Source organism: Dipteris shenzhenensis, chromosome 5 (assembly GCF_047967505.1).
Source record: "Dipteris shenzhenensis isolate YYH24624 ecotype China chromosome 5, Dip_SZ_1.0, whole genome shotgun sequence".
In the NCBI taxonomy this organism is placed as follows: domain Eukaryota; kingdom Viridiplantae; phylum Streptophyta; class Polypodiopsida; order Gleicheniales; family Dipteridaceae; genus Dipteris; species Dipteris shenzhenensis.
This window is the reverse complement of record NC_141600.1, coordinates 44,933,770-45,222,127: the sequence shown is the minus strand read 5'-3', so window position 1 is coordinate 45,222,127 and position 288,358 is coordinate 44,933,770. Positions and strand designations below refer to the sequence as shown.

Below are 288,358 nucleotides of genomic sequence, written 5' to 3'. Positions count from 1 at the left end.
GTTTACTATGGCTGGAGATTATGCTTTGAGCTAAATCCAAAACAATATTTGTGCATCATTCATGATAAGATGGATCAATAGAAGACATGCATTCCATGGTTGCAACCTATTCCAAAATCATTGGGTCATGCAATGCAATTACCAGTGTCATTGACAGGAGTTATAATGCATGGTCATGGGCAGAATGCTTATGGCCACTTTGCTATTGGAATTTGGCCAGGAGGCACAGGTGAGAGGTAGTGAAAGACAAAGATACACAGCTTGTTGCACGCACTGATGTGTTTATGTCTTTCGGTTGCCTCCTTAAGAACATTGTAGGTTGGTAGATGCTGCTTCGCAAGGCAAGGATGTATTTTTCTTCTACCATGTTCACTTTGTCGAGAAATGTGCCATAATCAATCGTTCCTGTTTCTTTGTCTGACAACACAATTGATATTGTTTTAAAGTCTTTTTTTTTTTGTTGTGAAGACCATTTGCTAGAGGAAGGAGTACATGAGTTTGCCTGATGGGTGGTCGTTGAGAACCAAAACGGCACTTTTGGTTCTTTTTCAAGCAAGTCTTCTTATGTTTGTGTGTTTGTATGTCCTTCAACAGGGATAGTAATTCTGAGCTGTTTGTTTGTAATGTGCTTGTACACGTACACCTCAAGCTCGTCATTGCTACATTATCCGTAGGTTGGTGCATTATCAGTCCAACCCTAGTTTTGAAACTTGGTGATAAAAAAGAAATCATTTATTGGTCCTAAAATACTGTTGTCTCATCGTAGCAATGTTTTCAATGCCTAGAATTTGTTGGTGTAGTATTGAGCTGTTGTAATAGGGTTTGACCTGACGATGAGTTGAGTGAACATGTGTGGGACTGTTGTCACCATTGTTATTTTGCACTTTGTTTTGTAGTGCTTGCAAGCACGTTAGCAATGGCTCCCATCGTTTCTCAACTACTAAAAAAGTCACGAAGAAAGTAGGAGGGCCTAACTGTCTCACCATTGTGAAGATGTTTCGCTTGAGTTTTTGCTTGTAGTCTACGAAAGTACACAAGCATGTAAAATCTCTGTATCCTATTTTGGATTGTAGAAATTGTTCGATGTTTGTGTCTACCAATGCAATTCTGGCCTACAAGGTCATCCCTTGTAGTTGTCCTTTGTGCATTCATACCCAACTTGAAGATAAGACTTGCCAAGCTAGCACTCATGGTTTTGAAGGATAAATTCTTGATACAAAATGCAAACCATCGATCTTTATGCGTTAGCTCCCACTTCATGATTTCTTGGTAACTTCGTGTCAGTGGTGTTGTATCATATGATTGTTTGTGTCCATAGAATAGTATTGAATATGCTAGCTCTTCACAGTGCTTATCATAAAAAAGGCTAAGAGGTGTACAACATTTTGATGGAGCAACCACTATTGTTTTGTCACCAAAATCTACCACTTGTTGGGATGTATATATTCCATGCGCTAATTTGTGTCTGTCTTTAGATAATGCTTGGCATTGTCACTGTCCACTTGTCATTGTCACCGCCGCCGTCAATGCTCGGCATTGTCACTGTCCACTTGTGTTATTTTGTTTCCTTCTTTCTTGTCAGAGTGTTGGAGGTGTTCTTAATATGTTGCATCCACAACATGTTGATCTAGACATTATTTTCTTTGTAGAGAGGGCTATCTAGTAGTTCATGTACTAGCACCTGCATTGTTATCGTTGGGTGTACCAACCCGCTAGTGTAGTTATGGTTATACTATAGTCATTGTTTTATTGCAACCACCATTGTTGCACTGTCGTCAATGAATGTGGCAAGACATTTTGTGCCCTTTTTGATTTGCCAATGACAGAGTGAGCATACGTATTGCCCCTCCAAGGTTCTACATTGTGGCCATAGGTTTTGGGCCTTCATAAATGTCTCATGCTCTGTCTTTATAGGCTTCATTTTTTATTTAAATGTCAGGAAGCCACAACAACTGCATGCAAAGCTTAGTGTGTCTCTAATTTTGCTAGAGTATAACATTTGTGCTTTGTTAGTACCTGACTTTGTTTCTAGTTGCATAGCTCTTCGTTTCCCATTTCTAGGGAGACTATCTTTCATAGGTTTGTCTGCTAGTAATATTGTTGATTTTTCTTGAATAGAAGAAGTGAACTGCACCTGTAAATAATTGGGCCGAGAATTGCTTGCCCACACATTGTAGATTTTGCTACAACTGCTTTGTGTGCTGTATTTCCCAGGGCATTGCTATTCTTAAAAAATGGTTGAAATTGCCTTTGCAAGCTTGTTGAGGTTTGTTGTAATCGTCTTTAGCAAGTTCTCCTCATCATTTGATGTCCAGATGTTGTAAGCACGTTTCTTCCCGCTTGGGACTAGCGGGGTGATTGTCATCGGCAATGTTTATTCATTTAATAGAGTGAGTGCATGCCCGTCTTTCTTTCATGTCTGATTTTCATACCCCGAACGACACATTCACTAGTATATATAAGCAAAGTGAAATAATCACCAAACTTATCGTCGAGAGTTCTCAAATAGTCAAACATCATAGGCCACAAACAAGAAGAATTTTGCATAAGTTTTGCAATGGCCTCTCTTTGTTTTGTGAAATCTTATTTCTCTTTGGTGGAGCTGTCTATGTTATTTGTTGTTCAAAATGTGGTCTTGCAACATGTCAACAAGGCCTTGTACTCATATGTTGGATAGAATGCGAGTAAACAAGTCAAGATGTTGGTATTGCAAGGCCACTTCTTGATAAAGTCAATGTTCAAGTGTAGACTATATGGGCCAATGTTAACTGATTCACAAACTCGTGCACTCAACAAAGGGATTTAAAAAAAAAAACAAGCATAAATTCATTCTATAACTCTCTATGCTCTTACCATGGCACAATCTTCGGGGTTGGGTTGTCAAGGACAAAAGATATAAGACCATCAAATGGTTCGCCCTTGATTATTGTTGTTGTTGAATCAACTCGCAATGATACAAAAGACATGCCACCCTCTCCTGTAACTTTTTTCCCAATGGTCGGTCCTTTTATTCTGAAGAAGCCATTAACTTGCAACACATCCTTCAACTGTAAGACATATGCATGCAGGACATGGAGGGTGATTGTTTCACATCACTGTTCATCGGTTAAGTCAACCCGCATGAAAATGGGGTAATTGATATCTCTAGCTTTGAAGGTGCCATATTTTTCTAACACTTTCCCTTTGAAGGCAAACCAAGAAGGCAAACCAATATGGTACATACTCTCACAGTGCACGTATGGATAACACTAGAAGGCCATTTGGGTGCACCAGATTGGGTGCACTAGACTTGACTCTGCTGGGATCACTGCTTTAAAGTTTTATGTCTCATTATTCACATCATTTGGTGTGTCAAATTTTACAGTTCCCTTGCTTCTCTCAATCTTATGTAGTAAGATTGAGCTTGCTGAAATGTGAAATTAGCGACGTCATAAGCAAAGATTATTCTAGTTAAATATAGTACATGTGTTGCTGAGCTGCTACATGGAAAGCAGTATTTAATGTCTTGTTCACGATCTTCTTGATGGTAGAATTCTTGAGCAAGCTCTCGTCTTTACTAGTTGCTTTGGTCGATGTCAATACGAGGGGCAAATTCAACATTGACACTAGATCGGGCGTCGATGTTTTCAACAAGAAAGCCCCAAAAATAGAAACAAAATCCCTTCTCTACCAAAGCACAGACGCCCTCGACAACAACACCTCCACAAAATCATGTTCAGTATTGTCGAGAACAGGTAGCAACAGTGCAACTATAAGTTTATTGTGAACACTTATGAGCCTCCCGGTGGGTTCACAAAGCACAAGTGGGTTCACGAGCTCGGACTTTTCTCGGCTCAAGATGTGCAATGTTTTGCAAATACTCAGTGATCTCGGCTCAGGACATGCAATGTTTTCCAAGGACTCACCCAAATCGTAAGACGCATCTATCACACCAAAGAAACAAACGAACTGCAGCAAATACATTCCTAAAAAGTTGTGAATGCAATGGCACTCTTAATCAACTTGTCACCAATGACCATAGTTCAGTGTCCCAATCCAAACAACTCTAAAAATATATTGGATAGCATCACGAATGCAAAACCTCGTCACTCAAACCAAAAATCTTGGACCATGCGACTCAAATAATTAAGTAAAGAGACCAAAGGGGGAACAAAATTGTGACTCCATTAACATAACAAACCAAGCTAGATCTCATACAGAGGTTGAAGACATTGAGTCAAAAAACATAATGAAAACTCCCCATATTGGAAGAGTTGTAATTTGGGGTCTCCTTGAAACTTGAAATAGGCCAAAATCACCGTAAACAGTTGTATGAACTCCTCGGAAATGAGCTCATCTTAGGTGAAGGAAAGAAATCTTATTTTAGCTCCCCTCAAGCTCAGACCCAAAACAACCGAATCAAGAAATTTAAAGCACGACAAAATAGAAAATTCAAAGCAAATTGCAAACTATACAGGCAAAGACAGTGTTGCCTTTTTGAGCGTGCATATGGGCACCTTTTTCAGTTGTTCTGTGTTCTCCATCCCCACTGTTGACAAGCTTTTGTTTTCCCTCAACAATACTTGCTCTATCAATGTTACACTCTTCCATAACACCTACTTTTTCGTAACCACAATAGTGCATCAGAGGTACATGACAAACCGGATCATTCCTTCACAAATATGTATAAGCCATAACATACACAGAAATACCTCGAAAACGAGATGTGGCTTCGTCACAGCACAACCCAGTTTTGGCTCTGCCATGCTCATTATGTCTGCAAGAAAATCCACGGATGAAGAAATCGAAATCTGAAAAAGCAAATAGTGAATGTAGAAATCGAAGTTGTGAAGGTTAGCTACCCTTCTCAAAATACCCACTGCAGTATTCGTGGAGTCTCTCGAGAGTTGTTGTGCGTCATCGAGGCTAGCCAAAGCATGAGGACATCGTGCTCCAACTTGCATGCCTAAATGTCTCTTATGCAAAGCAGACGAGCTTAGAATGTGATGGGAGGTGAAGCCCTTCTTAGCATGGAACTTGCACCCATGCCAATGCTCCAGAAGAGGTCGTGCGGGTAGGAGTCCATGCATGAAAAGCGGTGGCGAAGCGTTGTGTGGGTTCTTTTCACAACTGCACATGGCGAGGGCGAAAGAAGTTGTAGTTGAACGCCATGTGTCTGGCTTCGCGGGTGATGCGCATGGTGAGGGCGGTAGAAACAGCTGCTAAATGCCATGTGTTTGGTTTCCAAGCCGAGGTCGACGGACGGGAGGGACCGCCCCATGTGGCGTGGAAACCTTGGCCAAGTAATTCGGCGTGATTTACAAAATTTAAAAAACCATATTTTTCGTTTTGATCACAAACTCTCCACTAAGAGCTGCACCTACGACAAGCCAAAAAAGAAGCAACCAACTAATACAAATACATAGTTCTATACATATGAGGCATATGGCTAGTGACACTCACAAACTTTGTCAAGGGAAGAAGAACTCACAAACTTTGTCAAGGGAAGAAGATCAAACTTGGAACTCACACACCCCACTTAAGGAAACGTGTGGGGAAACAACTTTTGGATGGGTCATGCCCAAGGGAATTTTAATACGAGAAACTGCTCAAGAGGGCTAGTGCCCAAACTATCAAGAAGATCAAACATGAAGGTGGAATCTAGAGCCTCGAATAAAATTTTTGATTCTTTTTTGGTTTTGTTTTCCCACTCACACACCCACTCTCATCCCCATTATGAGGGGCACAATGCCCTTGGCCTACACGGACTCGTAGCAGGGGACTTCCCAAGGGAATCGAACGAGGGTAGTTAGCTTAAGGCCTGTCTTGGGTGCATGCACCTAAGCGGTCGTCCAAACAACTCATCGAGTGACATGCTAGACATTAACGTGTGTGCGAGTTGGAGTATAGGCAACCAGAGTGGTCGTTTGAATCCATTAGGCCCCTGGCCCATCAATTTGCGGACGTCCAATCATTTTGCTCTAGACATTCCTCTCCCTAATGCTCTTGCACCCTTTTTCGACAGTGTGCGCAAGAGAGGACCAGGAGCCCGGCTCTACATGAATTGAATGTGCGGGTGGTCGTGGCGGCGGTAGCGACAGCGACGATGACGCACGTGTGCAACTCGAATCCGCACATGCGCATCGCGATACACAGCAAAGCGGGCTTTGAAAACAAAAACAAAGATGTGGAGCCCGGCTCTACATGAACTGAATGTGCGGGTGGCCGTGGTGGTGATGCACGTGTGGAGCTCGAATCCGCACACGCAATACAAAGCAAAGCGGGCTTTGAAAACAAAAAGAAAGATGTGGCGCTCTTAAAAAAAAAACAAGAACAAAAAGTTGCATGAAATGATTGGAAATGTTAAAAAACAAAGCAAAGAGAAAGAGATCCTTGGATCATCATCAACCTCTCTAATCCCTCATCGACGGATGTCTCTGCTATTCAATCTACGAATCTCACCAGCTGCTGCTCGCTTTTTCGTTCAATCTCTGCGAATTTCCGGTAAAACCCATCTCGCATTTCTTCCTCTCTTTCCATTCTCTTCGCACAATCTCTCTTTTCTGACTCTTCCTTCCTGTTTTTTTCCATGCCTCACATCAGCTCTCTCTCGACAACGCTCTCACTCCCCCACCATGGACCCAGCTCTTTCCTCCCACGCCCCCCCTTCTGATGCATGCACCCGCGTCTTGTTCTGTGGCTCCAAGTTCCCTGCTGCTTTTCAGTACACCAGAGAGCGCCTGCGGTCGCACCCGAATGTTGAGGTCGTCTTGCAATGCCCAGCTTCTCTGCTGATAAGTCCTCTTTGGCCCCTTGTTTGTTTGCACCGATTTGCGCGTTTTAATCCAGCGCGCTGTTGACCGAGGTCGTGTACTGCCTTGTTTTCCTGCTGCACAGGCATAGGCATTGTCTGACGTTAGCAAACAGCTCCTTGCAGTTCTGTTTGACGGATGTTTCAGTGGCTTATCGGTGCAACTATTTCACCATAGATTGAGAGGCTTCAACCAACCACTGTTCTTGCACCCTTAGCACTTCAGCAGCATATCTCTTCTCGTGCGACGATAAGTGTACATAATGAAGCAATGCTTATTAGTAGGCTGGGCATTTTCATGCTTTTTCTTGGCCCAGCTGCAAAAGGTCCTCCATCCTTCTGAATCATTCTTTGTGTGCTGTTTTTAACAGCCATATCTGCTATGGCTGAGGGCCTGCCAGTTTGTGGTGTTGTAACAAAATTCTGCAAGACTGAACCATTAATCCAAACCCTTCTAGGTATCAAATTGAAGTGCCATGAGTACTCTTCTATCCATCTGTTCAGTCTGCGGTTGATTTGTTGCACAAGGGTGAACGGTGAGTTTGGCGTGCGAAGCTGCATAACTTCCTGGTTCGCATTCCCAAGTTAAAGGCCCACATTATCGATTAATTGCCAAGCAATCTGAGACATTGAGAGCCTTGCTTGGTGGGAACAAGGGGCTTACTTGTTAAAAGTATAAGCCCACCCCTCATCCGTAGGTGACATGTTGACAAGGGTGAGTTTGGTGCCCGAAGCTGCAAATAAATCCTCCCAAAATGTCCTATGAACTTAGCATCCTTTTGAAAACTGCATGTGAAAGCCCATGGTGCAGTAAAGTGCATGATCTTTCAAAGTGGTTTCGGGGGGGTGAACTGGGTTGTTTGGTAAGCTTGTCAACTGCTACACAATACTCTATTTGATCGTCTCTTTGCAGTCCTTCTTTGCTGCCCTGTGGTAAATTCCACGGCTTTTGTGATATTTTCCCTATAGTAATTGCATTGACCTTGCACGCACGCTAATATCCTCTTGGTCCTGTTGACATTGCAAGCACATGGAGGTTGACTTGACTACTCCCTCCAAAGATCGTAAGACACCTCCCTCCAAAGACAGTAGACACTCTTAAAATGAAGAAGAAATCACAATATATTGAAGAACGTAAGCTGAAAGCATATTCTATAAATGAGCCATGGAAATTGAGATACCACACCAATAGCTTCGCCATCTTAGCTCAACTAGGGTCAGAAATAAAAAACGACACCGTAAGGGTCAGCCCTCATGTGACTAGCATACATAATCATTCCATTGTAGTATCGTTTAGTGCTCCCCTCAATGGGATGGATGACGTACCCAAGATCCAAGTTTTCAAATACCTTGTGGCATTTATAGTACCATGGCTGTACATTTCAGGAAATAGCAACATATGGGAAGTAACTCAAACTACGGGAGTACAAGCAAACAACATCGCATTACTACCCTCGTTGACATTGTTGCAAGGTCTCTTAAGCCTAATCCTTTGTTTAAGACATAAAACTTATCCTTGTCAAGACTTTTAGTGAAGATATTGCCACGTCAACTGCGGAACACTAGGTGAGATTGAAGTCACCAGCCTCAATGTGCTCACATGTGTAATGAGGTTCGATCATTTTTTACATGTTTCATGTGCGCATGAAACGTTCTAACTGAGCCCAAAATTGTGAACCCATGGGGTGTAAAAGCACAGTTTCTGGCATAATGCAAATAAAAAGGAAGTGTACCTTGTATCTGGTAATGAATACTCTTGGTTGCTTTCCATGAGAGACCGCAGGGCAGTGCTTGTATTGACAAAACATGCCAGTCGCACAGGCACTATCAGTTGTTCTGGATTACAAATAGACCAACCTGCCTGCAAGCTCATTTTCTGCGATGGCATGCTTAGTCAATTTGGGACTTGCCTCCAATGAAGTCACAACTTTGCTGCCCTACATCTTGTATCCCTACAGGTGATCCCTGGAATTCTTAGCTTGTGACATGGAAATGCAACTTTATTTTGCCAAAATTCAAGGCCCAAACAAAAATGCAAGAGGCCCAAATGGGCCCACAATCTGTCATGTCAAAAGTGCTGGACAAGAGCACCTTTATTTCTGCCAATTTCTGCTCATTATGCCTGTGAGTATACTATCATCCTTGTGAAGGAAGAGAAGGATTAGATCTGTTCCCCCTTGCAGAATATAGAGAGATGTTTCAATGGCAGAAGCCTTTGGACAAGGAAGCTTATGTTTCTCCTAATACCAAACATGTGAAGCTTTAATAAGGCCTTGACTGCTTCCTTGACCCTGCACACTTCGTGCTCTTGTCTGCTTGGGGCTGTTGAGCATAAACTTCATGTCTGCGTTTTCAGTCAAAGAAGGCGGATTTGACATCCATCTGATAGATTTTCCACCTGTCCCTTCATCTTGGGAAAACCCCTTGGCAGGGGATGGGCCTTATGCTTCTCGACTGTCAAATCCAAGTTTTATTTAAGTTTAGAGACACATTTGCTGCCCACAATGTTTCTGCAGGTCCTGACAACAACTTACTGCTAGGCAGGCAAAGATTGCCCTTAAAAAAAATATATATAGCTTGAGCTTGTAAAGAGGGTGAACAAAAGCCCTAATGACTCCCACCAAAAGGAATGCGCAAAAGAAGACAATTAGGCAGGTGAAAGGGCAACCAAACCAGCTCTAAAAATGTAGCTTAAAGGTTAGAAAAATGGCAGTCAATTATTTTTCAAAAGGGCAGGTAAAAGGGTGGAGCATATTTTCTCCAGTGGGCAGATGCTAGAGAGCCTTGCGACAGGCTTGATTTGCCTCATCCCCAAAGGGGGGCTAATGAACTGACAATTCGATATTGTCAGACTGAAGGAATTCATGATAAGCATCATGTTTTGGGCAGCACTTTTTTGCAGGTCAAGCCTCGGGAAATGCAGCCATAGGGATTCTCTTAAAAAGGTTATTTTAAAGCTTTTGGGTGGCCTCGGTGGGAGGGGAGTTTCTATGAAGGTGAGATAGGAGATCACCCTTGGCAGTAGTGTGAGCAAGGCCTGAATCGAGAAATATTTTGAAACTTTCAATAGTGTTACTTTGGCCCCATTGATTGGCTTGAGAATTTGTTCCAACAAACGAAGTAGGTAACTAATAGCTAAATTTCTGTTGTTTGCTGCACATTATTTCAGTTTCTGTACTGACAATCAACTTTTTTGTCATAGGTGGATGAACTGGATCATGGAGAGGTTCATGAGAGCATAGGAAGGTATGACATATGTGTTGTACGTCTAATGCGGATCAATTCAAGTATCATTGCACGTGCAAAAAAGCTCAAGCTTCTTATCCAATTTGGCGTAGGGCTTGAAGGTAACAAGGTCCATGCACAAATTTGACATTAAAACTCTGAGAATTTGCACGTATGCTTTGCTATGGTTACGTACAACATGGCGAAAGTCTGTACATCTGTGAATTTTTTTGCATTATCGTTTAGAGCTAATCTGTAATTATGAAGTCTATGATGGAATCGTTTATCTGTAATGACTTAGGAGTGGATATAGAATCAGCAACAGAAGCAGGAATCAAGGTAGCAAGGATACCAGGCCATGAATGTGGGAATGCATTATCATGTGCTGAACATGCTATGTATCTCATTCTTGCTCTTCTTCGGGACCAGGTGTCATATTCATTCCATTCATATAATTTAACTCAGTCCTTTGACCAAGTTTCATATTTATGCTAATCTACATTTTCTTGTATTTTATGTTTTTGGCACCATTAATTCAGAGAGGTTTTGTGTTTCTCAGTTATCCAATACAGCAAGCCATTTAATAAATTAAGGTTTGGGTGGAATTTCTTATGGTTCTCTAGAGTCTAAACCTCAATTCTATTTCTCTTGTTTTTTTGCAGAAGGGGATGGATTACTCTATTCAACACATGCAGCTGGGTGTGCCAGTTGGACAAACTCTCTTTGGAAAAACTGTAATGATCATTTTCTTGTCAATCGCAAATGCACTGAACTCTTTGATCTGTGAAATGAATGTTTGGAGGTGTCTGTTATGTGTATCTGTAGAACCATGCAGGCTTGCATTAAGTAGGTGTTAGTCAGTGGCACTTTTATCCTGATTTTTCTCCAGTAGACTTCAAAGCCATTTCTTGCTGAGGTCATCAATGTGAACAGAAACAATTCTAGTGTGACTTTGTTTGAAGTCCCCTCATCATCACAATGGAATTTTTTTCTGCCTGGATTAGCTGGCAAGGCGTGTTCTCAAATTTCCTGCTAAGACTTCACCGCAAAAAAAGGATTCCGGCTAAGGTTTAAGCTGCTGCCAGAAAAGGTCGCAATAGATTTTATGGGGGATGCAACGGACTAATTTATAGAAGTCATTGTAATGCACACAAGGACCATTTCAGGAAGTGTGTTTAAACGTCTTTATTCCTGTCTAAATAAAAGCTCTGTACGTGAGAGTTTTCTTAAAAAGTAAGGAGGACACAGTAGGCTGGCCTGTTTAGAGCATGGTTTAAAATGAAATTTACCTGGAATAATTCTCAGGCCATGGTCTGGTTGGTATGAGAGGTAGGGGATAAAGTAGCAATCAGCAGATATCCATGTATTTTGCAGTGTTTGACCTGGCTCTCACCATATTCATGCAGTCATGTGAAAGCCATTATGTGAAGAGCTGATGAATTATGGTAACAGGTCTTGATCATAGGGTTTGGTAACATTGGTAGGGAGCTGGCAATTCGTTTGAAACCATTTGGAGTCCATATTCTTGCAATCAAGCGCTCTTGGAATCTTGCTACTAAAAAAAATGACACCATAGGCAAGTTATTTTGTAATTATTAAGTCAGTCTTTACCAGAACTACATTTTATTAAATTAGAATCCTGGTGAGCCTCCATTTTATTTTCACTTGTTTCTTACATAGGTCTGGAAGACCTAGTAGATGAAAAAGGAAGCAATGAATGTATACTTGATTTTGCTAGTCGAGCAGATATAGTTGTAATCTGCTGCCACTTAACTACTGAGACTGTAAGTCACTGTCCCCACTTCAACTTTTCGTTCTTCTCTGTTTCCTTTCTTTGCTTTTGATTTGGAAGATAAGAAGTTTTCTAGACTCATGAGGTATACGTCTGCTTTATTTTAAAAGAACTTGTTACCATATCCCACATCAACCCTCCCACAAACCAATAAATGTACAAGAATGCAAAGTTTGATCTTCAACTAAGCTAAAAAGCACAAATAGGCCTTTGAAGTTTCAAAGAGCAACTCTCTAATGCCATCATTTCCATATCTTTTTTTTGCACCACCAGGCAGGTATGATAAATGGTACGTTCTTGGCTGCTCTCAAGAAGGTCAGGATATGACCTTCAACCCCCTAATTGCTCATATTTGAATGACTGTTATAGTTTGTGTTTTGTTGGAACTGTCTTTTTTGTATGTCTCAGTTGCAAACTCGAAGCTGAGAGCATTTTCATCCACAAGATACATGAGAAGAGTCTCAAGGATGTGTATTTTCATATTTGTTGTTGTTTCATGTCCAAGTGGGTGGACAAGATACATAAATGCTGTTAGTTCTATCTCCTTGCACATAGTTTTCCCTAAAACCTAAATCTTATTGTAGCTCTTTTTTAGCTTGAAAACAGAATTCCGTAATCAACTCGAGTCTTGCTGTTTCCTTGTTCGGACTTTCTCCCAGCAATGCCAATTACTTCATTGGTCCGATCAATGTATCATCTTAACTAATCTGTAATTTTTAAGAAAGATGCCCATGATAACCCTCGATGGGAGAATCGTTTCTCCTATGTTTTTAAAAACTCAAATTTCATGATCAATATTAAGCCCTTCCCTTGTCTCTCCTCTTTTTGTCATTTTATGTCAAATACAATCAATTAACGGTTTGTTTGTCAAGATGCTAGTATGCTTGATGCACCATATTTGGAACTTTCTTCTGGCACTAGTATGTGGATGTTGACTCCTACTACTGTCTCAGGGCGCACTTCTGGTGAATGTTGCTCGGGGAGGTATACTTGACTATGAAGCTGTCAAGGCTTCAATTGAGATGAATCACTTGGGAGGGCTGGGAATTGATGTTGCCTGGTTTGAGCCATTTGATCCTAGTGATCCATTACTAAAGCACCCCAAGGTACTAATTACGCCGCATGTTGCTGGCGTAACAGAAATGTCATACCAGAACATGGCCAAGGTCTGTTTACCTGGAAAACCTAACTCTTTGAAGTACTTGAGTATTCAAGTGTCAATTACAGATTTTCATTCAATCAATGCATGATTAGCCCGTCATCAAGGTTTGCACCAAAAGCTCTTTTCCTGGATTGAGCTCCCACATCTTGCAAGAGCTAAAGCTGATTACTCTTCTGTACTTGACTGCAGATAATAGCCAACGTCACTCTGCAGATACAAGCAGGCACAGAAATCTCATCTATTCAAGGGATTGAGTGTGTGAACTGAGAATGTATTTTCCGGAAGGAGTATCACCAAATTCCATTGGATCCAAGCTGTAAATTTTTTAAAACAAGAAAGTGATATATTCCATTCAAAACGAATCATACAACAGGTGGGAGAGAAAGTACTCTATTTCTATCCAAGCTGTAATTTTTTCATCATGGCATCCTGATGAAGTTCAATTCCAAGTGGAGGAACACCTTAGAAAGAGATTTCCTAAGTCCATGATGCCAACATTACATATCTAGTCAGCTTACATTGATCAAAGAAATTATTGTGGCATTGAAGCCCATATTGTTTAAAGCTAAAATAAAATTCACATGTTGAAGAAGTTTGAGGAAGCGTACAAGGAGTAAAGAACCTCCTTAGACTCTTGTTTCTCAGGCACGTAACACAAAGCTTCTCTCTTTTCAGTGGAGGTTTTAATCAATGTGCATACATGAAGTCTCCTATACTGTGGTATCAATGGTGTTTTTGTGGTTTAACAATTACAAACGTGCCTAATCTTCTATCACATCTTTGGAAAGAATCATTGCTAGGATCCCACGACTTTTAGAGTTCACATTTCATATGGAATACAAACATATATTAACAATCTAGAGATCCTTGTGTAGTTGACTCTAGACTTCAAGCCTCTAAATATTTCTTCGGTTGTAACATTGTGCAACTGGAATATTGTTTAGTGAGATATATTGATGTGTTTTGAGCTTTTATTAATATATTCAAAGTTCTTTTTGATTGGGGGGACCTACTCAACAAGCTCTTGATACGTTGTTTTATCTTGCTTCTTTTGTAGTGGTTTGGTTATTTCTGTCTTGGCTATGCCTGTGTGTTGAGGCGTTAAGTGAATGTCAACGAATTTTGATTGTAAGTGAATGTAAACGAGCTTTGATTTTGCGATATAGGCAAAAAAATTTGAACAAGAGATGTATTCATGAGAATATCACATTTCTTGCAAACTTGTCAATATATTTTTAAACTTGGGCTTGGACATCAAATGGCATGTGAAGGCATTGTGCATGGGCACGTGTGGAGCCCCATTGCTTTTTTTTTTTTGGTCTAAAGGAATATGCCTTTTGGTTGATGTGCTTGATGATGCTATTATGGTGTTATCTTTTTCTACAACAATTAGACACATTTGCTAGGGACAACATTATAGACCCCTTTGGCTTGGCACAACATTATAGATGCCTATGGCACGTACTATTACAATTGCTACATGACTTTTAGCCTCAAGGATTGTGCCCTTTACTCAAATGATTGTAGTTGTCATTCACTTCTATTAGTCGATTCATGATTGCATGGTTGTATAAAGTTTTATTGCCTCCTCCTTGGTTTCTGCTCGTGCAAATCACATTTGGTCCATGACACATACTACTTGGTGGAGGAGGAAAAGGTTGCAACAAATTTGGGCTAGCAAATCCACCCTTCATCAATGGGTTTTCTAATGGTGTGTTCAGCTTGGGGCTCTTCCATTTGGGCTAATCTTGGCTCACCAACATATTGCTCTTGCCACTTGTCATCATCGCTAATGTTTGTCCTTGCGGGATTCTATGCCTCATCTATTTTGACATTTCCGTGAATCTCATGACTCCTTGTTTCTTCAACAAGAGTGTCTTTCAGCTCATTCATCTATTACTTGCTTTGGCATGCTATTCTAGCTATTTAGGGTCATCCTGCTAGACAAGGGTATGATCTCTTCTTTCATTTGGTTCATTATTGCTATAGACTCTACTGAAGGATCAAAACCATAGAGTCTTTGGTGATTTGTCCCTGGCTAAGTATAATTCATTTTAGGCATCTCCATAGCAATCCTTTTTTGACTACCCGCATGTCCAAGATGTTTATCTTGTTTTCTTGTCAAAAAATATGAGATCTTATTATGTTTTCGTTGCATGTCTCTTGCTTGGGGATCGTTTTTTGTCACAAAAAAGAAATTAGTGTGTGCGCATGCACATGTATGTGTGTGTAGGGGAGATTAGACACCAAAAGGGGTTTATAAGGATTCGATTAGTGAGGTGGGTGTTAACATCCCCGGAGTACAGTCGTCGAATGTAGGGTAACCAATGATTAGAGGCGATTAGGCTTCATGATTTACTTAAATGGTTGCAGCCATGGAAGGAGTACAATACAAGCTTAGGGAGTTTGAGTCCCAAATACCCCCAACGGTCACAAGTTGCAGGTTCCAGTTGCAAATTGCCACAATGTGGCTAGTGCGGTTAATTGCCTCACAGGGATAAAGCCGCAAGTAGCCCAAGATCGGTCTCACCACTCCAGGTTTTGAGCCTCACACAGGGGGTTTGAGACTCAAATAGCTTAGGGCTTGGAGGTGTTGGGCTAACACAAGCGCTCTTTGAGAGCCGGTTAGGAGCACCTCTTAATGTTAGGCTTGTCCCAAGTGCTCTTATATGGTTAACACAAGTGCTATTTCCGACAGTAGGGAGAGATGGAAAGGATAGCAAATATGCCTTGGCACCCTATGGGCCCAAGAGTCTTTTAATGTAAAGAAAGAGAGAGTGCTAAAAGGAAAATGGTTGGCCCTCCCTTCAAAAGGTGACATGTATAAAAGACTACATGGTTGACTTTGGTCTTCATTGTTGTATGCACAAGTTTGGAATACAAGCTCCCTTTTCTCTTCAAGAGTGTCTCTAGGTGTTATCTTGTCTCGTTCGTAGTGCCTTTGTGTTTGCCACTCCATTCCCCTTCACTCTCTCTTCCCAAATCCAAAAGTCACTTGCGTGACACAAGTGGACGGCTCGTGCTTGCATTGCTCTCACAAGGAAGTAGCTTGGAGTGGAGGCTCCAACAACATCTCCTCAACATCCCCACGACATGTGAGTCACCATCAAGACCACACTTTTTTGGCACTGTTGCTGGGGAATGGAGGTATGCTTTGCATTTATACTTGCTTTCTTTCGTAATCTACCCATTGCACAAGGTTTGAGCTTAGGAAGATTGTTTTTGAGGTTTGTTTGAGTTTTGAGATGATAGGAAGATAGTTTCTCAGATTGCTAAGGTGTGTATGTTGTCAAATCTCACAAAAAACAACCAAGAATGAAGAATCAAGCTGAATTTCGAAGTTGTTTTGTGTGTTAACAGGCACCCCTCAAGAAATCTTTCATTTTGGTACTCAAATGTTGTTTTTCTTTCAAGTTTTTTGCATTGAGTAGGTAGACTAGGTAGTATAGCATTCCCCTAGTACAAAAAAACCAGAACAAAAACTCCAAATCTGTCAAAAATCATCAAAAACCAGTCGGAGACATAGCGCTTTTCTATCCCCACGGGTTGGCGGCTTAGAGCTATCCCTACGACTATCGCCATAGCCGTATCCCGTCGGTCAAATTTCATTGACCCATGGCCATAACGCTATCTCGACAACCTAACTTCTCACCATGGTCTAACTTGTCGTCCTAATTAAATGCGTGTCAGAGTTAATTATCTTGTCGGTCTGACACTCGTTGACTCGTGCCCTTAGCGCTGCCCCCATGACCATCGCTATAATATTATCTCGTCGATCCATATATCTCGTCGACCGGCATGGTAAGCTCATCTCCCGACCATTGCCATCTTGCTAACCCCATGACCGTTGCTATAATATTATCCCGCCGACCCCTTTATCCCTTCGTTTGTTGTCTTAGCTCATCCTTACCATCGTGGGGATACCACTTGCATCCTATCTCACCGACATGTGGCACTACCTATCAAACAGTGCTAACAGATGAGGCAATACGCATCTTAGTGAATGCCCTAGGAAGGGGGACCAGACCACCTCCACCCGTTCCAGTGTTTCCCGTAGGGATCATGAATCCCTCAAGGAGCTGACCCATAGCCATCTCCAAGTTAATGACTAAATTCCTTGGGAAAGGAGACCTGGTCTCCCACGTGGAGCGATTTGAGTAGATATGTGAAGCCTTTGGAGCTCCAAGAGATCTAAAAATGGCTAATGCGTTTGGTCTTAGCTTGGATGGCAAAGCAGCCCAATGGTATAGGGCTCTCACCCCGAAGAAAAAGTCAATTGGGAGATGCTGAGAAAAGCCTTCATTGTGGGGTTCACCCCCAATGGACATAAATGGAGCCCAATTAACCAGTTATATGAGGTGAAGCATAATGACAAGGAATCCCTTCGAGATTACATAGTTAGAATTAAGCACCTCAATTCTCGTTGCGAATCATACGAGCGGATGAGCGACGAACAATTATTGCCCTGCTTCCTCATTAGATTGGTAGACCCGAAGCTACATGACTATCTAATGGTTATGAATCCTACCTCCTTCGACCTATGCAGCAAGGTGGATATCTGTATAAGTGATAATATGATGGACAAGGCTAATTTGGATAAAACCTCGCCCCATCAGAAGTAGCACCATTAGTCTGGTCTTCCAGTGTGGAGACGATCAGGAAGGAGGACAATGAGCCCAAGGGCTTGGATATGAGTGAGCTGAACTCAAATTTGCTGAATCAATTAGGCCAACAGTGGAGGTTAGGAACCTCCATGGAGGTGCCAAGCAACGCCCACTTGTTTCCACGGAGAGACGACGTCTGGTGTGGGGTATGCAATGGCAACGATCCCTCCAATGAATGTCCTCACCTGAGGGCAAGGCCAGCCCTCTACTACACACTGTCATAGATGGGGAAACCACGATACCTTCCAATGCCGATTTTTGAGGTCCCTACCCCAACCCATGTATCAAACGAGACCCCCATTAGCCCTGATGGCTCTACCTAATCCTATGAATGCATAAGGTGTCCCTTTGGCTAGTTCAAGCCAGTACAGGGCCCAATAGCCTCCGTTACTGCCACCCATACTGGGCCCTCAACCTCCACTACCTCGTATAGCTATGGTCAATCAAGTATTGGTAGAGGAAGTGCCCAATGATTGGGAGATGGAACTAGACCACGGACCCCTCGACTACTACCCCTATGAGGAAGGAAGTGGCACCCTAAGTCACTACCTCCTACAAGAGGATCAGCAAGTCCCTATGTTCCAAACCACTCCCTTGAACTCAAGGGCTAGAGACCTAAACTATGTCACTCGAAGGCCCCCGATCCAATGCTATACTTGCCAGGGCCCACACAGGGCAAGTGAGTGCCCCTACAAAGGTACTTTGAACCCTCGGGTGTCATGCTTCAAGTGTCAGGGGCCGCATTTCTTGAAGGACTGCCCCTATAGGGATTTTACCCCAGCCATTCCTCCCACAATCGGCCCTACACCCTTGTGTGCGGGGTACGGAATCGAGCACTTGAATCATGCTTCAAGTGTCAGGGGCTGCATTTCTTGAAGGACTGCCCCTATAGGAATCTTACCCCAGTCACTACTCCCACAACCGGCTCTACACCCTTGTGTGCGGGGTGCGAAATCGAGCATTTGTTCAAGGACAGTCACTTGAGAAGACCGACAACCACAGCCACCCCGCCTAAGAGTACTAGCCTTAACTTGCTCAGTATCGAACAAGGCCAGGGGGCCGCAGTACCCTTAAAAGTCATCAAAAGGATGCAAGCCAAAGCCATAGGTAGGGCAATGAGGAGATAGGCCAGGATGGAGAAAGGGCCCCTACTGCAAGGCCCTGAGGTTCCTCAACATCCGCAAACCCGGTCCAAGAAAGCCATACGGGTAGGTGATGGGTCTAACCAAGTGCTCATCCAAGACGATTCCGATGAGGAGACAGCCACCCTTGCCACCTCCTCTGCCTTCGAACGTGCTTCCACCTAGGGTGACACAGAAGTACCTCCGAGCTTAGGTGTAAACAAGCCAGTGCAGGCCTAAGGCCTAGCACCCCCGCCCTCCTATAAGGGAACCTATCTGGACCCAGTCCTAGAGAAACAATATGTAATTAAGGCTCAAAACTTGGCACGGGACTGCCATGAAAAGTTCGAGCATAGACTCAAGGTGAGCAGAGGGTCGAATTCCATCCATTTTGCCCATCTGACATGCCACTAAGGGGCAAAGGTGCTCAAAGTACCAGAAAGGGCGGAAGAAGAGGAATGTTTCAGCTTTGGTAAGTCAGAGGCTCCAAATCTGATGTAGAAAATGTTCCAAGAGGACCCAATATTGCAAAACCTACAGGAAGAAGGAGACCTTTATGATTTCAAGGACTTGCTATTAGTGGGAGGAGAGTCTTCACAGGAACCCTGTGATAGTGCCGGGTTGGCTGCCTTCCTCTCAACCGAGGTAAAAATGCCCATCGCCTCCTTGTTGAGAGGGAATCCCATCCTTTGGTGAGACCTATCCAACTGGATGAACATGCATTCCTGCCCCGAGTCCCTGCTAGCCCTAAGGCCAACCAATTGTCACCAGAGGAGGGGTAGAACTTACCCAAGGCTCCCATCAATAAGCTAGGCCAATACATTGAGGGTGATGACACAAATGTGGCTATCCCCATAACCTATCAACACCAAAAAGTTGATGCCATCTTGGATGGGGGAGCGAGAGTGAGTGTCTCTACCAAGGAATGTTGGGTGAAGTGGGAAAAACCCGTGCTCAAGCAAACCCATCTGGTGGTGAAGTTGTCTGATGGGCGGAAGTCCACAACCCTTGGGAGTCCTTACTGGCATCAACATTAAAGTATTCAGATTCACATACCCCGTCAGGTTCGTAGTCATGGACTTCACCTAGTAGCCGGGAAATGAGGCTATCCTAGGCAGACCCTTCTTACGAATGTCCGGCCTCGTACACGATTGGTGCATCGATAACATCTATTTGCGACACGAGGAACAAATCATGCAGGTGGACTTGCGCACCTACAAGGCATTGTTAGGACACCTTTTTGCTGTGGAATCTGACACAACCATCCGGACCATATCTCTAAAGCTGTTCCAACGTTGTAAGAGGGAAGAGGATGAAAAAGAGTCCAATGAATTTTGGTATGCACCTCTTCCCAAGCTGGAATTTTTAAAGAACTGGATGCACATCCTAGCCAACATTGATGTTCCAAAGAGAATAGGGTTCCAAATCACAACCCCCGAGCTCAAGAGAATGACCCCGGTGGTCCCCCCTTAGAATGTTTACTATGCTCAAAACCTGGAAGGTGAGCAAAGGGACAGTAATGGTCAAATCAGACCTCCACTGGCTAGCATGCGTGGGTGCCACAACCACTCACCATGAGTTCTCTTCCAATTGGGGAGCCAGGGTGAGCAAGATAACCTCCCCAATTGGCTCTATAAGTGCAATGAAAGAGCCCCCTTCAGGTCCGAAACTCCCTTTATCCAAAATCTCGGCTTGGGCCAAAAGGACCACTTGTCCTGTAGAAATAGAGAAGGAAGTTGAAGAGAAGGAAGACCTACGACAAGTACCAGCCCACTACAAGGCCTACACGATCAAGGATTGCAAGATCTTATACCAAGGGGCCAACAGATCTCGGGAAAATGGGTGCTCCCAAGGATATGACGGTGTAGCCCTGGTCAAGGGGGTAAACTTGGCTGTGGAAGGGCACGACTCCCAACCTGTATTCGTCATCGTCGCCAATGATATCACCCCCAACAAGGAGAATCCTCTAATACCTCTCCTACAAGAATACAAGGACTGCATGGCCTAGAAATACACCGATATGAAAGGATTGCCTACTGAAGTGGTGCAGCACACGATACCCATGCTGGACGATGCCAAGCCGATACATCAACGTCCCTACCCTATGAATCCCAAGTACGCGCTCATAGTGAGGGAGGAAATCTAGAAACTCATAGATGCGGGATTCATCAATGAGATCGAGCATATAGACTGGGTGTCATCCATCGTGATAGTCCTAAAGAAGAATGAAAAAATTAGAGTATGTGTGGACTTGAAAAAAGTTAACGCCACCACCAGGCGCGACCACTACCCCTTGCCATTCACTAAACATGTCTTGGAAAGGGTAGCCAGAAAGGAAGCCTATAGCTTGCTAGACGGATTCTTTGGATACAACCTAGTGTCCATCGCCTTGCAAAATCAACATAAAGCAGCCTTCGCAACTGAGTGGGGTGTGTATGCGGCTAGAGTAATGATATTTGGGTTGACCAATGCGCCTGCCACCTTCCAACGAATGATGATCACTGTCTTGAAGGAGTACTTGAGAGACTTTGTGGAAGTCTTCTTGGATGACATATGTGTGAGCTCAACGTGGGATGATCACTTGAAATACCCAAGACTCATCCTAATATCCTTGAATCCTCTTAAGTGCCAATTTTGGGTCAAACATGGCGTAATTCTCGACCACATAGTGTCCCAGAATGGAATCTCCATGGACCATAACAAAATCAAACTCATCTTGGAATTACCATCCCCCACCAATGCCAAGGGAGTCCAAAATCAAACTCATCTTGGAATTACCACCCCCCACCAACGCCAAGGGAGTCCAACAATTTACTGGCCACATGGGCTACTATAGAAGATTCATCTTGTTCTATGCGAACATAGCCCATCCCTTGTACAAGCTGCTAGTATCCTTTGAGTGGATCGATGAATGCCAAAAATTCTTCAAAACCCTCAAACTAGACGTGGCCACCGCACCGGTGTTGAGAGCACTTGACTGGGATCTAATATTCCACATTCACATAGATGCTTCCAACTTTGCTATCAGGTGTGTGCTAGCCCAACCAAGGGAGCATAACTTAGACTACCCAGTGTACTTTGCGAGTCATCAACTAAATGAGGCCGAGGTTAACTACACAACAACCGAGAGGGAGGGTCTCGCCATGGTCTATGCAGTCGAGAAGTTCATGCATTACTTGTTGGCCAACAAGCTCGTCTTCTTTGTGGACCACCAAGCATTGTTATACCTTGTCAACAAGCCATGCATGATGGGATGCATCACCAGGTGGATGGTAATCCTCTTAGAGTTCGACTTCATAGTCATCACTGTATGTAAGGGGAAGACCCATGTCCTAGCCGACCACCTATCGAGAATCCCAAACGGCGAAGCCTCAACGGGAGTCGAAGATGACCTCCCTGATGCTTCCCTCTTTCTCATTGACCATACTTGAATGGGCCATGGAGATCAGACACTACCTGGCCAACGGCCTACCCCTGGGCCAAGCTCTCAAGAAAGATAGAGCCCACAAACTCATTAAGGATGCAACGCCATATCAACTAATTGCAGGCCAGCCATACTACATGGGCAAGAATGGCATCATGTGTAGATGTGTGCGTGAGCACAAATACATCGAGGTGCTTGAGGAGGCCCACTTTGGAATTGTAGGAGGGCATTTTGCCGTAGTGATGTTACAACATGTAAGGTGCTCCAGGCTAGCCTTTGGTGGCGAACTCTCTTTGGAGATGCAACCGAATTTATCAAGCAATGTGACCCCTCCCAGCGTGTGCAAATCCCACATAAGGTGGACATGATGCCCTTAACCGGAATATTAACCGATCAACCCTTTGAGAAATGGGGCATCGATTTTATTGGACCAATAAGTCCAGCATTTAAAGGAACCGGGGCCAGAGACATGATCTTGGCTGCCACAGATTACTTCACTAAGTGGGTAGAAGGGAGAGCCACCGTGAAGGTAGACATGAGATCCACCGTTAAATTCTTAAATGAAGAAGTTATCACATGGTTTGGATGTCCCTTAGAGATGGTCAGCGACCGAGGAACTCAGTTCCTCATTTTCTGAATGACTAGTGAATTCATGATCATACATAGGAAGTCAATGCCATACTATCCTAGGGCGAATGGATTTTCTGAGAGCTCCAATAAAACTTGCTGTAAGATCATAACTTGCACAGTAGAGGCCAATCATACCGACTGGGAGCATAAGCTCATTGCTAGCCTTATGGGCCTACAGAACATCCTACAAGGTGGCCACGAACTACACCCCCTTCAGCCTAGCCTTCGGGGTGGAGGCAGTGATGCCAATGGAGTATGTAGTGCCTAGCCTCTGCCTTAATGTCAAAGAAATGCTCACTGAGAATGCCTTGGCAAAATGCTTAATTGACCTTGAAAAGCTCTATGAGGCACGGTTGCATGCAGCCTACTGCCTCCGGGTGGAGAAGGCCCAACACAAAAAGTGGTTCAATCACAACCTCAAGAACAAAAACCTTGTAGAGGGTGATTTGGCACTCCTCTACAGCATCCGCAATACCAAGCGCAAGCTCAAGTACCAAGGTATGCATCCTTACCGTGGTGGAGATCACTCCACAAGGGGTGTGCCAAATAGCCACCCTTGATGGAATAGAAATGGACGGCTACCTTAATGGGAACAAATTAAAGAGATACTATGGGACACTCACACTGTCTACCCTTCAAGCCATCCATAGAGAAAAAGAACTCAAGGCCGAGGTAGCCAGGATGAAATGCCATGCCATCAAAGAGCACGTAACGCTAAGCTCAGACAAGTAAGCATATGGCATTGCTTAAGGCGATGCTTGAACACCTAGGACTAATAGATGAACTAACGATAGAACCAGCTAGGTTGCATGTTCAACTGCAAGGTCCGGACATGTGCATCAAGGCACTCATGGATCCGAGAGCGAGTCACGACTTCATCTCCCGTGAGGATACTGGGACAATCTACAGGTACCCTAAACCTCACTGTCACTTTGGTAAGGGCTATCAATGGTCAACTCATAAGCACATTGGATTTTGTGAGCTTAAGTCTAATGATTGTTCTCCAGGAAGTAGAAATACGCTTTTATGTTCTTCCCACAAAAGCAACTGACAAATAGATCATATTGGGAAGGACCTGGTGTTACGCCGTATCAAATCGATTGGCGAGTAAGGACAACTTCCCTCATGAATGGTGGTAGAATTGTGGTAATCCGGCTGTGTGAACCAAGTCGTGCTCCTTCTACTGTACCCTCGTTGGCCCAAGTTAAAGTTCTATGGGATGGAGGACCTGAAAAGAGTCTGACCCCAAAAGGAGCAGAGGACCAACCACAGTAGCAACCTAGTGCAATTACCCATTACACTGCATGTGCTATCCCCCACTGAGGAAAGCTGTGAACACGTTCAATGCTACTTCAACAAGAATCGACGACCAGGAAGGATCCAAGCCCTAATACCATGAATAGTACAACTTAACATGAAGATCACCCAAGGCAATGAGGGAGCAACACAAGAACCGAACCCTACAATGAAGGGTATTACACAAGAAGCTCCCTCCAAACCCGAAGGCAAACCCTCAAAGTTAGTTGCAATCATACTATCTCCAACGGTGCTGCTCGACTCACGAGAGCAAGTGTTTGCACACCGAAGCTAGTCACACAAGAACCTGCTTTCCCATGACAAAGGACCGTCCTCTAAGGACTCGTCATCACCATGCCAGTGAACCTCTAGCCTCCAAGGTAAGACACAACCTGGACTCATGCTCTACATGGCTTTTAACATGCTATGCGGCAGCGCGATGTCCGTCAACACTGCATTCCACGTTATCATCGACTCTAGGTCTAGGTGAGTCAGTATAGTAGGCATATCACCCAATGCACCCGCAGCCCACAAGTCACTACCTTGCACATACACCCAGACGTATCACGATCAGCACTAGGTGATTAGGGTCAATACATCCCTTTTGCATTTTTTTGCAATTTTGCACACTGACCTCACAGTCCGCCCCACTCCTCACCTGTACACCCCACCCTTTCCTTTCTCTCTCCCACCTTCCCACTTCCCCCCTTCTTTCCCTTTCCTTACTCTCCTCAAACAGTATCCTGCCGACCGTGGCCATAGCTCTATCCCGTCGACCGTCGTCATATCCGAAGATCTTGTCAATCGTTGCCATCCGATTATCACACCGGTCGTTGCCATAACAGTATCCCATTGATCGTCGCCATCTAATTATCATGCCGGTCACCACTACCATAGCTCCATCTCACCGATTGTCGCCATCCAAAGATCGCACCGACCATCGCCATCCGATTATTTTACCGATCACCTACCATAACAGTATCCTACCGAGTGTTGCCATCCAAAGATTTTGCCAACCGTCGCCATCCAATTATCATACCGATCACTGCCATAACAATATCTCGCCAACCGTCACCATCCAATTATCACACCGGTCGCTACCATATAAGTATTGTGACGCCAAAAATAGATATATTTTATTTGGCATTGGTATTGTTTTTCTATGTTTGATAAGAGTTTGAGTATCAAGTGATAGCCTAGTGGCTCTCACTTATTTCTATTTTCTAAGATATTGTATGGGATTGAGAGGATGAATGGGATGGATCATTGTAAATACCATGTGTATAAATGATAAATATCTTGGTATGGGGTAAGAGTTATTTGTGTATGGGATATTATGGGGTTTTTAGAAAGTAGGAAGAGTGAGTCATATAAAGAGGTGGGTCTCATGTCCATGTGTTCCAATAATATAAGAGAGATCACATGCCAAGCGTGTGGAACGCATGTGGAGGAGTGTGGAAAAGTGTGGAGTCAAGAGGAATCCTTCTAGAATTCCTATGTGGAATAAGGAGGATATGGACATATAGAAAAGAGAGGGTCCCTATGGGCTCCATGTGGGGAGACTCTTGACTTTCTCAATATTTTAAGAGTCTTGAGCATCTTTTGATGGGACACATGGCAAGAGTAGCCAAAAAGGACATGGATGGTGACATACGAGCTTATGTGATTGATGGGGAAAGGAATTTACAGGCAGCATTTGTAAATGGGTGAAGGAGGGTGATAAAATCTCTATAAAAGTAGCCCTCCTCTCCCTTGTTCAACATCTCTTCCACCATTGAGCCTCATGCTGCTATCGCTCTAGTCTCCTCAAGCCTCTTCCATGATCTCTCTCTCTCTCTCTCTCTCTCTCGTAGATATCCTCTTATGTAGACTCTTGAGTCCATATCTCTCTAGTTTATTCTCTTTCTATGAGTAGTTTTGGAGCTCCCGCTCCCTTTTGTATGTATGAAACCTCTTTTTCTCCCTTGCATGTATAGAATATGGAGTTGCATTTGAGTAGAGTCTCACTCTATTGAAAATGAAGGCCGCTTCAAATTACCTCCCTTGAGTCTTCTCTCCTTCCATTGTTCTTTTCTTCCTTTCAAAGTCTTCAAAGTGCTTCTTACTCGACCGCTCATTGTGCACACATGTTCCACCTGTTTCCCGGGCCACAAAGGGCATTCTTTACTCTATCCTAGACGACCTCTATGGGCTTCGGATCGTTTGATAAAGGCTAAGCATGGAGGGAGTATTCTCCCAAGTCGGCACCAGGAGAAGGAGTGTGTGGTTTTCATGATTGTTTGACCCCCTGTAAGTTTTTTGCTCATAACTTATTGCTCGATAGTCCGATTTTGACGAAAGTTATATCAGCATGAAGCTCTCTTTAAGGCACATTAAATTGTGTGACTCTATCTTGTGTTTGATACAAACCCAAAAAGTTATGAGTCTCGGTGTCAGACAGTCTGTGTTTATGATAGTTTTTACCCCCGTCCAGTAAATTGCTCATATCTTTCTGACCGTTTCTCTGTTTCTTACGAAACTTATATCAGAGTGAAGCCCATTTCAAGATGCATCTTTAAATGTGTTGGATTCTTTAATATCACGTCTCTATTGGAAGTTATAGGGCTCTGTGTTTGATGATAGTTTGCAGAGTGTTTTGAGCTAATTATTGTAAAGGTATCTATGAAGGAGGTGCAATGTTTCCCCAGAACCTAACCATCCGACCCAATTAGCTCCTTAAAACTTCTCGATATATATCAGTTCATGTCATGTTGAGCCATAAGATCTTCTTTCAACAATGTATTGCTCTTCTCTTTGGTGTAGACCGGCTTGCTGAGATTATGGCCTCTGTTGATTCTTTCCTTCTCCCTATGCTTGAGTACAACATCACTTGGGATGTTACCATCTTCATTCTCATCTAAGGTAGGAAAGTATGGTGTGGTCTCTTGGCATAAAAGCTTCTTTTTAATGTTCTTTTTCCAGTGATAAGGATCTCTGTCACTAAGATTGGAAGATCTCTGTCACTAAGATTGGAAGTAGGAGGAAGTAAAGAGGTGCATAAAGTTTTATTACCCGGCAAGTTCTCTATCATTGGCAAAGGAACATTAAAAAAATGATTTTATGCCGATTTTTAAGGGGCTAATTGGGTCGGATGGTTAGGTTCTAGGGAAACACTGCACCTCCTTCATAGATACCTTTACAACAATTAGCTCAAAACACTCTCCAAACTATCATCAAACACAGAGCCCTATAACTTCCAATAGAGACACGATATCAAAGAATCCAACACATTTAAAGATGCATCTTGAAATGGGCTTCTCTGATATAAGTTTTGTAAAAAACAAAGAAGCGATTAGAAAGATATGAGCAATTTACTAGATGGGGGTAAAAACTATCATAAACACAGACTGTTTGACACTGAGACTCATAACTTTTTGGGTTTGTATCAAACACAAGATAGAGTCACACAATTCAATGTGCCTTAAAGAGAGCTTCACGCTGATCTAACTTAAAGAGACCACCAAGCAAAAAGTTATGAGCAAAACATTGATAGGGGATCAAGCAGTCACGAAAACCACACACTCCTTCTCCTGGTGCCGACTTGGGAGAATACTCCCTCCATGCTTAGCCTTTATCAACAATCCAAAGCCCATAGAGGTCATCTAGGAGAGAGTAAAGAATGCCCTTTGTGGCTCAGGAAACGGGTTGACCATGTGCGCACAATGAGCGGCTGAGTAAGAAGCACTTTGAAGACTTTGAAAGGAAGAAAAGAACAATGAAAGGTGAGAAGACTCAAGGGAGGTAATCAGAAGCGACCTTCATTTTCAATAGAGTGAGACTTTACTCAAATGCAACTCCATATGCTATACACGCAAGGGAGAAAAAGAGGTTTCATACATACAAGAGGGAGCGGGAGCTCCAAGACTACTCATAGAAAGAGAATAAACTAGAGAGATATGGACTCAAGAGTCTACATAAGAGGATATCTACAAGGAGAGAGAGAGAGAGAGAGAGAGAGAGAGAGAGAGAGAGAGAGAGAGAGAGAGAGAGCTCATGGAAGAGGCTTGAGGAGACTAGAGCGATAGCAATACGAGGCTCAATGTTGGAAGAGATGTTGAACAAGGGAGAGGAGGGCTACTTTTATAGAGATTTTGTCACCCTCCTTCATGCATTTACAATTCTGCCTGTAGATTCCTTTCCCCATCAATCATATAAGTCCATATGTCACCATCCATGTCCTTTTTGGCTACTCTTGCCATGTGTCCCATCAAAAGATGCTCAAGACTCTTAAAATATTGAGAAAGTCAAGAGTCTCCCCACATGGAGCTCATGGAAGAGGCTTGAGGAGACGAGAGTGATAGCAGCATGAGGCTCAATGGTGGAAGAGATGTTGAATAAGGGAGAGGAGGAAAACATTCCACCTCCTTCATAGATACCTTTACAATTATCTCAAAACACTCTACAAACTATCATCAGACATAGAGGCCTATAACTTCCAATAGAGACACGATATAAAAGATTCAAACACACTTAGAGATGCATCTTTAAATGAGCTTCACTCTGATATAGGTTTCGTAAGAAACAGAGAAGCGGTCAGAAAGATATGGACAGTTTACTGGACGGGGGTAAAAACTATCATAAACACAGACTATCTAACATAGAGACTCATAACTTTTTGGGTTTGTATCAAACACAAGATATAATTATACAACACAATGTGCCTTAAAGAGAGCTTCACATTAATATAACTTTCATCAAAATCAGACCATTGAGCAAAAAGTTATGAGCAAAACACTTACAGAGGGTCAAACAGTCATGAAAACCACACACTCCTTCTCCTAGTGCCAACTTGGGAGAATACTCCCTCCATGCTTAGCCTTTATCAAACGATCTAAAGCCCATAGAGGTCACCTAAGAGAGAGACAAGAATGCCCTTCGTGGCTCGAGAAATGGGTGGACCATGTGCGCACAATGATCGGCCGAGTAAGAAGCACTTTGAAGACTTTGAAAGGAAGAAAAGAACAATGGAAGGAGAGAAGACTCACAGGAGGTACAAAAAAAGCGACCTTCGTTTCCAATAGAGTGAGACTCTACTCAAATGCAACTCCATATGCTATACACACAAGGGAGAGGAAAGAATGCCCTTCGAAGCAATGGCATAGCTCCCACAGGTGAAACATAAAATTCTCCAGAGGAGCCAAGAACAGGCCTCACAACTCTCAGCAAGAACATGGCTCACAATAGGCAAGAACAGACCTCACAACTCTCAGCAACCCTCCTCCAGGCACAGCTCCCAGCATGCGATAGCCACACCTTTATGGTCATCGCTCAAGCCACATGGCAAACAGCCCTAAATAAAATAGAGGAGTACCGAACAAAAGCTGAGGAGCTAGAGCTGGTAGTCACAAAGCTGAAGGATGAGATATCCTCTAGCGAATCCCTGGTCCAAATGCTCATGGACCAAGCCGACAAAGCAAAGTTCGATCTCAGAATGGCATTAGAGCAAAAGGTGCAAGTGGAGGCACAACATGCACGGACTCAAGAGAATTATGAATGCTAGATCTAGACATTGCAAGATCTCTTGGCACAGGAACGCACACTGACGGTGTCCCTGCAAGAGCAAAATGAGTGGCAACGTACCTCGGACCACCAAGAAGACTCAAGGTTGGAAGATCATGAGTAGCACGATTTTTGGATGTACAGGGAGGTCTCTGCACAATTAGCCATATACACACTCACACCACACACTATCCCCCAGACACTCCAAATGCACTTCATGCACAAAATCTTATTTTCCACCTAGATCTCATGGCCCACTCCATCCTAACGTCCTCCAAACCATCCTCTACCACAATCCCGATCACTACCATCCCATTCTCGCCATGTCCTATTTTTCATTAGATCTTGAGCCATCTAGCCTCTCTCTCCTTCACCTCTCTAACCCATTTTGCTCAATTTCCAAGCATGGTGCTACATCATCACGGAGTCCACAAGTTATCCTGTGGACGATGATGTGATGCAATTAGCAAAGCCTGAGGAGCTCAAGCCATGGGTCTGCACCTCGGATAGTATGAAGCTAACATTAATTGGATGTAGACCTACGGCTGAGTCTCCGTAATACAATCTGAAGGGCATTTTGAGGCTTACTAGTCCACCACCTACAATCCCCTTGGCATTATAATCCTCTTTAACTGGGTGCTACAAGCTCTCCAAGACTCACTCGAGTCCTTGGTGAGCAATTTTGAAACAATACATGTAGCATATCTTGAGGAAGTAGCCGATGAGGAAGGCCAAGAAGCCATCTCATATTTAATTCTACTGCCCCCCCTGCTGAAATTGCAGAACCACCTCCTCTAGATCTCGCCCAAACCACTCAACAAGCCACCCAACCTCCCCCGCCCACCTTCCTTGCACCCATCTCCTTGAATATTCTTCCCATGCCTCTAACACCACCACCACATTGCACGATACCATCCCGTCCATCTCATCTATTGCTCCGGTCGACCTCCCTGAAGAGGCCATCAACACGCTGCTCAAGGCAGCCAATTTTGTATAGATGGCCGACGATACAACGCCCACAAGAACAGCGGAGGAGGAACCCATGCCAATTGAAGATGATGAGGTTCCGTAAGCTCCTTCCTCCTCCCCGCCCAAAAATGTACAGTGGTGTGCCGACCTACAGTCATTCCAAGAACTACCAGATAGTGCACTCATGCACCATTGGAAGCAGCAACTCGAAGGCTCCCACCTCCACCTCTAGAAAATCTTGGAGGTGTGCCCCCTCACGTAGTTCATCACCCAGTCCTTCAATGACTAGCGACACGCCCATCCAAAGCACACAAGAGGAGGTTACCACCTCACCCGTGATGTTCCAGTCCCATGAACTGATGTCGACACCAGTCTATAGCCTTGCTAGTGCCTCCCCTTCCTTAAAATGGAGCAATTTTGGTGGTACTACCATAGTGCCCATGTCGATCGCCAGATCCACCCCCTTGTACATGCTAATGGAATGACAATGGACTTGGGCAAAATTCTACGAGCTCTAGCAACGGGACCCTAATATGTTGTACAATTTTCCTAAGTACAGGTTCCCCAAAGAAATGACTCGGATTTTGCTTCCGCCTCTAGTCATTCAATGACACATACGGCTTGGTACCCGATCCAACCGTCATTGCAGTGGTCCACTTCAACTGCCTCCTTCTCTTACTCCTCCGCAACCTCCCCACCCACAACCATTCCATCGATGACCACCTCCACAATCTGACCAATGAGATTGTCTTCAACCTCGACATCAGTCCCACGCAGTTTCAGGACCTCTACCTCTACCTCTGCGTCCGCAATATCCATGACCACCACATCCACACGTGCGAGGACATGCACGCCACCCACTTTTGGAAGTTTTGCTTGTACCTAACTCGGCTCACTCCATGCCAGCTCTGGACCGCTACGTAGTCCTCCAGACTATCCTCTCCACACACCTCTTCCAGTGCAACTGATCCGAGGGTGGCTCAGCAACAAGAAGGGGGGCATGTTAACATCCAAAAAGTACAGATGCCAAATGTAAGGTAACTAGTTATTAGAGGTGATTAGGCTTCATGATTTACTTTAACGGTTGCAGCCATGGAAGGAGTACAATACAAGCTTAGGGAGTTTGGGCCCCAAATACCCCCAACAGTCACAAGTCGAGTCCCAAATAACCCCAACGGTCACAAGCTTAGGGAGTTTGAGCCCAAATACCCCCAACGGTCACAGGTCGTAGGTTCCAACTGCAAATTGCCACAAAATGTGGCTAGTATGGTTAATTGCCTCACAACGATCAAGCCGCAAGTAGCCCAAGATCAGCCTTACCACTCCAGGTTTTGAGCCTCACATAGGGGGTTTGAGCCCCAAATAGCTTAGGGCTCATAGGCACGAGGCTAACACAAGTGCTATTTGGGAGTCGATTAGGAGTACCTCCTAATGCTAGGCTTGTCCCAAGCACTCTTGTATGGTTAACACGAGTGCTATTTCCAACAGTAGTAGGGAGAGATGGAAAGGATAGCAAATATGCCTTGGCACCCTAAGGGACCAAGAGCCTTTTAATGTAAAGAAAAGGAGAGTGCTAAAAGGAAAAGGGTTGGCCCTCCCTTCAAAAGGTGACATGTATAAAAGACCACATGGTTGACTTTGGTCTTCTTTGTTGTATGCACAAGTTTGGAATACAAGCTCCTACTTCTCTTCAAGAGTGTCTTTGGGTGTTATCTTGTCTCCTTCGTAGTGCCTTTGTGTTTGCTACTCCATCTTCCTTCACTCTCTCTTCCCCTTCTCCTTCTCCCTCCCTTCTCCCCTCTCTTCTCCCCTCTCCCCTTTCCCTCTTTAGCTTGGAGTGGAGGCTCCAACAGCATCCCTTCAACATCCCCACAACACGTGAGTCACCGTTGAGACCACACAGATTCCCCTAATCTTAGGGAGGAATGCTCGTGGTAACATGCAAGAAATGGAAGGTTCAAGGTTCACAAAGGACTCCATAGTTTCAATTTTCACTTTTTCTTTCTACTCTCTGGATTAGGGGGTTTCTTACATTCCCATACTTTTAAAAAAAGCATACGTATTTTAAAATTTACCATTGTAGTCTCATATTGCACTATTACATATTCTTAGTGTCTTATTTATCATCTTATGGATTCTTATGGGACCTTACAAACCTATTGTGGTACCTTAATCATCTTTGGGTTCACACCTAGATTGAAAAGACCATGTCTTACATAACATTCAATGTTGTTGATCCATTCTTCCCTTGCCCTTTCCTTTGGTTTCTATTGCTATGCACTAAATAATTGTGGTGTCCACCTAGTCTTTGGCAAATTTGCACACTTTTCCAATTTTGACCACACTTTCTTAGCTTCTTTCTCGCCAAATGAGGTAACTTCTATACTAAAAATCCATGTGAACCTTCATATACATTACTTGATTTGCTATGTTCGAGGGGTTCTTTGATGATGGCATCTAGGCGCATGATCAATTCCTATTGAGTTACTTTCTAAATTGTTTTGTTTCCTTGATCCTTGATTTGATGAAGCAAATTCTTTGAACATTTGTGTGTAAGGGATCTTCACAAGTAGCAGGAAGTTCTACTTGTAGACATATGGCTATTTCTACCAATGCCATGGATGTTTATGGTGCCAAATATTGCTTGATGTAATGTGGGTCTCAATGTGGGACTTCAAGTTAATCGTTTCTAGTTTAACTTTGGGATTTGGTCTTGATGCTCTTAAATCTTGTGATTATTATGTCTACTTGATCAGTTCAATGGGCACAATCTCTAATGGTTGCACAAGCATAGCACTAATAGTCTCTCAAGTGCTCACTTTATTAAAAAATTGTAATCCGCTTACTTTATTAAAAAATTGTAATCCTAGTGGTTGCATATTCTCTCTTTAGGGGGAATTTGGAGTAAAGAAAGATTTCTTGGATGGGAATGTAAGAAACCCATTAATTGAGAGTTAGATTGGAAAGGCCTAGGCATTCAAAATTTGGAGAAACAACATTGGTCTCTCATTAGTAAAGAACCTCTCCTTGTCCTCACTCACGTGGTATGTCTCCACATCCTTTTTGGTCAGGCTCCCATTAGCTACCTTGTTTGTTGGTGGGCATGTAATCTCATGTATCAATTTTCTTCCAACAAAGAGAAATTTCCAAAATCTCCCAAAGTATCCCAAAGATGTTCCAAAATCCCTCATGCACAGAAGCCCTATTCCAAATTTATAAGTCTCTTTTGTGGTGTAAGATCTCCAAGAGCTTCTTTCTTCTCTCTACCTGCTCACCTTCTTCTAAGATGGTGAAGAAATTGACTTTTCATATACCAAATCTATCTATGCAATCTTATATATCCCACAATTTGAAGGACAAAAATGATGTTTGGATTACTCAGGTGTTTAAGATTATGTCTTGGATTATAATGCAATCCTCTATACTTGGTCCACACAAGGTCTCAAGAAAATACATATTAAAGAAGAAGGAAGAATTCAAAACATCATATTGTTGAGCTTTCTAACTTAGACCAAAAAGATTCCTAAGGTGAGGTTTAATATATGTACGTGCCTTTGATATCTTGCAAAATTAAGCTTGCTTTCCTTCACATTGGAATATTTGAATGCATCAAAACTCTACAATGTTCTTTACATTAATATGATCATTGTTGGTGGCAAAATGTTTTGGTGAGCTTTTTGTCATGAGCTTTCAGGGCACTCACCAAATTTTAGTGAGCTTTTTCAACCAAACCATATAAAATAATTCCATCTCTATCGCTCCCATCATCAATATTTTCTTTGGCTCAGTTGGACTACTACCAACTCAAAGAAACCTTAATTTAGCCTATATATATGTTTCTGAAGACTATTGAAGATGTCTACAATAAACTATTTAGCAACTAGCAATCCCAAGTAAACCTAGCGAAATCCTAAAATCTACCTGAGCCTCAACCCTCTCTAGAAGACTCTTGAGTAATAAAAAAAACCACATAAATATTGAATAGTCACATCACATCACGTGTGATAAATACCTTTTTAGCTAGTCCCCAAAATCTGGTGAGACTTTTCAAGTAGATCCTCCCCAAAAGTAAACACTAACTAAATAAATTTTAAACTAGATAAAATTGCTTCATACACATAGGAAGAAATATGCACTAACATACTTGGCATAGTCTTTCAAATGTTTATGAAAAGCTACTCTTGCTTCACATTATGTTGATTGTAAGCCGACTAAGCATTGAGACAATATGAGATCCTAGCATCATGTTGTACAAGTATTTAGCTACAATTTGTATTTACACTTTTTATCTCTCAAGACTACACATGGGCTATGTCCTTATGCACACATTATAGTTCTCCTAGTCTTAGTTGTGTGTGTGTGTGTGTGTGATAGAGAGAGAGTTGTGTGTGTGTGTGTGTGTGTGTGTGAGTGATAGAGAGAGAGAGAGAGAGAGAGAGAGAGAGAGAGAGTATGGAAAATGTGTGTGTGTGTGCATGCATGTGCATGAGTGCATGCATGTGTGTGTGTGTGCATGCGTGCGTGCGTGGGGGATTGAATATTCTGAATATTAAAGTGCATATTCTTGGTCATAAGGGGAAAATGATGCTCCAATTTCTGCATGAGGATCACCCTTGGGCTGCTATGATGTGTTTTTTGCTTCTTCAAATCACCACCCTTGCTTTTGGCTATTGGAGGCCTACTCAGTGGGATTTTCTCTTGGGAAGTATTGAAGGCAAAGTCCGAGGTTTCCCTCTCATCTCTCAAATGCTTTTAGATTGGAAACATCTTCTCTCACATTTGGCTTGGCATGGACGTGACTCTTTACAGGGCAATTCTTTGAAAGTTGAAATTATTCACTGGTCCTGAGCTTTTTCTCCACCGTTGGCATTGCAGGAGCCCAAACTATCATATTTCCTTAATTCAAAAGGGATCTCCTCTGTGATGATGTCATTCATGATGATGTGAATCTTTTATCATTTCCATTGGCTACTAGAAAATATGGCTTGGGGATGCATTATCACCATGTATGGCAAGCTATTACTTGTATACTTCACTCTTTTCAGCTGGTTCCACCTTTAGAAATTCAAGACAGGCTTCAAGATTGAACTCTTCTGCCATTAAATTCATCCATTCATCCTTTGAAGCTATCTCGCATTACAATGTCTTCTTTATATAAAGTTCTATTGCCTCCACCTTGGGTGTCAACTCGAGCAAATCAAATGTGGGGATTGACTCGTCCTCTCAAATGGTGGAAGCAACACTTGAGGCAGATTTGGCATTCCAAGCTTACTCTTCGACAACATATCTTTTTTTGGTGCATTCTATTGGGGGTTTTTTCTTCTGGACTTTTGCTCTCATGTTGGCGTATTGCTCCAGCTATTTGTCATCATTGCTTGGCACCTAGAGACTCTGTTTCTCATATTTTTTGGCATTGCCATGACACATGTGACTTCATCAGCATTCTTCATCAGAGATTGCGATTATGCTTTCGTCATACTACTTTCGGCAAGTTCTTCTGGCTTTTTGGGATTTATCCTTGCCGATCGGAGTTTGACTTGTTCTTTTGCAGGGTTCTGGGCTGGGTTTCGATATTGGGATTTATCCTCACTGATCGGAGTTTGACTTGTTCTTTTCCTGGGTTCGGTATTGGGCACTTTGGACTCTCTGGAAAGATAGGAACCATAGAGTCTATGGTGACCCTAGTCTTTCTAAATTTGTTTTATTTCATTGCTCTTTGTAGCAATCTCTTTTTGATTGCCCACAAACTCACTAGATAGAGTATGATGTATATTTGTCCTATGCCAAGATTTTCTCTTGATGTATTTTCTAGCTATGTATCTTTCAGCTTCCCCACTTTGGGATAGCTACTTTGTAATATAAATCATTCAAAGTTTTCACCCCCAAAAAAATGTGTGTGTGTGTGTGCACACGCGCACGTGTGCACATGCACATGCATGTGTGTGTGTGTGTCTGTGTGCATGTGTGCCCATGTGTGTGCATAGATGGGTAGGTATATGTGCCCCTTTTCTATATGGTGCAAGGGAGCATGAACAAAAAAAAGGAGGGCACTGTAGAAGCCCCTTTTCATTTACACTAGCATAGATTTAAAAGGGGGCTCTAGAGTGCCGTATTTTTTAAATTCATGCTATCTACTAACACCTCCCCATGTAGCATGCCCTTTCCATGCACAAGGCACATTCTCAAGCCATCTTTTTCATCTTCACTACTAGCATAGATGTAAAAGAGTGTGCTCACTTTTATTAACTCATGCTCTCCCACTAACACCCCCTAATGCACCATGGCACCATCTGGCCGATAAGCGTGCTCGCATGCACATGGCCTATTCATGCCCTCTCCATGAACAAGAAAAAGGGAGCACTGTATAGCCCCCCTTTTCATATGCACTAGTGCATGAAAAAAGGGCATTGGAGTGTCCATTTTTTAATTCATTATCTCACCTAACATCCTTCTTCTCAACAAGCATCATGCCCTCTCCCTACACCTCCCTCATCCACCACCCCACCGAGAGCCTCCTTTTGGACTATATTTAATCTTCATGCTAATAGAATTATATACATGTTTATATATAGATACATATCTACTTCTATATACAAACTTTGACAAATTCTATTGTGTATTTATAGTCACATGTTCATATAGGTACATACCTATCTATATCCATTCATACTTATCTATTCTATAGGTACATACCTATCTATATACTCCTACAAACAAAAACATATAGATAGATGTTTATAAACATATACATATCTAGATACATATAGAAAGATGATATATGTTTTTAATTTTATATAGGCTCCCTTTTCCATGTTCATGCACCATTACAAAAACCCAAACTTTTAAAGGATGTATAATTTTGCAATTTTTAGGCCAAAAGTGAGCTCAAAATGCCCAAAAACCCCTAAAACGACCGTAAATGCATACTTTTAGAGGGGCATGCCACAAAAAAGTGGACATTCTAGAACCTCTTTTTATCATTCTTGCTCTCTCCTAAGCCCCCCTGCCTCCCCCCCCCCCCGATGACCATGCACTCTCCATGAACAAGAAAACAGAGCCTCTCCACCAATCTAGAACCCCCTTCCTCACTTGTCTTCCATTGTCTATGCATACTATTTATATAATAAAATTTGTCAAATCCTGTTGTGTATTTATAGCCACAAGTTCATATAGTGACATACCTATCTACATCTATTCATAAATATTTATACACATACATAAATACATGCACATACATACATTCATATTTATACACATACATAAATGCATCCATGCACACACACACACACACACACACACACACACACACACACACACACGCATGCATATGCATATGTAGATATCTATCAAGTCATAGTGCCCCCTTTTTCATACTTCATGCCCTCCAAAACACCCATATTTCTACCCACCTATCTCCCCTGTGTTAGCTATATCAACATATATCTACCTAAAGATACATATAATTATTTACATATATCAACATATATCTAGCTAATTGGAGGGGGGGGGCATGCATGAACCCTAAAAGGGGGCACTTTTTAAACCTCTTTTTTATATGTGCTAGCACATATAAAATGAGGCTAGAAAGGTGCCCCCTTTTTCACACTTCATGCCCCCCAAGACCCCCCTCTTGCTACCCACTCATCTCCCCTTAAACAACTATATCAGCACATATCTTCCCAAAGATATATCTAACTACCTACATATATCAACATATATCTACCTAATTGGAGGGGTGGGCATGCATGAACCCTAAAAGGAGACACTTTTCAAGACCCTTTTTTATCTGCACAAGCACATATGAAAAAGGGACTTGAAAAGTGACCCCTTTTTTGTTCATACCCATCCAAAAGTGTGCATGTTTACAATTGTCTAAGGGTTGGGCCATTTTGAGCTCATTTTTTGCCTAAAAAATGCAAGATTTTGTATCCTTAAAAAGTTTTGATATTTGTAAGGGGGCATGAACATGGAAAAGTGGGCATAGAAAAGGCATGCACTCTTCATGATTTAGACTTGGGAACTAAAGTCATGGAGGGTTGGGCATGCATGAACCCTGAAAGGGGGCACTTTTCAAGCCTCTTTTTAATTTGTGTTAGCACATATAAAATGGGGCTAGAAAAGTGCCCCCTTTTTCATAATTCATGCCCCCTAAGACCCCCTTTAAACAACTATATCAACGTATATCTACTCAATTATATATCTAATTATCTACACATATCAACATATATCTACCTAATTGGAGGGGTGGGCATGCATGAACCCTAAAAGGGGGAAATTTTCAAGCCCCTTTTTAAAGCACAAATGAAAAAGGGGCCTGAAAAGTGCCCCCTTTTTCATACCCATCCAAAAGTGCCATGTTTACAATTTTTTAGGGGTTGGCCCATTTTGATCTCATTTTTTGCCTTAAAAATGTAAGATTTTGTATCCTTAAAAAGTTTTGATTTTTGTAAGGCGGCATGAACATGGCAAAGGGGGTAGAGAAAAGGTACACACTCTTCATGATTTTGACTTGGGAACTAAAGTTATGGGTCTCTTCCTCTCTTGTCCTTGTAAATTTTAGTCAATGTCAATGAGCTCCTATCCAACGATATAAAATTTCTCAAGTGATTTCAAATTTAGGTGTGGTTTCTTTATTGAATTTAAAGGGGCATTTTGTTATGAATGAAAAAGGGCATTTCTTTGACCATTAAAGTCTAGGTGCTAGTTTTGTGTTTTCTTAATTAAATGGAGGCTCAACATTAAGATGAGTGAAACAAGGCTTCTTTCCAACAAAATAAAGTATAAGTAACCCTTTTTTATGGTGATCGTTTTTTCCTCTCATCATTAGTATTTATGCACCCAACTCTTGGTCAATGGTTCGCCATGTTTTTTTTTTTTTTTCTCTTTCCTTTGTTTTGTTGCTCAATTCAAGAATTTACCTTCAATACATCCCAATTGTCTTTGATTTCTTTCTTGGTATTAGCTTGAGAAGTCCCTAGAAATTTTGAAGACATGTAATTATAAATTTCCCTTCTATACTTTGCAATAATATTTGATGCCTTTCTAAAAGATATGCTATTAAGACTATTAATTGTATTTATTGGTTTGTTGAGTAATTTATGTGTGTAGTCTTTCTTTCTTGGTAAGATTGTTGAATTCATGCTTTGCCTTTAGCCTTATTAATTTAATTTTTAGGATTTGAATAATTGCCAAGCCTTCTATATCAATTTGGGATCTTTGCTAAATGTGTGTGTGTGGTGTATATATGTGCATATGTATATGTAAGTACTACAGTATTGTTCTACAATCTACAAGTGACTGATTTGAACTAGAAAGAGATGGGAATGTCATGGAAAGAAGAGAGGAGCTTTGCAAAGTGGTTGCAATGGATTTTATTAATAATCATTTTTGTTTTTTTTCAAGCAGTTGCTGTTTTTGTAATTACAAGTTCTTCAAAAAGCTATACATTGTGATTTGGAGGGACACATATTAGAGCCATTAGTGAGGAAGCCACATCTCGTAGTTGGCCAATAGTGAGGCTTGTAGGGAAAGAAAAATGTGAGGGATAGTGATGATGGGAATGGAGAATAGAAATAGAGCTTGGCTTGGTACAAGGTTTCATTTCAAGATTTTATCTATATAAAAAATTGGAGCCCCCACTTATACCATTATGAATGATTGCACCTAATGAAGCTATCCACATATTTTCTAGTGGCATTTCTTTTCTAAGGGAAAGCTTCAATTCAAAAGGTTATGTTGAAATAGATGCACCTTTTCTTGTTTCCACTTATAATTCAAGAAGTGAAGCAACCTTCTAGGTTACCCTTCTTGATTTGCAAGAATGATGGCCCACATGGGTTGCTTTTGAGAGTGAGCTTGTTGGAGACTGGGATAGTTTGAAAAGGAAGAAGTTATTGGTGTGGGATGGAAATCACAAGATAAAGGCTTGGTTGGATTTGATGAATTCATGCTTTCATTTTTCTTTGACTAGATGTCGCATTGGAATGCAAAGCTATTGGTCTATTTGGATGTCCCATTGCATATGAGCCTTAATTTTTCAATCCATGTGCACATGCAATGTTAATTTTTGAAGGTTGAGACGATCCAAGAGAAAGAACTTCTTGTTGCATTGAAGTCCACAAATGGGTAAGTTTTCATTTTAAAGGAAATTTTATTATGCAATAACACATTTGTAGAAGTGTAAGAACTTTTGTAAAAGGCCCCAATGGCACACTTTGCAAGTAAGGATTTTATTGATGGGTGTCTTTTGTAGAAAGGTTGCAGGCGAGACACCAAACATGGACAGACAACAAGGAGCGATCTTCACAATTATTTGAGGTAGATAGGAATTAGATGATGAAGGAAAGTAACCAATTGCATTTTGAGCACACCATGATGGGTGATGCATATGTTTGTGGGGGTGCAAAATGATCATGTAACCATAGTGTCTCCCAAAAGATATGCTAGTTAAAGATCGAGCATGGTGTATAGCAAGTGCATATGTTGGATTGTGTTGTGCACAAAATGTTGACCTAGATGGAATTCTCTTGCCATATATTTTCTTAGACTTGCCTTTTATTTGTGCGAAGTTTTCTTGAACTTCAAACTTGAATCACATTCATCTTTGGTTTGGCTGGTGTAAGCTAGTTTTTGTATTTTTTGGAGTTGTATTCACTATATTGATGGTACTCCATTATTTTTTTCTATTAGATTTTTGTCTTCTGGTGATGAGTTTTGGGGTGATTTTATGAGGGTCTTTATCAAATATATTTTGATAGGGCTATCTACTTCTTATGTGGTTTGCTTATCAATTGAGAGTGTTTTGGATAGGGATGAAGCTCAAATACTTTCTATGATTTTGCTAGGTTTACTTGGGATTGCTAGTCGCTAAATAGTTTGTTGTAGACATCTTCTACAGCATATATAGGCTAGATTAATGTTGCTTTTAGTTGGTGGTCAATGGAGCTAGGGGAGATGCCAATGATAGGCTAGATTAATGTTGCTTTTAGACATCTTCTACAGCATATATAGGCTAGATTAATGTTGCTTTTAGTTGGTGGTCGATGGAGCTAGGGGACATGCCAATGATGAGATATAATAATTAAGGTTTCTTTGAGTCGGTGGTTTGTGGAGCCAAGGAACATGCTCATGAATAGGTAGAGATAGCATTGGTTTATATGGTTTGGTCGAAAAGATCACCAAAATTTGGGGAGTTTTGTAAAAGATCACGACAAAAATCTCGTCAAATATTATACCCCATTTTTGCAAGTTATTGAGGTCATAATATATTATGTGTATGTATTTATTTTGTTAATCATTGAGAGCCACGTCTTCCATGAATTTCCATTTTGTTGTTACTTTTCATGGCTTGGCTATTTTGTTATGATTAAGTTCTTGTATGCATTATGGCACTCTATTTGCCCATTCTTGTAAGAATAGATCAATGAAGGAGAAGCATTAGAGAGGTCATATTGTTGGGCTTCTAAAGACCAAAAATATTCCCAAGGTGAGGTTCAACATGTGTACATGCCTTTGATATCTTGCAAACTTAAACTTGCTTTCCTTCACATTGTAAGTATGTGTATGCATCACAACACTATAATGTTCTTGACTTTAAGATTGTCATTTTGGCAAGTTATTGAAGTAAAAAATTATTGTGTGTGCATGTATATTTCGTTAATAATTGAGAGAGTTAAGCTTCCATGCATCACTTTGTTCTTACTTTTCATTTCTTGATTAATGGTAAGAACCATCTTTAACTTTAGTTGGGAAGGCAGGTGTCATAAACACCCCTCCCTTGTTATCGGGGTCACAACAAAAATAAACACTTTTCCACAAACTTGTCAAGCTTGATGTAAAAATAAGAGTATTCAGGTAGAATGGAGAGATAAAATATGAGTCTCATGGTTATAGAGGGTAAATTATAGGACCATTGTAGAAGGGGAGTGTAGCTAAGAAAAGTTGGGAGAAGGGAGGATTTATGGGAGAAGTATGAAGAAGGTTTTGAGATGATAGAAAGCGAGGATGGAACATGAGTAATGGAGCAAGAGAATATAGAAGTAATAGTGTGAAGGAGTAAGAGAGTAACTATGAACTAATGGTGTAATAGAGTAAAAGGGTAGTAAGGATAAGGGGAGAGATGGGAATAATGGAGTGGGAAAAGCATAACAGGGAGGTAGGATACCTTGTGACTAGGTGGTAGAAAATATATGTTAAGGGTTAGAAAAGGGATAAAGTAATTGAATAGTCAAATTGTTTTTAAAACTTAGTCATAGATAGGCCTATAGGTTAGTAAATAGGCTTACAAATGCAAAGAAGGGTTAAATATATAGTAAAGCAAAGAGAGTAATTAATGAACGATAAAGCAAGGAATGAAAAAAGCAAAGATTTATATATAAAGAGAGGGGCAGGGGGGCAGGAGGGAGAATTTAATAAAAAGAGCCTTAAATAAAGGATGAATAAAGGGAATAAAGGAGAATAAGGGGGAGAGGATTATATATATATATATATATATATATATGTAGAGAGAGAGAGAGAGAGAGAGAGAGAGAGAGAGAGAGAGAAGGGGGAGGGAAAAAGGGGGCGGGGGTGTTTTAAAGAGAGAAATTATAAAAAAGATTATAATGATATAAAGATGAAGAAAGAATGGCAGGGGGAGGGGAAAATAAAAGAATGAAGTGAGGGGAAGAGGGGGGGGGGGGGGGGATTTAAAGTGAGGTAGATAAATAAATAAATAAATAAAGGGGGGAGAGAGGGGGGTGGGGAAGTTTTGTTAAACTAAAAGGCAAGGACCTATGAGTCCATTGCAAACATTGAGGTAGGGCTCATGACCCGAACATGATCTTCAAACGTACATGGGTCGCAGGAAGGAGTGAATCACAATGAAGAGGCATCGTCAATCGAGAAGAGGCACGATGATTGAAGACGTTGCGCAGAAAATGGAGGAAAGGTCAGGTGAAAGGTAGGTGAAGCAACTGCACAGAGGCATGGGTGGGTGCACCCTAGTGAGTACATGTACTCACGGAGTATCCTGGTGTGAGGTCGCCTCGGGGCACGGATGGGCGAGCTGAACACTACAAAGATAGACTTAAGGCCGCACAGGCAGTTTGAAGGCCAAGACTGAATGCTACACAAGGAGCAGAGGCAGCATGGGAGACCGTGACACAGTAATGGGAGGTAAGGGAGTGGTGAGAGTAAGGTAGGGGTAAGTGAGTAGATGGATAAGATGAAAGAATGGGGGTACTTATATAGGGAGAAGTTGGGGAGAAGTAGAACAGTAGGGAATTGGAAGGGTAGTGGGAGAAAGATAAAAGACCAAGGGGGAGGGAGGTGGTGGTTTAGAGAGAGGAAAAAGTAAAGATTAATAAGAAAAAATTAAAAGAAATTAAGAAAAAATAACTAAGAAAAACAAAAACAAAATAGAGAATAAGAGAAAAATTAGAAGAAATTTAGAAACTGGGAGAAAATTTAAGAATAGGAGAAAATTTAAGAGGAAACTAAATACTTAGAACAAATTAGAGAAAAAGAGAAAATTTTAAGAAGAAATTAGGGAAAAATAGGGGATAATTAGGAAATTTTAAGGAAAAGAAAACCAGGAAAAAAGGGTGGGAATTAGGCAAAATATAAAAAATTAGGAGAAAAATTTAGGAAGAAAATTAGAAAAAGTAGGAGAAACAAAGGAGAAAATTGGGTAGAAAGTAGGAAAAAATTGGGGGAAATTAGGAAAAAGTGGGGAAAATTAGGAGGGAGAAAATAAGGGAACTTAAGGGGAGGGATATAAGGAAAAAAATAATAATTTAAGAAATTAAGGAAAAAAAGGAAAAATGATGGTAAATAGGGAATTTTAGGAGAAAGAGAGGGGAGAGAGGGGTAGAGAGAGACTGAGGGAACAATTCTGGGGAGAGGTAGTTTAAAAGGGTTTTCGAAGGATTATAAAGGGAAGGAAAAGTAACTAGTATGGTCAAAAGGAAAAAAGGGATAGTTATGTGTGTGTGTGTGTGTGTGTGTGAGAGAGAGAGAGAGAGAGAGAGAGAGAGAGTATGGTCAAAAGGAGAAAAGGGATAGTTGTGTGTGTGTGTGTGTGAGAGAGAGAGAGAGAGAGAGAGAGAGAGAGAGAGAGAGAGAGAGAGAGAGAGAGAGAGGCAATCATTTGACTTGTTACTTATAATCACATGGCTATTTTGTGTATATATTTTCTTTCACTAAAATTTGAAAGCTATCCCCCTTGGAGATTATCATAAGAACATTGCAAGCTTTTCAGTCACATTTGATGTATAGTTAGCAAGGAAATGATAGCAACAAGGGTGTTCGATTGTGCACACTATTTTCTATATAAGATATTGTGTATAATGTTAGAAGAAGTATTGAATGCAATAATGATAGAGATACATATGCCACATGGAGAAATTTAGTGTCTTGACGATATAGATAGTTGGAGCTTGAAGCACATTCGAGAATACTTGGTTGTCACCTTCGATAACTCTTAGCTTCTTCTTTCATTGAAGGTAGCTGGAAGCAATATCAACATTCAATCAATGGAAGCTTCCGTGCACATTGTCCAATATTTGGAAATGTTTGATTTCTTCTGGAAAAAATTAAGAAGGTAGAGCTTCGAATTATTTACTATTCGACCAAGGTATTAGTTCTAAATTTAAATCTCTGAAAATTGTATTAGATAAGCAAAACATTATATTCAACAAAGTTTTAATTTATTTTTGGTCTTTAATGAAATATTTAATCCCTTTTGAAAAGTATCAATGATTCCAAATTTTATTAACAAAAATATTTTGACTTCTTAGAGGTGCGACATATAAGATGCCTATATACAACAGAATGGTCATGGATCTCTATATACAATGGAAAGGTCAAGGGTCATTTTAGTTAGTCAAAATATGTAAAAGGGCCTACTCAAACTTTTAATGCATTCTTCACCTACACATCACCTTTCACTCGTTTCCACTCATGATGGCCACCCCATGTAAAGCCTACCACCATTTTGTGTGGTAGTTGTCTCCCATGCAACTAGAGAGGAGTTGTACAATCTTTTTAATTGTAAGATTGACTTGATTCAAATGGTGCGAAAGCACTCGAATGTTTTCAGTGATCAAATACACTTCATAAATGTCTACGTCATCGAGTTACTTATTTTTAAAGTGTAATGGGTACCTTGTGCTCTGATATTGTAGTGTCAAATGCAAGATTTTACATTTCAAAACATGTTGCACATAGTATGCAAGGTTGTGGGCCCCCAATATTATAGAAAAATGTCAAATGAGGAGAAAATGGATCTTCAAATGGGGAGCCTAGGAAATGATTTGTATCAAAGAAGATGGATATTGTATAATAATTTTGGAGATCGAGGATCCCCTTGCACCCATATTAATTTGAGATGTCATGACTTTGCTTTGGCCAGAGGATGATCGAGATGCTGAATAAAGAGTTAGAGGGATTAAGAGCATTCGAGATGGTTGTTTGTAACGGGAAACCAAGACTATTCTCCATTGGAGAATCAAGGCAAGCCTCAAAAAATTGTAGAGAAGCATGCCTTGCAAATATTTTTTAAGATAGTTTTGTAAAAATAAGTATATTTAACTATGTCTTTAGGCATACTAACTAAATATTTAACATACTAGGTCCAACATACCACTATTAAAGAAAATTAAGTGCCCTTGTGGGAATCTGCACTTGGGAATGATATGGAGCCAGATGAAAACTCCATCTTTTCCATATCACTGCATATACATGACTGCATATCACTACATATACATGGCTACAAGGGTGCTATTTTTAATTATTTTGAATCAGTTATTATTAAACATGTAATTACTAACTCTCTCAACTATATTAGTACTTAACTTAAAATGTAGCAAATATATTAACATATTTTGAACATTTTTACTTAAATCACACAAATCTCAAATCAACACACTCTTCTTTAATTGAAATTAAAAAATAATGAACGTTGAGAGAGAAAGAGCTTTCATTATCCAAACTATTCAATTGGATCTTAGGAGTTGATCTTGGCTTCAGGTGGTTAGAGAGATCCTACTGTCACATACTTGCACTGTCAAGTAGGCATGAACATCACCCCTACCGAACAGGTTGCTCTTGGATGCCATCCTAATTCCCTAGATTTAGCTTCTAAATCCCTCATGGTGAATCAACTACTATTAGCCTTAGGTTGGTAGACCACTTCATGCTACTGCTTCTCACATTGTCGAATTGAGTAACTTAGGACTAATAAAAAACTCTATTTGGTCTTTGATGGCACACTATATGAGGACCACAAATTACTTGGCGCACTCTTACCTTTCCATTGCATGAGTGTGGCCTCAATATCATTACTACAGAGAGTTGTTAAGCTATTGTTAGAGACTCCTCGACAATGACCTTCAAAGGTAGTTATTAGACACCAAGCATGAGATGGATACACATCAGACCTCCATCTTCCCCCCTCTTGGTAGTAGTTATCATATCTTGGCGTCACATTAGAACAACCCTCATAGGCATCCCTTAGACTCAGGTTGATAGGGATGGATAGCCCATCATGTAGAAAAATATTTTAATTTGATGATTCAGGAACTTGATTTGGGCTTTCTAGGACTCATGCAGTTGGCCGGATGGGAGAGAGGGATGCCTCTACTGTGGGAGCATGGAGAGCCTTTAGGGAGTTGCCCTCGCCAAAGTTTCATACTATTAATCAAGATCTACAAGGCACTCACAAACATACCTTGTAAATTGACACAACCATACCCTTGGATTAGCTACAAGGAGTAGAGTATAGAGGTCATCATGTCCACAACTTGGTATTTTCTTATGAATAGGTGTTCCCTTATAAATCATTTGTATATTTTAGGGAAAGGGAGGAGAGTCAGTCCTTTATGAGGTTGTAGAGTGTTAGAGTAGTCAAACTATCAAAGCAGGTCCTGATTGAGACACTATACTTCATGCAATCAAGTGGTCAAATTTAGTAATAGCCACTGGTAGATAGACTCATGTTTTTTGCTCATCACATTTTTGGATTTATGATGGATGTCTCCTTCAACACGTACCTTGGGACCTTGGAGAGTGGGAGTTGACCGCCGATGCAACAACTCTCAACAAGACACTCCCCCTCTTCGACCATATGGCCTAAAATGCCAAACAAGGACTGATCCAAAGCTTACAGAGGATCCCCACCTATGTGGTCTAGGAGTCACTTGGCATCAGTTTAACCATGCACATTGGCTTGTGGATATGACTTTGGTGTTCCCATTGATAGAGATAGATTTCCTTTCTTTTTTTGGCTCTTCTAACATAGTAGACTCTCGATCAACACATAGAGACAACCCTTTGGAGCAAACCCCATATGCTCAAGATGCCATACAAGGCCCAAAGTATTTGCTAGGGCACTGCATAGGATGACGACATAACTCTCTACATCAATTGGAGATTTGTGGCTTGTGCTCACTTAATCCGGCCCATAGAACTACACATAGTAGATTCAAACATGGCTTTTCTCATAGTCAAGGGGACCCCTCAGGGGCTATCTTTCAAAATGCAATGCCTATCTTAGGCATACCCTCATGGCCACATGAAGCAAGTCCAATTCTCATGGCTAGCATTGGCCAAATACGGCTTTCATGAGAAAGTGGACCATGGTTTATTTTTCAAATCCACACCCACAAGGACAACTTGCTCTTTCACTCTCCAAATTGGCTATGGCAACCTCACTTCATGTCTATTTGATTTATTTGAGTTCTCACAAAATCTTACTTGATAGTACTTAATAGATGTTCATTTTCTTGGCAAAATAATTGGTCGTCTATACATGTTTTAACTTCCATATGCCTTCACTTTACTTCTTAGAACCTTAGTATTTCACTAATTAAATTATTTATATTGGTGACATCATTATTATAGATTGTCAATTTATTTGGCCCTGTCTAAGCATCGATATAAAACAAAGAGAGGATACCCATGGGATATCTATCTTTTGCTCAAATATACGTGCATTGAAACTTGCTATCTCATTTATAACAAAATTTGATGAGCTTATTGTCAATCAATATGCGTTCTTGGTAACTGCCCTATACATATGCCTTCACTGTTGTGAGAATACATATTGTATCCAAGGCCTCCTAGGCCACCAAGTTGAATATGGGACTAAAGTCCCCCAAATATCCATGTGTCCATAGCAAGTAAGGGCCTTTTCGGCCTTTCATTACAATTTACATCTATTTGAAACCATAAGGCCCCTAACTGGCTACAAGGGGTTAAGGCACATTATTTACATAAAATTTGAAACCATAAAGCCCCCAACCGCCCATAAGGGGTTAAGGCGGATATCTTATAGGTGCTTTGTCCATACTTAGACCTATTTTGTATATTTCCTCATTCGAATGTGATACTTTATGGAGATGAAAACAATTGCTGAACATAACATGAATGGCTTCAAGTGGATGCAGTTTTTCAAATTCTTAGGTATGGAATGTTGACACCACCATTGCCATCAAGGAGCTGTGGATCAACAGGTCCTATGGTAGTGGTGTCCATATGGATGGGGACTTGATACTCTACCTATCTCGTGGTGCTTGGTTTGGCACTATGTGCCTATTGAATGTTGACACCTGCATTGCCATCAAAAAGCTGTGGAACAACAGTAATATGGGTGGGGACTTGATACTCTCCCTATCTTGTGATACTCTCCCTATCTTGTGGTGGACTTGTTGAGGTGCCTGGTTTGGCACGCGCGTTCATGCACGTGTGCACGTAAGTGTGCACACAGACACACTTTTTTTGGGGGTGAAATCCATAGAAGCAGTTCCCAAAGAGGGAACTTGCCATTACAAACATCAAAAGATTTCAATATAAGAAAGTAGATTCCTCTATCTATCTACTTGTCTTATATTACAAGAATCAGTTCCCAAAGAGGGAACATGCCATTACAAACATCAAAAGATTTCAATATAAGATAAGTAGATAGAGGAACCTATCTGACGAGCATTGAGGCAATCATAAAAAGATTGCCTGAGTGACATCGGGAAATAGGAAAACTTGGAAAAAGTGGTATCTCCAAAGAGAGACACACACACATGATAGGTCTGAAGGATTTATGGAATAAGAGCAGCAGAAGAGCATTTTTCACATTTACTGAATTGCTTATTTTGTCTCTACAGCTACCATCAGTTCTTAATCAAACCTCAAAAAGAGTGGTGATGAGATTAACACTCACTCGAATCAAAATTTCTGCAATAAAGCCTACAGTTGTTAACAACAAATGTGTGGAATAACACACGTTGTCCATAATCAGCTTCATAGGCATTTCTTGATCAAGGAGTCCAGAACTGAAAACATATGTCTAGATGAATCCAGGAACATGCCCAAACTCATCCTCTAAAAGCACAACACATGGTGCAGTTTCAATCTGATGATAGTCACTCATAAGGTTGAAAACCATAAACTCCATCACGCATAGTAGGGACTCACTACTATGACATACCCACTCACATCGTCAGCGCCCAACAGTGGGTGTAGCCCATCGTATAATCATATGCTCTCACACATACAACACCCACAGATACTTGAGAATCCATTTATACAAAGGTCTTCGTACTGAGTTTCAGTCCACACTCCTCCGGAGAAGGGCATGCTCGACAGTGATGAAAGCTACAACTGAAAACATGATTATTGCCTTAAATAAATTTCCAACATAGGGATTTTTGCGATAAATAATTTCCAAATTAGGGACTTTCAGGATATCTGATAGAAAGCAAAAGCAAAAGCCATTGGGCACTCACATTGTATGGAGCTTTGCCTTTTTAAGAGGCTACAAAACAGCCCCAAACTTGTACCAGAGAAAGGTGAGCAAGAATCATCAGATTACTACTCCCAGATTTTAGGATAGACTTGAAACAAATAAGAACTTTATGGGGCAGAAATGAGCCTGCTCTGTGTATTAACCTTCCTCACAAACTAGCACTGAAGTCTGTCTTTAAGTGCCTGTTTTAAGCGAGCCTCAGCAGCTGCAGCAGCAGCTGCTGCAGGTGGCAAGTTTCTCAAACTCGTACGGGGCAAGTCTGTTCCAGAAACATCTGCCTGCAGATGTCGATTACAATCATATGTTTCAGTGTTGAAAAGCATATTAAGATCATTAATTGTTAGTGAAAACATTTCCTGGTTAATCCTCTTTCTTCCCATGGATGCTGGATTTCGGGAATTCACTTTGACTTGACCTAGTTTGTAGATGCTTTCCTCAACTGTATCCCTTATCTGCCCACACACAGCTTTCAACAATCAGGTTCGTGTTCTTGACGATTTGTTGAGCATATTACTACAAATGACTAAATACCCTCCGATCCAAGTTTTTCCATTGTCAATAAAATTCCTGTTTCATTTTGCTCATCAGAAACATAAAGAGTTAACACTTCCTACCAATAATACTTTGACTACCAAAGAAATCAATGGAGGAAAAATGCTAACCAGAAACTTGTGCACATAAGTTGCATGGTGCTGTCCAATCCTATGTATACGATTGACTGCTTGGGCTTCAGCACCCGGATTTAATAACGGCTCGATCAAAATAACATGTTGAGCCTCAACCAAATTAAGCCCGTTTGCACCTTGCTGGAGTAGTAAAAGGAGGACCTGAACTGGTTTATCAATGAATTGGTCCTTCTGATTTGGACCCCTTAGATCCTTGCCCTTGAACTCTCGAATTGCAGCATCCAAATTCCTACAACAAGTATCCATAACATAAAAGAACCGGGATAGGGATATAATACTTCAAACAATTCATTTGAATCACATTAAACTTAATTTACGAGTGATCACAGGCTTAACCACCCATAACATCATGTTATTGGTAGTGTTTAGAGATTTTTAAGGGGCCACATAAGGTAGTATACCCCCACATGCAGTCAATAAGGATGTAATGGGTGCCACATGGCACAATTCTATTAGTATAAAAAATTCTCATCTCTAACAAGAAGCAAGACCAAAGAGTATCAATTGTTTTCTCTTGTTTTCTTTTTTTGAGAGGGATTATAATTTTCTTCTCCAAAAGAGATTAAAACTTAAATTCTTTGTAAAAGAAAGAAGAAATCAATGTTTTTTTTTAAAGAGATTAATTCTTGAGTGAGTTATAAACCATGGCTAGTTCTATAGAGCTTGAACACTCTACTCTTTGACTAGGTTGGTAGATGTTTCGTAGACCATGTGAAACTCAATTCCAACAAGAATTAACTCAAGAGAATCCCATAATGAAACTTCTCAAGACTCACATTATGAAGAACCCAGATGACAAGAGAATCCCATAATGAAACTTCTCAAGACTCAAGACTCACATTATGAAGAACCCAACTGACAAGAGAAGGAGCCACTGGAGTCACAAAATCAACCACAAGAAAAACCCTACCTATCTAGGAAATGGTGCCACTAGGTACTCCCACGGGTACACAATCAAGGGCACATGATGAATCATCTATTGGTGGAAATGATGAGCCAAATGTGGCTGATATGTAAGCATGACAACAAGCTGAAACGCCCTTGAGAAGATCAGCTACAATCAAGGGCACATGATGAATCATCTATTGGTGGAAATGATGAGCCAAATGTGGCTGATATGTAAGCATGACAACAAGCTGAAACGCCCTTGAGAAGATCAGCTAGAGTGTCTACACCGCCTCAGAGATTTGTTCTAGGGGCAAATGATGTGATGCTTACTGATTGCGGGGAGCCTTCTTGCTATAGGGAGGCTATGATGCGCAAGAATCAACGCAAGTGGGAGTATGCTATGCAATCAGAGATGAATTCACTCATGAATAATAAGACTTGGGACTTGGTTTCTTAGCCACATGGAAAGAAAGCATTGCCATGTAAATGGGTCTACAAGATGAAGGTCACAGGTGATGATGTGCCTAAGTACAAGGCTCGTTTGGTTGCTAAAGGGTTCAAGCAAGAAAACGGTGTGAAACTCAATGAGATCTTCTCTCGGGTTGTGAAGATGACCACACTTTGATGTGTACTTGGACTTGTGGTAGCAGAGGATATGGAGCTTATGCAAATGGATGTCAAGACAACTTTCTTTCATGGGGATCTGCATGAGGAAATTTACATGGTACATCCTGAAGGCTTTGAAGAAAAGGGCAAAGAACGTTTGGTTTGCAAACTGCAAAATTGTCTCTATGGCCTTTAACAAGCGCTTAGAGAATAGTATCAGAAGTTTAATGCTTTCATTCGGTCCCAGGATTTCAAAAGAAGTGAGATTTATCATTGCCTCTACAGTAAAAGGGCCAAGGATAATAGCTTGATACTGCTAATACTTTATGTGGATGATATGCTATTGGCTAGCAAGAACGCTTATGAGCTGGATGCATTGAAGGCCAAGTTGCATGAGGCCTTTGACATGAAGGATTTGGGACCTACAGGTCATATTCTTGGTATGCGCATCACGCGTGATCGGAGTAGGAAACTCCTTTGGATGTCATAGAAGGAGAATGTTACAAAAGTATTGCAACATTTCCATATGAAGGAGGGAAGCCAGTAAGTACTCCATTGCCTCCATATGTGAAACTGAGTCAGACAGATAGTCCCAAATCAGATGAGGAGAGGCCCATGATGGCCAAGGTTCCTTACGCATCAGCGGTTGGGAGTCTTATGTATGTTATGTAGCTACTAGACCGGACATTGCATTTGCAGTGGGAGTTGTTAGCCTGTATATAGCTAATCCAGTAAAGAGGCATTGGGAGGTAGTTAAGTGCGTCATGAGGTGTATCATGCAGACAATAAGGCATGCCGGCTACATAATGCCCTTTATGGATTGCAATAGACACCTTGAGCATGGTAAGCCAAGATTCATGCACGTTTAATATGCCTTGGTTTTCAGGACAGCCCCATAGAAACAACAATTTATGTCTAGAAGTGTGGAGCCGATTAGCTAATTTGATTCTTTATGTGGATGATATGCTTATTACAGGCCATGTATTCAGCAAACTGCAGCCTTTAAGGCTGATTTGCGAAAGTATTTTGCTATGATAGATATGGGTTAGTTGCATTATTATCTTGGCATACAATTTGCTCATTTTGAGAGCGGCATAATAATGAGCAAGTCTAAGTATATTGGACAGCTCTTACCTCGCTTCCACTTCAAGGAGCCGGTTTCAACACCTTTGGAGTCTCACTTCCATTTTACCTTAGAAAGAAAGAAAGAAAGTTTATTAAAGTCTTTAGAATACTGATGGGTCTATGAGACTGTGAAACCCTGGTACAATCAAGCTGTGAGGGTGGAGCTACTAATCAAGCATCGACACCAATGCATAATGTAAAAATAATGCAGAATGATAGTTCTAAGTACTAAGTACAACATAGTCATGTCGGTGATCGAACTACAAATCAGTCACATCATCATCATCATCCTCATCAGGACATCAGAGGTGGATGAGGCACTGGAGGCAGGAAATCGGGGATAGAGTGTTGTCGGCCACTCTAGGGTGTGGTCCTGTGAGGTCTCCTGGTCATAGCTCTACGCCTAACAAGGGATATAGTAACCCCTATCGGACGGGCTCCGATGGTGAACATGGAGGTGATCTCCCTGATTGTAATCTGTGCGTCTACTCTCTGTCTGAGCTGTCGAGTCACTGGCTCTGAGTCCCGATCATGTCGAGGTCTCGTCTCGGGGGCTCCAGGAGATTTGGCTGAAAGAACTCCGTAATAGAGCTCTGGGAGGGGTCTGCCAAGGAAGAAGTCTGCTCCTGTCTCCGTGATCGAAGTATCCTCTTGCAGTGCCTAACTACCTCATAAATGAATCCTGTCAAGCATCTCTGATCTGGATAGGAGAGGAATCGGGACAGGGCCCCATAACTATCTCTGAAGAGGCAGTAGAAACGCCCCCAGATCTCATAATAGATGGGACACCTGAAGATGAAGTGCACCTCTGTCTCAACCTCTTGCATATCGCATGCCCAATAGAGATCCTCAATGAAGGGGGTAAGCGGATCTGCGTGTACCCTGGTGAATCCATGAAACCCTCATCTGTGATATGTAAGTAGTGATCTCTGTAGAAGCTAAGCTTCACTGGGAGTTCGCTCGGTGCCAACCAAGTCCGGAATATGTCTAGCTGTAAGAGATCCTTACGGATCACCGGGTTGACATCGTGTGACATGAGGGGGGAGAAAGGAGCATCCAAACTGTACTGGAAGGGAGGGATTCTTTCCATGTGGAGTCCCAACCCCTCAAACCATCTCTCTGTGCATGCATACCAACCCCCTGCTGAGAGCATATGCATTTTGTATATGTAGATATCCTATGCAATTTGCAAACTTTTGCACAATTGTTTTAACAAGATGGAAGGTTAAATTGGAGCTAAACACAAGTGTGACGAGTGAACAGATAAACAACACAAATTAGTTACCCAAATGCTTTGAGAGTGCTTACTAGAGCAAATAAATAGCATACAGGAAGGAGAGGGAGAGAGAGAGAGAGGCCACAGTTGAGACCACTGATAGGTTGCATGATCCACAAAGCAACAATAGACCCTTTGTTTCCGTGCCCTCGTCTCCTTGATGACACACCTGAGCATGAGAATATGATCCATAGTGCCATGATCATGTCGAAAACCAGCCTGTCCTGCTGCTCTAAGTCCTCGATACTCCGCAAATCAGCTGACCACGGAATCAAGCACAAATGCATAGATCTTGGACATCACATGTCCAATCATAATGGTCCTGTAATTCTCCGGGCTCATGGGATCCCCTGCCTTGTGGATGGGTGAAATAACGTTAATAGTCCAGTTGCGTGGAAACCCTAAACAGACAGCTTCATTAAAAAGCTTCGCTAGGATTGGGGCTAGGATGTTAATCCCATGTGCAATGAACTCAGTGCATAGCCCCTCATGATCCTTCGCTCGGCCATTATGAAGTTTCATTACAGCATCCCTCACCCCCCCACAGTGAAGAGGGTGCAAGAAGTGGGACGTGGCATATGTGAGAGGTCACGGGCTAGCTAATTTTGGATGCCATATAATGTGCGTGCATAATCATACTAGACCTAAGTGTCGGTGAGTGGTGAGGGGGGCCGTCCCTCTAGGAATCTCTGCCAGAAGTCCTTAGAGTTGTTACTGAACAGAATGTTCAATAGTTCCTCCTTGTTCCAATGAATGAAATCTAGTTTCTTCCTATGTACCAGTCTACGATACTCGCGTAGCGTCTCTGGTTCGCTCAAAAGGCTGTTTTTGGCTTCGAATCTGAGCTGATGGCGTAAAGCCTTACACTCTTCATCGTACCAATTATTAGAGGATGGGAGTGATCCATTTATGCCACTCCTTATCAGCAGGCTGCTGGTTTCTTGATTTATGTGTGACAAACTTGGCCCAATCTGCAGTATGCAGTTTCCCAATTAAGCAAGTTTATGCACAAACCCAGTACATAGCATTGGCAGGTAGTGAACTTGAAGGGCACTCAGCATTTGGGGATTCTTTAGGCTTAAGTACCAAGCTCAAATTTTCCAGCACTTTCCATCCAATCAAATGGATAGACAAAGATCCACAATCAGCTCAAGTTCGACGTGCTGAAGTGTTATGTCGCCAATTCACAATCCAGATGGGAACAGTTTCTTCATTTAGTCCAAGAGATCCTCAATCACACCCACTACACCAGTGTGGGTAGGATGTCCTATGATGGAGTCTTTAGAAAAAGTTCAATACCCTTCTCATAGAAGAGCCTCCCCTTTTCTCATTGCACGGTCAATAATGCCAGAAAGTCTCAGCTCAACCCTATAGGCTGGAAGTCTGTGAGGTGCTGCCCATGTGGCAGCTCCCTCTCTTTGTTTTTCTCTCTAGGTGTGTTGCCCCCATGGCATCCAATCAAATGCCCATGTGGCAACCCTAGCCCTAGGTCCTCCTCCACGCTCTCCTCATTTGGGGGCTTACAAATGGGGAGGTGACAACAATTATCATTTATGAGAATATATGCGTAGCTCCGAAGGTAAGGAGAGTAAGGGGATGTTATCTAGCTTGGAACTTCAATGTTCAATATGTCCAAGCAGAGATTCTTGACTTCAAGGAGGATGCCACCCAACCTCTTCCCACAGATAGACAGCCTACCAGAGATGTTTACATGCATGTTTAAGGGCACACATGTCCCAAATCATGTCACACATTATGGGCAATATTTACTAGACATGTCCACAACCTATGCGTTGGTATATATATACATATACCTTTGTAAGACTAGAATAAGTCCAATCATACAAATTTAGAGTTTTTGTTGTTCTAAAGACCAAAAATCTACACAGAAAATAAAAGAGAAAATGAAAGAGAAGTAATAAAGGAGGAAGATGGGGTAAACAAAAACTTTTATGAAAAACTAAAGGAAGACATACTTAGCAAGCAAAGCAACACTTATGTCGTCATCAGTGCCCAAGCATAAGCAGCTATACTAGGTTTCTAAAGACCCGCGGAGTCTCTTGGGCAAACCCAGTGCTTACTTTACAATGACTTACAAGATGATCTGGGATTAGAGCACTGTACATGCAGTTTTCATGGGGGTGGCAAGAATGTTGTGGACTATGTCATAGGGTTTCCTACCTTTTCCTTTATAGATCTCTGACCTCATAGTCCTCTCACATATGCTAGGAACTGCTTACTCCCTTATGCACCATTCACTCCATATATCACATGTAGTTATATTTTCTGCACTCCAAGAGGATATTGATTGCCAACCGACCCTTCATGCCAAAGCTGAACTTGACACCGCTCTATTCACATAGCAACATTCTTTCCCTTGCACAATCAACATCATGGAAAAGACATAGAGGGATCCATTTCTGAAAATGGTCAATACTATAAAGAGTGTAAAGCACTTCGGGAACAATGGCACTTTGAGCCCAAATGGGACGCTGAGACAAAAAAAAGTCTGGGAGAGAGTATTGACACTTGGTGAATACAGGAAATGATATTTCTTGTGCAACAGGAGGAAGGACTCTTGAACATCCTCTACTTTTATAGGTAGATGACTCTCTCTCTCTCTCTCTAGCCTACTATCTTCTGTTGAGCAGAATGCATGAATTGTAAAGAGAAAAGGCATACGATACTCATGGGCTTTGCTGTGAGAGAGTGTGAGAATGAGGGTGGGATTGGGTTGCATCAAGCCCCCCCCCCCTTTCTCTCTCGGAAGAGAGTATTTATTGTTTTATTGCTGAGCCAAAAGACTCAATGCAACTGGGTCCAATAGGAAAATAACAAATTGAATAAAGGGAGACCCTTCCTGTGCAGATGGAGATGTAGAAAGGCAGGCTACTAGCCCACAAAATACCCTGGTAGTTGAAAATCAGCAAGGTGATTTGGAGCACTTTCCTAGCCTATGACTTGCCTCTCCTTGTTCTTCTATGGTCCAGAAAACAGCCCTGAAAAGAAATTTTGACTTATCGGCTTGCTTTCCAAGCGAGCTAGCCAAACGTAGCTCCAGGAGCTATTTTTAGCGAAAGGGATTTTCACCCCTCTAGCCTTTAGTCCCTTGCCTTGGCCCATGAATTAATTGCATTGAAGTGTCCTTTGAATTGTTTCAATCAGTTGGAGGATAGGGCAGTCATTGTAAATTCCTAAAGAAATTCACGTCCCTGTGACACTATGGCATGAAGACAGTGATCTTGGTAGCATTCACGCTCATGGGAAGCGTAGAGGTTTTCACATATCAAGACTAGCAAGTGTGTACCAGTTGGAGATGCAATCTGATGACTTAGTTCCCCTCCTACATAATAGGTGCATGGTCGGTCTTCAAAGAACCAAAGCCATATGGGAAACTAGATTATTTGTCCATCTACAAACCTATGTCACAAACCACCTTGAAGCAACTTTGGCTCCAGGAGAGACGAGGTCGTGGATAGCATAACAAGAGCATAGTTTAGCATAGCAGCACTCAGACAAGTGATGATGGAAGTAAATCTTGCTCTAGATCATGGGGTGGATGACTAGTAGATATGGTTGGTCGACTCCTAGTGGTAGGCTCCGATAATGGAAATCTCAAACAAATGAGACAGAGTGTAATCCATTACATTGAAACCTCTAGGTGGGAACTAGGTGAAACCATCTGACAAAAGGCCATCTCTCTTGAAGATATTATCCATGATGTTGCACTCTTGAACAAATCTTCTATGTGTCATGAAGAAAAGCTAGGAACAATGGTTGGAGGTGAAGAAATTGCCCACTCGCTGAGGATCTCTATTGGGCAATTTCGGGTCTCTTCACATAGACTCCGTATTGAGAGTGGTCAAGCAGAGGGTTTACCCAGAGAGACGTATATGAACATTATGTAGCCTACAAGAGATTGAGTATGAGAAGCATTTCATTTTGCAATGCCCAGTTTACTATGAGATCCGAGGGCACTTCTACTGTCTATTCAGAGATAGCTCCGGATAGTTATCCTAGTTCCTCTCCTTTCCGGATCAATGATCCTTGGCCGCATTCATCCATGAGGCAGTCAGACATCGTGAGCCCCTACTTCGATCATAGAGACATGAGGAGCATACCCTGGTAGACTCCTCTTAGAGCAGGATCACCGAGTTCTTCCAACCGGATCATACAGGCTCCCACTCCATAGACCCTGGATGAGATTGAGATCCAGATCCAGTGACACAAGAGCTCAGGCGGAGGGTTGGCACATAGATCATGCTTGGGGACATTCCCTCCTTGTTCAAAGACCGACATGGGTCACGGTCGCACTTGTCAAACATAGAGTTGTGACTAGGAGACCTCGCAGGATTATGCCCACAGGCAGCCGACAACATTCTATCTCTAGTTTTTTGCCCTCGCTCCCCCACCCTTGATGAGGGGCGATAGAGTGGACCACAGTTGTGACTTTGGTGTATATCTCACTTCATGTTGAGATGATAGACTATCTGATGATGTTTATGATTTAAGTGATGATGGAGAGGACTATTAGTCTGATATGACTATGTAGCATTTATCTTTTGTTTTTCTGTACGGGTGTTGATGCTCGTTAGTAGCTCCACCCTTTCAGCTTGCTTGTATCAGGTTTTTCATAGTCTCATAGACCCATCGGTCTTCCGAAGACTTTAATAAACTTTCTTTCTTTGTGGCAAAGGCTTTCAGGTGTTAGTTGAGATCGTAGCAGTCTATATGGTAGGAATGTGAATGCCAAATAGATAGGAGCAGGACCTGCTATATTGGTATGGCAGCCGTTGTGAAGGGAACTGTGTTATGCTCTAGCCGAGATAGCATGACCTCGGATAGATCGGTGGGCATTTTCTCTAAGGTGACCAACTTTTGTAATAATTAATGTGCGTAATTAAATGGTCAAGAGAAGTAACTGCCAAGGTCCTAGGTGAGGGCGTAATGGCATTGACTAGATAGTTCTAATAGGGCTTGGGCCTAGGTGCATCTAAATGTGAAAATTGCCAAGGGGCAATTTGTTTTAAAGGAACTCCAAGAGAGGGGTGAAAAAGGATGCATCTAAGTAAGGGCCTAAAATGTAAACATGTGGCCAGGAACTATCTAGGGAGATGTGGGTCTCAAGGATAAGTATGAGGGAAATAACGTAGATATTTGTGTGGAAAATACGTATCAAATCCTTGAGAGTTGGCTGGGAGGATCGAAATATTGCCATCGCCCGTGAACGTGATAAGTTAGTGCGCAGGTTCAATACTAGTCAGGAACTGCAGATTAAAGCAAAGGAGAAATTTGTTAACACTTGGTATCAGAGCCAGAAAGGCAGAGCGATTTGGGGCAGTCCTGGATAAAGCGATTTGGAAAACTTTGCAGGCTGCGCACATACGTGATTTCTACTGGTGTCGGCAATATGCATGAAATGGGCCAGGTCGTTAATTGAGATTATGCCGTGACCCTTTGGTTGCTCAAGGGGATGAACTGCGGCTTTCTGTAAGGCGTGAAGGGGAAGTCACATAACGAATAGGCGGTGAATAGTTTTTTTGTTCGTGACAGTGGGCTGATCGAGACGCGTCGATTGAGATATACGGGCTGGGAATTAGTCACGAAAGGCGATTATCAGTTGAAGAATAATAATTGTTCAAAGCCAGTCAAAGAAGAATCATACGTGTACATGGTCGTCGCTGACAAGTGATTAGTTCTTGTGGAGAAATTGAGTTTTATAAAAGTTGACGACGGTTAGCAGAGGGTCGTGTGGGCATAAATCTGTTTGACGGTCGGTATGGGAAGGAAGTTACAGCCTGTTCATCGAATGAACCAGTTACTCGTTGGAGTAAATCGTTGATTGACCCTGATTTAAAACGAAAGTGGGTGTTGATGCGTTCAGTACCAGAGTTTGATAGCCGGTGTATGAAAGTACAATTGTGGCCTTGTATCTTCATCAGGCTGTGAGCAGCGACCCAGACTACCTTGTTTTCCCCTGCCTGTGCGCCTTCCGTTTTCGTTTGGCCTACCGCGTGCTCCGTTCTGTTGCTGCCCCTGCACTTGTGCTATATTGGTGGTGTGACTTCTGTTCAGTATACCTCTTCGACCTGCCTGCTGTCTTCTTCCTGGGCTTCTCTTGTTTGAGCTCGTGTGGGGCTGGTCTACAAGAGATCAAAGGCTGCTTGCAGAATTGGGGAGACAGCCGTTGCGGAATTCGAGAGAGCACATCGAGTCCGAAGAATCCCAGGGAGCACAGTTTTTATATCGCTTTCCAGTTTTTTGTTTGCAGTTTATATTATTTAAAAAAAAGCAGAAAAGTAAGAGTGAGAAAAGAATTTAAAAAAAAAAAAATTTCCCCTTTCAACGAAATGGAAGCAGAAGGGCAGAGTTCAAGGGTGAATCCTAGCGAGTCTAGAGCTCAATCTACACAACAGATGTCACATCACGCAGCACCTACATTGATTGGTAGGATTTCAATATTAGAGGATGCTTTACAACAGATTATGAACCAGCAGCTTCAGGTGAATGCTGGTCAAAATGAGATTAGGGAGATGATGCAAGCCTTGTCGGCTAGACCGTCTAGGATTGACAAGGGCAAAGCTCCAGCAGAGCCAGAGCCCAGTGTACATTCCTTAGAGCGCGCAAGGGTCAAAGTGCCTAATATCGCTAATTATAGACCGGAGAAGTACGCTGGTCGGATGACCGAGCGCAGCTCTGATGTGATCGAGGTTTGGTTGCACAAGTGGGAAGAAGCCTTCGCCATTTGTGAGATTAGATCCGATCTAAAGAAAATCCGCGAGGCCACACACCTGTTTATTGAGGCAGCGGACAGATGGTGGATAAAGCAACAGAAGGATCAAGTTGCTCCAACCACCTGGGAAGGGTTCAAAGCTGAATTCAAGAAACACTTTCTCCCACCTGATGAAGAATCCCGAGCTTGGGATGCTTATAGAAATCTTCGTCAGAGGAGCTTGTCAGTGGCAGAGTACACTGACAAATTTAGGGAATGTGTTATGAAAATAACAGACCCTCTCCCTATGTCGGTTCAGTTAAAAGACTATATCTATGGACTGAACGACAAAATAAAAATGGAAGTTCGGGCTAAATATGTGACTACACTAGATGAATCTATAGCAGTAGCCCTGAACTATGAGGATGCCAGAGGCAGATCTGGTGGATTTGTGCAGGCAGGGACTCAGTATGAGCACCCGAGAAAAGGGGGATTTCAGAGGAAATGGGTTTCAAAGACAAGTGTCTCGCAGCCAAGTGGCCAAACCAAGCAGGTGAAGCCGGTTGAGGGACCAGTAAAAACAAGTACCACCGTTGGGGTGAAAAGGAAAATAACTCCAATGGCAGCCCGGGCTTGGTCAAAGTCCTCATTGACCCCTGAACAAAAAGAGAAAGCTAGGAAAGAAGGATTGTGCTTCGGCTGCCTTCAGCGACATCAGTGGAAGGATTGTCCACTGAACAAAGATCGTCGCACGGCTAATATGATAATATCTGAATGCGACGTAGAAATGCAGGAGAGTCCCAGTGCGGAACATATGCAGATGCAACTGGCGGGACCTTCTCAGGGGTTAGTACCTTGTTTGTTATGTGTATCTGTTGCTAAGTTAGTGACGAGTGCACCTGATAACATCCTATCTAAGCCCGCAGCAACGGGGTATACAGCCTTCAACGATACGGAGTTGATCAAAATGAAAGGGCAAGTGGCCAGTCATGATGTCATTGTGTTGTTTGACTCAGCGTCAACTCACAATGTGATTAACTCCAAGCTCGTGAAGAGGCTGAAATTAAAGACAAGTCCATCTGACTATGCGTACACAGTCAGGATGGCAGACGGAAGTTCAACTGAAGTATGGGACCAAAGGGTTACCCAGTTGGAGCTTCGGATTCAGGACCATACTGAGAAGCTTGATTTTGAAATGACCAAGCTTGCTCATGCGGATATAGCCCTGGGAATGGCGTGGCATTCTAGTAAGAATCCAGCCATTGATTGGAAAAAGCACGTATATCAATTCAAGATGAATGATGTGCTTTATGTCTTGCGAGGTGAAAAAGATATACCTCAGGGACCGTTGGTTTCCGTGATGGAAATCAGAAAGGCTCAAGTAGAGTTTTTATACCTTTGCACAGCATCGGTAGAGTCGATGGATGATTCTTCGACTAGCACTGATGTTACGCAAAGTGGTGAGATGGCCAAGCTGGCTAATCTTATAACAGAGGAGTTCTCTGAATGCTTTAGGGATGAACTACCTTATGGGTTACCTCCAGAGCGGAAAGTTCAGCATAAGATTGAACTGATCCCGGGGGCAGAGCCTGTAAATAGACCTCCCTATAGAATGAGTTTTACTGAAGAAGCGGAGGTGCGTAGGCAACTGGAAGAATACCTCAAGTTGGGGCAGATTCAACCAAGTTTCTCACCTTTTGCTTCACCAGTGATATTAAAGAGGAAAAAGGATGATACGTTTCGCCTCTGTATAGATTACAGAGCATTGAATAATATCACTGTTAAGCACAGGTATCCGATGGCTCGGATTGATGATTTGCTAGATGCATTACATGGAGCCGTGATTTTCAGCAAGATAGATCTTAAGTGCGGCTATCATCAGATCCGGATTAGAGCCGAGGATGTGCATAAAACCGCTTTCAGAAGCAGGTTTGGTCATTATGAGTTTTTGGTAATGCCCTTCGGACTTACCAATGCTCCAGCGACATTCGTCATGCTTATGAACGATTTACTACGTCCGTATATCGGAAAGTTCGTAGTACATTTTATTGACGATATCTTGATATTCAGTAAGAGTGTTACTGAGCATTGTGAACACTTAAGGATAGTGTTCAGTACTTTAAGGAAAGCCAGTCCTTATGTGAATAAAAAGAAAACTATACTGTGTATGGTTAGGCTTGAGTACTTAGGGTTCATAATTACTCCACAGGGGGTAGAAATGGATCCGAAGAAAGTGGCTGCGATACTAACTTGGCCAATCCCTCAGAGTCTGACCGCGTTGCGATCATTCTTGGGATTTGTCCAGTTTTATAGAAGGCATATCAAAGGATATTTCGAAATAGTATCGCCATTGACTGATCTGACCTCAGATAAAGTACCTTTTATTTAGGGACAGAATCAACAGGAAAGTTTTAACACCATAAAACAAGCTGTGGTCTCAGGACCGGTGTTAAAAATAGTTGATCCCCAGAAACCGTTGTTCCTAGAAACCGATGCAAGTGCGGGAGATGCTAGCACTTGCGAGAGCTAACATCCGCCAGGCTATGGATAGAGCCAAGGTGTATGCGGATGAAAATCGGTCTATAAGAGTATTTGAAGAAGGAGAAAAAGTTTTTCTCAGAATTCCTTCGCACTCGAAGTCGTTGACTTCAGGAGAGTGTGCTAAGTTATCACCTCGATACTGTGGGCCGTGGTTAATTCTGAAAAGAATAGGCAGTGTAGCCTATAAATTAGAATTGCCACAGGGGTGTAAGGTGCACCCGGTTTTTCATGTTTTGCGCTTAAAGAAATTTTTGCATACAGGTGACTCACTAATCGAAGGTGTGGTTTTGTTTCAGGAGATAGAGGATATTGCAAAGCGCCAACCAACAAGAATCCTGGACCGAGGAACAATGCAGATACGAAATCGGAAGATACCCACGGTGTTGGTTGCATGGCATGGTCAGCCTCTATCGGAAGCTACCTGGGAATCCGTATACCAGTTGCGGAGAGCATTCCCAGATTTCATCATCGAGGACGCTGATGCTTGAAGAGGGAAGGAATGTTATGCTCTAGCCGAGATAGCATGACCTCGGATAGATCGGTGGGCATTTTCTCTAAGGTGACCAACTTTTGTAATAATTAATGTGCGTAATTAAATGGTCAAGAGAAGTAACTGCCAAGGTCCTAGGTGAGGGCGTAATGGCATTGACTAGATAGTTCTAATAGGGCTTGGGCCTAGGTGCATCTAAATGTGAAAATTGCCAAGGGGCAATTTGTTTTAAAGGAACTCCAAGAGAGGGGTGAAAAAGGATGCATCTAAGTAAGGGCCTAAAATGTAAACATGTGGCCAGGAACTATCTAGGGAGATGTGGGTCTCAAGGATAAGTATGAGGGAAATAACGTAGATATTTGTGTGGAAAATACGTATCAAATCCTTGAGAGTTGGCTGGGAGGATCGAAATATTGCCATCGCCCGTGAACGTGATAAGTTAGTGCGCAGGTTCAATACTAGTCAGGAACTGCAGATTAAAGCAAAGGAGAAATTTGTTAACAAACTGTCACATGCCTAGAGAAAGTCGACAATTTTTGGAACATTATTATTCAGCATCAGGTGCTAAGATCAATTGGTACAAGTTAGATGTCTTTCTCGTGGATGCAGGGAGCTCTCTTTCACAAGGTGAGGCCTAGGATCCCAAAAGGCTAGACTACAAAATAATTGGACTGTCAAGTAGGGATTGATATTTCAACACAACAGCACATTGCCTGGTCTTGCAAGGAGAGCTCTGGCGGCACCCATGATGCATATGCCCAAGTCACCTGGCAGATAGTAATGCTTCCAAGGTCAAAGGGGTGCTCGCACATTACAGACCAGTCTATTTCTATCAATATGATGAAATGATGCCTCTCTAAAGTGTATTAACACTCTCTGCGGCTTCACCCTGGGCTCAGCGCCCTGGAAGCTCCGAAGCCATCCCACGGTGGCAGCTGCATGGCACACAGAGGTCTATCACTCAGAGGTGCAGATAATAGGGACCCGCAAGCATAGTGGTTCGGCTCCATGGGACAGTGGAACAGCCGAATTCCTAGGGCCTTGGAAGTTGGATCTGTTTCACACAGGTTTCTCTGGAACCCTGACATGCAGGCTGCAAACAACTGGTCTCCCTATTTTTCTAGCGCCCTAGTGGATAGTTGATATTTGTATAGTTTTGCATAATAGAAGCTATCACACTAGATGGAAGTCTACTTATCATGAAGTCAACACGATGGCATTCCAATAAAGAGAAACCATTCCGTTGTGAATAATGAATCAGTCTTCATTAAGAGTTGAAGACTGAGTTCCCTATTTCAGTCCTTTGAAAAGGCATCAGAGACACTGAATGGAAAAGTATCTTGCAGCCTGTCTTTCCTCATCTTTTCTCTTGAAGCAGAGCCCTGCGAGAAAGCCACTATGTGATGTTCAAAATCCCTCTACTCTATCTACTAAGAATTTGCCAATGTAATATAATTTCACTAGTAAGAATAAAAAAGCCTCACACTGGAAATATAGAAACGTGCAGGACATCAGACAGGAATTAACCTATGCAATACTTCTCATATACTTAAAACTTATAGCACGCAGAATCTACCTGCGCCCCTTTGCTCGAACAAATCTGATGTTGTTGGCTGACAAAGTATGCTCCACAACGTCTAGAACATCATTCCAAGTTGAGAATAAAAGGAACTTTGCATTGGGATCTGCCATGTTTATTCGTAGGATTCTTTTTGCGACGGCTTCCATCTGCCAAGCTCAACCCCCCCCCAAAATAAAAATTAAAAAAAAAAAGAAAAAAAAGAAAGTTATTAAATATACAATACCTTAGTCCAAAACATTGCATGTATCTTGTGAACTTCAAAGATATGTTTTCACATCATCGCTGTTTAGGCATAGTTTTCACATGTTTCAGTTATCTGTATCAATATTCACACTTGAAACTATCCATGTGCCCATGTCAAGGGTTGTCAACAAGTTTGTTTGTAAATGCCCAGATAATCACAACACCTATACAGAGTGAACCCATTGGTTCTTGAGCAATCATGGCATGAAACTATCCATGTACCCATGTAAGGGCAAATAAGGGTTGCCAACAAGTCTGCTTGTAAATGCACAGATAATCACATCACATAGAACCCATTGGTTCTTAAGCATTCATGGCATGAACATCTCAATAGATTTTTATTGCTGGTGCTACTCTAGTAACCAGTCTTCTAAAAGCCACTTCCATTGCCTTTCCATTTATGGATCGTTTATCTTAATAGATGAGTTGTTACTTCTCTCATTTTATTGGATGAGTGTCCCTTCTCATGTTCCATTTCATGCTTGCTCTTGTGTTTTCCCCATTAACTTTTAAGGACTCGTCACTCAATTGATCTTTCATTAGACATAGGTTGTTTAATGAAACACACCATGTTGTCTTTGATTCTCTTTCTTTCCCCTTAGGTTGCAACACCTTGCAAGTGTGAGAAACTTATAATTTGGGAAAAGACAATCCCCAATGGCTAAAAGTGGAAAGCATTTTTGAAAAACGTCATCTCATCCAAAAACAAAACGATAATACCAAAATGCAAGATGATGACAATCTGGGATATAAAGAAGAAAGGTACTTACTCTTGTTGTGGGAAGCCCAAACATTTTGCTTCCAAGTGTGAAACTATTAGATATTTGCAAAGACAAGTAATCAAATGGTAAATATTCCGCAAACATAGCAACATGCTAGACAATTGGCACTAGAAAAGACTCATCAATATCATGTTGATGAGTCACGACTTATTGACTCAAGATCTTCTAGCCATTTCACTTCTCATATAAAGAGTGGTTCTCATATGTTAAGAAGAATACAACTCCTAAACATGTTGAGCTAGAAGTTCCTCAATTTAATAAATTAAAGGCATTGGTAAAATACCAATATAGCTGCTCAATAGAGATGTCTACCTATAATAACTTGACCTTGTTCAAAAACGTCATACTAGCATTTGACCTTGTTCAAAAATGTCATACTACCATGTGGATAATCTATCCGACTTAGGTTCCCCTTCATTGTTATCAGGTGGGGTTCTTCATCGACAAAGGGCTTTATCTTCCTTCTCCTTCACTTATGAAGTATACTTATATCACCTTCATCACTGATTACATCCTTGTTATAATTTGCTTGCTTCAAGATTCCAAATTCTTTAAGTCTTATGATCACCACTTTAGGAAAAATCAACACTTTTTAAAGTTGGCATTAAAGATGAGACAAAAGTTGTGCAATTAAATATTTTTAAATGATCAATTTTAGGCATTTGGCCTATAAAAGCCTCTTCAAGAGTTTTGTTTATGACAACTGCATTTTTTGCTTAAGCTCACAAATAGTTTATCCTGTTTACTATGAGATCCAAGGGCGTTTCTATTGCCTCTTCAGAGATAGTTATGGGATGTTGGCCCGTTGGCCCGTGTCCTCTCCTACCCAGACCAATGATGTTTGGTTGGTTTCATTCATGAGATGCTCAGACAACGCGATAGGATACTCCAAGCACAGAGACAGGAGCAGACTTCTCCCTCGACTGATACCTCTCATAGCTCTATCATAGAGTTCTTTCAACCAGATCACATAGACCCCCACGAGGCGAGACCTCGACATGACCGTGACCCGGAGCCTGTGACCCAACAGCTCAGACAGAGGGTTGACTCACAGATCATACTTGGGGACATCCCCTCCTTGTTTAGGGTTAGAGCCCGACCGACGGGGGTCACAGTGGCCTTTGTTAGATGTAGAGTTACGACCAGGAGACGTACCAGGACTGCACCCTTGAGGGGGCGACAACGTTCTATTGCTGACCTCATGTCTCCACTTCCACAGCCTCATCCATCCTGATGTCCTGTTGCTGACGATGATGATGATGATGGTTATGATGATGCCGACGATGATGCTGAGATTGATATATATAGTCGGGATATGACTATGTTGTACTTAGGACTTAGTCTGCCATTTTGCTTTTTTTTGCATTCTGCATTGGTGTGGATGCTCGTTTAGTAGCTCCACTACCATAGCTCATTGTATCAGGTTTTTCACAGTCTCATAGACCCATCGGTCTTCCGAAGACTTTAATAAACTTTCTTTCTTTCTTTCTTTCTTTCTTTCTCTCTCTAGTACTATATTCATGTGATTAGCAATTGGGATTATGGAAAATAGTATATTGCTTGGTAATTTTTACAAAACCAACAAACTCTGCTAACTTAATACTCTCACCTTTATCCTCATACATTTGCCAATCTGTTTTTCAATCATTACAAGGAACTCTTTCAAATATTTAAGAGTCTCAAATTTTTGTTTCAAAAGTACATGCCTATATTTCTTAATTGTCTATGAATGTTAGAATATATTTGACATTAATTGGAGCACATAGGTCAAACCAGATTAATTCAATGATATCATTCTTCCTTGAGGCTCAATTTGGAAAATTCAAATGGTTGTGTGTCCCCATGATACATCTTTTGCATATTTTCTCCTGGTTAAGATGGGACAGACATCCACAAACGTGACTCAATTGTCGTGTCTATGGCCCCTTGGTATGCTCACCGCCGCATGGGTAGCGTGTGCAGGACTGTGTTCTTTGTTGTTGTTTCTAATCCAAGACTCTACCGAGGTGCTAACTAGAGTGTGTGCCATCAACCACATTTGTATGCATCCCAGGTCTACTGTGGGTAGTCACTTCATCGACAAAGTTGCAGGCTCTGATACCATAATAAATCTCCAAAAGCATTGATCAATCAGATGAGTCCACACTTTTCTTATAAAAGCTCTAGCTCTAGCGCTGTGTCAAATGCCTAAATAAAGGCCACCTAGCCACCCTTGGAGATCCAGTCCCCAAAATGGTGTGGGGGTATTGGCCGCCTCCTCTTCACTAAATATGCCCGAAAAGGGAAGAAGAAAATGAATGCAATCTTTTCTGAAAGACTGCAAAGTGGCAGAATAAAAGTTTTCCTGCAGTGAGTAGTACTCTATGCTAAAATCTTGAAACGATTTAGACAATAACAGGCCATATGTACTTGATTGAAGTACAACATATGTTACGAAAGGTATGAGTTAATCTATAACTAAAGAGTCCAATGTACCATCAACGAGGGCACAAAGGGCATGACTCTTTCCACTGTTGAGCTAGAATACTAGTCTGTAACTTCATTTATGCATGAAACGTCTTCCGTTTATGCACATTAATAAAGAATCCGTTTCATTGGAAATAAAACTCCAAAATGTCTCTACATTTTTCAAACCGTTTAATTGCAAAAGAAAGATAACCGTGCTACTCAACTTGCCAAGTCTTAAACCACTTGCAAGCATACCTTTCCTAGACTCTTAGTGGACATTTTCACATCTCCAGGGCCTATAGTGGATAAGGGGTTATCTGGCACCCTTTTTATTATACCCAAAATAATTTTTGGTTGAAACTCATGCCCATGTTTTGAAATGTTTTGAGATGTTTGAAAACTTCAAAACGTTTTGACTTTAAAACACTTTTGGTGACTATGCATTGACGGCTTTTAACTCCTTGAAACTAGGCAGGTTGCCACATCAGTTTTGATGAATTATATTATTTAGACTTCCTGAGCAAGGAGGTTTGGCAAATTGATGAACTGAATCCCTCTAGTTGAATTATGAAGTGGCAACTCATCCACAGTTATGATTCAATATCTTTTTATCATAGCACAAGGCATCCTTTAGATGGGAATTCATAAACTATTATACACGCTTGTTGAACTGTCTTGTTGGTCTTCTGTGCTCAGGTTGTTAACATTGGACTCCCTGGCTAGGTATGTTATACCTCCTATATAGCTCATTAAAGGTGAACTCTGTGGCAACCCTTCTTTTTATCAGGTAAGGGTTCTTTTAAACAAAGAAAAAACACACTTTCTTTTATGCATTCATCTGTTAGCATTTCATATATGGCAACCTAAACGTTGACTGAATGTTGCAAAACAGTAAGTCGAAAATTGTCAGAGCAAAAAGCTTGGTAGAAAACCTTTGTTCCATACGAGCCTCTCACAGATATGGATGATTCTGCATCTTCTTCTACATTCTGCAGTTTACTCAGAGTATTTGAGTATGAATTTGCTTCCAATTCGTTATCTATAAAGGCAATGTTCCCTAGGTGCGTGCGGTATCTACATGAAGGACACATGATCCGCTTCAGTTCAGGTCCAGATATTGATTCGGGTGCTTGCTCTGCAATTGTCATCATACCTGCATGCTAGTGTGCAGATCTATGTTAAAAATACATTTACTTTTAAATATTGGGAAAGTCCTTTTTATTGGAAAAACAGCCTCTGATACACATATTAGCCACATAAGAATCTAAACAAAGCTCCTCTTACATTTACAGCAGAGCATATGACCACACGGTAAAACCATCCTCTGCATGGCCAGCATTTCATGGCAAACTGGACAGGTCTCTTCATCACTGCTCCCCAAGCCAACAGCCCTTTTACCCGAACTGTTGCTGGGCCTCTCTTGTATTGACGATTCACCAGCAACAAGTTGTAATGGACTGCAATTCTCAGCCTGCTGTACCTCCATTCCTCTCTCTCTTGCAATGGCCAATCCCTATCAATGCAGTCAAAAATAAATTACCAGAGAGAACACAAGGATAACATTTCTGAGAATAGCTTATCCCACCAGCTTGCAAAATAACATATAACAATTCCAAATCAAAGCACTTGGTCATGTTGAATCAGAGATTTGAGCCGACTCGCTGGCTACAAAGCAAAACCCTAACATCAATATCAAATTCCTCATACAAAGAGTCTACCTTTAAATATCTAAGCTGTCCTTTTGCACGACATAGATTTTCAAATGCTATAAATCTGTCTCCAGTCAGTCGAGTGTTTCTTTGTGGAATCTCCTCTGGATGTAGCTTGAATAGTTCATCAGTTGCATTAGAGATTTCCTCCCCAGGATATTTTAGGCGCAGCCGAGTAATTGCCATGTTAAGCTCATCGAGTGCAAACAAGACCATACGCTGAGAAACTGCAAGCATTCTGGCTTGTGCAAATTCTTTCCGCATTGCCTGCACGTGTGCAATTTCAACCATCTTGTTACTGTTTAGCTTCTCTTTTTAATATCAAAAATTAAACCAGGGAACTAGCGATTGTTTACCAAGTTGCTTTAAAAACGACCACTTAACCAATCTTTCCTGTTATCCATCAGGATGTTTAGTGGGTCACAATCAATCACGCTTTGCTGGGATTCTGTACAGATTCAGAGAGGCAAAGGGCATGTAGGAACTTTCTTACTTCAAACGCTTCAAGGTGTTTCTTGCTCGCATTCACTCCATCTTGTCCCAGACGCCGCTTCATATATGATTTAATAATTCTAAGGATACCCTCTGTCTCTGATGGAGATCGAGACACCTGAAGAAACACACATGTTTTAGTGAAGGTACAGAATACAAATCTAGGACATGGAACCATCAGCACAGTTTCTTCACAATGTTCCGAGTAGGAATCTAGCAGCTAGAAATCAGAGTCCAGAGACAGCACCTGTATATTTGAAATGTCCAAAGATTGGTTGTTTTGTCTATCTCTGCCCAGACTCTCCTCCAGATAACCACATGATCCAGCAGCTGTTTTAAGAGTGCTCACACGCTTTTGCATAATGATGCGCTGTTGAGCAATGAATGCATCTTCCAATGAGACAACTTCACCAATACTTGCTGCAATGGACTTGAGCAAAAATAACCGATTCTCATACATCTGCAAATCAAGTTACAGAAAATTAATAAAATAGTCCAGCACAGTTGCAAGATCGCTACTGATAATCCGAGTAGCCTCCTGCATTGTCTGTGTAAAAAGAAGCAATATGGAAAATTCCTGCTTATGGCACATATGTAACAGATGGTAAATGATGATACTGTTGAAGAAGTGAAAGGAAAGCATAAAGCTGAACATGAAACAAGAGAATGCTTGCTTATAGAATGAAGAAGGGTGAGGTCCATATGTAGGCACCTCTACAAGAGCCACCAAGCTCCACAATCATCTCCTCAATCAGCTCCTAAAATCTCTCAATCATCCTATGTGGCATCTACCACCACCTAACAGTGCTTATGGGCACCTAACTGTGCCTCTAGCACACACACATAGAACCCAAGGTGTGCCTGGGGCATACACCTTGAGATATCCCATCAAACCCCCCCTCAAGGGAATGCCTCACGCTATGTCAAGGATACATCTAGTCACATAGTGTCTCAAGCCATCTCATGGTGGTCAAGGATAAATCTATGGCTAGGATCTCATGCTAGCAAGGGTTCCCAAGGGTGTGAAGTCAAACAAAGAGATACATAAGACCCTCCAATGGTTATCTCCCCTGCATGTACATGCACACAATGTCTGCAGGAGGTACCATGGAGCTAAACACATACACATGGCCTACATCATATGGTGACCAGAGGTGTTTACAAAGCACACAATAGTTTATTCCATTCATTTTGGAGGACTATCTAGGCAGAGTACCTTGACTCAACATAAAAGAGAGATCTGGAGCATATATGGAGATGGTTCAAAAAGCATAATCATCATAGGAGGCCTCATCTTGTGGAGACACATCAACTGAAAGTAAATTGGCAGTTTCTGGTTTTGTAGTTGCTTCCTTTTTGGCCTTACAAAACTTTTCATGGTGATTGTTTTTGCCACAATATTTGCAAGGATTGATCTTGAAGCAATCTTTTGAGAGGTGATTAGTCTTCCCACAATGTTTGCAAGGTTGAAACTTGCCCATTTGAGTTTTAATGGCATAGGCTGTGTCATTGCCTCTCCGGAGTTCCTTGTGCCTTTCTTCTTCTTGAAGAGCAGTAATAAGACCTTCAAGAGTAGGATTAGGAAGATTTTTCAATGTGGTAACAACATGATCATAATCTTCAGGCATACTTTTGAGCAATACTACCATTGCATCATCTGTAGTGATTGGAGAGTTGATAGAAGTAAGTTGAGTCATGAGACTCCGCATGTGATTGACATGGGCAGCCAAGGGAGTGCCACTAGCCATCTTCAATTCAAAGAAAGTAATCTTAAGTGACAATTTTGAGATGTGAGAGCTAGCACCAAAAATATTATCAAGCTTCTGCCAAGCTTCAGAAGGAGACTCCAAATCAGAAATGTGATGAATATAGTCATCTCCTAAGCCAAGAGCAATAATGCCATAGGCTATCTCCTCTCTAGCAGGATCTCGTGCCGAGCGTGTAGAAGCTGAGGATTCTCCAGCATTAGAGGCTGTTGAAGAAGAAGTTGAAGCAAGTTTGACAAGCCCCCAGAGGTTTCCCTCATCAATGCAAGCTTAACTTTCATCTGCCATGTGTGAAAGCCTTTACCATTGAACTTATCAATATTCAAGAAGGTAGCCATGAAAGGGTCTAACCCAAAATGGGCAGTGTCTTTTACATGGAGACACACCAGAGTCCAGAGCATCCATTACCGATAGTCCGTGGCTACACATGGGAGTCAGCCTTCAAGGATGAGACGAGGGATACAGGAGGAGTCCGAGGATCAGGCGGGGTCGCAATATTGTACAGGTCTTCCCTCGCTGGAGCCATCTCCATTGAGAGGAAGGACGCACACTCCCGATTCATGTGGATCCGGATCCGACGCACAGACACCCTTGACCTTTTCATAGCAATATGCTACTTCCCGCCAGACACATCCCACTTCGCCAGAGTGGCACGAGAAGAGGGTGAGACATCTCCATATGCACCCTTACATCAAGATATCCCAGACCTTTCAGCTCGCGGGGAAGTTCTCCTTGTTGGGGACTTCAATGCCAGGACGAGTACGCGACAGGCACCACTCCTGGACTTCTGAGATGACTCTATCATGCTTCAAGACATGGACCTAGACGGAGCAGGTATGACTAGGACCTCATCGGACCGACACGGGCCTCTTACACCATATGGACACGCGCTCCTTGATTTGGGCAGGATGCATGATCTCATCATCTACAACGGGCTCGACCTATGGCCCTCCTCAGGTGGTTTTACTTGCTTCCCACACAGGGGGGGCACTAGTGTAGTAGATTACATCATGGGATCCCCTACCTTCACTTCATGTATCACCGACTTCACCGTAGCACCACTCCCTCCAGGAGCTGATCACACATACCTATTCTTCACTATCGCCACCCCATGCTTAGCCACACCACACACACCACGTAGGAAGCACGACACCTACCACGACATACACTTTAATCACAGCCTCTCACCGGCCTACTCTGGATGCCTAAACAGACTCCTAACCTACATCGATCACATACCACTCATAGAGGACCGTGCTGCCCTGATGAGTCGCACACTCCACGAGGCTGCCCTCCAAATCTTTCCCCACACCACACGGTCCACTAGACCACCACCTCTTGGTTCTGTACCCTGCAACAATTGGTACGATGCGGAGTGCAAGGCTTATCGCTGACAGCTCCGACTTGAAACCAAATGTCACCTCCCAAACACACCAGACACGGTACGCAAGAAGCAGGCTTTTCTTTGTCAAAATGAGAAGGAGCTGCTGCACATCTTGTACAGCAACAACTCTAAGGATTTTTGGCGGAGATTCCTTGAGCATAGGTCCCCATCACCCCTCACCGACACGAGAGTTTGGCACACGTATGCACACCATCTATATGATGTCCCACACCAGCCCACTCCAGACCTCATACACACACCTCGTCCCACCACTTGCACGTTGTTCACCAGAGGGGGAGTCAAGGACGCGACATTGAAACTGCACAATGGCCGAGCTAAGGATCACGAGGGGCTATGCACTGAGTTTATCGCATATGGGATTGACACGTTAGCCCCGATCCTAGCAAAGCTATTCAATGACGCTGTTTGCCTTGGCTTCCCCCGCACTTGGACACTCAACACCATCACCCCCATCCACAAGGTAGGGGATCCCATGGACCCGAGTAACTACAGGACTATCATGATTGGACATGTGATGTCCAAGATCTATGCAACTATATTAGATGCATCGGTCAGCCTGTTCGCAGAGATGAGAGGGCTCAGAGCAGAGGGTCAGGCCGGTTTCAGGCGAGACCATGGGACTATGGATCACATACTCACACTCAGGAGTGTCATTGAGGAGGCCAGATCACGGAAGGAGAGGGTATATTGTTGCTTTGTGGATTTTCGCAAAGCCTTTGACACAGTACCTGGAGCTCGTCTTATCACACGCCTACAGACACTGGGATTTGATCAGGAGATCATCTGGGCAGTCATGGCATTGTATGAGAGAGTCTCAGGCCGAGTTCGTACAGGCACAGGTTGGACAGATGAGATCCTGAGTATCATAGGGGTCAAACAGGGTTGTCCCTTATCACCGACCCTGTTTGGCCTCTACATCAATGAGCTTGAGACTTTCATGGGGGCGTTCGGAGGGACCGATTGCTCACTTACCGGGATCATCATCGGGATTCTTCTTTATGCAGATGACCTGGTACTCTTGTCGTCCACACCCGAGGGGCTCCAGCGACACCTGGATGCACTGCAGGCTTTTTGTTTATCCCATGATTTGGAGGTCAACCTTGGCAAGACCAAGGTCATGATCTTTAACACCTCGCAAGCAAACATGCAACGGAAACAGTTTACTTCTACTTTGGGTGAGTCATCAGTTGAGATCGTATCCTCATCATCTTCTCCGGCCCGATCTTCACGATGAGACCAGCGATGCAGGCCAGACTGAGTAGGGGATACGCCTCACTGGCTCGGCTAGAGAGATAGTGCTTTCACTCCCACTTCCAGGACCCTCGGACCAAGGCTCTTCTCTTCGACTCCTTGGTCCGACCAGCCGGTATGTATGGCAGCCCTTGTTGGGGGTCTGACATGTCAGAGATAGAGTGGACACGGGTGGAGCGCTTGCAGATCCTCATGCTCTCACGGATGATCCGGGGGAAACCGTCTGTACCACATCACATCATTCAGGCCGAGTTTGGTGCTTCTCCACTCCAGCTCGATGCAGCCTTTCAGACCATCACATATCTACACCGGGTTAGATCATATGGGGACTGCACATCAGGGAGACAGAGGTTGCCATGGTCGGCTCTCGATTCCTCCATGAGGTTGGCAGCAGAGGTAGACCAGCGATGCTGGCATGCACGGACTCACAGATGGTTTGTGAGACTAGGGTTCCACATCGATAGAATACCTCCTTTTCAGTACAGTTTAGATGCCCCTCCGGTACTCCCACCCACCATCCCGATTGGGCCACATACCAACCAGGTCATTCGAGAGGATCTCCTGCAGCTACACACCTTTAGGACCTGGTTGGACCTGGTTGGAGCTTCCAGTGAAGCTGAGTTTCTACAGAGATTACTGTCTTCGTATTTCGGAGAAGGGATTCATCACACCACGGGGGTACACTGAGCTTCATATGCCTCACTCACTACGGATCTCCATCGGACAGTTTCGGGTATCATCACACCGCCTCTGCATAGAGAGCGGCAGAGCAGAGGGGATTCCTAGGGAGCATCGCTTATGCATACTGTGCGATTGTCAGGAGGTTGAGTCGGAGGAGCATTTTATTTTCAGGTGCCTAGTGTACTACGAGATCCGAGGTCGCTACCACTGCTTGCTCCGAGCTCCTTTCGATATTCCTCGCCTACCCAGATCACAGATGCCTCGAGGCCTTCATTCACGAGGGAATCCGACATAGAGAGTACTTACTCAGGCGACGGGGCTTGGTCACATCATCAGACACCTCTCAGAGCAGGATCACAGAGTTCTTCCCATCGAGTGACATTGATCGTCCAGTCTCTAGCCACCGACGTGACAGAGACCCCGACCCGACGATCGTAGCACGACACACGAGACATCGAGGGGACACACAGATCACTCTGGGGGACCTCCCGTCATTGTTTAGACCCGGGATACGTCCCACGGGAGTCACGGTGGCTCTGGTCTTGCGTCAAGCCTCGTCCAGGAGACCGAGACGCACGGCACCCCTTGACGGACACCAACGTCCCATCACGAGCTATGCACCAGCCAGGGGGGCATGACATACGGAGGATTCCGCCCTGCTCCAGTCCTTTTCTTTTCATTGTTACATCCAGATGTATTTGATTATGTATGATCAGACTTAGGATTCAGCACGGGCGATGATGCTCGTTTCAGAAGCTCCACCCTTACTGTGATTTGTATCAGGTTTTCTTTTAGTCTCATAGACCCATCGGTCTTCCGAAGACTCTAATAAAATTTCTTTCTTTTCTTTCGTTCTTTTCTTTCTCTTACAAGGCTAGAAAAAGCTGAAAAGCTTCAAAGTACAAGCATTTGGTGTAGCAAAGACTTGTAACCAAATTCCATAATAAAAATCATAATGGAAATGATACTTCAACTTGCATGCTTCATAGAGGTGGCTAAATGAAAGTATTCCAAGCAAATCCAGGTATAGCAACCTAAAGGAAAGTTGTAGCCACAATTGTACTGATGCTATTCAACACTTTAAAACATCAGAAATGCCGAAGTAGCATCTAATGTAGCACCAAACTCACAACATTGTCAAAACTGTCCAAAATAGAGGCCTGATCTTGGAGGGCTTGTATCTCACTCTTCAAAGCAAAGAAAAGAGGGCTTTCTAGGTAGAAATAAAGTTGGTATACCAGAGAAGAGCCACTATCTCACTCTTCAAAGCAAAGAAAAGAGGGCTTTCTAGGTAGAAATAAAGCAGGTATACCAGAGAAGAGCCACTGAAGAGGAAAGGCGAAATGCCGCGTCATGTCGCCATAGCCAGGAGCTTGAATGTTGACTGGTTTTTCGTCTGTTTCTCCCTCCCTGGTGGACCATTTCACTTCAAATCTCGACAGGGGCTAGCTCATGCTGTTGTGCAAGCGTGGCTCAGAGGAATTTTGAAATGGCTGCTCCAGCAAGTCGTATTGCACGAAATAGCGTCAGGAAGAAGGCGACTGTTGCGCGGGTCTGTGGGCACCATTGCCTAATTGCTTTGACGTGGAAGGTTGCCCATACGAAGGGTCTCTCCAGCCAGAAGGACTCTGGGAATGGTTGCTTGTAGGTAGAGAACGCAGCCCTCCAAGTGGTTGGGCAGAAAGGGGCTAAATGGAGAGGAAGGTGAAGAAGAAGAAGAACAAGAAGAAGAACAAGAAGAAGAAGAAGAAGATGACATGGCATAAATGGGCTCAAGGAGGATCATAGTGCTCTGATACCATGTTGAAGAAGTGAAAGGAAAGCATAAAGCTGAACATGAAACAAGAGAATGCTTGCTTATAGAATGAAGAAGGGTGAGGTCCATATGTAGGCACCTCTACAAGAGCCACCAACCTCCACAATCATCTCCTCAATCATCTCCTCAATCAGCTCCTAGAATCCCTCAATCATCCTATGTGGCATCTACCACCACCTAACAGTGCTTATGGGCACCTAACTGTGCCTCTAGCACACACACATAGAACCCAAGGTGTGCCTGGGGCATACACCTTGAGATATCCCATCAGATACAAGGCAGACTCGAAGGTTATGTTTTGCTAATGAGATAAAAGTTCATTCTACAACTGCATTGTTGCAACACAATGTGTTTCTCGATTCAAAGATCTCAAACTCTTTATGCAAGTCAGATTAGTTAATAACCTTTTTTGGACTTCACACTTATTTTGAACTTCACACGTGTTCTATTTTCAGCCCATAGACCATTCTAGAGGCCGCTCAGGCTTCTACCACTCAGTCTCTCATTCCAGCCCCCTCCTCCTTGCTCAACCGCTCAGGCCTCTCCACTCCAACCTAGTCTTCTTCAGTCATCACTCAGCCTCTTTGTTCCTCTCCTCTCCGCACTTAGCCCTATCCTCTCTACGGCTTAGCTCCCTCCTCCCAGCCTTGACGTAAACATATGCCCCCCCCCCCCCCCCCCCCAAAACTTGCTCTGCCCCTTAGGCCCCATGGATTTTCAGGCCCCTTTTTCCTAGAGCAAAGATATGGATTTGGGAGAATCTCCGGAGTCCCCACCCAATCTAGGGTGTTGGAGAGCATCAGGAGGAAACTCATTTTTTTGGAGTTCTGCCAGACTTGACCTTGCATCCAGAGTAGTGGTTGTGAACCAGGTATTATTGGCTACTGCCTGGGTCGTTTGCTCAAGTTGGTGCAAATCTGGAGGTTGTATATCTCAACTCATGAGACCTGTCAGGAACTTTCTTTGGAGTGGGTTAGATGGCACCTCAGATGTTGTAGCCAGGGTGGCTTGGGAGACCCTCATTCTCCCCATTGGGGAAAGAGGTCTCAATATTAGTGATCCAAATTTGCAGTGTATGGCCTTGCTTTGCAAATTTGTAGTGAGAGGATTGATGCCTGGACAGGAGCCTTGAAATGACTTTTTCCTATGCAGCATTTAGTCTTGTATACGTTCTCACGAGGGAGATTGGATGGATAGCTCCACATGGATTTTACTTCAGCCCATCTTAGATATCCCTCTTCCCCTCTTATGGCTTCCATTCTAAAAGCTTGGGGCAGGTATGGAGAAAGAAAGAAAGAAATTTTATTAGAGTCTTTGGAAGACTGATGGGTCTATGAGACTGAAAGAAAACCTGATACAAATCACAGTAAGGGTGGAGCTACTGAAACGAGCATTATCACCCATGCTGAATCCTAAGTCTGATCATACATAATCAAATCAAATACATCTAGATGTAACAATGAAAAGAAAAGGATTGGAGCTGAGCGGAATCCTTCGTATGTCATGTCGCCCTAGCTGGTGCATAGCCGGTGATGGGACGTGGTGCCCATCAAGGGGTGCTGTGTGTCTTGGTCTCCTGGATGAGGCTCGATGCAAGACTAGAGCCACCGTGACTCCCGAGGGACGTATCCTGGGTCTAAACAATGACGGGAGGTCCCCTAGAGTGATCTGTGTGTCCCCTCGATGTCTCGTGTGTCGTGCTACGGTCGTCAGGTCGGGGTCTCTGTCACGTCTGTGGCTAGAGACTGGACGATCAATGTCACTCGATGGGAAGAACTCTGTGATCCTTCTCTGAGAGGTGTTTGATGATGTGGCCAAGCCCCATCGCCTGAGTAAGTACTCTCTGTGTCAGACCCCCCTTCGTGAATGAAGACTGCAAGGCATCTCTGATCTGGGTCGGTGAGGAATCTGGAAAGGAGCTTGGAGCTATCTCTGAAGAGGCAGTGGTAGCAACCTCGGATCTCGTAGTACACCAAGCACGTGAAAATAAAATGCTCCTCCGACTCGACCTCCTGACAGTCGCACAATATGCATAAGCGCTGCTCCGTAGGAATCCCCTCTGCTCTGCCGCTCTCTATGCGGAGGCGATGTGATGATACCCGAAACTGTTCGATGGAGATCCGTAGTGAGTGAGGCATATGAAGCTCAGTGTACCCCAGTGGTGTGATGAATCCCTCCTCCGAAATACGAACACAGTAATCTCTGTAGAAACTCAGCTTCACTGGAAGCTCCCTTGGCTCCAACCAGGTACTAAAGGTGTGTAGCTGCAGGAGATCCTCTCGAATGACCTGGTTCGTATGTGGCCCAATCGGGATGGTGGGTGGGAGTACCGGAGGGGCATCTAAACTGTACTGAAAAGGAGGTATCCTATCGATGTGGAACCCTAGTCTCACAAACCATCTGTGAGTCCGTGCATGCCAGCATCGCTGGTCTACCTCTGCTGCCAACCTCATGGAGGAATCGAGAGCCGACCATGGCAACCTCTGTCTCCCTGATGTGCAGTCCCCATATGATCTAACCCGGTGTAGATATGTGATGGTCTGAAAGGCTGCATCGAGCTGGAGTGGAGAAGCACCAAACTCGGCCTGAATGATGTGATGTGGTACAGACGGTTTCCCCCGGATCATCCGTGAGAGCATGAGGATCTGCAAGCGCTCCACCCGTGTCCACTCTATCTCTGACATGTCAGACCCCCAACAAGGGCTGCCATACATACTGGCTCGTTGGACCAAGGAGTCGAAGAGAAGAGCCTTGGTCCGAGGGTCTTGAAAGTGGGAGTGAAAGCACTGTCTCTCTAGCCGAGCCAGTGAGGCGTATCCCCTGCTCAGTCTGGCCTGCATCGCTGGTCTCATCGTGAAGATCGGGCCGGAGAAGATGACCCCCAAGTAAGTGTATGAGGATACGATCTCAACTGGTGACCCACCCAAAGTAAAAGTAAACTGCTTCCGTTGCATGTTTGCTCGAGAGGTGTTAAAGATCATGACCTTGGTCTTGCCAAGGTTGACCTCCAAATCATGGGATAAACAAAAAGCCTGCAGTGCATATAGGTGTCGCTGGAGCCCCTCGGGTGTGGAGGACAAGAGTGCCACGTCATCTGCATAAAATAGAATCCTGATGATGATCCTGGCAAGTGAGCAACCGGTCCCTCCGAACGCTCCCATGAAAGTCTCAAGCTCATCGATGTAGAGGCCAAACAGGGTCGGTGATAAGGGACAACCCTGTTTGACTCCTATGGTACTCAAGATCTCATCTGTCCAACCTCCACCTGTCTGAACTCGGCCTGAGACTCTCTCATACAGTGCCATGACTGCCTAGATGATCTCCTGATCAAATCCCACTGTCTATAGGCGTGTGATGAGACGAGCTCGAGGTACTGTGTCAAAGGCTTTGCAGAAATCCACAAAGCAGCAATATACCCTCTTCTTCCGTGATCTGGCCTCCTCAATGACACTCCTGAGTGTGAGTATGTGATCCATAGTCCCATGGTCTCGCCTGAAACCGGCCTGACCCTCTGCTCTGAGCCCTCTCATCTCTGCGAACAGGCTGACCGATGCATCCAATACAGCTGCATAGATCTTGGACATCACATATCCAATCATGATAGTCCTGTAGTTACTTGGGTCCACGGGATCCCCTGCCTTGTGGATGGGGGTGATGGTGTTGAGTGTCCAGGTGCGGGGGAAGCCAAGGCAAACAGCGTCATTGAATAGCTTTGCTAGGATCGGGGCTAACGTGTGGATCCCATATGCGATAAACTCAGTGCATAGCCCCTTGTGATCCTAAGCTCGGCCATTGTGCAGTTTCAATGTCGCGTCCTTGACTCCCCCTCTAGTGAACAACGTGCAAGTGGTGGGGCGAGGTGTGTGTATGAGATCTGGAGTGGGCTGGTGTGGGACATCATAAAGATGGTGTGCATACGTGTGCCAGACTCTCGTGTCGGTGAGGGGTGATGGAGACCTACGCTCAAGGAAGCTCCACAAAAAATCCTTACAGTTGTTACTGTACAAGATGTGCAGCAACTTCTCATTTCGACGAAGAAATGCGTGCTTCTTCTGACGTACGAGATGTCGGTACTTCTGTATCGTGTCTGGTGTGTTCGAGAGGTGACATTTGGTTTCAAGTCGGAGCTGTTGGCGATAAGCCTTGCACTCTGCATCGTACCAATTGTTGCAGGGTACAGAACCAAGAGGTGGTGGTCTAGTGGACCGTGTGGCATGGGGAAAGATTTGGAGGGCAACCTTGTGGAGTGTGCGACTAATCAGGCCAGCACGGTCCTCTATGAGTGGTATGTGATCGATGTAGGTTAGGAGTCTGTTTAGGCATCCAGAGTAGGCCGGTGAGAGGCTGTGATCAAAGTGTATGTCGTGGTAGGTGTCGTGCTTCCTATGTGGTGTGTGTGGTGTGGCTAAGTGTGGGGTGGCGATAGTGAAGAATAGGTATGTGTGATCAGCTCCTGGAGGGAGTGGTGCTACGGTGAAGTTGGTGATACATGAAGTGAAGGTAGGGGATCCCATGATGTAATCTACTACACTAGTGCCCCCCTCGTGTGGGAAGCAAGTAAAGCCACCTGAGGAGGGCCATAGGTCAAGCCCGTTGTAGATGATGAGATCATGCATCCTGCCCAGATCAAGGAGCGCGTGTCCATATGGTGTAACAGGCCCGTGTAGGTCCGATGAGGTCCTAGTCATACCTGCTCCGTCTAGGTCCATCTCTGGTAGCATGATAGAGTCGTCTCAGAAGTCCAGGAGTGGTGCCTGGTGCGTGCTCGTCCTGGAGTTAAAGTCCCCAACAAGGAGAACTTCCCCGCGGGCTGAAATGTCTAGGATATCCTGATGTAAGGGTGCATATGGCGATGTCTCACGCTCCTCTTGTGCCACTTTGGCGAAGTGGGATGTGTCTGGCGAGAAGTAGCATATTGCTATGAAAAGGTCACGGGTGTCTGTGCGTCGGATCCGGATCCACATGAATCGGGAGTGTGCGTCCTTCCTCTCAATGGAGATGGCTCCAGCGAGGGAAGACCTGTACAATACTGCGACCCCGCCTGATCCTCGGACTCCTCTTGTATCCCTCGTCTCATCCTTGAAGGTCCCATGTGTAGCCACTGACTATCGGTAGTGGACGCTCTGGGCTCTAGTGTGTCTCCGTGTAAAAGACTACGTCTCGTCCTGTATAAGACTTCGAGAAGTTCCCTGGGTCTAACCATAAGGTACCATTGCAGTTCCAAATGGTGCAATCTAGGGTCTCGGAAACCTGAGTCTCATAGGCCCCGTCCCCCTAAGGGGGTACGGGTGGGAGCCCGACGAGTGCCGATCAACAACCTACCATCTTGGACCACGGCTCATTTCCCCTCCTTGCGGGCAACATCCCGCTACTGCAGAAGAACTTGTCGCTCCTCAATTTGTAGTGGTGTCAAATCCTCGTCCATGGACAGGGTGGGATGCTCTTGTAGAGCGGCTCGGTGTCGGAGTGTCGCTAGTCGAGAATGTGAATCTCTGAAGCGAATGACTAGGGGCTGCTCTCGGTTGGGATCTCTCCCTACACGCCATGCTCCCTCTATGCCATGGTCGGGGACCCCCATGGTGGTGGTCACAAAGTTGATCGCCTCCTCCATGGTCATCGTAGTGGTGCTCGTGCTGTCTTGCGTGATCCCTCGTATCCGGATGTTGAGGGACTTCGAAGCCCTCTACTGCTACTCTTGTATGGCAGCTGAAACAGTTGCCTTTGCGGGCTCCTGTTTCGCCACGTCCACCCATCTAGTCGTCTCTGCTATAGCCGACTGTATCGTCGCTATCTGTGCCTCCATCTCTGTGACTGGGGTCCCTCCAGGCGCTGCTCTGAGGGTCCCGAGCTCCTCTCGAAGCTGTGTGATGTCGTACCTGAGTCCCTGGATAAGGGTGCCCTGCTCGTGTATAATGCGGGCATGCTTCTAGGTGTATCGGGCCTGCTCCTGGGTGTAATGTGTCAGCTCTACCTAACGGGCCGGGATGCTGTATATCTCAGCCAATAGGGAGTCCCAAGCATCTGGTGGGGGCCTAAGATGTCCTGGTCCAAGTGGGCACTGGATCTCGAGAGGGGTTGGAATGAAGGTGGGCTGCTGAGGTTGTACTGAGGGTGGGGACAGCATGAGTTGGGCAGGGGAGTGGTATGTAGGAGTAGCGAGGCCGAACGAGGTGATGAAGGGTGGTTGACTGAGAGGTAGAGGTGATACGAGGGAAAAGTACTATGGAGCCATGGCCGGTGGGGCTAGTAGTGAGGCTACTAGAGAGGAGACCTGTGATGATGATGCAGGAGAGGGGGAGGAGAGAGGTAGCGTAGATGATGAGGCGGATGATGGTGGTGAAATAGTGGTGGTAACCATAGAGGTCGAGGATGTAGTGAGCGGCATGGGCTTTGGGTGGGCCCCTTTCTTCTGGGCCGCGGTGCTGTCCACTGTCAAACCGCTCCAGTTGCTGCATTTGTTAAAGTCCTCCAGATTGAGTTGCTGTTGTGTTTTAGCCTTGTCACCATTCCCCTTCCCCATCTCCACGCGTATGCAAATTTGGACCGAAGGGTCTCCCGCCTAGTCTCCTGTCCCTTCATTATGGGAGAGGCAACAACGGGCAAAGAAGGGATTGCAGTAGGTCGGAGCTGTTGGAGACACTCTTCGGAGAGTTACACCCTCCTCTCACGAAGAAATTGATAGGCGCAACCAATTATGTGGAATGAATCCATTTTGGATGAGCATGGCAGATCACTGGATGTGTCACTTATATGCAGTGGTCTTGTCATGAGGACGTGAAATTATGGGACTTCAGATTTGCGACACCTGTAATTTGCACGTGACTGCCTTGAGCCTCTGGGACGCGAGGGTCCGGCCATGGGGAATTCAAATTCCCTAGCGGGCTCTTGGGAATTGTGAATGTGCGCCCAGTTACTAGGCAATTAATTCCTAGGTCCAAAGTGTGCAACAGGGGGGCCAAAAGGGTGGTGAAATTAAAATTTGCTAATTTTAGCACACGACTCCAAAAACAACACAGAGCCCTGTTTTTGGGGACAGAAGGCCAAAATCAGTTCCAGAGGAGCCAGATCATCAATTGCGAGCTGCCAAAGCCTACCAAGTGCTGCCAGAGCCAAATCGCCATCTACCAGGAGCATCTAGAGCTTGCCAGGGGAAATCGCCATCAGCCAAGGCCAGTTCCAGTACATCCACGGCTTGCCATAGAAATCACACCTGATCTAGGAGCCTGTTGCAGATTGCGATTTCTAATAGGGTGTCTTCTTCATATTGTGATTTGATCTCCAGGTCTTCCGAGCTGTGCCAGGTGGCTGCGACTTGTTCCAGGGCTGTTCCAGGTGATTCCAGGCTGTCCAGGCTCTCTGTTGTAGAAGCTTGCGATTTGCTTTTTTAGGCTTTCCAGGCTATGTAGGAGATTTCGACCTGATTTCTAGAGCTTTATGGGTGTTGCTGCTGATTTTGGTAACTTTCCAGGTGTGGGTGTTCTCTTCTAAGCTGCTTTTGGGGCTGTGCCACAGCAAAATCAGCTTTTCTATGCAGGATCTAGGGTTTTCCAGCCCCGGTGAACTATCTTCTGTGGATACTGGGTAGAAGAAGGCTTGCTCTTTGCCTACTTTTACCATTCCCTGGTTTGTTTCTTGGATAGTTATTACGTTTGGGTTTCTTTCCTCGTGAAGAAAGGTTCATTTATGCTGTTGGGCAGTGGCCAGAGAGGCTATAGATTGAGGCAACCTGTTTGGAAGCGCTTTGTCGATTGATTGCGCTAGAGTTTGGCTGTTGCAGTTGTTCAACCGTGTCTGGCTGGTTGGGCACTTGGTTGTGCAATTGCTGGTGTGGCACATACAGTGGATGCTTTTGGGAACTCTGTTGCATGCTTTGGTTGGCTGAGGATAAAGGGTTGTGTAGTAATTGGATGCCATTTCATTGTTTGGAGTTGAGCAGGGAATTACAGGGTGGGATGGACTTGGAGTCTGCGAGCGTTGGTTTGCCTGTGGTGCAGCTCCCCAGAGACCTTTGTAATCAGCCAATTGGCTTCAATGAATGTTAAATAAATACCACAAGGGGCGCCAACATTTGGGGCCACTCGGTGTCCTTGTATCTGAGTAGGAGCGCTCTAGCTCCCTTGTGATTTAATCTATGGTGCATAATTATTTGTCAAATTACTGTGTATGCTGTAATTGAGTGGATTCTACCACCCTTTACGTTGTTAAGTCTGGTTTCTGTGGTTCCATTACCGGGATCCACCTACCTTCTTCAAGAGGGGAGCCTATGGTTGGCTTGCTGCAAGTCCAGCAGACTAGGCGAAGAAGACGGTGATAGGACAAAACCTGTATCAAGTTTTTGAGCACTATATATAGCTGTGGGTAGGCACACAATTGTACACATCTAGGGTAGGTGTGGGCTTTTGGCATTTGTGGATTTTTCTTTCACAAGCATGATGGACTAATGTATAGTTTTTTGAGACAATAAAGTATGTTTTGTAGGAACTTCATGGGAAATGATGAAATGCAATGTGGTTGTACCAAACTTCCAGAGCAAGGATGTCCAGTGTGTGGTCAAGTGAAATGTTTTTGGGGTCATGTAAAGTTAAGTCATGAAGGGTTTTTTTATATTTTCCTAAGTCAACACAGTCTTGCATGTTACGGGAATTTGATATGTTTTCGTGCCCATATCAAGGGGCTTTTCATGTGGGTTTATGGAGGTGCATGCAAGTCTTAATGTGCATGCTAATGTGTGTGGAAATTGTGTGACCAAAGGTCCAAAATGTGCATTTAATGTGCCTTGGGGGGTATTTGCATTTTTTTTATGGGAGAGTGGTAAATTCCACATGATGACGTGGCTGGAAAATATGGAAGGGAACGTGCACATGCAAGGTGGCTACGTGATCGAGAATTGGGATGCTCTGGTTGACGAGTGGGCTGATACGTCGGATGGCGGCTACTGGAGAGTGCTGGAAAACGTTGATGAGCGAAAGAGATTGCGTGGGGGTGTTGGAATGGTCACCTCCCCATCTGTAAGCCCCCATATGAGGAGAGCGTGGGGGAGGGAGACCTAGGGCAGAAATGCCCAAAGAAGAGAGAGGGAGGGGGCTACCACATGGGCAGCACCTCATACAAAGAAAGGAGGGTACCTAGCAAGCCGTGGAGCTCCTGATGTATGGGGCAGACACATGGACATCAGGGACCTGCAGCAGCCTGATTGCGCAGGGATTTCCAGCAAGGACAGACGGCGCTTCAGTACGGAGAAGGTACGGGATGCATACGTGGCTGTACGGGGCTGGTATAGACCTGGCAGGAGGCAAGGATGCTGCAGCAAAGAGGCGCAACCATGGCGCTGCAAACAGGGCAGGCTGGAGCCTGCAGGAAGGCCCGCAATAGGGCGCATATGGCCTGGGCCAGTGGCGCAGTGCCACGTGGCAAGGCGGGTACAGATGGGCCAGCAAGAGGGCCCTTGTAGGGCTGGTTGGGCTGAGCCAACCAAATCGGTTGGCCAGCCAACCTAGCAGACCAGCCAGTCGGCCCATTTAGGGCTGGCTGGTGGGTTGGTTCAAGGGGGCCTTGAGCCCTATAAAAGGAGAGGCCCTGGGCCTCATTTCATATCCAGCTCCGCTCAGCTAATCGTCCATCAGCCCTGTGCTTTTTCTTTTTTCAGATCATCACACCCCGTTGACAGCCCGTAAGCGACAACTCCCAATTTGTCTTCTAATCAAGCTAAGCTCCCCCACGCAGCCTGCACACTTGTGCGTGATTAAAGGTAACAAACCCACAGCCCCAAAAAAGAAGCGACTCGTACTTCATGTCAATCAGCCCGTTAGCTCTCCGCTCAGCTAATCGTCCATCAGCCCTGTGCTTTTTCTTTTTTCAGATCATCACACCCCGTTGACAGCCCGTACACAGCCCAATCGCCCTCTCAGATCGTCACAACCCTCTACACCTTGACGCTCTGCTTTTGTACAACACTTTGAAGCCCATGAACCATCCGTTCATCGACCAGCAGATCCTTTCCTCTCTCTTCCTTTTCCGCTCTCTCCCCCCCCTGTTAGAAAATGACCCAACAGAGGGTACGCACAGCGGAAGACTTATAATAATGCCCATGAGCTCACACAGTGTGCATGTGGGGTGTGGAATCACAAACTTCTTAACTTATGTGCATAAAATATATGTGCAGACTCATCAATAGACAATGAGCCAGCCGGATAGAGAAACCACCAAAATAATATATTTCCGTCCAAAACTATGGACACAATACAAAAGAGATAGATCCAGAGTCCCACCAATGGTGTGGTCCTATGATCTTACCACCAGGTACTTCTCCTATCTGCTGGCTATCTCTAGACTCGAGCCCGCGTGCTCCACCTCGAGCGTCTGTAGACTTTCCGTCTAGTGTGTTCTTCTCCACCTTACTGCCTGTGAATCAGCCTAGGTGGGCAGCCCCTGCCAAGCTTTGTCTGCAGCACACAGGTCCCCTTGGTCCTCCTGAATGTAGGCCCCAAGATAGCTGTTCCACTGCTCCAACCTGCTTGTGAATGGCTGCTCCAAAAGATGATGATCTCAGCAACCTTCTGCCCTAGAAGACAGTCTAGGTTCAGCCTCTACCTGGAGCTAAGTCTGCAGCAACACCTCTCTCCTTCACTTCCCGTGTAGAGGCCCAAGGATGGTGGATATGCTGCTCCTTTCTGCTCCTCCCAAATAACGGGCTGATTGACATGAAGTACGAGTCGCTTCTTTTTTGGGGCTGTGGGTTTGTTACCTTTAATCACGCACAAGTGTGCAGGCTGCGTGGGGGAGCTTAGCTTGAACAGAAGACAAATTGGGAGTTGTCGCTGCTCGAAGCACTCATGATGTTGCTGCTTCCAATTCTGAGTATGACGTACAGCTTGTGTGTAGATGCAATAGTGATTGAACGGAAATCATGATAGGGACTTTGATCGTTGAGGTCTCATGAATCTATAAGTGGAGGGGATAACTCGATGGATTAGCATTCTTGGGGGTTCTTTGTGCATGAGGATTCCGTACGAGAAGCATAAGTACGAGCTGTTTTACTTATACAAGCTGCTGGAAGGAGGTGTTGTAGATACATCATGTGTGGTTGATCTGTCGTACAAAGAACGACTGTGTGTATGAACAACTCTTGGTTGACACAGAGCTACAACAAGTCAGCGCCTTCTTCCCCCTGTTTCAAAGAGTCTGTGTGTTCATGTGTGTGTGTGTTCTAGTTAGATTGTGTGGGAGATTGACTTGTTATTTGTGTGCTCTGGATATCTGCTTTGGAACCTGGTTCATAAGCTCATCATCTATGAGCCCACATTGCAACTGATCCCTATGAAGTCTCAGCTATCTGACGTGGTCAAGTACATAATTCCTGGTTGTCTTTCCTTTTTTTTCCTTATCAACGGCATACTATTCAGTAAATATGTCTCACAGGGAGAGATCTTTGAGTCTTACTGGAGAGGAAGAGGAAGAGCGGATGTCTCAGTCTCATGATGATGATCAGGATGCAAGAGAGAAGTCCCAGCATGTTGCTGAGCATTAGGATGATCGGACTGATGAGGAGGATGTGGATTTATTCAGGGCACAGATGCAGAGTTTCATGAGTGCTTTCACGCAGTTCACACAAGATCCACACTTCCAGAAGATGCTGAATTCTGATGTGCAGCCGAAGAAAAGGAAGCCCGATGATGAGGATATGAATGTTGAAGGTAACAAGAGACGACATGTCATCTTTCAGGATCAGCCCTCTCAAAACCTCTATGGTCTGCAGCAGCCTAATGTTATTCCGGAGCCAACTCAAGGGAATAATTTTCAGTTCATGGTTTCCAGACAGCAAGGAATTATGGCAAACCAGGTGCAACCATGTTATTTTAGTGGTGGTTCAGTGTTTCAGGCCATGGTCAGCCAACAAGCCCAATTTTTGGGTATGCCTGCTAGTCAAACAGTTGGGTTTCATCCTAGTTTACAGCCAATGGGACAGAGTATGATGTATGCAAATGTTGGAGCAGCCCCAAAGATGCAAACAAGTATGCCTAATGCAGCAGCATATAACCTTGGTTTGGGAAATATGCAAAATGTGAGTGCTGGTCTGAATAATATAGTTTTTCCCAATGCTGGTAGTGTGGGAGATAAAGTGAGTGCTGCTGTTCCTTTTGCCCAGGCACCTGTATAAGATAATTTGGCACCTCAAGGGAAGATGAAAGACTTTAAAGAGGCTGGTGCAGTAGTAAAATCAATGAGGTGCAGGATAAACTTAAGGCCTTGACCTTTGTGTAGCAGTTTGATGCAGCCTACATAGGATGGAATTTCACAGAGTCATCCAAAATACGCCGGGCTGCAAGTTTTCTAAAGGGGAATGCACTTCAGTGGTGGACCACTATGCTTATGCAAAACACCGCACCAAACACGTGGATAGGTTTCAAACATGTGTTTTCAGCTGCATGGCTTATCACGACTTTTGAGATGGATATCATGACTACTTGGCATGAGCTGAATTCCAATAATTGCCGTCAGAAAGCTGTATTTGTTACAAGGAGGTGGCAAAACAATAAAAAGGCAGCTACGTATTTGAGTCCAGAGGAGCGGAAAACCCTCTATGAAGAAAAGAATCTTATAAATGCAAAGAACCAGGTCATGTGTCTCGGGATTGCCCAAAGTGGAATGAGGAGAAGGCTAATGCAAGCAAAGGTGATCAAAAGGGGAAGAAACAGAAGACCATGGCTGGATTGATGCCTGATGTGATCAGTGAACAGCCCCAGGGTGAGGAAACTGCGTTATGCAGAGCTTGGGGTAAGGTTCGGGATCAAACAGCCCTTATTTTCTTTGATCCAGTTGCAAAGGCCAACTTTATTTCTCCAGAGATGGCAGCGAGATTGGGCATTCGCGCTGAGGACATGAGACCGAACTATGAAGCCGGTATGGCTAACCCAGAGTTCACCACTCTTGTCACACCTATCATAGGGAAGTTGCGCTTGCATATTCAGTCTTTCGTGGACAGCGAAGACTTTTATATTATGCCCCTTGCAGGTTGTGACGTTTTGTTGGATATGCCATGGATGCATTGCTAGGATGCGGTGATAGAAGCCAAGAAAAGAAAATTTACAGTTTCACATAAGAGGAAGACCCATGTAATTGATGCAAAATTAAAAGGGGAGTCTGTCCCAGTTGTAACGGCTTCTGCCATTAATTCTGTAATGAAAAGCCATATTTCTACGTACATGGTTTTTGCTAGAGAGATACCCCCTGTAAATGAAGAGCATACTGTTTCCCGTCTGGAAAAGCGAAGGGCTGTTTTCCTAACTCAATTTTCAGATTGCTTTTCTAATGAGTTGCCTAGTGAGCTTCCACCAGAAAGGCTGGAGGACCATGGGATTGACATCATACCTGGCAGTAGTCCACCCAACAAACCACCTTATAGAGTTAGTGCGGCGCAGCAGGAGATCATCAGTCAGGTAAATGAACTTTTGGAGAAGGGGTTGATTCAGCCTAGTTCATCGTCTTATTGCTCTCTAGTTCTGTTGGTTCAGAAGAAAGATGGTTCTTGGCGTATGTGTATTGATTACCGCGCCTTGAATAAGATTACCATTAAAAATCGCTTCCCTATACCCAGGATAGATGATATTCTTGATAGGTTGAAGGGGGTGTTGAAGTTTGGGCACAAGAAGCAAGAGAGCTGAAAGCAAAACGTTGAACTTGAATATAGATAAGATGGAAGACTACAAGTGAGGGGGTGGTTTTGTCCAAGTGACAATACCACACTAACCCACTAACTGTGGTTAGGGGAAAAAACCTCTAGTGAGGGAAAAGTGCCCCTAACTCAATTATGGATCACATTGGTCACTGCCTAGAATATGCCAATAATTCTAACACCCCCTTGCAGTGCCAATGTGATGATGTACAAGTGATCAATCACCAAAAGGAGATAAGTTCAAGGCACTGCGAAATGCCTCAAACTTCTCACGTGGAAGTGCTTTGGTGAAGATGTCTGCAACATTGTCATGTGTTGACACATAGATCATACGGATCTCCCCTGCATGCAACTTCTCTCTGACATAACGATAATAAACCTCAATGTGCTTTGTGCGAGCATGAAACACAAGATTCTTTGCCACTGCTATAGCACTCTGACTATCAAACCAGCCTCAACAACATAAAGGGTGGTAGGATCCACTTAATTACAGCATACATAGTAATTTGACAAATAAATATGCACCACAGATTAAATCACAGGGGAGCTAGAGCGCTCCTACTCAAAAACAAGGACACCGATTGGCCCCAAACGTTGGCGCCCCTTGCGGTATTTATTTAACATTCATTTGAAGCCAACCGGCTGATTACAAAGGTCTTTGGAAGCTACACCATAGGCAAACCAACGCCTACCACAGACTCCCTGTCCATCCCACCCTATAATTCCCTGCTCAACTCCAAACGGTGAAATGGCATCCAATTATTAGACAATCTTGTATCCTCAGCCAACCAAAGCGTGCAACAGAGACCCCAATAGCATCCATTGTCTGTGCCACACCTGCAATTGCACAAGCAAGTGCCCAACCAGCCAAATACGGCTGAAAAACTGCAAGACAAAGCCTTCAATAGCCAAACTATGGTGCAATCAATCGCCAAAGCACTCCCAAATAGGTTGCCTCAATCTATAGCCTCCCTGGCCATTGCCCAACAGCATAAATCAACCTCTCTTTGTGAGGAAAGAAACCCAAACGCAATAACTAGCCAACAACTAATCAAGGAACGGCAAAAGCAGGCAAAAAGCAAGGCTTTTTCTACCCAGTTTCCACAGAAGATAGGTCACCGAGGCTGGAAAACCCTAGATCCTCCAGACAAAAGATGATTATGCTTTGGCACAGCCCCAAAAGCAGCTTAGAAGAGAACACCCACACTTGGAAAGTTACCAAAACCAGCAACAACACCCAAAAGGCTCCAGAAATCAAATCACAAGTTTCCATGCAGAACCTGGACAGCCTGGAAGCAAATCGCAATCTTCTGTAGCAACCTGGACAGCCTGGAAACACCTGGAACAGATAACAGTCACCTGGCACAGTCCGGAAGACCTGTAGATGAAATCGCAATCTAGAAGAGACACCCAGGTTGAAATCGCAATCTGCAACAGGATGCTGGATCAGGTGCAATTTCCTCTGGCAGGCCCTAGATGCACTGGAACTAGCCCTGGCTGATGGCGATTTTCCCAGGCAGGCTCTGGAAGCTCCGGGCAGATGACGATTTGGCTCAGTAGCACCTGGCAGGCTCTGGCAGCTCCCAACTAATGATTTGGCTCCTTCTGTAGCTGATTTTGGCCTTCTGCCCCCATAAACAGGGCGCTCAGCTCTTTTTGGTGTCCTATGCTAAAATTAGCAATTTTTAATTGCACCACTCTTTTAGCCCCCTGTTGCACACTTTGGCCCTAGTAACTGGGCGCACGTTCACAATTCCCAAGGGCCCACTAGGGAATTTTAATTCCCTAAGTCCCGCCCCATGGCCGGATCCTCACACCCCAGAGGCTCAAGGCAGTCATGCGCAAATTACAGGAGTCACAAATCAAAAGTCCCATAATTGAGCTCTGGGTGCTGCTCCCCGCTCCTCCTGCTGCCTTCCTTCCTGCTCCCCTCCTTGCTGCCCCTTCCCTTCCCTCCTTGCTTCTCCTCCCTCCCCTCCCCCCTACCTACTACTCCCCCCGCCTCCCCCCCCGACTCCCCTCCCTCGCTGTTGCAGCCCCCCCCGCCCCCGCTCTCTACCTCCTCCCCCGCGCGCAGCCTCCTCCCTTCCCTCCCCCCTACCTGCTGCTCCCCCCGCCTCCTCTCTCCCCTCCTTGCTTCTCCCCCCTCCCCTCCCCCCTACCTATTGCTCCCCCCGCCTCCCCCCTGGTTCCCCTCCCTCGCTGCTGCAGCCCCCCCCGCGCGCTGCCTCCTCCCTCCCCTCCCCCCTACCTGCTCCCCCCCCTCTCCTCCACTCCTCCTCTCCTCTATCATCCCCTCCTCTCCCTTCCTCCACTCCTCTTGCTACCCCCCCTCTCTCTTTGCTGACTCCTCCTCTCCTTGCTCATTCCTCTCTCTCCCACCTTCCTTCCACCCTCTCCCTTCATCTGGAGTACCCTATTCTCCTTTAAAGGTATTCTGGGCTTCAGGAAAGCGGACGCATGTTCTGTTTGAGAAAGAGTTGCTCGTGGGCTGACATTGCAGATTCGTGGATTATTGGAGGTGACTTCAACATGGTTGAGGCACCTTTTGATAAACAAGGGGCCAGAGAAGGTGGTATTCATTCCCTCGAGAGAGCAGCTTCGGATGCCTTCTTGTTCAGGTTCAGTGGCACAGATGTTTGGTCAGATGATGCATTTCATGTTCAGTCTCAGTCACTTTTGTTTCATGGTCGAAGCATAGGGTGCAGATGCCTATCCATGCCCGGATTGACAGATTCTATGTGGATGACTAGGCTCTTGATAGAGGGGGGACAGTTTGCATTGCACCTGGGGTTTCCACTTCCGACCATTTTCCGGTAGTTTTGTCCATCTCATAGCCCCATCTGAGAGGACGGTCTCACAGTATCAAGATCCCCAATGCCTTATACACAGATGAGACTCTCACAGAGGTAGTCTTGGAGATCTGGGTTTCTCACATGCAGGGGGGGTGGCCGGTCCTTCACATGTGGCCACAACACTTGCCAGTATCAACGACTTTTATCACTCCGTTGCTAGTACTCGGCGAGGTGAGGTACTCAGGCGGGAGATTGGTATCCGCCCGCAGTTGGCAGCCTTGCAGAGGGAGGAGCAGAAACGACCATCAAATGCTTGGGTGCAGGAGTGCCTTGCTACGGCAAGGGCTCACTTGCAGACATTGCTTGATCAGAGAGCAGATTATGCCTTCCATGCACAGGAGTCCTTTTGGATACACATGGGAGGGAGAGTCAATAAACACTTTTTCTGTACACTTGGTCCCAAACATAGTAGAGAGAGTGTCAGGCAACTTATTGACTCTGACGGCGTTTTGCAGTCTCATCCGGATACCGTCATGCACTTAGCGATAGATTTATATGCCTCCCTTCTTTCCGCAGATCCTGACACACAGGCCAGAGATATGGCTAGAGATGAAATTTGGCAAAGTCTACCTGTGTTGGTCACACCAGAGATGATATGCTCACTTGATGCATGCTTTACCAACACAGAGTTCAAGACTGCTCTCTTCGCCATTCATAAGGGCAAATGCCCTGGCTCCGATGGTCTTACTCCGTTTTTTACAACCTTTTGGGATATGATAGGTGATCATATTACTTCAGCGCTGCAGGGCATTTGGGACTCCAGTGAGATGCCTAAATCATTTACCGAGGGACTCATACACCTTATCCCAAAAGCTGGCAACATGAATTTTGCATCCCATTGGAGACCCATCACTCTTTTGGGCACTCTATACAAAATCCTTGCCAAGGCGATCAGCATCCGATTGCAGCCCCTTCTTCCAGACCTCATCCATGATACTCAGACAGGCTTTGTGCATGGCAGGAGCATATTTGATAATATCTTTTCCTTTTGGGAAGCCACAGAGTGGGCTATGCACACAACGGGCAGAGGCTGGCAGTTCTACTCCTGGACTTTGAGAAAGCCTATGACAGAGTAGATTGGGGTTTTCTTGAGGGCACTCTTCTATGATTTGGATTTTCAGATGCATGGATTAGAGGGGTGGCCTCCCTTTACAGATCAGCCCACAGCCAGGTTTTGATTGGAGGGGTAAGGGGTGACAGGTTTCAGATTTCCAGATCAGTTCGTCAGGGATGCCCTTTAGCCCCCTTCCTCTTTCTTTTTGTGGCAGAAGCTATGAGTATCTTCTCAGGCTGAGCTTTATGGGTTGAAATTGCCCTTGAGACAGGAGCAGGAGCTTCTTGACTGTGAGTTGGCTGATGACACTGCTATTTTTATTGAGGCCTCTTCGTAGTCACTTGATTCTTTCCGGACAGCCTTGGATATTTTTTGCTTAGCTGCAGGGGCACACATTAATTGGCATAAATCCTTTGGCTTTTGGATCAGTGATGAGGACACTCCAGGATGGGAAGTTGACATTGGCTTTTCCTGGATTCAGAGGGGTGTTCCTATCAGATATTTGGGATGCCAAGTAGGATTGGGCATCTCTCCAGCACAGTAGTTTGCCCCAGTACTAGAAAGTATAAGAAAAAAGCTCCTTTTTTGGAGCTCAGCCAAACTCGACCTTGCCTCTAGAGTTGTGGTAGTGAACTAGGTTCTCTTGGCCACCACCTGGTTTGTGTGTTCTTGCTGGTGCCGGTCTAGGGATTGCATCACTCAGCTAATTAGACCAGTCTGAAATTTTTTATGGAGTGGACTTGATGGCATGGCAGATGTTGCAGCGAGGGTGGCCTGGGAGACCATTATTCTCCCTACATGGGAAGGGGGCCTTAATATCATTGACCCGGACTCACAGTGCAGGGCATTGCTTTGTAAGGTGGTGGTGAGGGAACTCATGCCTGGGCAGGAACCTTGGAAGGATTTCTTTTTTGGACGCATTCAGGCTTGCACACCTACCTTGGGAGATGATTGGGTGGACAGCCCTCGCTGGATTTTTACTTCCGCCTCTCTCAGGTCTCCTGCCTCTCCTCTCATGACTGCCATCCTAAAAGCTTGGGGGAGCTTCAGGAACACTCTTCGAAGGGTTCCGCCCTCTACCTTTAAAGAGATTGATAGGCAGCCGATCATTTGGAACGATAGTATACTTGATGAGCATGGTAGACCATTGGGCACTTCCCATTATATGCAGTGGTCTAGATGGGAGAGAGGCCCCGCCTACACAGTAGGCACTTGGAAGGCCTTTATCAGGCTACCTGAGGATCAAAGGCTACAGTCCGTGAGTCACCTCAGAGGGGTAGCACGCAGGATTCAGCAGATACATGCAGCCATCCTGGTGGAATGGACAGTTGAGATGCCTATTACTTTTACCACTTGGATGGGAGCTTTTTCGAGGACAGCAGTTCCTGTACAGGTGATCGCTCTTCGAGATCTTGGGAAAGATGCTCTAGTCTTTGACGTTGGGGATGGAGGTATACTCTCTAGATCCACGGATGATATTCTTCTAGAGGTTGCCTTTCAGCCTGTCAGGATTGCTGGTTTTGTGGACCATGGAGCGGGCTTGCAGTGGTACTTAGACCCCGACTCTCTGCTCTTGGCCCTGGGATCCTGGAGGTTGTGGTTATATGGAGGTGCACCTATCAGGTGCTTGCAGTGGGACCCAGGAGAGTGGGAGTGGATAGATCATGGGCACCGAGAGAGGAGGATTCCCTTTTTTTGTTTCACAGTTGGTAATGCCAGGAGATTTCAGCTGAGCAGTAGAGGTTGGATTCCCTCTAGAGCCCCCCATTGGGATAGCTTCTTCATCACCGCAGAATTGCGTAGGAATTTCTGGAGTAGGCTCTGGAAATCCCTCAGAAATAGAAGGATCACTCTTTTCTTTTGGCTTTCTATTCATGGAGGGATTGCAGTGAACCTGTGGAGATCACAATTTGGGGCTGATCCAACTTGCCCTCGTTGTCATTCTGCAGAGGAGTCCGTGCGACATTGCCTTCGGGACTGCAATCAAGCGAGAATTGTTTGGAAAGGAGTTGCTCGGATACTCCAGCTTTTTTTCATACTTCCCCTTTCTTCATGACTTGGGGCTCGCGGTCGCATAGTTATCCCTTACTGGGCCCCAGGTGTTTTATGAGGGTGAGCCTTCTTCTTGGGCACTCTCGATCCGCCAACAGGTGATAGAGCCCTGCTCTCTTCAGGATGTACCACATATTCCGTTCAGAGCTTCACATGTTTCAGTGGACACCTCTTGGGAGATTTTGGCTAGCATTTCCTCTTGGCACATTTGGAGAGCTAGATGCACAGAGGCCTTGGATGACACCCAGATACACCCATCACAGGTGTTCACGGGTATTTGGAGTGACGGTTCACACTTTGATAGCCATATGGGCTAGCATGCAGGGCCCTTCACGGGCAGCCTCTTCTAGGAGGACTGTATTTCTTCGAGTTTGGACGGGTTCTCCCTTTTTCTCGGAGGTTGCTACCGGATTGAGATGGCACTATCAGCCCCAATCCTTTCTTTTTGGCTCTTGAGCTTTTCATGCATTGCATGGTGTATCCCGTATTCCCGTATGGAGCTTGCACTAACGGTTTTCTTTAATACTTAATAGAAGTCTCTTTTTTGCCCCAAAAAAAAAAGTCTCATAATTTCACGTCCTCATGATAGACCCCTCCTTCTGAAAGAAGGCAAACGTCCTCGATTGCCAAAAATTACCTGCAAAAGAAAACCAAGTGGAAACACTACAATGTTTGTTAGGCAAAAGACAAGCAAACATTCCACATACATGCATACATGCGTACATTCACTCACAAACAATCTGCTCCCCACGATGTCCGATCCACCTCACGTATGACCATCCCTAAGGACCCACTGCCCGTGGTACATCATGAGCATATATGAACACTTAATGGATGAACATAGATACTCAGACTGTACTTCCCAGGGATAGTTCATGCATGCTTTACCCACCTATGGCCATCACTTCAGACCCACACTAGTGGTAGATCATGAACATCCAAAGTACTTAAGATATCAAATCCAAATCTGAGTGGACAGCCAACCATGCCGCCAACAGATCACCAATAGTGCATATACGATTTGTAGAGCTACAGATAACAAATACATATAGCATTGTAAACGAAGCGACTAGTACACCCCGGCCAATGATGCACGACATAGACCACTTCAAGGAATTGCGCATCCGGAACCAAGGTCTAGGGGAATCCATTCTCTTTTTGTCAAAACCACATGACAAAAAAAAGCATTCCCATCTTGTCGAATCCTCATGACAAGAATAACACGCATATTTTACCGAAACCTCATGGCAAAAATAGCATCCAAAAGTAGCAGGGAAAACACCATCCTGCAAACCGTATAACATACATCATCCAGAATCGAATGCCAAAAAGAGTGGCAGACTCTGCCATACAAAATCCTTTTTACAAGTACCTATATACGGCGCTAGACAAAACTAGCCGTAAACAACCCACTGTGGAATTAGGAACTCTTGCCCTTCAAAACATTCCGTGGCTCATCCATGTCACTAGCCGGCTCCTTCCTCTTACAGTTGAGACAATCTCTAAACCAATGTCCCTCCTTTGCAAAACATTTGCCAGGTTCATATAAAGCCCGTCGCTCCTCTGGAGACAAACGATTACGTTCATCCTTTTGACGATTAGCTTTTCTATCAGACTTATCCCCACGAGATCCATTCTTCCTCTCGTCCTTGACCGTATCGGTATCATGATTCTGACCACCTTTGAACCCAGAAGTCCTCCCCTGCATCAAAGCATATGCCGTGCTAGCATTCTCGATAAGCTGAGACATATTGGAAACTTTAGTCTTTGTGCAGTAGTCTCTCAACTCCTTATGCAGCCCACAACAATATTACTCAACCTGCTCAATGAAAGGAACAATCCGGAAGGAGCTAACAAGCAACAAAGCCGCCCAAAATTTGATGTTATACTACTCTAAATTACGGCAATTATTGGAATTCAACTCATGCCAAGCAATCATGATATCCACTTCAAAAGTCGTGGTAAGCTACGCAGTTGAAAACAAAAATTTTAAACCTACCCATGTGTTTGGTGCGGTGTTTTGCATAAGCATAGTGGTCCACCACTAAAGTGCATTCCCCTTTAGAAAACTTGTAGCTCGGCATATTTTGGATGACTTTGTGAGATTCCCTCCTGTGTAGGCTGCATCGAATTGCTACAAAAAGGTCAAGGCCTTAAGTTTATCTTGAACCCCACTAAAAGTCTCAAATTTTACGGCTGCACCGGCCTCTTCAAAGTCCTTCATCTTCCCTTGAGGTGCCAAATTATCGTATATAGGTGCCTGGGCAGAAGGACAGCAGCACTCACTCTATCTCCCACACTACCAGCATTGGGAAAAGCTGTATTATTCAGACCAGCACCCATATTTTGCATATTTCCCAAAGCAAGGTTACCTGCTACTGCATTAGGCATACCTGTTTGCATCCCTGGGGATGCTCCAACATTTGCATACATCATATTCGGTCCCATGGGCTGTAAACTAGGCTGAAACCCAACTGTTTGACTAGTAGGCATACCCGAAAATGGGCTTGTGGGCTGACCATCGCCTAAAACACTGAACCACCACCAAAATAACTTGTTGCACCGAGTTTGCCATAACTCCTTGCTGTCCAGAAACCATGGACTGAAAATTATTACCTTGAGTTGGCCCCGGAATAGCATAAGGCTGCTGCTGACCATAAAGGTTTTCAGAGGGCTGATCCTGAAAACTGACATGTGGTGGTTGGGGGATAGAGGTTGAGAAGACCAACCTTGAGGACTCGAGCTGCTATTCCTCCCCACTCCCTTGCTGCACCCTCTCCCTCAGCCCGTCCCTCCCTCTCTCCCTTGCCCTCAGCCCCTCCCCCTCCCTCAGCCCCTCCCTCCCTTCTCCTCCTCCCCCTTCAGCCCGCCCCCTCTCCTCCCCCTCTCAGCCTGCACCTCCGCCCCCTCCCTGCCTCTCAGCCCGCCCCTTCCTCTCCCTCTCCTCTCCCTCTCAGCCTGTGCCGCCCCCTCACTGCCTCTCCGCCTCTCCCTCTCCGCTTCCTCTCAGCCTGCGCCACCCCCTCCCTTCCTCTCAGCCCGCCCTTCCCTGCCCCTCCCTCTCCTTCCTCTCCCTCCCCTCTCCCTCTCAGCCTGCCGCCGCCCCCTTCCTCCCTCTCCTCTCCCTCCTCTCCCTCCCCTCTCGGCCCACCCCCTCCCTGCCCCTCAGCCCGCCCCCTTCCTCCCTCTCCTTCCTCTCCCTCTCCTCTCCCTAGCCTGCCCCCTCCCTCCCTCTCAGCCTGCCCCCTCCCCTTCAGCCTCTCAGCCTCTCCCCTCTACCCCTCCCCTCCTCGCCCCTTCCCCCGCTCCCTCCTCACCTCCTTTCCCTGTTTTCTTCCCCCGTATCTCCCGCAGCATTTTTTGGAGCGGAAGGAGCCTCCAAATTGTCAGAGTCGGCCTCCTCACCTCGATTGACGATGGATACTCTGTCAGCCAATCCTACTCCACCTCCACTGGCCGCGAAAACTATTACCTTTTCTAAAGACGAGTTGCAGCAGCTCAAGAAGGATGTAGAGATTGAATGCTCTACCACGTTGCTAGCACGCATCTTCGGGTCTCACCCCTCCGATCCCAAGCCAGAGACTGGATGCTTGCGGCTCTCCCCCCACACCTCACTCCACGATTGTTAGATGTTCGTCTTCTGGGACGAGGTTTTTTCCAAGTTGTTTTTGACACTCCAGAGGCTGCGAGAACTGTGCTCAAAGCTGAGTTTTTACACCTGGGACACAGGAAGATCTTCTTTGAAGCCTTTCATATTGGTTTCGACCCAATGGAGGCAAATAAGGAAATCTTTTCGCTCTTCATCAGATTTCCCGAGCTTCCCCAGGTTGACCATCGACTTCTTTCTGTTATTGGGGAGCATTTTGGCGCGGTTGCTGAGATCCCACCCCTCCCTGGGTTGCCATTGACTGTAGCAGAGGCAACCAAGGCTGATGGGGTACCTAGAGTTAGGGTCCTCTGTAAGGATCCTAACCTCAAGATGGACCATGTCATGATCCAGCGCCCGGATGGTTCCTTTTTTCGCCAGAGAGTAGAGATTTCTGGCAGACAGGACCAGTGCAGGATATGCAGGACCATTGGACACTTTGCCAGGGATTGCCCCAGGAAGAAGAAAAGGCCCAAGAAGCCCTCTGGTACAGCTACCGCCCCATGGCCTCGACAGGGGGGTGGTACAGGTCCAGCACTTGCTCCTTGGTCTCGACAGAGGGGTGGTACAGGTCCAGCACCTGCTCCTCGGCCTTCGCATGGCGGTCCCCCTCAGGATGATGGTGGTACAGATCCAGCACCTGCTCCTCGGCCTCGACAAGGGGGTGGTACAGGTCCATCACCTGCTCCTCGACCCCCACCTACCTCAGGGACACGCGACGCTCTCCAGTGGGTTCTCGCACGTGTGCAGATCCCTCCTTCAGTTCACGAGGGTACTTTAGTACTTTTGGGGAGCCAATGATTGGGTTTCCTGTTGAAGGGCTTCTTTAGGTGGCAGGGTTCTTTCCCCTGTTGATTTTTCGCCACTTGGTTCCATTACTCCCTCCTCGAGCAGGAGGTCTTCCCTTGTTGAGGGGTTTGTTTCTGCCACTAGGTCGGCTAAGGTGTTCCACTCTACATCCTCCCGTCGATGAGGATTATTAGTTGGAACATACAGGGCCTAGGTGGCGTCCCACATCGCCGCCGTAGACAGCTGATCCGGGATCAGCTTCATCCAGGTGTTACTGGGGGTTCCATTGATATCTTATTTATTCAAGAGCACAAACTGGATTCTAGAGATTGTGCCAAGTCAGGCAAGTTGCTTTCTGGCCATACTTTTTGGTCGCCTGCCTTGGGCACCAGGGGGGCACTTCTATTTCAGTTTCGCAGTCGGTTCTCCCCTTAGTTGTTGGACACGGAGTCATTATTCTCTAGAGCTCAGTGGATTATTCTTTTGATTGGAGGGCGTAAGGTTGGTTTCCTTAACCTGTATGCCTCCAACATTAGAGGGGAACGTGTCCTTATGTGGAAGGATTTGCTCTCCTGGGCCCCCATTGCGGATTCCTGGGTGATTGGAGGTGACTTTAACATGGTTGAGTTACCGTCAGACAAAAAAGGGGGTAGAGAAGGCGGACTTCACTCTTTGGAGAAAGCAGCTTGGGATGCCTTCCTTTTTCACTTCTGTGGCAGAGATACTTGGTTGGACGATGCCTTTCTTATTCAGCCACAGTCCCTCCTATTCTCTTGGTCGAACAGGAGGCAGCAGATGCCTATTCATGCACGCATTGACAGATTCTATGTTGATGATTGGGCACTAGACAGAGGTGGATCGGTATGCATTGCTGCTGGGGTTTCCACTTCATACCACTTTCCTGTTGTGTTGGCTATCTCAGAGCCTCACTTGCGAGGCTGGTCTACCAGAGTCAGGATTCCAGATGCCTTTTACACAGAGGAGGACCTTACAAAGGCAGCCCTGCAGATATGGGTTTCTCATGTCCAGGGTGGGCAATCATATCCATCACATGTAGCTGCTGCCCTTTCTGGTATTAGCGACTTCTACCGCTCAGTTGCTTGTACCAGGAGACGAGATATTCTCATACGTGAGATTGGTGCTCGCCAGCAGTTGGCAGCTTTGCAGAGGGAAGAGCAGAAACGGCCTTCAGATGCTTGGATTCAGGAGCGTCTTGCTGTAGCAAAGGCTCATCAGCAGATATTGCTTGATCAGAGAGCAGAGTATGCCTTTCATGCACGGGAGTCCTTCTAGATTCAGATGGGTGGTAGAGTCAATAAACAATTTTTCTCTACTCTTGGCCCTAGACATAGTAGAGAGAGTGTATCCCAGCTTATTGACTCACATGGGGTTTTATAGACAGAGCCTGATGATGTCTTACGCATAGCTTCAGATTTCTATGCCACCCTTCTTACTGATGATCCTGAGACACATGATAGAGAGGATGCTAGACAGGCTATTTGGCAGAGCATCCCTGTGTTGGTGATCCGGGTATGCATGTTTTGCTCGATGCACCTTTCACCAACACAGAGTTCAGGACTGCACTTTCAGCCCTTCACAAGGGCAAGTGCCCAGGTTCGGATGGCCTCACCCCGTCTTTTTTCATTGCATTTTGGGATATGATTGGAGACTACATTACTTCAGCCCTGCAGGCCATTTGGGACTTTGGCGAGATGCCTGGGTCGCTTACAGAGGGTCTCATCGACCTTATCCCGAAAGGAGGTTGCAGAAATTTAGTGTCCCAGTGGAGGCCTATCACACTTCTGGGGACTTGTTACAAGATTCTGGCCAAGGCAATCAGCCTCCGATTGCAGCCCCTTCTCCCTGATCTTATTCATGACACTCAGACGGGATTTGTGCATGGCAGAAGCATTTTTTATAACATTTTCTCGTTCTGGGAAGCTTCAGAGTGGGCCATGCAGAGTGGCTAGAATCTAGCCATTCTACTTTTGGATTTTGACAAAGCTTATGACAGAGTAGATTGGGGTTTTTTGGAGGGCACCCTTCTACGCTTTGGCTTTACTGATGCTTGGATCAGAGGTGTTTCCTCTTTGTACAGATCAGCCCACAGCCAGGTACTTATTGGTGGGGTAAGGGTTGAGAGATTTCAGATTTCGAGATCAGTCCATCAGGGATGCCCCCTTGCTCCTTTCCTTTTTTTGTTCGTGGCCGAAGCTATGAGTATCTATGTTAGATCTCAAGCTGACATCTTTGGGCTGAGACTTCCCATCAGAAGGGAAGAGGAGCTACTTGACAGTGAATTGGCAGATGAAACAGCAGTTTACTTGGATGCCACTCCACAGACGCTCACTTCTTTCAGGACAGCATTGGATTTATTTTGCTTGGCGGCAGGGGCGCAAATAAATTGGCATAAATCCAATGGCTTTTGGATCAGTGATGAGGACACTGAAGTTTGGGGGCTTGACATAGGATTCACTTGGGTTCAGAGGGGTGTGCCTATCAGGCATTTGGGCTGCCAGGTCGGCTTGGATATTTCTTCCACGCAGCAGTTTCCTCCCGTTTTGGAGAGCATCAGGAGGAAGCTTCTTTTTTGGAGCTCAGCCAAGTTGGATCTTGCCTCTAGAGTTGTGGTGGTCAACCAGGTCCTCTTGGCCACGGCCTGGTTTGTTTGTTCATGCTGGTGCCGTTCTGGGGACTGCATCATTCAACTCAGCAGACCGATCAGAAATTTTCTTTGGAGTGGGCTTGATGGCAGAGCAGATGCCTTAGCCAGGGTGGCTTGGGAGACCCTCATCCTCCCTACACAAGAAGGGGGTCTCAATATTATTGATCAAGATTTACAATGCAGAGCTTTACTTTGCAATATGGTGGTGCGGGGACTTATGCCAGGGCAGAAACCGTGCAAGATGGTGGTGCGGGGACTTATGCCAGAGGTGCACACCTTCTTCAGGAGGAGATTGGATGAGCAGTGTTAGGTGGATCTTCACCACAGCACACCTCAGATCACCTTCGTCCTCTCTCATGGTTGCCATTCTGAAAGCTTGGGCCAGTTGCACTCTTCGGAGGATTCCTCCTTGCTCTCGTGAAGAGATTGATAGACAACCCATCATGTGGAATGACAGTATTTTAGATGATCATGGCAGACCACTGGGTGCCTCACTCTACATAGAAAGATCACTATCTTCTTTTGGCTCTCTATCCATGGTGGGATTGCAGTGAACCTTTGGAGGTCCAGGTTTGGAGCCGACCCTACTTGCCCTCGCTGCCTCTCTGCTTCGGAGACTATTCAGCATTGCTTATGGGATTGTAGACAGGCGAGGATGATTTGGATGGGGGTAGCCAAGATTTTCAGTCACTTTGCCCACTCCCCATTCTTTATGACATGGGGCTCACTGGCTTGGCTTTCTCTTACAGGGCCTCAGGTATTCTATGAGAGATTTGACTCCTCTCGGGCCATTTCAGTTCGACGTCATCAGACTGAGTCCTGTTCGTTGGATGTGGTACCGCACCTTCCTTTTACAGCTGTACATGCCTCTGTGGATACCTCTTGGGAGATTCTAGCGAGCATAGCATCCTGGCATATCTGGAGAGCCACATGCACAGAGGCCTTGGAGGGTACTCAGGTTCATCCCTCGCACACATTGGCTAGTATCTGGACAGACACCGTACATACTTTGATGGCCGTATGGACGGGTATGTAGGGAGACTCCCGTGCAGCCTCAGCTAGGAGGGCTTCTTTCTTCAGGGAATGGAAGGATTCTCCTTTCTTCTCTCAGACTACTACAAGGTTGAGGTGGCACTTTCAGCCTCAGCCTTGGTTGTTTTCCACCTCACTCGGAGGGGGTTTTTTATTTATCCTCATGATTTCATGATGTATTCCGCTTTGAGCTTGCTCTCGCGGGTTTTTTCTCTTACTCAATAGAAGTCTCTTTCTTGCAAAAAAAAAAAAAACTGACATGTGGTCTCTTGTTAGCTTCAACATCCCTATCCCCATCATCAGACTTCCTTTTCTTCGGCTCCACATCAGAATTCATCATCTTCTGGAAGCAAGGATTATGTGTGGACTGCGTGAAAGCACTCATGAAACTCTACATCAGTGCCTTGAATAATTCCACGTTAGAATTGAAGAAGGACCCTCCAATAAGAGATGAAGATCAACAAACAAACGACGCAGCCAAACACATTCAACTGTTGCTATGAAAGCTGCCCTATTCTCAACTTCACATGAGGAAGTAGCCACAGTAGACAGTTTCTTGCTCAGCCAAGAAATGCAAGCTTTGCCCAAAAAGAAACAATTACCACTTGTAGACTACCTAGTGTCATAGTCTCCAGCCCAATCTAAGTTAGTGTAAGCATGGATCTGCAAGTCAACCCCCCCGGGAAACATCAAGCCATAAGACTTTGTGCCTTGCAAGTAACGGAAGATGCATTTTACAGCCTGCAAATGTTTTGTCTTTGGGCTGTGCACATACTTGCTCACTTGAGATACTGCATACTGAATATCGGGCCGTGTATTGCACAAATAAATGAGGTATCCAATAGCTTGACTGTAAAGTGTGACATCCACAGATTCACCTGCATCATACATAGTAAGCTTCAGTCCTGGCTCCATGGGAGTGGTTGTAGGCTTACAATCTTGCATGTTGAACCTATCCAAGAGCTTTTGCACATACTTGGATTGAGACATAACAATGCCACGCTTGTCTTGTATGAACTGGATCCTCAAATAGAAATTTAACATGCCCAAATCTGTAATGTCAAATTCAGCTTTCAATTCAACCTTGTAATCTGCAATTATTTCCCCATTTGACCCTATGAGCAGCATGTCATCTACATAAAGAATAATGACCAAAATATCCCCCCCATCCTTCTTGATGTAGAGGGTGCTTTCCGTGGGACTATTGTGTAATCCCTTACTTGCCAGGAAGGCATCAATCTTGGCATACCATGCACGTGGGGCTTGTTTCAGCCCATATAAAGATTTATTCAGCTTGCAAACTTCATGTGCATTGCCCGAAAGTTCAAAGCCAGGAGATTGTTTGACATAAACCTCTTCCTGCAAGTCCCCATTAAGGAAAGCTGTTTTTATGTCCAACTGATGGACATTCCACACAAAAGTTGCAGCCATGGCAATAACTGATCTGATGGTGGTCATCCGGGATGTAGGAGCAAAAGTCTCCTCATAATCTATGCCCTTTTTCTGAGCATATCCTTTGGCAACCAGCCGTGGCTTGTACTTATCAATAGACCCATCTGGCTTTCGTTTCACTTTGAAAACCCATTTGGTACCAATGGCATGTTTTCCTGGTGGTAAATCCACAACATCCCAAGTCTGATTTTTCTCAATGGACTGCAATTCATTGTGCATGGCATTCATCCAGTGCACATTATCCTTGGCTTATTCAAAAGTGTCAGGTTCTTCTTCATCAAGAAGAGTATCTGCATAAGCTGACTCGAACGAAAGAGCCCCCCTTGCGTGCCTTACTGCACTACGAGTTCTGCTAGGCAAAGGTGCCTTAAGTCTACTCTCCTTAAGAGTCTGTAGCAACCAATTCGGAACTGTTTTTGCTGCATGTATCTCTTGAATCTCTTGCCTGACAACATCATCCACTGCCTATGGAGGAACAAAATCAGCATGTGGCTGAATCAGGGCACGTGGAGCAGGTGGAGGTTGCTGTAAATTTTGATTTTCAGCATGAGCATCAGCTGGGGAACCAAAAGCTATAGGAAGAAACCCCTCAAAAGCATCATCTGAAGAAGCTGGAATAGTGAATTTAGCATGTGTATGAGCTGAATTCTCTGAAAAAATGACATCTCTACTCAAAAAAAAATTGTGTGTGGTAGGATTGTAGAGACGATAGCCTTTGCTTTGTGCACTATACCCAACAAAGATACACTTTAGTGCCTTATCTGACAACTTATGTCAAAACTCCACAGTTACGTAGGCATATGCAACACATCCAAAAACACGAAAGTGATCCACTGAAGGCTTTCTCCCATGCCAAGCCTCATAGGGAGTGATTGTCTTCAAAGCCTTTGTGGGAGCCTGATTCAAAACATAATTGGCACACATGAGGCCTTTGAGTCAAAATCTGTGAGGCAACTTCTTGCTAGTGAGCATGCATCTATCCATCTCCATGAGAGTTCTATTTTTCCGCTCAGCTTTGCCATTTTGCCGAGGGGTAAGCCTCACTGTAAGCTGATGTGTAATGCCTTTCTCCTTCAAAAATGCCTCAAATTCATGAGACATATACTCCCTCCCTCTGTCACTGCGAAGTTCTTAGAATTATTATTATAATTCAGCAGTGACCAATGTAATGTAATAAGTAGGTTAGGGGTACTTTTCACTCATTTAGAGGTTTTTCCCCCTAACCACAGTTAGTTCACTAACTACGGTTAGTGAAGGATAAGGTTTTGTCACTTAGACAAAACCCATCCCACTTCTTGTATTAGTCACTTCTTCTATTGCAAGCACTACGTTCAGCTCTCTTGCTTTCACACTCTCTTTTGCTAACATTTGGTATCAGAGCAAGATCCTGCTCTTTGCTTCCTGACCCGCAAGCTCCCTGCTCCCAGCTCCCCGCTCCTTGCTCGCAAGACCTTCCTGCTCCAAGCTCCCTGCTCCCGTCTGTACAATTTGTACGGACGGATTCCGTACAGCAATCCATGCTTCAGTTCTTGAGGTGCCGTACACCTTGTGCCGTACGTACTTGCAACGCCGTCAGGTCTGTACAGTCGTACAACCTCAAGGAGCTCCCGTAGTCCGTACATTTGCCGTACAATCGCCGTATATCGTTGTACTATTTTTGTACATTTGTCGTACGAGGACCGTACTTGCACGTGTGGACCACCGTACTGCTTCCGTACACCTTACGTACAACGCCGTACTGTTGTCGTACACTGTGCCGTACATCCGTACACAGGCGTCCGTACATAGGCATTCCGTACTGCGTGTCACCATTCCGTACCTGACTACGCTAGTTGTCCGTACTCCGTACAGCTACCATCCCTACAGGTTTCTGCAAATCCATACACGTACGGATTTTCGTACATTTTCCAAGCCCTTGTACTTTTGGTTGGCATCCGCACTTTTGTGCAGGTTATATTCTTGCAGGTACTCGAGCAGTTGTTTTCTGGCAGGCATTATCTGCAGATAGCCATTGTTTGGCTTAGATCTTGCAGAGAATTTGGGGCATTCTATATTTGTGGGCAAACATTGCAGGTTGTCCGAAATTTGGGGCTTTTGCAATCACACTGCAATTTTGCAGTGAAATTTGGGGCTTTTGTAGGCTGAGTGCAATTTGTGCAACATTTAAGGCTTTCAGACTATTTGCCCTCTTTTGTATGCAATTTCCCACAAGAAATTGGGGCTTTTGCATTTGGGTTGCAATTTTGCAGGTAAAAGGGCATTTTGGAAGTCTGCAAACAGTTTTGGACTCAGTACGAGTCAAATTGCAGACTTTTGCCACCTTTTGCAGATTCTATTTGCAGATTTTTGGGCATTCATCAGAGCATTGTGGTGCATTTTGAGCCTTTGACAGGCTGTGACAGTATTTGTCACTGTGGGCATATTTTTCTTTGCAGATTTTACTTGTGCATCTTACATCCCAGAAGGGATTTTACTTGTTCAGTTTGCTGTATTTCTGAGTTTATCTGGCAAAAATGGCACAGAACAACTCAAATGAGGTGTTCGGGGTTCTCACACAGGAAGATAAGTTGGATGGCACCAACTACTCCTTGTGGAGTTTCATGGTTTGCAATATCTTAGTTGGCAGAAATCTTTGGGATTATGTCAATGGAGATGAAGAAAGACCAGATACAACGCCTATACCTGTCACTCCTACAGCTGGAGGCAGGGGTAGAGGTACAAATACAGCACAGGTGATTGGAGTAGCGGCTCCAGGAGCTCCCACAGCTGAGCAGAAAAGATGGGACTCTAGAGATGCACAAGCTCTTTCAGTTATTTGTCTTTCTGTCAAGAGGTTCATTATACCTCATATTCGGTCATGCAAGACATCTATGGCAGCTTAGGTAATACTGCAGAGTATGTTTGCAGCAAGAAACAATGCCAGAGTTTCCATTCTGAAGCGAGAACTTTCCCATACACATATGGAGGAGGGAGATTCCATGAATTCTCACCTCACAAAGCTTCAGGATCTCAAGGAACAATTGCTGAACATTAATGAAGTCATTCCGGATTCAGAGATGATCTCCACCACTCTTAACTCTCTTCCTGAGTCCTATCTCGGTTTCCACACCTCGCTGAATTTGTCATTGAGGGGGGGCAGCAATCCTCTCTCCTTTCACGAGTTGGTAGGACTTCTGTTGCAGGAGGAACAAACACACAAAAATATGGCAACCTGGGCTGGCGAGCATGCTATGCTCTCTAAGTTCAAGCCCAAGGATAAAGGGCAGCAAAAGCCACATGCCCATCAGCCCACACATCAGCATAAAGCTGATTCTGGACAGCCTTCTTATAAGGCACAGGGTGATACAAACAAGCAGAAAAAGAAGGGCATCTATCATTATTGCAAGAAGCCAGGTCATTATATTGGAGAGTGCAAGAAGCGCATAGCCAAAGAAAAAAAAAGGGATTCGGGTATGGCTGTATCAGATGCATCAGGTCCACATTGCCATGATGGAGGAGATGTTGCAGCCAACTTGGTTGAAGAGCACTATGCCTTTTTGACTTGCACTTTAGATTTTTCAGTGGGTAGTTCAGATACTACAGCCACTAATGATGATGACCCATATGCTTTTTTGACTTGCAGTTACGATCCTTCAAAGGATGAATGCTCTTTCAATGTTGATGAGACACTACATACTTGGTATTTTGATAGTGGTGCTTCAAAGCACATCACTTCCAAGAAAAATCTGTTTGTAACTCTGCATTCTTCACCCACCAAGAAGAAGGTAACTTGTGCAAATAATTATCCTTATTCAGTGTGTGGAGTGGGAGACATTATTCTCACATCCACTGATGGCACAGATTTCAGAATTTCAGATGTACTCTTTGTGCCAGGTATAAAGCAGAATTTGCTTTCAGTGTCCTCACTCAATAGAGGAGGATTTCAGGTTGTTTTTTATAATGACAAGTGTGCAGTCAGAGGTGCAGTCAGAGACAAAGAAAATGAATATGCTTTGAGATTGTCTGGCACTTTGTATTGGGGTCTTTTTCAGCTTGATTTATATGAAAAAAGATCAGTTAGCACTCCCACTACTGCGATGCACAATGCGGAGTTATGGCATGCCAGGTATGGGCACATGAGCTATGGCAGCTTAATGACACTTCAGAGGCATGATATGGTTGATGTTACCTCCATTGGAGTCGCCTCCTCATGCATGTAAAGGTTGCATTCTTGGCGCATAGGCTTCCCTTCAAGAAGGATGGTGCAGTGAAAGCTACAAGAAAATTGCAGCTTATTCAAACTGATGTCTGCGGTCCCATGAGGACACCTGCTTTTGGGGGTTATCTCTATTTTGTTGCATTCATAGATGACTTTACCAACTACACTTGGGTCTATGGTCTCAAGGCAAAGTCAGAAGTGTTTATGCATTTCAAACACTTTGTGGCTATGGTTGAAAATGAGACAAGACTCAAGGCGCAGACACTTCGCACAGATCGAGGGGGGGGGGGTATATGTCTCATGAATTTGAGACATTTTTGAAAGAAAAAGGCATTATGCATCAGCTTACAGTGAGGCTTACACCTCAACAGAATGGCAAAGCTGAGCGGAAGAATCGCACCACCATGGAAATGGATAGATGCATGCTCACAAGTAAGAAGTTGCCTCACAGGTTTTGGCTGGAAGGCCTCATGTGTGCCAACTATATTTTAAATCGGGCTCCTACAAAGGCTTTGAAGACAATCACTCCCTATGAGGCATGGCATGGGAGAAAGCCTTCACTGGACCACTTCAGAGTTTTTGGTTGTGTTGCATATGCCCGCGTGCCTGTGGAGTTCACACACAAGTTGTCAGATAAGGCACTAAAATGCATTTTTGTGGGATATAGTTCACAAAGCAAAGGCTATCGTCTCTACAATCCTGCTACACGCAAGATTTTTGTCAGTAGAGATGTCATATTCTCTGAAAATTCTGCACATACAAATGCTGAATTTCAGATTCCGGCCTCTTCAGATGATGTGTTTGAGGGGATGCTTCCTATAGCATTTGGTTCCCCCGCTGAAAATCAGAATTTACAGCAACCTCCGCCAGCTCCACAAGTACAGATTCAGCCCCCAGCTGATTTGGTACAACCTCAGGGTGTGGATGAAGTTGTCAGGCAAGAAATTCAAGAGATACACGTAGCCAAAACAGCCCCGCATTGGTTGCTTCAGACTCTCAAGGAGAGTAGGCTTGAAGCTCCATTGCCTAGCAAAACTCGTAGTGTAGTAAGGCACATGGAGGGAGCTCATTCAGTTGAATCAGCTTATGCAGGTACTCTTCTTGATGAGGAGGAGCCTGAGACATTTGAAGAAGCAAAAGATAATGTGCATTGGATGAATGCCATGCACGACGAGTTGCAGTCCACTCATAAAAATCAGACTTGGGATGTTGTGGATTTGCCACCAGGTAAAAATGCCATAGGTACACGCTGGGTTTTCAAAGTCAAAAGAAAGCCAGATGGGTCCGTTGATCGGTACAAGGCAAGGCTGGTTGCAAAAGGATATGCTCAGAAAAAAGGCATAGATTATGAGGAGACTTTTGCTCCTACATCCAGGATGACCACCATCAGGTCAGTTATAGCCATGGCTGCAAATTTTGAATGGAATGTTAATCAGTTGGACATTAAAACAGCTTTCCTTAATGGAGACTTGTTGGAAGAGGTTTATGTCAAACAACCTCCGGGCTTTGAAATTTTAGGAAATGCACTTTAGGTATGCAAGCTGAATAAAGCTTTGTATGGGCTTAAACAAGCCCCACGTGCATGGTATGCCAAAATCGATGCCTTTCTGACCAACAAGGGGCTGCACAATAGTCCAACTGAGAGCACCCTCTACATCAAGAAGGATGGGGGGGATATTCTGGTCATCATTCTTTATGTAGATGACATGCTGCTCACCAGATCCAATGAGGAAGTAATTGCAAATTTCAAGGCCCAATTGAAAGCTACATTTGATATGTCAGACTTGGGCTTGTTACATTTCTTTTTGGGGATCCAGTTTATTCAAGAGAAACGTGGCATTGTTATGTCTCAGTCCAAGTATGTTCAAAAGCTCTTGGACAGATTCAACATGCATGATTGCAAGCCTATGTCCACTCCCATGGAGCCGGGGCTGAAGCTTACAATGCATGATGCGGGTGAATCAATTGATGTCACACTCTATAGTAAGGCTGTTGGATGCCTCATTTATCTCTGCAATACACGACCTAATATTCAGTTTTCAGTTTCTCAGGTGAGCAGGTATATGCACAGCCCAAAGATTATGCATTGGCAGGCTGTAAAATGCATCTTTCGTTACTTGCAAGGTACAAAGTCTTTTGGCTTGATGTTTCCCAGGGGGGTTGACTTGCAGATGCATGCTTACAGTGACTCAGATTGGGCTAGAGACTATGATACTAGGCAATCCACCAGTGGGAATTGTTTCTTTGTAGGACATGCTTGCATTTCTTGGTTGAGCAAGAAACAATCTACAGTGGCTACCTCCTCATGTGAAGCTAAGTACAGGGCAGCTTTCACAGCGATAGTTGAATGTGTTTGGCTGCGTCGTTTGTTTGCTGATCTTCATCTTTCATTGGAGGGTTCTTCTCCGATTCTCACTGATAGTCATAGTGCTATAGCAGTGGCAAAGAATCCTGTGTTTCATGCTCGCACGAAGCACATTGAGGTTCACTATCACTATGTCAGAGAGAAGTTGCATGCAGGAGAGATCAGTATGATCTATGTGTCAACACATGACAATGTTGCGGACATCTTCACCAAAGCACTTCCACGTGAAAAGTTTGAGGCATTTCGCAGTGCCCTGAACTTATCTCCTTTTGGTGATTGATCATTTCCTTGTACATGACATTGGCACTGCAGGGGGGTGTTAGAATTATTATTATAATTCAGCAGTGACCAATGTAACGTAATAAGTAGGTTAGGGGCACTTTTCCCTCATTTAGAGGTTTTTCCCCCTAACCATAGTTAGTTCACTAACTACGGTTAGTGAAGGATAAGGTTTTGTCACTTAGACAAAACCCATCCCACTTCTTGTATTAGTCACTTCTTCTATTGCAAGCACTACGTTCAGGGGGGTGTTAGAATTATTATTATAATTCAGCAGTGACCAATGTAACGTAATAATTAGGTTAGGGGCACTTTTCCCTCATTTAGAGGTTTTTCCCCCTAACCACAGTTAGTTCACTAACTCCGGTTAGTGAAAGATAAGGTTTTGTCACTTAGACAAAACCAATCCCACTTCTTGTATTAGTCACTTCTTCTATTGCAAGCACTACGTTCAGCTCTCTTGCTCTCACACTCTCTTTTACTAACAGAAGTGTCTGTACCTTGAGTCCTGTCTCATTTTCAACCATGGCCACAAAGTGTTTGAAATGCATAAACACATCGGATTTTTCCTTCAAGCCATAGACCCAAGTATAATTTGTGTAGTCATCTATAAATGTGACATAATACAGATAACCACCAAAAGCAGGTGTCCTCATGGGACCACAGACATCACTATGTATGAGCTGTAATTTGCGAGTAGCTCGTACTGCACCATCCTTTTTAATGGGAAATCTATGCATCTTACCAAGGATGCATCCCTCATAGGCATGAGGAGGAGGTGACTCAAAAGGAGGCAATGCATCAACCCTAGCATGCTTCTGAAGTATCATCAAGCTGCCATAGCTCATGTGCCCATATCTGGCATGCCATAACTCTGCATTCTGTATAGCAGCAATGGGAGTGCTCACTGCAAGTGCAAGATCGGATCTTTCTCATAAATATCAAGCTGAAAAAGACCCCGATACAAAGTGCCAGACAACATTAAAGCATAATCATTCTCTTTGTCTCGACACTTAGCATCATCAAAGATAACCTGAAAGCCTCCTCGATTGAGAGAGGACACTGAAAGTAAATTCTTCTTTACACTTGGCACATAAAGAACATCAGTAATTCTGAAATCTGTGCCATCCGTGGAGGTAAGTATGATGTCACCCACTCCACACACTGAATAAGAAGAATTGTTTGCACATTTCACCTTCTTTTTAGCGGGTGATGCATGCAGAGATGCAAAAAGACTCTTCCTTGAAGTGATATGCTTGGATGCACCACTATCAAAATACCATGTGTTCAGTGTCTCATTGACATTGAAAGAGCATGCATCCTTCGAAGGGTCATAGCTGCAAGTCAAGAAAGCATATGAGTCATCCTCAAGAGTGGCTGTAGTATCTGGACTAACCACTGGAAAATTTGAAATGCAAGACAAAAAGGCATAATCCTCATCCACAAAGTTGGCTGTAACATCCCCTCCTTCATGTGCATTAGGAGCTGATGCATCTAAGACAGCCAAACCCGAATCCTTTTTCTTCTACTTTGCTATTCTCTTCTTGCATTCACCAATGTAGTGACCTGGTGGATGGACAAAAGCAGTAGAGCCTAATCCGCCTTCACAGCCACCCTCATCCACATTTAAAACAACTGAATAGCACAATCACAATGTAAAAGGCATTCATTCAACATCCTTCTCTCTACACCCCTTCTGATACAACTCATACTCTGGCCACATTTCCTTTGATAGCCAAACAACCTAAACAACCCAGTGGATTACATTGCTCAAGACAAGTGGACTTCTTCCCTCAACAACTCAGAGAGCAATCAGCTTCAAAATGCATCCAACCCACAACCCACATGAGGACTTACTTCATCACTCTTCAAGATGTCAATCCACAAGATGGCCACAGTTAGAAATTTTATTGTATCTTCCCCCAGTTCATCAACAAACACTAGAAATGATGCAACCCGCCATTCTTGCTCATCTCTGCCTTCAAGCTATAATAGCTACCTCATAGCTATTTTCTTGCTCACTCTATACCCACCTTATTTAGTAGTGACACCCACGGCCCTCATGGCTCCTGTGTACATGCATGCACTATCCTTTGTCAAAAAGCTTTTACTAGGGGCTTGGCCTTGAAGCTCAACACAGACCTTCAAGACCACAGGATTACTACTAAGCTTTCGCAAGCCACTAAGGTACCCTAAGATCATATGCAAAGATCTCCATAGAATCATCAACAGTGGCACTCTTCTTTTTGCCGAATTATGTAGAGCTTCCCTGCTTTCTTTAGATCAGCTTAGTATAATCACCACGATTCTCCTTGAATCCACTTTGGAGCAAGTAATCAAGCTTAACCAAAACCCGCACTTCAAATCTCCCACTCACTTCATCGGATTGAAGAGCCTCCACGACTCTTTGGAACCAGATCATCCTAGTCTCTTTCCTTTTTAGAGCTGCTGTGGTTATTGTATACGTGGCAGTCAATCTTCATCTTTTGGTTATCATCTCGTCAATTTCCCTCCTGGCCCGTTATCTCTCAAAGACCCTCCATCGTCGAGATACAAACCAAGTCCTCAAGCTTTCCACCAAGCTATAGTCCACCCGTGAGCAGCACACCCGGCCAAATCCTCCACCCCGTGCTAGCCAAAAACTCCCACAATGATCACCGTCAACCTCTCCGTGCTTTCGCGATCTCCTTACTCATAGAAATCAAAACAAAAATTGAGGAGGCGTCAACTGCAATTCTGGCGAGGCAACGTCAAGCTTGAGATCTCTCAAACCTTGTCCTCTTCTCCAACCAAACCTTCTTCCAGATGATCGCCCCTCCGAAAGACCTCTCCATCTCCAGTAGCGACACGCGCTCTCTTCCAAAGCTCTCCTCCTCCCTTTTTCGATCCTTTTAGTAGTTCCCTTCACGTAGCTCTAGCTCACCATCTCGAAAACTCTCCTTTCCATCACGTAGCACGTTGCATGCATGGCTTGCCTTCCTTGATATAAGCCACGTCACCTTAATTAGCCACCTCATGCTGCCTTTTTACCACTCTCTCAATCCTTCACAAGAACTTAGACCAAGGTCTCTACCCACATTCCAACCTTGGGTTCTGCCAATGCATGCCGCAAGTACTTAGCATCTAATTGCCCACCGACCATCCACATATGATGAACACAATCCCGACTCAATGGATTTACAAGACAACCATAATCAACACCGTCACACTCTGGATACCATGCTCTGGATTGTCTGGTGCACCTACACTGCACTGCATCTTTTGCCAAAAGTCCCCATAGAAGTATCTACCATCTATACATCAGTGTAGAGTCCTTTATGAGGGTGTCCATAACTCATAGCCACCACCAACTAGCTATGTACAAAGCTATGCACCTGCCCATCAGCATGCAACAAGTGAAAAACATTTTTTTCATTTTTATCCACACACCGGCTTCTTGTAGTAGTGACAAATGCCCTTCCTCTTTGGCTTCTCTGCATCACCTTTAGCCTTATGATAGGGCTGTCCTGAATCAGCTTTATGCTGATGTGGAGGCTGATTTCCATGTTGCTTTTGTTGCCCTTTCCCTTTGGGCATGAACTTTGAAAGCATGGCATGGTCGCCAACCCGTGTGGCCATGTTCTTTCTTATTTGCTCTTCTTGCAACAAGAGTCCTACCAACTCATGAAAAGAGAGAGGATTTCTACCCCCCTCAATGACAAATTCAGCGAGGTATGAAAACCGAGATACGACTCAGGAAGAGAATTCAGAGCAGTGGTAATCATCTCTAAATCAAGAATGATCTCATCTATATTCAGCAATTGTTCCCTCAAATCTTGAAGCTTGGTGAGGTGAGCATTCAAGGAATCACCCTCATCCATATGTGTGTGAGACAGCTCTCTCTTCAAGAATGAAACCCGGGCATCATTTCTCGCTGCAAACATGCTCTCTAAAATATCCCAAGCTGCCTTTGAGGTCTTGCATGACCGGATGTGAGGAATGATAAACCTTTTGACAGAAAGAGAAATGACTAAAAGAGCTTGTGCAACATGTGAATCCCACCTTTTCTGTTCCGGTGTGGGAGCCACCAAAGCAGCTCCTACCACTTGTCTTGCACCTTGACCTCTACCCCTGCCTCCACCTGTAGGAGTGACAGGTGTAGCCACAGTTTCTGGCCTTGTCTCATCTCCATTGACATAATCCCAGAGATCTCTGCCAACTAAGATGTTGCACACCATAAAGCTCCATAAGGAGTAGTTGGTGCCATCCAACTTATCCTCTTGTGTGAGGACACCAAAGACCTCATTGGGATTGTTCTAAGCCATATCTGCCACACAACTCAAAAAATGCAGCAAACCAGATATCCCTTCTGGGGATGTAAAATGCACAACCAAAGTCTGCAAAAATCTGCCCAAAATGACAATTTGCTGGCACAGCCTATCAAAGGCTTAAAATGCACCAAAATGCTTTGCAAATGCCCCAAATCTGCAAAATCTATCTGCAGAAAATGGCAAATGTCTGCAATGTGACTGAAACTAAGTCCAAAACTACTTGAAAAGCTCCCAAATTATCTGTCCATTGCCAAATTGCATCCAAAATGCAAAAGCCCCAAATTCCTACAAGAAATTGCAACTGAAAGAGGGCAAATTGACCAAAAGCCCCAAATTTTGCAATTATCTGCAAGATTCACCTGCAAAGGAAGTTGTCTGCAAAGTGATCCTCCAAGAAGACCCTGCAAAGAGAACTACACAAGGTACAGATGCCTGCTAGATGTACAGAAATCCTACACGAATGTACGGATGCCTGCAAGAATGTACGAAAATGCACTGCGTGTACGGATGTACAGCGGATGTACGGAATGCTACGTGTACGGCGTACGGTCGGATTCAGCTGACGGGAGCTGTATGGATGACGGGAGGTCCACGAATGGCGGGAGCTGTACGGACGAGCTGCAGCTTGTATGGCGTACCGACTCCACGTGCAGTACGGTCGAGGACATCAAACTAAAGCAGGTGCATGAGATGTACAGAAGCGTACGGACTGTCAGTACGTACGAAAATCTGTATGTTGTACAGATTGTTGGCACCTGTTGTAGAGACGAACATCAGGAAGCGGAGCACGAGCAGCAGACAAGAACGGGAGGAGCTTGAGCTGAAAGCAGGAGCTCAACAAGGCTCTGAAACCAAATGTTGAAGTTTCGGCGTAAGAAGCAAGAGAGCAAAAAGCACAACGTTGAACTTGAATAGATAAGATGGAAGACTACAAGTGAGGAGGTGGTTTTGTCCAAGTGACAAAACCACACTAACCCACTAACTGTGGTTAGGGGGAAAAACCTCTAGTGAGGAAAAAGTGCCCCTAACTCACTTATGGATTACATTGGTCACTGCCTAGAATAAACCAATAATTCTAACAGGGGGGACTGTTTTCAGCCGCATTGATTTGAAGAGTGGGTGCCATCAGGTTCGCAATACATCCAGAAGATGTGCGTAAGACAGCATTCATGAATTCTTTTGGGTTGTATGAGTTTTGGTTATGCGTTTTGGACTCACTAATGCTCCTACCACCTTCAATCGTATGATGGGATGGATCTTTCGAGACCACGGAGCCTTCGTGGGTACATTCTTTGATGACATGATTGTGTTTTCGAAAGATGAGGAGGAGCATCGGGAGCATCTCGGATTGTGTTCGCTGAGCTCAGAAAGGAGAGGCTGTTCATAAACCCCAAAAAGAGTGAGTTTTTCATGGCTGAGATTCATTTTTTGGGGCATATTGTTTCCAAGGATGGGGTTCATATCGATCCAACTAAAGTGGAAGCAATACGGCGTTGGTCACAACCAAAGAATTTGCACGAGGTTCATAGTTTCTTGGGTTTGTGTTCCTACTTCCGTCATTTTATCCGTCACTTTGCAGAAATTGCAGCCCCTATGCATGCACTTTCCAAGAAGGAAAGGTATATTGCTTATCACAATGAGTTAGATGTAATGAAGGATTACTATGCGGAGGATGAGCAATTTGCTGAAATATATGACCAACTTAATAATGGTCATAGGCACAAGCATTATGTGCTTAAGGATGGGTTTATGATGATGCATGGCAGGCTGTGTGTAACTAAGCAGCTAAGGCAGAAGGTTATGAGTGAATGTCATGATCCACCATATGCAGGACATTGAGGTATTGAGCTACAGTTAAGGCGGTGGAGCATTTCTTTTATTGGCCTACGTTGCGTCGCGATGTTGAGGAGTATGTTCACACATGCATAACCTGTCAAAAGGCGAAGTATGATCGCATACCCGATGGACTCCTGGACTGTTATGTCCTTTGCCCATACCCGATGAACCATGGGAGAGCATAGCCATGGATTTTATTTTTTATTTGCCGAGGAAACCTACAGGTAATGATGGAATATGGACGATCATTGATCGCTTCAACAAGTAGGCGCACTTCATTCCTATACAGAAGAAGATTGGGACAAATCATATGACGAAGTTATTTATGCAGAATATCTGCAAGTACCATGGTATGCCAAATTGTGAGTGATAGAGACCCGCATATGACCAGCTTGTTTTGGCGGGGACTTTTTGAAAATATGGGCACTACTCTTCTATTTTCTTCTGCTTTTTATCCATAGACCGATGGGAAATCGGAGGAGGCTACTTCCACAGCTCTAGATTTGCTGAAATGCTATGTTTCCGAGCACCGGAGAAGTTTTTACCATTAGTGGAGTATGCATACAATAACACGGTACATTCTTCCACAGGTAAAGCTCCATTTGAGATAGTGGAAGGCCGACGTAAGATTCCACCCATCTTGCAGATGGAAGATAAAATTTTTGAAGCTAATAGGTTTGTTGAGAGCTTGGACATAGCTTATTAGAAGGTGAAACAAGCATTGCAGAAGTCACAAGAGAAGCAGAAAAAGGCAGCAGACAAGCACAGGCGTGACGTCGTCATGAAGGAAGGTGATTATGTCTTGCTGCGTTTTCAGAAAGCAAGGCTAAAAAAGTACACGGGGTCATACTCGGCTATTCCCTAAGCTGAGTATGAGGTACTATGGACCTTTCAAGGTAACTCAGCACATTAATGATGTAGCATTTCGCATACAGTTACCTGACCATTGGAGGATTCACAATGCTTTCCATGTAAATCTCCTTAAGCCTTTTCAAGGTGATGTGCCTACGGATCTGCCTTCGGAGATCCAACTAGAGGTGGAAGACATGGATGAGATCCTTGTACCCGAGCAAATTCTAGTAGATAGGGAAAGGAAGGTAAGAGGTAAAGTTGTACGACGCTACTTGGTCAAATTTTGTAATTATTCATCATTGCATGCGAAGTGGATGGACGAGGACGAGTTAGCGGATACTCCCTAGGTGTTACAGCTTTACCTTGAGGCTTTCCAGTTGGAGCCCACTTTGTGTGGCACTCATTCAGGTTCAACTAAGCGCCAGGTGTCTATAGCATTACCTGATTCACAGGGGGGGAGTTAGCACTTCCATTCCTTTTGTACAGACCCGCTCGTGACAAACCCCCCTCTTGAGAGAAGGCAAACGTCCTCGATTGCTTGCAAACCAAACTAAAAGAAATAATAGCAATGGAAAAATCAAAAGCAAGTGAAATAACCAAAGCTGAAATAGAAAAATAACGAAATAACCAAATCTAAAAGACAGCCAACAATTCCGCCAACAGATCAATCAAGTCTAAAATGGGAGCGACCTAACAGACCAACCAAACCTGAAAGACAGCGTACCAATGCCGCCAACAGGTCAACCAACAATGAATATGTATCTATAGAGCCATGGTAACAAATACAAAATACATTGCACATAAGATGCATCATAACCAAGTGGCTAGCACAGCAATCATAGAGGCCCCCACGGCGAAGATACTGTCAGCAACCAGTATCTCGGGTGAAACAAAATGCCATCTTGAACTCGACACAACTAAGACTCATGTATCTCGTCGCGTTGTTTAGTGTAGCAATATTTTTCAATATGGCCTTCCTTGCCACAATAGTTACATTTTTTTTACTCTCATGGTGGTTTTCTCTTCTGATCACTTACTGTATATGCACCCAGTATCCTCTAGATACAGGACATGAAATTATGGGACTTTTGATTTGCGACTCCCGTAATTTGCGCGTGACTGTCTTGAGCCTCTGGACGCGAGGGTCCGGTCATAGGGCGGGACTTGGGGAAATAAAATTCCCTAGTGGGCCCTTGGGAATTGTGAATGTGCGCCTAGTTACTAGGCAATCAATTCCTGGGCCAAAGTGTGCAACAAGAGAGCCAAAAGAGTGGTGTGACATGAAGTTGGGGGTAATAAACTTCATGCACCTCTTCACTTCCTGCTACTTTCGAACTGAGTGATAGAGATATTCATCACTGGGAAAGGGATATTACAAAGAAGCTTTTATACCAAGAGACCACACCATACTATCCTCCCTTATATGAGAATGAAGATGGTAACATCCCAAGTGATGTAATACTTCAAGCATAGGGAGAAGGAAAGGATCAGCGGAGGCCATAATCTTAGCAAGCCGATCTGCGCCAGAGAGAAGAGTGATACGTTCTTAAAAGAAGATCTTGCGTCTCAACATGACATGAATTGATATGTATTGAGGATTTTGAAGAGGCTGATTGGGTCGGATGGGTAGGTTCCAGGGAAACATTGCACCTCCTTCATAAATACCTTTACAATTAGCTCAAAATACTCTGCAAACTGTCATTAGACACAGAGGCCTATAACTTTCAGTAGAGACATGATATCAAATATTCAAACACATATCGAGATGAGCCTTGAAATGGGCTTCACTCTGATATAAGTTTCGTAAGAAACAGAGAAGCGGTCGGAAAGATATGGGCAGTTTACTGGACAGGGGTAAAAACTGTCTGAAAAAGAAACAGTCACACACACAGAGTCATAGATTTTTTTTGTTTGACATCTAATACAATAACTGAAGACAAAGGATGATGCTCCTTGAAGAGAGCTTCGCGCTGATATAAGTTTCGTCCAAATCGGACCACCGAGCAAAAAGTTATGAGCAAAACACTAACAGGGGGTCAAACTGTCATGAAAAACACCTACTCCTTCTACTGGTGCCGACTTGGGAGAATACTACCTCCATGCTTAGACTTCATCAACAATCCAAGTCCCATAGAGGTCGCCTAGGATAAAAGGAAGAGCTCCCTTTGTGGCTTGGGAAATAGATAAACCATGTATGCGCAATGAGCGACCGAATAGACAACACTTTTAAGCACTTTGGAAGAGAAAACAATGGAAAAAGGGAAGAGACACTCAAGAGAGAGAACCTGAAGTGACCTTCATTACCAGTAGAGTGAGACTCCACTCCAATGCAACTCAAAATACTACAGACACAAGGGAGAAGAAGAGGTTTCATATGTACAAGAGAGAGTAGAAGCTCCAAGACTACTCATAGAGAGAGAATGAACTAGAGAGAGATGGACTCAAGAGTCTACATAAGAGAATATCTACAAGAGGGAGAGAAGGCTCATGGAAGAGGCTTAAGGAGACTAGAGCTACAGCAACATGAGGCCTAATGGTGGAAGAGATTATGAACAAGGGAGAGGAGGGCTCCTTTTATAGAGATTTTGTCACCCTCTTTCACCCATTTACAATTGCTGCCTGTAGATTCTTTTCCCCATCAATCACATAAGCTCGTATGTCACCATCCATGTCCTTTTTGGCTACTCTTGCCATGTGTCCCATCAAAAGATGCTCAAGACTCTTAAAATATTGAGAAAGTCAAGAGTCTCCCCACATGGAGTCCATAGGGACCCTCTCTTTTCCATATGTCCACATCCTTCTTATTCCACATGGGAATTCTAGAAGGATTTCTCTTGACTCCACACTCCTCCACATGTCTTCCACATGCTTAGCATGTGGCCTCTCTTATATTATTGGAACACATGGACATGAGCCCACCTCTTTATATGACTCACTCTTCCTATTTTCTAAAAACCCCATAATATCCCATACACAAATAACTCTCACCCCATACCAAGGTATTTATAATTCATATCTATGGTATTTACAATGATCCATTCCACTCATCCTCTCAATCCCATACAATATCTTAGAAGTAGAAATAAGTGAGAGCCGATAGGCTATCACTTGATACTCAAACTCTTATCAAACATAAAAGAAAACAATACCAATGCCAAATAAAAAATATCAATTTTTGACATCACAGTGGTGCAATTTCAAATTGCTAATTTTAGCACAGAACTCCAAAAATAGCACAGAGCCCTATTTTTGGGAGGCAGAAGGCCAAAATCAGTTGCAGAGAAGCCAGATCATTAGTTGCGAGTTGCCAGAGCCTGCCAGGTGCTGCCAAAACTAAATCGCCATCTACCAGCAACATCCAGAGCTTGCTAGGGAAAATCGCCATCAGCCAAGGCCAATTCCAGTGCATCCAAGGCTTGCCAGAAGAAATCGCACCTGATCCAAGAGTCTGTTGCAGATTGCGATTTCTGTCAGGGTGTCTTCTTCAGATTGCGATTTGATCTCCAAGTCTTCCGAGATGTGCCAAGTGGCTGCGACCTGTTCCAGGGCTGCTCCAAGTGATTCCAAGCTGTCCAAGCTGCTGTAGAAGATTACGATTTTCTTTTCCAGGCTTTCTAGGCTCTGCAAGAGATTTCAACCTGATTTCTAGAGCTTTGTGGGTGTTGCTGCTGATTTTGGTAACTTTCCAGGCGTGGGTGTTCTCCTCTAAGATGCTTTTGGGAATGGATTGATGAAGGGCACCGAGAGAAGAGTATCCCCTCCTTTCGCTACACAGTTAGAAATGCCAGGAGATTTCAGCCTAGCAGTAATAGAGGTTGGAGTCCCTCCAGAGCTCCTCATTAGGATAGTTTTCATATTTCTGCAGAGGTGCACAAAAACTTTTGGAAGAGGCTCTTGAAATCCCTCAGAAATAAAAAGATCACTCTCTTCTTTTGGCTTTCTATTCATGGAGGGATTGCAGTGAACGCTAGATCCTGAAACAAGCATTACTTTTGTAAGTTATGTCCAGATCTGCAATAAGGAGGAAAGCATAAGAATAAAAAACAATATGGGGTCTGATTAAAGAACCCAGTCACAGTCGATCACCTAAGAAACACTTTCTTTGTAGAGTCTAGGACAAAGAGTAGGAAAAAGTGTTTTTTCCTCCCATCTTAACCAGAATGATTCCCGTGCATGATATGAAAGCTCATATTGACTTTCCAAGACAGTCTGTTGGTGAGTCCTTGCTGCAGCAAGGCGCTCGAGCACCGCGGCATCTAAAGGATGTCAATTGTTGGCAAATGGAAATCTCCTGCCTAAGAATAATTATGTCTCCTCGTCTTGGCGGGACAGACTCCGACAGAGTGATAAAATCCACCAATATATCAAAGAGAGCTCTTGCCAAAGTAGATGTATAGGCAAAGGATGAACTAGTATGCAGAGGGCAGAGGTCAAACAATATGAACAAGGACGGATTTACGGGTGAGATGGAAGGCTAGATATGAGGAATCAGCATGCAATTATCAAGTGACAAAGAGGAATAGCAGCTCGTATCAATCCGCAACGGTCTTTTGGAGTCTTTCCTCACATTCGTGTTCGAGATCAATGCACCCATCTGTGAGTCCCCCCCGATTTGTGGGGAAGGGGCAGGGGACAGTTTTGGACTGCATTCCAGCAGTAGACAGAGGCTAGAGGAAGGCCATACCAAGCAGGGCAGTAAGCCCTAGTGAGCCCGCAAGCAGCCCTTTATATAGGCTGCCCAGGGGAGGCTCTATGGAGCACAAAGGGGCCAACTACCAGGTCCGCCTGCTAGGCCTGGACCGACCAGAAAAGTCAGCAAGTGGCAACCCTTCCAGCCCCCTATAAAAGGGGCTCCTTGCCCCCATCTTTTGGCATCAGCCATAGCAACCACTGAAGCCTTCAAGAGGCAGCATGGTGTTACGCTCAAGTCGAGGTAACATGACCTCGGAAGGGTCAGTCGGCATTTTCCTTTAAAGGATCAATGTCTGTATTATATTTGTTTGGGCTTCATGTAAATGATCAAAAAGGAATAAAGGTCAAGGTCCTTGGTGAGGGTGATATGGCACTAGACTAGGTGGATCTAAGACAAAAGGGACCTAAATGCATTAAATGTGCCTAGGGGCAAATGGTTTCAATGATATCCCAAGAGAGGGGTAAATGATGCATTAAGGAAGGACCCTAAAATGAAGACATGTGGCATACTAGATCCATCTAGGGAATTTTGGGGCTTGGTGGAATTGAGTAGGCAGGAGCTTCACGTAACTGTTGATTTTTGCTTGAGAGCTTGCTACCACTGAGGTTGGCTGGGAGGAAAATTGAGGTGCCTATGCCCGTGAATCAAGAATCGTTTAGGAGCAAACAGATTAAGTTGTGTCATTTGGTATCAGAGCGTTCAGGTTGATCACGAGAAGTGGGGCGGAATTGGCTGGAAGAGCTATGACCGTATGGTTGTTGTAACCAGACGTTGTCGCAGGAGTTGGAACTTTGGCTTTTAATATCCACGTTACGTGATGAGGGGTAGCGCTAATGAGCAGCGCACGACCAAAGTTACTATGTGGTCACGGAACTAGCTGTTGTGATTTACGACGTTAATTGTTCACGCACGTCATCGCAGCGCTGGTTACGGTTTGGTGCTCCTTGACATCGCGTGAGGAATTTGGTTAGTTCTGAAGATTGGGCTCCTTGACCTCGCAGGGGCTAGCTGTTGTCATATTTACGTAGTAACTGGCTAGCGAAACAAAATACCAAAGTGCGCTCCAGCTGCGGAACATAGAGCCACTATACAGCTTTGCTGCAGGAGGGTCGTTACGATTCAAGAGAGCCCTGGGCCACATCGATTTGTTCTACGTCGATGATCGCGATATCGATTTCAAAGATGTTATTGAGTCTCCTTTGCCAAAGGCACCTATTGACACTTCTGTGGTCACACGTTGGCTAGCAATTGAAGGAGTACAACCGGCTATACCTGAAAATGTCACTTTTGAAATATTTTCATCTTCATTGAACTCCAAAAAGGCAGATACTATATCTTCAAAAATAAAAGACGAAGACTTTCCAGTTGAAGTCGAACTTCCTATCAAACATGGTCTATCTAGAGAACTGCAGCTTTATTTTGACAAAATAACGGAGCTTATAACGACTGGAGCTGATTCTGTGCTATTTAAGGATGCTTTGAGAAGTTTGGCAACAGATTCTGGTCTCAATCCTCTGGTCCCATATTTCATACAATTTATTGTAGATGAGGTTACTCGGAGTTTGGATGACTTAACACTTCTCTTTTCACTTATGCGAGTTGCACACAGCCTCTTGCTCAACCCTCATGTACATATTGAGCCCTATATTTGGAGTGGACTACAGGGACTAGTTGATCTCTTCATGCAGCAAGAATTATAACCAGGGAGCTCTCTATGCCTTCTAAGCTTTGTTGGAGTATTTGCTTGTTTATTTGCCTCCGTGTTTGACTCAGTTTGGATTGCAGGAGTTTTTCCTAGTACAGGGAAAAGTGGATTTGGTTACAGTGTGATATATATTTAGCTAGCTGTAAATTTGGAAGTTGGACTTTCAAATTGTAATTACAGTTTCAAGCGGTGTTTTATTGTTTTTTTGTTTTTTTATTTTAAAAACACCCATTGACCTAAATGGAAGTAGAAGAAGAAGCTTCTAGGATGGATCCCATAGAGTCGAGAGTCCGGCCGACCCCGCAGGTGTCGCGCCCAGCAGGTCATACACTCTCTGGCAGAATTGCAATGTTAGAGGATGCCTTGCAACAGATTTTAGCGCAGCAGTTACAAACAAATGTAGGGCAGTCTCAGTTCAGGAAAATGGTGCATAGTATGTCTACCATCTCGTGAGGAGAAAGGTAAATCTCCGATGAAACCGGAGTCCAGTGTTCGTACGATCGAGCCTAGGAGGGCTAAGGTGCCTAATATTGCTAATTATAGGCCAGTTGGTCGGATGTCTGACCGTAGTTCTGATATCATTGAGACCTGGCTTCACAAATGGGACGAGGCATTCGCCATTTGTGAAATCAGGAATGATAGGCCACCCATATGTTTAATGAGGCAGCGGATAGGTGGTGGGTAAAACAACAGAAAGATGGAGTAGCATCCACTACTTGGGAGGGGTTTAAAAAGAAATTTAGGAAACACTTCCTACCTCCTGACGAAGCATCCCGAGCTTGGGATCAGTATCGAAACCTTCGTCAGAGAAATTTATCAGTGGCAGAATACACTGATAAGTTCAGAGAAAGTGTAATGAAGGTTGATGAACCCCTGCCTCAGTCAATCCAAGTAAAAGATTTTATCTTTGGATTGAATAATCGGATAAAGATGGAAGTTCGGGCTAAGTATGCGAACACGCTAGATGAAGCAATTGCCATAGCCCTGAACTATGAGGATGCAAAAGGGAACAGACCAAGTGGGTTTGTGTAGGTTGGGACTCAGTATGAGTACCCGAAGAAAACTAGGTTTAAGAAGAAGTGGATTAGCAAAGGGAGTGCCTCACAGCCTAGTGGTCAAGCCAAGCAGGCGAAACTAGTTGAGACTCCAAAATCAAGTACCACCATTGGAATGAAAAGAAAAGTAACACCAATGGCAGGCCGGGCTTGGTCGAAGTCTTCTTTCAACCCAGAGCAAAGGGAAAAAGCGAGGAGAGAAGGCTTGTGTTTTAGATGCCTTCAGCCTCATCAGTGGAAAGATTGTCCACGAAACAAGGATCGTCAGATGGCTGAGATGGTGGTCTCAGAATGCGACGTGAAAATGGAGGGAAGTCCCAGAGCAAAACAGATGCAAATTCAGCTAGCAGGATCTTCTCAAAGGTCAGTACCTTTTTTGTTATGTGTGTCTGTTGCTAAGTTAGTAACTAGTGCACCTGATAATATCCTGTCAAAACCCGCAGCAACGGGATATACAGCCTTTAATGATACGGAGTTAATTAAGATGAAAGGGCAAGTAGCTAATCATGATGTCATTGTGTTGTTTGACTCAGCGTCAACGCACAATGTAATTAACTCCAAGCTCGTAAAGAGGCTAAAACTAAAGACTAGCCCATCTGACTATGCATATACAGCCAGAATGGCAGATGGAAGTTCAACTGAGGTATGGGACCAAAGGGTTACCCAATTGCAGCTTCGAATTCAGGACTATGCTGAGAAGCTTGATTTTGAAATGACTAAGCTTGCTTATGCAGACATAGCCCTGGGTAAGGCTTGGCATTCTAGGAAAAATCCAGCCATAGATTGGAAAAAGCACATTTATCAATTCAAGATGAATGTGCTGTATGTCTTACGAGGTGAAAAGGATATACCTCAAGGACCGTTGGTTTCCGTGATGGAAATTCGAAAAGCTCAAGAAGAGTTTTTGTTTCTTTGTACAGCATCGGTAGAGCCGATTGATGATTCTTTGACTAGCACTGATGTTGCTCAAAATGGAGAGATGGCCAAGCTGGCTTATCAAATAACAGAGGAGTTCTCTGATTGTTTTAGGGATGAGCTACCTTATGGGTTACCTCCAGAACGGAATGTTCAGCATAAGATTGAACTAATCCCGGGGACAGAACCTGTAAATAGACCTCCCTATAGGTTAAGTTTTACCGAAGAAGCGGAGGTACAAAGACAATTGGAAGAATACCTCAAGTTTAGGTCAAATTCAACCAAGTTTCTCACCTTTTGCTTCGCCAGTGATATTTTTTTTAAAAAAAAGATGATACTTTTCGCCTCTGTATAGATTACAGAGCATTGAATAATATCACTATTAAGCATAGGTATCCGATGGCTTGGATCAATGATTTGCTAGATGCATTACATGGGGCCATAATTTTCAGTAAGATAGATCTTAAATATGGCTACCATCATATCCGTATTAGAGCCGAGGAGTGCATAAAACCACTTTTAGAAGCAGGTTTGGATATTATGAGTTTTTGGTAATGCCGTTTGGACTTACCAATGCTCCAGCTACATTCGTCATGCTTATGAACGATTTACTACGTCCGTATATCGGAAAGTTTGTAGTACGCTTTATTGACGATATTCTGGTATTCAGTAAAAGTATTACTGAGCATCACGAACACTTAAGAATAGTGTTCAGTACTTTGAGGAAAGCCAGTCTTTATGTAAATAAAAAGAAAACTATACTGTGTATGGTAAGACTTGAATATTTAGGATTCATAATTACTCATGAGGGGGTAGAAATGGATCCAAAGAAAGTGGCTGCGATACTGACTTGGCCAATCCCTCACAGTTTGACCGCTTTGCGATCATTCTTGGGATTTGTCCAACTTTATCGAAGACATATCAAAGGATATTCCGAAATAGTATCGCCATTAACTGATCTAACCTCAAATAAAGTACCTTTTATATGGGGACAGAATCAACAGAAAAGTTTTAACACCATAAAACAAGCTGTGGTCTCAGGACCAGTATTAAAGATAGTTGATCCCCAAAAACCGTTTTTCCTTGAAACTGATGCAAGTGGCATTGCGGTAGGAGCAGTTCTCCTCCAAGAGGAAAGGCCAGTAGCCTTTGAAAGCAAGAAGCTTTCTCCCTCTCAATGAAATTGGCCAACTCATGAGTTAGAGTTGTATGCTGTTGTCCATGCTCTGAAAACATGGAGACATTATTTGTATCGGTCAGAGTTTTATGTTGATGTTGATCACGATACTCTGAAACATTTTTGTAAACAACCTGACTTGAGAGGCCGCCAAGCTAGGTGGGCAAAACTAATGCAGGAGTTTAATTTGACGATTCGGTACCGAAGAGGAAAGGATAATAAAGTTGATGATGTGTTGTCACGCATTATGCATAATATGAGTTTCACGATATTAGAGAGTGCTCTAATGACCGAGATTAGAGAAACTCAAAAGGTGGACGAGTTCGTCCAGAGCCTTTGGCCTAAGGCTCACGCGTTTAAACCCGGGAAAAGGATGACCTGGCATCCAGAAAAGGCCAAACTTATGCAAGATATACCATAAGAGATGGTATGCTGAAAAGAAATGGCAAGGTAGTAGTACCTAATCAGAATGATCTCAGGCAAAGAGTCATTCAACAATGCCATGATAGCCCATGTGCGGGACATCCAGGAGTCGAGAAGACATACGATCTCATGAAGCGAGATTTCTTTTGGCCAAAGATGAAAAAGCATATTCATGAATGTGTGACACGTTGTTTTTCGTGTCAGGTAAGTAAGGCAGAGCGGGTGAAGCCAGCTGGACTTTTACAACCTTTGGAAATACCACTAGGTAAGTGAGAGAGCATTTCCATAGACTTTATTGTAGGTCTGCCTACGACACAAGGTGGATATGATTCTATCCTTGTGGTGGTTGATCGTCTTACCAAGATGACTCACTTCATTCCAACTAGAGAGTCTGTTAGTGCCCCGCAAGTGGCGGATTTGTTTATTAGACATATATTTCGTTTGCATGGATTACCTAAATCCATAGTGTCAGACAGAGATGTCAAATTTACCGGTCATTTTTGGACTGCGGTATTTGAGACACTAAGGACTGAGTTGGGAATGAGTAGTGGGGATCAACCAAATTTTAGAGGATATGCTTAGAGCATATGTGTCATTGAGGCAACATACATGGGACAAGTGGTTGCCATTGTTAGAATTTGCCTACAATGATAGAAAACATTCCTCTACAGGGTTCAGTCCTTTTGAGTTGAACTATGGTTATAGGCCAGCGAATCCAACTATAGTTGGAATACCTCAGAAAGTGCCTAGTGCCGCGAACTTTGTGGTTTAGATGCGGGAGATGCTAGCACTTGCGAGAGCGAACATCCGCAAAGCTATGGATAGAGCTAAGGCGTATGCGGATGAAAACCGATTCACTAAAGATTTTAAGGAAGGAGAAAAAGTTTTTCTCAGAGTTCCTTCGCACTTAAGTCTTTGACTGCAGGAGAGTGTGCTAAGTTATCACCTCGATATTATGGACCATGGTTAATTCTAAAAAGAATAGGCAAGGTAGCCTATAAATTAGAATTGCCATAGGGTTGTAAGGTGCACCCAGTGTTTCACGTTTCTCGTTTTTGCATACAGGTGACTCACTAATCGAGGGTGTTGTTTTGTTTCAGGAGATAGATGATAATGCAAGACGCAAACCAACAAGAATCCTGGACCGAGGAACAATGCAAGTACGCAATCGAAAGATACCCACGGTGTTGGTTGCATGGCATGGTCTACCTCTATCAGAAGCTACCTGGGAATCCGTATACCAAGTTACGGAGAGTGTTCCCACACTTAATCATCGAGGACGCTGATGCCTAAAGAGGGAAGGAATGTTATGCTCAAGTCGAGGTAACATGACCTCGGAAGGGTCAGTCGGCATTTTCCTTTAAAGGATCAATGTCTGTATTATATTTGTTTGGGCTTCATGTAAATGATCAAAAAGGAATAAAGGTCAAGGTCCTTGGTGAGGGTGATATGGCACTAGACTAGGTGGATCTAAGACAAAAGGGACCTAAATGCATTAAATGTGCCTAGGGGCAAATGGTTTCAATGATATCCTAAGAGAGGGGTAAATGATGCATTAAGGAAGCACCCTAAAATGAAGACATGTGGCATACTAGATCCATCTAGGGAATTTTGGGGCTTGGTGGAATTGAGTAGGCAGAAGCTTCACGTAACTGTTGATTTTTGCTTGAGAGCTTGCTACCACTGAGGTTGACTGGGAGAAATTGAGGTGCCTATGCCCGTGAATCAAGAATCGTTTAGGAGCAAACAGATTAAGTTGTGTCACATGGAGCAGAAGGAGACTTGTAGGAGAGTTCCAGAGGTTCATAGCCAGCCCCTTGCCCGATATCTTGTGCTCACCTTGAGCTAGGTTTTGCCCACTATTTGGCAGAGGGATACATCTGGGTTCTCTCTCTTGTATATGCTGTCTACACTCTATCTGTTGAGTGAGGTTCTAGTGCGTGGTCTGCATCATTAAGTGAGTGAGACAGAGCTGTTCCTATTCCGTATAGAGGTTGAAAGGTAACAATGATTCTATCTCTCATTTCCAAAAAGGTATCAAAGCACGGTTCTCAGCTCTAGACACTCTCACATCGAAGGAAGGAGTTCTTCTTTAGAAAAGCGACTCCAATTCACAAGGTTTGCGGAGTTCCATTTCATCTATCGCACCTCTATTTGGAGATTCTTTGCTGTGTGAAATTTACAGCAGACATGTCAAAGTCAGAAGCCTCTTCTGCCACTACTCTTCATACTCCTTCCACCAGCCATGTTCCCTCTTATACCATCCTAACTTTGGAGAGTCTAGGAAGCTGGATGGGACAAATTACGCCATCTAGAAGGTAAAGATCTAGAGTCACCTTGTGGCCCAGAAGCTGTGGAAGCTCACAACGGGAGTGGATGCAAGGCTGGAGGATGTTGTAGATCACAAAGGTAGGATTTTGATGCCGGTGGACAAGGATGAACTCAAAGCATGGGAGGATAGTGATGCCCAAGCCTTGGCTTTAGTCATAGGGACGACAGCGGACTTTATAATTCCTCATATCCAGATGGTTGAAACGTCAGTCGAGGCGTGGGCCACTATGAAGGACTTGTACAAGACAAATAACACTTCTCATATCTTGACTCTCTAGCACTAGCTTTTCAATATGCACATGGATGAGGGAGAGCCTGTACATGACCATTTGGCGAAAGTCAAAGTGGTAAGAGATCAACTGGCATCTGTTGGTCAGAAGGTGGACTGGACACCTATTAGCTGGCACTGCTAAGACTCGAGAGTTTACCAAAAAGCTTCAAGGGATGCATCACCACTATGACAGCAGGACAAAGGACCAAGCCTCTGACATTCAAAGAGCTTAGGCCCTTGCTATTACAGGAGGAAGCCCGGGAGAAAATGTACAACAAGGACGATGATAAAGCACTCCTAGTGAAGGACAAGCCCGATAAGGGCAAGTCCAAGGACTCCAAACGCAAGGCCGATGACTCAGAGCAGAAAAAGAAGGTAGAATATTTCTACTGTGAAAAGCTTGGTCATCATGCGAAAGACTGCTGGAAGAAGAAGGCTGATCAAAAGAAAAAGGAGTCCCATAGCAAGGAGGAGCCTAAGATAAACACAGCCAACGTCACTACTGGCGCGCTTTTCTTGGCCATAGAGCACTACTTCGCTCATATAGCGAGTGAACACAAGGAGTCTTGGTTTGTGGAGAGCGGTGCCTCAAAACGCAAGTCCAACAAGGAGTGGTCCAAGACCATGGAGGGAACCCATCCTGACTCAAAGGTGACCGTGGGGGATAGCCCGACATGCCCTGTGAAGGGGGTTGGGAGTATTCCATTCATCACCACAGCAAGAGAAGAGAAGGTGATATCCGGTGTCTGTATGTTCCAAATCTATGCAAGAATCTGCTCTTTGTGAGTCAGATGGATAAGCATAAGATGTTAGTACTCTTTGAGAATTGGGAAGTGACTGTCACTTCCAAGAAAGAAGAACAGGTGATGGCCCAAGGTGTCGAGGAGGACGCGACTTATACTGCTTACATGCTTTAGTTGTTCACGGGGACCATGGACACTCCAAAATGTGGCATGAATACATGTGCTCGCACATCTCAACAGAATGGAGTTGCTAAGTGAAAGCACCGAATGGTTACAGAGACGGGGTTGACCATGATCATATGGAGAGATATCTCGAAAGCTTACTAGGGTGAACCAATGAATACTGCAGTTCACATCCTCAACAGGACCAAGACTAATGCCGTTGCACATATGATGCCCTATGAAGCATATTATGGATCTGATGCATTCATACATGTGCATAAAGATGGCAGGACAAAGATGGATTCCAAGAGCAGGAAGTGCGTCTTTGTCAGGTACTGTGAAGAATCTAAGAGGTAACGTCTATTCGACCCGGTGAAGAGACATATATTGATCAGAAGGACGTGGTCTTTGAAGAAATAGCATCCTAGGCAAAAGAAGAGGTCATCAAAGTTCCCAAAGTTCCGTCACACAAGTTAACTATTACAGAGGTACCGACACGTGAACATCTTGAGGAACCAAAGCAAGAGCAAGATGCACCAGAGCCACCCCCAAAGTTAACTTCCGATGATAGGAAGTTACCACATGGTATCTAAAGACCTTGCAGGATTCTTGGGTTACGGACATTCCCAAGTTAAGTTCAGGAGTTCGACGGTCATGATGCAACATGTATGCACCCTCAGCCAACTTCGCCTTGGTGGCTTGGCTCCACCGGCTGCGGACCTTTGAGGAGGCGAACAATATATCGGAATGGCAAGCTGCCATGAAGCCAAAGATGGATGCCACTCTGAAGAATGACACCTGGGACTTAGTGCCCAAACCCTACGAGCGGAAGGTCATAGGTACCAAGTGGGTGTACAAGCTAAAGTTCAAGTCTGATGGGAGCTTGGACTAATATAAAGCACGATTGGTGGTAAAAGGCTATGCCTAGTTAGAAGGCCCTCATTTCGACAAGACTTTTGGCCCCACAGCCCGGATGGTCACTGTTCGACAGTGATTGCTTTGGCTGCCCATCACGGATGGTCCATATTCCAAATGAGCGTGAAGTCAACATTCTTGAACGGAACCTTGCAGGAGGAGGTATATGTTGATCAACTATATGGGCTGAAACATGGTACCAACGCATCGGTGTATTCTTCTCAAAGATTGGGTTGAATCGAAGCCCATCGAATGCGAACGTCTCTCTCTTTTTAGAGGGGGGTAAAAGGCTGGTTCTGGTCCTATATATTAACGGTCTGATCCTTACTGGTGACCATACTAGGAAGATCTCTCAGGTCAAGAAGCTACTCATGGAGGAGTTCAAGATGATAGATTTGGGATCCCTCCACTACTTCCTTGGGATCGAGGTCAAGCAGAACAAAGACAACACTTTCATCTGGCAGGGGAAATACTGTTGGGAGATACTAAAGTAGTTCGAAATGGTGGACTGCAAGGATGCTGTGACACCGATGGAGGTCGAGTAGAAGGTGAGCATTCATGACTCGTCACATCCGGTAGATGCCAACGAGTATCGACGGGTTCGTAGGCAGTTTGTTTTATCTAACCAACACCAGGACAGACATCTCCGTTGGGCTGTTGTGTCAATTCTTTGCGAAACCTAGGGAGAATACCTGGAAGGGACTAAGGGTGCTGAGGTATCTTAAGGGTACTTGCACATATGGGATTACATACACCACAGGGATTGAGTTAGGTGGATTCTGTGACTCAGATTGGGTGATACCAGGCGTTCGACTTCATAGTATCGTTTTGTGCTTACATCGCTGAGCAAGAAACAACCCTAAATCGTCCTTTCTTGTACAAAGGCGGAGTACCGAGCTGCATGTACTGCAGCATGCAAGACATTGTGGCTCAAGTGGATACTTGAGAATATGGACGTGTTTCAGGAGAAGTCAACGGTGGTCATGTGCGACAACAAGAGTTGCATAGCCATTACGACCCACTGTTTCATGCACGGACGAAGCACATCTAAGTCCATTACCACTTTGCATGAGAGTTCATCATCCACGGCATCCTGCAGCTCCGACTGCCATGGTCGTGTGCGACAACCAAAGTTCAATAGCCATCATGAAGAACCCAGTGTTTCATTCCCGGATGAAGCACATCAAAGTCCATTACCACTTCGTACGAGAGTTCATCATCCACAACATCCTGGAGATGATGTATTGTCCGACTGCCGACAACCTTTCCGACGTTTTCACGAAGGCTCTCCATGGGAGCAAATGGAGCACCTCATTCGATGCATGGGGATCGGCCCACAATTGTGTCATTAGGAGGGGGTGTTAGAGATTAATGCACCAATCTGTGAGCCCCCGATTTGTGGGAACAAAGGGGCATATGATTGTGAGGGGGAAGGGACAGTTTAGGGCTGCAAACCAGCAGCAGACTGAGGTTGGAGAGAGGCCATACCAAACAGGACAGTAAGCCCTAGTGAGCCCCCTGGCAGACCTTTATATAGGCTGCCTAGGGGAGGCTCTATGGAGCCACAAAGGGGCCGACTAGCAGGTCGGCCTGCTAGATCAACCAGTGCAGCCCTTCCGGCCCCCTATAAAAGGGGCTCCTTGCCCCCATCTTTTGGCATCAGCCACAGCAACAACTAAAGCCTTCAAGAGGCAGCACGGAGTAGAGGAAAGACTTGTAGGAGAGTTCCAGATTCATAGCCAGCCCCTTGCGGGATATCTTGTGCTCACCTTGAGCTAGGTTTTGCCCATTGTTTGGTGGAGGAATACCTCTGAGTTCTCTCTCATATTCCCATGGACCCAAGTAACTACAGGACTATCCTGACTGGACATGTGATGTCCAAGATCTATGCAGCAGTATTGGACGCGTCGGTCAGCCTGTTCGCAGAGATGAGAGGGCTCAAAGCAGAGGGTCAGGCCGGTTTCAGGAAGACCATCGGACTATGGATCACATACTCACACTCAGGAGTGTCATTGAGGAGGCCACATCACGGAAGGAGAGGGTATATTGCTGCTTTGTGGATTTCCGCAAAGCCTTTGACACAGTACCTTGAGCTCGTCTCATCACCCGCCTACAGACACTAAGATTTGATCAAGAGATCATCTGGGCAGTTATGGCACTTTATGAGAGTCTCAGGCCGAGTTCGGATAGGCGCAGGTTGGACAGATGAGATCATGAGTACCATAGGGGTCAAATAGGGTTGTCCCTTATCACCAACCATGTTTGGCCTCTACATCGATGAGCTTGAGACTTTCATGACGGCTTCTGAAGGGACCGCTTGCTCACTTGCCGGGATCATCATCAAGATTCTTCTTTATGGAGATGACGAGGCACTCTTGTCGTCCACACCCGACGGGCTCCAACGACACCTGGATGCACTGCAGGCTTTTTGTTTATGCCATGATTTGGAGGTCAACCTTGGCAAGACCAAGGTCATAATCTTTAACACCTCTCGAGCAAACATGCAACGGAAGCAGTTCACTTTCGGTGGGTCACCAGTTGAGATGGTATCCTCATACACTTACTTGTCATCTTCTCCGGCCCGATCTTCACGACCAGCGATGCAGGCCAGACTGAGTAGGGGATACACCTCACTGGCTCGGCTAGAGAGGCAGTGCTTCAACTCCCACTTCCAGGACCCTCAGAGCAAGGCTCTTCTCTTCGACTCCTTGGTCCGACCAGCCGGTATGTATGGCAGCCCTTGTTGGGGACCTAACATGTCGGAGATAGAGTGGACACGAGTGGAGTGCCTACAGATCCTCATGCTCTCACGGATGATTCGGGGGAAACCATATGTACTACATCACATCATTCAGGCCGAGTTTGGTGCTTCTCCACTCCAGCTAGATGCAGCCTTTCAGACCATCACGTATCTACACCGGGTTAGATCATATGGGGACTGCACATCAGGGAGACAGAGGTTGCCATGGTTGGCTCTCGATTCCTCCATGAGGTTGGCAGCAGAGGGAGACGAGCGATGCTGGTATGCACGGACTCACAGATGGTTTGTGAGACTAAAATTTCACATCAATAGGATACCTCCTTTTCAATACAGTTTAGATGCCCCTCCGGTACTCCCACCCACCATCCCGATCGGGCCACACACCAACCAGGTCATTCGAGAGGATCTCTTGCAACTACACACCTTTAGGACCTAGTTGGAGCCGAGGGAGCTTCCAATGAAGCTGAATTTCTACAGAGATTACTGTCTTCGTATTTCGGAGGAGGGATTCATCACACCACCGGGATACATTGAGCTTCATATGCCTCACTCACTACGGATCTCCATCGGACAGTTTCGGGTATCATCACACCGCCTCCGCATAGAGCGCGACAGAGCAGAGGGGATCCCTAGGGAGCATCGCATATGCATATTGTGCGACTGTCAGGAGGTTGAGTTGGAGGAGCATTTTATTTTCAGGTGTCCAATGTACTACGAGATCCGAGGTCGCTACCACTGTCTCTTCAGAGACGGCTCCGGGCTCCTTTCCAGATTCCTCGCCTACCCAGATCAAAGATGCCTCACGGCCTTCATTCACGAGGGGGTCTGACACAGAGAGTACTTACTCAGGCAACAGGGCATGGCCACACCATCAAACACCTCTCAGAGCAGGATCACAAAGCTCTTCCCATCGAGTGACATTGATCGTCCAATCTCTAGCCGCAGACGTGATAGAGACCCTAACCCGACGATCGCAGCACGACACACGAGACATCAAGGGGACACACAAATCACACTGGGGGACCTCCCGTCATTGTTTAGACCCGGGATATATCCCACGGGAGTCACGGTGGCTCTGGTCTTGCGTCGAGCCTCCTCCAGGAGACCGAGACGCATGGCACCCCTTGACGGATGCCAGCGTCCCATCACCGGCTATGCACCAGCTAGGGCAACATGACATACGGAGGATTCCGCTCCACTCCAGTCTTTTTTCTTTTCATTGTCACACCCAGATGTATTTGATTATGTATGATCAGACTTAGGATTCAGCACGGGTGATGATGCTCGTTTTAGTAGCTCCACCCTTACTGTGATTTGTATCAGGTTTTCTTTCAGTCTCATAGACCCATTGGTCTTCCAAAGACTCTAATAAAATTTCTTTCTTTCTTTTCTTTCTCTAATGTATATGTTGTCTATACTCTATCTGTTGAGTAAGGTTCTAGTGTGTGGTCTGCATCATCGAGTGAGTGAGACTCATATAGAATTGAGAGGTTAGAGTGATTCTATCCCTCATTTCCAACATTGTGACCCTACAACACATCTTGATGATTTTCCTAACATCAAACCACTCTTCAAATAGTATAGTGCAGCCAAAATTCTTCCAACCTTCCTTGATTGGATTAAGGACTCTCTTTATTCATCCCATCTCATCATCAAACCATGTGTTATGCATGCTCCAGTCTACTCATGTCCATCCCTGACATGGGTCAATTGCTGAAATAGTTTTGATCATCCTCAATCATTGAGTGTTTCAAGTAATTAAAAGAGAGGACACGATGATCAGTGTTCTCCCGACACGATGATCAGTGTTCTCCCTATCTGCTACTTCGCCATTTTCATGCGTTGTGTGGTTAATGAAGGGTTCCTTGCCTATGCAAGGGTGCTAAGGGAGGTATGACAGATGTTTTTGGTGGGGGTGGGGATGGGGATGGAAATGGGAAAGGGTCCAATGAGGAATTGGTTCTTTGCCTATGCTTCTAGGAGACACTTGATGTTCCAACCATAGTCCTGATATTCGAGGACATCATATTCCCCCCAACATCTAAGATCATGTCCTCGTGCAACTCTAATGAAGCCCCAAGATCACATGCTGCTACTATGTCTGCAAGATATAAAAAATCTACATAGATCATACACTCAAAGTTTAATATGCAAGGTTTGGATTCACGCACTAGTATCTAGACATCGAAAAAGATGCAAATAGCACATTCATGAGTCAACATATATATTGACAATCTGCTGAAAAAGTTTCATATGCAAGATAGCAATATTGCAAAAACTCCAATGGAACGTTGACAAAAAACGAAAGAAATCTAACTGTGAAAGAAAAGTACAAGTAGATGTTTAATTGTTTATTAATACAACTGCCAGATATATGTTATGGTGTTTGCTCATTAGCACAGTTCATGTCAAAGCCAAGACAATCCCATTGGAACGTAGGCACATACACATGCACATACACATGCACATACACATACATATATATGTATGTATGCATGTATGTATGTATGTATAGAGAGAGAGATACATATACATATATGTATATGTATATCTATACACAATATACACGCGAGGACAGTCTCTAGCTAAATGACCCATCTACCTGCAACGAAGACACCGGCTTGGTAACCCAGAAATCTCCACTCGCTGACGAAGTGTACCCTCCTCGAGGGTCTTGAGAAGGATCAACTCTGGGAGGGACTCTGGGCTCTCAACCACCAGGGACCCCGTCGTCTACTACCACTGATGTGGCCGAATCTGGCGAGGACTCCAACACAATGCCAAACGCTCGACCAATGGAGGGGAGAATGGCTCTGTATTCCTTTGGGAGCCCTCAAAAGCGGAGCGTAATCGAGAATCGGGAAACATGGTGTGTCATGTCCATGTCCTCCATTGTAAAGCCATAGTACCAAGGGAAGACGTACACCAAATGCGGGCCAAGGAGGATGGGGCTCTGCTCCACATGTGTCAAGACAGTAGCGAGGGAGCTCGGCTGGATGAGGAAGACGCCTCTTCCGTAGATGGTGACCTCCTGAATGTGGTCTCCCTCTAGTGCCAAGCTCGCATGGATCCACTCTCGCACCTATCTCCTTGTGGGTGTGAGGCCCACAATTCTGCCCACGATCGCCTTGCACTGGAGGGACTGAACTGCTTGCTATACCTGTTGCTTGTCGGCTAGAGAAAGAAGGACCTTAACGGCTGTGGGATTCGAGGGTGCTGCCATAGAGCCCCTCTAACCAGGCCGAGGGTTACCAGAAAGGAGGAGATGGGGGGGGGGGGTAGTTGGAGTAGCCAAGCTAGCAACGGATCAGCCAGGCAAGCAGCGGATAATATACCTTTGTAAGACTAGAATGTATCCAATCATACAAATTTAGATTTTTGTTGTTCTAAAGTCCAAAAATCTACACAAAATAAAAGAGAAAACGAAAGAGAAGATAAAAGAGGTAACCAAAACTTTTTTGAAAAACAAAAGGAAGATATACTTAGCAAGCAAAGCAATACTTATGTCGTCATCAGTGCCCAAGCATAAGCAGCTATACTGGGTTTCTAAAGACCCGCGGAGTCTGTTGGACAAACCCAGTGCTTACCAAAATACATCACAAAAACAAAAGAGAAAGAAAACAAGAAATAATGAAGAAAGGAAGAAGGTGAATAAGCAAAATTAAACAAGCAAATCAAGAAATAAAAATGTTCCAAAAAACATGAATAAGATCTCTCTCTCTCTCTTCTCTCTCTCTCTCTTTCTCTCTCTCTCTCTCTCTCTCTATTTCAGCATAGTACTCAGCAAGGGCCTCAGCGCGTCCTTTGCTCCAGCCCTTTGTAGCTTGTATGAGTTTTTTTTCTCCCTTTTGGTGTTTTCCGTACTTTGTCCCATAGGCCCGTGAGGCTTTCCACGGACGTCTCTCTCTCTCTCTCTCTCTCTCTCTCTCTCTCTCTCTCTCTCACACATTTAAAACATAAAGAACTAAAAGGACCCCTTACACTTATGGACCGCTTCCTACAAAGATGCAAAATTACAATCCTAACTTAGAAAGCACAAGCATACTTAATCAAACTCTCTTTTGAAACTAAAAGAAAAACAGGCTATTCAGCTCCCCACTTTTTGTTTTCAGCTTATGTTCAATCATTCTAAACATGCCTAAGGCCGATACGCCATAGATAAAAGACTTCATATCTAAGATTGTGCGTACTTTTTTCATTATTTTTCTTGGATTATATCTCTTGTGAATTAGTAAATTGATCAAATTACTACCTTGAGTGATAAAAGACTCCTTAGTTGTACAAAGGCGGGGAAATTTATGGAATTGGGAAGAGATGACTCCATATTTTGCCAAATCAGAAAAGTTTTGAGTCAATGTGAGGCATTTTTATAATGTGTAAACCACTATATTCAGGTTGTTCACGTTTATCATATATATCAATCTCTAATCCTACGGTAGATTGAGAAAGTCTAAGATCTAAGAAAACACAAGAATCCCCTCTTGAAGTGCAATTTGGTTCACAAGGGTCACGAGGATAGATTCCTTCTCCAAAAGCACAAGTGTCTTTGTACATAAAGTCTTGAAAGTCAGGAATAAACTTTTGAATGGAATGCAGAATTTAAAGTAAATACCTGGAAAAGCTTGTCCAATTCACAGTGGTCACATGAAGGTCCTTTCTGTCTGTCATCACAAACCGAGCAATGTACAGCTTGTTCCACATCCTGGGCATTCGGATTGTCCATCATCTCATCGATTTCAGAGATTCGATCAATCAAATTTTGACGATGATGATATATGGCATCAAGCTCCCTATTTAAAATATATTTCAGACCATTTATATCACTAAATCTGCATGAAAACAAGGCCACATGTTAGAATAGAAAGAGAAGACCTGCAAAAATCAATTGTGTGCTGTAAATTTCATCATTTCCTTGCAATGATTGGTAGAATGTCTCTAATAGCTAGCTATTCTGCAATTTTCGTGACATAAAACATTATTACTTTGAATCCGTGCACAACATGCTTTTTGTGAGTGTCAAGCTACACAACTTGATTTACGTAGCTTTTAAAGTGCATAAGCAAAAGTAAAAAGACAAATAGCCTCATTTAACAGAGAGTGCATATCACAAGGTGAAGTGTGGACCTTAATGCCAGGCTTGAAGCATTTTCATGCCCGGTCCTAGCAAGTAGAGACTCCTTGATCTTTTCCACTAATTCATTTCCCTGTCTAGTATTATCCCTAAGTGTCGTAAGAGCATCCAACCACCATGTAGTTCCATGTGTGTCATCCAATTCTTTCAAGTAGCTATCAAGCTGTCACCAATGCATTCCTAAGTTGTTAAAACATTGCCTGTTTTGATAAGCAGCAGTTATCCTGAGAAGATATGTTTAACAGATCTTAGACAAACCTGATTGTGTATAGTCTTGTAGTCCTGTTTTGCAGCAGAAAGCTTCGAGTAGAATGAGGACATGTACTTCGCAGTTATTTCGTGGCATTGCTGTTCTAATAAGTCATCCCTCAATGTTCGAGGAACACTAGATACAAATGAGGACTCCCCACCATTAGAGGCAGCTGCATTATTCTTATCTGAAACACATTGTAAGTTTACTTTTTTTTTGGCCTCGTCTTCCTCACTCTCATCTTTCACATCTGGTATAGTAGCCTCATCTTTTATATATTCATCACATGTTTCAGACTTGGGTGCTTTCATAGCATGCAGTTTATCAAAATCATCCGATTGTATTGCATGGGCTTTCTCTGAAGACTGGCAAGTACTTGTATGGCAGTTATCATCGTGTCCTTTTTTAAGCATTTTCAAGGATTCATTCAAGTTGTGCAGTATGTGAAGCTTTTGCAAAGGATCCACACGCAAATCTTCAGAGTTCTCTTCTGTCAATGATAATGCCTCACGATAATTTGCAATAGCAACGGGAATATCTTGATTTAAAAGTGCCAAGGCAGCCAGCCCATTCAATGCTCCAAGCAAGCTTCGCTGAGCTTCTTCACCCTCAGTTTTTGCCTTCTCAATAAGCACCTGCAACAAAAAGGAAAGGCAGCAGACAACCATTACAGAAAAAAGAAGCCATTTATGTCCAAATCCACAAATTTCTAATTTCATGATACATAACATTAGTAATTTCATACTTATTGTATCTATACATACGGTTGCATTTTGACGAGTAGTGCAACAAAAAAGTGAGTTTATGTGATGATGTAATCAAACATGTAGCACAAGAAAAATGGCAGATCGTAACCTTTAAAACTTCATCCATGGTCATTGGTGACTTCTGCAAGGAACGCAGTCCTGAACTTCCCACTTGAGGATGGCAACAGGCTTGGCGAAGGCTTAGTAATGGATTTAGAACTTTTGCAGCTTCTGCATGAGTGAGTGCTCTATCATGAGCTTTCTCAGCAAAAGGTTGCAAAACAGATGGATTCATGTCTTCACTAGACCTAGATGATTCAGACACTACTTCCATTGCTTTACTAGCACAACGATCATGCTGGCGCCGATAAAAATGAGCCTCTACAGGGGAGAATTTCAACCAGGTCAAGACCTCTTCTTGTGGTGGCAACCCTAGTTCATTGTATACATGGGCTTTAGATGACCGCCACATGAACTTCCTTAAAAAGGCATGTGTGAAATAGATTGCTCCCTGACATTTTCTCTGTATCGAGAGTGTAAAATCATCATGAGTCAAGTATGTATAAGATTAGCAGCATCAACATGAAATATTTTTAGCTGAATTTACGGTACTTGACTCACTCCAGTTACCTCAAAAGGCTCCTTGATAACTTTTGTCCACCAGAAAAGATCATTGAAAGGTTGCACACCTAAGAAATTTAATAGCCCATAAAGATCATCAAGGCCACGTTGGATTGGTGTTCCAGTTATGCACCAGCGGATTTCAGCACTTAAACGTAGTGCCATTTCGGTAGCTCGAGCAGAACTACTTTCCACCATTTGTGCTTCATCCAAACAGACTCGCCACCAATGCAGTCGTGTCAAAGGTGTTGGTACTACAGGGTACCTGCCACATACATACAAACCGTCATCAACCTCCTGTAAGTTGAAGTCATTAGATGGCCCGCACAAAGGTTAAGGTCAACCCAAAAAGACTCTTGGGATGCCGTCCATTAGTCAATGGGAATTATTTCTAAGAATGGGTAGGTCACAGGTACAAATTTTAACATGTTCCCTGAATCAATGTCCAAACACATTGCGACATATTTTGGATTGTATAGATAGACATGACATGGTTTTATTCTAATTTCCCTAAGCCTATGGTAGCATAACATTGGAGATGACAGGGATAAATATGATGACATCAAAATTCCTTTGCATCAAAAAGTTCCAAGTTTTACATTTTCCAGACATTTTTTAAACTACGGCAATTCATGTGCCAATAGCATATTATTGCCATCTGATTCAAGTTAGATTGCTTGTAAGATCAGTTATTGAGCAGCCTCTAAATTTTGGACGGCAACATGGTGATGCGGCCCGTGGGTTCTCATTTTCCCGAAACTCAACGGCTTGACAAAACCTGACACCCCCTGCAAACAATGCATGACCATCGAAATCATGAAATATGACAGCTGATTTAAAGATTTAGGTTCTAAACTCTTGCCTCCTGGATACTGGACCTACAATTATTGAGGGACAACTTACAAATGACAAGGATAGTACTTGCATAAAGCCCCTACAAATCCTTGGAGAATTTTAAGTAGCCTACCGCTGGCCCTCTATAGGGCAACTTTTGCAAGGCCTGCCTCAAGCTGAGCCTGTTTATATCTTTGTGTAGATCAGTGAGAGCTCCATATCCTTTCATGGGCATGAGACGAACAATACTATCAGAAAACATCGCCACTGCAGTAGATGATTCAATTGGCAATCGTAACTTGACGAATGATGACTGAATAGCAATGAGGTTCCAATAATAAATGACAAGACACTCAAAGCAAGAGCCTGTAAGGTAGGAGTGGTAAAGCATAAATCTCCCACCAATGGAGAATCCAGCTCTCTTGCAACTGAGCTCCCCACTAGCTACCCTTCGAGCCCCTTACTGGTTTCAGCATGGGTTGTGAAGCCCCTTTCCCCCCTTCTTCCTTTGTGGGACTCAACCTACCCTTCCCCCTCTTCAACAGCCCCTTCCGTCCATTGCTTCTCTCCACTCAGTCCTGCCCTTCTTTCTTCTGCCCAGTTTTAATTCTTCCTGTCCTTAATTCTCTATTGCGTCTTTTCTCCTTGCTTCATTCATTCTAGCTTCTGCTCATTTTCACCTCATTTTCCCACGGTGAATTTCCTTTTCATACTATATGAGTAGGCTATTCACCTCCCTTGCTTTGCCCAGTTTTAATTCTTCAAGCCCTTAATTCTCTATTGCGTCTTTTCTCCTTGCTTCATTCCTTCTAGCTTCTGCTCGTTTTAGCAGCATTTTCCCACTGAAATTTTCCCTTTCATACTATGTCACTAGGCTTTTTGCCTCCCTTGCTTTGCACTTGCTGTGTTTCACTTCTCTATTTGCCACATTAGTTTAGCTTTCTTTTACCTTTTGGCTTACCCTTGTTTTCACCTCAGTTTCAATTTTGACGGTCATTTTACCCATTTGTTTGCCAAGTTTTACTTCTCTAGTCACCTCTTTGTTTAGTTTTGCTTTGTCTTGCTTCTTTGTTTGTCCTTTCTATTATTCATTTAGTTTTTCTTTCTTTCGTCCCATTTCTTAGTCTGTTTTAAATTTGTTTTTCCTCCCTTGTTCTCTTCTTTGAAATTTCTTTTAGTTAGTCTTCTCTAATCTTCCCCCTTCTGAGTTTCGCTCTCTCTTTTCTTCTAATCGTGTTTTAGCACATTAAAAATTTGGCCTTGTTCTCTTTTCTTTCCCACTCTCCTTCTCTCTACTTGTGTTTTTGTTTTGGATCATAAGAAGCTAGCAAGAAGGTTTTAAAGAACCATAGGTGGCATGCCAAACTCTATGAGCACAAGAGGCAGTGTGGGAGGCATCTTTACCGACTTTCTTGTCTTTGAAGCTAGTAAGAAGGTTTTGAAGAACCATAAGTGGCATGTCAGACTCTGTGAGCACGAGAGGCAAAGTGCAAGGCATCTTTCTAGTCTCAAGGAAAGCAGTTGGAGGGCACCCTAGTAGGCCGTCCTTAGACTCTAGAGGATGAGACCTTGTTTTATCAGCATATCCCCAGTGATAGAGGTCTAGGGCACCCAAGCTGCTACAAAATAGTAGGACACCAAAGCTTCCACCACTTCATCTTTTATTGTCCCTATAGCCTGGCCCCACTCATCTGAATATCCACTCCCCCCCTATACCCCCCCCCCCTCTTCTTCTTCTTCCCTCCTGCCTTGTTTGCTCCCCCTCTGCAATGACTCTCACTACCCACCCCCCACCCCCCAACTATGGCTTTCTCATGTTAGTTGTAGCCTAGCCCCCCACCCTCCCTCCCCCTTTGCAGGATTCAGCACCCTTGGATCGATTAGGTTTAGGGTTTGTTCAACCACCTTTCATTTCCAAGCCCCGCTATGGGCAACCGGAGGAGTTATGGAGGCTTGGACCGTGGAACTACTTAGAGATTTTGGATGAGTATCCTCTCACTCTAGAGATGACATTACTGATTTTACAGCCTCAAAAATGGGGACCCATCAGAGTGGTTGGTTCCCACATTCACTCTTTCTTGGGCTTCCACTTTGCTTCCAAGGGAGATGAGCAGTGGTGCCCGATGTTGTTAAATGATTAACATGAATGGTGCCCATATTGTTTAATGATAAGACAGGAGTGGTGCCCCAAGTTGTTTAATTTTATGATGTGCCAGTAGATGTTTTTCATGATGGAGTGGCTAGGTCCCTAGGGAAGGGAGATTTGGATCACCCATGATGACATAGCTGCCTTTCACCTTGGGTTTGCCCAAAAGAGAGAGGGCATAGGCATTGCAGTGGGTGTACTTCATTTGGGGCCAGAGGTATAGGGCAAGTAGCCTATGTACTGGATGCTTAAGCAGTGCACTACTAAGCTTGGGGTAGAGGTCTCCTTCTTGATTTTGGTGAGGCTTGAAGATAGGTGTAAAGCATGTCATGCCTTTAGTATGTCACCGTACTAATGCAAATTAGTCTCCCTCCAAGTTGCCTCAAAGTCACAGAAGTCCAAGGTTATTGTGTAAGCTCCCACTCATAGCTGACCCTTGTTCTCCTCCCCCTCCTCTCCATGAGTTGGAACTTGGTGACTTGAATGAGCGTGGCAGTAGTCACAACATTTGATACGTTGCCAAGAGTTACAAAGGGGTGTGGGAGAATGGACAGTGGACACTGTTTTGATTCAATTTTTCAACCTGTTGCTTATCTTCCGGAGAGAGGACCTTGATGGTAGTGGGATTCGAGGGTGCTGCCATAAGAGCCCCTCTGGCCAGACCAGGGTCATCACCAAGGAACTTCTACTCCAAGATACTGCAATGTAACCACCGGGAGAAATTCACATCCAATGTGCAGAAAACAGGTCAAAACAGCCCCAAAAACCCTAAAGCCGGCCTGTTTAAACCAAACTACTACTCGTTTTCTGATATACAGCAAGCTTCAGCTTGAAATCCGTAGGAAACAAGTCGGCCTGTTCTCCAGCAAGTGGAAACAACTCCAAAACATCTGAAACCACTGCAAATAAAGCTGTTTTGCAGATTTCCAGGTGGTTTTACTGATTTTGAGGTGGTTTTGGCTGGGAATTGACTTTTGAGGGTCCAAAACAGCATAAAGAAGCAGGGTCACCTCAAACTACAACTGCAGGCGCTTTTGCAAAACAACTAGGGGTTTTGCAAAACTACTAGTGGTTCTCCCAAAACCAGAAATGGTTTTTACTGAAACTGCTGTTTTTGGTGATGATTTTTGCATAGACCTATTCGCCAAGAATATGCTATTCACCTTGCACATACCTATTCACCGTGCTCTAGAGACCAAGAATATACTAAAACATTTGTGGTTCAGCAAATCCTCACTGCCCAAAAAGCGGTTTTCAACTAAAGCAGGTGGCTTTGGCAAAAAACAGGCGGTTTTGATCAAACAAAGGCTGAATCAGCTAGAATGGTGTCTCACAAGGCTGGAGAAGCAGCAAGGAAGAAGGGCTACCACTTCTGAAGGGATTTCTCGCGACAGAAATCCTTGCAATAGCTGGAATGCTCAAGATCCTTGTTTCTTTGGGAACCCATGCGGCTGCATTTGAGTTGGACGCACGGTTTCAACACAAGGCAAGTGCACAACAGAGTGATAAAGAGGTGGTCTGTGGTTGGAACCTCACTCTTCAAAAGATGGTGCCAACTCTGGATGCTTGGTAGACAGTGGAGGACCAGCTCGCCAATTATTGCAATAAGAAGGGTAATCTTGACTCGTTTCAATTTTCAGATTTTAGTGATTCATAATTTTCAGATTTTATGAGCTTTGTCATAAGCTTTACAATTTCAGATTTCAAGTTGGGGCTGTTACATGGTCAGAGGATTATGGAGCTGATTTCTTTGAGCTATAATTGCTTTGCCATTTGGATTCCTAGAGCATAGCTCGAAACCCCTTTCTCTAAACCCCCCCTTGATGACGTCGTGTTTCCCCGTTTCAGCCCTCCCAGAAATCCCAAAACGTTTAAGTTTCCGTTTTCGTTTTCGTTTCCCATTTCCCCTAACTATGTTCCAAACTCACAATATAGATAGTTGGTGTTGAGGGAAAGGCATTCTTCCTCTATGGTAGGACATACAGGTGTCACAAAGACATATGACAAGGTAAGGAAGTTTCTTCTGGGAAGGTCTATGGAGAGATGTAGTCAAATATGTTGCTCAATGTTTGCCATGCCCTCAAAACAAAGAAAACAACAAGTTGCCAACTGGTTTGTTACAGCCATTACCCATCCTAGAGGGCAAATGGACACACAAAGCGATGGATTTCATCACAGGATTGCCTTCTACAGATTGGGGATGGGACAACATATGTGTCATGGTGGATAGGCTCACAAAACAAGACCCAATATTCAGCATCTTAGGTTGCTTGGCAGTTCATTGAACAAGTGTTTAAGCATCATGGATTCCCTCAGGAAGTTGTCACTTATGGGTTTGTTTACTCCTAGCATTGCATACCATTTTGAGACCAATGGTCGGTCTAAAAGGTTGAGCAAATGGGTAGAGGAATACTTGACGCATCTCTTCCATGACATGGGATAATTGGCTCGCACTAGCTGATTTTGCTACAACAACACTAACCATCTCTCTATTGGCATGAGTCCATTTGAGGCAATGTATGGGTGCAAAGTGGGAATGCCTTTCTCAATTGCAGACTTGGCTGTGAAAAATCTGCAAGCACGAAATGACTTGGAGAGGATGGAAGCTCTTCTACATTTAGCTAAAAAGAATATGCAAGATGCCCAAGCCAAGCCGAAGAAATATGCGGATGAACGTAGGAGATACTTTCAAGGAAGGAGATTATGTGCACTTGTGTCTCCACAAAAATCGTTATGCTTCATTGAAGGGTAATACCAACACAAATCTTGCTCATCGGTATTATGGCCCTTACAGGATCATGCCCAGGATTGGGGAGGTAGCATATCAATTGGAGTACTGAGCATCTCCAAGATCCACAATGCGTGTTGTGTGTCTTTGCTGAAACCAAATGTAGGCCAGGATGTGCACTACTTCCAGAGCTGCCACCTATGGAGAAGGGTCATATCCTTTATGTCCACAAGTGCATTGTGGGTTTTAGAGATGCAGTACTCCGCAACAAAGGTATACATTGAGCACCTCATCAGATGGAAAGGAATTCCAAAGGATGAACAATCATCGCAGCCAAAAAGCATTGCCCAGGAGTACCGCTATCTTTACCGGGATGATCAGCATCACTTTCCTGTCCCAGCACTTTTGTGTGAAGCCGTAACATGCAATTTTGAGGGCAAAATCTACAGGAAGGCATGGCTGTAATGAAGGGGGAAACAGGGGCTGATTTAGTAGTACCCTAGTGGTAGACTGGTAGTCAGAGGGAAATGTGGAGAGACACTATAACTCGACATCCACCACTCATTGTATTACTTTTTGATGTGACATCTATCCTCTCTACTCTCCCTCCTTCCTCCTCCTACTTGCCTACACTCTCTCTCTCCCAAATCTCTCTCTCTCTCTCTCTCTCTCTCTCTCTTTCTCTCTCTCTCTCTCACCCCATCTCCTTCCTTCTCCCCCTTCCTCGCTCTTCCTTCCACTCCTCTATCCCCTTTCTCTAATCAGCCCCTTACCCCTTTTCTACGGTCAGACTCTGCAATTTTTTCAGAAAGGCAAGTTGTTTATCTTAACTCATTTTCAGACTCTGCAAAACTTTAAAACAGCAACTTCTCTGCAGTAGGTCCCATTTTTTGAGATCTTCAATGACTTTCCATGGAAATAATTACCGTTTTTGGAAACGCATAGACCTTTGAGACTCATCATTTCGTTCTACATCATGTAGCAGGTCCGTGCGAAGAGTATCATATGTTGTCAGGACTATATCTGCTGTAGCGAGTTCATGTGCACCAACTATTTTACCAATATTTGAACTCTTTATACCCTCATCGACCTGACTTCCAGATGTAGAATATCCTTTTTGAACACCTTCATATACAATAATCTTCAAGGCCCCCTCTCTAATATGCCTGAAACATTACAATTGGTCTAATATTAGGGCATAATGGAAGAAAGTTGGACAAGAGTCTATTATGATCAACCTGCTTGATGTAGTAAAGAACACCAAATGTTATGCTTAGAAGTATGGACTACCAAACTTACAGGCATTTTCATGTTGGAATCATTCATCAGGGGCTGTCTGCAATGAGAACATAAAGAAATGTATTTTGGCACCACGGCACATCAAACGACTTGTCAGCATCATCTAATAAGACTAGTTTGATAACACTGCACTACCTTCCATAGGCTTGGAAAAAAATATTATTTCTCTCACAGAAAGATTTGTTTGATAATTTTCCTATCTATGCTTAATCTAACTATGGTAATGTGATTGGGGGGAGGGGGGGGGCGGCAAAATTCTGTTGGAAGTGCGGAAAGCAAGTGGGATTGAAAAATACACACAAAGACAAACATCACACACTGATGTACTTATGAAACTACAGTTCTAGACCCCATGCATAGTCACTAGAACCATTTCTACAAATGTGTTTCACTAGCTTTAAAGCAAAAGGTTTCCAAAATCTCAGTAGTTTCACCTAAAATCAGAAATAATTGATATAAGTAGAATAGAAAATAGAAAATATACACATGTCAAACTTACATTCTAAAGATTTTACTGTTCACATCTACAGTCTAGCCCTCTCTCTCTCTCTCTCTCTCTCTCTCTCTCTCTCTCTCTCTCTCTCTCTCTCTCTCTCCGTCGATCCACAGCGTCTGTCGTAGGCCCGTCCTTCCGTCGATCCACAGCGTCCTCCGTCGTAGCCCCTTCCATCGTAGCCCCTTCCGGGCGTCGTAGCCCCTTCCGTCCGTCGCAGCCCCTTCCGGTCGTCACAGCCCCTTCCGTCCGTCGTAGCCCCTTCCGGGCATCGCAGCTTCCCGTTTGTCGTTAGCCTCTCCGTTTTTGTTGTAGCCTCCCGTTTTTTGTTGTAGCCTCCCGTCCGTCGTAGCCTCAGCCAACGCGTAGGCATGTTCAGCAGCGTTATACGCAGATGATGTCGTTCTTTTTGCATACGATCCGGAATCTATGCACAAACTTTTACAAGTGCTTAAGACTTTTTGTAGGGAAAGCGGGCTGCAAGTAAATGTCGGAAAAACAAAGATGATGGCAGTCTGTACCAATCAGCCAGAACATCCCCCTGAGATCACCTTTGATGGACAGATCATTGAGTATGTCAGCACCTTCAACAAATACTTAGGGGTTGATATCCCGGCAGATCACAGATGGTGGCAATGTATACATAGAAGGATGGACACTGGTTGGGGGAAGTACTACCAGCTTGAGAATGATTGCAGGCACACCGACACTAGGAACTCGAAAATTCGAAATATATTGTTTGATGCATATGTAGTGCAGACAGTATTATATGGAGTGGAAGTATGGGGAGGCAGCATTTCAGCCTCTACATGGAATGATATTGAGAAAATGCAAAAAGCTTTCCTAAGGAGACACCTTGGTGTCAAACCCATTACTCCATACTCAATACTTCTGTTGAAAACGGGAAGGAGACCGATTGAATTTCATGCATTGATCAGAGTTATGCAATACCTAATAGAGGTGCAGCAAATGCAACCTGATAGGCTGCCTCATAAAGCATGGAATGCCAGCACAAAGCTTCAAAAGAACTACAAAAGTAAGGTCATCTGCATAGGATGGGCAACCGACATAAGAAAATGGTTCAGCAGATGGAAAGTGGAAGCATATTTGATCATGCCGCCTGAAAAGGTCAACATGCAAGAGTTTCAACTATCTTTACTGAGCACTTTGCGGAATCACTGGTTGACAAGTGAAACGAGGGTAAAGCTGGAATATTACCAAGACAACATAAATCCCACATGTTGGTCTACATACATGTCCATAGAGACTCATGCTCAGTCTTATATTAGCACACCTATGCCCCTTCTATATCACAGAAACATCGCCAGGTTCCGTACCAGATCTCATACATTTGCCATTGAGCAGGGAGCTTGGATATACCAGCCTAGACATGCTAGAGTCTGTACCCTTTGTGACATGCAGATAGTTGAGACGGAGGCACATGTAGCTCTACAGTGCCCCCGATATGCACATATCAGGGAGGACTACCAGCAGATACTGGGGGACTCCGCTCAGTTGACATCAGTTCTCTCCACTGCCTCTCCGGCAACATTGGGATCTTTTGTCACTCGTCCTTTTACCTGTCGTCAGGAACTCATAGACTCCTAACCCCTCTCCTTGAGGAGACTCTCCCACGGGTCATTTTTGGCCCCCCGAGGACGCTAATAAATTCTACTTCTACTACTTCTCTCTAGATCACCGAGCCACCCTTATCACCCACTCCCTTCACAATGCAGCCCGCCACATCTTTCCTTCCACTACTCGGTCCACCCGCCCTCCACCCGCTGGCTCCACCCCTTGCAACAGCTGGTATGATGACGAGTGCAAAGCATTACGCCGCACACTCTGACTCACGACCCAGCGAAACGCTAGGGCCAACCCACATCTCACCAGGGATTATCGTCGACTAGTCCGTCGCAAGAAGCTAGCCTTCCTGCGTCAGAATGAGGATACGCTACTGAACATTCTATTTAGTAGCAACTCCAAGGATTTCTCGAGGAAATTCCTAGAACGCCGATCCCCCTCCCCCCTCACAGACACTTCCCTCTGGCACACCTACGCACGCACACTCTATGATATCCCTGATCAGCCTCCTCCCGATCTCTCAGCCACCCCCCGCCCCACTTCTTGTATCCTCTTCACAACCCAAGGAGTCACCCACGCAACGCATAAGCTTCATAACGGTCGAGCTAAGGATCATGAGGGCCTATGCACAGAGTTTGTTGCCTATGGCATCAAAACTCTAGCCCCCATCCTGGCAACGCTATTCAATGAAGCTGTCTGCCGAGGGTTCCCCAGAGCCTGGACCCTAAACACTATCACACCCATCCACAAAGCAGGAGATCCCATGGATCCAGGGAATTACAGGACCATCATGGTTGGACATGTTATGTCCAAGATCTATGCATCAGTGTTAGATGGCAAGGTCAGTGCTCGCGCAGAGGTGCAGGGGCTCAGGGCATTCGGATAGGCCGGCTTCAGGGCGGATCACTTGACTTACGATCACATTTTTACACTTAGAGGGATTATTGAGGAGGCCAGACACAGGAGACAGAGAGTGTATTGTTGCTTTGTGGATTTCCGCAAGGCATTCGACACCGTTCCCCGCGCCCGACTTATCAGACGTCTGCAGGAGTTAGGCTACGACTCGGTGATTATCTGGGCAGTAGTAGCTCTCTATGAGCGGGTGACGGGGCAGGTCAAGATTGGCACCAGCTGGACCCCAGAGATCACGAGCACTATCGGAGTCAAACAAGGATGTCCCTTGTCACCGACTCTATTTGGCCTCTACATCAACGAGCTCGAGACCACCATCAGGACACTCGGAGGTGCAGGCTGCTCTCTTGCGGAGGCTGTCATCCAGATTCTCCTATACGCAGACGATGTAGTACTACTATCCTCTTCCGCTACTGGTCTTCAGCGACACCTGGATGGACTTCAGGTCTTCTGTGATACACATGACTTGAAGGTCAACCTTGGGAAAACCAAGGTGATGATCTTCAACACTTCCAGACCCGCTATGCACCGAGAGCAGTTCCTCTTCGCCGACGACCCTGTTGAGATAGTTGACTCTTACACATACTTGGGCGTTGTCTTCTCAGGCCTGATCTTCACAATGCGCCCGGCCATGCAGGCCAGGATCAGCCGGGGATACGCCGCTCTTGCCAGGCTAGAGCGACAGTGCTACCACTCCCACTTCCAGGACCCGCAGACCAAGTCTCTCCTTTTTGATTCTTTGGTCCGCCCAGCAAGCATGTACGGTAGCCCTTGGTGGGGAGTCGACCTTTCAGACACAGAGTGGGCTCGAGTCGAGCGCCTACAGATACTGATGTTTGCTCGGATGATCCGCAGCAAACCATCGGTACCACACCAGATCATTCTAGCAGAGTTCGGTGCCTCACCCCTATAGCTTGATGCGGCTTTTCAGGCTATCACATATCTCCACAAAGTCAGGGATTTCAGCTCCTCCGCCAACGGTCGCCTCCGCCTACCTTGGGTAGCCCTATCCTCCTCTATGGCCTTATCCGTTGATGGGGACCAGCGATGCTGGTATGGTCGTCTTTCCAGTTGGTTCACCCGACTGGGCCTCGACTTAGACCGGTTGCCTCCTTTTCAATACAGCCTCGACGCTCCACCATCTCCCCTCTCCCCCACTGACCAGGAGGTCAACCGGCTCATTCGAGCGGATCTGCTCCAGCTCCACACCTGGCGGACATGGTTTCTTCACTCTGAGCTTCCTGTGAAGCTCGACTTCTACCGCCGACACTGCCTCCAAATCTCACAAGAGGGCTTCATCACACCTCCGGCCTATCACTGACTTCTTCCTGTCACAGGATACCTCTTCTCAAACTAGCCGACGACGCGGACGTGAGCGAGAGCCAGAGCCACGACAGCTGCGCCAGCGGACAGACTCACACATCCAGGTCCATGACATCTCGTCTCTGCTCTCTGCCCGCCCCACTGGAGTTACCGTTGCCCTCATCCATAGGGCCACCCGCCGCCCCCGACGACCGAGCTCGACTAGGCCGTGTGACGTCAGAGGTCAATCATCGCAGGGTTTTTTCCGACCTCCCATTTGACGGCCCCTCTATGATTGGTCTCTGACAATCACCACCTGCACATGTATACTGTATCTCCCCCCTCTGCCCCATTTTTTGGTGCCCCCCCCTTCTTTTTGTAGCACCTGGAGGTAGACACATATTTTTTGTATCAGGACTAGACACACAGTCCTTCATAACCTCTTTTTTGTTGAAACGGTTGGCTGGCCCGTTTTGAGACCACCACCGTTATGCTCATTGTATCAGTTATCTTTAGTCTCATAGACCTTCACGGTCTCCCGAACGCTCACTCTTGATGAGGGGGGACCACAGTGACCTTGGAGCACACTTCACTTTGTATTATGATGACAGTCGCTTTGATGATGATGATGATGATGATGATGTTGTAGATGACTATTATTTTGATATGACTATGTAGCATGTAGTTTTTTGCTTTTTGGTATGGGTGTGGATGCTCAATTAGTAGCTCCACCCTTTCAGCTGGCTTGTATTACGTTTCTCATAGTCTCATAGTGTCACAAGGACGTGAAAAGTGATGTGAACTATCTTCGTAACTCAACCTACGCTTAACCCAGGGTTAACCATGGTTAAGTGTGGTAATGGTTTGGCCGTGAGGGACTGGCTAGAGGAAGTGCACACTTCCTAGAAGTTCCTAAGGGCAAAGTCTAGGTGCACCACTAGGTCCTAGGGGCAAGGCAAAGGCTTTAAAAGAGGGGTCTAAAAGTTGGGCCCAAGGACAACCAACGTTGTCCTTGGTATGGGAGTTAGGACTTTTATGAAGGGGCAAATGGCAAGGAGGAGGTGCCATTTGTCAAGCATGTGTATGCATGCCCTTCCCCCACCTTCCATCTCTCTCTCCTCATTCTCCCAGAGGTGTAGGACGTTTTCAGTTGTTCTTGTGCAGTTTTTGGGCTGTTTGAGCTGTTTCAAGCCTGTTTTCAGCCGTTTTGAAACTGTTTTTACTGTTCCAAGGTTAGTACGCACTTCTAGGAAGTGCCAGAACTCATTTTTGGACTTTCAGAAAATTTTCGTACGCGTTTTAACACTGTTTTGACTGTTCCAAGGCTAGTACGCACTTCTAGGAAGTGCCAGAACCCATTTTTGGACTTTCAGAAAATTTTCGTACAGACTGTACGGATGTCCGTCAGCTGCCTCCAGCAGGTGCCTGGGGTTGTCTTTTGCTGTGCTGGACATTCTGGACCAGTGCAGGCTGCAGGAGGAACTTTCCCTGTTGCTTTTGGCACCTTCTCTTAGGAGAACTCAAGCACAGATCCTGAGGCAATCATTTTGGGGCAGATCTGTGAACCATCTTCCCTCTACAGCTCTTTCTTGTTCACCCTCCGCTCTCTACCTTCATTTCTCTCTTCTCCTGATTGCCTGGAAGACACCTGCACCCTGCGGGGAGCTTGGATAGAGGATAGGTGCGAGGAAGGAGCTCGCCCCTCTGCCACAGTCAGCAGGAGTTGGTTCCAGGTTCGGTTTTTCCTTGTTCTTTCTTGCTTTGCAGCTTTTTGCAGTGCATGCGTGTTGTGTGTAGTCCTTTCAGGACTCCAACAGGTTCTAAGAAGCACCCAAAGGCAAGGGTGATCCTGTGGAATGCCTAAGGACAGTGTGGATGCATGTGATAGCCTTGAGCTTGCCTTGAGCTCAGTTTGCCAGTAGTTTGGATGCCTGAATGCCTCTAAGTTGTGTCAGATCAGAAGTGAATGCTTGAATATGCCTTGCCAGTGGGAATTCTAGTGGTGCACTCGGATTAGATGCCTTGAAGACAAGTAAAGGATTTGCAGAGAGGAACGGTGCAAGGTTGAACCCTTGTTGTATGTACCAATTTCATTCCTAAAGAAATAAATAAATACCGGAAGGGGCGCCAAGTGTTTGGGGCCAGTGTGGTGTCTTGTACTTGGTTCCATTGAGCAGGGGCACTCTAGCCTCCATCCAGTTATTTCTCAAGTTGTTTCTAAGTGGTATTGTTTAAAGTTAAGCGGTTGGAAATGATACAATGTAGCTGTGAATAATGGATATGCAATGCAAGTTATGGTCTACTGCCCTTTAGGATACTGAAGGCCGGTTTCACATAGACCCATCGGTCTTCCGAAGACTTTAATAAACTCTCTCTCTCTATACACACACACACACACTTTTTTTTTTTAATGAAAATTTTGTAGCTTTATATTACAAAATCACTATCCCAAAAACGGGATGTGGAAAAATACATCACGAGAAGATCTCAGTATAGGACAAATACATATCATGATCTATGTAATCAGTTTGCAAGCAATCATAGAAAGATTGCTGTAGAGAGTGCCTAAAGAAAGAAAAAAGTGAAAAGGTTGAATCACCAAAGACTCTATGATTTCGATCCTTCCATAGAATCCAAAGTGTCCCGTAGTGAACCCAAACAAAAAACAGATCAAACTCTTGTCTAGATGGGTGTATCCCAAAGAACCAAAAAAACATTGGAGGCGCAAAGCAGGTGAATCCACCCAAGGAGGGCCATCGGCAGAGACCATTGTAAATGATAACTCATGTATCTTGTCCATGCCCAAGAAAGAGTATTCACAATAGGTGACTGCCCCATCCAGATCATCATTGGGCAATAAAATAGAATCATCTCGAGCACCCCCCTTGATTTTCCATTTACACCATTAACCATGCGTGCCTTAGAGGGGTGAGGGTATTACCTCCAACAACCCCCCTATGTCTGAACCCTGAAGCGCCATTCAATGTGCTAACCAAATCAAAGGCCAATACCAACTAAGGGGACATGGACAAACCGCTTGGGGTCAGCAAACCAGAGCCGCCCAAAGTGCCTCAAAGTCCACACCAACCACAAAGAAGCCAGCTGCCGGTGCATGCGGTCGCCTCATAAAGTCACACTTAAATCGCGCGGTAGATCACTACTAGTTGACTACCTCATGGAATACCTCACCTTCGCCCATACATCACTGGCTTATCTGACTCCCCGCCACCACCAAGAGCTGATCACACTTACCTTTTCTTCAGTATATCCACCCCCTACCACATCACACACGCCATGATACCATCCACACACACCACACATCATGACATCCACTTCAATCACACCCTAACTACTCAGCATGTCTTTCTACCCTACTCACAGATCTAGAGGACATCCCGCTCCTAGAAGATCAAGCCGCTCTAATCACCCGCTCACTCCATGAGACCTCCCTGCACAGCCTCTCCACTTGCCCGTTGCCTCTCGGCTCAATCCCCTGCAATAGCTAGTACGATGATGAGTGTAAGGCCCCCTCAACTCATATTTGAGACTAAGCATCATCTTCCAACCAAGATGGAGAGGATACGCGAGCATCGTCATCTATTCCGCCAAGAAGCATGCATTCATTTGCTAGATCAAGAAGTTACTACGTATCCTGTTTAGCAACAACTCCAAAGACTATTTTGCAGAAGTTTTTTGAGCAACGAGCACCCTCTCTTCTTACCGACATCAGACTTTTCCACTCTTATGTAAACACATTATATGACATTCCCCACTAGCCGTCACCTGACCTCTCACAAATACCCCGCCCGACCTCATGTGCATTATTCACCACCGGCACATCAGACACGTCACTTTGAAGCTACATAACGGCCAATCCAAAGATCCTAAGAGACATGTACCGAATACATTGTATAGGCTAAGTACTATGGCCCCAATCTTGGCGAAGTTGTTTAATGAAGCAGTCTACACCAATTTTCCCACACCTAGATACTAACACCCTCACTCCCATTCACAAGACAGGGGATCCCATGAGCCCAAAAAACTACAAACCCATTAGGATTAGGCATGTCATGTCCAAGATCTATGCCTCAATGCTCGATACACAGATTATCCACTTTGTAGAGATCCAATGTGACTTCAGTCAAGATTTGCACCTTCAGATGCCACAATGTCTTCTAGCAAAAGCGAGAATAGCTCTTCTACATGAGGCCTTGGACATAAAGGCTTCGATACATTCCTTCTGTCAAATCCTTTTTTTTAACTCTTCTTGAACAAGAGTGCAATTGTGCTCATAACGAAATTTCTTTATCTCTAGCAATAATTGCAACCTTAATATTCTCATATGATGGGAATAGACTTCTGAGAACCTGCTCTACAAATTATGTATCTTCTAGTGCTAAGCCAATCTCAATGATTTTGTCTCTGTAAATACACATTTGTATGAAGTGCTCCATGACAAGTTAACCTTCTTTCATTCTCATGTTGAGTCTTCAAGTTCAACTTGTTCACCAATGACTTTCCCTCATAGATTGTTGCCACTTTTTCCCAAATTTATTTTGCAAAAGTCAAATTCACTAATTCTACAAAGCCGGTGTCTACATGCCATGAGGATATACCATGGAATTTTCCTCATCATACGCCGCCCTTTCACTAGATTTCTTATTTAATACCATTGTAGTGCATGAGATGAAACTCCATAACTTTCCATTGACTACAAAGTTCCTGACGTTGCCTTTCAAAAAATCGTAGTTAGTCCCATGATCTCTAGGACTCGGATGTTAGTTCTCGATGTTCATCTCAATGCTCAACACTCTCTGGTGTATTTGCTTACAAATGTCCTCAAAATGTTAAGTATTGCTCACAACTTCCCTTGACTGATGAGTATTTGCTTACAACTGCTCTTAATTGTGCAATCTCCGTCTAGTAATTCACCCTAATGTTGAAAATCCCTTTGAATTCTTGTATTGAATGCTACTCGCTTTTTAAACTCTACCAACACCTTCAATTTTTGTCCTTGATGTACACTTTACTTGAAAAACTACCTTGAAACAAACTTTGGAAGCGCCTCTTAATGAAACCTTGGTTACCTTCTTGGACATTAGCATGTGTAGTATAGAGGACCCTTTTGAGAGACTTACAAGGACCTTTGAAAGTGTGCAATAAAAGAGACTGAAGAACTTTAGAAAGGCCTTGTCTTAAGTGCTTTAGGGATATATGGCATATTTTTTAGGACTTGGTATACTAAAGTGGGTAGTAGGGTTTCCAAAGACTATAACATATGTCACAAGGATGCGTTATAGAGAAAGTTTATTGCAAAGGGTTCTATGTGCACATTAGGCCTTTAGGCCCTTAGGACACGAGCATATAGAATTTTATGATAGATGGCTTAGGTATTATAATACTGCTTTTGGCAATGGGATTTTGAATAGATTTATAGGCTTGGGCAAGGTGTACTTGAGAGTAGGATTGTACACGGGTGAACAAATTTGACTCGAAGAGAGTTTAGGAATGCCACGTTATAGGCTGCTCGAGTGCAGAATGTAGAGAGGACATGTGGAGGATAAATGATAAGATTAGCTGTATGGATTGAGTGACTCAAGAGTATACCGCAGTGTACATGAGTCAGCGTGTTGCACTGCTGCACTGCTACAAATTTCTTTGCAAGCTTGTCGCCTTGTGCTCCAAAATGAAGTTACCCACCTCTATGTTGCTATAGTGCTGCCCATCATCGTGACTTCTTTGCTCAGCTACCTTCTATGTATGCTACAGTCTAGCCTCTCTCGTCAAGTCTGCTGCCTTCTACTATCCACAGCTCCAAGGAAGCTGCACAAATATGCAGTGGCACTACTACCTTTGCACCTTTGCCCGTCTGAGCTTTGAGTTCCTTTTATGCCCTGCTGCTAAGCTACATCCTTCTTGGCAGTTGCACCCGGCCCTTAAGGCCTTACCTGAACTTCATGCATAGCTCTCAGCTGTGAGTTCTTGTTTGGAGCTCTAAGCTAACTGAATTGTCCCAAAAATGTCTCTACCTCAGGCACGGTGCCACCTCTGAACTCCGTTTGATTGTTGTGTGATGCAGACCAACTTACACACACACACTTTTTTTTTTTAGTGAAAACTATTGATTGATTATATTACAAGAGTAGCTACCTCAAAAAACGAGGCAGCCAAAATTACATCAACTGAAAATCTCAGTGTATGCTAGATATACATCATGCTCTATGCAGTGCATCTGCAAGCACACACAAGCGCGCGCGCACGCACACAAACACACAAAAGCACAGTGCATACTGTCACACACAGATATGTGCATAGTACGCACACAGACACATACAAAAAGTAGTGCATATACCCACACATACACATACACATACACATACGCGTGCGTGTGTACACACACAGACGCAGGCGCAAACACAGACACAGACACAAACACGTATACACATACAAAAAACAAAAAACAAACCCAAAATTCCAATTTTTAATTTTTAAAAAATTAAAAAACTTTTCGTCTGGAAGTGCCAAGTTTTGCAGAAGCGCCTCATTGCATTTCGACCTAACGAAACATGCTTATTTGGTTTTTATGCAGTTATGGGGAGAGAGGGGGAGAGAGAGAGAGAGAGAGCATATACAATAAACTTTATCTGTTAAAAATCATGTATACAATACTTTATATATTATGTGTTTTTAATGCATAACTAGATTACATTTCTAGGCGAAACGTAACACTGAACTACTGTTATCCGCCACCGCCTGTGTACTCCACCTCTACCCTAGAGCTCCATGCAGCCCTGTTGACCTGCATGAGCTCTTTAGGACCTTTTGATCCATTTTCTTTACTCTTAAGCTCTTTGTCTCACCTCTCTCATGCCTCACATCTACTAGCCCACAAGCAACAGAGACTAAAGAGGACGAGTAAGGCTTTGATACCATGTTAGTGAGAAGATGAGACACTGTAAGACACAAGAACACACAAATGAACCTACCACTTTACATCTATTGAATCAAGGAACCCCATTTATCTACATGTGGATGTGGTCGCTCCCCTTATCCACTCTATATGACCCTTACCCACATTTACTAACCTGTACGTACATATACATAGCGATGAACGAGCTAACTATTCTAACAGATCAAACATGCTTTATTATCTTGCAATTCTCTAGGAAGTCTCAAGAGACCTCTGGCAAATCCCTTACTGGATTAAATGGCATCAAATGTTGGGATGGCATGTATGCTCCAAAATCTTGTAGCTGATCTTTCCAAAATAATCTAAATACTGATATGAGAAGTCCCCAAGTAGAATGAGTACCAGGAAGCACCTTTGTCATCCCTCAAAATTGTTCCATCTGGTATGTTCCTGTACCTTTGGTTAGCATCAATAAATGATCGATGGTTTAACATTTAATAAAGCACACCCTCTCTCATGCCAAAATAAGAGAACATGGTGGGGATCGTAAACAACAGAGACCAGCATAACCATCAGCACAAGCATGCATCTTAACCCATGTGATATTAATCATGGTAGTGTGTATCTAGATGTAGATAAATAGATGATCCAGCATTAAACCAAACCTTAAATAATACCACAAAATATGTCCATAGCATCCCCAGCCATGTAAGGCCCTAGATTAAAAACTCTCACAACTGATACATTTCAACATGAAAATTATTATAGTAGCAAAGTGTTTGCAGCAGATAAAATGTACAGAGTGATCAAAATCCTCTAAGATTTAGAGCACAACACAACAAGCAGTAAGTCTTACCGAGTAATCTCTTCCTGCCACTGTCCCAATATTGGTGTTGGGCAAACAATCAGTGTGGCACCACAAATGCCGTCTATCTCCACACTCCCAATCAGTCTCGCACATGTACCGCAGATGAACCCTTCCTTCACAGTTCGTCCTTCCTCCTTTGAGGGAATTGCCCCCTCTGCAATGCTCTTCCTCTTCTTTTTTCTCTCCTCTAAAGGAGTTGTCTCTTCTGCAGATCTTCTTCTCTTCTTTTCCCTTGTTCTTTGTGAGTTTGAATCTTGCCTACTTAAATGCCTTTCTTGCCCAAGCTGCAATCCATCTCGGTTCTCTAAACCAAATCCAACACATGAAGCATGCTGCCAAGCATCACAACAATCACACTGCACCCACAAACCACTGTAATAGTCATCATCAATTGCACCACAAGGGCATTCAATACGTTCTCGTCTCTGCTGTATCAGCTTTTCCTGAAGATTCTTGGCAGCTTTTTCTGCTGCATCATGTCCCAGTGGTTGACCAGACTTGAAGCTCCTATAAGGGTTTGTCAAAATGCATGCCAGCAGCTCAACAGTCTTACCCAAGCCCATCTCATCTGAGAAAACAGAAAACTGTGGCACATTGGCATCACATGTGATCTGGGTTGGCTTCCCTTGCTTGAAAAATATGAAACTAGAAAGACAACATGAAATGACCTACAACATCAATTTCCTACGAGCTGAAAGAAAGCAAGTACCTGCAAGAATTCCACCTTGAATATCACAGAACCCTTCATATGGAACCCTGGAGACACACCCACTAAAAGAGGACACAAAAAGAAAAACCACTTTGTATCAAGGTCTATCACTAGCATTGAATTAATCTTCAGCAGTTCCATAATAAATATCGCCAGCTTAAAACAGAATCACTTGCAGAAAATATCTAGTGAGTCAGCTGTTTGAAATTCAGATGGACCTTCTTTTCTCTATATTCTTCCCACATTATAAGATTTAAAAGTCTATAGATCTAGATGAATCCAGAAACATGCCCAAACTCATCCTCTAAAAACACACAGTGTGCAGTTTTAATCTCATGATAGTCACACATAGCATGGACTAGCAACTATGACAACCTCACTGATGTCATCAGCGCCCCCAACAATGCATAGTATAAACATATGCTCTCACACATACAAATCCACAGACTTGAGCATCCATTTATAAAAAGGTCTTCGTACAGAGTTTCTGTCGGCACTCTGGAGGTGAAGGGCAGACTCAGCCATGACAAAGGCTAGCACTAAAGGAGAAGGCTAATAAAAACATAGCCCACATTCTCTTCATTCAAGCTACAATTTCTTGTGAAGACTATACGATTTCATTTAGTCTCTCTCAAATGAGCATCCAAGGAAAACAATGCTTAGACCATCTAGCTGATGGGGCAATGCACCACTTAGGTTCGAAAGAATTTATTGCAATATCAGCAGGCCACAACATGGATGAGGCCAAGGGACGAGCCAACCAGCCAGGAGAACTGACTGAAAAGTCGGCCATCTTGGGCTGGTTGGCTCAGCCCTTCCAGCCCTATGAATAGGGGGCCTCCAGGCCTCCATTTCTCATTCAGTTCCCTCAGGTCTTCAGCCTCATACAGCTCCTCCTCAGCCCCCTCTGAACAGCCTGACACTCACCCCCAGTGGCCCTCTGACCAGCCTCAACCTTCGGCATCAGTTCAGTCCTCTGGGAAGGTGTTCACGCAGCGCATCAAACGGGGAGTCGGGACAGCGAACGGAGTAAGGTTCGGGGTCTGTTTCAGCAGCTCTTTTCAGTTATATTTTACAGTTTTACACAGCTTAGAGTGGGCCAGGGTGGAGCGGCTATAGGTTCTCATGTTATCACGGATGATATGTGGTAAGTCATCCGTCCCTCACCAGATCATTCGGGCGGAGTTTGGGTCACCCCCATTACAACTAGATGCTGCAGTTCAGGTCATTACATATCTGTACCGAGTCAGGGAGTATGGGGATTACACATCCGGGCATAGCAAGATACCATGGCCAGCACTGTCCTCTTCTATGGCACTTGCAGCAAGGGGAGAATAGAGGTGCTGGTATGCACGCAGAGAGAGATGGTTTGCAGGACTAGGGCTCCACATGGATAGACTACCTCCTTTCCAGTACAGCATGGATGCTCCTTTTGATGGAAATGGGGAGAAGGTGAGAGATACATGACTGGAGACGAGTTGAGGCACGAAATGATGTAGATTGATTGATAATCACAGCAAGTACATAGCCTCTTTTATAGGCTGGGCAAGCCTTACAGACACCTCATAGATGAGGTCACACACAAGAGAATCTAGATCCTATAATCTAGGTGAGGAATCACATGAGGTGGCACAAGTGGCGTCAAGACTCTTCACACTCACACAACTGTAGGACATTCCTAAGACTCTAGGACCACACACACTAGGACTCCGATTCCAACAAACCCCCCCTCAGAGCTAGGGTGAGAGACTATGACATCATCCAGACTGTGCATCCCAGGCAATCTCAGAGGCTAACAGCTGAGCATAATTCAAACGTTGAACCAAGCACTCTCATGGCTTAGGTGTCAACATGATCAGAGACTCAAATCTGAGCATGGATGCATGACCAACTCATAGGTCTAGGGAGTACACCAACATCCTGGAACTCGGCCAGGCCTGATAAAGGAAAGACATAACAACCCCCCCTGTCTCCTAACTGGGTACATGGAAGTAAGTGGAGCCTTTTATAGGACAAGGCACACAAAATGACAAATTATTACAACATTTTAGGGGGACTACCCAAGGCAGAGTACCTAACACACATGTAGTAGTCTGTTGGCCCCAGGAAGACTCTCTATGTCCGGGAGGTTATCGAATACATTTTGTTCATACGAGGGAGTCCTCTCATGGGTAGGGGAAGGCTGAGGGGAAGGGAGGTTCTGAAAGATATGTTGCTCGATCGGGGGAGTGCTCTCATGGGGAGGGGAAGGCCGAGGGGAAGGCTCTAGAAAGCCCACTCTTCATCTATCACCTCATGGAGGGATAGACCAGAAATAGCAGCAGTGCAGGCTTGTTTCTCAGGTCCAGAAGGTGTAGTTTCATCATCTTCGTCCTCGCTCTGCTCCGCAACCAGATTGGCATGTTCTTTGGCTTGTACCTTTGCCATTTTCTTGAAGCAACGATCCTCTGGATGGCCAAGTTTCTGACAGTAATTACATTTAAGAGGTTTTCCGTTCTTCTTGGGCTTATTCTTGAGAAAGAATGCTTTGCCAGATTCGAAGGAAGATTCTGCTTTCTCTGTAAGCCTACGGTCCTCATCAATGAGATGAGCTACCATATCCTTAAAGCTCATATTGCGGCTAACTCTTAGGACAGCAAGGATCTCATTGTACTTGGAAATGTCTTCAATACTGGAGAGAAGTACAGCAACTTGATCATCATCTTCAACAATGGCTCGGATGGCAGATAATTGTTGGAGAATTGACCCAAGATTGCTCAAGTGTTCATTGAGGGTTTCGGTTTCCTTCATCTTGAGCTTGAAGAGTTTTTGTTTGAGAAATACTTTGGAATTATTGATCTTATTTCCAAACAAATTCTCTAACTTTTCCCAAACGTCGTTTGCTGTCTTATCAAAATCCACATGGTGGATAAGGTTGTCAGCTAAAGCTAGGCCAATGATAGCCATTGCTTTATCATTTTGGTTTTGCCACCAACTGATTCTAGCATCATCACTTTGGGGTTTTGGCTCCTTGCCATTGGTGATATTCCATATCCCTTCTCGCATAAGAAGAAGCCGGAGTTTTGTCTGCCAAGTTGGGAAATTGCTCCCTGAGAATTTCTCGATGAGCAAGGAGTTTTTTATGCTATCCATTGGTGGGAAGGTCTTAGCTGTTATTACAGCCAGTGTCTAAATCCCTTACAATGTTTACTCAGATTTCAAAAAGGGCCCAAATTTTACATGGTAGAAGCTTCAATTATGCCAAAGGAAGACATAGAACAGAAAAGCCCTAAATTTTAGGGTTAGGGTTACTGCAAAAATTAGAGTTTGCAAAAAATTGGGGCTTTTCAAAATTTCCTAGAGCATAGTGTTTTAGCAACACTAGGGGAGCTTCAGATCATAAAAGCCCCAACAAATTCACCCAAAAAATGAGGCAAAAAATATTTTAAAAATATATCTCAGACGGACTGTCTGCTGGTCGATGGAGCTCATGTGGAGATGCGAACGAAGAAGATCAACTCAGATCTGTTGTGCGAGTTGATGGCCATAGCCCTCAGATCGTCAGTCGTCAAGTCAGCTCCATGGCTGGCGTCGTCGCAGGTCCAGTTGCGTGGGAGCAGCAGGTTCGGTCGGAGCAGCAGGTGTTCACGTCGGGTTCACCATGGAGCAGCAGGTGCAGAGACTATATGGCGCGCAGGGAAGGAGTTAGCGGGCAGAATGGCGCAGCGTAGAAGATAGCGTAGAGCAGAAGCGGGAGGAAGATTCGCAGGATGGCGCAGCAGAAGAGTGGCGCAGCAGAAATTCGCAGGATGGCGCAGCAGAAGAGTGGCGCAGCAGAAGCGGGAGATTTCGAGGCTGTACGGCGCCACAGCAGCAGCATCAGCGTGGACAACGTGGATTTGCAGGCGGCGGGCAGATGTACGGTGATGCTGAGGCTAAAGAGCAGTCGATGGTGAGGCTTGGGTAGGTAAGGCTTAGTCAGGAAAGACCCGCTCTGATACCAATTGATGGAAATGGGGAGAAGGTGAGAGACACATGACTGGAGACGAGTTGAGGCACGAAATGATGTAGATTGATTGATAATCACAGCAAGTACATAGCCTCTTTTATAGGCTGGGCAAGCCTTACAGACGCCTCATAGATGAGGTCACACACAAGAGAATCTAGATCCTATAATCTAGGTGAGGAATCACATGAGGTGGCACAAGTGGCCTCAAGACTCTTCACACTCACACAACTGTAGGACATTCCTAAGACTCTAGGACCACACACACTAGGACTCCGATTCCAACACCTTTCTCTCCCCTCCTATCACACGAGGTCAACCAGGTTATCCGTGAGGATCTACTACAGCTACACACATTCCGGACTTGGTTGGGCCTGAGTGATCTTCTAGTGAAGCTGGGCTTCTACAGAGATCACTTTTTACATATCACAGCAAGGGTTTCATTGATCCACCATGATACATGCAGATTCACCTATCCCACTCGCTAAGGATCTCCCTTGGGCAGTTCCAGGTCTCTTCACATAGACTTCGTACTGAGAGCAGCAGAGCAAAGCGGTTACCCAGGGAGAGGCGCATATGCACACTGTGTGACATGTAGGAGGTTGAGACAGAGTAGCATTTCATCTTCAGGTGTCTTGTTTACTATGAGATCCAAGGGCGTTTCTACTGCCTCTTCAGAGATTGTCATGGGGTTTTGGCCCGTTTCCTCTCCTACCCAGACCAGTGATGTTTGGCAAGTTTCATTCATGAGGTGCTCAGACACCGCGATAGGATACTCCGAGCACGGAGATAGGAGTAGACTTCTCCCTCGACTAATACCTCTCAGAGCTCTATCACGGAGTTCTTTCAGCAAACCCCCACGAGGCGAGACCTCGACATGACCGTGACCCGGAGCCTGTGACCCGACAGCTCAAAGAGAGGGTTGACTCACAGATCATACTTGGGGACATCCCCTCCTTATTTAGGGTCGGAGCCCGACCGACGAGGGTCACAGTGGCCTTGGTTAGACGCAGAGCTACGACCAGCAGGAGACGTACCAGGACTGCACCCTTGAGGGGGCGACAACGTTCTATTGCTGACCTCATGCCTCCACTTCCACAGCCTCATCCATCCTGATGTCATGCTGCTGCTGCTGATGATGATGATGGTTATGATGATGCCAACGATGATGCTGAGATTGATATATATAGTCGAGATATGACTATGTTGTACTTAGGACTTAGAACTGTCATTTTGCATGTTTTTGCATTCTGCATTGGTGTGGATGCTCGTTTAGTAGCTCCACTACCACAGCTCATTGTATCAGGTTTTTCACAGTCTCATAGACCCATTTGTCTTCCGAAGACTTTAATAAACTTTCTTTATTTCTCAGCTCTATACTTCAGTCATCTCTCAACTCTCTTCTAGGATCTATCACTCCGAGATTTCACTCTCTCACTCACGCAGTAACCCTGCATTATGGTGGACAGCACAAGCCTCTCCCTTGCCTTGCAGAAGCGTCCTACATCTGCAAGGCGTCCTACATCGTCAGTGTGGACAGCATCAAGGTCTCGGTATTGGTCGGCGTTACCTCTCAGGTCTTTGGGTCTATATTACGTGTGCACAGTGAACTCTTCAAAAGCGTGTTTCCGTGCTCTCTCAAAGAGTGTTCTTTGTATTTCTCAATTCTCCAAGTATAAAGCAAATTCTTCCCTGATTGGGAGAGGGGGCCCTCAGTGGGTACAGGGACCCAATTGGTTGTCGACTCTACTCTCTCTCTATCCTCATTTCCTTTCTCTCTCTATGGTGGATACGCTAATTCCTCGCTAAAGGTTTAAATAAGGTCTTGCTGTGAATTACACGATCAGATTACCGTTGCATGTTACAGCTTTGCCTGCCCCCCCCCCCTTCCCTTTATCTCCTCTCTAGCCCCCCTCCTCGACCGCGTCTCTTCTCCTCCTCCTCCCCTCGCCCTCTTCCGTGCCATCATGTGCCTCCTCGGGCAGCTCGCCGCTTGCAAAAGGGGGCCATCCCTTGTCTCAAGAGCCCGCGTGCAGCCCGCCTCCCCGCTTGGGCTGGTGGCTTCCCCACTTGGCCTCAGGTGACCCGTGTGCAGCCAAGGCTTAGCGGCTTCCCTGCCTAGGAGTCCCTCCACACACTTAGGGAAGATGGTACATGAGCCCCCCCCCCCAGCTCGCACTGCCTCTAGGCACTCAAGTAGTGGACTGGGCCTTTCAAGAAGGTGGAGCGCTCTTCCAGCGCTCCAAGCTTCCCCCCAGGTGTTTCAGGTCTTCAATGTTGACACCCTTCCTGGCAGTTTTCTTGATGTCTTCTCAGCTCTCTAAAGACCCCTTTCGAAGGCACTTCAAGGTCCCTTCAGTTTTTTTGGTGCTGTCCCTTTTGGAGCAGCCTGCATCCGGCCCTTGGCTGGCTGCGTTTTTTGTTTTTTGGGAGTTTCTTCACAGTGGTTGGCGTTCTTAGAGCTCTCTTGTCTGAGCCTTTTTCAGCCCCCTTTTTGGGGTCCTTTGAGAGAGCTTGTCCTTCCCCTTTTCCTTTCCCTTCTTGCAGCACAGCACTGCATTTTCTCCTGGAGAACAAATCTTGGTGGCGACCGTTGGTCTAGCCAGAGGGGCTCACATGGCAGCACCCTTGATTCCCCAAGCCATTAAGGTTCTTCTCTCTCCAGAGGATAAACACTAGGTGAAGAAAGCCGTACAAACACTACATGACATAGCAGATAGTTGGCCTCACGCCAACCAAGAGCCAAATGCGTGATTGGATCCAAGCGAGCTTAGCATTGGATGGGGACCACATTCAAGAGGTTACCATCTATGGCAAAGGGGTTTTCCTTCTCCATCTGAGTTCCCCCGACACTACTCGGTCACTGGTGGAGCGTAGCCCGATCCTTTCGGGTCCCCATCTCTTACTTTATCCCTTGGTACCGTGGGTTCACAGTTGATGACATGGAGTCGACACATCACGTAACTCGCTTCCCTGTGACACTACGATTGCCGGGGCTCCCCAAGGGGTACAGATCCATTCTCCACTCCATTGGAGGGCCTTTGGTATGGTGTTGGAGCTGCCTCCTCAGACGGTCACCTCATTGGTTGCAGATGATGGGGTCTCCAAGCTCAGGTTGATTATGGAGCGTTCGGAGTCTCTCTTGGAGGAGATCCTCTTAGAGATGCTGGATGGTGGTGAGTTCAGACAGCAGGTAAAGATTCAAGGCTTGCCGAGGCAATGTTGTGGTGCTTATAGATGGGACATCTAGCCAAGGATTGCAGAAGAGGGCAGGGTAGGGATGCCCCTTAGTAGCACCCCAAGCAACGGACTGATCGCATAGAGGGAGTACATCATGGTACATGTCAACGGATGGAGTCCCAGACACCCTAGGTAGAGCCTTCGAGAGGGGGCTTGGACCAGGGTGAAGTGTAAGAAACCCATCAAGAGCACCCTAAAGCAGTGAAGACGATGTGCCAAGCAGGGAGAGTGGAGGAGGACAGAGCATGAGGCTACTCCTCAGTTCTAGGGGAACCAGGCCCCTCCCCAACCAAAGGGAAAGCAGGAAAAGGTGATAGGAGCAGGCCACCCCATTGTACAGGAGACAGGGACTCCAACAGTAGCTCAAACAACTCCATTGGTTTCAGCAGGTCAAGATCCCTAGGTGTCGACCGAACAGCAGGATCATAGGGCTTTAGTAGCGACAGTGTCAACTAATCCGGGGACCTCTTCTTCCTCTCCCCCAATGGCCGTGACAGCTCTTGCTCCATCTCCCCCCGTCTCATCCTCCCGCCCTCCTACTGCTATCACCCTCACCGCCTGCCCTCCCTCTTTCTCAGCTCCCAATCCTGCTGAGGCAAGGTCATCGGTCTCTTCCTCATCCTCCCATCCCTCCCTTGCCCAAGACCCAAAGCCTTCAGCCAAGGGTCCATCAGCCCCCCCCCCGTCTCGGGCTGTGGTTTCTTCGTGTAGTCTCAGTCACCTGCTCTGCAAGACACAGCCTCGTTGCAAAAGGCCTCTCTAGGAGACTCATGTCAGTTCTCAGGACCGGTGCCTCACCCTGGGAAGCCTTTGCCTAGGGACTTCTAAAGGATAGGTTCTTGGAAGTACTAGGAGATACATGATGCATACCCCTCATTGTGGAGGTGACAATTATGATATTGCAAACCTGCAAAGGGGTGGTTGGTTCTCGCACTCGCCCTTTCTGGGCGTTCGCCGCAACCGGAAAAGAAAAGTGGACCCGTGCTTTGTTCAATCGGAGGATGCAAGATCAATTTGCAGCATGATGGCTCAACCATGGCAACTCGGCCACTTTCTAGCTAGGTTTCCCTCCTGAGAGACTTGGCATAGGTTACGCCATAGGTGTCATCCGCCTCGGACCAAAGATACATTACTCATAGGTCACCCATTGGTCCTTACACCAGTGTACAGCCAAATTGGGGATTGAGGTGTCCTTCATGATGCAGTGGGCCCTCAAGATTGATGTGGAACCTGTTATGCCCTTGATTCGGCGGCGCACAGATGTAGACTACTCTCCTTCGAAACCCTCTTCAAAATCTCAGAAATTAGATTCAACTAGAATGTGCACGGCCTTCTTGATTATGCACGTCAGCAACTACAGTAACTGATCTTTAGCTAGGTAGTGGTTGGGAGATTGGTGGATTTCCTTCTAATCCAAGAGCATATGTTTTCACAGCAGCAGACATTTGCCGGCACTACCATCTCCTGCCAGGGAGAGGCCCAGAGGTGTGGTCTACAGCAGGCAGGAGTGAGGGGGTTTGCATCTCGACTTCATAGGCAGTGACAACGGATGTTTTTGGCCAGGGAGAGTTGATCAGGGGTAGGACAGTGTAGATGGGGATCACCGTTCAGGATTCCAGGATAGGCATACTGAATGCCTATGCTCCGGCGTGTAGGCAGCAATGCCCAGCTTTTTGGAGACGCTTGGTGGTGTGTCTTCCAAATGTAGACTCTTGGCTTGCTAGAGGGGACTTCAACAACCTGGAGCACGCTGTAGACAAGAAGGGAGGCACGTCCTTTCCTAAGATGCCAGCGGCAGTCGAGAGGAGCACCTGCAGCACAGACCCTTGGACAGAGGTAGAGTTCTCTATGCTTCTAGACAGCGTTAGTTTTTCGTTCGGCCAGCGTAGGTAAGACGACACATACTTTGCATCCATGGTCACAGTCATGACACGAGTACCAAGTATTTCCCAAATTAGAGTGCTAATCAATGGGATTAGTTAAGAGAAGAATGTTGGTTTAGATGGCTCTAAAATCGGAGTCATAGTGAGAGAGAGAGAGAGGAAAAAGGTTATGATAAGTTATAGGTCATTACCTATGGCTAAAAAGGGACTAGAATAATTAAAGAGTAGGGAGAGGGGTTAAGGAACTCTGGTGCCTAAGGTCTAAGGATTGACCTAGATCTTAGGGAGAACATCTAACAAGGTGTGACCACTCGTGTGGTCACATCCCATCTTCATGCATTCCACTTTTTTCATTCCATCATTGTCGAATCTCACATCAGCACCAATAGTACCTAGCTTTGAGGGCACTTTAGCTATGTCCTATGCAAGTAGATAGTGAGTCTAGTGTAGGAAAAGATTAGGATAGGCAAAGAAATGCCGAGCATAGAGGTCATGGGGGCACTAGTATACCTGCATGGGGGCCCTGGTAAACAGCCATAGAGTCTTAGTTTCCCGACAAAGTGGGTGAAAATTAACAAGTCGAGGAGAACCAGAGAATCTGGCTCATTATAGTCACACAGTATGGGAGATATTTGCTGGACATGGGTACCGCTCATGAGCTGCTCATATACAATGGGCTACAGAAATAGCCATGGTTAGAGAGATACACATGTGGTGGACTACATCATAAGATCTCTTGCCTTCACACCATCGATCTTCCACCACCTTATAGTGCATCCACTCATCCCAAGAGCAGACCATTCCCACCTATCCTTTGATATGACACTCTCTCAACCCTATTAGAAACTCACTGTGCCCACCTGTGAGCCCCCGATTTGAGGGGACAAGGGGCAGTGAGAGGTAGGAGGGCTGGGGAAAGAGAGAGACTCAGGCCGGCATCATAGGCAACCAGCACACGGGCTGGTTGCTGCCTGCACAGTGCAACAGCAGGAAAACAGGGGCCTTAGGCCTCACTTGGAGGCGCCTGCAGCTGCGCAGACTGGCTGCACAGGGCACCCTTATATAGGGGCCTGTGGCAGGTCAAGTCGGCCCAACCAGGGCCACCGACCCTGGTCGGTTTTCTAGGGCCCACCTGGTCAGCCACCAGACAGGGTACCGACCCTGCTGGTCGGTCAACTCAAGGGGCCTGGGCAGTACCTATAAAAGGCCCACTCCTTCATTGTTTCCAGTATCCAGTGCAAGACTGAAAACCTCCTTCCAAGGCTGTGCTGTGCACTCAGTTCTGAAGCAGTTTGAGAGAGAGAGAGTCCTTCAGTATTCTCCAGCACTTTACTGTTTTTTGTATTGCTCCCTGTGAGCTGTTTTTTCTGCCCACCATCCGGTGGATGAATATACTCTCTCTCTCTCTCCGTCCAAGTTATTTCTGAGTGAGTGTTTGTTGCATCTGTGATCATCTATCTGAGTTGAGTGTGTGTAAGAGTTGGAGAGATCTTGGGTGGAGGTTTGAGTGATTCATTCCCTCCTATTCTCTAACATGGTATCAGAGCCATAGGCTCTCGGCTCTTCTTCATCAAAGCACTCTCTGAAGGAAGGAGTCCCTTGGCAGAAAGGCGATTCTGTTTTCAGGTCAGGCTAGCACGGGAGGTCAGTACATATTTTTTGCTTCAGTTTTTCAGTTTGCTATTCACCGAGATGGATCAGCGTTCAGAAGCCTCTACACCCACTGCTCGTCCTTCCTCCTTCTCCAGTCATCTTCCTTCTTCGTTTATTCCCAATTTTGGTGAAGCTGGAAAGCTCAATGGGATGAACTTTCCAATCTAGAAAGTCAAGATCCGAAGCCATCTGTTGGCACGGAAGCTATGGAAGATAGTGATTGGGACCGAGGAAAAGCCGGAGGACATTGTGGACAAAAGAGGTGAAGTTTTAGTTGAAGCAGATGCAGATGAACTCAGTGCATGGGAGGAGAGGGATGCTCAAGCCTTAGCAATGCTAATTGGCACGAAGATGCTATGATTCCTCATATCCAGTTGGCAGAGACGTCTTCAGAGGCGTGGGCCATACTGAAGGAGCTGTATGAAACCGATAATACAGCCCGTATCATTACTCTTCAGCATCAGCTTTATAATCTTGATATGAATGAAGGTGATAGTGTGCATGACCATCTGACAAAGGTGAAAGTCATGCGGGACCAGCTCGCAGCGGTTGGTTAAAAGGTGGACTCGAGTCAATTGGCGTTGCTCACACTCCACAAGTTGCCACGGAGTTTCAAAAGTTTTGTGACTACGGTCACTGCGGGTCAACGGACTAAGCCAATCACCTTTGAGGAGCTTGGCCCACTCCTGCTTCAGGAGGACGCTGGAGAGAAACTCTTTACGCAAACCGACGAGAAGGCATTAGTGGCCAAAGACAAGCCTAGAAAAGGCAAGCCAAAGGAGTTCAAGAAGTCAGATCCTTGGGATAGAAGTAAGACAGGATCTTCATTTCACAGGAGAAATATTGCAGAGAACTTTTGAAGAGATTTCAGATGGAGGATTGCAAGACAGCAATAACTCCCATGGAGGTCGGGCTCAAGCTAAGTGTTCACGACACATCTCAGCCGGTCGATACTCCCTTGTACCGACGATTGGTAGGAAGTTTGCTTTACCTTACCAATACTCGACCTGATATTTGTTATGCAGTTGGGCTATTATGCCAGTTCTCTGCTTCTCCCAGGAAGAGTCATTGGGATGCAGGTTTACGGATGCTGAGGTATCTAAAGGGTATTTGCACCTATGGGATCACCTACACCAAAGGCATCGAACTAGGCGGGTTCTGTGACAGTGATTAGGCGGGTGATGCTAACACCAGAAGATCGACAACAGGGTATTGTTTTTTACTTGCATCTGGTGCCATCTCTTGGCTGAGTAAGAAGCAACCCACAGTGGCCCTTTCATCTACAGAGGCAGAGTAAAGAGCCGCGTGTACAGCAGCTTGTGAGACACTGTGGTTGAGGTGGATTCTGGAGGACATGGACGTGTGTCAGGAGGACGCAACAGTGCTGATGTGCGACAATCAGAGTTGCATAGCCATTGCCAACAATCCAGTGTACCATGCGCGAACCAAGCACATCGAAGTTCATTACCACTTTGTTCGAGAACTCATCATCGACGACGTGATCGAGCTTATGTACTGCCCGACTGCCGATAACTTGTCCGACCTCTTCACGAAGGCACTCCCTCGAGAGCAGATGGAGCACCTCATCAAACGCATGGGGATTGGCCCACAGTTGTGACATTGAGGGGGGGTGTTAGAAACTCACTGTGCCCACCTGTGAGCCCCCGATTTGAGGGGACAAGGGGCAGTGAGAGGTAGGAGGGCTGGGGAAAGAGAGGGACTCAGGCCGGCATCATAGGCAACCAGCACACGGGCTGGTTGCTGCCTGCAACAGCAGGAAAACAGGGGCCTTAGGCCTCACTTGGAGGCGCCTGCAGCTGCGCAGACTGGCTGCACAGGGCACCCTTATATAGGGGCCTGTGGCAGGCCAAGTTGGCCCAACCAGGGCCACCGACCAGGGCCAACCCTGGTCGGTTTTCTAGGGCCCACCTGGTCATCCACCAGACAGGGTACCGACCCTGCTGGTCGGTCAACTCAAGGGGCCTGGGCAGTGCCTATAAAAGGCCCACTCCTTCATTGTTTCCAATATCCAGTGCAAGACTGAAAGCCTCCTTCCAAGGCTGTGCTGTGCACTCAGTTCTGGAGCAGTTTGTGAGAGAGAGAGTCCTTGAGTATTCTCCAGCACTTTGCTGTATTTTGTATTGCTCCCTGTGAGCTGTTTTTTCTGCCCACCCTCCGGTGGATGAATATACTCTCTCTCTCTCTCTGTCCAAGTTATTTCTGAGTGAGCGTTTGTTGCATCTGTGATCATCTATCTGAGTTGAGTGTGTGTAAGAGTTGGAGAGATCTTGGGTGGAGGTTTGAGTGATTCATTCCCTCCTATTCTCTAACACTCTCAACCCGAGGCCCAAGAGCCAGCCGTTCCACATGCCACCAGTATGATTTCGATCACTCCCTAGACCACATCTACGATGGTTACCTTGCGAGTCTCCTAGAGCATAGAAAGAAAGAAAGAAACAAAGTTTATGAATTTTTTTAATTTGTGCAACAGGTTGGATATATCCCCCAACCAATGAAAATCCTGATACAACAAGCTGTTAGTGGAGCTACTAAATGAGCGTCCATACCAATGCAAAAATGCAGAATACTACGTCCTAAGTACAACATAGTCATGTTGATGGTCGACTATATATCACTCTCAGCATCGTCATCAATATCATCATCATCAGCAGTAGCAGCAAGATATCAGGATGGATGAGGCAGTGGAGACATGAAGTCAGCAATAGAGTGATGTCAGCCACTCAGAGGTGCGGTCTTGACACGTCTCCTGGTCGTAGCTCTTCGTCTGACCAGGGCCACTGTGACCCCCGTCGGTCGGGCTCCGCGACTCTAAAAGAAGGAGGGGATCTCCCCAAGTGTGATCTGTGTGTCGACCCTCTGTCTGAGCTATCGGGTCACAGGCTCCGGGTCACGATCATGTTGAGGCCTCGTCTCGTGGGGTCCATGTGATCTAGCTAAAAGAACTCTGTGATAGAGCTCTGAGAGGGATCAGCCGAGGAAGAAGCCTGCTCCCGTCTCCGTGCTCGAAGTATCCTCTCACGGTGTCTAAGTGCCTCATGAATGAAACCTGCCAAACACCGCTAGTCGGGGTAGGAGAGAAAACAGGCCAAAATCCCATAACTATCCCTAAAGAGGCAGTGGAAACGCCCTAGGATCTCATAGTACACAGGACACCTGAAGATGAAATGCTCCTCTGTCTCAACCTGCTACATGTCACACAGTGTGCATATGCGCCTCTCCTTGGGTAGTCTGCTCTCGATGCGAAGTCTGTGTGAAGAGACCCGGAACTGCCCAAGAGAGATCCTCAGCGAGGGGTAGGTGAATCTGCGTGTATCTTGGTGGGTCAATGAAACCCTCCGCTGTGATATGTAAGAAGTGATCTCTATAGAAGCTAAGCTTCACTGGGAGTTCACTAGGTCCCAACCAGGTCCGAAATGTGTGTAGCTGTAGTAGATCCTCACGGATAACCTGGTTGACCTCGTGTGATAAGAGGAGAGAAAACGGAGCATCCATGCTGTACTAGAAGGGAGGTAGTCTATCCATGTGAAGCCCCAATCGCTCAAACCATCTCTCTGTACGTGCATACCAGCACCTCTCGTCTCCTCTTGCTGCAAGTGCCATAGAAGAGGATAGAGCTATCCATGGTAGCCTGCTACGCCCCGAGGTATAATCCCCATATTCCCTAACTCGGTACAGATATGTGATGACTTGAAATGCAGCATCTAGCTGTAAAGAGGGTGATCCAAACTCAGCTTGAATGATCTGGTGAGGAACGGATGACTTACCATGAATCATCCGTGATAACATGAGAATTTGTAGCCACTCCACACGGGCCCACTCTGTATCCAACAAGTCTGGCCCCCAACAAGGGCTGCCGTACATCCCCGCTGGGCGAGCCAAGGAGTCAAAAAGCAACCCCTTGGTGCATGGATCCTGAAAAAGCAAGCGGAAGCATTGTCTCTCTAGTCTGGCCAATGAAGCATACCCTCTACTCAAGCGTGCCTGCATATCGCGGGTCTCATAGTGAAGCTGGGTCCAAAGAAGATAACCCCAAGATAAGTGTATGATGAAACTATCTCAACAGATGACCCCGTAAATGTGAACTGCTCCTAACGCATGATGGCTCGAGATATATTGAAGATCATGACCTTGGTTTTGACCTTCAAATCATAAGACTCACAAAAGGACTGTAGTGAGTCTAGCTGTCTCTGAAGCCCCTCTGCTGAGGAAGACGAGAGCCACGTCATCCGCATAGAGCAGAATCTGGATCAACATGCCCGCAAGAGAGCAACCTACACCCAAGTCATAGCCCAAGTCCTTTAGGCGCCGTATGAGGCGGGCTCTCGAAACCGTGTCAAATGCCTTGCGGATATCCATAAAGCAACAATAAACCCTCTGCTTCCGTGGCCTCGCCTCCTCGATGATACATCTGAGTGTGAGGATGTGGTCCATGGTTCCATGATCACGCCTGTCCTGCTGCTCTAAGTCCTTGACACTCTAGAAGTCTGCTAACCTCAGAGTCAAGTACTGATGCATAAATCTTGGACATGACATGTCCAATCATAATAATCCTGTAGTTCTCCGGGCTCATGGGATCCCCTGCCTTGTGGATGGGTGAGATAGCGTTAATGGTCCAAGTGTGTGGAAATCCCAAACACGCAGCTTCATTAAAAAGCTTTGCTAAGATCAGGGATAGGAGGTTAATCCCATATGCAATGAACTTAGTGCATAGCCCCTCATGATCCTTCGCTCGGCCATTATGAAGTTTCATTACGGCATCCTTTACCCCTCCTCTAGTGAAGAGGGTGCAGGATGTGGGACGAGGCATGTGTGAGAGGTTAGGGACTGGCTGATTTGGGATGTCATAAAGTGTGCGTGCATAATCAAATCAGATCTCAGTGTCAGTGAGTGGCAGAGGGGACCGTCCTTCTAGAAATCTCCGCCAGAAGTCCTTAGAGTTGTTACTAAACAAAATGTCCAATAGCTCCTCCTCGTTCCGACGAACGAAGTCTAGTTTCTTCCTCTGTACCAGTCTACAGTATTCACGTAGCGTATTCGGTGCGCTCGGAAGACTGTTTTTGGTTTCGAATCTGAGTTGACGGCGTAAAGCCTTACACTCATCATCATATCAACTATTACAAGGTACGGTTCCAGGGGTGGTGGGCAAGTGGAGCGGGTGGTGTGGGGGAAAGCGTGAATGGCAGCCTTGTGTAGTGAGCGGGTGACAACGGTAGCACGATCCTCTAAAAGTGGTATGAAGTCAATATAAGCGAGAAGTATGTATAGACGGCCAGCGTAAGAAGGTGAGTGATCCCGATCAAAGCATATATCGTGGTAGGTGGAGTAAGCACTGAGTCGGGTGGAAGGTGCTGTGTGAAGGGAGGTGGAGATGCTAAAGAAAAGGTATGTATGATCAGCCCCTGGGGGGAGAGGTGCTACAGTGAAGTCAGTAATGCGAGATGTGAAGACAGGGGATCCCATGATGTAATCAACACCACTGGAGCCCCCCCCCATGTGGAAAGCATGTGAAACCACCTGAAGCAGGCCATCTATCAAGACCATTATAGATAATGAGATCATGTATCCTACCGAGGTCTAATAGGGCCTGCCCATAAGATGAGAATGGACCTCGCCTGTCAGTCGAAACCCGTAGCATACTTGCCTCCTCAGTCGAAACCCGTAGCATACTTGCCTCCTCAAGGTCAATATCTGGCAGTAGAGTGGAATCATCTCTGAAGTCAAGAAGTGGTACCTGACGGGCCCTTGTCCTCGCGTTGAAGTCCCCCACTAAAAGGACTTCTCCGCAGCTAGAGAAGTCAACGATGGACTGATAAAAGGCAGCAAATCTCCCCTCCTCACCAATTCTCTTCATGTAGCAGCCCAACAGTCCTTCCCCTATAGAATCAAAAGCACAAGAGAGCCATATGAAGGTTCTGTACCCCCTAGAATGGTTGGTGCAATGATGAGTACAAATTGCTTAGTCAATGTTGGCACTCTGAGACCACATGGACACCGTGACGAGATCGTACCAAAAAAGAGTACCAGCATTTAGTGTGGCATAAGAATCCGTCATGAACAAGAACTCTTTGAGTGTACTATATAGCAATAACTCCAAAGAAATTTGAGGTGAAGCTCTTGGAAAGGAGATCCCCTCCAAGAACCGTATACACTGTACGACATTCCTAACCACCCATGCCCAACCTGGAAGACATACCCTATCCCACAGCCCACTTGGAAAGAGGCCATCAAGAAGCTGCAAAACAGGAAGGCCAAGGATTAGGAGGGCCTCCAAAGAAAGCTCCTAACCCATAGTTGGGAGGTGCTTGCTCCAATTCTGCCAAGCTATTGAATGAATCCTTTTATACATGCTTCTCGACTTCTTGGATTGCAAACACCATCATACCCATTCACAAAGCAAGAGATCCCATGGACACAAGCAACTAACTACATGACTATCATGGTGGGCATTGATCGCAAAGGTGTATGGATATGCTCTTGAAATCAATGATTACGCTGAGAGAGCAGACATGCAAGAAACTGGGTAAGAAGGTTTCAGACAAGACTAATCCACACTAGACCACATCTTCATCCTCAAGGCCATCATAGAGGAGGCTAAACATATATTGCTGCTTTGTGGATTTCTGGAAGGCCTTCGGTTAAGTACCAGGGTTTGCCTCATTGTATTACTGCGAGCTTTAGATATCCCACAGGATGTTATATGGGCAGTCAAGGCCTTACATGAGAGTGTGATAAGAGTACGCATGACTAGGGATTGGCAAAGGAGGTAAGCAGCTCCATTGGGGTGAAATAGGGGGCATTAGGGATGCTCGTATCCCCCACTCTATTTGGCATGTATATTGACAAGCTGGCCTCTTCTATGGACACTCTATTTGGCCGAGGCTCAACTTTGGCACTTATGTCTTTCTGATATCTAACACAACAGAGGGATTATAGATGCATTCGATAGCGCTGTAGACCTTCTGCGAGAGTCGAGATATCCAGGTCAGTAGTAGATTGGACATAGGCCCTGCGAGCACCTGCCCCATCAAGGGGACCGTCAATGCAGCATCTAGGCGACATGCAGTCTCATTGCCGTCCTCAAGTACCCGTATAGAGAGGAGTCAAGGACATTAGCAAGTGATTCTCAGACATGCTCTAGAGACACTAGGACTCCCATGTTGGATAAATAGGGGATCAATGTCCCACCTGTTAGCCCCCAAATGAGGATTGCAACAGGGCTTGATACCTGTTGCAATATAAAGAAAAGAGTGTCATATAGGCACGTGAAGAGGGAGTGGGAGAGACTGCCTCGTGGTGGGCAGCAGACGGGGCCACGTTCGCAGCAACAAACCATCCTTCTTGGTTCGGTTTTGAGGCAGCCACCCTGGTCAGTGGATATCGCTGGCAGTGAGCTCATAGTCTGGGCTGGTTGTGGGGTTGTATATAGCCCAGCCAAGTGTACATGGATGGGGATTTTGGGTTGGGGCAGCAGGGAGCAGCAAGAGACTTGGCTGGGGCTAGAAATAGGTGGTACTGCTCAAAAGAGTCTGGAGAGAACTGCAGGTTGGCAGCAGACAAGGTCTGCATTAGCTTGGCAGTACAGAGATTAGGGTAGCAGACCTGCAACGTAATCACTGGCATATGGCAGGCACAACCATCAGCAGACTGCAGTGAGCAGTTAGGTACAAGCAGCAACAGATGTGTAGGTGTCTGAAGGCATGTACGTCAGCTGACAGGCACAGATTACTTGCTAATCCCTTGGAGATGTCTACTGTTTAGCTGAGATATCTATCCCTACCTAGCATATCACGGTATCTTGTGATCCCCTCCCAGGTATCCATTTGAAGCCCAGAGCCTCTCCCCATGTATGAGTATCTTCCATGCTTGTGAGGATGCCAACTGGTTTGTTCCAAGTGCTATCAACCCCAGATGCCAAACAATACAGCTGCAACAGCTTTCTCACCCTCTCCGGGCTGACAGAGGAGCTCCCCACAAACAAGACCATCTCATCTGTGAACTCAAATTATGAGAGTTGCTCCTCCTACCAAACCAGAAGATGCATACTAGCTAGGCCGTCTGCTGGAAGTTGAAATTCACCTATTTCTGGGGATCTCTTTGTCCAACGGATATTGGCCCTGATCGTTAAATTTGTCCTTCTCTCTCTTGCACTTGTGGATACAAGCTCACGCAGGCCCAAGCTGGTCACCTTTGGATATCCTTTCCAAAAGTCAATCGCATCCATCTGCTAGTGTCGAAAGAACCTTCAAAGAGGAAGGGAAGAAGGATGCGAGATAGCAGGAGAGGGTAGGGGAAAGGGGCAGCTAGGGAAGAGACGAGAGAAGAAGAGTAGGGATTAGAAAGCAAGAAGGAAGAGGAGGAAGGATCGGTTTCTTTGGTAGGGGGTCGGTCCTAAGTGCTGAAACAGCCCACTAGAAGGGAGCGGGGCTACAAGGGGGCGGCCTGGCCCAAGGACGAGCACCAAACTAGGCACGGCAAGGAAGGGGGGTGGTGAGGCTGCTTAGGGGAAGCAAGCAGGCCCTCCGGTGCAGCGTGGCAACACCAAGCCTAAGTGGGCAAGAAAGAAATGTGGGTTGGGGCAGCTAGCAGTGCCGGTGATAGGGATCGGCACATTTTTTAAACCCATTTTGATGCTGACTTTTAAATCTTATGATTAGCCTTCTCCTTTAGTGCTAGCCTTTGTCACGGTTGACTCTGCCCTTCACCTCCGAAGTGCCCACAGAAACTCAATAGAAGAGTAGGGATTAGAAAGCGAGAAGGAAGAGGAGGAAGGATCGGTTTCTTTGGTAGGGGGTCGGTCCTAAGTGCTGAAACAGCCCACTAGAAGGGAGCGGGGCTACAAGGGGGCGGCCTGGCCCAAGGACGAGCACCAAACTAGGCACGGCAAGGAAGGGGGGTGGTGAGGCTGCCTAGGGGAAGCAAGCATGCCCTCCGGTGCAGTGCGGCAACACCAAGCCTAAGTGGGCAAGAAAGAAATGTGGGTTGGGGCAGCTAGCAGTGCCGGTGATAGGGAGCGGCACATTTTTTTAACCCATTTTGATGCTGACTTTTAACTCTTATGATTAGCCTTCTCCTTTAGTGCTAGCCTTTGTCACGGCTGACTCTGCCCTTCACCTCTGGAGTGCCCACAGAAACTCAATAGAAGACCTTTGTATAAATGGATGATCAAGTATGTGTGGGTGTGTCGATTTGTATGTGTGAGAGCATATGCTTATACTATGGTCTACACCCACTGTTGGGTGATGATGAGGTCATTGGGGATGTCATAGTAGCTAGTCCCTACTATGCATGACGGAGTTTATGGTATAGTGACTATCATGAGATTGAAACTGCACTGTGTGTATTTTAAGAGGATGAATTTGTGCATGTTTCTGGATATATGCTTCCGTAACAATTGCGGACATGCACATTTCACTTTGTGCATAAAAGGCAGCCCTAGGCCCCATAAATGGCAGCCTAGGGAGGGGTGCAGGGTAGCCTATAAAAGCAGCCCTTCCCCTGCCATTCCTTCACTTGTTCGAGCCCTAAGGGGGCCCAAAAGGGCTCCTATCCTAGGCTGGACCTAAACCTAACTCTAAACCTAAGACAGAAACACTACCCTACTGTTCTCCAGGGGGTACCAATGAACAAGGAATGATCTGTTCTCACCTGACCTAAGGCTGCGAGACTGACTTACGTAGCTTGTGCCTGACTGCTGTCCCTGGACAAGGGCTCACAAAGGGGTCACAACATACGACAAAATCTCCTATTAGGGAACTATTACGCACTTGTCGATGTAGCCACTATGTCACTTTGCACCCCAAGTGCAGGGGTGCATGTGACACAAGCTCAGGAGAGCAGCCTCCTTTGGATCTTTACACTTTACCAACATTGAAAAAGAGAGCTTCAAAAAACAACTAATCAGTTCCAAAGCCCCACTCTGGGCACACTTTGACACCTAGAGCTGCCTGAAGCTCTTTACAGACAAAACTCAAGTGCTCTTCTTCCTATGGTATGCAGGTCAGTTCTTACAGTGGTGGCCTGGCACTCATGGCATACTTAGGGATTTGTCAAACATAACAGGAAACAGAGAACAATGAAAAATGGGGGTGGCCGTTGCAATATACATCTAGTTAACTATTGAGGATATACATCTAGTTGACTGTGAGGATATACCCAGCTCATCACAGAACTGAGGGCAGCTGTAAAAAATAGTCTATTCCAGACAAGGCTCAACCTGAAATGGCTTTAAAATTGTGACTTCTCAGAAACAAAATAAAGGGATGGGAAAATGACGCAGCTCAGTCCCAAATCCAAATGGAATACATGGTCTGTGGAGCACAAAATGCACTCCACCCCAACAGAAAATTTAAACGGCCTTGATAGATCCTTTTTTATGAATGAAAATGTTGAATATTTTCCACTATCCCATGAGAAATAATGTCCCGTTCACATTGAGTACATTGTATTTCAGTTTTTTCATGTTCCATTCTCTTATCAAAATGAGCAAAATGATAGACTCTGCAGATTACCAACTGTTTGATAAGACAAAGTTCAGAACAGTGCAAGACTAGATCCTATTTGCTATAGCTTCAATTTACGAAGATGATGCATCCCAAAAAAATTTTGGAAAAGGAAACAGGCACAGAATCAGACAATTGCAAAACAGCACGTGCATCAAAATCTAAAAGATCGTAAAGATGCAAACCCGACATTTGTTTGAACTCACCTGAAAGGATTATAGTAGAACACAGATTTCCCATCTAATGAAACTACACTGACACAAAAAGGCCATTTTATGCTTTCATTACTGTGCGAACATCTTGAGCCCTCACAACACAATGAAGTGGGCAAAATTTTGGAGCTATCATCAGCAAACGCATGCAACTCCTTTTCACGTGTCACCATCCAATGTGCGGCACGGCTTTGGTAGGGCCGAAGCGTTGGAAGCAGCTGAGGAAGATTTTTACCCAGCAGAGGTGCATTCCTGTGTCCAAATTTAAATCCACTTTGCATTCAACTTAATGAGCCAACAAATTTGGAATTCCATGCTAGAACTTTCTATACACTAATGACAAAACATGAGAACACTTAAAAACTCTAGCATTGAGAGCTCCTTGGTATTCTGATACTTGTAACAATTGCAACATCATATAATGCTTATCCTACAAGGTAAAATTAGCATAGTGACACTATGAGGAGGGTATCAGACACGTTTGAAGCTCTACGTAATATGATGTTTAGCGGGGGGTTTAATGATCATAGTGACAATGTGAGGAGGGTATCAGACACGTTTGAAGCTCTACGTAATATATAACCATTAGCATGGTCAGTCCAAGTTTCCAGTTTCAAGCTTTGGGTCCGACATGCAATGATTGGCTTCTAAGGTTTGTGGAAACCATGAAGTTTGATTCTTGAACATTTTAATTATCCTAACCAAATACAGGGTGGACCAATAAACTGAACCACTCACTTTTTCAACAAACCTCCTTTAACCATCATGCTCAAAAACTTCACACTTAATCTTTACAGCAAGTTTGGGTAGCATATTAGTCATAAACCAATTGTGCAAAACACAGCAAGAGTGTGCGATTGAAAGATGAATTCAAAATTGCTAAATCGCAAAAAAGAGATTATGCTAGATTGGCCCTTCAAAGGGGAAAGAGCACCTTCATGAGAGAATTTATTGCTACATTGACGCTTACATTCAAGATGCCCGAGAGAGAAACGACGGCATCCACACGGATGACGTGATGTTGCACTCTGTGTGTTTGTTACAAGCATGAAATCATGAATCTTTAGCTAGCTCAATAGCCCTCTGGTTATAAGCACAGTTTGGCTCTTTTCATTCAAAACCAACATCTTTCAAAATTCTACTTTACCAAATAGCCTCACAAGTTGCATTGGTGGCAAGAACTAATCTTTTGGGCAAGCATATCAAAATCCATAATTAATTCCTTTCCCACACATTAGACGTATGGATGGTTGAATGCATGGACAATTGTGGAAGGGTATGCCCTTTTTTTAGAAGGGTCACTCACCCATTGTGAGCTCCCATACAAAGAGGACAAAGACCAACCATTAGAGCCTCAGATTCAGATTTTGGAGTGATTATCAGGAATACTCAGCAGGGGCAATCATCTAGTCAATACTGACTGAAAGACGGTTTTCTCATGAAAGTGCAATTAAAGACAAGGCATGTCCATCTCAGGCACGCCATCTTCTTTGATCTAGTGTCGGTTGAGCAGATGCTTGGCCCTGAGCTTGCTGCCCACTACAGCCAGCACCTCGACCAATTCATTGTTGTGGAGGAGTGACAGGAGCTATAGCTCCATGACAGACATCATCAATTGTCACAAAGTCTCAGAGTCCTTTTGAAACCAAAAAGATTCTTAGTCATAAAGCTCCAAAGAGAGGTGCCATCCAACTTATCCTCTTCAGCAAGGAATCCAAACAATTCACCTGTATTTTGAGACATCACAAATATATGAGCTCTGAAATTTTCACTTGGTGTGATTTAGATTACACCAACTGAAGTCACTGCTCCACAAGCTAATGCTTGGCTAAAATCGTTCTTTTTCCCCTGCAAATGAAAATCCCCTTGGCACGAGGGCCCAAAAATGCAAGCACATGAGACTGAAAGCCCCAAATTTCTGAGGGAAAAACAAACTCCAAATGCAAGTAGAATGAGGCAAAGCTCAACAAGGAAGTTGCAAGCTGTAAAGCATCCAAAAACAGTAGTATCCTCCTTCGGAACAGGTCAAACTGTTCAAGAGAGCAGCAGATGTTGCTTCCAAATTAGGGTTTTCTGCAAGAACCCAAAAACCAGAGGCAGCCTTAAAAACAGTACAAAACCCTAAAAACAGGTCAGGAACAAACAGGTCAGGAACAAATTCAAAACTCTAAAATGGGTCTGTCATGTCACAGATTCAAAATCCTAAAAAGGGATCTGTAATCTCTCCAAGTAGGTCAAAATGGCCAGATACAACTGCAGCCAGCAGCTCAAAAACAGCAAAAAACCTGCACAAAATGACTTGCTCAAGAAGTTGTGAAACAGGCGCACAACAGCAAAAACAGGCTGGAACAGCTGGACAAGCAGCTAAATCACCTCGAAAACAGCAAAACTATATGCGATTTTCAGAAAAACAGGGATGGCCTGTTGCTAGAGCAGCTCTTGGAGCTCTCCCAATGCCAAACTGAAGGCGCCTGACTGAAAACAAGTTCTCCAACAAGGTTTCTCGCGACAAAACTGAGGGTTTTCACGACAAAAGTGCTCCCCAAGGGCAGGGGAGGCACAGGAAAGGAAGAGGCTCTGATACTAAATTGTGAGAAATGGAAGCAGTAGGGTGTAACCATAACTGAGGTAAAGACCTATACATACAAATAACTCAATCAACCAACTCAACCACTAACTATGTTAAAGGAAAAAACCCTCAATGCCCCAAACCTTATCACTAACCTAACATTGACCATTGCCTTAGTATTTCCAACAATGTAGGTGTCTATGAGGTGAAACAAGCAGGTAACAAAAGGAGGAGCAGGGAGTAAGAGAGATGCCGGATTTCAGCAGTAAGAGCATGAACTTGTGTCGGAGGGTCGTCATCTTCATCGTCACTTGTGGCGGCTGCAACTCAACTGGCATGGTCCTTAGTTTGCTGTTTGGCAAGCTTCTGGTAGCATCTCTCCTCCGTATGACAAGCTTGTTACAAAAGGTGCACTTGAGAGGCTTGAATGGCATTGTCTTTCCATGTGCTGGTGTAGACCTGGGTTTCCATCTGTTGGTGGAGGCAAGAGCCTCTGTAGTATCTGAAGAAGCTATCGGGCATTCTTTGTTCCGGCGATCAGGGAAGTGTACCTGGGGGGGTGGGCGCAGGGAAGGGCAGCCTACAAGATGAGCCGTAGGAAGGCCCCCGCTGCTGGGCTGTGGGGCAGAGCAACAGCCCAGTAAAGGGGGCCCGGGAAGGAGGGGGAAGGATGAGTGAAGGACCTCTAGAGAGAACTGAAAGCTCCCACGGATGCAGCAAGGATGCAGCAAAGAGAAGAGGGCAGGACGAAGTGTGGCCAGGCTGGCCGAGAAATAGAAGGCAGAGCAAGAAGAGGGTGTGCAGGGAAGAAAGTGCTGGTAGTGGGAGGCTTGAGAGGGGCAGGATAAACAGAGAGGAGGCAGAAAGGGGAGGGTCCAGAGTCATCACTCTCATCATTTTGGTCCCCAAAAAAGCTAGGCGTATTCTTGTTGAGTAGCATGCACACTCTTAATATGTTTGATAGAGCTGTTGAGATCAATTATTTTCCTGAGACGCTGGAGAATCAAACACTCCAGTTTCTCTTTTTGAGCCAGAGAAAGAAAATCCCACATTCTCAAGCACTTGAACTTGTCCCTTCTTCTTCTTTATAAATAGTCAGAGAATAAAGCAAAAGGTTTGCCGATCAAGTAAGAAAGAAAAATAATGCATGGAAAAAGAAGGGTTGATGGAACTTTTTCAAAACAATTACACATCGTGCATTATCACGTGGACAGAATAACAATCACTTTAAATATTGTGATTTATATAGTGATGCAATTTTGAACATATGCAACCATTTTACAGCCGGGGTCCCAAAACGTTGCAAAAATATGGTACAGATCAGTCAGACACTACATACAACAAATCCAAAAGCCAAATAGACAATCAGAAAAATGCAGTAACATAGCCCCAAAAAGAACTTACTGATCTGGTCTTATGGCCTCATAAAGAATTGAGGGATCAAAGGCCACTTCATCCTTACAAGAAGCTTGACTTTCACCCTCCTGTTCTTGCTCCAAACTCTTAGAGAATTGTAAACATTCGGGCAAATTAGTTTTGGACTGATAAGCTGAGACATTATACATGGCTTCATGGCCGTGAAGATCTGGTCGCAGCCACTCCATCACCTTTAAGATGCATCGACTCCAAACATTTTTAGTATTGTCCAAAAGTCCGTCACTACTATCAAATGCCTTCTGAGTGAGCCCTATCTGTAGCCTGCAAGAAGGCTTTGAATCGACTATCAATTGAAGACAGGGTGTGATGGTTAAATAGCCTGCTTTAAACAAATATACAAGCGCAGAGATAGAAGCGTCTGGGCCATCTAAATAACCAGAAACAATAGTATTAAGGTGTTCGTCTCCCCCTCCATTCAAGTTGTCATAGCCAGTTCGATCAGCACAATGTTCAAGTACTTCTACAATGACATCATCTGCTGAAAGTGCGTAATGACCCACCATATAATCCCTTTCCAAACTGAGTAACTGCAATCTCACATTCAAATTCCTTACAATGTTGTGTTCCTTAGCTTCCAATTCTGCAGGTGACATGGACATTTGATAGGTTGCATTTTCTAAGCTTATCTCTGCCACATCAATATGAGAATCCAAAGCAGAGATTGGTGAATAAATTCTTCTACCATTAGTATGTGTACAAGTCATTATACATGTGCCTTGATGACAATCGGTGATTTTGTTATCCAAGTTGGAAGTGCTGACTCCCTTGGTCTCCTTCCTGTCTGCTGGTAGCTCAATAGAGTTGATTTTTTGTGCAATGATCCCATTGGCCCTTGATGGCAGACTCTGTTTTCTTCTTGCCATCTGGAGTCTAAACGATTCAACTCTGGAGCAGAATGTTTCTGCTTTGAAGACAACCAAAACATATTTAGGCAAACGTTTTAGAAACGAACCAAACAACAGAATCAAAGACTGATACTTCAAAGTTCATTAAGCAGCAAAGAGAAAAATCCCTAGCCAAAATCTTACAGCTCATCTAGAGAACAAGAAAGAATTTATCAGTATATGGCACAAAATGTAACATCTATGCCTTTTTCAGGAAATTCTAGAGTGGCCTACATAATCAAATCAGGATTGCATTTGAAGCTAGCTGTCACCTTTTGAGCCATGGAGCCCAAAATTTTAAGGCCATAAAATGTGGACTCATGAATCAGCTAATGGTTGCCCTAGGCCTGGCCGAACTCGTCTTGGCATGCCAATTTAATCAGCTAATGGCTGCCCCAGGCCTAACGTTCGGCGAGGCTAGGCCCACCCTTGTAACCTATAAAACGTCCTCATCTCTCCATTCAACTCTCACTTTCATAGTCCCAATTGTGGAAGCATTGCATTAAAGCCTATTGGTGACATTTTCAACAAAAAATTATTGATTTAGTGTTGCTATAGAACGTGTGGCACATTGGCATGCCGTGTCAGCATGCCATAGCAAAATGACATGTAAGCGTGGCAAGCAGATTGCCACGTAAAAAACGAGGACATTTTGTACGTATGTAAAACAGCCATATTAGCATGCCATTTCAAAATGTCAATTCAGCATGATTGATGGATTGCCACATCAGCATAGTAGATCACATGGATGACGCTCGGTACATATCAACACTTGGGAATCACATGGATGACGCTCGGTACATATCAACACTTGAAACTAAACACTTTGCGACATTTATGCGCTTATCTCATCCCACAGTTCTTCACGATCCTGAACAGAAGGTTATTATTAGAATGTTGATTAACTCACGGGTTCCAAAATACACTTTGCGAGCTTGGAATTTCGTTCGAATCGCTTTCTAGTACACAGGATTGAAATATAAGAGCCCATGCTATAGTCGTCTAACTTTTTGTTCAAAAAACAAAAAGTAGTTAAAATCTGGCAGTTTGCTTATCTCAGTCGCTTTCTAACTGTCCATGCTGTAGTCCTGTAAATATTACCTTCAACAATTCGGAAATGTGTGTGCAATGTACACTTTGGCAGGATCGTTCAGAATCGGAATCCGCTCCGTCTCCTCGGGCACCTCCTGTCCTCACGATAATCGCGATTTCGGAGGCCTTAACGTACCCAGAATTATTGCTCAACTTGCCCACCTCGAAAAACTTCCAATAAGCGCTTGTAATCAGGGTGAAGCATTCATGAAGCTTACAACAGCAAAAGCGGTAGAATTCTCCATGTGGAAAGCTTCGATACTGCAAGGCAGGCCTGCGATCCAAGCTCCAAGCACTCCACAAAAGTCTATAATTTGAAAGGTTCGATATAGCAATGACCCAATCCTGAAAAAACTATTTTCAGAGTCCAAGCTAAGCGCAATTGAAACGTTGAGTACGTGCCCACAAAATCTATGCCATAGTACGTGAAATTGCAGAGGAGAGGAACTTCACAAGGCAACTTCGAATCCAAAGTTTTATATAAATCATCAATCATTCATTCACATTTCCAATAAGCTCCTCTTGTGAGTGACTAGATCCTCATACATAGGCAGGCTATGGACTTTTATAAGCCCCTCACCTCCCACAATAGGCATATATCTCGGACACTTTAAGCCACCATACTCTTATTTGAAATTCAACATTAATAGAAGCTTAACTCAACGTTTTTTATGAAGCTTATCAAATTCGGAGTTCCACTACATAGTTTTACACCAATAATGTCTTTGTTTAGGCTATTGGAAGGGTATTCAAAGCTTTTTGTCGATGGCATGAGACACATCGCAAAGGATGTCCAATGTGATAGCTCATCGGTGTTGCCTTTGACAAGGACATATTTAAAGAGTGGAGAAATTTTCATGTTGATGAGAAGGACTATCTTGTAGACATGCTCCATAGAGAGTTTCCTATGGCGGAGTACCTACAGTTTGATAGGAGGTGGATGCTAGACCACATGCACGTAGTGATGGTTCATTGTAAATCAGGGATCCAAGATGCGGTGAAAGATTGACTACCATGCCCTCCCAATGCCATGAGGACTGGCACTCGGCAAAGAATAAGCTTAACAGAGACCTTTAGAGGTGGAGCTAGGAGCGAAAGGCAACACATGCTTGATAGCAAAATGTCAGACCTTCGCACCTTCGAAACGACGGCAAGGATCAAAGCTTAAGACCCACACAGATGTTGACTTTTTTAGCTTTTTTCCCATATATATATATATGTATATATATATATATATATATATATATATATATATATATATATATAGATATATATACATATATATATGAGGTGAGTTATCACTTAGCAATATTTGGATTATGATATACTTTATAATATAATTTTTATGCTTACTTGATGCTAGAATTATAAAAATACACATCAAAATAATACTCATCCTTAACTAAAAATGAATCTTCTTTGCACAACTTACCATAAAAATCATGGGCTAGCAAAAGAGGGGAATACTTAGAGGAAGCATTAGGGTCTAACATATGTAACAAGCCCTTCTAGGATATGAAAAATAATACAAAAGTTGTTCGGTTGAAAATTCCCATATATAAATTGCTATCAACTACTTGAAAATTCCCATATATAAATTGCCATCAAGTACTTGAAAATTCCCTTATATAGATTGCCATCAAGTACTTGCATGTGAAAGAAAACCATGGTATCATTAAAATTAGAGATGGTAATTCATAGATACAAAAAAATTCATGTGTCCCTTAAGAAGTCTTAATCGAGATCAACCTTGGGCAAGGACTTGTTCTTCAAGAAGCTCGTATCAGCGAGATAAAAGCATCTTTCTAGTGTTTCCACACGTCGGAAAAGTCTCACTTTAACTTCATTATCCTAATTGCTCTTTATCCCCTAATGGATCTCACCTAATTCCTCAATTAGTTTACTTGTCTATAGTTCCCATCTACCTATCCTAAAGGCCCTTTATCTCAACAACTTATTACATACATATAGCTTAACCTAAGGAGAGAGCTAATTGAAGGCCATGTTCCATTTGAGATGCTCCATTGATTTCTTAGGTGTAAAGGTGGGCAATGGGATAGCTTCAAATTTTATGGAAAGGGGGGACTCACACACACTATGCGCAAACATGTAATTCAATTCTCTATGCATCCATAATAGCATTTGTGTGCTCACTTGCTCTCTCAACTTCCCAATCAAACTACAATTACTCCACTTACACACTAAAACGTCATCACAAAAAGTGAAACAAAAGTTTAATCAAAGATGATAATGTCATGGCATTTTAGATTGATGATCAAACTAATAATTTCATGGCACACTACCACAATTGCCAAACTTTAATAGAGCTGATCTAATTTTGGTATTTCTAACCAATGTGAGAGGTCATGGGATTGAAGAAGACTGTCCTTAAATTTTTGCAAGCTCGACATCCATAGTTAAGCTCTATTTACACCATACTAACGAGGTCCTCAATGTGAAAATGAGGTAACCCCAAACAACATTTTCCTTAGAGCCTCGCAGGTCATCTCTTTCAGCCTGAACTTCATCAAGTTGGGACTTAAACTAGCCTTGTGCACCCTCCTTTTGTATTAGCTCTTTGGTTAATGTTGCCACTCACATTTTTTTGATGGAGAGCATGGCCTAGTAGATTGACACTCGTGCTGCGACCTTCAGAGACTGATCACTAGCTCTTCTATTTCCTTGTTCCTACATTTTGAATCCTCAACAAAGGTCCTACAAGATCCAAGCTCTCTGATGGTTTGGGCAAGTTCTTTTTCAAATTTCTATCACAATCATTTCATATGTGCTTCACGTGACATAATCCTTCGACTCGTGAGGTCTTACCACTAAACATGTTGTGAAAGTAGCAAGCTAAAAAGCCTTAAATTTATACCCTCATAAATAAGTGGGGAGTTGCCCTCCCCTTATAAATAGAGGGATGTCCTCACTCTCATCCTCTTCACCCTTCCCCTTTCCTTTGCATCCCTTTACTCCTCCCTTTCCCAACGATTAATTAATACATTTTTGCATTCCTTTATATTTGGGGGACCTGCCATTGAATGGAATTCACTAAACAATGGACATGATGGGTTCTTAATTTGTGCTCTTCTATAATAAGTTGACTGCTAAGGCTTACGGGTAATCAAAATTTTGAGCATGCCAATTGCTTGTCACAATGTTCTCATTTTGCACCAAATTGATGATGATAAGGACCATATATTAAAATCTATGTAGTACTTTCAATAATCTATTGAAGCATAATGGATTGTTGACTTGTAGCTTAACATACACTTAGTGACCTTTAGTATTAGGAATTATTTTCCACCACCACTTTCATACTGCATTGTATGCATGCTTGGAAATGCCAACCAACCTTAGTGTAAAGAAATGAAAATGCCTCATAGCAAGATAAGTGCTATCATGAAATTACATTGCCTACCTTAGGGAATTGCGATCACATTCTTTCTAGTCGTGGCAAGCATCTACACTAGTTGTTGCATGGGCTCTATTTTGCAGTTGCACCTGTTTGTAACAAACCGAGGCCCCTTGATTTAATATAATATAGAGTTGTGCTTGGTTTGTATTCATTATGTGGCACTTGCTTGTCATTTTGGTTATGCTCTTTCTCCCATCTTTACACGGTTTCACATGGAGCACCAAACCCCTCCCATTAGTTCTTCTTGACATCCAAACCTTACATCAAGTAGGCGAGTGCACCAGGCAACCCCATGAGTGCAAGAGAGAGCATCTTTGCCAAGCATTGGCATTGTGTCTTTTGAGCACTGGGTACATGAGTCAATAAGGGGTGAGGAAAAAATACCATCCGCATTTGGCGATCACAGTGTCGATGTTATTGGACAAACACCAAGCAACAACAAGGGTAACACTGTCATCAAGTAGTTAGGTAACCAAGAAACACCTGCCTGGCAATTAATAGGAGGAGAATATTCATGGGTTGAGCCTCAACCTTGATAGACCCCTTCTCATCAAGCCCTATTCTCACCACCTAGTTCTTTTAAACATGTCGAGTGCTAGAAGCTTTCTTTTTTAAAGAAGCATGTTTGTTTACAATAGAGATGCAAGAAGTTTGTTAGGATTTATGCCATGAAGGAGGCACAGCTCTGTGGGTTTTCCATCACACCGTCAAACATTGGGTGTCCTCGTAGATGCTTTAAAGTGCCCATAAACATTACGGAGCCTAAACTAGGTGTCCTTGATGCAGTTGTAGTACGTAGAATATGACTTTGGCTCCACATCGCATTAACACAATGAAGATAAGTTGAGGAAAAATGTTAACATGTATGCAACTTGAGTTTTGATGATCAAGAACACAGGTTGCGTCACCAAGCGAGTGATCGAACGGCCTGGCTATATATCAAAAAGTACAATAGGTGGTTCATTTCAAGGCTACAGTTGTGGTAGATTTCAAGAAGATTCTAAGAAGTCAATTCACTGAGTTGAGTAGAAGGTTTTAGATTGGTTAAGTCTTGATTCTAAAGTAGGATGGGCTCACTCTGCTATTCACTAGCTTGTTGAGAGTTGAGTCCTATTGCTTTAACAAAGGTTTGAGTCTTAGGTCAAGGAAAGCACCCGTATTGGTTGTTGCACGGCCTTTGTTTTGCAGCTCTAAGGCTATATGTAATAGGCCGAGGCCCCTTTCTTTAATATAATACAAAGTTTTGCTTGGTTTGTATTCATTCTATGGCACTTTCTCATCATTTCAATTATACTTTTTTACCCGTCTTCATATGATTTTGCCCACGTAGCAGCAAACACAACCTATTAGTTCTTCTTGACATCCAAACCTTGCATTGAGTAGGTGTGTGCACAAGGTAATTCCATGCGTGTAAGAGAGAGCATATTGACCAAGCCTTGCCACTATGTCTTTGCATCGGGTGCACAGGTCAACCAACGGTGAGGGAAAAAGATCATTAACATTTAAATGTTGTCTTTGGGTCATGTACACAACTTGAGTTCAGATGACCAAGCACCTGGGCAGAGTCACCAAGGGCCAAGCATTGAGTGCCTGAGCAGTGAGGCTACACATCAAAAAGTATAGTATGCAGTCCAATCTAGGCCCGCAGTTGTTTTGGATAGCATTTAGAAGTCGATTCACCAAATTTTGAGTCTGTCCTCACCCTACAAATGCCCCGCAACCCGCATGCACCTCGGCGTCTTGTGTAGACTTTGGTTTGGCATTGTTTTCTTTCGGGTAAGTTGTCTTCTATTCTTTGCTCACCTCACAAGCTAGCTTCTCTGGGTCTATTTTGGATTGATCGTGGCCATGGTGTTAATGGCACCATGCAGCTCACCATGGCTTGCAATAGAAGTAGATAGAGGCTGCAAGACATGAAAGCTAAAAAGCAGCTTGGTCAAGGCACAAGGAATAGATTGCAGGTCGAGGAAAGCAATGACACGGTATCGAAATGGCAACGGAAGACACTTTTGCATGTTTGAAAAGGGAGAAAGAATGAGAAGAAAGAAGACTTCTTGCAAAGCAGCAGCAGCAGCAAGAAGCAGTTATTGCAGACACAAACATTCGATCATTGCCATCGGAGCAAAGAACACAAGCTATGGTGTCACGATTGGTGGGGAATTCAAGGCAGCAACATCAGGCCATTCAGGTGAATACTAGTCTCGAGTCTTCACAAGCTTTAGCCTAAAGTTCATAGAGTAACAACTCTACAAACACCTTGGGAGATGCATGCCCAAGAGGCGATGCTCTCTAACTTGAGAAATGGCCTATAGAAAGTGAAAGAGGTGCACAACTTAGATCAACTAGTTGCAAAGAGGGTGACAACAGCTATGTTAATGTCCCCTAAAAAAAAGGAGAAATGGCTTGGGCGCATAATGTCAAAGATGTTGTCAAAGCAGAAGGACCAATGTGGCTCCAATGGTTGAACATAGAGCATAAGAAATGCACAATCATCTCGATCCAACGATTGAACATAGAGCGTAAGCAATGCACGATCATCTCAAGAAGCCTATGGGCTTCAACAGAATGAGAACACAAGACTTAGTGTGGAAGTCATTGCTAGATTGATGACATTTTGGCACAAAAATACGAGAGTTTGCCCAAATAGAAAGGACATCTATAAAAAGCAGACAGGATGCAAGGTGTTTGTGATGAGCATATCATACACATGCTTGATACAACGTGGGTCAGTAGTGCCTAAACCAGCTCGGTGGTTGTTTGTGATTGAGCTTTGGGATAGTTTACTTATTCCATTATTTCGATGGCGCCCTCCTTGGGATTTTGATTAATTAAGGAAGTGGTTTAAAATGGCTCATGATTATTTGGATGGTGCACTAGGCCTTTGGGTGAAAGGGAGAAGAAGAAGATGGTCCCTGGTGGCTTGAACTTTGTAATATATAAGGTCCATGGCATTTGGCTACTTTGATCTCATGCACCCTTGGTCTACTACTTTGCTCCATGCACCCTCCTCTAGCTCTCTTTTGCACTTGCTTGCTCTACTTTGCTTCACACTCCCTCCTCCAACTCTCATCCACTCATCTACTCCCCTGCACATCCACTCCATTCCTCACCCACTCTTTTCACCATGCCTATTACTACTATCACCCCTCGATGCAGTATGATCCAAATCTTGTCTACGTTCTTGTATAAGGTCATTGTATTTCACTCGTTAGGACTTGAAACGCTTGCTCTTATGGAATCTCTTCATTCCCTTGGTCAATTACCCCCACATCTACATGTCACCAACTTGGATAGCATGCACACCTCTGGCCTCTATATGCATGTGCTGTATGGATGCTTGAGAGATGTCGATGAAGGGCTAAGGATTTTCACAATAGAGTACTCTCGTCTTGTTGGGGGGATCGTAGTCTGAGACGAGCATTTGTGCAATGTGCATGGCCTTTGGCCTAAATTCAAATGTAGCAAGCTAGGCTGGTGGTCGCAATACTAAGTTGAACAAATATCTTCTTGGTATTAGTAATCAGCAATATTGACTTGTACAAATATCCTCTTGCTCAATGAGGCTCATAACCACTCAGCAATGGCTGGATGTAATCTTTTGGCCTCTAAGGCTCTCAACAATATTTTGGCTAACTGGATGTAATCTTTTGGTCTCCAAGGCTCTCAACAATTGTTGAGTTTGTACAAATGTAATCTCTTTGTTCAATTTGAGGCTCTCAATATAAATCATTATTAATTTTTATATAAACCACTCAGCAATGGCTGAGTGGTTATGCTCGCTAGATGTAATCTTTTGGCCTCTAAGGCTCTCATCAATTGCTGGGTTTTTATATAAATGTAAGATCTGCTGTTTAATTTTTTCTTTGAGTATAGATTGTTGTTAATTTTTATATAACTTGTTATTGGATGTAGATGTAGACTCTTTTGCTCAAATTTTACTCGATGAATTGTAGTTGATTATCTAGATGGCACCACCGGGCCTCCATTGACCATGGTGGCTCGAAATACTTTTGCCCTCATTTAGGATTTATCGCAACAAGGACAAAAATACCAGTAAAGTAGGACTATATTTTCCTTGGTTTACGACCAAAATAGCACTAAAATAGCTCCAACAACCCACTGCAGTGGTTGCATGGAGATACATCTAAAAAAATACAATTAAACTTTTAGAAAATGCAATTGAAGATATGGCCCTTGAGGGGTCCCCTATACGAGCAACGGCCATATTAACATGCATTATGCAATATCTAGGATGCCACTAGATAGATATGGCATGTTGATATGGACCTTTTTCCCAAAGGGTACCCCTCAAGGGCATTTTCCTTGTTTGCACAAGGAGATACATTTTCCTTGGTGCACTAATATATAACTCCAAGAACCAATGCGGTGGTTGTCATAGATCTCCTTCTGCTTGTCAACACGGTGGTTATCATAGATCTCTTGTAATAAGTAAAAATAGGTAACTCCATAACTCCAAGAACCAGCACGGTGGTCGCTCCAAGCCAACCTTGGATTTTCCTAATCTGCATGGGCACGCTGCTCGGTGATATGTGGCAAAGCTACTACAAAAGGCTGGGTGATGATAGGTGGTCATGCCAGAGAATGTGCTACGTGAAGTAGGGCAGAGCTGCTATATGTCAAGCTTTGTAGTGTTCAGAATGATAGATTGTTTCTCATTATTATGCCAAGAACTAGTGTGGTGGTCGCTCCAAGCCAACCTTGAATTTTCATGATCTACATGGGTGCGTTGCCCAATGACAGGTGATAAAGCTGCATCAAAAGGCTGCGTGATGACAAGTGGTTAGGCTAGAGACTGTACTACACAAAGCAGGGCAGAGTTGCTGTGTGTCGAGCTCTACGATGTTCAGAATAAATAGATTGCATCTCATTATTATGGTAATGCGGCATCACGACATTAGGAAAATTTCTAGCGAGATTGGGGTTTGTCCTAAATTGAAAGTCTCAGCCAAGAGTGCATCGCATCACGACCTCAAAATGGCCCCAAAAATAGTTCTACAATTGGCTACACCCAAGCAAATGTTGACCCGTGGGCAACGAGCTTGCTTGCCCTAGCTTACTACTATAAAAGCTATCTCCAAGTGTCTGGATCCAATTTGAAGACTTTGACGACCAATTTGACAACCATTTCTAGAAAAGGGAGTGTTATAAGGCCATATTTACTATTCTTCATGAGTTTGATCAATGTGTGATGCACACTCAAAATGAGCCAATGGTACATAGCCATGAGAGAAGAACACCTATGTACATAGCAAGAGAAATTAGTAGAACATGGACCGAGGAATGTTTGGAATGATCTTAGAGCCATGAATGGATAATCGATGTGAACAGATACAAGTAGCAAAGGGACCTTGGTAATGGAAAGCTCAAGGATGGTGGTGGCCTTGCCTCTTGCATGGTGAGACAACATCTAACTACTAAACCAACACATGGAGTGGACCAGTTTTACAGACATGCCAAAGATGACCTAAGGTGCTAACATGGGACAATTCCTTAAGGAAAAATCATGTTGATATCAAGAATTTGTTGATAGGAAGCCAAGAGTCTGATTCCAATAAATTTGACTACATGTCAAGCCAGCATGCATCTGGTTCAGAGGTAGGGTGTGTCTTAGACTAAGAACAAAGAAGAAATTCTACCCACAAGTCAAAGGTCAAGCAAGAACTAAACATAGGCCATGACTAAAGTTCAAAACAAGAATTGAGCTATGGACACAATCACCAGATCCAAGGCTTATAAAGAATGCATGGAGCTATTTTAAGATCATCCACACTAATTCCTATGCCAAGGTGTTGAGTATTAAGTCTTGATTGGACTAGAGTTCCATTTCACCCAGAGAGTTCTAGGTTTATTGGGACCTTGACTAGAGTTCCATTTTACCCAGTGAGTCCTAGGTATATTGGGACCTTGACTAGAGCAAGAAGATTTAAAATATGAGTCCAAAGGCATAAATCAAAGAGTCTGATTATGGTGCAACGCCATCGATCATATAGCTCGGGGGGCCAAGCACAAGGGTCTAAAGCTTAAAGCCCTTCATGAACTAGTCCTCTTGCACTTGTGGGTTTCAAACCAAAAAAGAATCCCTTCAATCTAGCTATCCAAGCCCAAAGAGCATGGTGTTGGAGCTAATAGCCATCAAGGTGAAATCAACACAACCAATCTAGGTGAGATTCTAAGAATTCATGGTGTCAAGAATGAAGTCCTGCACATGCACTTGCTGAGTTTCCTCATTGTTGGTCTTTTTCCCTCACAACTTGTTAAACCGTGTACTTGGTTCTTGAAAGACACAATGCTAGTGCTTAGCAAGATTCTCTCTCTTGTGGGTTAGTTGGCCACTAGGTTAGTAAGGTTAACCCTAGGCAACAAGTGGACAAGGTTGGCTAACCCTAACTATGGTTCAGTCTAACCATGGTCATTTTAACTCTAGGTTAGCCTTCTAGATAGGGCTGGTTAATATCTTGCCACATGGTAGCCTTATCCACATGTGTCATGTCATCAGTGCCTAGTCAGCACATCCAGTCATCTTGCCATGTAAGTTGCTAGTCAGCATCCACCTTAGCTGTCACATGTCATAGCCCTTGCATGTGACACCCTCTGCCACATCACCCTCCAAGCCACATCATCATTTTTGGCCTTCTTGGGATCAAAATTTAGCCAATCCTTCCGAGAGCCGTATCTTTTGATCCAGAGGAAATTTCACAGAGTTGTAAAAAGCAAAAATGATCACCAGCTTGCGCTCTATGCGTTGATCAGCTCAAATCTACCATTTGACTTTTTTGTAGGCCAGCATAATCAAAACCTTATCATCAAAACCACCTCCTGATCCTTTGCAGTGTACCTAACACTTAAAATGAATCAAGATAAAATTCATTTGTTGCATTTTGCAATTTGATGTGTAGTATAGCTATAGACTAGCATCACCATAGAGGAGATCCAACTCCAGCAAGCCAAGATAGCCATTGCCATATTACTTGATTAGTCCCCACTGGTGTTAGTCCTTTTAGATCTATCATCGAATACACATTCACACAGTGGCACTAGCTCAGTGTCTTGGCATTTGGCACTTCAGCACCTTAGTGTGACACTTGGCAGAGATCTTTCTTGGATTCAGGATTGTTGCATACTTCTTGCATGCACACATGCCTCCCATGTACAATCACATTTGTTGACTATTTTTTGGCATTGGTTCCTACACACATACACATCTGCCTTGTATAGCCTCTTGGCTATCCCGACACACAGTTTCCATCATTCGATTATAGGCTTGATCCTTGGCATACTCAGTTCTCACATGACTTGGCTTTAACCATTTAGCATATTATTGCCATGTGGCAGAAAGGTGACCATAGGTGTGGCCAACCTGAGGATAGGGTTGCCACATGTACTGTCAAAATCTAAGAGATTTTGATGGAATCTTGAACGGATTTTCGTTGATGGTAAGAGTTGTGTCATGTTGTGACCTTCGAGATGGTGCTATGCATGGTGGAGGCTACGTGGAAGATCATCAATTGGAGCCTACGTTGAGAAGGCATTGGCATTGATGTTGAGTTTGTTGCTACTTCAGAGATGGAGACATGCACTAGAGCTACGAAGCCACCGGGTTGGACATAGTTGTTGTTTGCAGTAAGCAGTGGTTGGAGATGGAGCACCATCAGCTCAAGCCTTATGTTCAAGTTTCGCTTTGCATTTGATTGCTATGCTCTATGTTGAAATGGCAGCTCTTTTATATCTCTCATGGTTAGACACTCTCATCGATACATGGGTAAGCCTCTTGCACAATGCACTAGACCACCTCCAACATGTAGTTCTTTGCATCACACAGTTGATGATACACCAATCATGACTTCGGACGAGATCCATGAATGGAAAGAGAACCTTCTTCGGCCATTTATTACCACAGGGTATGGTATAGTCTATGATGCAAACTCGAGCCTCATTGGACTTGAGAGATCAGACACAGATGTTCCACATGTTAGCATGGATCAGCCCATAGTTTCTAATCATGCACATTCCTCGATAATCCCTCATCATGAGGCACACTCCTTGGTAAACCCTCAGCACGAGTTACATTTGGTAGTAAGCCCTCAGCATGAGGCAAATTTGATGGTAAGCCCTTAGCACAAGGTAGTCTCATCGGCATCAGCACAGCATGATTCCAGTGATGTACAAGCATCACATTCATGCACGGATCCAACTCTATCTATTGTCACTGTAGATGTTGATACTCAGTAGGAGTTCACCTGTGATCATGCAATTATTCAGTAGGTGAGTCCTCAGTACGAGGCACTCACATCTTTTGCCACATGCAGAGATACATGCCATAGTGCATTTAGCTCTTCAGGTGATTCCATTCTAGCATTGATCACTGACGGTTTCACCTCTGACACAGAGCATACTTTGGGTTCAGTTCTCTTCAACATTTCATATCAGTAGATCAATCTTTAGGACATTTCAACATCGGCTCAGTCATGCCGCATTGCACCCTTAGATCCAGTTATCACCACCACTTTCAATTAATAGATCATTCCTCAGTAGGAGGATACCTATGCATCAGTGCGGTCCTGCCTCAATATAGTGGACATCATCAGGTTCAGCCATAGCGCACCTTGGGGAGACTTAGAGTTTTAGTATGCACTTATGGCTGTCATATACAGTCCATACGTGATGCAGATACATGGTTGGATCCATGACTTCATATTAGTCCCTACATCAACATTTGGCATCTCATATGCTTCAGGAACATCTCATGCATTCTTACTGATATTCCAAGATTCTAGGCCCTTACACTATCAACTCTTTCTTGACAAGCCTTTGATAGAAAGAGCATAACCAAAACAATGAGCATGCACCACTAAATGAATACAAACCAAGCACAACTTTGTATCATATTAAATAAAGGGACCTTGGCTGGGACCTTGGCCCATTACAAATAGCCACAACTACAAAACAAAGCCCCTACATCTAGTCTGGGTGCTCGCCTCAATCTAAGGTTCACATCTGTATAAGAGAAATAGGACTCAACTCTCAATAAGCTACTAAATAGCAGAGTGATCCCATCATCCTTTAGACTTAGATACTCTATCGACTTGACCATTTGGTAAGCTGACTTCCTAAATCTACTTGAAATGTATATTCTACAACCACATGCCCATATTGTACCAACTATTGTAGTTTTCACGTTGTAGCCTAGCCACTTGGGCTCTCACCACTTGACCCATGGTGACTCATCCTAAGTGCTTAGTCATCAGAGATCAGGTTGCATACATGTTGACCTAGAGTCAACATTTCACCGTGACTTACCTTCATCTATCCACATGAATGTGGAACCAAAATCATAGGATGGCTTGAACAAGTTGGTCTTCAAAACTAGAAGGCCAAAATTTTTGGAATGTTTGCCAGATGAAGAAGCTTGGGCAAGTTGGGGTGCAAGCGAGGCCCATTACTACATTGTCCTCTTTCCATCTACACATTTGAGTAGCTTGCCAATTGTGCAAGGGATCCAACACCACTACTATGAGTGGTTGCACTTTGCGCACAACTTTCCATAGTCGCTGATTGCTCACCCAGGGTTTCAAGACCCATGGTTCTTTCTTCAATTATAAGTTGAGATTAATGACGTGCAACTATTTCATCTACAATCGTGTCTGTAGTGCCGATTGTCTGACCACCCAAGATGGCAATCACCCTTTCCATTCTCAGACCCTTACACTTTTCAATTTGTCTTTGAGGGTCACCTTGCTTATACAATGATGCTTCAATGAGTTTCATAACTAAGTTAGGGTGAACATTACCGCTTATGTATGTAGTTTGATATTCTAACTTTATTTTTATTGCAATTGCCAATGGTCGTGCTATTGTCTAATTGTTGTGGAAGCATAGTTTGAAAACTTCTAGGTTAGTAGCAACATTTATAATGCTGGAACTTTCAAGAAATATTGGCCAAACTTGTGCAAGTAATGTCAGATTTGATCGAATAGTGTACGCGGTGCAACCAACCTTTCTTCAATTGCACTTGTTGAATTGGGTCATTTAGTTTCATATGCCTAGGCGATGCCAGAATAGGAACTTTGTGTTGGTTGATTGTCGCTTGTATCTCAAACATATGGCATTGCATTAGGAAAAAAGGGAGCTCATTTTGGGGCCCTGAGAGAAATTCACAATTTCTTCAGTTTTATTTCCTCTAAAACAATAAAATATGACATAATTCTATTGACATATGGTGCAAAATTTGGTATTTTTGATGTCATCGACATGTCCGGAGTGGGCCAAACCCCCCAGAAAGGCTTTCAAAACACCGAAAACGAGCCCAACCTGTCAAATTTCTTTTATTTGTACAGGTTTCTTTCCATGCCTTTTTGGCCTTTTTTGAATTTGAACAGGTCTCTTTCCGTGCCTTTTTGGCCTTTTTTGGGCCTGCGGGGGGCTGTTTCCAACATTTCAAAAGCCTTTCCACTCTGGATGCACTGGTGATGTCAGAAATACCAAATTCTACACCATACATCAGATATAATAAAGTAGCTCAAGTGTCTACATTGAATGCAAACTTGACCGCATTTCTTTTGTTTTCCTTTTTCTAAAATTTTCAACGTTACATTGGCCCTCCTTTGATTGGTGGAGGGCTATTTTCTTTCTTGGCTAAAAGGCCCCAAAATGATCTCCCTTTTTTCCTAATGTTACTTGCTTTGGTGCGACTTTCAGGTACATTTACAATTTCCATCAATACTAGCAAGGATGCTTTTTTCATGTTAGTTTTGTTAACAAGTGAATCTTTTATATTGGTTTTGAAAGTTTAGATGCCCTAATAAAAATAAATATTTGAAATATTTGCCAAGATTTGAAACTTTTATGCCAAAAAATAAAATTTTTTGCCAGGATTTACATCTTTTACTTCAAAATTCAAAAGAAAATATATAAAAACATACTTTGGCCTATTGATATTATGAAACTAAAAAACATAGGTCAATAAAAATTTGCCAAGCTTTTATATTAGTATATAAGTATACCTTCAATAAAAACATCCATTATCAATAGTGTGATGTTTTCTATTATTGCTTGTTTAGTTTGATATTTTAAAAATATTCTATCTCAACAACAACAAGGGTGCGTGAGTGTGTCTAAAATTAGTGACATTTTTTTTGAATGGCTTTATTTTATTGTTTTGTAAATCTCTTTCTGCTTGTTATTTCCTTTGTTCGCTTTTGTAATCTACTTCAAAGGTACTAAAGACGTTAAGCTAGCTATGTAATTCTTCACCTTTTTATTTTGTGTTGCTATGAATTAGCTTTAGCTATTTTAATTCATGTTAATGAAGGTGTAATAGATGCAAGAAGTAAAATTTATGTGTCTCTTGTCTTTCCATGTTCTATGGATGTGGCAAGTAGCTATTGCTCTTGTGTAGCTTTCAATTGAGTTTTATTTACATTTCAGCCAATGGTACGTTGTCTTCATAGGTATCTTACATGTGTTATTATCTTTTAAAAAGGAGAATTACAATTGCCAGTAGAATTTTCGTATTGCTTGGTAATTTCTATTGCTGTTGTAGTAGGTGTATCATCTAAGATAGTTTCTATTAACATATTTTCCTATGCCGACCAAACATGTAGTTTGTTTCTAGTGTTTTCCTCAACCATGTTGTTCTATGAGATGGATTTGGTAATGATTTGCCCTTGATTCATTGATTAAGTTCTATATAGCAGTTGGGTCATTGTTTGCTTGGGTGTAGCCATTTTTGGTGAGGTTCAGGGACTTTTCTATATATAGGTATCTTGCATGACCCATGACTTATGCATTGTTCAACTGAATTCAGCAAACTTTGTCTTCAAGTTGTAGTACACATTCCAAAATTAAACATGAGAGCAAAAAATTATGGAATAAGGATTTAGAATGAGGTCATTAAAGCATTACAAGTGCTATGTTGTTGCATGTAAAGCATGCATCTTGAAGACTATAGGATATAGCAATTTATTCAAAATCATTAAAATTTTATTCTATACATACATGCAACCAAGTAATCATTCAAAAGTACACTACGTGAGCTTCTGGTCATCCAAAGGACACACCTAAATTAGAACATTAGGCATGAGTTAACGGGCCTCCAATGTTGTGCTAAGGTGATGCATAACCATTTGAGGGCACGCTCTATAACTTTTTTTTGATTTGTTGAAAACTAAAATGGATTGAAAATTTGGAATCCAAACTAGTGGGACTATTGCATGGTGGTCTTAAAACACTGAAATTGTTGGTATTGGTATCTAGATTCACCCTAAAATTGAAGAAGTTAGAAAAGTGCAATTTGTGCATGTGAAAAGATATTTTAATAAATCCAACACTATTTACAATTTTGAATTTTTTTTTTCCATGCACTTGCTTGCTATATGGCTCATAAGCATGCCAAAGGTCATTGTATTTAATAATACATAGCATCAAACCCGATAGTGTGCCCTTTGGCCTATTTATGTTTTGAAGCATTTTAGGCCACATTGCACTTGTTTGGGATATCCAATTCTGCTGACGTGTATTGTCAGAGGGGGAAAAATTGGCAGCTAAAATTTTGCTACTCCCATGAATTTTAAATTTTCACACCTCTTGCCCATCAAATGTTGGAAGATTAAGTACCTCTACAACCTGACCTTGCCCTGCAAATGCCCTGCAACCCGCACGCACCTTGATGTCTTTGTTTAAACACCAATTAGCATGCCCTCTAAAAAAACTCAATATTGATGCCCATGATGCTATAACATGGCTTACAACCAACCTCTTGACAGGTGCACATTCAACATACAGTAAACAAAGCCTTAAGAATACTGTAGTATGCAGAGTGTTCCATGAAGTGAAAGTATATTAAGTGTAAAAGAGAAGTTAGCATGATTGTGATAAAATTAAAGGAGTTTGTGGCCTCCACAGCATATGGCACTTTTCAAACAATCAACTGATTAAAACAAGAAAACTTTCTTGTTTTAACAGTGCGTGCATCATAAGGAATCATGACGATTGTGAGAACATTGCAACTGTGAAGACATGGGAGCGAGTTTAAGTTTTCCCTCTACGTTAAGATGGAGTGACAAATAATGGAGAGACAAACGACTTGCCATAGTTTGGGGAGAGTTTCGATAAACATCACTCATAGTCTGAAAGAGGGGGAAAACTTTGTAGTTGTCATAACATCTAGGGAGAATGAGAAAGATGACCCATACTTTTTGTTGCAGTGCACAAGACCTATGCACAAGGTTGAGGAAACATTCAAGGATAATTGGGGAACAACCTATGAGAAGTGGGATGTACTAGTTGGAGCTTTTTGGTACAAAAAATATCCAAGAGAGGTCGCAATTATGAATTGCTACATAAGAGTCCACAAACATGTGTGTACTCTCATCTAGTAAGAGCTATTAAGTTTCAGATGCAACCTGTGCCACAACGAAAGAAGGGAAAGAGTGTCTTCAAAATGGATTTAGACACACATGAGCACATCTTGGGGTGTCTTGGAGTGGTGGATGAGGACGATTGAGATAGTACTAAGAAAATGTATGTAGTGTCATTGCAAGGAAACAATATGTCCACTTGTCCTAGAAAATGGAATTTGTATTTGAGACTATGCTTCTTTTTAGTATATCCCAAACAATCTCTGTGCTAGTTTTATTAAATTGTTTTTGTAAATCCCAAACGGTAAATCGCATGCTTATTTTTTAGTATATCCCAACAACCACTGCACTGGTTTTCCATAACGAATCCACACATCCTACAAATCCATTCATCTTGTAATAATAGAAGTAAACCACCGCATTGGTGGCTGTTAATATCCTAGTACAACCAAGCACTGCACTAGTGATAACTTATCCTACACTACTACCGTGTTATCCGTAGACTGCTGGTGTGCTATCCTAAAATTTGTTGCACAGTGCTATACTAAAATAGTTCCCTTTAGATTGGTTATCGTTAACTATTAGATTTCAACCACTAGGCTACTTAAAACATTTAAGTACTAACATGGAAGTAGGTCGATACAAAATCAGGTCTTACGAGCACCATAAGAAAGTCCACAAGTCCAAGAAATGTCTGCAAGATTTTTATTTTTCCAAAATACATACAATGACATTTTGTGGCTCAAGGAAATTCAAGACTCCCAACTATCTTATCAACCTCTCTATAGTAGCAAGCATCTCCCAGCTCTTTAGGCTAGACTTCTGATGCACAATGGAAGACCTCTTCACACATTCATATTACACACTGCTTGCTTGACTCTGCCGACTTGTATGCCCTTAATAACTCCTCTTTTTGTTGGGACCTTCCTCTTCATCCTTGTCTTTGTGCTCTATACATCTTCGCACCTCTATCATCATGTCCTGCCAAAAGAAACCTACATCATGAGCTTGATAAGTACCTTAAAGAAGTAGGAAAAATAATAGCTAGGGAAATTAATATTCACTATCTCTGCTGACTCCAAGTAATACACCCACCACTGAGATGCCATCCAACATCGTTTTTAGATAGAACAAAAGCATTCCAAAATTATTTGGGTATGCCATATATTCATTGTAGATGGATCGATAGTAGATGGATCGGTGTATAGAGTTTGGATCAGTGTATAGAGTTTTGGGGCTAGATTTCATAATGGACTCTTGGTTGTGTCTACACTATAGTTAAATAGGGAGAGAGTTCATTGAGCTCGACCTTCTCAATCTTCAGTCTCATGTTAGTTTGGTAATCAAAATCTTTGAGTTCATTGAGCCTGACCTTCTCATTCTTCAGTCTCATGTTAGTTGTCTAATTGAAATCTTTCGTCTCACATTAGTTGTCTAATCAAAATCTTTCATCTCACATTAGTTGACTAATCAAAATCTTTCTGTCTCACATTAGTGATCTCATCAAAATCTTTCGTCTCACATTACTTGTCAAATCAAAATCTTTTATCTCATTAATATCACCGTGCTGGCATGGATCAAAGGACACTATCTAGTCACATAGTTGAGAAAACATTGCTTGCCCAAGTAAACTCTGGAGAAAATTAACAATTCATTAGATTACACATAGATTACATAGATTACATCTCAAAGACTCCTTTCCTTCAAATTACATCTCAAGGACTCCTTGTTTGAGCTCCCTGATTGTAGGCTTGGCCCTCCTTGCTCCCTTCCAGAATGGGGCCGGTTCCTTCCTATAGGGGCCCGGCCCCTCTCTTCATGCCGCTTCCTCTTTCCTTTATTTGAGCTTCCTGGTTGTAGGCTCGGGCCTTCTTGTTCCTTTTTAGAAGGGGCTTGATTCCTCCCTTGAGGCTCCTTTTCCTTGCAACTAGGCTCGGTCTTGGCCTTCTTCAATTTGAGCTCCTTGTCTTTTGTGTCTTTTGCCCAAATGGCAAATTGAGGCAGCAGTACTGACTTGCATGATGATGAGTGATTAGAGGTGGTGGCATCTAAGATTCCCATCGGGCTGGTAGTTAATTTACCAGCCACCACAGTGGCCCTCAATTACTCACCTTTCAGCTACCACCATTGGGCTTGCATGCATGATTACTACTATGAGTGCTGTAAATTACCAGTCATCGGGCTTGCATGCTCATGAGAGTACTACCTAGAGTGCATGGTAATGAGGGATTAGAGGTGATTAGTATTCATGATTTACTTTTGTGGAAATTACTGCCTGGTAATAGTGGCTATTATCAACCACATCTATCGTGGCTACGATTCCACTAGGATGGCAATTAAAATTACCAACCACTGCTCACCCACCACTAGGCTTAAGAATACATGATCACTACGAGTGTAGTAAAAATTACCCCAGTCATCGAGATCACATGCTTATTAGAGTACTAGAGTGCATGGTAATGAGTGATTATAGCCACGTCTGTTGTGGCTACGATTCCACCGGGATGACAGTTAAAATTATCAGCCACTGTTCACCCACCATCGGGATTAGTAGGCATGATCACTATGAGTGCAATAAAAAATACCAGTCACCAGGCTCGCATGCTCAGTAGAGAACTAGAGTGGATGGTAATTAGTGATTACAGCTTCATGATTTACCTTTGTGGGAATTATTGCCTGGTGGTGGTGGCTCTCATTAGCCACGTCTATTGTGGCTAAGATTCCATTGGGCTAGTAGTTAATCTGTAGCTAATTACCAGCCACTAGAGTAGCTTGCTCACCCACCACATGGCATCTGCTTCATGATTACCATCCCATCTGGGGTGGCGCCTAAGATTCCACTATGGTGGCTTGCAATTAATATGGATGGAACCCCGGGCTCCAGCCACCACGATGGCTCGAAATTTATAATATATATAAGATCTATGGCATTTGGCATTTTACTACGCTGAGCTCTCATCTGCTACTTTGCTCTACATGTTCTGCTACTTTGCTCCACGCCCCTCCTCCAACTCTTTTTCACCCCTGCTCTACTTTGCTCCATGCTCCCTCCTCCAACTCTCGTTACTCATCAGCTACCCTACTCATCTGTTGCCCACACACTCATCTTCACCATGTGTACCACCACCCCCCCTTGATGCTATGTGATCCCAATGTCATCGACCTTCTCATATAAGGTGATTGCATTGCACTCACCTGGAGTAAAAATGCTGGCACTAGTGGAGGCCCTTCGTTCCCACAATCAATTCCCCACACATTTGCATGTCACCACCTTAGATGACATGCTCACAGAGGGCCTCTTTATGGTTGTGATGTATGGGTTCCCCCTAGATGTCAACAAAGGCCTCAGTATTTTCAGATCAAAGTACTCTCGTCTTGTTGGGGGGGTCGTAATCTAAGTCCTGGCAATGTGCATGGTCTTCGGCCTCTCCATCGTATCTTCCTTTGGCTCCCTAAAATTTTTTAATGCAACAAGCTAGACTGGTGGAGAACTGAGTTGTACAAATTCCCTCTTACTTAGACGAGGCTCTCAGCAATGGCTGGATGTAATCTTTTGGCCTCTAGGGCTCTCAACGATCTTTTGGCTCACTAGATGTAATGTTTTGGTCTCTAAGTCTCTCAGCAATTGCTGAGTTTTTATTACACTTATGTTATCTCTTTTTGTTCAATTTGAGGCTCTCAGTATGCACTATTGTTAACTTCTATATTTGAATGGTTATGGTCACTAGCTATAATCTTTTGGCCTTTAAGGCTCTCAGCAATTGCTGAGTTTTTATAAATGTAAGATCGTCTATTCAATTTTTGCTTGGTATAAGTTGTTAGTTTTTATATAACCTATTATTAGACATAGATGTATATTGTAATCTCTTTTGCTCAATTTTCTCTCAATAAATTGTACTTTTGCCCTCATTTATATTTACTACAATGAGGACTAAAATGCCAAGAAAGAAGGACTATAATTTCCTTGGTTTATGACCAATAGTAGTGCTAAAATAACTCCAATGACCCACTGTTGTGGTTGCATGGAGATACCTCTAGAAAAATACAACTAAACTTTCAGAAAATGCAATTGATGATATGGCCCTTGAGGGGTCCCCTCTAGGGAAAAGGGCCATATCAACATGCATTATACAATATCCAAGATGCCATTGGACAGAAATGGCATGTCAATATGGCCCTTGCCGTTAGAGGGGACCCCTCAAGGTCCATATCGTCAATTGCATTTTGCTTGGTTGCACAATGGAATACATTTTCTATGGTACGCAAATATATAACTCCAAGAACGAGCACGGTGGTCATCATAGATCTCCTTCTATTTGCCAGTGTGCTGGTCGTCATAGACCTCCTCCTATAATACATAAAAATAGGTAACTCCAAGAACCAATGAGGTCTCTCCAAGACAGCTTGAATTTTGGGTGATGACAGGTCGTCAGGCCAAAGACTGCACTAAAACAATGCTTAGAATGATAGATTGCATCTCATTATTATGCCAAAAACCAAGCGGTGGTCTCTCCAAGCCAACCTATGATTTGCATGGGCTACGGGCAAAGATGCGGCAAAAGTCTGCACGATGATAGGTGGTCAGGCAAGAGACTGCGCTACTGCAGCGATGTTCAAAATGATAGATTGCATCTAATTATTATGCCAAGAACTAGCGCGGTGGTCTCTCCAAGCCAACCTTCAATTTCAATGATTTGCATGGGTGCGGTGTCTAGTGATAGGTGGTAAAGCTGCAGCAAAAGGCTATGCGATGATAAGTGGTAAGGTGGATTAAGACAAAGACTGCGCTGCGCAAAGCAGTGCAGAGATGCCATGTGTCGAGCTATGCAGTGATCATAACAAATAGATTGCATCTCATTATTATGCCAATATGCCTTCATGACATCGAGAAAATTTCTAGCGAGAGTGTGGGTCCGTGTAAAATTTAAATATTCACGCAGAAGCTCATTGCATCGCGGGCCCAAAATGGCCCTGAAAATAGTTTTGCAATTGGCTACACCTAAGAAAGCATTCACCCAGCTACTACATGTTTGTAATTTTGCTCGATGTCTAGTTTAGTTGATGCGCTAGTCCATATTTTGAGAGTTTGAGTGTTTGAGTGTTTTTTCTAAGTGTTGATTTGCTTTGGAAGATGGGTTTGAAGTGAGTTGTTCAAACTTTTATGGTGCTTGACATAAATCCTTTTATTTATAAGTGACCATCCGTAAATGGGCCTTTGCAAAAATGATGACGCTTATAAAATGGCAAAGTGGTCTCCCCAAAGACCATTTCGTGTTATTGGTTTGCTCATGCAAGCCAAGTACTCGTTGTAGCTTTGTACATCATGCAATGTTTGAAGAAATCTGGTAATAAATATGGTTGCAAGCAAGTAACATGTTGTTAAACAATTGCCTTCCAAAGTTCCTCATATGTTAATCCTATCTTAACCAGATATTTTATTGTATCAAATAACCAATCACCAAGGGTGTATTTGTAAGCTCTTACACAAAAAAGTAAATGTTTCCTATAGAGCAGATCGTTAATTGTTTCATTTGATAAATGGTTACTCTAGTTGATGAATGTGATTACTACGCTAGTCACAACGGCATCTTTGATTGATGTTTGCAGTGATTGGAGTGAGTGCTGCCTTAATTTCAACAATGGGTTCAAAGTGTGGTGCATGGGAAGGATTGTCATGATGTAGAATTTGCAAAGGTGTTTCATTGAAGGGGTCACCATGCTTGATGCAAATACTCTTGTTCAATAGTGACCATACATAAATAGGTTTTTGCAAAAATGATGATGCCCATAAAATAGCAAAATGTTATGGACCCCAAAGGCCATGCTGTGTTGATGATTTGCTCCTATGAGTTAAATACTCATCACAATTCTCCACATCATGTAGGATTTTCAAAATCCCTAATGATAAATATGCTTGCAAGCAGTCTATTGCTGTTTTTTTGTAATTGTTTAGAAAATTGAGAAATTGTTGAACTACTACTTCTTGAAGTTGCTTAGATGTTAATTGTATGTTGTGACCACATACTTTATTGTATAAATAAGCAATCACAAGGGACACACTTGTAAGTTATTCTATGACTTAAATGGTGTTCATGTAGCACACCATCAATTGCTTGATTTTAATTAATCTTCGATTTAGTTGATGCATTTGGTGTCATGCTGGTCACTTCAACTTCTTCTTCAATTGTAGGACTAGTATTTGTAGTTAGGAGCTCAATGCAAGGTATAGCTCCTTCATTTTGATTCATTTTAATAATAGGCTCAAAGTGAGGTACATGCAAAGGGTGGTCATCATTTAGTACTAATTTGCATTGGCTCTATGTTAAAGTTTTTGCCATGTTTTACACAAACTCTCCTGTTTAAGGAAGATAGTTTCTTTTTCAAGAATGATGATGCCCACAGGTGAGTGATATTATCCCCCCAAAGATCGCCCTCTTGCGAGCTAAGTATTCTTTGCAACTTTGCACATGATGTAGATCCTGAGCAGACAATCTAGAACCAGCTATGTATTCTTCATGACTTTGCACATGATTTAGACCTCGAAAAAAATATGGACATAAACCTTTACATCCCTCATGGAAACTCATGAAAATTTACAAGCCCCAGTAATAGGGATCTAGTCCTCCATCTCCAAGAGCACTAGGCATCTTTGCAAGAAGCCGAGGCCAAGCTCCTAGAGGCACACACGTGAGTGCACCCTCATAAATCAACCTCATCTCTGACTTCATTTTTGCCATTTATAAGAGGTCACTCAGTTGCTCTAGGTCAAGAATTCAAGGCTTAAGTCTGAGAATGAAGTGCTCTAAAGATGGTTGTGTGCCCTCTAATAGATTGAGTGACTAATGCAGATGTGACTAGCAATAGATGAGTGCCCAAGCAAAATGCCATGCCACTATGGATTGAATAATGAAGATGAATGTTGCAGAACCAAGTAGGTAGGCATCCCAATCTATCACCAGCTTGGCACCTACATCCAATGGTGGGTCCATTTCCTATGCCTTATTGATGTTGGAATCTAAGCCTGGACCATCGCTACTCTGCCATCAAAGTTCTGCCCATAGCTATGTTCATTCTAATGAATATCTTACGACCAATCTCGGGAAGAGAGGACTTCAAAACTTCTTACCATGCTCAGGAGATGATATTAGCTAGTGCTCTACATGTTGCATTTGCCTCCCACCCTCCAAACTATCAGTAGCCAACCACACACATCATTCGCTTAGAATATCTTCCACCTTGTGCTTGTTGTTTAAGTTATGGGTGATATGAATCTTTTTGGCTTGTTTGCATACACATCATGTACACTCTCTCTCTTTTATTGAAAATTATTGTTTGCATACACATCATGTACACTCTCTCTTTGATTGAAAATTATTCTTGAGGTGTCCCTGTTTCCTTCTCCATTGACCAAGTGAGGATCATCCTATTTTTCAAACACTTTTACACTTTTGTCTTAGATTTGCGGGCTTATGTCTTGTCAACGTATAAAGATAAGGCATGCAGCACTGCACTTGCGGACAAAAACATGCACATCATTGTAGTCTGTAAGATAACCAATATGTCTTTGGTAGGTTGCCACATAGGATACCGCGTACACTTTTACACTTTTGTCTTAGATTTGCGGGCTTATGTCTTGTCAACGTATAAAGATACGGCATGCAGCACTGCACTTGCGGACAAAAACATGCACATCATTGTAGTCTGTAAGATAACCAATATGTCTTTTGTTAGGTTGCCACATAGGATACCGCGTCTTGAGGACACGCAAACTCCTACGTTGATGTAAGGACTTTTCAACTGAAATCAGTCGTGCGGAGTGCATTTCACCGGCAGCAGCGCGTGGATAAAGCCATGAATGAGGGCAACCACCTCTCCAATGTACTGACGAAGAAGTTGCGGAGTGCATTTCAACGGCAGCAGCGCGTGGATAAAGCCACCTCTCCAATGTACTGACGAAGAAGTTTGGATTCAAGAAGTTTCCCTTGTGCTCTTGTAAACTTACAGAGGGAATTTGCCAGCTTATCGAGGCCCATGCAGATTTAATACGATGAGCGGGCCACTTGTAGTTCGAGACTCGGCATCGTGTGTGTGTGTACAGATATACATATATAATTGTGGTAGATATACATTTATACTTGTGATGGAGGCGTGGAGGAGAGGGTAACGTGGTCACGGGTCTTCTCGAGGATGCGTAGCTGGAGGCTCGGCTCAAGGGTCTGACGGCATCGTGCGACATTGAGGTGTTGTTTCCACGATATAAAGCGGTGATAAGCGATGCGCAACAAAGACAGTCGCACCATCATTTCTATACATCTACGAACTTGCAATTTCAATCTATGGAAGACACGCAAAGCGGACGCCTGTGGACGAAATCCTTCCAATGGAGCATTGCCGCTCCCAGGGAGGACGTATGGGCAATCACAGGAGACTTCGTGCGCATAGACAAATGGGCTCCGAGCCTAGTGGCCAAGTCTGTGTTAGCCGAAGGGATCGCACAAAAGCCAGGGTGCTTGCGCTATGTGGAGGGGCACAAGGATCCTTCGTTGGGAGGGTCCGCTAATCTGTATGCCTTCGAGAGGCTACTGGAGATGGATGCTGAGAACTACCGGTACAAGTACAGGGTGGAGGCCATGTGCAGTCGGATTCTGCAGGAGGTGTTCGTAAAATACACAAGCACGGTGCAGCTGGTGGAAGTGGGGGAGAATTGCACGCGGATTTTGTGGAGCTACGAGGCTTCCCCTGCTGCGGGCATTGCCGAAACGCTTCACAACGTGGTAGTGCAGTGGTTGTATGAGACGGCCGTAGGCGACCTCAAAAAGAAGCTCCTGCTGCCATGACTCAGAGCGCGCTCCTCTAATTTCTCGACCCACCGACACAGCCACACACAAAACACACACACACACACAACACATGTTTACAACCCGGCTCTTTCTCCCTCTCACACTCTCTCACACACATGACATACACACATGTTTACAACCACCTCTAAGCACACTGTCTGATGCGCCTGACCATGCAGGCACTCGTTCCATTTAAATTTCAAGGCTGGTGGGCAGCTCTCTCTCTCTCTCTCTCGAATGATTCAATGTAAATACAACTTCTACTTTTATTCAAGTAAATACTTGGACAATGTTAAGCCTTACTTGCTTTTTGAAATGACCATGCTCCCATTCACCTTCAAGCACTTGTTCTACTTGTGTTTAATTAAGTTATTGATAAAAGTGGCACACATGGAAGTACTTGCTCTAGTCTATAACATTGTATTATAGACATCATTATGATACTTAGACCAACAATATAGATCAATCGTGCCATGTTAGTGTCTCATCGTATAGAGGGATGTAAATATCAATACAAAAAGTTACATATAATAAATAAATTACGATTGTCGATGGGAAACGAGTGAAGTTCTAAGCTTTTTAACAAAGTAATTGACTACCGTATATCTCAATCTCCATTTTTCATATTGTTACATTTTGAAATCCTAGGTCATATTTAAACTCTTTATTAGTAATAAGCTATTGTTAATAATAAAGTTATCAGTAATGAGCTAGGCCATATTTCAACTTTTTATTAGTAATAAGCTATTGTTATTGGGATGGAGGTTATGTGCTATTTCCCACTATTTCCAAGGCACTAAAATGACTTGAACACTAAGAATATTTGAAGCAAGTATCAAACTCAGGGGGTTGCTCATAAATTATAAGCATAGCATGTGTATTTAATAGAAGGTATTTTTAGAATCTTTTTTGCTAAATTTTTTACTTATAGAAGGGTGCTATTTAAAGGGGATATTCATAGATTGAATAGAAAAAAGATGCATTTTATTCATGAACAATTCAAAGATGAGGGCCTTTTAAATTAGGCCTCAAGGAACACACGTGATACAAAGGATTTACAGATAGTGAACTCCCAAGGTATAAAATGCATTCACTTCAAGAGATGGGCAAATAATTATACATCTATGCCTTTCCTAAAAGCTTTTTCAAATTGTCTTAGGTAATGTGGTAGCTATTGATTGTTATATTCAAACTCGTAGAAAACGTTCTATAAACGTGTACCCCCAAGAGTGCAATCTCTTATGCAAAAGCTATTGACAATATGATTCTAGCGTAAATGATGAAAACAAAAGCATATAGCTACCAATGTTTCCCCTTATCATGCACAATGGTAGCTTTATATAGGAATTCCACTACTACACACGAGCTTTATTCCGATAGTTAAGCATCGACGTTTAGCGCTTGTGGGGAGCTAATCATCGATATGCAAAGCGGGTTTAAAAAGTGTCGCTATATAGTGATACTTGCCAGGCTTATATAAGGTTGTTATATAGCGACGTTTTAGAGTGAGTGTTTTCCCCCATACCGACCTTTAAAGATAATTTTACCCAATGATAAATTTTTTTTCTTTTCATACATGTTTGATCCTTTGAAAGAATAAAAGTACAAGAGCATGTACATCAAGTTTGAAGCTCATATATTCATGTACAAGTTTGAGATGAAAAAAATTAATGAAGAGCATTTACATCAACTGCTTTATCTTGAGCCACAAGTCTAGTGCACCAAACAAGTCTATCTCCAACTCTATACTGAGTTGATCTCCTATATCATCATCGTACTCTGGCATTGTACGTTCACCATATACTTGATCATCTTCTTCAATAAAGTCAGGTGATTCTTGATGATCGTCATCTTTTTCTCAATATCGTGATCTCCATCTTCCTCCCGTATGTTATCATTATGCACATCTTCCTCTTGGCTCATATTGTGATCTTCATCTTCTTCGCTAAATCCATCTAGATTAATTGTATCCGGCATTGGTAGTGGCATCTCCATATCCACATCTCTATCTTCAAAAATTTGCTTACTTTGTGGTGCAACTTGGATCACGTACCACCATCTTGGATTAGAACGATCCAGATGAAAAACCACCTATATTGAAGTTGGGTGCCAAATGCCATCAATTATATGAAACTATGCTTAAGTACATGTACCCATTGATATTTAAAAATGGAAGATTCAATTAATTAAATAATTAGAATGCACCTACTCACAATGCTTGGGAAGAACAAAGACCATCGTAAATAGCTCTAAACCATTTTACATCAAGAATGAAAATACTAGATCGTCTGAAATCAATTTCATAGATTTCGTGTATGGTTCCACAATAATCCAACTGCGAGGAGAGAAGATTGATCACTGAAGCACTTGCTTGGCTATCTTGTGTGAAGTTACGAGAAAGTTAGCCATGACTCCACAATCATATGTGACTCTCTTTCAATCGATGTGTTTCATGCAAAAATGTCATTGTTATGTCTAGGAGCTCTGGAAATATCAAAGACCCGCACTGTTGTCCATAAGATCTGTAACTCCTCTATCAAAAGTACCATGTACACGGCCTCAAACTCGGACATCACGTGTGCATTGCCCTAAAAAAAGAATCCATCATGTCCACCATACCCTCGTCATCATCTAGCACATCCAGGGGACTATACTCCTTCTCAAAGTGTGAAGGTATACGCACACCCTCGCCACCCTCCTCATCTTATCTCAAGGTTTCGTGTAAATATAAGATCTTGTCTCAAGATTTCATGTCATGTATGCATGCAATATTAATCACGAACTCAAATAGCATTAACTTTTCGATGATCCATCACCATGTGCACCACCAATGGTGGATACTAGTTTGGGCTCCTCCCCATACATCCTCAAGTGGCGCATGACAATATAGCGTTGATGTCATACTTCTCGGTTGCAATGAGTGCAATGACAATACAACCTCTCTATAAGCCACTTTATACTCCCAAGAATTGACGCATCATCTGACAAGCTTCCACTCATCCCATCCATCTGCACACCTCCAAAATCACAACACAAAATGCAAGGAAATCCATTAAGATCCAAAAAATAGCCACCCATGAGATCCTTCCCTCTCTTCTTAGATCAAGTGCCCTGAACCGTCGCTATATAGCTATGTTTTGCCCTGTTTCGTTGCTATATAGCGACGCTTTTACGGTATAAGTATATAGTGACACTTTTAGGGTATAAGTGTTACTATATAGCAACACTTAGGATATAAGTGTCGCTATATAGCGACACTTTTGGGATATAAGTGTTGCTATATAGCGACATTGGGGGACTAAAACTCAAAACCCCGCACTGCCATCTTTCATAACTCTATTGTGAGAAAAGAAAAAATCTCTCCTTCCACATTACATTCGGCGACCTTGCTTTCCTCTATTACCCACACTCCTCACCCCTACCAAGACCCTCTCCCAACATTTGTGCTCCCTCTCCCCACCATTCTCCCTCTCTGCTTGTGTGAAAGGAAGTTTTTCAAGAAGGTGTGTCTCTTTAAGCAATGTAGGTTCATTTTTTGTGAGATTTCATTTTGTGAGTGTTAAAGCATGTTTCTCCTTGCATTGCTAAGCCTATGTGATAATTTTCATGCTTGATTTTCAGAGATTAAGGACAAAAAACGAGATTTGGTGAAAGAAAGAAGACTTATCTCTTCTCTGTTTGGTAATTCTCTTCCTCCTCTTTCCCTTCCTTTCGTGCCTTCTCCTTGTTTATAGGCTTATGCTTGTCCCCTCAATCCAATCCCTTTGGAAAGTTGCTTCTTCAAACTCCCCCTTCCTCTAACTAGTTATATGAAAAATTGTATTTTGTAGGGCTAGTCCATGAAACACCGTGCAGGATTTTTCCAAGTAAGAAAGTGCTTCCTCATTTTTTCTTTTTGTTTCTGTTATTTGCATTGGCCTGCAGCTAGTGCTTTAAGCGCTAGATGCAATGATGGGCATAGGAACCCTTTCTTCCCCACTCTTCTCTTATTCCCTCTTCTTCCCTCTTTTCCTCTTTTCCTCCCTCTTTCCCCCCTCTTTCCCTCCCGCTCTTATTTCCTCTTCTTTCTCTCTTTTCTTCTTTTCCCCTCTTTTTTCATTCTCTTTTCCCCTCTTCCTTCCTCTTCCTTCTCTTCTTTTCCCCTCTCTTTCATCCTCTTTTCTCTTCTTTTCATAAGCATATGCATTTGCCTATGCTTATGCTTATGCATGAGCATATGCTCATATGCTCATATGCTTTTCCTCTCTTTTTTTTCCTTCTCTTTTCCCCTCTTCCTTCTCTTCTTTTCCCCTCTCTTATTTCATCTCTTTCATCATCTTTTCTTCTCTTTTCATAAGCATATGCATTTGCCTATGCTCATATGCTCATGCATAAGCATGAGCATATGCTTTCTCTCTTTTTCTCCTTTTTCCTCTCTTTTCTTGTTTTTCCTTCTCTTTTCCCCTCTTTCTTTCTCTTCTTTCTCTTCTTTTCCCCTCTCATATTTCCTCTCTTTCATCTTCTTTTCTCTTCTTTTCATAGCATATTCATTTGTCTATGTATCTCTCTCATAAGCTTATGCTTATGCATGAGCATATGCTCATATGCTCATGCATAAGCATAAGCATATTCTTTCTCTCTTTTTCTCTTTTTCCCCTCTTTTCTTCTTTTCTCCTCGCTATTCTTATTTTCTCCTCTTATTTTTCCTTCTCTTATGCTTATGCTCTTTTCCCCTCTCTTTTTTCATTCTTTTCCCCCCTCTTCCTTCCTCTTCCTTATCTTCTTTTCCCCTCTTTTATTTCCTCTCTTTCATCCTCTTTTCTCTTCTTTTCATAAGCATATTGTGACATGAAGTTGGGGGTAATAAACTTCATGCACCTCTTCACTTCCTGCTGCTTTTGAATTGACTGACAAAGATATTTATCATTGAGAATGGGACATTAAAAAGAAGCTTTTATGCTAAGATACCACACCATACTTTCCTCCCTCAGATGAGAATGAAGATGGTAACATCCCAAGTGATGTTGTACTCGAGCATAGGGAGAAGGAAAGGATCAGTAGAGACCATAATCTTAGCGAGCCGGCCTGCACTAAAGAGAAGAGTGATAACGTTGTTGAAAGAAGATCTTGCGGCTCAACATGACATGAATTGATATATATCGAGGAGTTTGAAGGGGCTGATTGGGACGGATGGGTAGATTCTGAGGAAACATTGCACCTCCTTCATAGACACCTTTACACTTAGCTCAAAACACTCTACAAACTGTCATTAGACACAGAGGCCTATAACCTTCAGTAGAGATATGATATCAGAGATTCAAACACATAAAGAGATGTGCCTTGAGATGGGCTTCGTGCTTATATAAGTTTCGTTAAAAACAGATAGACGGTTGAAGAGATCTGATCAGTTTACTGGAAGGGAGTAAAAACTATCATGAAAATAGACTATTAGACATAGAGACTCATAACATTTCGCAGCAATATTTGATTTAAGATCTAAGCACATAAAAACATGCGCCTTAAAGAGAGCTTCGTGTTGATGTATGTTTCATAAGAAACAGAGAAGTGGCCAAAAAGTTATGGATAGTTTACTAGACGGGGGTAAAAACTATCATGAAAACAGACTATCAAACACAGAGACTCATAACTTTTTGCAGCAGTATATCTGATCACATAGCAACATGCGCCTTAAAGAGAGCTTCGTGTTGATATAAATTTCATTAAAATCGGACTATTGAGTAGAAAGTTATGAGCAAAACACTAATAGGGGGTCAAACTGTCATGAAAACTGCCCTCCACCCATGCTAATTTCGCCTGAGCAGGATGCTCCCTCAAGACCACCTTCATCAACGATCCACCCCTCATAGGTTTTTCTTAGAAGAAGGGAAGAAGTTTGCATGGTGGCTCGTGAAACCTATGGACCATGTGTACACAGTGAGCGGCCGAATAGAAAGAACTTTTAAGGCTTTGAAAGAAAGAAAAGGGAAGGGACACTCAAGAGAGAGAGAACCTGAAGTGATCTTCATTACCAATAGAGTGAGAATCTACTCCAACAATACAAACACAAGGGAGAAGAAGAGGTTTCATACATATAAGAGGGAGCGGAAGCTCCAAGACTACTCATAGAGAGAGAATAAACTAGAGAGAGATAGACTCAAGAGTCTACATAAGAGAATATCTACAAGAGGTAGAGAAGGCTCATGGAAGAGGCTTGAGGAGACTAGAGCTACAGCAACATGAGGCCTAATGGTGGAAGAGATTGATGAACAAGGGAGAGGAGGGCTCCTTTTATAGAGATTTTGTTACCATCCTTCACCCATTTGCAATTGCTGCTTGTAGATTCCTTTCCCCATCAATCACATAAGCACATATGTCACCATCCATGTCCTTTTTGGCTACTCTTGCCATGTGTCCCATCACAAGATGATTAAGAATCTTAAAATATTGAGAAATTCAAGAGTCTCCCCACATGTAGCCCATAGGGACCCTCTCTTTTCCACATGTCCACATCCTCCTTATTCTACATAGGAATTCTAGAAGGATTCCTCTTGACTTCACACTCCTCCACATGCCTTCCACATGCTTGGCATGTGGCCTCTCTTATATTATTGGAACACATGGACATGAGCCCACCTCTGTATATGACTCACTTCCTATTTTCTAAAAACTCCATAATATCCAATACACAAATAACTCTCACTCCATACCAAGGTATTTATAATTCATACCTATGGTATTTACAATGAGCCATTCTACTCATCCTCTCAATCCCATACAATATCATAGAAATAAGTGAGAACCACAAGGCGATCACTTGATACTTAAACTCTTATCAAACATAGAGAAAAACAATACCAATGCCAAATTAGAAATATCAATTTTTGGCGTCACATCTTTCGCCCCCAGTAGATCCTCTCTAATGATAGAGAGGGTCTGTTGGCCCTCAAGGTGGTCGAGCATAGAAGAATTTAAGGCGATACTCATTGGTTCATCTGGGTATCACCATGCCGTCAACATCCTCAAGCTGATAGGTTCCATTCATGAACTTCTTTTTGACTCGATATGGTCCCTCCCATCGACCGATAAACTTTTTGTCTAGCCGCTTGTCCAGACGGCTATCAAATCTCATTACCAAATCTCGTTCTACAATATCTTTCTTCTTGCGTAATTTGGTGCCAAAATGGGCCTTGCGCCTTTTTTGAGAAGATTCTAAGTTTTGTAAGGCCTATAATCTGCATTCATCTAAGGCTTCTAGCTGTACCAAGCATTGAGCATAGGCATCCTCCTATCCTTGTATTCTTGCAACAACTGTGCGAAGAATATGTATTTCCAATTCAATGGGTAAAATGGCTTCTATTCCATACACTGGTTGGAATGGTGTAAACCCAATAGCTAGCTTGTCTATGGTTCTGTAAGCCCGTAAAACTTCTGCCAAGTGCCTATCCCAATGCCTTTTCTTGGTGTCTACAAGCTTTCCTATTGAATTGCACAACAATCCATTTGTTTTCTCAACCAAGCCATTACATTGGGGATAGTATGGTGTGGACATGCTATGATTTATCTTTAGCTTATGCACCACATCTTCAATTAGTTCATTTCTAAAAGAGGTTCCTCCATCAGTGAGAATTTACAAAGGACAACCAAAGCATGAACAAATTTGATCAAAGAGAAATTTTGCAAGTGCGCTTGCCTTGCTATTGACTGTGGCCTTGGCCTCTACCCACCGAGTCGCATAATCTGTGGCCATAGCCTTTTGATTAAGCTCCTTCAAATGAGGACTTCTTGTCTTGTAATGCCCTTGCATTTGCTTTATAATAAGCTGAGAAGCTCCTCTTACTTCCAATTCTTTAACTTGACTTTGAAGACACCCCTCCAGACCAAGAATCAAAGCATTATACTCAGCTGCATTGTTAGTTGTGATACCTGGAAGCTCTTGTCCTCTTGCCCATACTTCTTGACCTTTAGAATTCATCAAGACCATCCCCCTAGCTCCTTGTTGGCGTAAAGGACTAAAAGCCCCATCAAACTACAAAACAAAAGCTGTTGGTGGTATATCTCTTTCATCTTTAATGTTCTCCTTACATTTCTTTTCTTCTCCTAGATCCTCCCATCCTGTGATCAAATCTGCCATAGTGGACCTAGTGGTATTTTCAGTGACAAAAGAGAAAGAGAACTCTTGAAACTCTGACAACCATTTTGAAAATTTCCCCCCAGGATTAGGCTTGCGAACTAGATATGCTAATACAGACTGAGAGGTAAGGAAGAAAAATGGTCGAGGTAATAAATAGGAGCGAAACTTTCTAACTGAAAATACCAAAGAGAGAGCTTGCTGCTCCATTTCTTCATACCTTGTTTCCACATTTGTAAGCTGTCGGCTAACATTATAGATGGGTTGCATTCTACCTGCCTCTCCTTTTTGTAGCAATACAGCACCAACTGAATGCACCAACTGAATGCAAAGATACACTTGGATTTACATAAAAGTCTTGAGACCAATTAGGGGGCTTCAATATTAGGCCCTTACTCATGGCCTCCTTAAGTTGCTGGAAAGACTCTTGTTGCTCCACACCCCATTGGAAAGAAACTCATTTTCTTGTCAACAACTTCATGGGATGCACTATCTCTGTGAAATCATTACAAAAGCATTGATAATACTTACTCTTTCCTAGAATTCTGTGAACACCAGTGACACTCTTACGACTTGGCAATGCCATGATTGCTTGAACCTTGTCAGGATCCATTTGCAAGCCTTCTTTAGACACAATATGCCCCAAAAAGGCTACTTTTATTTGAGCCAAATGACACTTGCTAGGATTTAGACACCCTTTTGCTTCATCAATCCTAGCTAAGGCCATTTTTAACTTCTCCCTGTGATCTATGCGCCGAGAATAAATGCAAAAATCATCCAAAAGCACCCTTATGAACTTTCCCAAGTAAGAGTCTAGGACTTGACTCATGAACCTTTGAAATGTAGCTGGTGCATTGGTCAACCCAAAAGGCATCACTCTGTAAGCATGAACTCCCCAAGGTGTGACAAATGATGTTTACTTTTGATCTTTCTCTCGAATACGAATTTGAAAGTACCCAGAATACCCATCACATATAGAATACATCTCATGCCCTGCTACTTGGTCTAGTATTTCATCTTGGAATGGCAAAGGAAAATGATCCCTCTTAGTGCATGCATTCAAAAGACGAAAGTCCACACAAACCTACCACTTATTTCCTTTCTTTGGTGTGACAACTACAAGAGATATCCATTCTAAATCATCAACAGGAAAGATGAATCCCACCTCAAGTAGTTGTGTTACCTCTTTCTTTAGTGCCTCAGGTTGGATCACCCCCAATCACCTTAAACGTTGCACAACTGGCTTGCTTTCTAGCTTTAACTCAATCTTGTGCTTCACAAGAGAGACTGGTCGAACCTATGAATAGCTTGTTGCAAAGAGACATGGAAAATCATCTAACACATCCAAGTACTGGAGCTTCTCACTACCTAATAGAGAATCACCAAGAAGCTCTTCATTGCGTTGGCATCGTTTAGTGTGCTCCACATCCTCCACATGAAGTGTCTCTACAGGATCTTCTTACACCACCACCTTGTTCCTTCCTGACTCATCCTGGTTAGCACCAAGACAAAGACCAAAGGCCACTCCTTCCACCTCACCCTTTGAGTTGGACTCCTTGGAGCTACACCCTGTCTCTTCTTCTTCATCGGTTAAGTCAGAGCTTGAACTCTCTGATGTTGAAGACTCCTCCTTGACAACTTTCCTTTTGCAGCTTCTGATGTTAAAGCGCACCTTCTTATCATTTCCCTGCAAAATTAATTCTCCAGTATCCCACTTTTGAAGAGCCTTCACCTTGCGTAGCCAAGGCCTTCCCAAAATAAATGGATAGGCACGTGCATCTAGCTTGGTAGGGATTACCTGAAAGTAGTCGCGGCACAAAAATTCCACATACATCCACTTCTAGATTCTTCACAACTCCCAAGGTCTTAACCCTAGTGTTGTCAGCCAATTTGATGTGATAAGGAGAGGTAGTACTAGAGTATTTCAAATCAGCATCTATCATGGTCTTCTCACTCATGACATTAATTGATGCACCTCCATCAATGTACACATTAGAAATCACTTGACCATCAATGATGACATCAACCACAGGTACATCATCACCAACATCTATATCTACCTTTTGAACAACAGGGATGGAACTTTTCTTCTTTTTCTTCTTTGACACTCTTGTGCTTGCTAGTTTTTCCCATTCCTTCTGTAGTTTTGGAGACAAAGCAAGTAATTGACCAAAGGTGATATGAGCTTCCTTTTGTTTAAGGTCAGACAACAAGTCATATCTTCCGATTCCTTGTCCTAAGGGAAAGTCTGATTGGCTAATTCTCCTTCTAGATGCCTTCTTTTTCTTACTATGGTGTTCCTCTTACTGATGTTCCTCATCTACTTCCTCCTTGCTTTCTTCTTCTTCTTTTGCTTTACCACGCCCCCGTTTAGCCATCATTATCTCTCTTTCCTCATCCCCTAAAGAAGCTTCTAACAAGGATACTTGTTTTTCTTCTTTCTTTCTTAATCTAGGACACTCAATGTGATAGTGACCTTTTTCATTACATTCATAGCAAGTGACCCCACTCTTATCTCGAGGCCTATCTTCACTCTTTGGTGTTCTAGGTTGTCGTGCATTAACCAAATGCAATTTCAAATCAGCAAACTCTGCCATCAATTGGGAGATATTATGATCTAACTCAGAGGACTTTGGTACTTGAGGAGTGCCCATTACCTCCATCTTAGAAGTTGAAGTTGTTGAAGACACAAAAGAGGATTCGATCTTTAGAGAAGCTTCTTTCTTGGTTGCAATGTGAAGTGCCTCCATGTATGTTGTTGGATCTTTACTCATTACTTTTGAGCAAAGATGAGGCTCCAAATCCATAGCAAATTTGCTCATCTTTAAGTGCTCCATCCCTGAGAGACTTTGAGGGGCTGATGATGCAGATGCCACAACTCGCAAAGCTACCCTTTCATACTTTGTCCATAAAGTTTCATATTGGATTGCCAATGCAGAGACCATCTCACCCTCTCCTTGATAGAACCGGTCCAATTGCAACATCAAAGCATTTGGTGACTCCACTGCCCTAAATCTCTACTTCATTACTGCCACCACTTGGTCCTAGTCCTCCTTGGTAGAGTTCGGCAAGGTCTCATGCCAACTCAAGGCTACAACTTCAAGAAAATTAGGCAAAATCTCCGCCCGATCCTTCATGGACCATCCAAAAAGATGGCATCCTCAAACAAAATCCCGAAGATAAGACTTCGGGTCTTCCCCTTGGCTCCCTCGAAACAGTAGAATCTTCACCATGATGAAACACAAAAAGGAAACACCAAGATCCAAATAATATCCCAAACAAGATCCAAACAAGATCCCACAGAGCCTTAGTATACCAAGACTAACTTATTATGAATAATCACTTGTTGAAAACCCTCCACAATGTGATCCTCAACAAAATCTTCAAAATAAGTGACCAATCAGCACCATGAAAACATTGTGTATACATGCATTCTAGAATCACCCTTCTCACAATAGGAAGTGCACATAAAAGCTTCAAGATATTGTACTCTTCATCATTTGCATAGCAAAAGAAGTTGAAAGCATTGAGAATCACCACTTCACTGTTATAGTCAAAAACTACCCAAAGACTCAACTCTTCTTCACACCAAGCTGCCAGTGCATGGAACAATCCCCAATTTATCATTGTGCTTGATGCCGGTATTGTTGATTCACCAACATATTCAATAGTGCAAACATAAAGGATATGATCATGGTGACTGTGCGAATAGCTTGAGCATCACCTTCACAATCTTCAAGTTCTCTTAAACGGGCTGCAATCTCTTCTAATGGAGTTCTTCCAGGCATCTTCTTTATCTCATCAGAAAGACATGCCTATACTAGGCATAACATGCAATCAAGTACACCCAAGACCGTTTAGTAAGGTGGGATGAATCCAATACCAAATGTACCCAGCGTCTCCACCAAAAGATGTGACATGAAGTTGGGGGTAATAAACTTCACGCACCTCTTCACTTCCTACTGCTTTCGAACTGACTGACAAAGATATTTATCATTGAGAATGGGACATTAAAAAGAAGCTTTTATGCCAAGATACCACACCATACTTTCCTCCCTCAGATGAGAATGAAGATGGTAACATCCCAAGTGATGTTGTACTCAAGCATAGGGAGAAGGAAAGGATCAACAGAGGCCATAATCTCAGCGAGCCGGTTTGTGCCAAAGAGAAATGTGATACGCTATTGAAAGAAGATATTCTAGCTGAACATGACATGAATTGATATATATCGAGGAGTTTGAAGGGGCTGATTGGGTCAGATGGGTAGATTCCGAGGAAACAATGCACCTGATTGGGTCAGATGGGTAGATTCCGAGGAAACAATGCACCTCCTTCATAGACACCTTTACACTTAGCTCAAAACACTCTACAAAGTGTCATTAGACACATAGGCCTATAACTTTCAGTAGAAACATGATATCAAGATTCAAACACAAAAGAGATGTGCCTTAAGATGGGCTTCATGCTGATATAAGTTTTGTTGAAAACAGATAGACGGTTAAAGAGATATGGACAGTTTACTGGAAGGGGATAGAAACTATCATGAAAACAGACTATCAGACACAGAGACTCATAACATTTTGTAGCAATATTTGATTTAAGATCTAAGCACATAAAGACATGCAGCTTAAAGAGAGCTTCGCATTGATATATGTTTTATAAGAAATAGAGAAGCGGTCAAAAAGTTATGGATAGTTTACTCGATGGGGGTAAAAACTATCATGAAAACAGATTGTTAGACACAGAGACTCATAACTTTTTACAGCAGTATCTGATTCAAGATCTAATCACATAGAAACATGCACCTTAAATGAACTTCATGTTGATATAAATTTCATTAAAATCGGACTACCGAGCAAAAAGTTATGAGCCAAAAACTAATAGGGGATCAAACTATCATGAAAACTGCCCTCTACCCATGCTAATTTCGCCTGAGCAGGATGCTCCCTCAAGACTCCACCTTCATCAACGATCCACCCCTCATAGATTTTGCCTAGAAGAGGGGAAGAAGTTTGCATGGTGGCTCATAAAACCGATGGACCATGTGTGCACAGTGAGCGGCCGAATAGAAAGAACTTTTAGGGCTTTGAAAGAAAGAAAAGGGAAGAGACACTCAAGAGAGAGAGAACCTGAAGTGACCTTCATTACCAATAGAGTAAGAATCCACTCCAACACTACAAACACAAGGGAGAAGAAGAGGTTTCATACATACAAGAGGGAGCGAAAGCTCCAAGACTACTCATAGAGAGAGAATAAACTAGAGAGAGATGGACTCAAGAGTCTACATAAGAGAATATCTACAAGAGGGAGAGAAGGCTCATGGAAGAGGATTGAGGAGACTAGAGCTACAGCAACATGAGGCCTAATGGTGGAAGAGATTGATGAACAAAGGAGAGGAGGGATCCTTTTATAGAGATTTTGTTACCCTCCTTCATCCATTTACAATTGCTGCCTGTAGATTCCTTTCCCCATCAATCACATAAGCACGTATGTCACCACTCATGTTCTTTTTGGCTACCCTTGCCATGTGTCCCATCACAAGATGCTCAAGACTCTTAAAATATTGAGAAAGTCAAGAGTCTCCCCACATGGAGCCCATAGGGACCCTCTCTTTTCCACGTCCACATCCTCCTTATTCTACATAGGAATTCTAGAAGGATTCCTCTTGACTTCACACTCCTCCACATGCCTTCCACACGCTTGGCATGTGGCCTCTCTTATATTATTGGAACACATGGACATGAGCCCACCTCTTTATATAAATCACTCTTCCTATTTTCTAAAAACTCCATAATATCCAATACACAAATAATTCTCACCCCATACCAAGGTATTTATAATTAATACCTATGGTATTTACAATGAGCCATTCCACTCATCCTCTCAATCCCATATAATATCATAGAAAATAGAAATAAGTGAGAGCCACTAAGCTATCACTTGATACTCAAACTCTTATCGAACATAGAGAAAAACAATACCAATGCCAAATTAAAAATATCAATTTTTGGCATCACAATATGCATTTGCCTATGCTTATGCTCATATGCTTATGCTTATCCATGAGCATATGCTCTTATGCTCATATGCTTTTCTCCTCTTTTTTCCTTCTCTTTTCCCCTCTTCCTCTCTCTTCTTTCTCTTCTTTTCCCCTCTCTTATTTCCTCTCTTTCATCCTCTTTCCTCTTCTTTTCATAAGCATATGCATGCCTATGCTTATGCTCATATGCTTATGCTTATGCATGAGCATATGCTCATATGCTCATGCATAAGCATTAGCATATGCTTTCTCTCCTTTTTCCCTTCTTTTTTTCTTTTCTCCTCTCTTTTCTTATTTTCCCCTCTTCTTTTTCCTTTCCTTATGCTTATGCTCTTTTCCCCTCTTCCTTCCTCTTCCTTCTCTTCTTTTCCCCTCTCTTATTTCCTCTCTTTCGTCCTCTTTTCTCTTCTTTTCATAAGCATATGCATTTGCCTATGCTTATGCCTATGCCTATGCATGAGCATATGCTCATATGCTTTTCCCCTCTCTTTTTTCCTTCTCTTTTCCCGTCTTCCTTTCTCTTTCTTCTCTTCTTTTCCCCTCTCTTATTTCCTCTCTTTCATAAGTGTATGCATTTGCCTATCTTATGCTCAGCTCTACGATGGGTTGCTTTTCCACAGACAAAGATGCTCGAAGCACATTTCGCATAGGAACAAAGCTGTGGTTTATTGAGATGGAGGGCATGGGAGCGACGGTTGATTGGGGGTGAGGTGGTTTCTTGCATGGTATAAGACTACTCCTACTTGTAATCTCACTTTTTAAATTGTTTTATTCTTTAAGTTCCAATCTAATTTCCAATTAATATGATTTCATCTTAGAGTGCAAGCTTGAACGTCCCATCAGTGGAGGTGAGCGGTGATGATGAGGGATTTGGGTTACACGACTTTGGTGAGGGGCCAGGGATCATGCATAGCTCACGAGGGTCAGGGAATAGGCTAGCACGACCATGATGAGGATAAAGAGGAAGACGATGATTCGGATGAGTAGTAGTAGCAGTAGTAGCATTAGTAGTAGTTTGTATATACTTTTGCATGTATATGCTTCTATATGTCGGCTCGTTTGAGCGATTTGTATCACCCTTTTTGAAAGGGTAATTTTGTAATAAACAATGTTTTATATCTTCGACATGTATATGCTTCTATCGCTCGGCTCGTTTGAGCAATTTTGTATCACCCTTTTCACAAAGGAAATTTTGTAACAAACAACATTCTTTTGTAATCACTTAAAAAAAAACATTAGTGGGGCAAAACAGGGCTTGCTGTGGCCCTATTTAGCCCCACTAATGTTTTTTTAAAGCTTCTGTTAATCATCACTATATAGCGATGTTTACCAATGTCACTATATATTAGCAACATTTACCAGTGTCGTTATATAGCAACATTTATTAGTGTCACTATATAGTGACGCTTATATAGCAACCATTTTTTTTCGATGCCAATAGTGACATAAATACCAGCCTTTGTGCTCGTAAAAAAAAACTTTTTACTGTAAAAAAGGTCGGTATTTCCGTTGGAAAAGGGCATGTGCCTTGTAGTGTTCTATTGTTAGGCTTTCATAATTTACACTTTGAGGGAGGTATGAAAAGCAATGGCATCTTGCTAGTGAACTATTAATATGCTTAATGCTTGAGGCCTTCACTATGAAACCCTCGCTACATCATGTGTATTCAATAGAAGTCGTTCTAATGACCCTTATGTATGTATATTTTTATAACTTCATAATAAGATAAAACTCCATCTATTGAACTCACTTCCGTTATTGCTTAGTTTACTCCTGTGGCTTAATGCCAAAGTATAATCATTCACAATGGCGCTTAAGGCATAATAGGGGTATAATGTTTTAACAAAATTAGACATCATTGAACAATGTTTCTTAGAAGCACCATGTTTTTACTTGTGCAAAAATTGAGGCATAAATGCTACCCTATGGTTTGTGACTATACAATACAATATTGACCCATTTAAAAAAACCATCATTGGCATAAGTCATGTAAGCTAAATCATGAAATGTCTTAATTCAATGAAGAGTTTTGACATTTAATTTTGAAACTAGCCACACCTATTGGGATCAACTAATTGAGCGATGGCCTCCTCTAGAGACGGTAGAGGAGATAGGGTTGCCACCACCTCCAAAGCTTCCCACTTAGCCTAAAGCCACCAAAGATGGTGACTCCACTAACAGAGATCTAGGGACAAGACCCAATCATGAGACAGACACTACCAGAGAGCAAGATGTAGACATGAAGGAAATGACAAGAGAAAAGGCAACGTATCTAACCAATCTATCGGGCTTCACCCTACACCTAGAGAATAAAGATATGCAAGAACTACAGAAAGGGACAGCCAACAAGGGACACAAGAGACTACTAGCAGACTTCAGGTCCATACTAGAAAACTTATCACTTTTTTAGAACGATACGAATAGAATACACAATGCAAAAGCTGTTTTGTTTGTTGCTTAAGCTCAGAAGAGTCCTTCTCATGGAGCCCCCCCCTAGCATACAATGCAGCAGATGGAGAAAGGTCGAGTCTTGTAGCAGATCGAGAAAGGGTGAGTCTTGGTGGAGGTGTCAAAACAAACCTATGTGGGAGCTCTCCAAGGAGGTGGCCAAAGCCTATTTAAATCCCCTGTGACCCTGAAGTAATCGGCATGGGAGCACCTATCACCAAGAGCAAGGAGAATCTTTAACAATCCACCCACCCCCAGCTCCTCAAAAGGAGATCATAAAAAAACTCGACTAGATACTAGCTCTATCAAAGGTAAGCTTCCTATGATGAAAGTTCACAATGGAATGTTGAATGAAACCACAAAATGGCTCTGTTCTTGTGCAATGGTAGGATATATCCATGGTCCCCGACAACCTGCTCTATTCTTGGAAGGATGGGTGAGGAATTTTTTGTCTCAAAAAGGGTTGAATGTCACTAGCGTTCACTTCCTAAGGAATAGATACATTGTTTTCCTTTTTGAAAAATCTAAAATGGCATTAGAAGTAGTGGAGAAGGGCTCATGGACCATTAGCAGTCAGCCTCTGTCTATTCAAATGTGGGAACCTACCTTTAACCTCAATACACCTCTACCATATAATTTCCCCATCTCCTACTCTTCCTCTTCCCACAAGTTGAGGCTCTGTGCACCCCCTAGGTGAGTTATTGGCCCTTGAAACAGAAAGGATTATCAGCTCGAGAGGAAACCCCAAGCCTAGTATGTCCTAATGGACTTAGTGGTAGACCCACCGAATGCCATTTAAGTTCTAGATGGGGATGGAGGGGAGCTGATAGAGAAAGCCTTCTACAAGAACATCCCCAACTCATGTTTCCTCTATGGCTTGGGAGGACACTTCATTAAGGACTACCCGGCTAGGACCAACCGTAGGAAAGAAAATGCAAAGACACCTAAGGATAAAGCTCAATGGAGGGAAGTTAGGAAAGAACAACAAGTAGATCAATTAGACTCGAGAGTGACCATTGATGAAAAACCTTTAGATATCTCAGAGGAATAAGAATTCGTAAAAAACACTTAGGACTTCAAAGCCCAACTTCAATGAGCAAAACACGAAATCGTGAACAGAGGTGACCCCCATTTACTTTACTAAAAGGTAGGGGAAAACTTTGGAGGCTAAAAGGTGAAGTCTTCAATTGGCCCCTCAAAATGAGAAGCCTAAGAAGCCAAGCTCCATAGAGCAAGAGAAGAGAAGGCTATCAAGAGGCTTCAACCTAGTGCCACAGGTTGATTTCAGGAAGAAAAGAAACAAAAGCAATGCCCAATGATGCAAAAACATTATCTCTTCACTTTCCTTAATAGTATCATTGTCCAAGGATTATCAAACGATCTTAGACTAGCAATTCTTAGAAGATGGATCCATGGTAGGTCTCAACCCTAACTTTATAGCACTACAGGAAATCAAGGTCGGGGGATCAAAGATAAGGTGGCAACTTAGCCAGAGTGACGACAAAAGAGAGTGGTTTTGCACTAATCATGAAGAAGGCAAAGGGGTGGCAATGCTAGGAGTTGCCAAGCAGCTTTCCCAGGTAGTAGGAGGGATCTTAACCACCTTCAGTCAAAAAAAAACAAGTGTGGACTTCATGCATCCCAACCTAGAGTCTCAGGTGTTCTCGATCTATGCCCACAACTCCGTTAGGGATAGGGTAATCATGTGGGAAGGCAAATCCCTGAAAGATAACACTATCCTCCTAGGGGACTTCAATATGTTCGAAAGCAGAAGAGATAGATGGAATGGGCTAGGCAACTTTCTAAGAGGGAGTGAGTTGGTAGCTTGGAATAACATCAAAGATCAAGCTTTCTTGATTGATGCCGCAGAGGACAACGCTTTCACCTCGACTAATAATTAGATAGGATAGAATCATAGAAAAGCTCAACTAGACAGAGCCTACTTTTCTAAAAGACTTGTAGATGACACTATTTGTCACAAGGTTAGCGCTCTGTTGTCCCACCCCTTCTCTAACCAAAAAATGGTACTTTCATCACTAGTAGAAAAGAGAGAAGGGAGGAGGTTCTACTTTGGTTCAAATCCAACCCTTTGTTCTTTTAGCTACCGTACGTTCAAACCAAAATTGCAAGAATTTGGCAAAAGGCATTCGGAGTAACAGCTAGCACTATAGACAAATGGGTGAGAGCCATAGAGCACACATGATGGTTCTTGAAAGCGATTAAACAAAGATTGGACAAAGCCAAGCTGATGAGGCAATAAGCCCTAAAAGACTCGATCAAGAGAATTGACAAGGATTTTTTACCCCAAGGATAGGCTCAACTAAGAAGTGCAAGAAACAACCTAAAAATTGACGCAAAAATTGAAGCAAGACAAGTTAGAATATACACAAGAGAGTGGTGGGCAGGAAAAAGTGACAAACCCAATGAAGAAATGTATAGAAGCCCCCGGAAAAGCACACCAAGGAGTCCTTGGATGCACTGTAGAAAGATAGGAGACTCGTGCAGGATCCTAAAGAGATTATGGAACTTCTCATTTCCCACTTACAAGCTATTCAGGGAGAGACTGAGATCCTCTCAACCAAAAAACTTAGAGCTAGAAATCGCTGTGTAGATAGACGAGAATTAAGCAGGTCTCCCCTCTTTATCACCAATACTTAGATAGAGACCTTACCCTTGAGGAACTAAAAGAAGCAGCTGATGTCATGGCTAAAGGAAAGGCTCTTAGAGAGGATGGACTCCTAGTTGAGTTTTATCAAGTCTTCTAGGACATAGTGGGACCACGCCTTCTAGAGCTCTGGCAAGATTCAAAAGAAAAAGGCTCCTTGGATTCGAGAGTCAACACAGGGATGATCAAACTAATTCTAAAAGGAGGCCCCAAAGAAGAGATAAAAAACTAGAGTCCACTGACCATTTTGAATAACAGTTACAAGATTTTTGCCAAGGCTTTAGCTAACAGGTTAAAAATCAAGATGCAGAGATGGAAAAGGGAAGAATAGAAGGGCTTCATCCAAGGACATCACATCCTAGAGGCTATCCTCACACTATGGGAAGGATTAGAGCTTGCTGAGGAAACCCAGCAAGACATTTGCTTCCTCAAAGTAGACTTTGACAAAGCCTATGATAGGATGGAATGGGCTTTATCCTCTCCTCACTCTAAGACATGGGAGTAGGGCCTGGATACATATCCTACATTGAGATCCTACTCTCCCAAGCTAGAGGGAAGATTGAGATTAATGGCAAGAGTTCTCCAACCTTCATGCTAAAGAGGTCTATCAGACAAGGATGGCCACCACTAGCTCCCCTTCATTTTGCTATAGCTCATCCAGGACAAGGTTGCCAGTAGTTACCTTGAAAGGAATATAAGTGGAAGACAGAAGATAGATCATCTATACCAACAATTCATGGATGATACCAACCACTTGGATGGCTCATCTAGGACAAGGTTGACAGTGGTACCGTGAAAGGAATACAAATGGAAGAAGGGAGACAGATCATCTACCAACAATTCATGGATGATACCAACATGACTGTACATAATTAAGAACTTTCAGTGAACGAAGCCTTGGAATGCCTAAATGTTTTTTGTCTAGCCTTAGGTTCCAGAATTAACCACAAAAAAGTAGGCATACACGACACCAGGAACCCTCCTCCCAAACTACTCCTAGAAAAAGAGTTCAAAGTCATAAGGGACGGAGAGATTTTGAGACTTCTTGGAATCTCGATGGGCTTAAGATGCTCGCTAAATGATCGGCAGTACTGGGTAATAAATAAAGTTAAGGATAAACTCAACAAGTGGCGAGCACCTAGAAGGTCAAAATTTCATAAGAGTTTCCCTCTTGGAAGTCTTATGTGTTTCCTCATCCAGGGGTTTGCCCTATGTATTCCCTCATCCATAGGTCTTCGTCCTCCATGCGCTCATAGTCAGGGTGCCCTATGAATACTATGTGTCTTGAGTCCACAAAGGCAGCCTCAGTCCCTCCCTATGGCTCAAGGATGGGTTGTCATCTTTGGCCTCCCCTTTCCGTGGACATACTGGCCAAGGGGTTCTCCATTTTTGTTGAATCCAATCGGCCCAACCATCCAAACATGTTGGATATCATCCCTCTTAACCTAGAGGCTATGGAAGGAGTAGGAGAATGAGGTGGAGCTAGGTTGGTGTAGGGGGATTCAGAAGCCCTTGGGCAAGTAGGGTCTTGCATTTCCTTATTCAAGCTCTCAGTCTCGTCAGAGCTAGAGGGATTACCACATCGAGGCCCTAACATGGATTGAGAGTTAGGGATTGAGCTCACTGCTAGAGCTAACCCCAAACTTGGGTGAAAGGTGGGTTATGCATAGTTTGAAATACTTTCCTTGGGCTTGGGTTACTTGGACAACATACCTTAAGTGCATGTTTGAGGTCTCTGCAGAGGTACACCCTTCCTATATTTTTGAAAGAGAATCTCTTTTCCCAAAGCTATCCCAACAATCAAAGGGTTATCGTAAGCTGATGGGCCGGAGGGATAGACTTATGGCAAGGGGTGTGGTGATAGACCTAAGGCGATGGGGCATGGGGATAGACTTAAGGTAATGGGGCATAGGGATAGTAGTTAACATGTGTCAACGGGTGAGGATGAGATTGGTATGCCGAAAGTCGTTGGGTTAGTGTTAAAGCAATGGGCGATGGGATGTTCAAGTCAGCGAGATGCAAGCATGGCAACGATCGAAGGGTTAGCTATAAGTCGATGGGACATAGGGATAGACGTAAGACAACAGTCGTAGGGTTAGCAATAAAGCAATGGTCATTGGGATGGTTGCCTTAAAGGGATATCAGGATGGCAATAGTCGTAGGGTTAACAATATGGTGATAGAATATCATGGGAATATACTTAAGGCAATCGATCAATGCCTTCAAGCCAGTGGGATAGTAGACCTTGGCACATCATAAATAAGGCGGCGGATTAGTGAGAGATCTCAACAACAGAAGCGGAATGGGAGAAGGTGAGAGAGAGAGAGGGAGAGCCAGAAGAGAGAGTCACACAAGTTTTGGTGGGTGCAGAACACCCTAATCTTCTATGTCATCCATATATATATATGTGTTTGAGTATTGTACATAACCGGGGTTAAGGTACACTGGCCTTTAACCCCCACAACCTCCCACTTAAAGGCCAATGTGCCTTTAAGGGAGAATAACCAATGAGCATACTATCCAATGCCCATTAAAACATGACAATACTCAAACTGCTGATTGGGTAGACTCTTTGTCAACATATCTATAGGGTTATCATTTATATGAACCTTGACAAGCTCTATTATCATCTATATGAACCTTGATAAGCTCTATGCGCTTGTCCTCAAGTACCTCCTTGATAAAATGGTACCTGACCTCAATGTGTTTGTTCTTTGCATGAACGACCATATTCCATGCTAGCTGAATAGCACTCATGGAATCACTATGCAATATCGGTACACCTGTATGAATCCCCAAATCTCTCACTAGCTGATAAAGCCATATAGCCTCCTTGCAACCCTCTATGGCTGCAACATACTCGACCTTTGTGGTATACAAAGCAATGCACTTCTGTGCATGAGACATCCACGACACTGCACCACCTGCAAAGGTGAACACATAACCAGAAGTGGATCTTCTGCTATCCACATGCCTTGCATAGTTTGAATCTATGAACCCAAATACATGCATCTCTCCTCTGCCAAAGTAGATACACACCTCCTTGTTGGTACCCTTCATGTACCTCATGATGCACTTAACTGCCTCCCAATGCCTCTTTCCTGGATTAGCCATATACTGGCTAACAACTCCCACTGTAAATGCAATGTCCAGTCTAGTTAGCTATCATAGCATACATAAGACTCGCAACTGCCGCCACTGATGCATAAGGAACCTTGGCCATCATGGCCCTCTCCTCATCTGATTTGGGACTATCTGCCTGACTCAGTTTCATATATGGAGGCAATGGAGTACTTACTGCCTTCCCCCCCTCCATATTGCAATGCTGCAACACTTTTGTAACATACTTCTTTTGTGAAAGCCAAAGGAGTTTCCTACGCCAGTCACGCGTGATGTGCATACCAAGAATATGACCTGCAAGTCCCAAGTCCTTCATGTCAAAGGCCTCATGCAACTTGGCCTTCAATGCATCAAGCTCATAAATGTTCTTTCTAGCCAATAACATATCATCAACATAAAGTGCCAGGAGTATCAGGCTATTATCCTTAGCCCTTGTAGTGTAGAGGCAGTGATGAATCTCACTTCTTCTAAAACCCCAAGACCTCAAATGAAAGCATCAAACTTCTGATACTATTCTCTAGGTGTTTGCTTAAGGCCACAGAGACTCTTTTTCATCTTGCAAACCAAATGCTCTTTTCCCTTTTCTTCAAAGCCTTCCTGCTGTACCATGTAAATTTCCTCATGCGAATCCCCATGCAAGAAAGTTGTCTTGACATCCATCTATATAAGCTCCATATCCTATGTTCCCACAAGTCCAAGCACACATCTAAGTGTGGTCATATTCACAACTGGAGAGAATATCTCATCAAAGTCCACACCCTTCTCTTGCTTGAACCCTTTAGCAACCAAATGGGCCTTATACTTAGGCACATCATCACCTGTGACCTTCATCTTGTAGACCCATTTACCTGGCAATGCTTTCTTTCCATGTGGTGAAGAAGCCAACTCCCAAATCTTATTCTTTGAGTGAACTCGTCTCTGATTGCATAGCATACTCCCACTTGCACTAATCCTTGTGCATCATAGCCTCTCTATAGCAAGAATGCTCCCCGCAATCACTAAGCATCACATAGTCTACCCCTAGTATAAATCTCTCAAGTGGTCTAGACACTCTAGATGTTCTTCTCAAGGGCATTTCAGCTTGCTGTCCCACCTGCATATCAGCCACATTTGGCTCATCATTACCGCCAATAGACGATCCATCATCTTCCCTTGATTGTGTACCTGTGGGAGTACCTGGTGGCACCATTTCTTGCACATTTGGTGCATGGACAGCTTGTTGTCTATCAACATATGCGGGTGGATTCACATCCTGGAAAGTGATTCACCTCATTCCCACATCCCTCATGGGTGTCTTATGCATCTTCTCATTGAAGACCACATCATGGCTTCACATGATTTTCTTTGCTTTTGGATCCCAGAGACAATAGCCCATCTCTCCACTTTCACCATAACCCAGAAAGATTTCCTAGACCTAGGATCTAGCTTCTTCCGAAGCTCTTTTGGCACATATGCATATGCCTCACACCCAAATATACATAAATGAGAGTAAGAGGCTAGCTTCTTGCCACTCTGTGCTTCTTCAGGAATACCACCATCCAAACTCTTGCTAGGTGATCTATTGATCACATGCACTGCAGTCTTCATTGCCTCATCCCAAAAACCACCAGAAAGATTTGCATTGGAAAGCATACAATGCAACCTTTCTTGAATGGTGCGGTTCATCTGTTTTGCAACTGGATTTTGCTCTGGAGTATGAGGGGATGTGAGCTTCCTCTTGATCCCATGTGTATCACAGAAATGTTGAAAGTCATGAGAGATATACTCTCCACCATTATCAGTCCGTAGGCATTTAAGTGTTCTACTTGACCGATTTTCAGCCAAAGCCAAGATTTTTTGAAATACCTGGAACACATCTCTCTTCCGAGCTATAGCATGAGCCCATACTTTCCTAGTTGCATCATTAATGAATGTTACATAGTATTTAGCCCCACCTAATGACCATGTGGGCATGGGACCACATACATCTGAATGCACCAAATGAAGCTTTTCAAGCTCTTTCTTTCCCCTTCTTTTATGGTCTGATTTAGTATGCTACCCATAGAGACAGTGCTCACAAAATTCAAAATCAGAAAAACTCAAATGCGGTACATAATCCAAACAACATAACAGTTTCATTCCATTTTGGCCCATGTGCCCCAACCTGCAATGCCACAAAGAAGTACTTGGCTGCTTGGTTATTGCAACAACATGATTAGACACCCCTGATACATGTAAGCGATACAAAGTCCCACACTTGGCACCCCTAGCCAACATAACCATAGAGCCCTTCTGAATTTTTCAACTCTGAAAGCCAAAAGTAGTCTGAAAACTAGCATCATCTAGCTGACCTGCTAAAATAAGACTCTTGGTTAACTTAGGCACATGTCTCACATTTTTCAAAACAAATGCAGACCCATTTCCAAAAGAAAACTTTATGTCACAAGCTCCCACTATGTCACATGCATAGTTATTTCCAAGATGCACACATGTCTTTCCATTGTCATAAGTGGAGAACCATTCCCTATGGGGAGTAACATGAAAAGAAGCACCAGAATCCAAAATCTTGGGAACATGCATCATCTGAAGTGGTAAGCAAGTCTACAGGTAGACTAGACATGAAGAGAATGTCATTGTCACTATCATCAATGAGTGCATTAATCTCCTCGATCTTCATCTTTCCTTTGTCCTCCCTTGGAATCTCTTCCTTCTTATTTGCACCCCAATTTGCATTATTTTTCTTATCCTTTTGCTCTCTTTTCAGCTTGTAGAAATCTTCTTTCATGTGGCCCTTCTTGCCATAGTGGTAACACTCAATGTTCCATGCCCTGGATTTGCTATGAGACTTCCCTCTTTCTTGGGACTTCCCCCTAAACTGTGATCTATCCCTTTGCACATTTAAGGCTGCATTTGCTTATTGCCATCCATAGACTTCCGTCTAATCTCCTCGGCCAACAAGCTACCGAGACAACATCATGAACTACCGAGACAACATCATGCAACTTCAGTACTCTACCAGGTGTAGAGTTACTACAACTGTATGGAAGGTATCCCATGAGGATGGCAATGAACATAAGAGAAATATTGCCTTAGTCTCCACATGAAAATTCATCTTTTGAACCTGAAGCTGGCTGAAAATAATATTTAATTCATTCAAGTGAGAAGCAATGGATCCCCCTCCCTTCATCTGCAGCTCAAATAACCTCTTCATGAGGTAAACTTTATTAGGCTTCTCATAAGTGGCACATAATTTCTTCCACAAATCTTCCGTAGTCTTCTCATTTACTGCTATGAAATAAACTGACTCTACAAGATGAAGTCTAATAGTAGACATTGCTAATGCATCCAACTCATTCCAATCATCCTCAGACATATCTTCAAGCTAAGACTATCATTTGGAGAAGCATACAGAGACCAGATTAGTTGCATACCATGCCTTGACAATAGGGTGGAAATGCCGATGAGGCTTCATTGGTGGGGTCGAGTTCCTCCATGGAGAAGAGGTCCTAAGCACTACGAGATTGTGATGACATGGTTGACATGAAGTGGGTGAGAGCTAGATTGAGTTTGGAGAATTTTGGAGGCTGTGCAAATTCAAAGGAAATTTTGGCAGAATTTTGGTACATTGCCAAGTGAGAGCATGTAGAATGAGGCTGGATATTTATATAGGGGACTTGGTAATGCAGTGGGTTAGTGTTGGCATTAGCATAGTGAGAGAAGCATTAATAAGGCAACGACTAGCATTAGGAGTGGATTAGCATAGAAGCTGAGCATTAATAAAATAGAAATAGTGCAACGATATAGTGCTATTATAGCAATGAAGGTTGGTATTAGCATGATAGCATGTTTTTGCATTAGGAGTCATGGCATTTTCAATAGTAAAGTAGCCGGGTGGCATTAGTAAAGCAAGAATTGGCATTAGTTTTAGTGCAGTGGGTCATGAGTCATCGCGTTAGGTGTATAGCAGTAGTGAGGCTAATTAAATCATTGCATTATCAATATCAGTGCATTAGCATTAAATCAACCACTTGATTTGTCGGCCCTATTTTGAATTTTAAACAACTGATTGACCTTCTTGGACTTAACTTAGGAGCGAATGAGTGCATGTGGAGTGACATGGAGTGTGTGGCAATGATGTATTGACTTGCCATTGTGTGACTCTAGCCACGTGCTTGTGAGCTAATGACCCTGTGAATAGAGTGGATGCAGAATCATGGACCTTAATCACCTAGTTGAATTGATACCAAACTTTGACAAATAAATGAATTTCTACTTGATGACGGGGACTCTGTTTTCACCTAAGGATGAGATGGACTTGGTTGCTCCCTATGTTTACTTAGAGTGAATGCTTGAATGATGGACTAGAGTGTTTAGGACTTGGAGTACTTGGCATCTCTTTAGGCTATGTGCTTAATGAGAGCACCTGTAAAGAGCGTGGAGAGTTGCACCTTTGATGTATGCATGAATGGCTCTATAAAGCTCATTTGTGTCAAATTTTTTAGGTTGGGCACCAGCATCAATTGGTAATAAGATAGCTTGCAGCTCTTCATAGACTTGAGGAACTCCATGACTTTCTATCATACCTATGAGAGTGTCAACATTCATCTTGATGATTGTGGCATCAAAGGAATAGTATGTACTTGTGGTTCTACTCCAATACCAAGAGCAGGGTCTTTTGGTACTACCATATCTATTCCCAATGTAGAGGATAGGATGGTGATTCTTGTGAGTCCAAGGGCCTCACATTTCCCTTTTATTGTAGTGGGTTCTTACGTTTCTGCCCCATTTTTAGGAACCGATTCTTGTGTACATGTTGTGGGCGCTTGTGTAGCTATATCTTGTAGCATAATCACTCAGAGATAGCTTGGAGTGCTTCGTTGTTTCCCCTTATACATATTTTTCTCCAAGGTTCCAACAATAGGTTCTTGCATGTCTGCCTCATTTTTAGAGGCAATTTCTTGTGTCACTACTGGGACCTCTGGCATAGACGATGTCAGGAGTTGCTTAGCATTAACATGAGATTTACTAGCATGTAGAATTGTCATAGCTAGAGATTTACGCACCCATATGTAGTCATTTCCATTGTAGAAACCTTGAGCCTCTAGCAAACTCTTGGATATCCACTTGAGGTGGTACTTCCTTTTCCCTTTTGTGGCCTTGCATGTTTGCAAACTAGATTCCTTCGGTTGTGTAGATTGAACCCTTGTTGATGATGTAGGAAGGGAGTGGAGAGGTGAAGTTGCACAATTACTCTAGCCTTGCATTATTGAGAGGTTGATGTTGGGGTTGTATCCTTTAGATGCTAGTAGGAGATCTTGCCTTTAAGTGTATGAGGCATTGGAGGGGTTGGTGTAGCTATAATAGATCCATTGCTCTTCATAGTTAGAGCCATAGTTACTATTGGGCTAGTAGTTGTAGTGGATGAGGAAGCATTTTTTGGGGCTCATGGACATATGGCCTTCTTGCTTGCCTTTGGGATCTTAGGAAGTACTAGACTTTAGGCCCCATTGCCAATTATGATGACCGAGTATTACCATCATTGGTTAGAGACGTGGTACGTTCCCGCCAATCAATTTGGTAGTTAACCTCCCAACACCATGTTCTTCAAAGGATGACCTCTTCTCCTCCGTAGCATCAACTGACATAAAATAGAATATGCTAGCCACGTGATGGTTATTAACAAATAGAGGTAATTTAATACAACCTATAGCAGGAAAGATTTTTCCATTCACTGCATGTAACATGACTTAAGGGTTACCTTAAATGTCAGGAACCGGGTACACATCTTGTATGGACAAGTTATGGCTTGCACCAGGGACGATGAAGGCTTTTGCCAAGAAAATGGTTTCCCCACACAAATAAAAATGAGCTAAAAATCTGCTTGTACCCTCATAGGGGCAATGGTGACATCATCCATGTGGTATAACCCTTCCATGCATGCTTTACAAAGTGTTATACACCCTAGAGGTTTTGCTCTGTCTTGCCAAACCCTAGCTTCCTCTAGCGCTTGTTGATTCATTGAAGCGACCTCTTTTTTGAGTTCTTTTTCTTGGTGGATGGGTTGTAATGTTTGAAGCACTAATGGGCCATAGAAGCGCTTAAGCTTACTACCATTGATGTAGCCATACATTTCAGTACCGTCAAGGGTCACGCATCTACGTGACCCCTAGGATGTGATTTTTACAAGTTGATATAGACCCATCCCTTGATAGTTTCAACTTATGCTTTGTGTTCATTGTTTATATAACAGTGCGAGGTCACCTTTGTTTAAGTACTTATTCCAAAAATTGTGGTCAAACCACTTTTTGTAATGTAGCTTTTCAACCTTAATGCCATAGGCCACTCTCAACATTGTTTTATCAAGATTTTCAAGCTTTTTAAACTTATTTGGAACTACCTCTTCTGATATTCAATCCCTAACTATGACTCTGATGCTTGGAATAATAAAGTCCATAGGCATTACTATTTCTACCCCAAACACTAGGCTAAAGAGTGTACAGTTGGTAGCAACCTTATATGCCATTCAATATGCCCAAAGTGCTACAGTGAGCTTATGCTCCTAGTCATTACGAGACTGGCCTTAACCATAGGAGGGCAAGATCTTGTTTGAGCTCTCGACTTGTCAATTAACTTGAGGATAATAGGGTGTGTATTTTCAATGAACAATGAGGACCTCACTCATCAATATATGGATTGTGTTATTAATGAAGTGTGTTCCTCTATCACTTATAATTTCCAATGGGAGCCCAAAGCGGGACATGATGCTCTCATATAGGAACTTAGCAATTGTCAAAAGAATGTAGGATCATGCTAAACCTAGTGCACACAAGATCAGCGGAAAAACTAAGGTGGCTCAAAGCACACTAAATAAGACATGAGAGGGAGATAGCAAATCTATATCTCTTGCAATGTGTGTACTCAACAATACATGATAGGCTTCTTATATAGAGAGAGCCTTTAGAATAGTCAAACCATGTGGGATCCTCTCATCCACATCTCTCCTTGTGCATATCCTCAATCCACATCTCCACATCTTGTAGTCCACATACTAGGGTGGCTACTTTAATTCTTTCCTATATCATACCTTAGCCCTTTAATCTATGTGCTCATGGCACCACAACTCTCAACACCTCCCCTTGGTGACATGATTATTTGGCTATTGCAAGGTGGTCAAATGTGAGTTACAAGATCAAATCCTCCCCTGGGTGCTTACGTGGCTACTCTCAGGTGGTCAAGTTTGATTTACAAAATATAGGCAAGGTTGGCAAGGTTTTTGTTTCTCAATACATGTTGTTCCTGTCATTCTGCTCATGGCTTGATGATGACTCCACGTAGTTGACTTGCTGGTTCTTCAATCTGCAATCTTCTTCCTTGTGTCCGAGCTTCTTGCAATGGTGACACTTTGGTTTGTTCTTCTTTGCTTGACATAGCTTGATGCATGATGCTTTGTTCTACCATGTGCCTTGATGCTTTATGTGTGGATGCCATGCTCTGTGCTATGGTCATCTCATACACTTGCGCTTTTGGCATGCTTTTTGCATTCATGCATCGCTTTTCCATTTGTTGCAAAGGTCTTACCAATTGATTTCTTTCAATATTGGTAGTGTCTGATTGCTAACACCTTAGTTACTTGAACAACCTTGGGTTGTGAAACCTAGTTACTTCAACAACCTTGGGTTACCTTCAATCTACCTTGGGTTACCTTGAACCTTGGGTTACCTTCAATCTGCCAAGTGTCAATTTCTTGACCAAGCCTCTATGGTTGCGTGACCTTGCAGGTAAGGTACCTGCCATGTGTCACTTTTTGAGAACCTAAGGAAACCTATGGCAATGTCGATGCAAGATGCCGAGACAGGGATGATGTGCGGCTCTTCTCTAACTCCTCCTTTGTCTTGAAGTGTCACCGTTTTGGAGTGGGGCATTGGCAATCAGTCATTTGGAGGTGCCAATCATTGGAGAACCATCGTGAAGCATCGAAGTGGCTACGGATAATAGATGGGAAACTCTTTGGAATTGCACGTCTCATAGTCATGTACTGCACATCTCTCTATAGCCTCGACCTATCTAGAAATAGATTGACCGAGGGGTTTCCTGTAGAGCTTGGTAAGCTCAATCAATTGCAAAAGCTTTACTAGGTCGATGGAGAGCATAGCTAGGTTGCATGGCTCATACCCGGGGGATTCACTCTTCATTAAAGGGGGACGTCACCTGTGTGCATGAACTTCAAGGCAAACCCCTATTTAAGATCCATGTAGGATTATAAAACACCCCTATTTAAGCTTATAAGGTACAAGAAAAAGTCTAGTGTGCTCCCCCCCTTTCCTTAAACCTACGTCAAGACGGCTATCCTATTTTGTCAAACAACAAGACTATAAGACAGCTATCATATTTTGTCAAACATCCATCTGTCATCCGCACACCCTCCGCACACTTGTTACCATACATGGTTAGCATGGTAATTCTTGATTCAAGCCTAATAATGATGATAACAGCATTCGTTAAAGTTACATCTATCAAAATAGATGTTCTTGATTCATGCCTAATAGTGATGATAAGAGCACTCATTTGTTGGCATTACATCCATTACATGCTAATCACCTACATCGACATGCTAACCAAGGCAACATTATACCATTTTGCATACGTATTGACTGTACATCTACAAAGAGTAAACATATCCACCGATGTATTTCCATACGTAAAGCTCTTGAAATACTATCAAGATGTCTTTTCAAGTAAGCCTAGCCTCCTTCCTTGCCCAATACATATTCTCCAAGTATGTTGGAGGAACAGATACGAGGTATGATGATCCTTTTAATGGACAAGGCTATAAGTGGCATAGCCTGGGCATCCCTTAATCCCATCTCCTTTAATCCTCAATGGGAGCAACAGGTGTAGCTGGCCTTATCGAAGCTAGCTGCATATCATATGCATTACCTCCTTACAAAGATGTAGTAGAAGCAATAACTAGATCTACAAGACAAGCCTCATCACCTCTAACATAGCCCCATATACTCTTACCAACTAACACATTATTCACTATAAAACTCCACATGGAATACTTGGTTCCATCCAATTTATCCTCCCACGCCAAAACTCAAACGTCTCCCGAATTTAGATTCAGATTTTGATTCTGAACCATCTTAGATGTATGCATAAACTACCCACTGATTCACATGCTATGAATGGTATTGCACCAACAAAATCACATTAACCCACTAGCCAATGCTTGGCTAAACAATGCACAAACCTCACTGAACTTCCAATGCAGACTTGTACTTGCAAAACATGAACTAATTTGAATGTTGTATTGCCAAATACAGAGGTAAACAGCTCTAAATCCTTTCCCATAATTGGCAACAGCCTCAAAACCTGCTCAAAATAGTATAGACAGCAACTACATTCACTATTATTGGGACGGACAAGCTAGAAAGCTGTAGTAGACCCAATATATAGCATATAAGAATGATTACACACTAACATAAACAAGTTTCTTCTCCCTTAAAAAACAAACACTAGAATGAGAAAGCTGAAAAGCATCTTGGAAGTTTAATAGGCCAAAACTTCAAACACGTCTCTCGAATTTAGATTCAGATTTTGATTCTGAACCATCTTAGATGTATGCATAAACTGCCCACTGATTCACATGCTGTGAATGGTATTGCACCAACAAAATCACATTAACCCACTAGCCAATGCTTGGCTAAACAATGCACAAACCTCATTGAACTTCCAATGCAGACCTGTACTTGCAAAACATGAACTAATTTGAATGTTGTATTGCCAAATACAGAGGTAAACAGCTCCAAATCCTTTCCCGTAATTGGCAACAGTCTCAAAACCTGCTCAGAATAGTGTAGACAGCAACTACATTCACTATTATTGGGGCGGACAAGCTAGAAAGCTGTAGTAGACCTAATACATAGTGTATAAGAATGATTACACACTAACATAAACAAGTTTCTTCTCCCTTAAAAAACAAACACTAGAATGAGAAAGCTGAAAAGCATCTTGGAAGTTTAATAGGCCAAAACTTCAAACATGTCTCCCGAATTTAGATTCAGATTTTGATTCTGAACCATCTTAGATGTACGCATAAACTGCCCACTGATTCACATGCTGTGAATGGTATTGCACCAACAAAATCACATTAACCCACTAGCCAATGCTTGGCTAAACAATGCACAAACCTCACTGAACTTCCAATGCAGACCTGAACTTGCAAAACATGAACTAATTTGAATGTTGTATTGCCAAATACAGAGGTAAACAGCTCCAAATCCTTTCCCGTAATTGGCAACAGTCTCAAAACCTGCTCAAAATAGTGTAGACAGCAACTACATTCACTATTATTGGGGCGAACAAGCTAGAAAGCTGTAGTAGACCCAATATATAGCGTATAAGAATGATTACAAACAAGTTTCTTCTCCCTTAAAAAACAAACACTAGAATGAGAAAGCTGAAAAGCATCTTGGAAGTTTAATAGCAGCAAATATGAAGTTACACAAGAGTAACACCTGAACAATCCATGAATCTAAACCAAAATTTGATAGAGTAGAAAACATAAAATGCATCTTGAATGTTTACTAGAAAAACTAAAAATTAAACAAGAGTAACACCCGGACAAACCATGTCTACAATCCATGTCTATAATCCATAAGTTTAGCATTGACACATCTATGGGCATCTTCTCATAAATGCTGCATCATGCCACATAGCTTGCCAACAAATTTATCCTGCAAAACAAACATAAGCTCCCTGTCAAGTTACATGCTGCAAACCTAGGATCCCTATGTGATAAGAAGGATTGAAAGCACATTAACAAAAACATATGTTACCTTCATCTACATCAGAGATTGGAGCAGTAGGGCTGCAAATGGACTAGGAAGGAGGGAAGGGAAGGGACGACTTCAAAATGGATAAACTTTACAAAAATTTAAAAAATAGAAAATGTACCTTTTCTGCCTTGAACATATTCATTGAAAAGTTTGTAGTCATTCTCATCAAGATGGTATTTCTTTGTTTGTCGATCATAGTTGAGATTGGCCAAGGCTATTATAGATTCCAAATCCACACATTGGTTGTCAACAAGGTCATATGTGTAGGTCCTAGATCCCTTTGCTTGTTGATACCATGACAAATGAATTTGAACATTCAAAGGCCTATCCAATAGATCAAAGGGGCCTCTTGTCTCTTTTAGACAATTTCCAACCTTTCTCCTCATGCTTACCACCCTTCCAAGGTACCACATGCCGTTTATAGCACCCTTACTAGTATTCCCAGCTTTTCCTTTTCCTCTTGTCTTTTTGTTTGCATTTATTGATGTGCTTTCAAACAATACTGTGCACAATCAGATCCTATACCAAGACATGTTCCTGTATGAATCATTGCCTTCTTCTCCAAAGAAAAATACACTCCACTTTTCACCCTTGTTAATCTATCTTTAGATAGTGTGGGATTTCCATTCAATTGGCTGACAAGTGTGCTTTTAGAAATCGCTTTCCCCATCCACTTCAACAAATGGCGATATTTCACTAGCCACCTTCTCCTCCTCATCAATTAGACAATCAATCACATGACGAAGCTCACTTTCACTAGTAATTTCCTCATCCAGATCACCTCGAACACCACTATCAAAGTGATTATCTTCATCTATAAGTAGAACATCATCCAATGATTCATCTTCATCCACATATTCAAGATTAGGGTTGAAGAGTTCTAAGAGATCTCCCTCCTCCCATGAGTCATTCCAAAAAGTTTCATCGCGCATACCAAGTGTCTCACTTATGGCCTTTGCTTCTAATAATCCCTCTTTCAATGCAGATACCATATGGTTGTCACTACTCACACAAGCATAGTATCCCAGGTTGGCCAAAGGAGTGTCATTCTCCTTTTCCAAAGTAGCCCATATATTTTCTTGTTTAGAATGAGCTGCTGGAAATTTAAGAATTGAACTTGCTTGAAACTCTGCTATTCTATTAAGTGCTCCTGTACTACTCAGCAAATCAAAGCCATCATAGCATCTTTCATTCCGAACCATTCCACCCACCTTGCTGAAAAAATTCTCACATGCATCCGATCCCGTGCAAGAAAGGGGTACGTGCAAGTGAGGATGCTTTTCCCTAAAAGTTTTTATCAAGAGAACCACAAAGTGACATGATAACTGAATGTCAATGAATGTTTCTCTACTGATAAAGTTTTGCTTTAAAGAGTATGCATCATGTTTAGTGATCCACATGCGCCAAATCCTACATATAGAAAGAACCATGAGTATTAGCCACATAAACCTTGGAAATATGTTCAAAATCCTTTATTCATATATCACTAATAGCAATGGTAGCAACTTCTACATACCTGAAAAAGAAAGACACCTTTCCTGCAGCTTTCACACGACCATACAAGTCTAAGGTAGGTGATAAGAAAATATCAATGTAAGATGCTACTATTGATAAGTACATACGTGTGCCCAATGTCCGCTCTTGGTGAGCACCATAGCCTTCTTGTAATAACTTCAAACACTTTTGTACTTTCTTTGTAGCAATCCTTTGTGCAGCTCTCTGATTTTGTCTATCCTTCCTCTCAATATCCCCTTCTTGCAAGCCATGTTCATCAACCTTGAATAATTGATATACAATTGCTACATGATTCAAAGTCACAAGCTCTCTACCAAGTACCAACCTCCTAGATGCACTATCCAAAGGATTGATAAGTTTCTTTCCATTATGAATATAGTCTTGATCATGCAAACCACTGATACTCCCATCAAATGTGATGTGTGCTGTAAAGGGCCAACCCTTCCAAGGAATGCACAACCTAGGACCTTGACAAGAAGAGTAATCTTGCAACATCAACTTTCTGCGCCTACTATCCCCATCTGAAGCATGTCCTATCAATGGAGCTACCACGTCCCTTAGAAAAATGTTCCAAGAAAGCTGAATGCTCTCCCACTGTTCTCTGACAAACATGGAATCAAACCTATTACATGTCAATTGCACCAATAGAACTAGCTTTGGCAAGCATTCAAGAAGAGGATTCACTATCAATACCCTTGCATAATGAGCAATCACATTATGTTGAAAAGCATCCACAACTCTAAGATATCCATCTTGACCATCACCAACTTGCACGACAAAGTCTGGAATGCAAGTGTGTTCCAGCTTTTTACCACAAAAGCCAACCAAATTATCATCACGTGCCACCCATCTCACCATTCTTTTCACAACTGTTTCATCCTCAGCTAGAAGAGCTGGCACACTACCCAAGGGTATACCTTTCTTCATCATGTGGCAAGTGTAAACTTCTCTTGCATGTTGAAATATATCCTCTTGTAAACCAGTTCGAAAGAAAAGTGCTTTTCTTGTGGACCTCATTGTGGTGGACATGTGTGGACCTCCAAGGTTAAGTGATAAGAAATTATGCAACCTTGTCCCTCCCCATATCTTGACAGTCTCAAATAATTCCTTTGTTGTATTGGAATATCTCTTCCCTTGACCTACTCTTGAAATGTTTTGTGAAATGTCAACAAAGAAGTTCCACAATGCCTTCTTTCCCTCAAACAGACCTAGCTCATGAGCATTGATTATATCTTGACAAAATTTTCTAACATCTTTCCTCACATGGCTTCCATAGTGCTCTCCCGAAGACTTCTAACCTTCATGCTCAATGCAACAACTTCAGTTCTTGTGAATGCTATCTCCTTCTTCAATACCCGAACCATTGTGGATTTTGTTTTTGCTACTCTCAATAACTCTAAATGAGTCAAATAATCTAACCGTCTACCACCTCCTGTGTCTCTTGATCCACGAGTGTCTAAAGATCGAATTTGTCGATACACTCGCATGCGAAAGTCTCGTTCTTTAGGAATAGTAGCACATGCACCACATTGCAAATTATCAAAGTATGTTCCCTCCAAACATATCCGCTTGTAATCCTTATGACGGAAAGTGCCATTAATTTCAATGAACTCTGTTGTCCCCATCATAATTGTTGCCTTAGTGGCTAGCTCATTGTGCCATTTGCCACCTCCCTTACTATCATCCAAAAAGGGCTTCAAGTCAACCACATTCCCATCATAGTTATATGACCCTTGCCAAAAACCCCAACACAAGGTTGCAAGCAAGCTACTCTCTGTGAGCAAAGAAGGAATCTGTTAAGTTTAAGGTTGACTTGATGGAGAGAGAGCCAAAAGCCATATGACTAGCCACACCTAACATCTCTATAAATAAACAGAAATAGTGATTGAAAATAGAAGCTTGAAAATTTGTCTAATGGAGAGAGAGCCAAAAGCCATATGACTAGCTACACCTAACATCTCTATAAAAAATCAGAAATAATGATTGAAAATAGAAGCATATGAGAAATACCTGATGGCTTTCGTGATGCATTGGCAGTTTGCAAGGTGTCATTATCTATAAGAAAACATTACAATAGAGCATAAGAAAAAATGTTCACTTGGAAAATACAAAGCTGATGGAAAACACAGCTAGAACATGTGAGTTTTACCTTTAGTAGAACATTTCTTGAAAAAACCACTTAGATCTCTTTGCTTCTTATCTATAATTGTCACCTTGGATGGGCGACCACCAGCCCTCTTCACTTGATTACTAGAATCAATGCCACTAGCCTTTGTGATATGTAGCTTGGATTTCATATGCTCAATCATGCATTGTCGTAGAGATCCTGTCTTTGGAAATAGTGGTATCCACTTGTTATCTAGCATGCAGCTTATATAGACTTTTGATAGAGTGCTATAATCTCCAATAGTCTCTTTTACTAGTTGAAACACCACATTACTCTCACTTGCAAAGGTTGAAACCTCCAACATTGCTTCATTTACTTTTTCTTTTCCTAATTCCATAATGTCATCCAATGAATCAAGGCTGTCTTTTCTATGGCTCTCTTGCTCACATAACCCAATAATCCTCATATGGGATGCTGAGTTGATGTGTGAGTGTGTGTAGTTATACAAAGTGTCAGGACCCCCTTGACCATAAGAGCAATCACACTCCTCACACCAAATATGAAACAATGCTTTACCATCCTTGTCCTTTGACATGAGCTCAAATCTATCATGTCGGCCTTTTGCTCTTAACTTTTCTTTGGCTATCTTAATCTCCCTCTGCCATTTTTTGACCTCAGATGGTGTTGCAAGGTGACTCTTCAATCGATTCTTAGAAACACTACCACACGTAGTCGAATCATCCACCATATTGTACCTCTCACACCCTTGAGCAAGATCATGCATACATAAATCTAGAGACACTGTACACTTTGGCTGCATTTTATTGCTATCTCCAACTGAGTCCACTTTTTGGCGTTTGCCTTGTGTATCATATTCGCTTTTCAATTGGATGGTTACTTCTGCAACATCAACTATCCATCTCTCCTCTTGCTTGGCCCCTATTGGAATTTTCCTAGATCCTCCCAAAAATATAAACTCATCTATGATGAGATTATCAAGGATGATCTCTTCTCTCAAGTCCTTGTAGGTACCACCGGTTTTAAGATGAACATATCCCAACACATGATTTTCAGCCACACCCTCATCTAACACAATCACAATATCATGCCTCTCCATGCTCCTATAAAAGGGCTAGATAACAAAAAAGGTGCCCAATAAGATAATCTCAAATGGACAGAAAAACCTGTTGTAAAGTAAAGAAAATGAGGAGAAAATTACAGCAAAACCATCATTAACATGTTCAAAATGAAGGATGAAATGGACATAAAACCTGGAGCAAAGTATGGAAGAATCAGAGCTGCTTCAAGCCAGCAATCTCCTTTTGAAGCTTATAGCTACTCTAGCAACTAGTAACAAATTACAGCACCTGTAAACAAATTCCAATCAAAAACATGTGAGTTGAAGTAGAAACATAGGCCTTCTCAATGCATTATTTGCAGTAGCAGCAAAACCTATTGTAAAGTAAAGGAATTGAGGAGCACTAAAGGTATATAAATTGATGATGACGATGGGATTAATGAAGGTCACCGCGCAATCAGGGCAGAGTACAAATACAGAAAAGGCTTCTTCTTCTCACTGGCTGTGGTGGAATCTTGTTCTTCTCTTTTGCTTTGGATCTGTGCTCTGCCCAGATCTCATCATTCTTCCTCACCATGTCTACCCCTTCCCGGAAGCGCTACTGGAGATTTGTCTCAAAGATGTTCCATCCAAATAGTAAGCTTTTAACCAGTTACCTTATATGTATCTCGCCTATGGGTTACAGAGCTAGTGATAAACAGTTTTATAAGAGTGAATTTGCATCCTAACTGCTTTTCCAGTCAGGGAATAAATTCATCACCCTTGAACAATGACTTCTCGCCCTGTGCTGCAGTTTATGCTGATGGAAGCATTTGCTTGGATATATTACAAAATCAGTGGAGTCCAATTTATGATGTGATAGCTATCCTAACATCTATCCAGGTAGGTAACCCATATTTAGCTCCTTCTTGCGGTTGAATGCCAGGAGGGTATTTCTTGTTGCCTAGGGGCTATATCTTACTGCTTTCTGCAAGACTATTTTTTCAAGACTATTTTAATTTCTATAAAGAACACTTCAATGTAAAAATTGTGTTGATGCACTTTCGTGGCTATTTATGCAGTCGTTATTGTGTGATCCAAACCCAAATTCCCCAGCCAACTCGGCTGCTCGCATGTATAGCGAGAACCGTCGAGAGTACAACAGAAGGGTCCGTGAAATTGTTGAGCAAAGCTGGACCACAGAGTAAAGAGTCCTGAGATGCTTGTACGTCTGCTGGACTGTGATCTTGTAGCTTTCGTTCTTTAGTTCAAACCTGTACTCACTGCAACTGGGGAACATTGACTATGGTAATTGGCGATTCTAGTTTATAATGATTAGCTCCTAGATATCAGAAAGTGTCGGCCAACATGTAATCTGCCAATCAATAGTTTCTGGTATGGGCTGTTTTATCAGCAAGCTGTGTATTTTTTTATACATCACTTGCCTCTACAAAGAGACAGAGGACAACTTCAAAAGCATTGTATCTATCTTTTGTATAGTTTTAAGAAAGTTATTATCCCAGTGCAAAACCTATTGTAAAGTAAACCTTATAAAACTTCGTAAGTCAAATAATACATTTATAATAACCTTAACGCACGACTCTTTAGAGACACTACAAACATACACAAAACACCTACGAAACACTTAAAAGAAAGTTACATAACACGACTAAGCATGATGAACAGGAGCCCAAAGTACCTTCAACAGAACCACGGCTAGGTAATTTTACTGTTGGGTTTTGTCGTCGCAAGCTTCGGAGGAGCCCCAGTTTGCAGCCGAACCCATGCTCTTTGTAATCATGCTGCTAGTTGGTATCGCCTCTACCCGCAGCTTTGATCCAAACTAGATCACTGCATACCACTGCATCGAAGCCCTGCCTTTTAATGTATGCTACTTCTTGCCCGTCAAAAATGTCCGGCAAGTGCCTTTGTGGTGTCGCAAGTGTTCTTTGAAGTTGAAATTGCCAGACAACCAACGTACATCAGGCCATACATTTTCCTAACCAAAGAAGCAGCCACCAAAAAAGGGAGACGATATCTCAAAAACCAAACCGAAAGCGAGATTACAAAGGAAAACGAAAAACAAAAAACACACACCATAAATACCAAGAACCAAGCGAACTAAAAAACAAGCATCGAGAAGACCCTTTCAAGCTTTCTCTAGTGATTGAGCATAAGACATGGAGGGAGGCGGGTTACCGTGACATTGAGTCTTAGCTCGAGCCGTGTTACCTAGATTCTACGCTGGTGACGTCCATTCGGAAACATGGAGGGAGGCGGGTGACTGTTAAGAGAAGGATTCGAGCAAGACAAGCGATTGTTGCGAGAGGGCGAGCAAGACTATTCGGAGGGGACGATGATGGAAAGGCAACGGCGGAACGTTCAAGCGGAGGCAGAAGAAAAAGAGGGGAAAAAGATAGGGCAATAAGATAGGGCAAAAGTGGAAACCCATTTTCCCTCGCTTCCCCATTTCCCCCATCCAATTTTGGGGATAAAATTTGCTCCCAATTTGCTCCATTTCACCATGGTTAAGAAAACACTCGAGAGTTACTAGAGCTAGTGGGGATCCATCCAAGCTTCCAAGTACTGGAATGAGACTATCGATTCTGTGTGGCCGAAACGAGAATCCTGCCACGTGCATGAGCCAGTTTGGTGAGATCTTTGAGAGCTACAACTCTTATAACCTCTTGCTTAGGTGGGAACATGGGACCGTATCAAATGCCTTACAAAAGTCTACAAAGCAAGTGTAGACTTTATGGTGCCTCGACTATTGTCTCTTAATGATGGCTTTGTAATTTTGTAATTACTGATCAACTACCTTTGTAATTTTGTAATTATTGATCAACTACCTTTGTAATTTTGTGACCACTGATCAACTACCTTTGTAATTTTCCCAAAAAAATTACTTCATAGTTACAGGTAAGCTATAAGGGACAAGCACACTATAAGCTTGGACCCTATCTATTATGGACATTTGGGGCTCATTTTGGGGCCCCGAAATAATTTCACTTGAGTATTCTCTCAAAAAGGTAGGCATGGATAATATTTGGCAAATTAGCTCAAAACTTGTCAAGCTTGGCATACTTAGATGCTACTCTTTGAGATGTTTCCGATGGTGGCCATCATGTGTGCACATACTTGGGAGGGCAATTAATTTCTACTTTTGTTGGCAAGCCAACTAACCTAATTACTTTATAACATCTTTTCCAAGCCCAAATCTATCATGGTTTCCTTAGTTATTAAGTTCACTGCCACTGATCCATAGAGAGTGATTTAATGATATATTTATTTTATATTATGAAAGACTGTTTATATCATGACTTACAAGATTGGATATCAAGTTCCTTAATTTGAACCACCCTTAAAACCCATTTCTTGGATCTACAACATTGGGACTCCATGCCCACTCCATGTAGCCTTCCATTACTCCATTTTTTATTTAATCCTCTAATAGATAGTCTGATTGGGCAATTTTGCAAAGTGTGCAAAGCAAAGTGTACTAGAAAGATAGAGTGAATATTTACAAATGCCAAAAGAGAATAAGGACAACTTAGGAGAACCAGCTTGTGGTCAAAATCAAAGAGTGAAAGAGTGAGAGGGTATAGGTGTGGGTGTGGTGGTGTTCATGTGGCCATGTTATGCTTAATTTGTTTGTAGGAATGCATTACTATGGAACATTTCTTACACCTTTTTCCATAGCCTTTTCTCTTATTTTCTCTAAACGTTAGCCCCTTTAATTAGCCACGATTAGTTCTTTGATTACCATAATTAACAATAAGAATCACCATCAATGAAGGAGACCTAGTGTTAGTTTTGGGCTTAGTTCATGAACACCCAGTGACTGACTTATCAAATGAGTATTTGTGTGTCATTTCTACATTGGGTCTACATCTAGGGTAAAGATTAGTCCCCCCCCCCCCCCTCTTCCCACCCCCCTAACTTAAATTTAAGATTGGCCAAAACATAAAAGGGCCCCCACCCCTAATGTATAAGCTTATGCATCATTTGCAAAAAACCCCCCTAGTGTACACTCACGTGGTATCGTAAGGTTCCCCTTCTGAATCCCCTGGGGGCTCATAGCGGGCTAGCAATGGAGAGAAGATGGTCTTGGAGGAGATGCACTAGGGTCGAGTCATTGCTTCTTGCCTTTGGAGGCTTGTAGAAGCCGCCTTGAAGGTTCGGAGCTACTGGATGCGCTTGGAGCTAGGACGCTGAGTCGCTATGGATGGAGAGATCCATGGAGCCGTAGAAGAGCTCCGAGTTGCTGCTATCATTTAGAGATGCAGGGGCTTATTTGCCACCTACAACAGAGGCAGCTCGTGGCACCATTTAGATCTGCAGTAGTGAGATGAGGCATCACTGGTCGGCGTGCATGAAGGCTGAGGATGCCTATGCTTAGAGCTGTGATAGAGTTGTGGGAGCTTGCAAATCACGGTTCATGGCCTTGGAGCTAGCCCGTAGCTAAGTGTAGTCCATCGTGGAAGGAGAGGCAAGGCTATTTCGAGTCGCTATGGCCAAGTCTTTGCAAGAGCCTGTGAAAAGCATAGTAGAGTGATGTTGCATCTAAGCATTGCGTTGAAGTCGCGTGAGCATGTTTGAAGAGGTTGCTGGTGAGCTTCTATTACTTTGCAATCCTCAACTGCAGTCAGCTGGCAAAACAAAGAGATTCAAATGGGTCCCTGGCTTCTCTGGTTGCATTTGGAGATGTTCTCTACTGCAAGCTGCTGTAGATAGGAGTCTCTTTAGAGCAAGCCTAGCAAAGTAACTAAATGAACAATAACACGGAGACCTATCTCTCTCTCTCTCTCTCTCAAGGCAACACTCAAGAAGTCTCACAAAGCATTCTCAACTACATCTAAAACTACTCTAGACTTAGCTAACCTGGGCTCTGATACCATGTCAAAAGAATGTAGGATCATGCTAAACCTAGTGCACACAAGATCAGTGGAAAAACTAAGGTGGCTCAAAGCACACTAAATAAGACATGAGAGGAGATAGCAAATCTATCTCTTGCAATGTGTGTACTCAACAATACATGATAGGCTTCTTATATAGAGAGAGCATTTAGAATAGTCAAACCATGTGGGATCCTCTCATCCACATCTCTCCTTGTGGATATCCTCAATCCACATCTCCACATCTTGTAGTCCACATCCTAGGGTGGCTACTTTAATTCTTTCCTATATCATACCTTAGCCCTTTAATCTATGTGCTCATGGCACCACAACTCTCAATAGCAATTGCATTCACTTCAATGTAGCCTTGGCCTCTCTTCCAACTTGGTAAAATAAAATGTGGCTACTATAATATAATGGGCACGGGTCCCTTTTGTGGTTGGACCAATTGGACTTACAAAATCAATACCCTACTTCTCAAAGGGGCTGGTTTGTAACAAGGACTCTTGTCAGAGGCGTGCAATCTCTGCGGTATAGATATTGTTTGGAAGAGATAATAATGCTTAACGAGCTTGGTAGCATTTGCAAAAGGCCACCATAATCCAACTTTCAATACCTTATGGACCGTAAGTTCTCTAGCAAAGTGACCGCTTCCAATGCTCGAATGAGATTTATCCAAATTTCCAAAAAATCATCTTCTCAGACTCATCGGTGCATTATGCCATCCTTACCCAACCAGTAGAGTTGTCTGGCTATTAATTGATATGGGGTTGCATCCTTGCTCAGTTTCTTGGTTCTATCTTTATTGAGGGCCTTGTCATGAGGGAATCCATTGGATAAGAAGTGTCCAATCTCTTGGGCCCATGCTGAAACTAGGTCAAGTAGGAACATTGGGGCATCTGGGAGATCATCTTTGATTCCTATCACCATTTGGAATATGGGACATGTGATCAGTCCATAAAATGCATTTGTCCCTTCCTTATAGCAACTGTGAAATATAACTCTAAAATTTGAGCATCTACCATGTGATGCATCCAGTCATGCATGGCTTATTAACCAGATAAAGGAGATCTGGGTGATCTATAAAGAAGACAAACTTGTTTACCAACAAGTAATGCCTAAATTTTTTAATGGCATATACCAAGGCAAGTCCTTCTTGCTCCTTCTTGGTATAATTAATGTCAACATCATTTAGTTGACGACTTACAAAGTATATCAACTATTCCATGTTGAACTCACCATCATCCTCCATGGCTTTTGGACTGGGATGCTTCTCCTTATATGAGGTCTTAGGGCCTTTGAACCTTGAAGCTTTGCTATTCTGGGGTGGTTTCTCTTCAGCGGGGGGCTTAACCTTGACAAGAGGGGCTTCCTATGCTTTAAGGGATCCAATGGGGGTCTTAATTCTATCCAATCTACCTCCCCAATTAGATGAGAACTTGTGGTGTGCTCTAATAGTACCCACATATCTCAACCAGTGAAGATCCGTCTTCACCTTCCCTACCCCTTGATCATGTGTTGGTGCCTTTAAGATGTTTATCATGTTTAGGGCAACTACAGTCCCTGGCACCTTTGGGTCATAGGCCACCATTTTTGTTCCTGTCTTTTTGACCACGTCTAAGGTTGCTAGGATATACATCAATTTTCGAGAGAATTTGGGTTCTCGTAGTGGAGCATACTAATGTTCATCCTGGCCCTCTCCCATGTCCTTCTTGTTATAGGCTTGGAACACATTAATGGGGGTGGTTCTTTGCATAGTGTCTGACTCGGCTGTCTGACTCGGCTGCAAATAAGTTTTTTGTCATGGGGTGGGCTTTCCATGTTTGTAGGTCAACCCTCACAATGTATTCACCCTTGCATAGATAGATTCTATTAGAAGCCTAGTCATGGACTAGACCTACAGCGTGCATAAAATGTCTCCCTAAGATGACATCATAGCCATCTGGCTGCCCATGGAAATCCATCATAACAAACCAAACACGATAGGTAAGACCAAACGACTTGATCATTTTGTCCTTTAGGAATCCCACTGGCTGTGCTATTGCACAATTGGCTAATTTTATGATCAAGTTGGTGCTTTCCATTTTGGGCTTTCCCCATTTAGCCTAGTACTACTTAGTGACAATGTAAGCACCCACTTAGCCATCTAGTATTGATGTGGCCTTTTTATTTTGGCAAAAATTTAGGATCATAGAATTTGCATCATCACTCTCAAAGTATTGGCCCAACTTGTTGAGCGGTATCTTTAAAAAATATGGATCTTCTACAGGAGCTTCAACTACCTTAGTGGTGAATTCCACCGAGGTGACCATTTATCCATTCATCCAATCATAGTGATCTGTCCAAAGGATGGGGTTCCCTCTTAATAGGCTAATATAGGCATTTTCACCTCTGTGGACAAGAATGCGGTGAGCCCTACCACATCATGAGGTCGATCAATTAGTTCTTGATCTTCAACATATGGTTCTTCAAACCCATAAAAGGACATAGGGTCCTTGTTTGTAGCCTCCTGCCAACTAGGATCTTCTTCAAACTTATTATTGCATAAGAGAAATCATCCCATTGATGTGTTATTTGAGATATCTCATCCACCTTTTCTAGGGTAGGCAAGGGTTTGGGATCTCTTTTTAGGGACTGATGGTTTGAATGGGTGGTGTCCATGCCCTTGTTAGTCTTGAGTTGTTGCTCGAACTTTCTTGACACTCATAAACTAATTATTGTGCCTTAGCAAGGTGTTGGTTCTCTATTGTTGAAGGGTTAGGGTAGTCATTCTAGATGGTTGGGCTTAAGTCCCATCTACATGGATTTGATTCATTTACCCTATTCTTTTCCTCAAGCCATAGTCCAGTAGGATCTAGGGTCCCAAAGATGTGGATGTGGAGACCATAGCAGTCTCTTCATCTGAGCTACTCTGAATGATAACACTGTTCAAGCCCTTTCCCACCTTAATTGCACTTTTGTGGACTTTACCCTTGGATTGAGATGTGGCTGATTTTTCGCATACACTACATAGTATTCTTTTGACTGACAACCGGTGTAAAGAACCATGTTTTTTGCATTTAGGGCATTAGGCCATGATCTTTAATCGAAAAGTACATATTTTTATTAAATCCCTGCAAAATGGAGTCGAGAAGTATACCTTCCTCGATAGAGCAAGTGGAGTAGACTGAAATAGTATTTGGTTTATAGTTTATGGACAGCCATGCTACTATTGGAAGTGGAGAAAAACTGATTCAAATAAAAAATTAGAAAGGAAAAAGGAGAAAGGAAAAGGGAGAAGGCATCGACTCAGTAAGGCAAAAGGGGGAGCCTTTGAGAGCCAACTTTCCTGCTCGTAGTGCCATCTAGAAGTTGCTATTGGGGCCTTTCTTTACTGGCTCACTTCGCTTCTGAGATTGTTCCAAGTTCCAAAGCCTTTGTGTAATCTCCATGGGAGATATCTACACAAGTGTTAGGGGTAACTAGGTACCTATAGTTAACTCTAGTACTAAAAAATATCTCGAGGGGTTGGTTGTTATGGTCAACGCCCTAAAGTAGTTATTTAGTTATATGCATGTAACTACTAAACTCGTGCTAGAGAGTCTTGTGAATAGAATAGAACTCTGAGAATTGGATTGCAATGATGTTTTGTCTATCAATTCTACTATAATCTTTTGCTATAAATTGACAATGATAAATGAACGGAGATCATTTTCTACTTTGTATCTACTGTCTACAATGTATTTTTGAGTTGCAATTTGTTTCGACTTGTATCAGATTGTACTCCGACTCTGTGTTAGAGTTCTTCATGGAAGTATCTACTTAAGATAAAATGTATTTCTAAGTGCTCTGGGTAAAACCAACCTAAACACTTTTGGCGATCCTGTAGTTGGTTTGAATTAAGAAGAGCTTATCCGATGGAAGGAATCAAGGAAGTTTAATACTGTGTCGGGAAGGCATGAGTGACATGGATGAAAGAGATAGCAATTTGATGAGGCAAGAGACCAAGATGAAGAGAAGGAAGGCTTGTATCCCTTAAGGGAATGGGCAAGCAGAAAGTGTGAATCAACTGTTGGTGAAGATCATGATGCAATTGTCAAAGGATAATGATAATGCAAGAAAGACAGATGGGCACAATTGAAGAAGGAAGAAGTTCTTCCTATTCTGGAAGAAGACGATCGAAAGCAAGAAGCCTATGGTCATAAAGTACAGAACAATCTACAAGCAAGCAATGAGAAAGATAGCATGTGAAGAAGACCAAAGTTTTGACTGAAGCTCGATGTAGGATCAGGTGGTGAATGTCGGACACAGGAGAACAGGAGACTCCTTCATGGATCATTACCTTCATGGAGGATCAGGTGTGATCATTACCTTCATGGAGCATCAGGTGGTGAATGTCGGACACAGAAATATAGGAGACTCCTACCCAAAGAGGTCACACTTATTTTACAAGGGCAAGGGTCAGGTCCAAAGTCTCGAGTCAAACCAATACCCAACAACAACAACAAGATGGTGAAAGTAGTGAGGACGTCGACTATGTTTCAAGCAGAGAAGGATCCTCTACGGATTCTACTTAGAGTTCAGAGTATTTAGAAGCAGAGGAAGAAAATCCAAGCCTAACCTCGAAGTCACCATTAGAAGTCTTAATCAGAACGACCTATGGATCGTACATAGCAGCACGAGTTTGTGTTGTAGCCTGGAGAAATTTGTTTGTGTTGTTTGCAGACCATGGTAGTAGGCCATGACCGACTTGCTAGAGCAAATAATTTTGATAACTTAGTGGAAGCTACTCAAAGGGCAAAAAGAAGATCTGGAGCATCAAAGAACAAAGAAAAAAAGGTAAAGAAGAAAAGCCACAATGACTCTGATTCAGAATGAGAAGAAGAGGATGACTTTGACTCCGATAGTGAGGAGAGTGATAGTTTAGAAGATGAGAGTTTTGATAAAGATTCAAATGAGGAAGGAGAAGGAAAGAAGAGGAAGAAAAAAGGAAAAGACAAGAAGCCCAAAACAAAGGGAAAAACCAAGGAAAATGAGTCAAGGAGTCCTAAAGGAGACTCTAAACTTGAGAAGATAATTAAGGAACAACAACTGAAAAGTATAGGAGTAGAATCAAAGAAAGAAAAGGTACCATGTGACTACTGTGGGAAAGATAATCATGATTAAGAAAAGTGTTGGTATAATCCAAGTTATAGGGGGAGGTTACCTCCTCATCTGCAGCTAGCAACACAAGCTACCCAATCAATAGCAATTAATCAAGTGGGAGCACAAGCTAACCCAAGATATAACAATGCAACACCTAGAAGACAACAGAACTAGAACTAGAATATGCAGCAAAGAGAAAATAGTTAAGCATGCACGTATTGTGGGCTTGAGGATGGGCATCATCAAGGTACTCAGTGTGAACTATGGTGCAAACATAGAAATAAAAGAGGCATACCCATTGTGAATTTCACTCACAGACTAAATGCAAACCCTCCACCACAACCACCAGCAGGGGTAAATGTGGTCATTTTGGAGACAGTTGTGGAGGAGTCTAAAGAGATCTTCCGAGAGGAAACTACTAGAGTAGTCACAAAGATTCATGGTCAGCATGATACTGAGTATTTTGAATGTGAGTGTGATTGCTCAGAACGTCAAAAGGAAGCTGAGGTGTCCATGGTTCAGCCAAATGTTAAGGCATTAGTAATTACAAGAGCGGGGGCTAAGGCTTAAATTCAAACAAAACATCCACTGGAATTTGATCCGAAACAAATGGTGGATTGGGAAGAACAGCAAGAAGTTAGAGATGAAGCCTTAAGGGCTATATACAAAGCAAGTGAAGCAAAGAAAGACATAGGAAAGGAGTCCAGAAAAGGAAACAAGGATCCGACATAGTTTCGACAGTCAAGGGAGAACGGTCAGAACACAGTTCGATAGTAGTTAGATGTAGATCCGATGAAGGAAGATAATGACACTGATAAAGGTAATGCTAGAATGGCCAAAACCAAGCAAATAAAGCAAAAACAAGTTTAGTTTCAAGAAGAGGCTGCCCAAAGTGACACCATGAGAAGGAAATTTTGACACCTAGCATGACTAGTTTGGATAGTGATCAGAATACAGTCAGAAGCAATAAGGAGAAAACTGAAGGTAACAAAGAAGAAAAGGAAGCACCTAAAAGGGAGCTCGGGGGGTTCACTATGTATAAACCCTCTATATCACGTGCATTCAAGGCCTATTTGTTAAATCCCTTATTTGTAATTTTTCCATTAATAAAATGTACCCTTTTTCTATACAAATCTGTAAAATTTTTCCAAAATCATTTTAAAAACTCCCTTATGTAAATTAATTTATGTAAAGTTTAGATATTAAAAATATCCTTCAGTTGAACTCACGTGATAGGGTTACATATAACAACTGACCCCCCCGAGAAAGGGAGCAAAAGTTTCTAAGTATGGAGGAAGTACAAGAATCTAAAGTAAATCCAAAAAATAATGAATATCAAGAGGAATTTTTCAGAGAGAATTGCTACACTCAAAGATTCACATAACACTTGATCAATTGCTCAACTTGATACCTAATTTTAAAGAAAAGTTGTGCCAAAATTTCCATAAGGAACAACCTTTATAGCTGAAGTGGGAGTAAGAATGGAAGATGAAGAAGATGTGGAAACATATACATCCATGGTGGAAAATGTTGGGAGTAAGAATGGAAGATGAAGAAGATGTGGAAACATATACATCCATGGTGGAGGATGTTGATTATAAAGTACCTACAGTAGATGTGGAATACAAAAGACAAATAATTCCAGAAGTACTCATTGACGGGGGATCTGGTGTTAATATACTATCAGAAGAGTTGTATAAACGCTTTTGTGACAATGAATTGGTCCCAGCACCTTTTCAGGTGAGGATGGCTGATCAGAGGAGAATCCAACTATTGGGTATAGTGAGAGGTCAACAAATCAGTATATGGGGACTGACATTTACAATAAGCTTTCTAGTACTAATAATGGAGGAAAAAGAGAGTTATTGGGTAGGTCGTGGCTCCATCCTACAAGAGCTAAGTAGGATTGGGGAGCTGAAAGTATTACTATTAGGAAGGGAAAGAAAAAGTATAAAATACTTTTGACTCCAAAGAGAACTCTTCCTAGACGCATGCAACCCATTGAGGAGGAGGGAGTTAATATGGTAGTAGAGTTAGAAGAGGATGAAGAGGACTATTTTCTAACAAGAACCCCTTCATTAGTACCATTGTTTGAAGTGGATGTGGTAGGCATTATGGAGAAATAGACAAATCCTAAGAAGACTAACTTTGATGTAGATCCGACTATGCAGAGTAGCAAGCTAGGCAGTTCCGACTAGAAGGCGGATGTTGACCAAAAGAAGTTAGATGACTCTAATGCTAATGAAGAAACAGTGGAAGGAGTCTGAAAACACATATTCAAGCAGTGATTTAGGCATAGAAGGAATTCAAAGAGCATATGAGCAAGAGTGCTAGAGTAAAAGAAGATGAGAAGAAGATGACCTTGAAGACATGAATCTTGGTGACAAGGATGACCCAAAGATGGTGTGTGTCAGCACTGGATTGAAAGAACCTTTCAAAGGGAAATTGAGGGGGCTGTTAGTGGAGTTCAAAGACATTTTTGCATGGCATTATAAAGATATGAAGGGAGTTGATCTTTCTTTTTGTCAGCATAAGATAAACCTTAAAAAAGATGCAGTCCCAATTGTTTAGCAAAGATATAGAATGAACCCTAATTATGCTAAGCAAGTTAAAGAAGAGTTGGATAAACTTTTGAAAGTTGGGTTTATATATCCTTTGGATAGAGTCACTTGGTTGTCACCTATTGTTATAGTTCCAAAAAAGAATGGTAAGCTAAGAATATGTGTGGATTATAGGAGGACGCTGAATGCAGCAACTATTACTGATCCATTCCCTTTCTTTTTTTGTCATACCATGCTAGATGTTGTGGCAAGCCATGACTTTTATAGCTTTTTGGATGGATTCAGTGGTTATAATCAAATAAGAATGGCTGAGGAGGATAAAGACAAAACTACATTTGTCAGAATGGGGAGTGTTTGCAAGCAATGTAATGACTTTTGGTTTGAATAATGCTCCATCAACTTTCTGGAAATGGATTCCAGAGATGTTTGTACTTCTTTCATGAGAGTATTCCTAGATGATTTTACAGTTTTTTGGTAAAAGATCAAATCATTTGGATGATCTCAGATTATGTTTTGAAAAATGTTGGATGGCTCGTTTGAGCTTAAATCCAAGTAAATGTGCTTTTGCTGTGAAAAGAGGTGTGTTATTGGGTCACATTATATCTGAGGATGGAATGGCTATTGATCCAAGGAAGGTATCTGTCATACAAAAAGCTTTGTTTCCTAAGAATGTCAAACCATTGTCTAGATTTATTGGCCAAATCAAATGGCATAGCAGATTTTTGAGGTATCTCTCACATGTATGTATGCCAGTCACCAAATTGACAAGAGACGGAGTAAAATATAAATGGGGATTAGAGCAGTAGCAAGCATTTGATGTTTTAAAGAAAATGTTAGTAGTAGATCCTATCCTACAACTTCCAGATTGGGAGTTACCCTTTCATGTATTTGTAGATGTCTCTGATGTGGCAGTTGGAGCAGTATTGATGCAAAACAAGCATAAAAAATGGTTTCGAACTGTTTATTATGCCAGTGTTGACAAAGGCCGAAAAGAATTATGCAATCACTGAAAGAGAAGATTTGGGAATGATATATGCTTTACATAAGTTCAGACATTACTTGCGTTAGTAATAAGGTTGTATTTCATGTACATCACTAGGCTTTGATCTATTTGGTGACTAAACCACAATTAACAAGAGCACTTGCAAGGTGCATGCTATTGTTGCAAGAATTTGATTATTAGATAATTCATATATGAGGAGATACCATGCAACTACTGATTACTTCAGTAGACTTGTCATAGGAGAAGATCCTATTGGGGTTCCAAATTAACTACCAGATGATGCGGACTTGTTCTTGATCCAAATGGATGATCCAAAAGATTGGTATGATCGGATGTTGTTTTTTATTACTGATGGACTGATTCCTGATTCTTTGACAAGGGATTAGAAAAATAAAATGGTGTTACAAAGTAAGCCTTATTTGGTTATCGTTGGTGTGCTCTATAAAATAGGTATTGATCAAGTAATTAGAAGATGTGTGCCGGTTCATGAGTAGCAGGAAGTATTGACAGAGGCACATGCTGGAAGTGCTAGAGGACATTTCTCAAGGGAGGTCACGAGCGAAAAAATTATGCAAGTAGGCCTGTGGTGGCCTACAATGTTTAAAGATGCTCATCAATATGCAAAGGTGTGTTTAGCATGTCAGAGAGATGGGAAACCTTCACCAAAGGAGAGGATGCCTCATCAACCAATTCTTCCACTTGAACCTTTTCAGAAATGGGGTTTGGATTTTATTAGTCCAATTAAGCTAGCATCTAGGTATATAGGTAATAAATGCATACTTGTTGCTATTGTACTAAGTGGGTTGAGGCAGTGGCTTTGAAAGACAATAGGGGAAGAAGTGTTGCAAATTTTCTGTATCATAATATCATGACAAGGTTTGGAATACCAATTGAGATAGTGTTTGATAGGGGTACTCACTTTATTAATAAGGTCATTGCAAAGCTAACTAAGACTCACATTATGTTGCATAAGAAATCTATAGCATATTACCCACAGGGTAATGGGTAGGCTGAAACTTCAAATAAGGTCATTATGAAAATTTTCAAAAGGATAGTTGAGGATAATCCTAAGGATTGGGATCAGAAGCTAGATTTAGTTTTGTGGGCATTTAGAATAGCCTTCAAAATAACCACCATAGGTATGACTCCTTTTAGATTGGTATATGGCATAGAGGTAGTTATTCCAATGCATTTTATTGTGGGGAGCTTGAGGATTGCTGCAAAACACAAGTTATCTCCCAAGTGAAGAATCTATGAATTTTAGAATTCTGTAATTGTTGAAGTTAGATAAGGATAGAATTATTAGTTCATGTATTTCAGAGATCATTCAGAGAAGAAGACAAGCTTGGATTAATAGGAATATAAAATTCAAACTGTTCAAAAGAGGCGATTTGGTGTTGATGTATAATTCTAAGCCTAGAACTCATCCAGGAAAATTGAGATTGAGATATGATGGACCTTATAGAATTGTGGAAGTACTCAGTCAAGGAGTATTTCTAGTAAGTGATTTGCATGGCAATACTTTTCCTAAGTTGATCAATGGTTTTAGGCTTAAACCATATTTTGGGAATGATTGATCCAACTCAAACTAACCAGAAGGCAGTTGGAGCCAATGTATGTGAAAACACAAGTATGGGGAAGTAATGATTTGCATTTGTTAGGTGGAGAATACAAAAGTAATGTAGATAGTATAGGGATGGCAAGTTTCACAGATCTGACAGAAATCCGACTCCCTTGCATGGATGATTTTTTCAAGTTAGTTTCATTAAGAAGCTAAAATTTTATATTGGCGTCGAAAGTTAGTATGCCCTAATAAAAATAAATCTTTGAAACATTTGCCAAAATTTGAAACTTTTATGCAAAAAAATTTAAAGTTTCGCCAGGATTTAAAATTTTTCCTTCAAAATTCTAAAGAATATATGTAAAAAAGTACTACATTCTACTAATATTGTGAAACTAAAAAAATGGTCTTGTAAACTTTCGCCAAGATTTTATATTAATATATAAGCATAGCTTTGATGAAAACATCCTTGCTCCCTTGTTTCTCAGCATAAGGGGAATGTCGGATTGGTTTCATTCATGTATGAGAAGATTGTGGTAGTGTTCCTAGAGAATTAAGCAAATAATAGAGGGCTACATGATAAATGTTACAGAGTCTGACCCAACTAGTCTGACCCAACTGTATGACGTCCGACTATGTGGAAACTAGTTTGAGTTCCGACTATTCTTTGACACATAGACGACGACCCCGACTTGGGTCCGACATGAAGCTGATCCGACTGACCTGTAGATGATCCGATGGGGGTTCAATCTGAATCTAATTCTAGGGGAGTTCTGACTTATGTTTGACACATGTCTAACTAAGATCCTAAGAAGTGTTGTACGTTTGTACGTGGAGGTGATATTTGGCACAAGGCGAGGAAGTGGTCATATGGAAGGGTTGCCTGGAGATGATATTTTGTGTGGATCAGGCAACCAACCAAGGCATGTAATTATCCAATGAAGTGATGACCGATGGTGGCATTAGAATATAGTACATTGGCACATGCATTCTCAAACTTGTGTGTGGGAGAGCTCTCAGGCTACTCGACTTGTCGAAGTGAAATGGACTATAATCTTGAGGAGTGTGGTGATTTGTGTTGACTGTATGGATGGTAGCTTGGCTCCATTTTCAAAGGGTTGTATTCCTCACATAGATCTTCGATTGTTGTCAAAATTCATTAGAGTGGAAGAGGCTGATTTACAATTGCTAAGCGAGGTCGTTAAGATAGAAATGAACATGGGCAAAAAGTGTGCGCTGCAGCCAACGTGCAAGAGTCCATGGGTCAAGGAGATAATTGAGCTAGAGCCAAATCAGAGATGCATGCCAAAGAAGAAGAAGAAAATTATGTGGACGAAACGTTTTCTTTGCTGATGAAGAAACCGATAAGGTAAAGTTCTTTCAAAGCTTTTTGGATTTCACTTGATGTAAAGTTCCATTCGAATTGGTTGGGGGAGGTCAGCTTGATGGAGTACGCTGGTCTACCATGAAATGTTTGGAAGGCGCAACCTGAGGCAATAGTTCAATATGAAGAATTTTAGAAGATGAGAGGACTTATAGCTTGGTAAACCTAGTAATTATATCTCAGGTGTTTTGGGTGCCATTGATTCAAGAAGAAATAGCTTATGATAAGGTGTCGAGGCTGACATTCACTTGGGAGTTTGGCCAACCAACAATAGCAAAGAATTATTTTTTGATGTACAATGTTCAAGATGCTATGATAAGGTAGCAACTCGAATGGTACCTCGAGAGGGCTCAATTGCTTGTTAAGACCAACAATATGTTAAGGGAGAGCTATTCGATGTTGAGAGCAGCTAAGAAGGGTTACAATATTTCATGGGGCGACATTATCTTCAACAAGCTGATGATGGAGGCTAGTAAGAAAACTCTAATAGGTACCAATAATCATTCTAAAGTTGGTCCTTTCATTACAGCTCGGTTTTAGTATGGGAAGAAGTCTTCAGTAATTTTAAAGGAGATGCCAGAAGTGAATACAAAAATTAGAACAAAGGCAAAAAGGGATACATGCATGTAGAAGACATCAACAGATGATGAGAAGTGGAAAGTAGTTGAAGACTTAAATGAAACCAAGTATACTATTGAGGAAGCACACAAGATGGTGTTTGGAAAGAGCTTAGCACATAGTTTGTGGGACGTTTTGATTGGAGGTAGTGAACTGTTGAAGAATGTGTAGGAAACTCGGAAGGGAAGAGAGATCAAGTTCAATGTAAAGAAAGCAATGGCAACTAATCTCAGAGAACAACTTGATAGTAGTTTTTACCAGCAGCATCTGAACTAGTGGTGCAGCAGAATACAACACAAACAAAAGCTTGTGCAGTATGGTTGTTTGAGAAAGTGTCTACAGTAGAAGCGAATCATGCCATGAATGTCTTAAAATAGTTTCAAGAATAGGAAGATGAGATGCAAGCAAGGTATTCAGCTCAAATGCAAGTTTTACAGAAGGACAAGCAGAAATTACAGGAAAAAAATGATAATTATCACAACAGGAAGGAGACCAGGATGGGACCAGGTCAGGGAACTGAAACAATATGTTCTGGATCAGAAAAAAGAGTTTGAAAACTATAAACTTCAAAAGGAAAAGTAGGTGCAACAGCTCATTAAACAGTTGAAAATGTAGAAGGAAGGTCTACCTACAGTATAGAATAATGGCTTATTGAGATAGAGGCATTTTTCACTTAGTTACAGAGACTGTTTGAAGACTATGTGGATTTATAAGTGGACACAATAATTACTAATAAGGAAAGGATTAAAGTGCTAGAGGATGTGGAGATTCAGCTTAAAGCCATGATAGATGAAGTAGATGGAGTGTTTATGTCAGGAACAAAAATTAGTGGGTTGAAATATCAGCTCATAGAAACCTCACAGGCGATGTGGAGTAGTGTCAAAAAGAGGTTGATGGTGGTGTCTCAAAGGCCGTATGAGGCTTTTGCCTCAGCTACATATACTGTGGATGTGTTGTAGTAGAAAATCAAAGATAAAAAGCACAATTGGAAGAAGAAAAGAAGGTGGATCCAAGCAAAGTCAAAAAGGACTAGTAAGTGTTAAAACTAACTTTGAATTTCAGGTTTCTGTATTGGATGTGCAGGTTGTAGATAAAACAGCAAATAAAGAAATACATGTTGAAGACAAAGATGTAGCTGCTTAAAGTGGTGCTGATAAAGACGCAAAGACTGTGGTGCAGGAATTTACTACAGGTGTGTTAGTAGCTGAAACAAAGCTTGGAGTTTAGTAGTTCAGTGTTTTGCAGGATAATTTTGTGCTTGGACCAGAAGTACTTGTGAAGAAGATAGAGGAACCTTCTAAGACTGATGCCACAGGAACAGTCTACAAAAGGCAATAGTGCCTGAAGGCTTTGAACTCATCACTAGGAAAGATAGCTTAGGGATTGATCTTAACTTATACAAGGAATACATGATGTAAAGGGTTCGGGTCTACGTGTTTTTGACAAATCAAAAACCCTATCCACTGAAAGTGCCAGGTGTTAGGGTTTAATTCGGCACCTATAGTTAACTCTAGTACTAAATAATACCTAGAGGGCTTGGTTGTCATGGTTAGCACCCTAAAGTAGTTATTCAATTATATGCATGTAACTACTAGACTCGTGCTAGAGAGTCTTGTGAATAGAATAGAACTCCGAGATGAATTCGGATTGCAATGATGTTTTGTCTATCAACATGAGTCTTGTGAATAGTCTTGCAATCCGATTCATCTCGGAGTTCTATTCTATTCACAAGATCATGTTGATAGACAAAACATCATTGCAATCCGATTCATCTCGGAGTTCTATTCTATTCACAAGACTCTCTTTCTCTCTATATATGTATATAATGTTGAACTATACAGGAATTAGTTGAGAGCCATAGGTCACACCTATTCTCACCTATTCGCATCTTGACCTATTAATTAATTAACGCGATCACCACCCCACCCTCCTATTTTGCATTAACCAAAGCTATCAACCTCATTAATCGGCACGCCCTCCTATTTCGCATTAACCTAAGCTATCGACCTCATTAATTTGTGCTCCTGCCTTCACCTGCAATTGCCTTCCCTTCGCATGTGATCTCCCTGCTGCGCCTCTTCCCCTCCCTTTTTCTCTTAGCACTCCCTTCCTCCCTTCCCTCCCCCACCTCCCTCTCTCGCTGCTCCTAGTCCTCTCCTCCATCTCTCCCCCTTCCTCTTAGGAGACTTTCATAGCCCCCCTTTTCTCCCAGCAATTTTCTCCCTACAATCTATCCCTCCCCTTCTTTTATACTCCAGGGTGGATGCGGAGTCTTTTGGAAGAAGCCCACCCCGCGCTACTACCATTTGTTCATCGTTGAGGAGGTGCGCTGGGCTTCTAGAGACTTCTCGAGTTCTGCAGACTAATTGTGCCACCCCACCTTACATTAATTGACTTCTCTTATGTTAATTTTTGTTCCACTGCCCCCACCATAAGAACTAATTACACAATAGGGCCCAAATTCAATGTGGGGTCCCTAGTGTGGCAACGGGAAAACAAATAAAACCACGGGGAAAAAAATCTCTTAGAACAATTTGCATCAAGTATTACTTCAATGCTGCCAACATGCAACTTGAAAGAAAATATGACAAAGGTAGGGCAAGTGCTCCCTCGTTAGCATGCTTATGCTAGATGATAGCTTTGTTTAAAAGACTTTTTTCCCGTACTCACACACACACCCACTCAACACCTGTGGCCAACTCCAAGGGGCATGTTCGCCCATGGGCCTGTGCTGACAAGAAGCAAAGGGCAGCGCTTAGGATTCAAACGAGGGCAACGAACTTAGGTGGGCGAAAGCCTAGCACGAGATCTGTGGCCGATGAACTCTCAATGGGAGGGGATCTAGGCGATGTTCGGCTTGATCTTGGTGATGTTCGGCTTGATCATTGACTGATCCACAAGTCAAGAGGAGGAGATCTGGATCAAGTTCCATTCTGGCGATGCACTCGCGGGGGAGGTTACAAAAGACATCCATGCTACCAAAGCCATGAGTTCCTTGAGTCAACTGAATGTCTCGTTCCGAAAGAGGCCAGTCGACACGCACAGACTGTGGATTTCCCCACCCAAAGTCCATCTCGTAATTGGCAAACTGTGGCGAACCAGCTATACAAAGCGACGCCATGGGATCCCAATCCATTCCCCTCCCACCTTTCCTTCCTTGCATCATCTCCTGCTCCCTCATCAACACCTCCACATCTTCCTCTTTCGCTCCAACTATTGCTTCATGGATTTTTCCCGCTATCCCACTCGCTTCCCCTCCCTTTATTTCTCCCGCCTTGCCCTTCACCAACACTGGACGTAGACAATTGCCGAAATAGCCCTTCGGTATTGATAGAAATTTCCCCCTGCAGTTGATGGGTATCTGTAAACAGATCGGAAGCTCGTCCGGTAGCTCCCTAGCCGTCACCACTGCCCTCCACCAATGCGCGCAGAAGGATTCGAAGGTTGTGAATGGTCCTGATTTCCCGTCCGTAGGATTGGCCTGTCTCTTCAACCTCTTGAGTTGCTCAGCGCTGAAACTAAATACTTTCTTGACCAAAACTGTGCGAGGCCGCGGAGAAATGTCGTATTGTTGCTCCTCCTCCTCTCGAATTTGCTGCCTTGCTGCAGACAGGGATACCAACTTGACGGCCCTTCGCATGTGCCGGGGAGGCTGGGACAAGGGCACGCCTCTACAAACTTCGGCCCACGCCCTCGCGAAGTCGGAAATGGACTGACCATCTACCACGCAATGGCTGATCGATATGCCCACAGCCAAACCATCACCTTGAAATTTGGTCACCTAGCACACCAATGATTCGTCAGAACATATATACTTTGAGCGCACACTGTACTGCTGCTAGTTCATCATGACCTGACAATAACAAACTACACCCGTTGATGTCACAAACAGTGAATTTTGAAACGAAAACTGCGACTGATTCCACGGCACAAAATATCGTTAGAGACCTGTATGGACGTGATCGGTAACTGCGTGTAATCGGAGCGCAACAGTTCGGTCCTTCTTGCGAGCTCGCAGAACAGTTTGCGATACTGGAACCCATCACGCTGCAGGTCACTGAAAGGCACATCCGCAACGGCCTCGATAAACTCAACACCAGCGTCGTTGCACTCGATTACCAGTTTGCCGTCTTGATCCTCTGAGAGTCTGCCAGCCAATGGAAAGAAAGGGGCAAGAATTTTCTCCAGACTGCGCTTCAAAGACTCCAGCGCTGCCGCGTAGTCCTCCTCTTTCTGCTGGTAGAAGAAGATGCGGCTCACGTAAGCACAGTTTCTAAGATTGATGTCGACGTTGGTTAGGAAGATGGACTGCCTTTCCGATGGAGTTGCCGGGACGATGGTGGACGTTCGTTCGATGGACAGAAGCCCGGAGCTGGCAGTCTTCATCGCCTGTTGTTATGTACACAAGCATACATTCAGTGATTAAGTATTACACAGAGAGTACTCAAACAACACGCACATCAACGAGCAATAGGCATAACGCTGCATCAAACGAAGTGCTAATTGGCTTTGAAAAACTATGGGAGTTTGGGCAGCTCCACGAATAGACACTTCTTCAGAAAGCGCAAATACAACCCTGCTAGGCAAAGATGCTAGAGACGAGTATTGGATACGTTTGCAGACTTGCAAAGTGGGCATTGCATGAGCAAGACCTTGGGCTTGTTGGAGATTCCCAAAAGACGAGCAAACAAAACTGAATGGACGGGAACGAAAGTGAATGCAAGGGAATGAGCCTCAACACGATGGGCAACACTTCACCACCAATATCACCAATATGCATATTTACTTTAGGGAGGAAAACCCAAGATTTCATTTTAAATTATAAGTATTGTACTTGAAATTTGTTAACCCATCGGGTAGAGCATAAAAAAGGACATCAACAACATGCAGATTTACTCGAGGGACTAAACCTCGAGATTTGATTTTAGATTATAAGTAATGTACAAGAAATTTGTTAACGCCATCTAGTAGAGCATACAAAATGACACACTTATTTTGTTTACATTTCCTCAATCCGAGCTATAAATCACAAGGGGAAACACACTAGGTTTTACACATCCAATTTATCAAAATTATAGCTCCATTCAATAGACCATAAAATGTTATGTGTTTCACACATCCAATTTATTGAAATTATAGCTCCATTGGGTAGAGCATAAATAATGACGCACTTTTGCTTTTTACAGCTCCTCAATGCAAGCTGTAGATCACAAGTTATGTGAAACTTTACTCATAAAACTTATGTAATATGAGTATAAGAAGATTCATATAAATATGAGTAAAAGTAGTCTAAGATTTTAATCTATTAGAATTATAACTCCACTGGGTAGAGCATAAGAAATGGCCGACTTTTGCTTTTTCAGCTCCTAGATTCAAGCAATAGATCACAAGTTATGTGAATCTATTTCTACTCCTAGAACTTATATAATATGAGAAAGCTATATATTTTTATGACCAATAAAGTTTGAACAACCCAAGCCATATATGCACTTGGGAAGTTGGAACCAATCGGTTTGTAACCCTATCCTCACCCTTTACTCTTTTTTCAATCCCTTCGACATCTTTTATCACATTCTATGTGGCTCTCCTAACACTTCAGTCAAGAGGAGTTCATACTCTATTTTGTCATGTTGCACCCATGCAAGGCTGTTCACCCTTTGCTAAGGGTCCTTTTTCCATTCACACAACCCTTGTTGTACCCCTTATGACAGACATGATCACATCTAGAACACACTCTAATAAATGTTATATTGTGTGTTATACATGACCAAACCTTTGCTAAACCAGATCCATACATTGTATGGTATTTCTTTATTCTACATATTTGTATAACCTCCTTGATATTTAAATCACCAAATACTATGTATTTATTTTAATTAATCAAGAGGGGTATGCATGATAAATTACATAAATTCATATCACCAATGACATTTGAACAACCCAAGCTATGAATGAAGGGGTATGCTTGATAAATCAGAGAAATTCCTATGACCAATGGTATTTGAATAATATTCATGAAGATAGGATTTCATACCCTCCAAGAAAGCATATCATGGTAAAAGTTACACTTTATGTTATTTAGAACAGTTTAGGGTGTGATTCAATTGTTAAAACTCCTATTAAATTATAAAAAATCTCTCAAAATCATTATTTATTTTGTTATATGGTAAGCTTGGATTGAAGTTCCTATCATTCTTCTCTAATTTGTTGACAAGTTGTGGAGGTCTTTTCCTAGACCCCATGCAAGGGAGTGATGTATAGGTTAAAGACACGATAAATGGTCCCCTATGGCCATGTCTTATTGTTTATCCCCCCTTCTCCTTGATATAGAGAGTTCGAATGGGTCCCCCCAAATGAAAAATTCAACAATGTATTCATTAGTCAAAAAGGTAAGGGGAGGGGTAGAAAGGCAAGGGGAGGGTTAAGATGGCATCCCTCTATTTATGAGAAAAAGGCACCCATATCCCCTCTTATTTATCAGCGTGAGAATTTATAACCATGGGAATTTATAACTTATACTCTACTTCTTTTATAGTATCTTTATGTAGCCTTATGGAAATACCTTGAGAGTGATTTTTGAGTTAAAGTCCACCTTTTACTTTAAATTTCACATTGAAGTTCCCCCTTTGCATAAAATTTTAAAGATGCTAGAAGCAACTATTGGGGATACATTATATATAGAGAGGATATATGGGTGAATTAGATGATGAGAGGCATTGATGGTACCCACCATTGCATTATTTTCCCATGTGTCTACGTTTGACCTCATGCTACTCCTTGGCAATCATGCTTTGCATCGTCGGCCCCCCTTGAATGGTGTATATGGGGCTCACTCATTCAATCTTTCCTCCTAAGTGTTCCAAGCCCTACCATCTAGGCCTTAGAAACAATAATAGGGATAGCATTTTTAAATGTTGTGTGTTTCATATATTCAATCTATTGAAATTAAATGGCCCCATTGTATAGAACATAAAAAATGACACTTTTTCTATTTATAGCTCCTCTTTTCAAGCTACAGATCACAAGTTATGGCCATAAGAAGTGGGCCTGATGTATTAAACACTCAATATTTTAAAAATTTGTGTGTTTCTTAATTATTGAGACTAAATAGACCTAATCGAGTAAAGCGTAAAAGATGATTTTTACAAGTCCTCGATCCAAGCTAGAGATCACATGTTATGGCCATGGTTCAATGATGTGCTTTTAACTCTTTAGGCCCTTAGGCCTTAGAAATAATAAAGGATATGTGTTTTAAAATGTTGTGTGCTTCACATGGTCGTATTTTGTGATCTATAGCTCGAATCGAGGAGATTTAAAATGTAAAGATGTGTCATCTTTTAAGCTCTACCCAATTGAGCTATTTAATTTCAATAAATGGATCATGGGAAACACAAATGCTATCTCTTTTACTATCTCTAAGGCCTAGATGGTAGGGCTTGGAAAACAATAAAACAGATGGCATTTTAAAGATTTGTTGTGTGTTTCACAAATCTGATCCCCTTCCCATAGCCATAAGTTGTGATACATAGCTCAAATCGAGGAGATGTAAAAGTAAAAAGTGTTAGTTTTTGCTCCAACTAATTGTTATCTAAATTCGATAAAAAATATTTGAATTCAAGAAAATATGTGTTCAACAATTACCATGGTATTTATATCATGATACATTTACTAAGGTGTTTACTTTCAACTTATACAATGATGTACAAAGATGCACTACTACACACGAGCCCTATTCTGACACTTAAGCACCGACGTTTACTTACATGAGGCGCTAGTCATCTGTAATCACAATGGAATTCGTTAAGTGTCGCTATATAGAGACTTTAGACAAGTGTCGCTATATAGTGACGTTTAAAGAGTGTCGCTATATAGCGACACTTATTGGTTGTTATATAGCGACACTGAGATAGTTTCCTATAGTGATGCTTTACAGAGAGTTATTTTTCCCATACCGACCTTAAAAGACTGTTTTTCCCAATGACAATTTTTTTTTCCTTTTCATACATGTTTGATCCTTTGAGAGAATAAAAGTACAAGAGCATGTACATCAAGTTTGAAGCTCATATATTCATGTCCAAGTTTGAGATGAAAAAAATCAATGAAGAGCATTTACATCAACGGCTTCATCTTGAGCGAAAAGTTGCTCTCCAAACTCCTCCTTCCTCTAACTGGTTATCTAAAAAAATGATATGTTTCCTCTTTTTTGTAGGGCCAGTCCACGAAACATCGAGCGGGAATTTTCCAGGTAAGAAAGTGCTTCCTCTTTTTTCCTTTTATTATTTCTATTATTTGCCTACAACTAATGCCTTTAGCACTAGCTGCAGTGATGGGCATAGGAACCCTCTCTTTCCCTCTCTTCTCTTATTCCCTCTTCTTCCCCTCTTTTCCTCTTTTCCTCCCTCTTGCCCCCCCTCTTTCCCTCTTTCCCTTTTCTCCCTCTTTTCCTCCCTCTTTCCCCCCCTCTTTTCCTCTTTTCCTCCCTCTTCCCTCTTTCCCCCCCTCTTTCCCTCATATGCTCATGCATAAGCATAAGCATATGCTTTCTCTCTTTTTCTCTTATGCATATGCTTTTCCTTCTCTTATGCTTATGCTCTTTTCCCCCTCTTTCAATCTCTTTTCCTCTCTTCCTTCTCTTATGCTTATGCACTTTTCCCCTCTTCCTTCTCTTCTTTTCCCCTCTTCTTTTTCCCCTCTTTCAATCTCTTTTTCCCCTCTTTCAAATACATGCTCTCTCTCTTTTTCTCTTATACATATGTTTTTCCTTCTCTTATGCTTATGCTCTTTTCCCCTCTTTCGATCTCTTATGCATATGTTTTTTCTTCTCTTATGCTCATGCTTATGCATGAGCATATGTCTCCTTCTCCTTCTCCTTTCCTTCTCTTTCTCCTTCTCCTTTCCTTCTGTTCTTTTTTCCTCTCTTTTTCTCTTCTTTTCATGAGCATATGTCTCCTTCTCCTTTCCTTCTCTTCTTTTTCCCTCTCTTTTTCTCTTCTTTTCATAAGCATATGCCTATGCCTATGCCTATGCTTATGCTTATGCATGAGCATATGCTCATATGCTTATGCATAAGCACAAGCATATGCTTTCTCTCTTTTTCTCTTATGCTCATATGCTCATGCATAAGCATAAGCATATGCTTTCTTTCTTTTTCTCTTATGCTTATGCTCTTTTTCCCTCTTCCTTGTCTTATGGTTATGCTCTTTTCCTCTCTTCTTTTTCCCCTCTTCCTTCTCTTCTTTTTCCCCTCTTCCTTCTTATGCTTATGCTCTTTTCCCCTCTTCTTTTTCCCCTCTTTCAATCTCCTTCACCCTCTTTCTTCTCTTCTTCCCCTCTTCTTTTTCCCCTCTTTCAATCTCTTTTTCCCCTCTTTCAATCTCTTTTCCCCTGTTTCAAACATATGCTTTCTCTCTTTTTCTCTTATGCATATGTTTTTCCTTCTTTTATGCTTATGCTCTTTTCCCCTCTTCTTTTTTCCCTCTTTCAATCTCTTATGCATATGTTTTTTCTTCTCTTATGCTTATGCTTATCCTTCTCCTTTCCTTCTCTTCTTTTTCCCTCTCTTTTTCTCTTCTTTTCATAAGCATATGCCTATGCCAATGCTTATGCTTATGCTTATGCATGAGCATATGCTCATATGCTTAAGCATAAGCACAAGCATATGCTTTCTCTCTTTTTCTCTTATGCTCATATGCTCATGCATAAGCATAAGCATATGCTTTCTTTCTTTTTCTCTTATGCTTATGCTCTTTTTCCCTCTTCCTTGTCTTATGGTTATGCTCTTTTCCTCTCTTCTTTTTACCCTCTTTCAATCTCTTTTTCCCTCTTCCTTCTCTTTCCCTTTTTCAATCTCTTTTCCCCTCTTCCTTCTCTTATGCTTATGCTCTTTTCCCCTCTTTCAATCTCTTTTCACCTCTTCTTTCTCTTCTTTTCCCCTCTCCTTCTCTTATGCTTCTCCTTCTCTTTTCCTTCTCTTATGCTTCTCTTATGCTTCTCCTTCTCTTATGCATATGCTTTCCATCTTATGCATATGCTTATTTCCTTCTCCTTAGTCGTATTTGGTTCTTTTTTCACATGCTCCTTAGCTGTATTTGGTTCTTTTTTTTTTCAAATTCTAAATGGAACAACCATGCCCTCACCCATGGGTGTCTTTCCTAAACCCCAACCTGGTTCCCCATGTCGCAGGAATTATAGACATAGCTTCTCTACTAGCTCATGTAAAGGAGAAGATTGGGCAAGAGAGTGACTCGGTGAAGTACAACGTGGGGGTGCGTGCTCTTGGGTGGGATCCTCATTGAAGGTTAGTGGAGCAAGGGCTATTGAGGAACACACAACACAACCTACGGGATCTCCATAGGTTGTGGAGAGACTGCCACAACCGTTGGAGCCTCAAATATGATTGTGTATAGGACATAATGGATTGTGTTGAGGCATTCGTGGATTGCGAGTACATAATCGTTGAAGAGAGTGACCGCATATTAGAAGAGGTGGAGGATGAGGTACCTAGTGACCCACCTAGCGGTGCAGAGGAGGAAAGTACCTCAGACAGTAACATAGAGCAGTAGACCTCTTTCACCATTTTGGCATTTTCAGAGAATGTCTCTTTTGGAGAAAAATTTTGCTTAAGCATACTTTTGGAGACGTTTATTTTTTATATACATAATTTTGGAGACATACTTTTGGTCTCTATTTTATATATATATATATATATATGAAAATTTTATTGGATTCCACTTGTCTTTCATAAATATTTGTCTTTTCAAAATTGGCTTTTCATAATTGTCTTAAATAATTATCCTTTATGCGTTGATGTCATTTCATAATTTTCACAAGTGATTAATTGCCTACCCATAATTTCTTGAGTTTGAATTTCATAATTGTCTTTCCTCTTCTTACCTGCTCTTGTTTTTTATTTTTGTATTTGTGTCTATGTTTGTCCAATCCCCCCAAATTAGACATGGGATCACGTCGCATGTTCGATGAGTACGAAAACCTCACGAAAACCCTCATAGGAGGAGACATCATGATCTTTACTCTTCAGAGGACTTTGATTCCACTCATGCAACACCTTAGGGGCCTACCCCTGTGACTACCCTTGGCTGGACTCCTCTCGGATGTAGCACTGTGACTACCCCTCAGGGAACTCCTTTGATACTCTAGTAGCCCATGGCTTTGTCAAAAGTCCCGACGAGTTTAAAGTCGCACAGATGACCGATGCGGAGGCAGCGAGATTCTTCTCTTTGCTATCTCGGAGAACCTCAGCAAATCTCTCTCCTACATCGATGGCTGGACCTACTGTCTAGCCGGCCCCTCTAGCCCCTTCGACTAAGGGGTCATCATCTGGAGTGCCCATCGTAAGGGAAGGAAGAGTAGGAAGGGTCACTTATGTTGTGTTGACTTGGGAGATGTAGACGAGTTAGCACACTTACATCCCTACAGGTCTCCACTTGGGTCCTGAGACCTAGTACCAGCCAGGTCCCTTTCCCTCTCCTACTCCCACTGCTACTCCTCGCTTCGTAAGTGCTTGCAGTAACACCACTCGCTTTGACTTTGCCACTACCATGAGTCCTTCTTACCCTATCGAGGACCTATCCTATGAAATCACAGTTGCTGGAGAGATAATAGAACATAAAAAGGGCTCAATAGTGATGGCCACCATGAGGCAATGGATGAGCCACCACTTCAGGAGCGGCATAGCTACTGACTGGTAGTACCAAGATGACCAAAAGAAGCAGGCGATCATTGATGAATTGAAAAGATAATATCCTAACCCCCCAAATTGGGAGTTCAATTTGGATTACATGAAAGAGCGCATGGGGGTCCTCTTAAAGCATCGTAGGTCAACCTTGTGTACTTCCATCGCAAAGGGGAAGGCAGACAAAGCTGACTAGAAGTTTTTCAAGAAGTAGTACAGGGACCATCCTGAACTATTCGAGGGTCAAACGAGATCTGCGAGGAGACGATTGGACTCTATAGGTACTTTGCACTTTGGTGCATGTGGACGGTTGGCGTTCGAGGCAACTGTGGTAAGTCTACTTCTCATTTAATGTATTGTTCTATTTGTTTTACTACATATTGCATGCACTTTATCTAACTCTCATAAATTGGGCCCACAACAAGCTATGATGAGTCACCTTCCCATAGATATAGAGACGAGATGTGGGTTTCATGTAAGAACAAAGCCGTGGTTTATTGAGCAAGAGGCACTGGGAGCGACGGTCGATTGGGCTTAGGTGGCTGCTCACATGGTATGTCTTCTTTTACTTGTAATCTCACTTTTTCAACTGTTTTATTCTTTAAGTTCTAATCTAATTTCCAATTAATATGGCTTCTCTTAGAATCAAAGCTCGAACATCCCATCAATGGAGGTGAGCAGTGATGATGAGGGATTAGGCTTGCACGACTACGATGAGGGCCAGGGATCAGGCGCAGCAGGCTAGCACGATGAGGACGAGGATGACGATTCGGATGAGCAGTAGTAGTAGTAGTAGTTTGCATATACTTCGGCATGTATATGCTTTTGTATGTCGGCTCATTTGAGCGATTTTGTATAACCCTTTTCGAAAGGATAATTTTGTAACAAACAAGTTGTATATCTTCAACATGTATATGCTTTTGTCACTCGGCTCGTTTGAACGATTTTGTATCACCCTTTTCGCAAGGAAAATTTTGTAACAAAAAACATTCTTTTTTAATTACTAAAAAAAAACATTAGTGGGGCAAAACATGGCTTAATGTGGCCCTGTTTAGCCCCACTAATGTTTTTTTAAAGCTTCTGTTAATCGTCGCTAATTAGGGACATTTACCAGTGTCACTATATAGCGATGCTTATATAGCGACCGTTCTTTTTCGACGCGACACAAATACCGACCTTTGCGCCCGTTAAAAAAAAACTTTTTAGTGTAAAAAAGGTCGGTATTTTCAGCGAAAAAGGGCCTGTGCCTTGTAGTGATGGTTGTTGAACTTAGTGGTTGTGAAGTAACTATAAAAATTTATACTCAAAATGTATTTTGGTTACTAGGGTTCCACTGCCTCCTCCTCTCTCATCTCCTTTGCATCCTATTTGTTATTGCATAACCATGCCGGTTAGCAGTAGTGACTGCGAGGGGTGTGCACGAGTAGCTTAGTCACAATGGTTGGCGGTTCACATCTTCAACGGTTTCTAACCAATAGTTGGTTCTACGCATGCTATTACTAGCATTCTGACTCTATTCTTCCCATGATATATGAGCTCTTGCTCTGAGATATACATAGGTTACACAGTATTGTGGTGATATTCTTATCGTGTTCTCTGTATTTTTCAGTAGATGATGCATTGTGTGTTCATTCGTATTTCCCTGTAGTGTATGCATGGTATTTTGATGCTACAAATTGGTGATCACGATGTGCGTTCTTACTATCACGAAAGTAATTTGCGATTTGGCAAATAACCTAGCTCTGGTAGGGTTTTTTCGAGCTCATGTCATCCTCTCCTTCTTACTGCAATTGCAGAGTAACATCACATGGGAAGTTGCGAACATTGAAATGCATTCATGTAGAGGTTTAGGACGAGATTGCAGTGGTGATGTGCCACATTTACAAATTTCAAGATGAGCTCCATTGGATGCAGACAGACCCACAACACCCTTCTTACGGTAGGACAAGTGCGGAGATTGTCATGAACAACCTCATTCGATGGTCTTGGGAGGGTCTTGGGAGTGCATTTTCACACACATTACATGCATGCGAATACATTTGCAGGGTCCTCCTGATCCCTTGACACCAATGACATGGATATGTTGGAGGAGGAGTGACCTCAAGCATGGAGATGATATGTCTCAGGGTTCCCTGGGTGGAGCCGACCGTTGATGCCTTCACATTCACACTAACCACCTCGTATGCGCTTAGAGCTGCAAGTGTAGTTTTGTTGGATGGACGCAAGGTGTTGAGTGCACCCTCATCTCCAACGGTAGTTTTGGCTACCTCGTGCAAACTCTTTGGTCAAGGAAGGCCATCCGGAGATGGAGCCACCCACAGGAGGTGGACCGATGGCGAGCCAAGTCAAGTACACCAAGTCTTTGGGGAAGAAAACCGATGACCTTGATGCTCTTGTTCGACAATTTGAGAAGGTGTATGCGGTCAACAACCTGCCACCCATGGTACCACTTTGACAAGAGGCAGTGTTCGAATCAAGATTGGTAGGCAAGGCATCCAAGTGGCTTGCAGGGTATGTGCTGGACCATTTTGCCACATATGATCTCGACCACACCGCATTCTTGAGATGATTTTGTAAAGAGAAAATGATATCGCAAACTCTAGAAGGACTGCGGCGATTGGCTCAGGGAGATCAAGATGTGGAGGATTATGCAACCCAATTTTGTATACCTTTGCAGCGGGTACCTGTGACAGATTGGTCGGTCCAAGAAGTGTTGAAACTACTTCATTTCGGGGCTGTCCCAGGATTTGCGGATGGCATTCGCTACAGTGGATTGGGTCCACACAAGGCTCCCAACGATCGTGGACCAAGTAGTGTGAGTGGGAGAGGCTCTGCATGGCAAAGTGGCCAAGAACTGCAAGTACTCAAAAGCCAAAGTCAAGAAGAAATCAATGAAATCCAAGAAGC

General features: G+C 43.3%; 5 protein-coding genes and 2 pseudogenes across 9 annotated transcripts; 2 read left to right on the top strand and 5 right to left on the bottom strand.

Annotated features, from left to right (window-relative positions):
* Positions 1 to 6,355: 6,355 nt before the first annotated feature.
* On the top strand, positions 6,356 to 13,656 carry LOC147902084 (D-isomer specific 2-hydroxyacid dehydrogenase family protein). 3 transcript variants are annotated; one of them, XM_087374691.1, is made up of 11 exons: positions 6,356 to 6,483; positions 6,583 to 6,743; positions 9,993 to 10,137; positions 10,317 to 10,444; positions 10,678 to 10,749; positions 11,468 to 11,591; positions 11,696 to 11,799; positions 12,081 to 12,122; positions 12,761 to 12,973; positions 13,159 to 13,282; positions 13,381 to 13,656. In XM_087374691.1, the coding sequence occupies exons 1-10, from the start codon at positions 6,411 to 6,413 to the stop codon at positions 13,234 to 13,236; spliced, it is 1,140 nt and encodes a 379-aa protein (XP_087230817.1). In that variant the 5' UTR covers positions 6,356 to 6,410; the 3' UTR covers positions 13,237 to 13,282; positions 13,381 to 13,656. The 3 variants fall into 3 exon arrangements, with proteins under 3 accessions (XP_087230817.1, XP_087230816.1, XP_087230818.1); XM_087374690.1 differs by having other exon boundaries at positions 13,159 to 13,653; XM_087374692.1 differs by lacking the exon at positions 12,081 to 12,122 and having other exon boundaries at positions 13,159 to 13,654.
* Positions 13,657 to 49,887: 36,231 nt separating this feature from the next.
* Positions 49,888 to 193,639, bottom strand: LOC147902083 (RING-finger, DEAD-like helicase, PHD and SNF2 domain-containing protein). 3 transcript variants are annotated; one of them, XM_087374667.1, is made up of 19 exons: positions 193,113 to 193,639; positions 191,095 to 192,028; positions 187,116 to 187,373; positions 165,629 to 165,690; positions 164,908 to 165,487; positions 152,478 to 152,717; positions 145,853 to 146,108; positions 145,332 to 145,745; positions 144,485 to 145,111; positions 144,220 to 144,389; positions 143,708 to 143,924; positions 72,216 to 72,428; positions 71,970 to 72,086; positions 71,486 to 71,743; positions 71,052 to 71,280; positions 70,700 to 70,920; positions 66,289 to 66,440; positions 51,051 to 51,303; positions 49,888 to 50,840 (listed from the first exon to the last, which is right to left on the bottom strand). In XM_087374667.1, exons 2-19 carry the CDS (start codon positions 191,988 to 191,990, stop codon positions 50,544 to 50,546), a joined length of 5,460 nt encoding a protein of 1,819 aa, XP_087230793.1. In that variant the 5' UTR covers positions 191,991 to 192,028; positions 193,113 to 193,639; the 3' UTR covers positions 49,888 to 50,543. The 3 variants fall into 3 exon arrangements, 2 of the variants coding, with proteins under 2 accessions (XP_087230793.1, XP_087230794.1); XR_015541000.1 differs by lacking the exons at positions 49,888 to 50,840; positions 51,051 to 51,303 and having other exon boundaries at positions 66,307 to 66,440; positions 70,700 to 70,841; XM_087374668.1 differs by lacking the exons at positions 49,888 to 50,840; positions 51,051 to 51,303; positions 66,289 to 66,440 and having other exon boundaries at positions 70,732 to 70,927.
* Positions 193,640 to 249,439: 55,800 nt separating this feature from the next.
* On the bottom strand, positions 249,440 to 253,337 carry LOC147902082 (uncharacterized; annotated as a pseudogene).
* Positions 253,338 to 253,410: 73 nt separating this feature from the next.
* Positions 253,411 to 255,074, bottom strand: LOC147902081 (uncharacterized; annotated as a pseudogene).
* Positions 255,075 to 255,216: 142 nt separating this feature from the next.
* On the bottom strand, positions 255,217 to 256,022 carry LOC147902080 (uncharacterized). Its single transcript, XM_087374416.1, has 3 exons — positions 255,599 to 256,022; positions 255,460 to 255,504; positions 255,217 to 255,311 (listed from the first exon to the last, which is right to left on the bottom strand). The coding sequence occupies exons 1-3, from the start codon at positions 256,020 to 256,022 to the stop codon at positions 255,217 to 255,219; spliced, it is 564 nt and encodes a 187-aa protein (XP_087230542.1).
* A 1,187-nt stretch (positions 256,023 to 257,209) lies between these two features.
* Positions 257,210 to 257,822, top strand: LOC147902079 (ubiquitin-conjugating enzyme E2 2-like). The gene is made up of 3 exons (XM_087374415.1): positions 257,210 to 257,270; positions 257,428 to 257,516; positions 257,696 to 257,822. The coding sequence occupies exons 1-3, from the start codon at positions 257,210 to 257,212 to the stop codon at positions 257,819 to 257,821; spliced, it is 276 nt and encodes a 91-aa protein (XP_087230541.1). The 3' UTR covers position 257,822.
* Positions 257,823 to 276,281: 18,459 nt separating this feature from the next.
* Positions 276,282 to 278,461, bottom strand: LOC147902078 (acetyl transferase 1-like). The gene is made up of 3 exons (XM_087374299.1): positions 278,412 to 278,461; positions 277,708 to 278,148; positions 276,282 to 277,540 (listed from the first exon to the last, which is right to left on the bottom strand). The coding sequence occupies exons 2-3, from the start codon at positions 278,143 to 278,145 to the stop codon at positions 276,557 to 276,559; spliced, it is 1,422 nt and encodes a 473-aa protein (XP_087230425.1). The 5' UTR covers positions 278,146 to 278,148; positions 278,412 to 278,461; the 3' UTR covers positions 276,282 to 276,556.
* Positions 278,462 to 288,358: the final 9,897 nt, after the last annotated feature.

Bases quoted from the DNA above. Each gene is read 5' to 3' on its own strand.
- LOC147902084 (XM_087374691.1), top strand. From the start codon at position 6,411: ATGTCTCTGCTATTCAATCTACGAATCTCACCAGCTGCTGCTCGCTTT. The intron at 12,123-12,760 runs GTCAGGATATGA...CTACTGTCTCAG, and splicing joins TCTTGGCTGCTCTCAAGAAG to GGCGCACTTCTGGTGAATGT. The intron at 12,974-13,158 runs GTCTGTTTACCT...ACTTGACTGCAG, and splicing joins CATACCAGAACATGGCCAAG to ATAATAGCCAACGTCACTCT.
- LOC147902083 (XM_087374667.1), bottom strand. From the start codon at position 191,990: ATGGCAAGAAGAAAACAGAGTCTGCCATCAAGGGCCAATGGGATCATT. The intron at 146,109-152,477 runs GTAATTATTTCC...TGTATGTGGCAG, and splicing joins TCTATGCGTTTCCAAAAACG to GTACCCTGTAGTACCAACAC. The intron at 66,441-70,699 runs GTTTTCTACCAA...TGAGCTTGGCAG, and splicing joins GAGGCTCGTATGGAACAAAG to ATGGAAGCCGTCGCAAAAAG.
- LOC147902080 (XM_087374416.1), bottom strand. From the start codon at position 256,022: ATGAGGATTATTGGGTTATGTGAGCAAGAGAGCCATAGAAAAGACAGC. The intron at 255,505-255,598 runs GTAAAACTCACA...GTTTTCTTATAG, and splicing joins CAAGAAATGTTCTACTAAAG to ATAATGACACCTTGCAAACT. The intron at 255,312-255,459 runs GTATTTCTCATA...GTTTATTTATAG, and splicing joins TGCATCACGAAAGCCATCAG to AGATGTTAGGTGTGGCTAGT.
- LOC147902079 (XM_087374415.1), top strand. From the start codon at position 257,210: ATGTCTACCCCTTCCCGGAAGCGCTACTGGAGATTTGTCTCAAAGATG. The intron at 257,271-257,427 runs GTAAGCTTTTAA...CCTGTGCTGCAG, and splicing joins AAAGATGTTCCATCCAAATA to TTTATGCTGATGGAAGCATT. The intron at 257,517-257,695 runs GTAGGTAACCCA...CTATTTATGCAG, and splicing joins CTATCCTAACATCTATCCAG to TCGTTATTGTGTGATCCAAA.
- LOC147902078 (XM_087374299.1), bottom strand. From the start codon at position 278,145: ATGAAGACTGCCAGCTCCGGGCTTCTGTCCATCGAACGAACGTCCACC. The intron at 277,541-277,707 runs GTCTCTAACGAT...TTGGTGTGCTAG, and splicing joins TACCGATCACGTCCATACAG to GTGACCAAATTTCAAGGTGA.